We start from the raw sequence: 287,039 nt of genomic DNA, 5'->3' as shown, positions 1-287,039 counted from the left end.
TCTCCAGAGCCTAAAAGAGAGGCTGTCATAGAATAGGGGCTCAATAGCATACTTCCTGAATGAATGAATGAGTGATACAGAAATGCCACTGTCCACAAACATGGGCACAGCATCTGGAGAACTCAAGGCTGGATGGTGTGGATGAAGAATGTCACCTGCCGTATACATAAGCAAAGGATGTTGGGGCCATGTAGCCAGCAGCACCTGAAGCCACCCCGGAATGTGCACCCTGAGGGGATTCTGGACCTGAAAAGCAGGTCCTGGCCCTAGAAAATTAAGGTGTGTATGAAAGGAATGATTTCAATGAACCTAGATTCCTGCATCTTTCCATATACTGAAAAGCTCTAAGTTCTCTGACTTGTGATGTCTAGTTTTCTTCGATAAACAGTAATATTGATGTTCCAACAACCTGGTTTTTGTTGCAAAAATTCCTATATCCTGGCTTCTCCCTTACCTCTTTGGAGCAGTCCCTCAGAGCTATTTGAAAAGCTGTCTCCCTAGCTTGAGTCCTCAGCAAGTCCGTCAAATAAAGCATAATTCTCCCTTGTAAGTTGTGCATTTATTTTTCAGTCAACAATAGTTTTTTTAGTGTCCCATGTCTATAGATGCTACAAGAATTCATAAGTGTGCCATTTTGATGTATTGCTTTGGACTGTATTTTCATGAAAAGTAATACAGAAAATGTACCCAAATTTTTGTGAAGTAAAATAATCCCTGAAATACTTAAATATTGTGTTCTGAGCTGACACCTCTAAGCACCATTTACATTTCTTTTTTTAATAATTTTTAAGGCTTTAAAATTTTTTATCTATTTTTGGCTGCACTGGGTCTTCATTGCTGCACATGGGCTTTTGCTAGTTGTGGCTCACAGGCTTCTCACTGCGGTGGCTTCTCTTGGAGCACAGGCTCTAGGGTGTGTGGGCTTCAGTAGCTGTGGCACACTGGCTCAGTTGCCCAGTGGCATGTGGAATCATCCCAGACCAGGGATTGAACCTGTGTCCCCTGCATTGGCAGGCAGATTCTCAAGCACTGGACTACCAGGAAGTCCCACTTAAGTTCTTGGAAGCCTGGCCTTCCCATGAGGCTTCGGGGCACTAGGTTGGCCCCAGAGGCTGCTTGTGCTCCATCTCACTTCACACAGGTGTGACCTGACAGCTCTGCCCTGGCTGGGCTTCCTCCTGGCAGAGCCGGCGACGCTCAGGCAGGCACAGCTGCCAGTGATGGGGGTAAACACCAAACTCAGATGCAAACCTTTGACCAGTGAGAAATGGAAGTGGAGAACCAGTATAGTCTTCTTCCTTTCTCCTGCATGTAGTGGACAATCTTGAATCTCCATCTTCTGAAACACTTCTTGGAAAAGTACCCTTGAGATGGAGCAGGTGGCGGCTGGCTTCTCCCCTCCACCCCACCCTTGTCTCTATTCCTGTTCCCTGGAGATTTTAATCTTTGATAAATATTAGTCCGTACATTTTGCCTCTGGCGCTATCACCTGGGAACCCAGGATAAAACACGGTCTAAACATTTTCTCCCAGAAATTATGATAAACATCAAAAGAAAAATATGACTTGAAAGTTAAATATTTATTGTGTGCACATTTTTTTTCATGTTGATGCCAAATAGTATAAAGAAAGGTCAACTGCTTTGGGGAGCCTTTGGAAGTTCAGTGTAAATAAAGTCCACATTCCTGCCAGCAGAAGCACTCCCATGGATTTGGTAAATAAATATATGAAGAAGAAATTAATGCCTTTCATCAGTAAGTTTTATAGAATTTCAAAGCTCTTTCAGATTTTTATATATTTTAATAATTGTATAATGTAATATCTTTATATCTTTAAATAATTATCTCTTTATAGCTTTAAAAAACTTTTACACAAAGAGAAATGGAAAATGGGAGTTTTAATCAACATGTTTAAAGTGAAATAATAACGAAGAGCTGGAACAGGGTATAAATAGTCTAAGTTTTCTCATCTTCAATAAAGCTTTCTTTCCCTGTACCTCCCTGCTTGCTTCTCCAGACCTAAGTCTGTTAAAGAGCACACGGAGACGGCCCTCTCTGGTGGTCTGCTGGTTAAGACTCTGCCCGTACACTGCTTTCAAACTGGGGTGCTGGAGAAGACTCTTGAGAGCCCTTGGACAGCAAGGAGACAAAACCAGTCAATCCTAAAGGAAATCAACCCTGAATATTCATTTAAAGGACTGATGTTGAAGCTTCAGCTTCAGCTTCAATACTTTGGCCACGTGGTGCAAAGAGCCAACTCATTGGAAAAGACCCTGATGTTGGGAAAGATTGAAGGCAGGAGGAAAGGGAGGTGACAGAGGATGAGATGGTTGGATGGCATCATTGGCTCAATGAACATGAGTCTGAGCAAACTCCAGGAGATGGTGAAGGACAGGGAAGCCTGGCATGCTACAGCCCACGGAGTTGCAAAGGGTCAGACTGAACAATAACAAGCAACTGAACAATAACACGGAGCAGGCAATGGCACCCTACTCCAGTACTCTTGCCTGGAAAATCCCATGGATGGAGGAGCCTGGTGGGCTGCCGTCCGTGGGGTCACTAAGAGTCAGACACAACTGAGCGACTTCACTTTCACTTTTCACTTTCATGCATTGCAGAAGAAAATGGCAACCCACTCCAGTGTTCTTGCCTGGAGAATCCCAGGGACGGGGGAGCCTGGTGGGCTGCCGTCTATGGGGTCGCACAGAGTCAGACACGACTGAAGCGACTTAGCAGCAGCAGCAGCAGAACAATAACAAACATTTACTAATCAGGAGAGGGAGGGGATGCAGAGACAAGGGTGGGTGGGGCAGTCAAGAAACTCTAGTGCAGCCTTGGGAGCAGGGTCCTTGTTCTTCCTCAAGAGATATACATAACAATATCTTTGACCTCTTTTGAAGAACTAAAACTCCCAACAAATGGAAGATGTTAGTTAACTGCTTACTGAAGCATTCTTCATTCCAGAAAGAATGTCATAGGTTTGATAACCTCCAGAACCACAGAAGCTCACCAGGAGACCATCTGAGGCCAGGTTAAAGGAGTGCAGACCCTGCACATACCCCAATCTTTATCAGCAACCCCTCCTTGGAACCATTGCTGTAAATACTCACCAAATCCCCCCAGGACGGGGCATATAGATTTTGAGGGCAAGAGCTCCCTGTGTCCCCCTTTGCCTGGCAAAACAACAAAGCTATTCTTTTCTACTTCACCCAAAACTGTCTCTGAGATTCAACTTGGCATTTCTGCACAGAGGCCGAGTTTTAGCATCAATCTCTTATGAATAATTGTTTAGATGAGAATTCACATGTATCTCTCAAGAACAAGCCACAGTTTCCAAGTACAGGACAATTCTATTCTTGCTTTAGGGTGAAGAATTTATTTAACAATTCAGGGACATTCTTTGCTAAAACATAGAATTTATTTTACTAGTCTGTTTGCTTAATATTTCAGTCTACATATAAGCCTTGCTACATTCAAGGCTCTAGGGATCAAACCTGGATCTCTCACATTACAGGTAGATTCATTACCATTGGAGCCACCAGGAAAGCCCAACTTTTTTACTTAGTATTTCAGTCCACATACAAGCCTTGCTACATACAAGACTCTCCTAAAGAAACTATCTGGATACTCATCTGACATTTGCATGGCAGAAAAGGGTCATTTCCAGAAAGAGAGAAGATAGGCCCCAAGGATAAAGATGGATTCTGGACCAACACAGCAGAAAAACTGTGAAGAACCAAAACATAACAGGTTTTCAGCTTGTAAAAAACCTGATGCTTCCGTCCCTTTGGGTATAACTCATATTCACCCAAACAAGGGCATTGGGGAAACCTTCATTGTAGGTGGCTCAGGGCCTTTCCTTGTGGTCCAGTAGTTAAGATGCTGCCTTACAATGTAAGGGATGCAGATTCCATCCCTGGTCAGGGAACTAAACTGCCATATGTCATGGGGTGTGGTCAAAAAACTAAAAAATTTAAAAAAAAAATAGATGGCTCAAAGGAATTGCTCCCTTTCCTTCACATCAGACCCTCAGAATAGCTCTAAGTTTGATGATTATTTTGGGTATCTACCCAGGTTGATATTTAATAATTTTATGCACCCAAATATTTAGTTGCTTATAGCATGGTTGATATTCCAGATGTTTTTCTAATTCTGACACTAAGTATAGAGCATATGCCAACTCTTTTTTTCCTCACTATTTAATTTCTGTTCCTTTTAGCTGCAGTAAAGATCCATGCAATTATGAAGAAGGAAGAGTTTTATGCTTCTATAGTACCTGTTTGGCAAAATGTCCCATCCAGCTGCCTGTTACTAAATGAATTTTGACAGGAAGTGGGTAACTTCCAAATTGAGCCTCATCTGAGAAATCTTCTCCCTATCTACAGGAAAAAATCAGCTGAGTTAATCTCTGATTTGTACAATTGGACAAATTCCTCTGGCTATAGCAGTTAAGCATCAACTCTTTAACCTTTTTAAACTAATCTATGCGTCCCAGTGGTAATGAATCCACCTGCTAAGGCGAGAGTTGCAAGAGACATAGGTTGGAGGCCTGGGTGGGGAAGATCCCCTGGAGTAGGAAATGGCAACCCACTCCAGTATTCTTGCCTGGAAAATTCCATGGACAGGAGCCTGGTAGGCTACAGTCCATGGGATTGCAAAGAGTTGGACACAAATGAACACACACACACATGCCTGGGATACCATCTCCTCTGCTTCATGACATCAGTGAAAATCCTACACAACCAAGTTACCCTATACTTCTGTTTCTCACTTTGCCACCCCTAAATTTTAAACTAGCTTTTCCAAAATAAATCTAGATGCCTCACATAGGAATCTCAAATGTATGTGTCCCACATCAAGGTCACTATTGTCCCTTACAAATGGGCTTCCTCTTATGCACTTATATTACTTACAGGTGAGTTAATCCATTTACTCATCTGCCAAGTGTCCTAATGCCTCTGAGATCCATCTCCTTCGCTACTCGTATTTACTCTATAGTCAAGGCCAGGTATTTCTCCTTGTTCCCTCTCTCTCTTGAGGCCCCCCTATTAACCTAAAGAGTCCATGAAACCAAAGACCTTGTCCATCTTCCAGACCACTCCATGCTGGAGCCAGCCCAGAAGAATGTATGGTGAATAACAAGTGCTTAGTATTGTGGAACGAATAAGAATTCAATGTTATTATGTTATCTCTTCAATCTTTTCTCTTTTTTATTATAAAATAAAAATAAATTTATGAATTTTTATGAATTTTGTATGAATATTTATTTGAGGTTTTACTGGGTGCAATTATTTTTAGGACTTTTAAACAAAGTTAGCAAGACTTCAACACGCAGTTCTTTTATAAAAAAGTTAATTTTTATGGAGTATAGTTGATTTACCATGCCATGTTAATTTCTGCTGAACAACAAAGTGAATCACTTACACATATACATATATCCCCTCTTTTTTAGATTCTTTTTCCATACAGGTCATTACCTTTTTTAGATCCTTTCTCTGTCTGGTTTATTTCACATGGTATCGTGACCTGTTGTCACAGAGCGTGTAGGTTTTTCTAACTTCTTTTCCCCTTTGCTATGACTGAGCGACTTCACTTTCACTTTTCACTTTCCTGCATTGGAGAAGGAAATGGCAACCCACTCCAGTGTTCTTACCTGGAGAATCCCAGGGACGGGGGAGCCTGGTGGGCTGCCGTCTATGGGGTCGCACAGAGTCAGACATGACTGATGCGACTTAGCAGCAGCAGCAGCAGCTGGAGCCTAACTGTATCAGACAGGTGGAAAGAATGCAAGAGAAATAAGCCTTCCCTATTATAAGCCACTATGATTCTGGGGTTAGAAGGCAATGGCACCCCACTCCAGTACTCTTGCCTGGAAAATCCCATGAACGGAGGAGCCTGGTAGGCTGCAGTCCATGGGGTCACAAAGAGTTGGACATAACTGAGCGACTTCACTTTCACTTTTCACTTTCATGCATTGGAGAAGGAAATGGCAACCCACTCCAGTGTTCTTGCCTGGAGAATCCCAGGGATGGGGGAGCCTGGTGGGCTGCCGTCTATGGGGTTGCACGGAGTCGGACATGACCGTAGCAACTTAGCAGCAGCAGCAGCAGCAGCAGCTTATCCTGGCTGACCATTCAGAAACACACACATGAATCTCTTGCATTCTATCAGCTGCAAACTAAGGGCATAATGTTCTTAGTAAAACATACAAGGATCTTTAAGATTTATCCATAGCTTACTTCCTCAATCTAATTCTGCCTGTCTGTCCTGAGACACTCTGTGCTAATTCATACATAACTTTTAAACATCTCTTAAATATCAATCTGAAAATTGGTAGACCTGTTTCCACCTCTCTCTGAAGTCCTGTTTCTTCTTAGCAACTGAATTAGGAAAAGAAGAACTATCTCTTGACTCTAGTGATCTTAAAGCAGGATTCCTAGCTGATTGTTACATGGTTTACAGAATCACTGGGAGGATGCAGGGAACTCACTGTAGGCAAAGCTTCCAAAGAGACTCCCAAGGCCATAGTCCAGAATCAGGCTGACAAAGGAGTAGCTGGTCAACCACAATTATTAAACTGTCTTTCTCATCCAGAGGCTACCTCTCCAGCTGCTTGCTGCAAAACCAGGCCATTCCTGTAACAGCTGGCACCAGCAAAAACTAGGCTCTTCACTACAACCAAGCCCGCACTCAAGTCTCTCATAAATGTATGTGACTGGCAAAACCCAATCATACCAGACCACCGGTTGCAAGGTCATCTGAGGCATGTCATTTTTAACTTCTAGGCCCTACAGTAGACTAATGAATCCTAGAGAGGTTGGGATAAATGCTGATCAGATCATTCCACACTCTTTGACACATGGGTAATTTCTACAGTGCTTCGCCTTGAGTATGAGCTCAATGTATCCCTGCTGTCCTTGCCCCGCCAGTTCGTACGTTGATGCCCTAACCACCAAAGTGATAATATTTAGAGTTGGGGCTGGGAATTTTCTGGTGGTCCAGTTGGCTTAATCACTCTATATTTAACCACTTAATCACTCCATGTTAAGTGGTTAAGCTTCCACTGCAGCGGTGAGGGTTTGATCCCTGGTTGGGGAACTAAGATCCTGCATGTGGGTGGCCAAAAAGTAAATAAATAAAAATAAACAAATTGAGCCAAGATACATTAAAAAAATACTATTAGAGATGGTGCCTTTGGGAGGTCATTAAATTTAGATGAGGTCATGAGGGTGAAGGCCCTATGATGGGATTAGTGTCCTTTTGGGAAAAAGAGGAGACCAGAACACGCACATTCTCTCTCCTTTGATGTGAGGGAATAGCAAAAAGGTGGCTTTCTGTAAGTCAGGAGGAGAGCCCTTACCAATAACTGAATCTGCCAACACCTTGATCTTGGACTTTCCAGGCTTTAGAACTGAAAAATGAATGACTGTTGTTTAAGACACTGCCTTGTCTCCAGTATTTTGTTAGAGTCACAGGTGCCAAGACAACCTAGAGAAATGAAACTTCTTGCATCTCATCTCATGGTGACCCCTTGAGCTTTGTAGAGCCAGTATCATTATTCCCATCTCTGAGACTAAGGCAAGTCACACAGTCAAACCAAAGCCAGAGCTCAGTTGTCCTAGATGCTGGTCCAATACGCCTCCCAAAACACTCAGGAATCTCAATTTTCACTAAGTCCTAGCATCTGAGAATTTGAAAACGAGAGTGGCCACTGTAGCCGCTGCTATTTCTCTGTGTGAGGCAGTATTATCAGTGAGGCAGGAGCATTGCTGGAGGGAGAGCCCGCCTCTGACAGGGTTGGGGAGTCAGCTCCAGGAAAAATATCAATCATTAATCCTTGAGTCTCCTGATTTCTATTAGGATAGCGTCTCTCTCATTTGTTATCTATAAATGAAGTGAAGGGGGAACTATCAGAAAAGTGTGCTTCCTCCTCTGCTTGTTGGGAAATTGGGGGAAGCAAACAATATTTTCCACGTTTTGATTTTCACTGGAAATTTTCACTGGGAAAGTAAGATTTTGTGGGCCATTCATATGCCTAGTAAATCCCACTTGCTGTTTTACAAGTCTGACCAGAAAAGAGAATGATTGATTTTCCTGGTAAATCATGAAAAGCTATTAAGGCCTTTATGCCTACGTGCATTTAGAATGCCAGTATGCAATGGCACCCCACTCCAGTACTCTTGCCTGGAAAATCCCATGGACAGAGGAACCTGGTAGGCTGAAGTCCATGGGGTTGCTAAGAGTCAGACATGACTGAGCAACTTCACTTTCACTTTTCACTTTCATGCATTGGAGAAAGAAATGGCAACCCACTCCAGTGTTCTTGCCTGGAGAATCCCAGGAACGGGGGAGCCTGGTGGGCTGCCGTCTCTGGGGTCGCACAGAGTCGGACACGACTGAAGTGACTTAGCAGCAGCAGCAGCAGCATGAATATATTATTCTCATACATGGCACTTCTAGAAAATGATTCATTCCAAAGCCAAAGAAGAAACAGATTTGAAAATTCAGGGGTCTGAAATATTAATTTCATGTTCTCGAAGTCTAGAAATTACTGAATCTTAGAATGTTTGAGCCAGAAGAAATCTCAGAAATGATCTGTCTAGTACATTTTTACCAAATTTAGAGCAAGAAAAATTTTGTTCAAATGAGATGTTATAGGAAACTCCCAACAAGATACAAACAGAACTGTTTTGAATGAAATGAGGCAAGATCGCTAGGCCTGATGCATGTGGCCACTTTCTCACAATGCCTCCACCCACACCACATCTCCAAGGAAACCAAAGCTTCAGAGAACACATTTCAGAGGCCATGAAGATTGCCCAACTGAAGGTCAAGTAGATAGTGCCAGCACTGGAATTTGAACCTGGTCTTTCTGACTTCCGTATTCTTTCCTTGAAAATTCTTGGGACAACATTTTCTTTGTTGACATCTGCAGATTTCCCTTGATCACATTCTCAATCACCCACACTTGCTTCTCACAGCAGTTTAAGGGGCAGTCCCTTTGCTCAGTAGATGGGCTTCCCCGGTAGTGCTAGTGGTAAAGAACCAGCAGGCAGAAGTCGTAAGGGATATGGGTTTGATCCCTGAGTCAAGAAGATTCTCTAGAGAAGCACATGGCAACCCACTCCAGTATTCTTGTCTGGAGAATCCCATGGACAGAGGAGCCTGGTGGGTTACAGTCCATGGAGTTGCAAAAATTGGACACTGAAGTGACTTAGTACTCACACACGGGATGACTCTGCTCCTGAGGATCTTATATTTCAGAACAAATACTGTGCAAGACATTAGGGATGCACTGATTCTAAGACCTTGCCCCTGACCTTAGAGAGGAACAGTGTGGATTGTTAAAAGAGAAAGCCAAGAGAGAGCCAGAGGAACAAAAAGATAAAGACATGGATTTTGAGCAAATTCAAATTAATCTTGGAAACTCCTGGGACCTGACTCTTCTTCTCTTCTTCTAGGGATGGAGCCAGGACAAATCATACTTTCCTTTTCTACCTGTTTCTGTCTCCCTCACTCAAGCACTGCTCTGAATCCTTCAAGGCAATTGCTCTCAAACTAGTTCCAAGGTTGAATTATAACAGCGGTGTGCATTTGCATAAAAATTAATATAATTGATAGAATCTTCTCAAACTAAAGTTTATCTCTCAAAGTACTTTTTAACCTTTGGTGTCTACTGCTGCTGCTACTGCTGCTAAGCACCTCAGTCGTGTCCGACTCTGTGCGACCCCATAGATGGCAGCCCACCAGGCTCCCCCATCCCTGGGATTCTCCAGGCAAGAACACCGGAGTGGGTTGCCATTTCCTTCTCCAATGCATGAAAGTGAAAAGTGAAAGGAAGTCGCTCAGTCGTGTCCGACTCTTCGCGACCCTACTGCTTGTCTATCACTGAGTGCTAACAGATGGCAAAATTAGATGATTTGGGAGAATGGCATTGAAATATGTATAATATCATATATGAAACGAGTCGCCAGTCCAGGTTCAATGCACGATACTGGATGCTTGGGGCTGGTGCGCTGGGACGACCCAGAGGGATGGTATGGGGAGGGAGGAGGGAGGAGGGTTCAGGATGGGGAACACATGTATGCCTGTGGTGGCTTCATTTTGATATATGGCAGAACCAATACAATATTGTAAAGTTTAAAAATAAAATTTAAAAAAAAAAGAAGAAAAAAATAAACATATAGCAAAAGAATATTTATGCAAAACCTAGAAAGAACTGATTCTGCTCAGCTTAGCAGCTTCTTTCTTTGTAGACTCATGGGCTCACACCTTTATGCTACATCCATTCATATAGTAGAGCTTGTTGTATGTTTGGTGAAGATAATTGTTAACAATTCATGTAACAATAAGAATATCAATGTTTATGCTTACATATGCTCGGGATATCTGTGCATCATTGCCAAGAAGCTGGTCATGGTTGTGGTGTCTGAAAAGATAATAGATGTTGGACTAAGAGGTGGGAGGAGACTTACTTTTCATTCTCTATACTTTTTTATACATATAAATGTTTCTCATGTGCATCTTCTCAGTTTTCAAAGAAATTAAAACGAGAATATATGTGCTTTAAATGGTCTGATGCTGGGGTCTCACCTCACAGATCCTGATTTAATTGGTCTGGAGTGTGACCTGGGTATTGGGTTTTTAAAGAGCCCCCCAGGTAATTAGAATGTACAACCAAATTTAAGAACTACATCTCTAAGCTATTATCTGTTCTCTTACTGTCTTATGTTGATAACTGTAAATTATTTAAGGCAGGCATTCCTAGTTTTTTGAGCAGGGAAGTTTCACAGTTCCTCACACCACAGTTGACCCATTTTTTTTTATATGTTGTGAGAAAATATCAAATATGCAAAGTTACTAAGAATTAATCTCATTAAAATTGATATACATTTAAAAAGTAGTCATAAGTGTACAAATGTAGGTGAGATGCAATACCAATGCTCTTTACAGGTAATTCTATTTAGGCATTCTTATATATTCTTATAGGATTTGCATATGTAGAAATTCCCTGGAGGTCCAGTGGTTAGGACTCCATGCTTTCACTGCTGAGATCCTGGGTTCAATCCCTGGTCAGGGAACTAGGATCCCACAAGTCATGTGGTGTGGCCAAAAAAAAAAAAAAAAAATTGCATATCTACAGGTATAAGGGTCCCTTGCAGGATCACTGGCTCCTTTGCAAAGGTTCACAGGAGTCACTGAACTTAGGAACTGCTTTTCCAGAACAGGGCTGTAGAGAGATATTTTGACCTCTTGAGCCATAGACAGCAAATAGCAAGTGTTGCCACAGTGTTGGCTTGAGATGAGCTTGTTTGTTACTCATCTGTTTAAATTTCTACCTCTGTCCTGATATTCTCTAAACACAAACTCCACCATTTGTATTCATATTTACAAGCTTTGTCTACACATGCACCAACCTTTTCTCTCTTGGTAGTTTGACTGGGGCCATTTGTTTTGTTGGGAACAGTAGCAGAGCCTGACACTGCTCTCTCTGACCCTTGCCTCCTCCAATATGGTGATGCCCTTGCTCAACCTAGCTTTCAGTGAAAACCTCTCTTCCAGTCTTTTGTTATCACTGTGAGGTAACTAGCCCTTCTGCTATTTCAAGCCTCCTGATGTTCCTCTTTGAAGGTGAAGGTTAGGAGGTCTGTTCCCTTGCTGGGTGTCAGAGGAGAAGCACTGTGAAGACTTTTCAGGGCTGCTGTTTGCTTTAGGGAGCCCAGGGAAGTTTTGGACCTCTTCTGTAAAATGAGGGTATGACAAAAGACCTTCATCCTAAGTTCATTCAAAAAAAAAAAAAAAAGAAGTTCATTCAAGGAAGGAATAGTGACCATCCTGAAAGCTCCCACATTTTGTGGTCATGGATTACATTGACTCATTTAACCTTCAATCAACAATGAAGTTTTATGCAACCAAAATTAACATATGCTAATCTAAGGAGAACTATTCCATATATTGGATTTTTTTCTTAGATAGATTACCAAACTGTGGTACTTGGCATGGGTTTTGCTAAGCCTTATATTCTTGTCAGTTCTGAAAACTATGGATTTTTTTCCTCCCTTGTGGATATCTGACTCTCCTTTAAAGTTAAAAATCATTAAAGAAATAGGAAAGCATTAGATTTATTATATGTGCAATAAATATATAATTCAAATCCTACCCATTTTGCAAGCAAGCAGGACTCCAGCCATCAATCAATCGGTAGTAACTTTTATTTAATTGTATTTTAAAGGCAAATAAGATGACAGTAGGAGCTGGAAAAATCCTGTCTCATCTAAGCTGCCACATCATAGTTAACTAATAGTGCAAGTGTTAGTTCTTGCACTAATTCTGCAAGGTTCTCCAGAATCTGCTTCTAAGTCCTCAGGAAGCCTGGACTGTTCTTTCATAGGTTTTCCTCTGTCTCTTCCTCATCATCTTTGTGAACTCCTGTCTTATAATGAAGTTCTTCCCTCTTTGTTTCTTTTTTTTTTAATTTAATCATAAAAGTAATCCATGCTTAATTACAGAGCATTTTGGAAGAAAAACATGTATTAAAAAAATCTTTTAGATCACCATTATATCTTATCATTCAGAGATAACCACTCTTAACATCTGGTTACATTTCTTTTTCTCTTTTTCCTGTGTAAATTTGTGTGTGTTTATACATATATATATACACAAATTTATAAGCAAAATAGGAGCATATGGTATGCATACACATGTTCGTCTTCTGCATTATTAGTACTTGTGGCCCTATTTCTCATGTCTTCTCTTCTCTGTTCTCTTATTTGTTGCCTCAGTTCCAGATCTCAGATTCTCTCTTCCAGTTTATTTCAGTAGCCTCTCTCCTGGTCATTTTCTTAGTCCTTACCTTCTTTCCCTGCAATCTAGCCTCAGTGCTGCAGTCAGAGACATTTCTCTGCAGTCTGGTGCCAATCACATCACTCCTCTGTTTTAAAGCCTTTGATTGATCCTCTTTGCCCCATAGGGTAAATCCAGTATCAGTGTTAGTCACTAGTCACTCAGTCATGTTGACTCTTTGTGACCCAATGGACTGCAGCTTGCTAGACTCCTCTGTCCATGGGTATTCTCCAGGCAAGAATTCTGGGATGGGTTGTCAAGCCCTCCTCCAGGGCATTTTCCCAAACCAGGGATGAAACCCATGTCTCCCGCATGTAAGGCAGATTCTTTACCATCTGAGCCACCAGGGAATTTACCATCTGAGTCACATAGGGACTTTTAAACAATGCAAAATCTTGTGTTACATCCTGAATCAGAAACTCTACATATAGATCCAGGATGCTGTATTTTTAATAAGCTTTCCAAGTAATTTTTGAATACCTTATCACATGAAAACTTCTTTTCTAAAAGCTTCTAATAGAAAAAATGAAAATGGATTCTTTAAAGGCACTCTCCATCAATTATATACCTCACTTGGTACTCATTGCCTTGCTCTTACATCCATTTTACTATTATGCTACTCATGCCACAGGTGAGGAAACATACAGGTGAACCAAAGACTTGAAGAGATTCATCCAATGTACATAGCCAGTAAAGTCTGGAGATAACATTCAAGTCCACTCCTTTCAAATCCGAATCCCATGAGCTGTCCACCATACAACGCAGCTTCCTGCTTTGATCTGAGAAGACAGTGCTGTGTTTTATGTGCCTTTGGTGGATATGCTCATCCTTCAAGGTTGTAATAGATGTGGTAGGTGCCCTTACCATGCTCCTCCAGAACTTACCTTTCCAGTACAGACGGTTCATCAGCATTCTACTGCACTCACCTACGACTCTCTGCCGGCCCAAGAAAGAGGTGGAGACGTGCCAGGGAGTTAGAACTGCCAGCTGCCAATGATACAGGGCCTAGAGGTAAATAATCTGGCTTCCTTACCTGGAGTGGGGTGCTGCTAAGCTAAGTCGCTTCAGTCATGTCCGACTCTGTGCAACCCCACATACGGCAGCCCACCAGGCTCCTCCGTCCCTGGGATTCTCCAGGCAAAAGTACTGGAGTGGGTTGCCATTTCCTTTTCCAATGCGTCAAAGTGAAAAGTGAAAGTGAAGTCGCTCAGAGATCAGGGACCACCCAGTTAAAAGCAGCTCACCATGCTCTATCACTCTCTGACTCGTTACCTGCTATTTTCCCCCCACATCTCTTGTCACTATCCCAAATTATCATTTTCTTTATTAGTTTACTTATTTACTAATTCTTTTCTTCCCATTGGGGTATAAGGTTTATGGACTCAGGAAACGTCTTTGTGTTTTATTTGCTGTTTCATCATATCAGTGCCCACAATAGTGTTACTGTTTTCATTCTTTTTGTTGTTTTTTGTTGTTGTGTATGTGTGTGTGTTCTTGTATTTCAAGGATGTTTCAATTCACAACCAATGGAAAATCATAAAGATGAAACAACATATAAGACACTAACCTAGTCCTTCACCACAGAGAGTTGAAGAGACACAGGTGTGATGAGTCATATTTACCATTTCCATTTTCACACATATATAAACTGAGTCATAGGGCTGCTTAAAGGCCAACAGATGCTTAAATTATGAGACCCACTTGAAACTCACATCCCAGGATTCTGGCCTTGAGTTCTTTGTTCTTCTCCTGTTGCAGAATCCCTTGCCTCTACCAGGATAATACACTGAGCTTCCATGGTTGTACAGGTGTGTGATTTGTTAAACCTCTTTTTTAAAAAACAAACAACCAAACCAACAAACAGCTGTATAGCACAGGTGGCACAGTTGCTAAAGAATCTGCCTGCCTGGGGCTAGTGCACTGGGACGACCCAGAGGGATGGTATGGGGAGGGAGGAGGGGGAGGGTTCAGGATGGGGAACACAGGTATACCTGTGGTGGATTCATTTCAATATTTGGCAAAACTAATACAATATTGTAAAGTTTAAAGATAAAATAAAATTAAAAATAAATAAATACATACATACATAAATAAATAAATAAAAAAGAATCTGCCTGCCAATGCAGGAGACACAGAGATTCAGGTTTGGTCCCTGGGTCAGGAAGATCTCCCGGAGGAGGAAATGGCAACGCACTCCAGTATTCTTGCCTGGGAAATTCCATGGACAGAGGAGCCTGGAGGGCTGCCATCCATGGGATTGTAAAAAGTCGGACATGACTGAGCACGCGCACACGTGCGTGCATGCACACACACACACACACACACACAGCACAGAGAACTCTACTCAGTGCTCTGTGGTGACCTAAATGCGAAGGAAGTATAAAAAAAGAGGGAATATGTGTATACATATAGCTGAATAATGTTGCTGTACAGCAGAAACTAACATGACACTGTAAAGCAACTATACTTTGGTAAAAAATAAAGTCAAGCTCAAAAAAATAATAATTTTTACTATTTTTTGGCTTCCCTGCAGGATATGCAAGATCTTTGTTCCCTAACCAGGGATTGAACCCATTCCCCCAGTGGAAGTGCAGAGTCTTAACCACTGGATTGCCAGGGAAGTCCCAGTTGTTAAACTTTTGATCACAGGTATCCAGCTCTGAATGCTTCCCCAGTTCTGTGCAACAGCTGACACCCCAAGAATTGTGCTCAGACAGTAGGGTTCTTTCCCTGATGCTTGAGCAAGGCCAGAATTTTCATTAGCCCTGGATTTGCCTTGCTAAGTAAACATGCTTATTTGGTTTTAATATATTAGGCTCTGCTGTTCAGAACTAGATTAAAGTGTCAATCACCTCCCTCATATTTCATATTGTTTCCTCTGGGTAGGGGCACGTGGAGTGTTACACATGTCTCACCAATAAAACAGCCCTCTGGATTGAAATCTGTTCAGGACATATAGCAAGATGTCAAATTAATTGTACCGAAATGAGTTAGCACCAAATGCTAATTAAATATTGATGAAAGTCATACTTTCAATTATCTTCATTATGGCCCCATGTTTTATGTAGGCATTAAATGGTTGCAGGACGGGTACGTCTGGTAATTAGCTGTGTACGATTAAAAAAAAGCCCGAGTTATGGCCCTCCATTTTAAAAGCACTTAGAAACCACTTAGAAAACGGAAACACTGAACAAAGGTTTTACTTTTTTTTTCCTGAAAATGTTTGAAATTCTATAAATTATGTACTTCCTGTTTGTAGTATTGTATTTTGTTGTTGTGTTGCTGTTTAGTTGCTAAGTTGTGTCTGACTCTTTGTGACTCCATGGACTGCAGCATGCTAGGCTCCTCTGTCCATGGGATTTCCCCCAGACAAGAATACTGGAGTGGGTTGCCATTTCCTTCTCCAGGGGATCTTCTCAACCCAGGGATCCAACCTTTGTCTCAGAGCCATGGAGACCATGTGGACTTGGAGTCTGGAAGCCCTGGCCATATCTGATGAATCTTGACTCTACCATTTACTGGCTGTGTGACTTTATTTAAGATACTTAACTTCTCTGAGCCTCCGTGTCATCATCTGTAAAATAAAGGACTCTACTGCTGAGCCACCAGAGCCTCCTCTTTTTCTGACTAGGCAGATTAGAAGTAAGAAGGCTCTTTGAAATTTCTGCTAAGCTCTGCTGAGTCATGGCTTTTACCACTCAAGCTGACTTTTGACAGCCTCTTCTAAATACCTGAAATACCTTTTACACTTTTCCTGCCTGCAGTTGAAGTGGCTTCCTCTGGCAAATTTGACTATTATTACCATTTATTAAGCTGATTAAGATAGTTCTTGCAGTAGAATCACCTGGGTTACTACTTAATGTACAGATTCACCAGCACCCCCAAAGGTGCCCCAATAAAGAAGGAGGAGGTCAGAGATGTGGAGGATAAACTTTGACAATGAATACATAATTCAGTGTTTTTAATCCTGACTTCACAGCAGCATAGACTTGGAGTCTTTTAAAATTTAGTAATTTACCTGGTCTTAAGTAGGGCCATGGAACATATGTATATGTGTGGACACACGTGCACACACAGATGCACACACATCTGATTCAATTCTAAAATGAAGTGAAGGTGGGGACCCAGCATCACAGTCTTGAAACAGTACGTACCCTTGTTGTTCTTTCTGCTTGGAAGTTTCGTCTCCCTTCTGTCCTTGAAAATATTCCTTTTCATTCATTGTCAGTGATGTACTTTGTTTTGAAATGTGAACATTCTGTGTGCTGGTCATTTGCCTGTTTTCAGATCCATTCTTTTCAATATAAAACACATGGAGGGGAAGAAACAGGTGCAGCTGGGTAGGTCTGTCAGGGAACCGTGGAGGCTGTGTCGACTTGGAGTCTGGAAGCCCTATCCACATCTGGTGAGGCTTGCCTCTACCATTTATGGGCTGTGTGACTTTACTTAAGATACTTAACTTCTCTGAGCCTCAGTTTCATAGTCTGTAAAATAAAGGTAATAAAATCCATCCAGTTCCTAGTTGTCATGAATTACCAAATGGTTGATCTCCAGTAAAGGCCTAATGAAAAGAGGCTGCTCTTGAACCACTTGTCACCTGTGAAAGGGCTTGGAAGATCATCAGAGCAAATGTTCCGTAAATGTCATTTAAAATAATTAATTGAGTTCTAGAGTTGTTCATATTCATTCACTGAATTGAAGTAGAAATAGAAGAGAAAGAGAGCATTGGAGAGAGTTGGTTCTGAATGTTTGGTTGGTTCTGAATGTTTCTGCTTCCGGGCATAGGCTGAAATGTTCTGTGCCAAGAACGTAGCTCCTGTCACTCTCTGACTCACAGTACAATGTTTTCCTTCTTGCTTTGACACTCAGAGTAAAAGCCAGCTCCTCCCTCACGTGGTCTAGCATCCACTCCTACCACACTCAGCTGGGTTCCAGCCTCAGCGATCTTTGAGCTGTTCCTAGAACAAGCCAAGTGAACGCACTTCAGGGTTTTTATGACTTTTTAGTCCCTCTGCCTACAACCCCCTTTCCTCATCACCATGTTTACGGCCATCATCTTCCTGACTCCACTCCTTGGCCATTCTATTCATACATGAAACAGCAGCCTGACATCTCTCCTCCTCACCCTGCTCTTTTCATTTTCTTGCTGCTTAGCTAGAGTACTGTCTGTGTATTTTGTTATCTGCCTACTCTTTTGGAAAGTAAACTCCACAAGAGCCGTGATTTTGTGGGTTCACTGATGTATCTAGAAGAGTGCTTGGCATGTTTTGAATAATTAATGAAGGAAGGCTGGGAGTGAAAAGAGAAAGTTGAACATTTCCTCTACTGGGTCCTAAGCCAGGCTTCATAGTCACTCTTAAGGAAAGTAATGTCCTCACCACGGCACACGCGGGCTCACACCCTGTGGTTACAAAGTCACAATGTCCAAAGTCATAATCATGATCTTTCTCCTCAGCCTGCCTTGCTTCCAGAGAATCTTATCTCAGTGAAATGGCAGCAGCATCTTCCGAGTTGTTCAAATTAGAAAGTGAGGAGTCTTCCAGGGTGTACCTGCTCCTTCATTGCCTAGATCCAATCCATCACAACGTCTTACTGATTCTGCCTCCTAAATATCTCTCAAGTTCATCTGCCTCTCTCCATCTTTATTGTTAATGCTCTTGTCCAAGGAATTCTTATTTTTCACTTGGAATTTGCAATAGCTTCCTACATGGTTGACTCCCCTTTTCTATGCTTTTTCCTCTAACAATCCATTCTCTTCATGGAAACCTGAGTAATCATCATAAAATGCAGAACTGATTATACCCTGGCCTCCCTCTCTTGCTTAGGTATTGCAATGATTTCCCATTGTTCTTAGCATAACACCGATGTCCTAACCTTGGCTCACCTGGTTGGGTACCATCTTGCCTCTCTTCATCACTTTCCACTCTGTTTACTGTGTGCTGGCCATTCAGGCTTGTGCCTTGTTTATTACACTCCAGGCGCCTTCCCAGCTCCACCCATGCACTCTCATCGTCCTTCTGCCTTGTTGCCTTGTGATTAATTTCTCATCCTTTAAGTTTCAGCCCAGTTATAGTTTGAAAATGTATCCAGATCGCACAGACTACAGATTGATGTGAAGCATGGTATAACAAGTGACTTCTCTGTCAGGGACTGTGTCACAGTTAAAACCAAGGGATCGTGAAATTTTACCTATCTTTCCTACTAGATTATAAACTCCTTGAAATAGCATCCTATACATATTTTTTAAAATTTCACTGAACTTGTAGGAAATCATGTATTTATTATTTTGTTTATGCTTATGGAAAAGATAATACATTAAGTTAATTTTATTTTTTATTTTTGGTTGCACCACGTGGCATGTGGGCTCTTATTTCCCAGACCAGGGATTGAACCCATGCCCCTTGCAGTGGAAATGCAGAGTCTTAACCACTGGATTGCCAGGGAATTCCAAAATTTTTGTTTAAAATACTTGAGGCTATGAATTAATGACAATGAAGAAATAACATGTACCAACTCCTTTCACATGCTGTCATATTTAGTTCTTAAAGATGAATGAAGCTGGTTTCTTGCCCATTTTGTAGCTAGAGAAACTGAGCCTCAGAGGGGCTAAGTATCTTGCCCAAGATTCCTTATATACATTTACTTTATAGCTGTTTTTCCATCACTTAGAATCACACAGGGAGAAGGCAATGGCAACCCACTCAAGTACTATTGCCTGGAGAATCCCATGGACAGAGGAGCCTGGTAGGCTGCAGTCCATGGGGTCGCTAAGAGTCGGACACGACTGAGCGACTTCACTTTCACTTTTCACTTTCATGCATTGGAGAAGGAAATGGCGACCCACTCCAGTGTTCTTGCCTGGAGAATCCCAGGGACAGGGGAGCCTGGTGGGCTGCCATCTATGGGGTCTCACAGAGTCAGACACGACAGAAGTGACTTAGCAGCAGCAGAATCACACAGAGAAAGCACTCAGTAAAAATCATTAAATTAATGAATGTGACCTAATCTTGAATGGTGGACCTGATAAGGTTAGATCCTGGCTTTGAACCTGAGGCTGTCTGACCTATTCTCACCAACATTCTTTCCAAAAGTGTCCCAGTCCAAAGCCTACCAAGGGCCAGAGAGGAGAGGAGGACTGGGGTTCTAGCAGACTGAAAAGTTCTGCCTGAAAGTAGAGGTTGGGAGGCAGCCACCTGTGGGGCCCTCTTGCTCCAGGTCCACAGAAGTGCTGTGTTCTCAGCCCTCATCGTCAGCCTCCAAGACTGGTTTCAGTTCTCCTTGTTGGAGCTTACATTTGATTTCTCACTTCCCTCAGCTTTTGAAGCCGTGACAGAATATCACCTTTCAGGAGGTGCACTGCCTCATTTGGAGCTGTTAAGATAAGCTTAATTGATGGGAGAGAGACAAGACAGGTGCTGTGGTACAGCTGAAAATGAGGTGTGAGGCAACTGGATCTACGGTGACAGCAGCAGCTCAAACAGGGCCATGCTGCTAAAAAGCAGGGAAAACCCAATCATTCATTCATCATTCATTCATTCACTAGCAGCATTCACCATTCAGTACTGATGGAGTTCTTACTGGATGCAATGCACTGATCTAGCACAAGGCATACACAAGGTATCTCACAAAAAGTAAAGAAAATAAAAATAAAAAAAAGAACAGCTGGCATTGTTCTAATGGGTCTTATATTTCAGTGTGAGAAGACAATAAACAAATAATAAATATATACCCACCTTAGCTCACGATATACACTTTGAAGAAAAGTAGTGTGTGGTAAGGGGATGGTAGACAGGGATGGAAGAGGGATTAGATTATTTTAGATGAATAATCATAAAAAGCAGACCTTTTGGAGTGGATGGCATTTAAATAAAGATCTAATCGATAGGCAGTATTAATACAGAAAGGTTTCAAGCAAAAGAAGTAAGTGACACAGCAAGAGGTTTGGTACCTAATTTAGTTAGGCGAGGACAATGCTTTAATAAATATCATTCACTCCCACCATGGAAACTCAGTGGTTTAATACAGGCTTGTAAAGTGAAGTGAAGTAGCTCAGTCGTGTCCGACTCTTTGTGACCCCATGGACTGTAGCCTACCAGGCTTCTCCTTCCATGGAATTCTCCAGGCAAGAATACTGGAGTGGGTTGCCATTTCCTTCTCCAGGGGATCTTTCTGACCCAGGGATCGAACCCAGGTCTCCCGCATTGCAGGCAGATGCTTTAACCTCTGAGCCACCAGGAAAGCCCACTAATACAGGCTTAATGATTTAAAATAGGCTTAGTTCTTGCTCATAGCAGAGGCTAGTGCGTATTTAAGGGATGTGCTTTCATATAGGGCTTCCCAGGTGGTGCAGTGGTAAAGAACCCACCTGCCAATGCAGGAGATGCAAGAGGTATGGAGTTGATCCCTGAGTTGCAAAGATCCCCTGGAGGAGGGCATGGCAATCCTCTCCAGCATCCTTGCCTGGAGAATCCCATGGACAGGAGAGCCTGGCAGGCTGCAGTTTATGGGGTCGCCAAAGAGTTGGACATGACTGAGACGACTTAGCACGCATGCACGCACGCACTGTGCAGCACAGGGAACTGTGCTCAGTGTCATGTGGCAGCCTGGATGGAAGGGGCATTCGGGGCAGGATGGATACATGTATATGTATGGCTGAGTCCCTTTGCTGTTCACCTGAAACTATCACAACATTGTTAATTGGCTATACCCCAATACAAAACAAAAGTTAAAAAAATCTAAGTGTTAAAAAGAAGAAGTTATTAGATTAAATCCATATTTTTTCAGTGAAGGCATCAAGGTTCAAATGATTAAGTTGCTCATGTCAGATCCCGTGATTTGTGCTGACAAATTAACTGACAGAATTAACTACTATCCAGATGTGGGGGCTGCTTCCCACTGCTTCTTCATCTATCTTATAATCAAAATAATAATTTTGTAATTATCCAGTAAAGGATAAAAGGAATATATAAGTTGAAAGAAAAAAAAGAGGGAAACAAATTGTGTTGGATAATATTTTCCCCTCTATATTTGCTCTTCACCCTTCTAGTAGGTGCAGAGCACATTCTATGGAAAGGAAAAAGTATTCAATCATGTTTGTAATATTTCAACTAGGAAGGGACTGGGAGAGTCCTGAACAGTACCCAATACCATAGTATTGTGTCAAGAAACACATTTCAGATTGAATGGGGAAAGTAGGATGAGCTGTTGGAAGAAAATGAAGGAAAAACTCTATTTGTTATCCTTATATTGGGAAGCAGAAATTACTCTGGTTTTGCCTCTGCTTGAGAGCTCTAGACCTGGGCTAGACTTTGGCTGGAGGTGAGTGAAGGTGGCTTCCCTGGTGGCTCAGTGGTAAAGAATCTGCCTGCCAATGCAGGAGATGTGGATTCAGTCTCTGGGTCGGCAAGATCCCCTGGAGTAGGAAATGATAACCTACTCCATTATTCTTGCCTGGAAAATTCCTTGGACAGAGGAACCTGGTGGGCTACAGTCCATGGGGTTTAAAAAGAGTTGGACGAAACTGAATGACCAAGTGCGCATGAGGAAGGGTACAAGAGGTCAAACCCACGGTGGAGGTGATGGATGTGGTGACAAAGGGTAAAAGCTTCAAGGGGCAAGTCCCATTTAACCAAAGTGTGAAGAGGTCAAATTCAGGGGCTGAAAAATAACTGTAGATGGTGGGAAAATAGATGGGACTGACCAAAAAAATCCATAATAATAAATAAGGTACATACAGTACCTTATTACAAGAGAAAGATGAACCTCACCAAGGAAGAGAGTGAGAACAGCTCATCTATCTGTCTATTTACCCAGTGGTGGAACCAGGCCATATGAGACAGAGATCTTCTAGCTCCATCATCCCTTTTGGATTTATGAACTGGCAATCTACTGTAGGGTGGAATTTTCTCTTTTCCTCCATTTATTGATTTGTTTGTATCAGCATGTACTCAATGCTTTCTATTTCACTCAAGGAGTTACAGTATGTTACAGTTATCAAGTTTATATTGAAATGGACATGGGCTTCACCAGTGGGAATCTATTTAAACCGATTCGTGTGCCCTTCTGATGTCTCCATCACCCTTCAGCAATTCATTACTTTCTGGCACAAAAGGTGTTAGTCATCTAATGTATTTTTCTTGCCCCAGTCCTGGAGAGAGCCATTTCTTCAAGAAGCCCAGGTTCCTTTTAATGGAAAATAATATTAACAAAGCAAGATCAGTTTTCAGAGTGTTGTTGCTTCCAGGGCCTCTGAATGTTTGTATCAATCATTGTATGTATGTACACACATGCATCTATACCTGTTTAATCCATTATCTACCTGCCTACCTACCTGTCTATCTATTACGGGTCAATTCAAGCCAGTCCAGAAGTATGTGATTAACATTCCCATTTTCTTAATAGTAACTCCTTTATTCTACAATGAAAAACCAGAATCCCCTTATTCTCAATGCATTTATTTGTTCAATCTCCTGACCACACCAGCTGAAAACTTGACGCTGGGCAACATGGTCCCTCCCATCACACTTCAGCCCCACCAAGCGCTCTAGCCAACAGCTTGGAGCCAATGAAGGGAAGATAGTTCTCTGCCTCTTTCCACCTCTTGGCCCGAAGGCCACTCAGCTTGAGCTCAGGGGTACCGGGTTCCACCAGCTTCTGGTTTTTACCCCTTATGTCTCCCCAGTACTTCCATTAAATAAACAGTCACATGAACAAAAGCAATTCTGTTTCTGGTCCTTCCATTTTGCCACAGAGACGCTAGCTTAGTTTCTTGGCTGAATGCAGTGTGATGGTTTTCTGTTCCTACGTTCTTAGCACCTCCTCAGACCTTTCTCATCTACTCCCCACTCTTCTAGCATTCAAATTTCACCCTCTTTTCTGAATAACAAAACATGCACCAACCGTATTGATGGGTATGAATATATCCAGTAGGAAAGAGGGTGGAGTGACATCAGATCCAGAGCTCAGTCCACCCCAGGTGCCCATCTCCCTGATCTGATGATCTCGTGCTGCTTTTAGCACCCCAAAGACAGGCTGACAGCGACACGGAAGGGAGGGCTTGTCACCTCCCATATCCAGCCAAGCCCTGTGGTACTTTGGAGAGAAAATACATTGCTCCAAAGCTGGGCCAGCCCTAAGCAACTCACACTACTATAGTGGGCCAGGCTGAATGGAGCAACAGAGTAACATCCCCAACAATGTGGGGATTGATGGGTCATGCTTGGATTACGCCATGAGGGTGGGTGGCTTCCAGGTCTATTCAGTTTAAGACACAGTTCTGAGTATGTCCTGCATTCCAGACATTGCTAATTGGCGAGGTTACAGGGTTGAATATTAGTATTAAAAATGACAAGAAATAGTCCTTTTGACTGACATGTACACATTGCTGTATTTAAAGTAGATAACTAACAAGGACCTGTGTAGCACAGGGACCGGAGCTCAACATTCTCTAACCTAAACAAGAAAAGATTTTGCAAAGGAGTATATACAAGTATATGTATAATGGAATCACTTTGCTGTGCCCCTGAGACTAACACAACAGTGTTAATCAACTATTCAAATAATATTCAAATATTAAAAAAAATTTAAAATAAGCAAATAGTCCTTTTCCTCAAATGATTCACTACCTAGTTTAAGGGACAGGGAAATGAACAAATCATTGTAATGCATTGTATTTGGTGGGATGTCAGAGTATGATAGAAAGGTAGAACAGAGAAAAGCTGTCAGATTGGTGAGGATATGTGTTCTCCTCAAGTTCACTGTAAGGGGAGTAACAGGAGCCGGGCTGACTTTATAATAGAAACAAAGGCATGAGGTGACAGAGAACTTGACATTTGGTGGGTGGGAAGGGGACATGGGGTTTGTGTTAAACAAGAAAATTAGGAAACCAGCCCAGCCACACACTCAAGGTCTGCTGTAGAGTCCAAATTGGTATAATCTTCCCAGAGGACAATTTATATTTCAGCAGCCTTGGTCTTTGACCCATTAATCTCACCTTTATGAATTTAACCTAAGGAAATAACCAGAGAGGTAGGAAAATACTTAAGCACAAAACCGTGTTTATCTCAGTATTATTTATAATAGCTATTATAATAGATAAATAAAGTGCCCATGGTGAAGAGAAAGATGAACCTTGCAAAGGAAGAGACGGAGAATAATCAGTGAAATAATAATATTTCAAAACATTGGAAATGACTTCTTTGTCTAATAAATTATAGTGGCATATTCATGGGTTCTTAAAATGGAACATTACACTAAGGAGACTGTGAAGACATCAGATGCAATGTTTTTGCACACGATTACATGAGGTGGGGAAATGCTCACAGTTTATTACTGTAGAGATACAATACAGTAAGATGTGGTTTTCTAGGCATCCATGTCTCTGCTCCTTCTGCCAAAGTCACTTGCTCTTTCATTTATAAAGTCAATCCTTCCCTAGGCAGAGCAGCCATGGAGTTTGGGGAGAAGAGACCCCACTCCCCAACTGCCCACTCCAGAATGGGCTATCATGGATTCAAGTCCATCAGCTCACCCAATTTGTCACTGGGAGGACCACTTCCCCTCAGTGGGGCCTTGAGAATGAAACTATGGGCTTCTTCTTAATGATTCAGAGAGAAATCTTCTCTTGATTCCCTTCTGGATGGTGTGGAATATGAGTTCCAAGTTTGAAACATAAATGGTTATTTTTGCTGCTATAAACAATGAAGTGAGCCTGAGAATGAAGCCAGCCCATGTGAATGGCAGAGGTGACCAAACTGCAGAAAAAGGGAGCTGGATTTCTGAAAAAGCCCTACTTTGGGCATTTTCTATTATTGGAATAAAGAAATGTTTTTGATGGTTCCAGCCAGTCTGATTTGCAATTTTAATTACTTCAGGCTTCCCTGGTGGCTCAGAGGGTAAAGCATCTGCCTGCAATGTGGGAGACCCAGGTTCAATCCCTGGGTTGGGAAGATCCCCCGGAGAAGGAAATGGCAACCCACTCCAGTATTCTTGCCTGGAGAATCCCATGGACGGAGGAACCTGGTAAGCTACAGTCCACAGTGTCGCAGAGTCAGACATGACTGAGCAACTTCACTGTCACTTTCACATATGGAAACACCTTACCCGATACAATTACGTGAAAATAGCAATAAATGAAGCTGCAAACACACATAATTAATTTGCTATTTTTGTATCTAGTGTGTTCCCCAAGATGTTTTTAGAAGTCAAGTAATAGGAGGAGATGACATTTAAATGGATGCAGGAAGTTTTGATGTGAGTTGGTGGAGGGACGTGCAGAGGAGGGAATGTGTGGACAGATGTGGGTTAGAGACTTCTGATGGGAAAGAGAGGTGGAGCTCAGGAGAGACGTACAACCAGTGTGGATGAGAGGAGGCGGTACAAAGACCGCCTGGGAAGTCTGGGAGGGTCAGATCAAGCCAAAATTATCCTTTAAGTCAGGAGGAGTGTCAATTCTCAGAGCAAATGGCAAGTCAACAAAGGTTTTAAAGGAAGTTTGGGGAGCAAAGACTGGGTGGGTCTTGAGAGAGGATCAGGTTTAGATTTTGAAGTGGAAAGAAGATTCTCTCTGTAGAGTAGAGGATAAATTCAAGTGGGGAGGTCAAGAAGAAATGAAATGATTATTTAGTGCTCAGGTCAGTGCACACAGGAGTGGGTGATGGCTGTGTCGTGGCATGGTGGGTGGATGATTTGGGAGTAAAATCAAAGAAACTTTCTCATCAAAGGAACATGGCAAGGTAAGAAGATTCAATCTTGTGTGTACCATATTTAGTACTTATTATCGATACAGGCATACTGTTTTATTATGCTTCTTAAAAATTGAGCTTTTTACAAATCTTCAATTTGTGGCAACCCTACTTTGAACATGTCTATGAGCCTTTTTTCAAAAGCATCTGTTCACTTTCCATCTCTGTGTCACATTTTGATTATTGTCACAATATTTCAAATGTTTTCATAACTACATTTGCTTTGATGATCTCTGATCAGTGATCTTTTATGTTACTGTTACTGTTGAAATCTATCGATTTCAGCTTGCTGAAGGCTCCAATGATGGTTAACATTTTTTAACAATAAAGTTTATTTTTTATGGCTCAGGTAAACAATCTGCCTGCAATGCAGGAGATGTGGGTTTGATCCCTGGGTGGGGAACATCCCCTGGAGAAGGAAATGGCAACCCACTCCAGTATTCTTCCCTGGGAAACCCCATGGACGTAGAAGCCTGGCAGGTTACAGTCCGTGGGGTCACAAAAGAATTGGACACTACTTAGGGAAAAAGATTCAAGACATGAAACTACATGGCAGGATATGTTAGCAAAATTAATACACAGACTAGGGACAATACTGAAGCTGGAATGGGCTAGGAGCTGGAAGGGTGTTACAGGCTTTAATGACCAGAGTCTAGGGAGGAGGAGGGCCCTGAAGGAATAGAATAGTTCAGACGGGTGATGCAGCTGTGTTTAAAATGCTGAACTCTACTCAATGCTCTATGGTGATCTAAATGGGAAAGAAATCCAAGGAAGAGGGGATATATGTATACGTGTGGCTGATTCACTTTGCTGTATAGCAGAAACTAACACAACATTGTAAATCAAACATAATTACATTTAAAAATAAATTATTAAAATTATTAAAATTTAATTTAAAAAATTAGTTAAAATGCTATTATACAATAATAAAAGCTTTTTCATGCTTAAATTAAAAAAAAAAGTTGTAATGAACTTTTTGCTATCTCAAAGGGATCAGAGAGTGACTGAATATGAGACTGACTGAAAAAGCTATAGGATCAGTCTGAAATTTCATCCAGGGGCGAGAGAAGAAAACAGTTTGTAGAGCAGACTGGATGGAAGGCAGTGAGAGCAAGCATGAAGCTGGTTTCTGCTTAGATTCTACTCTGTTGAGCGTATTCAAACACTGATAGCTTTTGGCAGAGCTAGTGACTTGTGGTAATCTATATCCCAGGATTAGTAACAAATTTGTTGGGATTTTATCTACAGCAGGGGTTGACAAGCCACAGCCCAAGAACCAAATCTGGTTCACAGCTGCTTTTGTAAATAGAGTTTCAGTGGCTTCCAGTCATACACTTTTGTTTAGTATTGTTCCCAGCGCAGATTTAGCAACATGGTGGAAAGGTTGAGTACTTGTGACAGAGACCCTTTGGCCTGCAAAGCTAAACATATTTGGAACTTGACCTTAAAGGAAGACAGTGCTGATCTTCAATATAGAGAAACTGAGAAATGAGAAGGTCACTTCCTAAGGCAGCATAATTTTAGAGAGAGATAGATATACTGATTTAAATGAAAAAATTTCAAACAATTTTTATTAAACAGTGTGAGAAGTCAAATAATACATTTAGAAAAAAAGAAGTGAGGTTTTATCCACATCACTACCACAGTCTTATTCTACTATTCATTCCATCTTTTATTCATCTAATAATTGTGTATCAAGTATATACTATGCGCCAGGCACACACAGCTGGCTGGGAAAAACCCCAGTCACATCAGAGCTTTATTCTTAAGAGTGGGGAAGGACTGATGGAAAGATAAAATAAAAATGAAAGTAAAAATGTGTAGAATGTTGATGGTGATGCATACTATGAAGAATAATAGAGCAGGAAAGGAGGAAAGTGAGGGTGGATGGGTATTTAAAATAGGGTGGTTAGGGAAAGCCTCGTTAAAATTTTTTTTTTAATTGATGTATAGTTGATTTACAGTGTCGTGTTAGTTTCAGGTGTATAGCAGAGTAAATCGGTTATACACATACATATATCCACTCTTTTTAAGATTCTTTTGCCATATAGGCCATTACAGAGTACTGTATATAATTCCTTGTGCTATACAGTAGGTCCTTATTATTTATCTATTTTATAAGAGTAGTATGTATATGTCAATTCAAATCTCTTAATTTATCCCTCATCTCTCCCCTTATTTTACCCTCTAGTAACTGTTTTATTTTTTCTTTACGTCTGTGACTCTGTTTCTGTTTTGTAAATAAGTTCATTTGTACCATTTTTTTAGATTCCACATATAAACAATATCATATATTTTATATTTTTCTGTCTGACTATCGTCACTCAGTATGACAATCTCTCGGCCCATCCATGTTTCTGAAAATGACATTATTTCATTCTTTTCTATGGCTGAGTAATATTCCATTGTGTAAATGTACAATACCACATCTTCTTTATCCATTCATCTGTCAGTGGACATTTAGGTTGCTTCCATGTATTGGCTATTGCAAATAGTGCTACAATGAACACTGGGGTACATGAATGCTTTCTAATTCTTCCCAGGTGGTGCTAGTGGTAAAGAACCTGCCTGCCAATGCAGGAGACATAAGAGACATGGGTTCAATCCCTGGGTCGGGAAGATGTCCTGGAGAAGGACAAGGCAAACAACTCCAGTAATCTTGCCTAGAGAATCCCGTGGACAGAGGAGCCTGCAGGGTTACAGTCCATAGGATCACAAAGAGTTGGATACAACTGAAGTGATTTAGCATGGCACAGCATGCTTTCAAATTATATGCCCAGGAGTGGGGTTGCAGGATCATATGGTAGCTCTATTTTTAGTTTTTAAAGGTACTTCCACACTGTTCTCCTTAGTAATTGTACTAACTTACATTCCCAATAAAAGTGAAGAAGAACTGAAGAGCCTCTTGATGAAAGTGAAAGAGGAGAGTGAAAAAGTTGGCTTAAAGCTCAACATTCAGAAAACTAAGATCATGGCATCCGGTCCCATCACTTCATGGCAAATAGATGGGGAAACAGTGGAAACAGTGGCTGACTTTATTTTTGGGGGCTTCGAGATCACTGCAGATGGTGATTGCAGCCATGAAATTAAAGATGCTTACTCCTTGGAAGGAAAGTTATGACCAACCTAGACAGCATATTAAAAAGCAGAGACATTACTTTGTCAACAAAGGTCTGTCTAGTCAAGGCTATGGTTTTTCCAGTGGTCATTTATGGATGTGAGAGTTGGACTATAAAGAAAGCTGAGCACCGAAGAATTGATGCTTTTGAACTGTGGTGTTGGAGAAGACTCTTGAGAGTGCCTTGGACTGCAAGGAGATCCAACCAGTCCATCCTAAAGGAGATCAGTCCTGGGTGTTCATTGGAATGACTGGTGTTGAAGCTGAAACTCCAGTACTTTGGCCACCTGATGCAAAGAGCTGACTCATTTGAAAAGACCCTGATGCTGGGAAAGATTGAGGGCAGGAGGAGAAGGGGATGACAGAGGATGAGATGGTTGGATTGAATCACTGACTCGATGGACATGGGTTTGGGTGGACTCCGGGAGTTGGTGATGGACAGGGAGGCCTGGTGTGCTGCGGTTCATGAGGTCGCAGAGTCGGACATGACTGAGCAACGGAACTGAACTGAACATTCCCACTAACTTGTAGGAGAATTCCCTTTTCTCCGTACCCTCTCCAGCCTTTATTGTTTGTAGATTTTTTGATGATGGCCATTTTAACCTGTGTGAGGTGATACCTGATTGTAATTATGATTTGTATTTCTCTAATAATTAGTGTTGTTGAACATCTTTTCATGTGCTTTTTGGCCATCTGTATGTCTTCTTTGGAGAAATGTCTATTTAGATCTGCCCACTTTTTTGATTGGGTTGTTTATTTTTTCATACTGAGCTGGATTAGCTGTTTGTATGTTAATCTCTTGTCAGGTACTTCATTTGCAAATATTCTTTTCCCATAGGAAAAGCCTCACTTGATAAGGAGACATTTGAATTGAGACCTGATGGAGGTGGAGGAAGACGGCAGTGTGGCTCTGAGGCTGAAGCCCCCATGGAGGGAGCCAGAGGGCAAATGAACATGCCTGCTGAGTTAGCAGAACCTGAGCAAGGAAGTGTGCCTGCAGTGGGGTAAAGCTAAAGGAAATAAGGTGAGAGGAGAAATAGCAGTCAGATAATGAAAGACCATTGTAGAGACTTTGCTTTTTCTTTGAATGACAAGGTGGGACTTGCAAAGTTGTGGGCAAAAGAGTAGTATGACCTGACTTAATGTTTTAAAGCCTTTTTCTGCCTGTGACTTGAGAACAGACTGTCAGAGCCTGGATAGATGTAGGCTAGCCAGTTAGAAGGCAATAATCCAGGCCAGAGGTGATGTAATTTAGAGGTGATGTGATTTAGAATCCAGGCCAGAGGTGAGCAGTTGAATGGGCAGCTCTAACAAGATTTGCAATTGGGTTGGATATGAAGTATGAGAAAAATGCACAGCACAAGTATGACTTCAAGGTTTTGGGGATGAGTGATGGGAAAGATGATGGAAGTCTGTGGGAGAAGCCAATTTGGGTTGAAGATTAGGAGACTGAATTTGGACTTATTAAGACTGAGATGCCTATGGCATCCACATGGAGATGTCAAATAGATAGAGGAGGTGCATGTGTCTGGAGTTCAGGGGAGAGGTCCCTTTTTTTTAGTCCTGGATATAGCTGTTCCAAAAATTTAGGGAGACCACAGGTTTGAGAAGGGCAAGATGCTATTGAATATGATCAATTCAAAGACTTTCAGACTTAAGGTTAAATAAAATTTGACTTTAGACACCTAGAGGTAGAGATTTCTTTCTTTTAAAGGAACAGAATTTTGAAAATCATTTAAAACTGATTTTATCCAACTAATATGTCTCAATAAATATGATTTCAATATCCTATTGCTTGAGGATATTGAGGATATTATCCTTTTCCTAAGAGGCCTTGTAGCTAAGAAGTTAAAGAAAAAAACAATCAAACAAGCAAACAAAAACCAAACCAATTGATGGCATTCAGGGCAAGCCATTCCCAAGTACACCACTTTGGCATTTTGATTATTTTGAATTAAAGTCATTTAAGAAACAGCTGGTGCAAGGATACTCTGAAGCTCCTTTGTCCCCTTGAAAGCAGAAGATAAATCTCTCATGTGAAGTGCATGCTCCTGTACCAGGGGAGAGGAATCATCCTTATCACCAGGGACAGGGAATTCAGGTCCTGGAGACTCCATAAACAAATTTTGTTACTTTCTCCCTAATTTATTACCCTAAGCTCAGACTTCTCTGTCTTACCAATTCTTCACAAATTTATTGTTCCTTTGTCTAAAAAGTATAAAAAAAACTGCCCGTTTTGTCACTTCTTTGAGTCTCATATGTTTAATGTATATACAACATTAAATTAAATTTGTTTTCTCCTGTTAATCTTTCTTTCATTATAGGGAGGGGGCAGTCTTCAGCCAAAAACCTAGAAGACAGAGGGGAAGTCATTTTTCCTCTCCTACACACCTAAGCAAAAATAAAAACAAAGTGCAGTCTAAAGGGTTTTTGCAAAACTTAAATCATGTTATAAATTTCTCTTTAAAATGCAGAGTAACAACTTGTAGAGAACCCAAGTTTGTAGTCCTTTTTTTAAATGAAAAAGAGATGGTAATGCATGGTCTGGTGAGTAATGTTTAGAAAACCATACAAGATTGCTGTCCACCTGAAACTCATACCTTCCTCCCACCCTCTGTCTTGAATTAACTTCCTTCTTTCCTGCCCCCTGCCTGCCTCTCTCCTTCCTTCCTTTGAATTGCAGGTTCATGTTCATGGCAGATGCTGTATTCTCCCCTTCATTTTTAGTGAAACAACTTCAGTTTTATTCAGGGCTCAATTTTATTCATTTTATTCAACTTCAATTTTATTCATCTGCCAAGTTAAACTACAACAACAGCAGTATCAGCAGTGGATTTCTCAGCCCATCGTGCATGTGCGGTCCTAGCTCAGGAGATGTGGATTCACTGGGAGGGGCTTCGAGGAAAGCCCTTTAAAATGGGGAAGATAAGCCAGCTTGTTACATTTGTTTTCTGGCTTTGCCCTGTCTTTTCTCTTCGTCCTCCCTGATGTACGAGTGCATTGCTGCAAGCCTTTTCACTGTGTGGTGAGGAGAGGAAGGACGCCTGCAAAGCAAGGCCCAGCAGGAAGAGTCTGGTCCCTATTGGTGAGATTACATCCTGATGCTTCCACAGCAGCTCCAGATTTCCCTACTTACCTTCAGACTAATTTTACACAAAAACAACAATATGTTTGCTTAAGCCATTCTAAGCCAGGTTTTTTTTTAGGTGCAACTGATGATGTGTTCTCTGTCTCTAATTATGAAGACTGCTGCTGCTACTGCTAAGTCCCTTCAGTCGTGTCCGACTCTGTGCGACCCCATAGACGGCAGCCCACCAGGCTCCCCCGTCCCTGGGATTCTCCAGGCAAGAACACTGGAGTGGGTTGCCATTTCCTTCTCCAATGCGTGAAAGTGAAAAGTGAAAGTGAAGTTGCTCGGTTGTGTCCAACTCTTAGCGACCCCATGGACTGCAGACTACCAGGCTCCTCCGCCCATGGGATTTTTCAGGCAAGAGTACTGGAGTGGGGTGCCATTGCCTTCTCCAATTATGAAGACTAGATTTTGGTTATTAATGTAGAAGAATTCTTTTGAGTTAAGAGGGTATAAATACTTATTTAGTGAGTATTGCCAAATATTTTCTAGTTTCTCATTTCTTTAAATGTATTTTTGTATAGTCTGTTTTGATATTTTTAAAAATTCAATTATCAAATTTATCAGTTTATTGTTTTATAGTTTCTGCCTTAGTGTTATATTTGGGGAAACTTTCTCCAGTACATGATTTATTTATTTACTTATGTTTTCATTTAAAACTTAGATTTCATTTTTTTAATGTAAAAAAGACTATGATGATATATCTGTTTTCCCTGCCACACTCATGACAAACATTGCTAATTGATTGTGTTACTTATTCTTAGTGAGCAGCAAGGCAGGCTGCAAATCCTTTTTAACACCATTTCCCGGGCCTCCACTACCAAACAATAAAATTTCATGTAGCATAAAAGTCATCTGTCATCTCTGATTTATAGCATTTTGTATTAAAAAAAATATCTTTCCCTCTAAACCACTTTAAATAATTTTTGGACAAGATGAAACATGAGTAAATAGACTGATTTACTAGTACTTTTAATAATGTTGGTCAAGCATCACTGAGGGCAGATGACCGGCTATTAATATTTCATAGACTAGAAAAGAAGCAAAGAAGAAACATTAAGAAAAGTTATGTAGCTTCCAATCTCAAAAGAAAGTCAATGCAATTCAAATGATGATATCCTTCAAATGATAAAATCCCTGATCTATCTAAAGAAATCAACAATTATTTAGATAGTTTTTTTTTTTTGCCTCTCTTCTAATATATAGGCTAGTTTTTGGTATTCTAAGTGTTTGTGGGAGAGTCTAGGTTTCTGGGGTATTTAGAACAATGCCAGTTTAGTGGGAGGACTTAAGAGAAAGATGAACATCTTTGCACAATATCTCCAAAATAGGGAGTAGTAACTCAATAATTAGAAACAATAAATACAAATCTTTAGGGAGCAAAAAGTTCTTCAGCAAGATTGGAGGAGCTAAAAGTAAGGGGAACATTGTCAGTGGACCCTAAAAATAAATTGTTAGAGACCTTTGGGAGTCATGGTGATTTTTCTTTGACCTTCAACTAGGCCCATTCCCTTCACACTCTCTCTTGGAACCCGCCTGCCTCCTAACTAACAGAGAAGGTGCTGATACCTTTTATGACTTTCCTTCTTGCTCTCTCCGCCAAATGCAAACCAAGGGGCACTGCGGATGTAGATGCATATAACATTGAAAGGAAATAATTCTTTAAAATATGCTTTCTGTAGTTCCTTTCAGGGTTTAATTTATATTATTAGATGCTGAAAGGAAATGCCTAGACAGCCTCTAAAATCCTCCCTCTAGCTAGTGTCTGCCACAGAGCTACTAACTGAAGATGAGTGGCTGGCTGCTCTGAGGTTATCGATGGTGATACCACAGCATAAAGTAGGAAGAAATAAATGGGACCGGGCTTCATTGGTTTAACCTCTAGAAGAATCATGGAGCTAAGAAGAGAGGTTGTGGGAGGGGATCAATAGTTGACAAATGAAAAGAGTCTCAGTCAGTTGGAAAGGGCATTTATTTTCCCATGATGTAGCAGAATAAATCACTTGTAGAATCCCACAACTCAGGATTGTCTTTTGCAAAATAACACTATTTTTTGTTACCTAAAATCTTTGAGAACCACAGCACAAAGTTTCTTTTTATTCTACATTAAATAATAGGGAAAACAGAAATACAGCTCTTTAAATTCATGCTGGAAGAGAAGCAAATCTATCATCGTTGTCATTGTCCTGATCCAATACTTATGTAATGTATAAATTATGGGTAACAACCTTAGGTACTGTAGAATCAGCTTAGATAAAATATGACTCCTCTTCCTATCAAGTTATTTCCTTTCAATAAAGTAACTTATAGCTTATTAGTAACCTATGGACTTTGAAGAAAGCCGAGTGCCAAAGGATTGATGCTTTTGAACTGTGGTGTTGGAAAAGACTCTTGAGAGTCCCTTGGACTGCAAGGAGATCCACCTGGTCCATCCTAAAGGAAATCAGTCCTGAATATTCATTGGAAGAATGGATGCTGAAGCTGAAACTTCAATTCTTTGGCCACCTGATGCAAAGAACTGACTCATTTGAAAAGACCCTGATGCTGGGAAAGATTGAAGGCAGGAGGAGAAGGGGATGACAGAGGATGAGATGGCTGGATGGCATCATCAACTTGATGGACATGAGTTTGAGTAGACTCTGGGAGTTGGTGATGGACAGGGAGGCCTGGCGTGCTGTGATTCATGCGGTCGCAAAGAGTCGGACACGACTGAGCGACTGAACTGAACTGATGGTCTCTAACTTCTTTTCTATTGAGAGAATGATCTCAAATATTTATGTATCTCTCATTAATTCTTTGTGTAAGTAAAATTTATCTTTTACATTTGTAGGACTCTTGGCTCAGTTCAGTTCAGTTCGGTTCAGTCACTCAGTCGTGTCCGACTCTTTGCGACCCCATGAATTGCAGCACACCAGGCCTCCCTGTCCATCACCAACTCCTGGAGTTCGCTCAAACTCATGTCCATCGAGTCGGTAATGCCATCCAGCCATCTCATCCTCTGTCATCCCCTTCTCCTGCCCCCAATCCCTCCCAGCATCAGAGTCTTTTCCAATGAGTCAAATCTTCTCATGAGGTGGCCAAAGTATTGGAGTTTCAGCTTTAGCATCAGTCTTTCCAATGAACACTCAGGACTGATTTCCTTTAGGATGGACTGGTTGGACCTCCTTGCAGTCCAAGGGACTCTCAAGAGTCTTCTCCAACACCACAGTTCAAAAGCATCAATTCTTCAGCGCTCAGCTTTCTTCACAGTCCAACTTTCACATCCATACATGACCACTGGAAAAACATAGCCTTGACTAGATGGACCTTTGTTGACACAGTAATGTCTCTGCTTTTTAATATGCTGTCTAGTTTGGTCATAACTTTCCTTCCAAGGAGTAAGCGTCTTTTAATTTCATGGCTGCAGTCACCATCTGTAGTGATTTTGGAGCCCCTCAAAAATAAAGACTGACACTGTTTCCACTGTTTCCCCATCTATTTCCCTTGGCTATGTGACACATAAATATGTTTGAGTTATTCGGGAGTTAATCTACACTTGTCCTTTTTGGTTTCCATCCTTTCACTGCCATTATGGCTAATGGCTAGTGTCTGCCATCTTGTGTTGCTCTATGCTCTGGGATGCTGAGCCCTCTGGACTTCTTTTCATGGGCCCTCTCGCTGAGTGACTTCTGGTTGACTTTGACAGTGGGAGATGCTGTCAAATATGAACAAGGATAAGAGGAGGGAGAGACCTGGATATTCATTTCTTTCCTCTGCTCTTCTTTGAGCAGTGGCTACATGTCCTGGACCACAGCTTTTCCTGAGCTTTCCTCATTCCTGCAGCTTTCATTGGCTCTCAATATACTACTTCTTCCTTTATTTCTTAACCTAAGGTACTGAAAGCCTCCAGCTATTGTTACTCACTGTATTTATCAGTTTTTACTGTGGCAACAAACAACTGCAAAGTTTCAGTAGCTTAAAACAATTTGTTGTTGTTCCAGTCGCTCAGTTTTGTCTGACTTTGCGACCCCATGGACTGCAGCATGCCAGGCTTCTGTGTCTTTCACCATCTCCTGGAGCTTGCTCAAACTCATGTCCATTGAGTCAGTGAAGCTTAAAACCATAGACACTTGTTTTTGGCTCATGTTAATGAAAGGTATGAGTCAGCTGTGGCTCAAATTCCAGGTGTCTTCTCATTTTAAATTCCAGATTGAAAGGGTATGATGCTTTCATGACAGAGGGTAGAAACTCCAAAGACAGCCAACATAGCCCGCACAATGACATGGAAAGCTTCTGCTTGGATAGGACAGAGGTCAAGTCTATCCACATTCAAGTGGCCAAAGCATGTAACATGGCCAAGCCTAAAGTCAAATAAGTCAGGACATTTACTTCTTCCCTAGGATTCTCAGATGATCTGAGTGATCTTTATTTCTTGCTATGACTCTGGATAATAGAGTTATCTATAGGGGGAAAAAAAGAACATTTATTAAAATGATACATAGTCTCTCTGAACTCAAAGGCAAGGATTGCAGGTAGCCCCTGGGAATGAACTGCAATTAGAGACTTGTGTGCTGGCTATTTTTCATCTCTGTTTCTTTCTGTTTGCTTCCCTCTTTCTGTTTCTGTAGGATGGTTTCATTTGCTTCTTTACTTGCATGATGGAAACATCATGGCCAGCAGTCCCTAAGTGTCTCTAGGTCCTACCTTGTAGGACTTATGACAGGCTTAGAGTGCAACAGGTGCTCATTTCCAGCACTATCGAAAGACTCCAACTGGCAAGACCACATTGCACAAAATAGCTGCTGGGATCCAGCAATGTAATTACATTGATTATAGTAAAGTAAAATTGATAGGAGATGGTGGGGGTAGCAAGACCATCCACTAGGTGCTCACTATACAGATAATGTTTTGGTCATAGGCTTTCCTTTAGTCATCAATATTTTGTTAAACAGCATTTATAAATAAGTAAAATCAATTTACTTTTGCTTTATCTTTTAGTTTAGTGAAATATCTATTCCCTACTTAAGAAATCTAGACTTTAAGAATTTAGCTGTCGCTTGTTTTTAAAATCAACTTTCTCTGTGCAGGGCACCATGTCTAAATATTCAACCTCTCCCAAAGGAAGAAAGGAAACATCTTGGGTAGATATCTCTCCGAAGATGCCTGAGAAATCCAACTACTTGTTTCCTGCATATATTGCTTTAAGCCTGGTACTAAGGACATTTTCACTGACATACCAAGTACTTTAGAGGGAGAGATTTTGAATAAAAACAATGAAATATAATTAGTTACACAGGCTTTGTTATGACTGCATTTTGTAAATGTAATAGAAAATAATTAAAAGAATATTGTGCTTTAGGGTTCCTAACCGTCTGTTATGTTTCATAATTTATGTGAAATTTACTTTCACCTCAACACTGCTGTGAACCAGGTATTCTAACTCCATTTTGAAGATGAGAAAACTCAGAGAAGTTCAGCAAATGACTCAAGGTCATGCATGCATGCGTTTATGCTGTACTAAGTTACTTCAATCATGTCTGACTCTTTGCAACACTATGGACTGTAGTCCCCCAGGCTCCTCTGTCCATGGGATTCTCCAGGTGACAACACTAGAGTGGGTTGCCATGCCCTCCTCCAGGGGATCTTCCCAACCCAGGGACTGAACCCGTGTCTCTTATGTCTCCTGCATTAGTAGGCAGGTTCTTTGCCACTAGTGCCCACCAGGTCGCACAGCTATTAAATGGCAGGCTCAAGACACAAATCTAGGTTGAGCTGACTTCAAAGTTGGTACTTATTTGAAAAGTATCTGGGATGGTGTCAAAGCCATGTGTCAAGTTGTGTTAGTCATGTCTGACTCTTTGTGATCCCATGTACTGTAGCCAGCCAGGCTCCTCTGTCCGTGGGATTTCCCAGGCAAGAATACCAGACCCATAGTAAACATCAATAAACATTATCTCTCCTTTCCTATATAGACTCTTTCACTTTGTTATACTGTGATTTGAATGGTTCTTTCAAGAAACGAGAGGAGTGGGACTATGCTAATGATAGACTACATTTGCCTCATTAGTGCCAGCGGGGATCCAAGATGGAGCTGGCTTCCCAGATGCCATTGAGCTTAACTCTCTTAATGAGGGTTTGTAATTTCTCTTTGGCCAAATTCTGCAAAATTGTCTTATGTTTTTGGGACTAGAATAATTCCGTGGGACCTCTCTTTGTTATAGTGTGGATGACAAGAAAGAGAAAGTAGAGATGGTCCCATTACTCATACAATCCTGGGGTTATTCCATTTTTGAGGACATATTGAGCCATACAGCATTTCTCATATGATTTACCGAGGAAATGTATTTAGTGTCTTTATATTCCAGTAAAAAATTTTGTATATAAGATATAATGGCATATTTATCATGTTACCATACTGTACCTATTGCAATGACATAAAAACTGTGTATATATGCATGTATACACACATATCTTTATATATGGGTACAGATAAGAAAAATATATTTAATTTATTGGTGATAAGATTCTTATTATTATTTTAAGAATATTTTAAAATTATTACTTTTTGCATTAACAGTATTTAATATTTTTAAATTATATGGAATCTAGAAAGATGATTCTATTTGTAGGGCTGCAAAGGAGATGTAGACATAAAGGACAGAATTTTGGACACAGTATGGGATGATTTGAGAGAATAACATTGAAACATATACATTACCATAAGTAAAATAGATAGCCAGTGGGAATTTGCTGTATGATGCAGGGAATCCAAAGCTGGTGCTCTGTGACAACTTACAGGAGTGGGGTGTGGAGGGAGGTTCAAGAGGGAGGGGACATATATGTATGGATGACTGTTGATTCATGTTGATGTATGGCAGAAACCATCACAATATTATAAAGCAACTATCCTCCAATTAAAAATAAAAAGTAAATTAATAAATTTAAATTAAAAATACTTGATATTTGAAAGTGATTTGTTGAATTAAAGAAGGAAACAATAACAAATAAACATCATAAAGCTTCAACTAAACAAATGCACACAAAAGGGAGAATCTGGGGAAACTGAATAAAACATTTCGAATCATTTAAAACACTTCTGAACATACTCATTTATCTCTGCCAGGGTACACATGGTTTTTATACAATAGTTTTCCTTTGGAGAGGAAGCAGAGTGGTGGGAGTGAGTACTTCATTGTGTATCATATTGATATCTTTGGAATTATGAATCTATGTAAGCATGTCACTGACAAAAAAACAAAGACAGGAAAGAAAAATATACTCTTCTTTCCTGTTTTATTAGGTGAAGTAGAATTAGCATGATTCTTAAAATGCTGTTTTATTATCTTTTATGAATTCTCCATCTTTATTTTTTAATGAGTCATTAAAGCATATGTTTTAAGTACATAATTTCCTATGTTAACTTTTAAAGCAGTATAACATCATCTAGAAATCACTTAAAGGGCAATAACTTTATTTGGGCATTGTGGGACATTCCAAAAAAGTATAAAATGTAATCTACAGCTTTGGTGAACTTACTCTTTTCTTCTTTGATGATGGAACACATGAAATATAAACAGTAAGGCAAGATAAAAGTTGTGTGTATGAAATTATTACTGTAATGCCTGAGAGACTGAAATAATTCAAATAGAGATCCAAGTGGGCACACAGATAGAGATCTTATGCACCATTTGTATTCCTGTTACTGAGGAGAGTGTTATGTGTTGGTTCCTGCTGCTTTGCTGCTCAAAATCCCATAAATATTCATTGGTTAGCTCTAGTAATTTTCTCGTGGAGTCTTTAGGGTTTTTGATGTAGAGGATCATGTCATCTGCAAATAGTGAGAGTTTTATTTCTTCTTTTCCAATCTGGATTCCTTTTATTTCTTTTTCTTCTCTGATTGCTGTGGCTAAAACTTCCAAAACTATGTTGAATAGTAGTGGTGAGAGTGGGCACCCTTGTCTTCTTCCTGACTTTAGGGGAAATGCTTTCAATTTTTCACCATTGAGGATAATGTTTGCTGTGGGTTTGTCATATATAGCTTTTATTAAGTTGAGGTATGTTCCTTCTAATCCTGCTTTCTGGAGGGTTTTTATCATAAATGGATGTTGAATTTTGGCAAAGGCTTTCTCTGCATCTATTGAGTTAATCATATGGTTTTTATCTTTCAACTTGTTAATGTGGTGTATTACATTGATTGATTTGTGGATATTGAAGAATCCTTGCATCCCTGGGATAAAGCCCACTTGGTCATGATGTATGACCTTTTTAATATGTTGTTGGATTCTGTTTGCTAGGATTTTGTTAAGGATTTTTGCATCTATGTTCATCAGTGATATTGGCCTGTAGTTTTCTTTTTTTGTGTGGCATCTTTGTCTGGTTTTGGTATTAGGGTGATGGTGGCCTCATAGAATGAGTTCGGAAGTTTACCGTCCTCTGCAATTTTCTGGAAGAGTTTGAATAGGATAGGTGTTAGCTCTTCTCTAAATTTTTGGTAGAATTCAGCTGTGAAGCCGTCTGGTCCTGGGCTTTTGTTTGCTAGAAGATTTCTGATTACAGTTTTGATTTCCATGCCTGTGATGGGTCTGTTAAGATTTTCGATTTCTTACTGGTTCAGTTTTGGAAAGTTATACTTTTCTAGGAATTTTTCCATTTCTTCCAAGTTGTCCATTTTATTGGCATATAGTTGCTGATAGTAGTTTCTTATGATCCTTTGTATTTCTGTGTTTTCTGTTGTGATTCCTCCATTTTCATTTCTAATTTTATTGATTGATTCTTCTCCCTTTGTTTCTTGATGAGTCTGGCTAATGGTTTGTCTATTTTATTTATCTTCTCAAAGAACCAGCTTTTGGCTTTGTTGATTTTTGCTATGGTCTCTTTTGTTTCTTTTGCATTTATTTCTGCCCTAATTTTTATGATTTCTTTCCTACTAACCCTGGGGTTCTTCATTTTTTCCTTTTCTAGTTGTAAGATATAAAATTAATACACAGAAATCCCTTTAATTCCTATACACTAACAATGAGAAAACAGAAAGAGAAATTAAGGAAACAATTCCATTCAGCATTGAAATGAAAAGAATAAAATACTTAGGAATAAATCTACCTAAAGAAACAAAAGACCTATATATAGAAAACTATAAAACATTGATGAAAGAAATCAAAGATGACACAAATAGATGGAGAAATATACCATGTTCATGGATCAGAATAATCAATATAGTGAAAATTAGTATACAATCCAAAGCAATCTATAGATTCAGTGCAATCCCTATCAAGCTACCAACAATATTTTTCACAGAACTAGAACAAATAATTTCACAATTTGTATGGAAATACAAAAAACCTAGACTAGCCAAAGCAATCTTGAGAAAGAAGAATGGAACTGGAGGAATCAACCTGCCTGACTTCAGGCTATACTACAAAGCTACAAGTCATCAATACAGTATGGTACTGGCACAAAGACAGGAATATAGATCAATGGAACAAAATATAAAGCCCAGAGATAAATCCATGCACCTATGGACACCTTATCTTTGACAAAGGAGGAAAGAATATACAATGGAGAAAAGACAATCTCTTTAACAAGTGGTGCTGGGAAAACTGGTCAACCATTCATAAAAGAATGAAACTAGAACACTTTCGAACACCATACACAAAAATAAACTCAAAATGGATTAAAGATCTAAATGTAAGACCAGAAACTATAAAACTCCTAGTAGAAAACATAGGCAAAACACTCTCCAACATAAATCACAGCAGGATCCTCTATGACCCACCTCCAAGAGTAATGGAAAAAAAAAAAAAAACTCATGGGACCTAATTAATAAAAGCTTTTGCACAATGAAGGAAACTATAAGCAAGGTGAAAAGACAGCCTTCAGAATAGGAGAAAATAATAGCAAACGAAGCAACTGACAAAGAACTAATCTCAAAAATATACAAGCAGCTCCTGCAGCTCAATTTCAGAAAAATAAATGACCCAATCAAAAAACAGGCCAAATAACTACACAGATATTTCTCCAAAGAAGACATACAATGGCTAACAAACACATGAAAAGATGCTCAACATCACTCATTATCAGAGGAATGCAAATCAAAACCACAATGAGGTACCATCTCACGCTGGTAAGAATACTGCTATACAAAAGTCTACAAACAATAAATGCTGGAGAGGGTGTGGAGAAAAAGGAATCCTCTTACACTGTTGGTGGGAATGCAAACTAGTACAGCTACTATGGAGAACAGTGTGGAGATTGCTTAAAAAACTGGAAATAGAACTGCCTTATGACCCAGAAATCCCACTGCTGGGCATACACACTGAGGAAACCAGAATTGAAAGAGACACATGTACCCCAATGTTCATCACAGCACTGTTTATAATAGCCAGAACATGGAAGCAACCTAGATGTCCATGGGCAGATGAATGGATAAGAAAACTGTGGTACTTATACACAATGGAATATTACTCAGCCATTAAAAATAATACATTTGAATCAGTTCTAATGAGGTGGATGAAACTGGAGCCTATTATACAGAGTGAAGTAAGTCAGAAAGAAAAACACCAATACAGTATACTAATGCATATATATGGAAGTTAGAAAGATGGTAATGTGACCCTATATGTGAGACAGCAAAAGAAACACAGATGTATAGAACAGTCTTTTGGACTCTGTGGGAGAAGGCAAGGGTGGGATGATTTGAGAGAATAGCATTGAAACATGTATATTATCATATGTGAAACAGATAACCAATCCAGGTTCCATGCGTGAGACAGGGTGCTCAGGGCTGGTGCACTGGGATGACCCTGAGGGATGGGATGGGGAGGGAGGTGGGAAGGGGGTTCAGAATGGGGAACACATGTATGCCCATGGCTGATTCAAGTCGATGTATAGCAAAAACCTCTACAATATTGTAATTAGTCTCCAATTAAAAGAAATAAATTAAAATTTTAAAAAAGCCAATAAATAGGCCAGGTTGATGGAAAGGAAAGTTTGTTTTATTTCAGATACTGGGAACATGAAGGGGAGGGTGGGGGATATGTCCACCTGACTCTCCCCCCTTCCCACAAGCAAGGGGTGAAAGACATCTTGTGGGGCAGGGGCTTCATAAAGAAACAGCAGATCATCTAACAATCATCTTCAGATTGGTCATTAGTGGTCTGACCAGCATCATCTTGAATGTTTCAGGTACAGTTAATCTTCAGTTCCAGGGTCCAATTTTTCCCATTTCTTTGTGGTCAATTCTTGGAATTGTGGCAACTCAAGTCCTGGGCACAGTCTGGTCATCATGTAGTTAACTTCTCCACCTGAGGCTTTAGTATCCATAAGACAGCTCACAGAATATGGCTCAGAATATTATCTACAGCCCTTGAGAAAGAACTAAAGGTCTTTGCCAATGCTTAATGACTACATTTTTATTATTTAGTCTCCTTTGACTGTTTTCCTTTGTTTCAGCATTTCTCACTTCTCAGATTAAACTTGTTCTTTGAAGTTTTCTACAGGCAAAAGGCAGGCAGAAGACACAGTGGGGGGGGGGGAGGGGAGGGCGGGCAGGGTGCAAGGACCATACAGTCCTGCTCCATTTTATTAGTTAATTCACGCTAAGATGCAGTAACAAATCCATCCCAGTAATTCAATGGCTTAAAGAATAATATACATGTTTATTTCTTCTGTAGAAGTCCAGGGTGGGCTTTTGGTTAGCTGGGTGGCTCTCCTTCATGGTTGGAAAGACACTCAGATGGACAGTTGCTTTGCCCTCTTTACTGGGCAGCATCTCAGGTCCTTTTAGTTATCTATCTGAAACAGTTGAAGGGACAATAGCATGGACAAGTCTGATGTGCTTTTACATAAATTGACACATCCCTTGCTCTCATATTCTACCAGCTCTAGATCAGCAACCAGGCCACATACCTCACTGCTTTAGGGGTAGGGGTATGCAGTCTAGCAGGCTGGCCACACCCTTGACCCTCCCACTTCAATAGGAGAAGGCAGAAGCTCCATGCTGGTGGCCAGGTGACAGTCTGTAACACAAATACAGAACATCAGTAATTTGGAATAATAAAGAAGAGAAAGAATGGCTTTATCCAGGCAGGAAGAACAATATAAATAACCAGGCTGTTAAACCTCACCCGGTTCCCAATTCTTTCTTTTTTTTCTTTTTTTGTCCTCTGCTTCTTTCTTTTTAAAAAATGTTAATTAATTAATTAATTGTTTGGCTACACTGCATGGCATGCAAGATAGATCCCTGAACAGGGATTGAACCCATGCCCCCTGCCGTGGAAGCACAGAGTCTCAACCACTGGACTGCCAGGGAAGTCTCTCCAATTATCTGATAAACAAAACCTATTCTAGATCACTTCCAAACATGTTTCCATCTTCTATATTTCTGTGGTTCTGGGAGCTAGCATTTAGTGAGTATCACATTAGGCTGGAGCAGTGTCTTCATCTTGGAATGGTGCAAGAAAATTCATGTTAGGTGGGTAAAGTGAGTCTTGAATAGTCACTGTTTTTTGTAGGAGATTTTTTAAAAATCAAGTGACAAATAATGATCAAGTACCTACTATATACCAGATACTTTGTCCCGTGCTGTAGAGGGCACAGTCAACTCATTCCTTCTGAGAAGAGATTACAGACTATTTATGGGGGAGCTGAGAGGGATGATAAAAAGGGAAGATTACAAATGAAGCATAATGGGATATGTTTCCAGGTTTCCAGACCTTGCAGTAGGGGTTAAGACATGAGGTGAATATTAAATGACTCCTGAATATATCTTACAAGATTTTTATGAAGGAAAAAAAAAAACCTCTAGCAAGAGTTTGTTTGCCTGAAATTTGTCACTGACAATGGGAGACATGAAATTTCCATTCATTGAAAGTTCTGATTAACTTGAGGTCAACTATAGTTTTAACTGCAAATAAAAATGCATGATGCCACCCTATATTTTATAGGCAATGAATTAATTTAAAATTCTTTATTAAGTAAAGTTGGACCTTTAGGCTATGGAGACATTCCACCCCATTTACCTATTTCTATGAAAATATATTCTCAGGTGTTAAAATCTGTTGAAAATTCTGTCAACTCCCATGCTCTACTGCTGTTAATTCTTAGCCAGTCATACCTCTAATACATCCTAGGATGCTCATCTTTGGACAAAATGGCTTTATTCTGACTTTACTTTTGTGTAGTTTAAGCTTTAAAAAATTTGTTTTCATAGATGTATCACAATCTTGAGGATTTGCAGAGAGAATGTTTCCAGACTTTTTCATGTTTAGTTTTGGCTTCTGGGTTATGTCTTCTTATAAACTCACTGCAATTATTTTTTGTTTTGTTTTGAATACCTGCTTCAACTTACCTTTCTACTGTAACACAAGACCTGGGACAAGGAGGCAGGAGACTTGCATTTCAGTTGGCTTTGTCACTTACTCAGTGGTCATGTCCTTGACTCTGATGGGACCCTGGTTTTGCTTATCTGTCAAATGAGAAGTCTGAACCAGAAGATAGTGTAGGCTGCACTCTCTTTGAAATACTATTCTTCTATACATTAATATTGGTTTACTTTTCTTTATTTTGTTATCAATCTACTCATTTAATTTTCATTTTTCAAAGGGTCTATTCCTTCAGCCATTTTCAAAAGTATTGTCAGAAGCCCATTTGAACCACGGTAACCAAAGTTTCTTAAGATGCAGATTTTTAATTCCTAATTTACTAACTCCATTTACTAAATCAGAGTTTCTAAGGAAGTACCTCTCTGTCTTTAATGTAAATACAAGTCATGTGGTGATCTTGTTAAAACGAAAACTCCAATTCAGTGTTGGAGGCAGGACCCGAGACTGTATTTCTAACAGGCTTACAGGTAATACTGCTAATGTGACAACTGCACTTTGAGTATTTAAATATGGACTCCCTAAGCCATAATGGCAGCTCCCACCCAGCAGAACCATGTCTCTAATGGAGATAGGTTTAGCCAGTTGCAGAATGTTTAAGATGTAGTAGTTGTGCCTAAAATGTAGCATGTAGCATTTGGGTCATATAAAGTTCTTCAAATAAAGAAGAAAGGTGTTGCAGAATAACAGTGTTGGACAATAAAGATGACAGGATATAATATGCTATGAATCAGCTTCTCTTATGAACAGACATGTTAGAGGACCATACTCATTACTGCTGGGGTATTTTAGATCAGGAGAATGTGTTGAAATTTCAAGTACCAAGTAGAAGAATGAAGGAAAATTGTTTTCTTTTCACTGATTACTGCTGTGCTACATGGTGTCCAAAAGTTTTGTCTTTTTTATTTTTTAATTTCCCCTCCCCAGATTTTACAGCAGCTATGGGTGGTATGATCACCTTGTTCATAGTCATGGAAATACAGCCTCCTTCCTGATTCTGTGTGGTGATGAGTAATAAGATTTTTTCTGCAGAGGGGTGAAAAGGTCTTAAAACTAGTTTGCTTTCTCATATATAGAGAGATCCTGAGAAGATGCCTAACATCTCCCTGAAGATTAAATTTCTGCTAGTGTTTTAAAAAATTTTTTAAATTAATTTTTTATGGAGGCATAATTGACACACAACATTATATTGTTTTCAGGTGTTCACTCTATTAGTTTAAATCTCATTTTAAAAGGGTCTGTTTCTTTATATTTTGAACAGTTTGTGATTGGGCATAAAATTAGCTCATGTGAACATCCTTTTCCTCAACTGCAGTACTCTAAGGCAAAAGTGGCTTTGTAGGAATGTGTGCATTTGCATGTTTAAATGGGATCTGATTTATATTGTGCCAAGCACCATTACTGACAATTATGTAGGCTTTGAAATGAAATTATGTCTAAAAAATATATGTGGCATATGTTCTACGCCAATTAAAAAACATGCCTGAGGAACTTTCTTTCTTTATTTTTTAATCCCACAAATCCTGCTAAAATCTAAGAATTTTGCAAACCGATTTAGTTTTTTCTTTATATAGATATAGTGTTTATACCACTCAACTTTTGAACATTAGACAATTTAAAACCACCTTTCATTTGTAATAATAAATCTTAATGGAAGCTCACAGAATTCTTACCAGACACCAAGCTATGTGCCAAGTGGTTTGTATGGATTATTATTTTACTCTGCTTTATAATGTCCCTGGCCTAATTGCTCTGTTTAATATGAACATATGGAAGATCTGAACGCTCAGTTGATAATGCATACACACACGAGCACACGCACACTAAACCATTGTGAAGAAAAGAAACAAGAACAATCTTTACAAAATCAAAAACTTAAAGTCATGTGACAGATTTAGGAAATTCTTTTTATTTACATAGAAATGTGTACACATACTTTCTCTGTACACAGGAGATCTAAGTGTATATACACATATGGTTCCCACATATTTTACAGTAAATAGTAGTTTAATCTTGTTCCTAGGTTAAAATAAAATGATGTCTCAAAGTATTTCACACCAACCACAAAATTACAAAAGCACCCGATGAACTCAGAGCAAAAATTTCAAGCCTGTATTACCACACACTAAGCCTAGTACAATTTTTACAAAAGACAAAAAACAAACACTGTGCAGGTATCACCAGGAAAAGGAAAGGACTAGAGATGCAAAATAGACGAGAGCTGTTGGCTTTTTGAACAACGTAGTAAGAGCATTTTACAGTAAGAGCATTTTGTTCTTCCTTCGGTTGTCAATCCAGTGTTTTACTTTGATATTTTACAGATAAGAAGGGGGAAAAACGTTGACAGCTATCGTAAAAGGAGTAACCATTCCATGAATCTTCCAGGTTCTAGAAACACTTTTTTTACTGGCCAGCCAGATTCTCTCTCTATGCTAATTCAAAGATCATCCACTTCTATGACACAGATGACATTTGACCCCCTCAGAGAAGATGAAGAGGAGGTGGTTATGAGGCAACATTCATTAGGAAGTTATCCCAAAAGCCTAGGGAGTCATGTGTCTTGGTTATTAGCATGATAATAATTAGCATTGTTTAAATAAACTCCTTATTTCCACAATTTGATCCTTCATTTAAATAGCTAAATGCAAGGAGAACTTAATCTAACAGGCTAGAAATAATGAATACATCATCCTGGAATTTCCTCCCAATTCCAATCTTTCTCCCATTCTAGCTAGCCTAGGAAACAATTGCTTTCTCTCAATTTCAAAGTTGTTCTACACAGGTATACAAAAATCATACCACCAAATGAATAGAATTAGGTTACAGGGGGAAAACAGAGTTGTGATATTTTTGACAATCTCACATCATTGAACCTGGCAAAGTAATCTAAAAACATCCTGATCGTCATCATTGTTGAACTGACTTACAATACATCCAGATTTGCTTTTTTAATATACCAATATTACTACTCAGATGAGAATCCTAAGGATGGTGACCAACCCAAGGGTAAGTGTTTAAATCCCACTCCACTCAACTCTAGCTCAGATAATGTGTTTCATTCCACTGGGGCATTGTAACTTCACACATGAGTTTTGAAGCAAATTTTACCCCTTCATCTCTCATATCACTAACAGCACAGACATGGGAAAAAAGACAGCAATAAAAAAGAATTCAATGTCAGAAATGTGATTCATCTATCAAATACAATCTTTTCAGTTACTTTATTGGATCTGCTATTTTTAAGGTAACTTTCCAAAACATACTTCAAAGGCAGGCCCATTTCAAGAGCAATGTTTATCACATGCATTATTTGGTTCTTTCCTGTTCCATGTTGCTACTACCATCAACTCTTAGAGAAATAAGAATAGCTGGAGGAGTTAGCCTTAGGAGAGAGATCTTATGAGAGAGTGATGGTTTCATACAGTTTGACTGTTTAGATTAAGGTACTTATGATCATAACAAACACATTTCAACTTTTAAGATGTTTCTTTTTCTTTTTTAAATGTGAAAACCTTATAGGGAATGAAGGTTCACTGCCAGAAACAAAAGGGATCCTTTGCCATGGAAAGCTGAGCTTGGTTCTTGGTGGTTCTATTAATAATTGAGTATATATTTATCCTTCCTTTTTATTGGCCATGTGAAGATTCAGCCAGAAGATAAGTAGGGAGTCTCGCTATGGTAATTGTAGTCAGGACAGACCTTTTGCACAAGTTTATAATCAACACTGTAAAAGGCAATGTAGATGCAAATGACCTTGAAGGGCTTGGAACACAACCAGGATACGTGGCTCTGAGTCTGCTCCTGGTAGCAGATCTTGGATGGGTCAAAATTGCATAGGGCGGTCTTCTTGGCCCGATCTGTTTTTTCATACTCAATGCGACAGTTGAAAGATTTGGATTCCTTGGTCTCCAAGGTAGACTGTGGGGAAACTTCAAACTCTACCACTTTGGAGGGGGGTACCAAGCTCACTGAAACGTTGCCCAGGCCGGTGGAATTATGTCGGAAATAAACACTGAAGGTTCCATTTCCATGGTCAACGATTTTCCCCGTGATGAGGAGGTTGAGTTTCACAGTTTTAATGTTGGAATGGAAGTCACCCCATCCAAACATTTTCTTAAATTTTCCTGTTTTCACTATTGGCCTCCTTTTAGTTCTTGCCAATGGCTCCTGAACTTCCGTGATGTTGGCCAGCCAATCCCAAAAGTTCTCCATGCTGTCCGCATAGGCCAAGTGTCCAGGCTTGGGGACTGGAGACTGTTTAACAAACAGGCGCAGAGGGTTGATGATCCGCGAGTGCACCACGTTACCCACCAGGGTCCCTGTGGCATCTTTGTCTTCCCAATCCAGTCCCTCCGTGGCATGCACCACCTTCTCACTGTCACAAAACAGCTGTTCGAAAGGAAGAAAGAAAAATATACTTTAGGTTGGGCTGAGAGTCCACACATACCAAAGCCAAAGCACTGGGGCAATTCTTGTAGTAGTATTTCGCTTCCTGCTAAATACCATTTCACATACACAGTGGGGCTCTGCAGTGTAACAAGATGACCATGTCATTCAAGCAGTATAAATCTGTGAGTACAAACATGGAAATGATGTGATTAGGAAGAGAGGACAGTTGTTTTTTTGTATACGCAGGTTCTGAATCCACTGGATTCAACCAACACTGAATTGAAATTAAAACTAAACAAAAAGTCCCAACTGCCCCCAACTCAAACACAGAAATTTCCAAAAAGCAAAACTTGAATATGTCACATTCTGGCAACTATTCACATTGTATTAGGCATTATAAATAATCTAGAGATGGTTTAAAATATACAGAAGTATGTGCATAGGTTATATGCAAATACTAAACTATCTTATATAAGGAATTTAAACATCCCTGGATTTTGGTATCCAAGGGGATCTTGAAGCCAATCCCCCATGGATACCAAGAGATGACTGCATTTCATTTTAATGGGTTGATGTGGCTTTAGTCTCTGTCTCCTAATCTTTACAATTCTATCTTCCCAGACCGGGGGATATAGTATTTTTTGGTCTCTTATTTGACAAAAACATTCAATTTGTAAGGTCTTTTTTTTTAGGTAGAAAATAACTTTAGTAAGCTGAGATTTCTACCATGGAGCTAGAAGCCATCTGAATATAAGGTATTGATAAGACTCTTAAAATATATTTGTAGATAGCAAGCATATTATTATATTCAAAAGCTTATGTCATATAATTTCATAACTTGATATAATTCAATTTTAAATTCTGTAATTAAAAGTAGCATGAATAATAATATGAAGTTCTATAAAAGATTTAGTTGAAAAAATGTAATCTCAAATTATCTGCCTTTATAGAAGCAGAAATAAACTGGAGATGTATATTTTGAACTAGTTAATTGTTGATAAATACATTTTATTACAACTGAATAATACCCTGAAAGATAGAATTGCTAAGAAAGAATCATGTGCCTGTGTTTTATGGATTCCACAGTATTTTGATTCAAATCATTCCCCTTGAAACACAGCACTTTATTTGCATTTGATTTTCTTCTAATTCTCTTTGCAGTGTAAGAGTCCTCATGATTTCTAAAAATCATTTAGTTAAGTCAATATGAATTTTGAGAGACAGATTCATAATATATGAAACTGCAGCTTGGAGTGGATATTTATAGATGAATTATAAAGTCTGGAAAATAGAGGTTTCTAGTGGAAACACAGATAGCCTCTTATCTCTAATGGCACAAACCACTCTGGTAATGATTCTCTGGAAAACTGTCAGCGTGATGGAAAGGATGAGAAGGAAGTGGGGCTGTTTTTATGTACTGTTTCCCCAACCCTTTCAAACTTGGTGAAGTACCTGGTAAAACCAGTCTCAGATTATTACAAGAATTATTGCTTTCAATTCAGTTTTGAGAAAAAAAACAAAACAAAACTGGCATAGCTTGGATTGTAAATTTTACACTTGACTCTATGGTAGAGTTTAATAATATGAGGTTATATTTTATACATTCATCAAAGTTTAAGTCCTAATAGAGTTTCATGAGAAGTGTTTTCACCTATAACTTGTCCCTGAACACTTTAGAGGAGGAATGCAAGGACTTAAATGTATGTGTGGATTTTTCTTTTTTGTTTTCTGCTTTGGTGGGGAGGGGGCACATAATATATATTGATCCCATTGATTAATTCCCAAAGGCTTTTCCCACTCATGTCTAGTATTTCCCAAAATTCTCTTCTCTAAATTACTGAGGCTTGGCAGAAGGGCAAACTGATATTCTGCACATTCTTATCGTTTTGAAAACCTGAATTCATACTCTCTATTCCTAGGGTCTCGCACATCCTGAAGTCAATACTTCTTTCTCTCTCCTGGTGTTGAAGGACTGGCATAGTCACCAGAAAAAGAGGGATCATTACTCAGGATTTCTGGCTCAAAATATTCTGGGTATTTCTGATACTGTCACTAGTTTTCTGACTTTGAACACTCTTCATTACAATATGCACAGAGCCTCATTGAGATCAACTGGTCAGACAGCCCATGGAAGTCAGTACGGGCTACAGATAGGACTTGAGGTTGCTAAGAGCTAATGCAACCTGGTCCAGGTGACTTGTCTTGTCCTCTCTCCAAGGAGACAGTCAAGGACACATGGACAGATAAGAAACCCCTTGCTGATCAAGGTCCAGTTTCTCTTTTCTGTGATTATGATTCTTGCTATTATTTGTTTTCACCTTTTTCCAATATTTCATGAGATGTGCCTTGCTTGGTCAACGTTGACAGCCTCACCTACCAATCCTGAGAATGGCCGGTACTAAAGAACTTAATTTCCTGATCTCTATTCCCCAATTTGTCCAATTTCCTAACCTCTTCCTTCACTCCTGTCTTTCTTCCTATCTTTCACAAGATAAATCCCTTTTAGCTTGCTTAAAACAAAACAAAACAAACAAAAAAACCCCTCAATTCTTACTCATACATAATATGCTTGTGCTCAAGTGCTCAGTCGTGTCCAACTCTTTAGAGACCCCACAGATTAACATATAGACACTAGTGACAGTGACAGTCACTCGGTCATATCCGACTCTTTCTGATCCAAAGGACTGTATCCCAGCAGGGTCCTCTGTCCATGGGATGTCCCAGGCAAGAATACTGGAGCAGGTTGCTATTTTCTACTCCAGGGGATCTTCCTGACCCAGGAATCGAACTCCTATCTCTTGGGTCTCCTGCACTGGCAGGCAGATTCTTTACCACATTCTTTACCTCTGGGCAGTGTTCCCAATTAATACTGTGTTAGTAGAATAAAGATCCATTTTCCATTCAAAAATACTTTTTTTTACACAAGTATGACAACACTCTGTACTACCAGCACCAATATGCTCTTTTTATCTTAAAATGCTTGTTTCACATTGCACATTTTTCTGAGTTTTTTCTGCTTGGGTCATTTTTCTTGATGCTTTGCCTGATTTTCTCCTTTTTCTGTTATTGAAAACCTATCAGTGTTAAACTTATTGTACAGTGACAAGTTTTCAATCACGTAGAGTCTCAGGCTAACTGATATTGGTGCATTTTAAAATACATGATGAGTTCTATCGTGAGATGGACATTATGAGATCCTTCTCTTATCTCTAGGACTTCTGATGTGATGGTTCTGAGATGACTCAATATTTACTCAAAAATTCACTTATTAATTTTCAAAAATACTACAGATTTTCATTGTAGTAACTGATGTTGTAACAATTTGACCCAAATATAGGTAACTCACCCTAAGAAAGTGAAAAAAAGAACACAAAACTTACCAAACAGATAAATTAGAGGTAATTATTTGCTTTTAGAAACACTCTTCTATTCTTCAGGAAAGATTCTACAGATGAGGATTGAAAACGAAATTTGATTCTTAAAAAGTATATTCTAACACAATACTCTTTAGGTTCAAATCTGCTCAAGTTGCCTTTGATTTAAGGTTTGCCTATGTAAAAATAATGCAATTTAACTCTTAAGCACAGATCTATAATTGTTCTCTGTTTCAGTGAAAACTGTCATTGAGGATTCCTTAGATAAAAAGTAGATGTATGCATCTTTTACTTTTTTTGCTTTACTATTAAACAAATTGAGAAAAGCTGGGTAATGGCAACCCACTCCAATATTCTTGCCTGGAAAATCCCATGAATGGAGAAACCCGGTAGGTTACAGTCCATGGGGTCGCAAAGAGTCAGACACGACTGAGTGACTTCACTTCACTTCTTCAACTTATTTATTACTCTAAAATGTATGGACAGTTCTTACAAGTACTGATTTCCAAATCTAAACTCAAATTTCAAAAAGCTATTTGATGATGATATATATAGGTAGAAGAGTATAATTAAAAAACCAAATATATGTCTAGTTGTCTTAAAAAGCTGCTAGTTGTACCTCTTCTCCCAACTTTCTCTCCCTGTGGTATAACTTGTTCAGTCTTCTCCCTAGAATGCTGCTTAAATGCGGGCGTCACTACTGAGAAGACACCCTCTCCTAAACAGGTGTACATAGATAGTTGTGTGACCCAAGTTCCCAAGGCTGATGCTTAACCTCAAAAGACCTACTCAGGGATGACTGGGGTTTGAATGAACCACAACCCCACCCACACTCATCCAATATACTCCTAATATGGAAGCAGCATGGTGGAAAAAGCATAGGATTTGCTGCCTGATGACCTCATTGTCCCTTGACATGAGCCCCAATTTTCACACCTATGCCTCCTTTGTTGGTTGATTGTAAGGACTAAATTTAAAAAATGGATGGAAATTACTGAGCTCAACCTCTGGCAAAAGGCACTCAGAGACTGATGGGTCTTACATTATCCAATGGATAGTTCCATGCCTCCTATTCAAAAATTGTCTTCAAAAGATGATATGGATTCTCAGGTCTCCAAGGAACTGATTAGTGATCAATCAAGCAACTTGTTCAATGCCATAGGATAAGTTAATGAGTAGAAATCAACCCTAGAGCATCAATCAAATGCTTCTTCGTGTTCCAGTCTCACTGACATCTGAGTCATATCCAGATCACAGGGACAGGTGAGCATTCTTTGCTAATAAAATGTGTTTGTGGATCTTTGATTTCAGCCTACCAAATGAGTCAGCAAAGGATCTGAAAGTGCAAAGTGTCTGGCAGGACGCTCATTCCTCTGTAGACAATTTCAGTGATATGACATGCTGGGAGAGGACTGAAGTGGATCCGAACCTGTTGGCAAACCAGTCTGTTCAAGGCAAGGTTGTTAGATGTTATCTGCAAAACACAAGGCTGTATCCCCCATTGCTTTTGTACTTGCGGGGGTTCTCTATGCTACTATCAATATCACTGCTGTCTTTTGTCCCATCATATTACAATAATAATGCAAAAACATTTAACTGCTTGCACGAAATGGAGTTTAAAAAAGGGAGAAAAAGAGGAATTTCTGTGCTTTATCTGTTTGAACATTCCCTGATTTCAACACATTTATCAAAGCTTAAGTAATTTATGTCTTGGCAGGGTGTATCAATTTCACAAAGCACACACATTAGCTAGATACAATGATATCATATTAGCTTTTTCTGCATCTTACAGAGGAGCTCAAAAAGATTAATAAAAGCTCAAACCTTCATCAATTAAATGAAGCAGGTGGAAGGAAGGAAGTAAAGGAGGAAGACTGTATTTCATTTCATTTCTTTTGTTTTCAGGGAGAAAAAAAAGCTGACAGGTTCAAATCATTCATCATAACAAGCTGGAGTTGAATTTCACTGATAATTAAATGCATTTTTTTCCCCAAGAGACAGAGAAGCTGCAGTGAATTTTATAGTAGCAGATGTGAGAACTGTCACAAATTATGGAAATAATTTATAAACTAAAAAGCATCTTTCTCTGCAAATACTATATCAGAAGATCTTTTAAAAGTATATCTGTTATGTATTTTTCAGGAAAACATTTTACATTAGACTAGTTTTAGTTTGGAGAAAGCGATGGCACCCCACTCTAGTACTCTTGCCTGGAGAATCCCAGGGACGGGGGAGCCTGGTGGGCTGCCGTCTATGGGGTCGCATAGAGTCGCACATGACTGAAGCGACTTAGCAGCAGCAGCGGCAGCAGTTTTAGTTTACTGGACAGTTGTGTGGTACAGAGTTATAATATATCCTGTACCTAGTTTCCTATATTATTAACATCTTATATATCTTACACGTGTTACAACTAAAGATCTAACACATGCATTCATGTTCACTCACTTCAGTCGTGTCTGACTTTGTGACCCTATGGATGGTGGCCCGCCAGACTCTCAGTCCATGAGATTTTCCAGGCAAGGAGGCTGGAGTGGGCTGCCTTGCTCTCCTCCAGGGGATCTTCTGACCCAGGGATCAAACCTGTGTCTTATGTCTCCTGCATCGGCAGGCAGGTTCTTTACCACTAGTGTGACCTGAGAAGCCCAAAGATCCAATACTTACACCTTATTATTAACTAAAGTCCATGCTTTATTCAGATTTCCTTCATTTTTCCTTAATGTCCTTTATATGTTCCAAGATCCCATCTAGGATCCCACATTATATTTGATCATCATGAACTGTTAAGCTTGTTTTGGCCATGACCATTTCTCAGTTGTTCCTTGTTTTTGGTGACCTTGAACATTTCAAGGAGCACTGGCTAGGCCTTTCAGTTTGAGTTTGTCTGATGTCTTTCTGATGATTAGAGTAGGCTTTGAGGAGGAAGAACACAGAAGTAAGGTGTCATTTTCATCCCTTCATCGAAAGGGTACGCTCTAGCAACAAGACTTAATCACTATTGATGTTAACCTCTGATTTAGGCAGAGAAGATATTTTTAAGTTTCACTTACAGAATTCTCACAAGGCTTGTACATTTTTGTTACCATAAGCTTAGTCTAATTTACATTTAATTCAGTGGGACTTGGTTTAGGATTGATTTTTTGTTTTTAAAGTCAGGAATTCAAGCATTTCAATTTATAAGTCTTTACTGCATCACTGAATTCTCTCAAGTAACCTCAGAGTTGCTTAGGAATTCCTATACTATTTATTTATTTATTTTTTAAAATATAAATTTATTTATTTTAATTGGAGGCTAATTACTTTACAATATTGTAGTGGTTTTGCCATACATCAACATGAATCCGCCACAGGTGTACACATGTTTCCCATCCTGAACCCCCCTCCACCTCCCTCCCCATACCATCCCTCTGGGTCATCCCAGTGCACCAGCCCCAAGCATCCTGTATCCTGCATTGAACCTGGACTGGCGATTCATTTCATATATGATATTATACATGTTTCAATGCCATTCTCCCAAATCATCCCACCCTCTCCCTCCCCCGCAGAGTCCAAAAGACTGTTCTATACATCTGTGTCTCTTTTGCTGTCTCGCACGCAGGTTATCATTACTATAACAATAGTTACTTTCTAAACTATTTATACATTATTCTAGCACTATTACATGCTATAAGTATGTCTGTCATCATCAATTATTATTGTTGTTATTTCACATTCATTTAGTATTTATTTCTTAAAAATGGTGCTCATTTAGATAATTGATAATTCAATAAAGAAGAGCTTCAGTTCAGTTCAGTTCAGTTGCTCAGTCATGTCCGACTCTTTGTGACCCCATGAATCGTAGCACACCAGGCCTCCCTGTCCATCACCATCTCCTGGAGTTCACTCAAACTCTTGTCCATCGATTCGGTGATGCCATCCAGCCATCTCATCCTCTGTGGTTCCCTTTTCCTCGTGACCCCAATCCCTCCCAGGATCAGAGTCTTTTCCAATGGGTCAACTCTTCGCATGAGGTGGCCAAAATACTGGAATTTCAGCTTTAGCATCATGCCTTACAAATAGTTATGAAAAGAAGAGAAGCAAAAAGCAAAGGAGAAAAGGAAAGACATAAGCATGTGAATGCAGAGTTCCAAAGAATAGCAAGAAGAGATAAGAAAGCCTTCCTACGCAATCAGTGCAAAGAAATAGAGGAAAACAACAGAATGGGAAAGACTAGAGATCTCTTCAAGAAAATTAGAGATACCAAGGGAACATTTCATGCAAAGATGGGCTCGATAAAGGACAGAAATGGTATGGACCTAACAGAAGCAGAAGATATTAAGAAGAGATGGCAAGAATACACAGAAGAACTGTACAAAAAAGATCTTCACGACCCAGATAATCACGATGGTGTGATCACTCACCCAGAGCCAGACATCCTGGAATGTGAAGTCAAGTGGGCCTTAGAAAGCATCACTATGAACAAAGCTAGTGGAGTGATGGAATTCCAGTTGAGCTATTTCTAAAGAAGTGCTTAGTCTTTAAATATCTCACATGGAGTTGGAATTACCTGCTTAATGTATTAGATTCAGATATTCTTCTCAGTTTTGGATCAGGTCTATTGTACTTGACTCTATACATCCAATGAGTCAGTATCAACATTTACATGGGGCTTTCTTTGCAGGTCTGTTTACCAAGTGAATGAAGCTAAGGAAAGTCTCACAAAGCAGTGTTCTACCTTCACAGTAAGCTGTGTGCTGTGGGGCCATGACCATTATTAGGGTTCCCTTGGGATTGGAGACAGTCAGACTTTTGCCATAATTATGGGGTAATCATCTTCTACATGGGCTTCCCAGGTGGTGCAGTGGTAAAATCTGCCTGTGAATGCAGGACATGCAAGAGAAACAGGTTCGATTCCTGGGGTGGGAAGATCCCCTCGAGTAGGAAATGGCAATCCATTCCAGTATTCTTGCTGGGATAATCCTATGGTCAGAGATGTGGGCTACAGTCCATGGGGTCATAAAGAGTCAGACATGACTGAGCATGCATGCTATGCTATGCTACATCTATATATCCACCACTGTGATAGCTTTGCTTCTTCTCTGTTGCTGCATGTGGGGATGGGTCCTAAACTGCATGTGGTGGGGTGTGGGGGTGGGGAGAAGAGGAGGAGGAGATGATTTGTCTACACATATGAGTAATACAAAGGAAGTGAAGGGCATTTAAAATGTGAGCTTCAGTTCAGTTCAGTTGAGTCGCTCAGTCGTGGACTCTTTGCGACCCCATGAATTGCAGCATGGCAGGCCTCCCTGTCCATCACCAACCCTCGGAGTTCACTCAGTCTCACGTCCATCGAGTCAGTGATGCCATCCAGCCATCTCATCCTCTGTCGTCCCCTTCTCCTCCTGCCCCCAATCCCTCCCAGCATCAGAGTCTTTTCCAATGAGTCAACTCTTTGCATGAGGTGGCCAAAGTACTGGAGTTTCAGCTTTAGCATCATTCCCTCCAAAGAAATCCAGGGGCTGATCTCCTTTAGAATGGACTGGTTGGATCTCCTTGCAGTCCAAGGGACTCTCAAGAGTCTTCTCCAACACCACAGTTCAAAAGCTTCAATTCTTTGGCGCTCAGTTTTGTTCACAGTCCAATTCTCACATCCATACATGACCACTGGAAAAACCATAGCCTTGACTAGACGGACCTTTGTTGGCAGTAATGTCTCTGCTTTTCAATATGCTTTGGTCATAACTTTTGGTCATAACTTTTCTTCCAAGGAGTAAGTGTCTTTTAATTTCATGGCTGCAATCACCATCTGCAGTGATTTTGGAGGCCCCCAAAATAAATTCTGACACTGTTTCCACTGTTTCCCCATCTATTTCCCATGAAGTGATGGGACCAGATGCCATGATCTTTGTTTTCTGAATGTTGAGTTTTAAGCCAACTTTTTCACTCTCCTCTTTCACCTTCATCAAGAGGCTTTTTAGTTCCTCTTCACTTTCTGACATAAGGGTGGTGTCATCTGTATATCTGAGATTATTGATATTTCTCCCGGCAATCTTGATTCCAGCTTGTGCTTCTTCCAGCCCAGCGTTTCTCATGATGTACTCTGCATAGAAGTTAAATAAGCAGGGTGACAATATACAGCCTTGACCTACTCCTTTTCCAATTTGGAACCAGTCTGTTGTTCCATGTCCAGTTCTAACTGTTGCTTCCTGACCTGCACACAGGTTTCTCAAGAGGCAGGTCAGGTGGTCTGGTATTACCATCTCTTTCAGAATTTTCCACAGTTTATTGTGATCCACACAGTCAAAGGCTTTGGCATAGTCAATAAAGCAGAAGTAGATGTTTTTCTGCAACTCTCTTGCTTTTTTGATGATCCAACAGAAGTTGGCAATTTGGTCTCTGGTTCCTCTGTCTTTTCTAAAACCAGCTTGAACATCTGGAAGTTCATGCTTCACGTACTGCTGAAGCCTGGCTTGGAGAATTTTGAGCATTACTTTACTAGCATGTGAGATGAGTACAATTGTGCTGTAGTTTGAGCATTCTTTGGCATTGCCTTTCTTTGGGATTGGAATGAAAACTGACCTTTTCCAGTCCTGTGGCCACTGCTGAGTTTTCTAAATTTGCTGGCATATTGAGTGCAGCACTTTTAGAGCATCATCTTTCAGGATTTGAAATAGCTCAACTGGAATTCCCTCACCTCCACTAGCTTTGTGAGCTTACGGGGTTCAAATCCAGTTCAATGTACAGCGTGCCATTATCAGTTCAGGATACTCTATCCTACTGCAGTCCCAACAGGGGGTGTTTTTTATTATTTGAAGAAACACCTGTGGATGAAATAAGAAAACCAGTCTTGCTGTTCTAGTCCAGGGTTTATCAATTCTAACTGACACATTTTATTTAACCCCATTGACTCTTCACTTGCAAGGTTGGAGTTGCACTTTAAGGAGACAAAGGAGGCTTTGAGGTAGAAAGTGATCTAGAGTGAAGTGGTCCACGCACAGGAACACCTGTAAGAAACATTGTGCAGTTTAGGGGAGAAGTGGGGGGCGGGTCAGAAACTTTGGTCACAAATTCATGTGTTCTCTTTTTTTGTTAAATTGAATTACAGTTGATTTACAATACTGTGTGGTTTCAAGTATTATAAAGTGATTCAGTTTTACATAATATATACATAATATATGTAATATATAATTTTTCAGATTCTTTTCCATTATAGAGTTATTGCGTGCATGTGTGCATGCTCAGTTGCTTCAGTCATGTCTGACTCTTTGCAACTCTATGGTCTGTAGGCTCCAGGCTCCTCTGTCCATGGGATTCTCCAGGCAAGCATAGTGGAGTGGGTCGCCATGCACTCCCCCAGGGGATCTTCCCAATCAAGGGATTCAACCTGTGTCTGCTGCATCTCCTGCACTACAAGTGGATTCTTTTACTGTTGAGCTGCCTGGGAAGCCCCATAGGTTTATTAAAATATATCAAATACAGTTCCCTGTACTCTACAGTAAGACCTTGTTATTTATCTCTTTTATATATAGTAGTGTGTATCTGTTAACCCCTCCCAACCTTCCACTTTGGTAACCATAGCATTGTTTTCTATGTCTGTGAGTCTGTATATATTGTAAAATAGTTCATCTGTGCTGTATTTTAGATTCCACTTGTAACTGATATGCTATTTGTTTTTTTTTTACTTACTTCACTTAGTATGATAATCTCTAGATCCATCCATGTTGCTGAAAATGGTATTATTTCATTCTTTTTTTATGGCTGAGTAATATGCCATTGTGTATGTATGTGTATACACACACATACACACACACACACACACATATATATATATATATATATATGCATATTATATATATACCATATCTTCTTTATCCATTCATCTGTTGATGGAAATTTAGGTTGTTTTCATGCCTTGGACACTGTGAATAGTGTTGCTATGAACATTAGGGTGTACATACCTTTTGAATGCATTCATCTTTAATCACTGATTTAACAGGTATCTATCACATGCCTTTTATGTACAGCATCTGTGCTCTGCACACTGGGAACATACTGCTGAACAGGGCAGATAAAGTGCCTGCTTTAATGTGATTTACAGAAAATTAACGAAAAGAACAACAAGACAGACAGGTCATGGTGGAGAGGTCTGACAAAATGTGGTCCACTGGAGAAGGGAATGGCAAACCACTTCAGTATTCTTGCCTTAAGAACCCCATGAACAGTATGAAAAGGCAAAAAGATAGGACACTGAAAGATGAACTCCCCAGGTTGGTAGGTGCCCAATATGCTACTGGAGATCAGTGGAGAAATAACTCCAGAAAGAATGAAGGGATGGAGGCAAAGCAAAAACAACACCCACTTGTGGATGTGACTAGTGATAGAAGCAAGGTCCAATGCTGTAAAGAGCAATATTGCATAGGAACCTGGAATGTCAGGTCCATGAATCAAGGCAAATTGGAAGTGGTCAACAGGAGATGGCAAGAGTGAACATTCTAGGAATGCTCAAGTCAACATTCTAGGAATCAGTGAACTACAATGGACTGCAATGGGTGAATTTAACTCAGATGACCATTATATCCACCACTGTGGGCAGGAATCCCTTAGAAGAAATGGAGTAGCCATCATAGTCAACAAAAGAGTCCGAAATGCAGTACTTGGATGCAATCTGAAAAATGACAGAATGATCTCTGTTTGTTTACAAGGCAAGTCATTCAATATCACAGTAATCCAAGCCTATGCCCCAACCAGTAACACTGAAGAAGCTGAAGTTGAATGGTTCTATGAAGACCTATGAGACCTTTTAGAACTAGCACCCAAAAAAGACATCCTTTACATTATTGGGGATTGGAATGCAAAAGTAGGAAGTCAAGAAACACCTGGAGTAACAGGCAAATTTGGCCTTGGAGTACAGAATGAAGCAGGACAAAGGCTAATAGAGTTTTGCCAAGAGAATGCACTGGTCATAGCAAATACTCTCCCAACAGCACAAGAGCAGACTCTACACATGGACATCACTAGATGGTCAATACCAAAATCAGATTGATTACATTCTTTGCAGCTAAAGATGGAGAAGCTCTATACAGTCAACAAAACAAGACTGGGAGCTGACTGTGGCTCAGATCATGAACTCCTTATTGCCAAATTCAGGCTTATATTGAAGAAAGTAGGGAAAACCACTAGACCATTCAGGTATGACCTAAATCAAATCCCTTATGATTATACAGTGGAAGTGAGAAATAGATTCAAGGGATTAGATCTGATAGACAGAGTGCCTAAAGAACTATGGATGGAGTTTTGTGACATTGTACAGGAGACATTGATCAAGACCATCCGCAAGAAAAAGAAATGCAAAAAAGCAAATGACTGTCTGAGGAGGCCTTACAAATAGCTGTGAAAAGAAGAGACGCAAAAAGCAAAGGAGAAAAGGAAAGATATACCCATTTGAATGCAGACTTCCAAAGAATAGCAAGGAGAGATAAGAAAGCCTTCCTCAGTGATCAGTGCAAAGAAATAGAAGAAAACAATAGAATGGGAAAGACTAGAGGTCTCTTCAAGAAAATTAAAGATACCAAGGGAACATTTCATGCAAAGATGGGCTCAATAAAGGACAGAAATGGGATGGACCTAACAGAAGCAGAAGATATTCAGAGGAAGTGGCAAGAAAACACAGAAGACCTATACAAAAAAGATCTTCATGACCCAGATAATCACGATGGTGTGATCACTCACCTAGAGCCAGACATCCTGGAATGTGAAGTCAAGTTGGCCTTAGGAAGCATCACTATTAACAAAGCTAGTGGAGGTGATGGAATTCCAATGGAGCTATTTCAAATCCTAAAAGATGATGGTGTGACAGTGTTGCACTCATATGCCAGCAAATTTGGAAAACTCACCAGTGGACTGGAAAAGGTCAGTTTTCATTCCAATCCCAAAGAAAGGCAATGCCAAAGAATGCTCAAACTACTGCACAATTGCACTCATCTCACACGCTAGTAAAGTAATGTTCAAAATTCTCCAAGCCAGGCTTCAGCAATATGTGAACCATGAACTTCCAGATGTTCAAGCTGGTTTTAGAAAAGGCAGAAGAACCAGAGATCAAATGGCCAACATCTGTTGGATTATCGAGAAAGCAAGAGAGTTCCAGAAAAATATCTACTTCTGCTTTATTGACTATGCCAAAGCCTTTGACTGTGTGGATCACAACAAACTCTGGAAAATTCTTAAAGAGATGGGAATACCAGATCACCTGACTTGCCTCCTGAGAAATCTGTATGCAGGTCAGGAAGCAACAGCTAAAATTGGACATGGAACAACAGACTGGTTCCAAATTGGGAAAGGAGCACGTCAAGACTGTATATTGTCACCCTGCTTATTTAACTTCTATGCAGAGTACATCATGAGAAATGCTGGGCTGGAGGAAGCACAAGCTGGAATCAAGATTGCTGAGAGAAATATCAATAACCTTAGATGTGCAGATCACACCACCCTTATGGCAGAAAGCGAAGAAGAACTAAAGAGCCTCTTGATGAAAGTGAAAGAGGAGAGTGAAAAAGTTGGCTTAAAGCTCAACATTAAGAAAACTAAGATCATGGCATCTGGTCCCACCACTTCATGGCAAATAGATGGAGAAACAGTGACAGACTTATTTTTGTGGGCTCCAAAATCACTGCTAACTGTGACTGCAGCCATGAAATTAGAAGATGCTTACTCCTTGGAAGAAAATTTATGACCAACCTAGATAGCATAATGAAAAGCAGAGACATTACTTTGCCAACAAAGGTCCATCTAGTCAAAGCTATGGTTTTTCCGGTAGTCATGTATGGATGTGAGAGTTGGACTATAAAGAAAGCTGAGCACTGAAGAATTGATGCTTTTGAACTGTGGTGTTGCAGAAGACTCTTGAGATTCCCTTGGACTGCAGGGAGAGTCACCCAGTCCATCCTAAAGCAAATCAGTCCTGAATATTCATTGGAAGGATGGATGCTGAAGCTGAAACTTCAATTCTTTGGCCAACAGATGCAAGAACTAACTCATTTGAAAAGACCCTGATGCTGGGAAAGATTGAAGGCAGCAGAAGGGGACAACAGAGGATGAGATGGTTGGATGGTATCACCGACTCAATGGACATGAGTTTGAGTAAACTCTGGGAGTTGGTGATGCATAGGGAGGCCTGGTGTGCTGCAGTCCATGGGGTCGCAAAGAGTCAGACATGACTGAGCAACTGAACTGAACTGAAGGAAAACAAACATTACATAAATAGTCATAAATAATATCCCACTGACTTAAAGTTGTCATAAGCATCTGAAATATATATATATATAGATGAATATAGATACATCAAGCAGGTGGCACTAGTCCTAAACAGGGAGGCAACAGAGCAAAGAGTGAGCAGAATTGAGTATGAAACGAGTTGCCAGTCCACGTTCAATGCACGATACTGGATGCTTGGGGCTACTGCACTGGGATGACCCAGAGGGATGGTATGGGGAGGGAGGAGGGAGGAGGGTTCAGGATGGGGAACACATATATACCTGTGGCGGATTCATTTTGATATTTGGCAAAACTAATACAATTATGTAAAGTTTAAAAATAAAATAAAATAAAATAAAATACAAATTCAAAAAAAAATACAGTCAGAAAAAAAAAAGAATTGAGTAATTAATATCTTTATTTTGATGGTAAAAATAAAACCCAAGATGTATTCATTGATCGTTGAAAATGAATGAATTCATGACAAGGAAATGAATTCATGACAAGGAAATGAATCGATCTTGGTATTTATATTCCTCCTTACCTAGTTCCAAATTGTATATTGATTTGTTTATAATTACTAATGAGTATGATAACATTATAAGACAGTAGTTATATTTTTCCTAGTAAAAGACTCACTTTTTCTTTTCTTTTCCAGCTTTATTGAGGTATAATTGACAAATAAAGTTGTAATATATTTAAACTGTACAACATGTTTACATTGTGAAAGCATTCCCATCATCAAGTAATTAAATTAACACACCCATCCCCTCACACGGTTACCCCCTCCTTTTTTGGGAGTGAGAATCCGTAAGAAAGGGTTCTTAGTAAATTTCAATCAGGACTTATTCATCTTAGAATTGAAAGTACATGTACACCTCTCCTAATGATAAATAGGGTCCAAGGATCAGTCAGTGCTAAATTTCTGACTTGGAGGTCTTGTGCTCAGGGTGGCAACCCGAGCAGCCTTGTGTTTCACCCTTAAATCTCCTAAGAGCTGTTGAAGGTTATAACAGATATTTTTGGGCTCTGAGACAGTCAAACCTTTGTTATAATTGTGGTATAACTTTTTTCTATTATCTTATGTAATTATTACCATATATATTAATGTTTCCTGATAATGAACCACATATGTTCTAGGTTAAATTACATTTTGAATAATGTAGCTTGTCTGCATATTTATGGGTGTCTTATGATATGTTAATAGACAACAAATCTGGCTTTTGTCTACGATTTTCACAAGAACTGATGAATACTCTAAATGAAAGGTAAAACACAGCTGAATTTTGTTTTTCTTTCGGTAATCAGAGCACTGAAGAGGCATCTATACCTCAAGTGGATGTTTTCAGTTTTTAGTGTTTATACTGAATATAAGGTATTTATAGCCCAAACTAGTGTTCTGTGACGTGCTTGCCATAATAGAAATAACTTACCAAGGACAGACTGAAAAGATCACCTACCATTAACAAGAAGGCCACACCCTTAACTATTCTATAGTACATCAAAAATATGTAGTCCTCTTCTGTCAAAGAAAAAATGTATGGTTTTCCAGGATCAAGCAGAATAAACTGAATGCTCCAAACTTGTGAATTTATATCAAGCTGGGAGGGTTTGCTTTTCCTTGATAACATGACTGGCAGATGCTACTAGACATAAATTGATACAGATATGTACAAATATTTTTAAAGATGGCTGTCTTGCTCCACTTGGATATCCTGAAAGGATTTATTAACTTTTTTTTTTTTTTTTCACAGAGACAATCATTGCTAAGTGCCAGTTTGGAAGAATAACTGGTTTGTTTAATAGATCTGTTTATTGTGTTGTTCCTGATGAACTCTGGATAGTTAGCCATTAATTATTTCACTGAGGGTATCAGTTCAAGCTAAGAACCCCCAAAGTGGCCACTGTTACAGTGTGGAGGTGGCCAGCAGATCCCATGCTAGCTGAACAACTATAGAACCAATAATGAAAAGCGATCTAAGGCTTCATTTATGCTGTGTGTGTGTGTATATATATATATATGTGTGTGTGTGTGTGTGTGTATATATATGTATATATGTATGTGTGTATATATACATATATATCTTATATAATTGGACTACTTTAACAATTCTGTCCTATATCTTGTAGTTAAAATAAAACAACGATCTGCTCAGCAGGAAGGAAAAAAAAAACTCTGTTATGATCAAACTTAGCTTCCCATTAAATTTTCTCCTTGTAAACAAATCTTGGAAAGCATTTTCTCTGGGTAGAAATTTTGCAGACTATCATCTCTGCTAACAAAAGAACACGTATTTCTGGACAACATAGAACACTGTATTGATGATTAGTAATATGGCTTGCCCTCAAATCATATTTCTGGGGCTCCATTACAGAACTGTCACAGCAGATTAAAAGAAGGATGATATAAAGGGGATGAAGAATGACAGAATCAAACATGTATCAATGTATTAATTGTACCTATTAATATTTTGTGTCATAATGTGGCAGTGTTTCAAAATTCATTTTGCAAGTTGAAAAACAAATGATTGCTTAGGAGAACAAAGCTAAACAATGGACAACCTTTGTGCTGAGAGTAGCAAATTCATTTTACCTTCCAGATATCCTTTAATAACTACCCTTTACATTTTTCTAAATTGATCCAGGAACTAACAGGCAACATAAATGTGAAGACAGAAATCTTAGCAGTAAGAGCCAAAAAGCTAGATTGCAATGCTTGGCAGTAGTTTTATTGCTAAGGTTAAATATGGCAATTCTTATTTTATCTTGAAGACAGTAATCTGGAAAATCAATGACAAATGACATAACCTCTGCAAAAAATCTTACACACAAGCACACATCCTGACATGCAGAACTATCATGTGTAAAAATGCATGTGTGCATGCACATACCATAATTTCTATAAACATTTCAAAGAAATGGTGTGATACTAAGTGATGGAAGCCAGAGTGAGAAAGACAAATACAATATCACTTATATGTAGAATCCTAAAAAGTTGATACAAATGAACTTAAATCCAGAACAGACACTGACCTACAGACATAGAAAACAAAGTTTTCTACGGTTACCAAAGTAGAGAGGAGGGGAGGAATAAATTAGGAGTTTGGGATTAACAGATGTACACTATTATATATAAAATAGATAACCAACAAGGACCTAATATGTATATAGAACTACACTCAACACGTTGTAACAACTTATAACAAAAAAGAATCTGAAAAAGAATACATATTATATACATATTATATATAACTGAATCACTTTACTGTATACCTGAAACTAACACAAAATTGTAAATCAACTATATTTCAATAAAAAATTAAAAAAAGAAATGATGTGAAAGAAGAAGATTTCATTTTGTATTTGCAAGCTGCATAAAAGGGGCTCTTTAACAAATTAGGAACAGATTAGGAGTAAATGGTAAAATGCCCTGTGGGAGGGGGCTGCTAAATGCTAGGCTACAGCCACAGGTCCCAAGTAAAACAGAGTCAGAGTGCAATCTCGTTTAACTTGAGTTTTGCAAAGTTAAAAAAGGTATTCTTTTGATCATCTAATTGAAACAATCCTTTCTCTGTTTAGGAATAAATGGCTCAGCATGGTAAGTGGCACTGGCTTTTTTCACCCCTTTGTCTTCGGACGCCCTGTCCAAGTCTTCAGTGAGAGAGAAGAGCTTTCCATGATAGGAACACAAAAATGATCCTGAAATATAACGGCCTGGGAGAGACAACATGCACCTGTTTCTTGACCCCTAAAAGTTGGCATTTGAAAAAGAAAGTTGCAACAGAAGAGCAGTGAATGGAGAAGTGGAAATGGCAGATACTGTACGACAGCTTAAGCAGCTTCAATGCAGGATGAGAAAACGTGGACAGATGGGAGGGTGGATGGGGCAGGGTTTCGGAGTGGTGCAGTGTGTATGACTTTGTACTTTACCATCATATCCATTTGATATTTCAATCTTCAAGTACTGATAACCTAGCAACTAGCACATACTGCCTGTGATGGGTAGTTTTAATTTCCAATTTGGAACACTAGTACTCCGTGTTCAAACTCTAGGTGCAAATACCAGGTGCTGTGATGAAGATATTTTGTAGATATGGTAAACATTGCCCATCAGTTGATTTTTTTTTTCAGTTTAAAATTTCAGCACTTATTGATTACATCTTGCATCTAACATGACATTCAGGAATTTTAAATATTTTTCAAATTGTCTTAGATATAGAGTGTGATATTTTACTTAAATGTAAACAATCATAGTCTTTTGGAGATTTTTACAGGCTCCTACATAAATGTGGTGCTTTATGATGACCCAATATAACTATGTTTTGTAAGATCAATATTCAGTTTTCCACACTATAAAACACTTTCTTAATAAAAAACCCAATGCATATTGCTTGTGTATATGAAACAGGTAATTGTGTCAAAATTATTTTTTGCAATAATCATTCCTGACATTTATACTGAGAATTACAGAGTCCCTGTACCCTTATTGAAAAGCAGAGACATTACTTTGCCAACAAAGGTCCGTTTAGTCAAGGCTATGGTTTTTCCAGTGATCATGTATGGATGTGAGAGTTGGACTGTGAACAAAGCTGAGAGCCGAAGAATTGATGCTTTTGAACTGTGGTTTTGGAGAAGACTCTTGAGAGTCCCTCGGACTGCAAGGAGATCCAACCAGTCCATTCTGAAGGAGATCAGCCCTGGGATTTCTTTGGAAAGAATGATGCTAAAGCTGAAACTCCAGTACTTTGGCCACCTCATGCAAAGAGTTGACTCATTGGAAAAGACTCTGATGCTGGGAGGGATTGGGGGCAGGAGGAGAAGGGGACGACAGAGGATGAGATGGCTGGATGGCATCACTGACTCGATGGATGTGAGTTTGAGTGAACTCTGGGAATTGGTGACGGACAGGGAGGCCTGGCGTGCTGCGATTCATGGGGTCGCAGAGTCGGACACGACTGAGGGACTGAACTGAACTGAACTGAGCTGTAGCCTTAGAGCATTTAAGAGACTTGTCCAAAGTCCAAACATTGAGAGGCAGCAAAAAGTTTTGCTTTTTGTATCAAAAATGATACAAAAAGGTCTTTTGTATCAAGTCACTGCTCTTTCCACACTAATACTGTAATATATCTGACACATAAAAAAGCTTGAGCAATGTAATATAAATAATAATACAATAAAAATAAAATAATATAAATAAAATTTTTTATCATTACAAGAGGAAGATTACTTTAGAAAATGAAGCTAAGAAAACTGAAGAAAATTAAAGTCAGTAGTTGCTAATATTTTAATATTTATTAATATTTCCTCCCTATGTAATACAAATAATATAGATCATATATTATCTTTATTTCTGAGGAAAATACTATATTGTATTTTGTATTGTATTTTGTTTGATGGCAGCTTCTGTATCTTCCTCAGCTTTATGTCTCCAACACTCATCATAGTGCTTGATTCACACGAAGTGTCTAGTAAAAACTGAATACATAAACCTGACTGGCACAAATGCATAGAGTCAGAAAGTACATTGGTAGATAGCAGGGGCCGGGGGCAGGGGCAGGTGGGGAGGCGTATGAGAGTTACTGCTTCATGGGGACAGAGCTTCAGTTTAAGAAGGTGACAGACTCGGGAGACGGATGATGGTGAGAGTTGCACAATGTGAATGTACTTAGGGCCACTGAAATGTAGAGATAAATATGGTTAAAATAGAGTGTTTTATATTATGTGACTTTTACCATAATTAAAAAAAGCCTTAAAAAATCTGACTGGCAGTGTAGAGTATCCTGGACTTTTCACACCTTTTTATATCTTTAGGCTTCACTCAGGCCATTTTGGAAGATGTTTTACATCTCAAATAAAACGTGGTCAGTAAAGCAGTCAAGTAGGAAAGACAATAGAAATGGAGAATAAGGGGTTACAAGTTGGGGGGAATGGAACTAAATAATAAATAATGATAATTGGTTAAAAGAAAATGAACCTAAATCAAAACATTAAAAAATAATATTTGAAAAAGTAGAAATTATTAAAAGAATTAATGTATGCAATGTTATAAAAAAAAGACTGAATTGTCTTATTTTCAAGAGTTCTTCATTCTTATGACCTCGATCTAATACTTATAAGCTGATAAAAGTTCACAGGACCCCACCTTCAGCCCAGACTCTCTCTGAAGTTCACTACTCGTACATCTAGTTTCTTAGACAGGCTGACTTCAATTGAACCATGAAAAGTATACAGCACCAGTTCTGCATTTTGTAAAACATAAGGTGATGCCTTCGTGGGTTGGCGGTAGCAGTTAACAGTGAGGCTGGAAGAGGAGTCAGAAGACTTGAGTTCTTTGTTAGAACTCAACTGACCGCAACGCTTCCTCATCCGACCTTCGGGCTCACCTTCTGTCTGCACAACTCCTGGACCTGTACCTTGCTGACAACTGGCACAGCCAGGCATACATACTGGGGGCTCTCTTTCAGTCATCTGATACTTGGCTAGGATCAACTGTGGCTTCTTTCTTGGCATCTACCAGCATTTGCAAACAAGATCAAAATCAAAGTCTCCTCTGTTCCTCTCCCCTCAACTCCCCTGAGTACACTTGGTCCAGAAGTCCTGGGAAAGGTCGAACAGGACTGTCCTGGGATGAGGAGCTGGTTCAAACCACAGGCAGTGGGCCAGGCTCTGCCTTGCAAACCATTTCTTGTCGGACCATATCCATCAGATATCTGGCCTGGTGAATTTTTTAAGATCTGACTGTGAGTCTTTAAATAGCTTTTGATTACTCAGAGCTGTGTTTTCACACTTTCATCGATATGGAACCTTTTCCCCTTAAAGTAAGTTTTTGTAGAATCTTAATATGTAAAGAGACAATAATGCTATTTACATGCATTCTACAATTATACATGAATTCAAATGTGTTCCCACTATTATTTTAAGCTTCATGAGTGAGTGTAATATGAATCTGAAAACAAACATGAAATCAGTGGTAACAGATGATTGTTGCAGTCTTATCAGCCTCAAAATAGCTCATGCTAGCATCTCCTCTATAAAGTATCTGTGATAATCTGATGGACTTGGATGTTCTCCTTTTGGCCCCCCCACCATTATACTCCTAAAATAGCACCCAAATTGGTTGCTATTAGGCTGAATTATTTGAAGATAGGGACATTTTCTTATCCTCTGTTGTATTCCCAAGGCTCACCACAGTGTCTAAAATAAAGTACATATACTTGGTAAACATATGTTGCTAAAAAGGTGCAACCCTTCCCGTACAGCACTATCATTTCAGTGGGCTTCCCTGGTGGCTCAGTGGTAAAGAACATGCCTGCCAATGCAGAAGACGTGGTTCAATCCTTGGGTCAGGAAGATTCCCTGGAGAAGGAAATAGCAATCACTCCAGTATTTTTGCCTGGTACATCCCATGGACAGAGGAGCCTGCTGGGCTACAGTCAATGGGGTTGCAAAAGAGTCGGTCACAACTTAGCAACTAAACAACAACACAACATAAATTTCAATACTGACTAAATGTCTTGGTTAAACTTCCCTTGAGATTTTTTTGTTGTTGTTTTTTGGATGGGGACCATTTTTTTAAGTCTTTATTGAATTTGTTACAATATCGTTTGTTTTATGTTTCGTTTTTTGGCTGAGAGGCATGTGGGAATCTTAGCTCCCTGATCAGGAGTTAAACCTGCAGCTCCTGCATTGGAAGGCAGTCTTAATCACTGGATCACCAGAGAAGCCCCCCTCCTCACTGAGATTTTATACATTGGAAAGTCATTCTTGGCTTGTACCCAAATAACCATACACAATTTTTAAATTATTGGGAATCAAATATGTCAAGTTTAATTGACTGTGGTTTCCATAGACAGCCTTCATAGAAAAGCCATGTTTTAGGAAAGAAAATATGGGCTGCTACAAGCAATTCCTGAGGCGTCCAGGCCACTCTGGCCCTTGGAGACTCAAACATAATCCCAGCCTCTGGGATCCAGAAGAGAAGGGACTTGGTTGGGGGCGTGGTCAGATTCAGGAAGGGACCTGGAAAGCGGTGCTGTGGCTTACCCTATTTAAACAGGAAAAGGGAGAAGATTCCTGTGAAGGGTATCTTCCTGGGCATTGGGGGAGAATTAGTAGAAGATCCACTGAAGTATCAAGGAGCTTGTATGTGAGCTAAGTAGTGTCTGACTGTGACCCCATGGACTATAGCCGCCAGCCTCCTCTTGCCAGGAGGGGTTTCCAGGCAACAATACTGGATAGTGTTGCCATTTCCTTCTCCAGGGGATCTTCCCCACCCAGGGATCGAATTTGGGTCTCTTGCGTGTCCTGCATTGGCAGGTGATTCTTTGCCACTAATGCCACCCAGGAAGCACCCACTGAAGTAACAAGGAGAGAGCATACCATTTCTATCCTTTATTGAGCCCATCTTTGCATGAAATGTTCCCTTGGTATCTCTAATCAGCTCATTCTCTCTGTGTGAGCTTAAATGCCACCCCAGGTCAAAGTAAAGAACTAAGGAAGATATTATTCAGGTAAGTTACAGTGTTGTGGAAAGATCTGATGATTTCAGACTGAAAGTGATCTGAACCTCATTCATATATATTCCATTTCTCACTGTATTGTGCTTGGCTTTCGCAGACATATTTAACAACCCATTAAGTAAGGCAGAATACTTAATAAATCATGCAAACCTTTTCAATGTGTTACTAGGGAAGGAGGATCAATCAGGATTCACTAGATCTTTATGTGCAAAAACCTGTTGAGAACTTTTCAGTCTGTTGATTAACTTCGGTTCAGTTTGGTGCTTACTGAGCAACTAGGATGTGCAGACCACAGGGTAACAGCCCCTCCTCATGAACTTGCAGTGGAATCAATGGGGCTGCTCATGTGGGAAGGAGCTTGTGGGAGTGGCAGAGGGAGAAAGTGGTCAGAAAGTAAAGTTATCCAGAGGCTGAGAAACTCAATCCTCAACAATGTAAACTTATCCTGTAAACTTATCCTCAACAATGCCCATAACAGGACCAGTTACACTTATTTCCTTTCTGATTTTCCTCCTGCAAACATTTCCTGCCTTTGCCATTTCCTCACTTTGCCACCGAATCTCTCCATCTATTTATTCTCCATCCACTAGTCACTCATCCCAGCTCAGTTATTCTGAGCCCTTCCTTGTTCTCACCCTCCCACAGCTAATTCCACCACTCATTCCTATAGTGTATTCCTAAATCTATTTTAAGTCTGTCTACCTGTCTCCACTTCCACTGTCTCTTCCATCAACAATGAGATCTCTCTCCTGGACATCTTAGGAACCTTGTGTCCAATCTTGCCCCTTCCATGGCTCTCTGTGTGTGCCTAAAGAATGACCTTTAGGCAATCAGGCCATGCTCAAACTTGTCAGAGAATTTCACTGCGCTGAGAATAAAATTCAGACTCCTTAGATGGTGACTGAGGTCCTCTGGCTCTTCTCCTCCTGCCTTTCCAACAGCACTCCACTCACTCCCATGCAGTAAGTGACCTCTGCTACCTTCTTTAAATTCCTCTTGAAAACCATCAGACAACTTCATTTACAGTTTTCTAAGGGCACATGAACATTCTGCCTTCTTTTACCTCCTCTCCCTGGATTACAGGTGACTTGGGTCTCCTATCACTTCCATTATGCACATATTTTGGGGGTACTCCTGTGTTCCAGGCACTGGGATGCAGTGGTAGAAAAGAGAGTGACAACTCCCTCTTCACAGAGCGTAGAGTGGAGTGGAGGTGATGGACAGAACATGAGTAAACAAACACATTTACAAAATAAACACAAACTGTGGGGAGTGCAGATAGGAAAACCAGAAGATTCATCAGAGGAGAGGGTGAGTCACTTAAAAGTGGGTAGCATGAGGGGGTGGCATTTAAGCTCACACAGAGAGAATGAGCTGATTAGAGATACCAAGGGAACATTTCATGCAAAGATGGGCTCAATAAAGGATAGAAATGGTATGGACCTACCAGAAGCAGAAGATATTAAGAAGAGGTGGCAAGAAAACACAGAAGAATTGTACAAAAAAGATCTTCACAACCCAGATAATCATGATGGTGTGACCACTCACACTCACGTTGGGCCAGACATCCTGGAATGTGAAGTCAAGTGGGCCTTGGGAAGCATCACTACGAACAAAGCTAGTGGAGGTGATGCAATTCCAGTGGAGCTATTTCAAATCCTGAAAGATGATGCTGTGAAAGTGATGCACACAATATGCCAGCAAATTTGGAAAACTCAGCAGTGGCCACAGGCCTGGAAAAGGTCAATTTTCATTCCAAACGCAAAGAAAGGCAATACCAAAGAATGCTCAAACTACCGCACAATTGCACTCATCTCACATGCTAGTAATGCTCAAAATTCTCCAAGCCAGGCTTCAGCAATACGTGAAGCATGAACTTCCAGATGTTCAAGATGATTTTAGAAAAGGCAGAGGAACCAGAGATCAAATTGCCAACACTCACTGGATCATCGAAAAAGCTAGAGAGTTCCAGAAAAACATCTGTTTCTGCTTTACTGACTGTGCCAAAGCCTTTGACTGTGTGGATCACAATAAACTGTGGAAAATTCTGAAAGAGTTGCAAATACCAGACCATCTGACCTGCCTCTTGAGAAACCTGTATGCAGGTCAGGAAGCAATAGTTAGAACTGGACATGGGACAACAGACTGGTTCCAAATAGGAAAAGGAGTATGTCAAGGCTGTATATTGTCACTCTACTTATTTAATTTATATGCAGAGTACATCACGAGAAACGCTGGGCTGGAGGAAGCACAAGCTGGAATCAAGATTGCCAGGAGAAATATCAATAACCTCAGACATACAGATGATACCACCCTTATGGCAGAAAGTGAAGAAGAACTAAAGAGCCTCTTGATGAAAGTGAAAGAGGAGAGTGAAAAAGTTGGCTTAAAGGTTAACATTCAGAAAACTAGGATCAGGGCATCTCGTCCCATCATTTCATGGCAAATAGATGGGGAAACAGTGGCTGACTTTATTTTTGGGGGCTCCAAAATCATTCCAGATGGTGATTGCAGCCATTAAATTAAAAGACACTTACTCCTTGGAAGGAAAGTTATGACCAACCTAGATAGCATGTTAAAAAGCAGAGACATTACTTTGTCAACAAAGGTCCGTCTAGTCAAGGCTATGGTTTTTCCAGTGGTCATGTATGAGACTGTATGAGTTTTTCCAGTGGTCATGTATGAGACTCATCATGTAGATATGAGAGTTGGACTATAAAGAAACCTGAGCACTGAAGAATTGATGGTTTTGAACTATAGTGTTTGAGAAGACTCTTGAGAGTGCCTTGGACCGCAAGGAGATCCAACTAGTCCATCCTAAAGGAGATCAGTCCTGGGTGTTCATTGGAAGGACTGATGTTGAAGCTGAAACTCCAATATTTTGCCACCTGATGCAGAGAGCTGACTCATTTGAAAAGAGCCTGATGCTGGGAAAGATTGAGGGCAGGAGGAGAAGGGGATGACAGAGGATGAGACGGTTGGATGACATCACTGACTCAATGGACATGGGATTGGGTAGACTCCGGGAGTTGGTGATGGGCAGGGAGGCCTGGTATGCTGTGGTTCTTAGGGTCGCAAAGAGTCGGAGACACGACTGAGTGACTGAACTGAACTTATCTATAGGGACAGTACAGAAGGGTGTTGTAGCACAGGGCCAGCATGTGAAAGATCAGAGAAAGCTCAGGGAATGGCAAGAATCAAATGAAGACAATTGGTGGGAGTAGGGTTGGGGTGCTGGATACAGGGTGAGAAGTAGGCAGGGGTCAGATCACACGGGCACCAAGTTGAGCATCTCCCTTATGGGAAGTGTTGAATAAATACTTGTTGAGTTTTCATGAGATGAATATACTCCAGCTGCAAACTTATACAGGTTAGGAAATTGAAGGCCTTAAAATTAAAAAAAATCTAGTACTGATACATTTTCCAGTTGAGTGCTCTTTCTAGTATCACTTGTCGTTCAGCCAATAACTGAAACATGAAGAAGCTGTGCAACTCTGTGAGGTGTCAGAGTAGCATCCATGATGTGCAGGTGCTAAAAAGACAATCGTAACTTTGCCCAGGAGATGAGGCTGTACGTGAAGTGACTTGCAGAATCAACCTAGATGGTTCAGTCTTGAGCTGTTCTGATTTATGGATTCCACCTGAAGCCCTGGCTTCCCTGGTGGTTCAGCACGTAAAGAATCCATCTACAATGTAGGAGACACAGGAGACACAGGTTTGATCCCTGGGTTGAGAAGATCCCCTGAGGGAGGGAATGGCAACCCACTTCAGTATTCTTGCCTGGAAAATCCTGTGGATGTGAATGCAGTCATGAAATTAAAAGACACTTACTCTTTGTAAAGAAAGCTATGACAAACCTAGACAGCATATTAACAAACAGAGACATCACTTTGCCAACAAAGGTCTGTATAGTCAAAGCTATGGTTTTTCCAGTAGTCATGTATGGATGTTAGTGTTGGACCATAAAGAAGGCTGAGTATGAAAGAATTGATGCTTTCGAATTGTGGTGCTGGAGATGACTCTTGAGAGTCCCTTGGGTTGCAAGGAGATCAAGTCAGTCAATCGTAAATTAAATCAATTCAATATTATAGGAAGGATTGATGCTAAAGCTCCAATACATTGGCCATCTGATGTGGAGAGTCAACTCTCTGGAAAAGACTCTGATGCTGGGAAAGACTGAAGGCAAAAGGAGAAGGGGGTGGCAGAGGATGAGATGGTTAGATAGCATCACTGACTCAATGGACATGAATTTGAGCAAACTCAGGGAGATAGTGAAGGACAAGCCATGAGTGCTATAGTCCATGGGGTTGCAAAGAGTGGGACATGACTTGGTGACTGAACAAGAACAGAAAGCCCTGGGGTCTGCCTAAACTTTGCCTAAACTATGAAATAGTTTAGTCCTTGTTGAAGAAGGTTTTAAAAAGTCCAGACCCAATACCTGGGCTCTCCTGAACACAATGTCTGGAGTCCAGACTGCTGGTATGACTGCCACAAGATTCTAAGGTCATGGAACCAATGTTAGTTCTTCAGTGGCTACTGGTCAGTTTGTAGATTGCAACAAGATTCAAGATATGTGAAAGAGAAGCTTGTGTAACTATCCTCCAATGCTAAGTAACCATCTCTCTATTTTACTTTGCCTAATATTTCCTATGTCTTGGATCTTAACTGGGAAAATTCTTAAAGGTTAATTGACAGAAAAAGAAAAAAAAAATACCAACCAAGTACTGTTAAGCTAACAGAGAGCAGATGAAATTCATGATTGTTGGTTTCTGTTTACTTAATAGTATACTCACAACCCTGGAGAAGGAAATGGCAACCCACTCCAGTATTCCTGCCTGGAGAATCCCATGGACAGAGGAGCCTGCCAGGCTACAGTCCATGGGGTTGCAAGAGTTGGATACGACTTAGCAACTAAACCACCACCACCACCACCACCATACTCACAAGCAACACCATTTTTTACACATAGCTTATATGATCATTAGCTATATCTCACTTCTCTTCTAGATATGACCTAATTCTAAAGTGTGGGTGCCTCAGAATACTTGGAGATCTGTAATTTTTTATAAAGGAATCATTTCAAGGACAAGAGAGGAGAAAACAATTAGAAGCAGTCTGATTTCTTAAGTCAGTTGTCAGAACCACAAGGCCTTTTTTTGAATAGATTAAATTTTTTTCCTTATTATACAGTGCATATAAGTTATATTTCCATTTCATGAATATTCTTTTCATAAGAAATTTCCAACAAGGAATTAATGATTAATAATACCTAACACCTTGCTTGCCTATTTTCCATATTACCTCCTTTTTAATAACTTTGGTTGATTTGCTTTCATGCTTTGCCTCATAAATGCACTTAAGCTTCTCAGGCTCTGTCTCTCATCATGGCTGAAACACTTAGGAGAGACCATCTGTTCTGGCCACCACAGTCAATTAAAAGAAGGATAAAAAATAGAAATGCTGATCACCCATTTCCTCACCAACTATGCACCTATAGGAGAAAACTCACTGTTACAAAGGTGTGACAGTTTATTACTAGCCTTTGCTCAGGCTAAAAGTGTAAGGTAAGGTCCATCCCTTCGAGTTTCCATATACTTTATGGATCCTTATTTGTGGCCATTTCTTGATTTTTGTTTTCATCAAAATGTGACTATCTCTAAACAGTGACCTATGAGAACTGTTTGTATCTGAAGGGTTGTCCAACAGAAGCCAGGTGAGACTTGTAGGGGTTTGTCCTGGGTATAAGGATGGAGACAAAAGGTAAGCAGACTGGGGGACTTCCCTGGTGGTCCAGTGGTTAAGAGTCTGGCTTCAACTGTATGGGACATGAGTTTAACCCCTGGTCAGGGAACTAAGATCCCACATGCCACAGGGTAACTAATTTGCTCCTCACTAGAGAAGACCCAGTAATGAAGACCTGTAAATGAATGAAGACCCAGTAAAGCTGAAGAAAGGGGGAAAAAAAAGGTTCGCAAACTATGGATGGTAGAAGGAAGTGGTATGAAGACTGCTCATCATTAGAACAGCCTACTCCTATAACAGTGTTATAAGTTGAGTTGTGTCCTCCTAAAAAGATATTCTGAAGTCCTAACCCATGGTACCTGGGACTATAACTGTTTAGAAAGAGTCTTTACAGATATAATCAAATTATGGTGATCTCATTAGAGTGGGTCCTAATTCAATAAGTCTGGGGTCTTTACAGTCAGCAAAAATAAGACTGGGAGCTGACTGTGGCTCAGATCATGAACTCCTTAGTGCCAAATTCAGACTTAAATTGAAAGTGGGGAAAACCACCAGACCATTCAGGTATGACCTAAATCAAATCCCTTATTTGATTATACATGATTATACAGTGGAAGTGAGAAATAGATTTAAGGGCCTAGATCTGATAGATAGAGTGCCTGATGAACTATGGACTGAGGTTCGTGACATTGTACAGGAGACAGGGATCAAGATCATCCCCATGGAAAAGAAATGCAAAAAAGCAAAACGGCTGTCTGAGGAGGCCTTACAAATAGCTGTGAAAAGAAGAGAAGCGAAAAACAAAGAAAAGGAAAGATACGAGCATCTGAATGCAGACTTCCAAAGAATAGTAAGAAGAGATAAGAAAGCCTTCCTCAGCGATCAATGCAAAGAAATAGAGGAAAACAACAGAATGGGAAAGACTAGAGATCTCTTAAAGAAAATTAGAGATACCAAGGGAATATTTTATGCAAAGATGGGCTCAATAAAGGACAGAAATGGTATGGACCTAACAGAAGCAGAAGATATTAAGAAGAGGTGGCCAGAATACCCAGAACAGTACAGAAAAGAGATTCACAACCCAGATAATCACAATGGTGTGATCTCTCACCTAGAGCCAGACATCCTGGAATGTGAAGTCAAGTGGGCCTTAGGAAGCATCACTACGAACAAAGCTAATGGAGGTGATGGAATTCCAGTGGAGCTATTTCAAATCCTGAAAGATGATGCTGTGAAAGTGCTGCACTCAATATGCCAGCAAATTTGGAAAAGTCAGCAGTGGCCACAGGACTGGAAAAGGTCAGTTTTCATTCCAATCCCAAAGAAAGGCAGTGCCAAAGAATGCTCAAACTATTGCACAATTGCACTCATCTCATGCACTAGTAAAGTAATGCTCAAAATTCTGCAAGCCAGGCTTCAGCAGTACGTGAACTGTGAACTTACAGATGTTCAAGCTGGATTTAGAAAAGTCAGAGGAACCAGAGATCAAATTGTCAACATTCGCTGGATCATGGAAAAAGCAAGAGAGTTCCAGAAAAACATCTGTTTCTGCTTTATTGACTATGCCAAAGCCTTTGATTGTGTGGATCACAATAAACTGTGGAAAATTCTGAAAGAGATGGGAATACCAGACCACCTGATCTGCCTCTTGAAAAACCTGTATGCAGGTCAGGAAGCAACAGTTAGAACTGGACATGGAACAACAGACTGGTTCCAAATAGGAAAAGGAGTATGTCAAGGCTGTATATTGTCACCAGGGTTATTTAACTTCTATGTGGAGTACATCATGAGAAACGCTGGGCTGGAGGAAGCACAAGCTGGAATCAAGTTTGCCGGGAGAAATATCAATAACCTCAGATATGCAGATGACACCACCCTTATGGCAGAAAGCAAAGAAGTAAAAAACCTCTTGATGAAAGTGAAAGAGGAGAGTGAAAAAGCTGGCTTAAAGGTCAACATTCAGAAAACTAGGATCAGGGCATCTCGTCCCATCACTTCATGGCAAATAGATGGGGAAACAGTGACAGACTTTATTTTCTTGGGCTCCAAAATCACTGCAGATGGTGACTGCAGCCATGAAATTAGAAGATGCTTACTCCTTGGAAGAAAAGTTAGAACCAACCTAGATAGCATATTAAAAAGCAGAGACATTACTTTGCCAACAAAGGTCCGTCTAGTCAAAGCTATGGTTTTTCCAGTAGTCATGTATGGATATGAGAGTCAGACTATAAAGAAAGCTGAGCACCAAAGAATTGATGGTTTTGAACCGTGGTGTTGGAGAAAGACTCTTGAGAGTCCCTTGGAAAGCAAGGAGATCCAACTAGTTCATCCTAAAGGAAATCAGTCCTGAATATTCATTGGAAGGACTGACATTGAAGCTGAAACTCCAATACTTTGGCCACTTGATGCAAAGAACTGACTCATTTGATAAGACCCTCGTGCTGGGAAAGATTGAAGGTGGGAGGAGAAGGAGATAACAGAGGATGAGATGATTGTTTGGCATCAGAGATTCAGTGGACATGAGTTTGAGTAAACTCTGGGAGTTGTTGATGGACAAGGAGGCCTGGCGTGGTGCAGTCCGTGGGGTCACAAAGAGTCAGACACGACTGTGCGACTGAACTGAACTGAAATGAATCCTGTTGCAGAAGTTCTGACCAATCCCATAGGGCACAAAACAAAATAATCAGAAAAATTCCTGGCAATGAAATGACTAAAGTATTATTACCTGATAAGAAAAATATCTTGGATAAACAAGAAATCCAAGGAAATTAAATGAAAATGATTATAAATTGATACCAGTCCAGCACAATGATTAGATATGAGATAAATAAGCAAAAATAAGCAGGTTTCTATATTTTACTACTAATAATATTAGAATGTAATTTGAAGAAGATGCTGTTCATAGTAACAACATAAAGTTCACATATGTAGAGGTTGCCTAGGACTTCTATGAGTAAATTTACAGCACTCCACCAAAAGAAAAAAAGGAAGTCTGCATTAAATGGAGATGTACCATGTGCTTGACTGGGAAGAATGGACAGTGTGAAGGTATTGCTATACTCAAATAAATGTATATATTTCATGTAATTTGATCTAAGAATTCAAACAAGATTTTTTGGAGAACATAAAAAATTATTCTAAAGTCCATTCATAAATAAAATAATAAATGTTATACATCTCTTGATATTGGAATTCTGACTAATGAAATTAAAATGCAAACAAACTGATAAACTATTTGGAATAAATACATAGTAGAAAAAAGCTTCATAAAAGTATTATGTGGGCTTCTTAGGTGCAGCTAGTGGTTAAGAACCTGCCTGCCAGTGCAGAAGATACAAGAGACATGGGTTCTATCCCTGGGTCGGGAAGATCCCCTGGAGGAGAGCATGGCAACCCACTCCAGCATTCTTGCCTGGAGAATCCCATGGGCAGAGGAGCCTGGAGGGTTACCAGTTGATAGGGTTGCAAAGAGTTGGACACCACTGAGGCAACTTAGCATGCATACACAACATTATTACATATAGAGATTTTACATATCACTAAGAAAAAGGTAAAAATTGCAATGAAAACATACACGAAGGATAAAAACATATAATTCACAGGACAAGACATACAAATAGGCAATAAATATTGTGATAAATACACAAATATCGATACACATATAAAAATATAAATGCCCATTTAAAATAATGACATAATATTTTCCACAAGTTAGGTTGGATTTCTTTTTAAGGGAAACAACTAACATTGAAGTTTGGGAAAGTGCCTGGAAAAATAAACAGATGCAATCTTTCTAGAGAGAAATTTAGGCACATGAATCTGTAACCTTAAAAACTATGGTAACCTCAGTTTATCACAGCTCAAACCCAATATTCCATGTTTTTGAATTTACCCTAAGGTAAAAGGATGCCCCTCCCTGAAACCTGGGATGCCCTAATTTTCTGACATATGGAAAGACAAACAGAGCAATGGAACAGAAGAGAATTCCCCCCAAAAAACTCACAAATATACGGTCAATTGATTTTTGATCAAAGTGCCCAACTAATTAAATGGGAAACAGTAGTGTTTTCAACAAATAGTGCCGAAGTAGCTCAATAGCCACGTGGAACAAACAAACCTCTTATACCATACATAGAATTAGTACATTTAACTGCTGGATCCAATGGATCTTAGGCCTAAATGTAAAATTCTAAACTATAAGACTTCTTGTTACAAAACAAAATAATTTTTAAGACCTTGGCATAAATAAAAATTTCTTAGATAGGACTTAAAGTGCAGGAACCATAAAAGACAAAAGGAAAACTGCATGTCATTAAAATGACATACAATAAAAATGTAAATATGTAAATAAAATATGTAAATAAAAATGTAAATAAAAGTAAAAATCTGCTCTTTGAAAGATGTTTTTGAGAAAATGAAGGACACAGACTGGGAAAACATATTCACAATACATTTATCTTACAAGGGTTGTATCCAGATTACAGTAAAGAACTCATTCAATTCAATAATAAGAAGACATAATTTCTTAAAAGAAGAAAAATAGTTGAGAAAAAGAGGATATATTTCAACAAAGGTATACAAATGTCCAAAATACTCATTATAAAATACACATTAGTCATTGGGAAGATTAAAATGAAATCCACATGAGATAGCACTACTTACCCACTAGAATGGGGATTCTCAGATGGTGCTAGTGGTAAAGAATATGCCTGCCAATGCAGGAGACTTAAGAGACATGGGTTCAATCCCTGGGTCGGGAAGATCCCCTGGAGGAGGCCATGGCAACCCACTCCAGTATTCCTGCCTAGAGAATTCCATGGACAGAAGAACCTGGTGGGCTATAGTCCATGGGGTCGCAAATGGTCAGACACAACTGAAATGACTCAGCACACACCCATGCACCCACTAGAATGGCTAAAATGAAAAAGACTGACAGTACCAAATGGTGGCGAAGCTGTGGATTAACTAAAACTCTTAAACACTGCTGATGGAAAAGGAAACCATAAAAGAGCAGTGAGAACAGATGAATAGGATTCAAGGTCTAAATAGGTTCAGGGAGCTAACCCAAAGAGGGGTGAGAAGGAAGGGAGATCTTGCCGAGCCCAGTTTCCAAGAGGGATAGATGCTACCAAGAGGGGCGTTTTCTGCTGGGATTAGATTGAGTCAGAGCTTTAATTGAGCAAGCATCCTACCTGATCCCAACCCCTTTCCTATACTATGTTCTTATTAATAGTAACCTTTAATTCAAAATCTTTCAGGAGGTCAAAATATATTAAGATACAAATTAAGGCTCGTGTGCTAATATGTGCACCCTTGTGTAATAAATGTAATGCTGTTCCATTCCTGTACGGGGTGTGTCCTTGCATTGGCCGTGCATTTTAAGGACATCAGCGAATTCTCTTTTTGCTATTTCCCAGTAAGCCAAGTAAGGGAAATAGTAATAATCTCATTTTGCAGATGAGAGATCAGAGTACAGAGAGTTTACACAACTAATCCAATGTCCCCAAGCAAGTGAGCCCTGGAAAATAAACACAGACCAGCTCCCTTTTATTACCCCTACAGGGATGCCTTTAATTGTCCATTTTAATCCAGCAGTCAGATGATTTTTTAACATAATCTAAGCCTTTTCTTTTAATTGAGTAAGTTGTATAGTGTCCAAGTCCATAGTAAAATATATGGTTAGCATTATAAGATAATCAGGGCTTCCCTGGTGGCTCAGTCAGTAAAGAATCCACCTGCAATGCAGGAGACCTGAGTTCAATTATCCTTGCCTGGAGAATCCCATGGACGGAGGAGCCTGGTGGGCTACAATCTATGGAGTCACAAGAGTCTGACACAACTTAGTGACTAAACCAACACCATGATAAATGGTAACAACTTAACAAGCTTTCCCCCTACTCACACCTGGTTTCTAACATTTCTGTTTTGCTGAAACAGTTTATGATATTGCTAACAATTACTGTTGGGTATCAGACCACATAAATATTTAATGATGCCATTAATTACTGAAAGGAAAAAGGGAAACCTTGACATCAGGTTTAAATGAATGAGGAATTTATTTCCCTATTTTTGTGCTGATATTTAATTTGAGGTGCTGGGGTTGAAGCTTCAGATCTATGATTGATTAGAACTTGACATGGCCCTTTAGGTGTTTCTGTTCACCTTCAAACATGGACTTATCCCTGCCTGGTGCAGCACATAAGAACTGGACCATTCAGCTCTCCATCACATCAGCACCTGCTGACCATCCGTTTGCTGGATTTCTTAGTTAATGTCCTCTCTACTGCTCATTTTTTGAATGCCTGGGAGATTGCACTTTACATTTGCTAAGACTGGTTCATTAAAATACTAATTTTAAACTGTAATTATCTGTTGGTTCATATCGGCAGTTGAACCACAGTGGCGCTGATATCTTTAAACTGCAGGAGAATTTCACATCTGTTCTCATCCCCTGGAGCCTCCAGCAAGACTTACCTTGGCACTCAAAAGAAAGCAGTTTGAAAGAGAGGGAGAGAGCCATGTTTCAAGAAAAGCAGCACAGGCAGGCAGGAAGAATTGTAAATATGGTTAATAGACTTGATTGTAAAACTATTCATGATAATACCTTCTGGGGAAAAACAAAAGCAATCAAATTGGAATCGTAGCAGGTAATAGCCCGGTTCAGGCTGGGAGGGTTTTAACTGTGCAACAGCTAATCTAATTCCTAGAGGGTCTACAATCTGCTGGCCCAATAGGTGGGAGCCAGGTGGGGGTAGGATGGGTTATTCTTTCTTCTTGGATAAAGGTCATTGATATCTTTAGCCTGGAACAGCATCAGCCAGACAAGGGAATGCCCTTTGGTTGGCAGAACTGAGCACAATTCTCAGACTTAGGGTATAAACATGTGCATGCGTGCTGAATTGGGATTAGCACTCTGTCCATCAGGATTCTCCAGGCAAGAATACTGGAGTGGGTTACCATGCCCTCCTCCAGGGGATCTTCCTAACCCAGGGATTGAAACCATGTCTCCTGCTCCCGCATTGGCAGGCAGGTTCTTTACCACTAGCATCACCTGGGAAGCCCATAAACATGTAAGAAAGGTGGGGAAAAGGCAAACTAAATGAAATAGAAAGTGTTTTAAATAGAAGAATAGGAATAAAAAGATGGATGGATAAAGCAAAGAGCAAGAGGAACATCCTAGAGAGCTGGGGCAGTAATTTTTGAACAAGAACTGCACATAAGGAGACAGGTTAAAGAGGACCATTCACTGAATGTTTGTGATATGCTTGGTGCTTTGGGCTTTTGGGTCAGATGGATATTATCTACATTATACAGATGAAGAAGCCTAGCTCAGGCTAGGAGAGATCAGAATCTGGGTTTGAGACCCTGCTTATCTAAGTCTATATCTTTTCCATGATGAGACACTGTTCTTCAATATTTCAGAGAGGTACAGAAATGAATAAGACAGGAATCATTCCTTCACAGAGCTCATGGCCTATGAGGTGTGCATGTGTGTTAAGTCACTCAGTCATGTCCAACTCTCTGTGACCCTGCAGACCATAGCCCGCCAGGGTCCTCTGTCCATGGGATTCTCCAGGCAAAACTACCGGAGTGGGTTGCCATGCCCTCCTCCAGGGGATCTACCAGGCCCAGGGGTCAAACCCGTATCTCTTATGTCTCCTGCACTGGCAGGTGGGTTCTTTACCACTAGTGCCATGTGGGAAGCCCACAGCCTATGATACAACCTGTAAAGCCAGTGTCGTTAATATACTACAGAAACTTGCCTCATTTAACCGAGGGCTCTGGCCTGCTTACATAGAATCTGTCCTAGGCACTCGGGGAGATTCACCTGATAGCCTTTCATTTCTGCGTGAATGTCACCCCTACACATGGGCAGTTTTTGTAAGGAGCAGGTCTCTGGTTGCCCATGATAGGAGAAGAGAAGCGAGGCAATGTCTCTTTCTCTTGTGTAGGGCAAGGCAGGTGTGGAGGGATATTGGGAGAAATTTCCACGACATGGAAGCTCCTTTGTCATTTTCTACAGGATGTTTCTTTATCTTTTAATATACCCAGACTCAGGTCCTGATGAGTGAAACTATAAAGTTGGCCCATAGAGTCATATCACCTTCTGGTTCCCACCCACAACATCCACCACCAGAATTACAAGAGATTTAAAATTTTTCTTGAGCTACCTTCCAACTCTACCGCCTTCACCCCCACATCCTCTGAATAAATTAACCTGAGGAAAAATGAATAATGATGGAAGCATAGCAACAATGCAGCTGGAGGGGCAGACGACTTTGACAGGGAACCCCCAGTGCTTCAAATCCAGTGCAAAATGCTGCTGCCTTTGTCTACAATTGAGAAGTCTCCAGGTGCTAAGAACAAAACAAGCAAAGGATCTTTTTAAATCTCTGAGCAGACAAATAAGAGCTGCAACAATGGCCAACCAAAGAGAAGATACAGAAGTTTAGGAGGACCAAAAAAAACCTCTCCTTTGTTCTGAGTGTAGAAGAAGGTAAGGCAAGTAAGAGTTAAATCAAGGGATGCTCTATTGACAAATTAATTTGGAAATCATTTAAGAGAAATTGTGCTTCAGCTCTTATTTATATCTGCTGGAGAGAATGGGCTATGATCTCTCCCCTGTGTTAAATAACAAGCATTTAACCCAGGAACTCACAGTCCATTTTTCTTTTATATCTCCAGGACCCAGGGACTGTATTGTTAATAATTTAGCTAATTGAGTAAAACCTAATGCTTCAAATCTTGAAGCAGGGAAATAAAAATTCAAGATTTCCTGTAGATATGGGATGCATAATATTTAATGCTTCAGAGATCATTAGTAAAAGAAAATATTACAGCCATACACACCCTCTGAGAGTCTAATGAACGTCTCCCAGCTGCTGTTGAAAAATCATCAGCAGCATTGGTACCAATTTCAAGACAAAGCACAGCTGACAGATGTTTGAAGGGATAAATCAGGCTATACAAGGATTAAACTAATAAGTCCCCAGTGCCTTCTGAAGGCAGAGGTGCCTCAGCAGACTATTTTCAGCCACTTGAGTATGACTGAAAGATCCTAGGGGTCATTAGCTAGCAGTCCAGTAGGTGTCTGAGTGGTTTATTACTAAAACCCAGCACAGGTTCTAAGCACACATGATTTAAGTAAGAAAGCTTTTACTGTTACCTCTGTTTTAAAGGAGTCTCAAGGATTCTACTTCAGTTACAATGTTTGGGATTAAATATGAACCATCAGCCAATATAATAAAACACAGGGAATTCCCTGGCGGTCCAGTACTTAGGATTCTGTGCTCTTACTGCCAAGGGGCAGAGTTCAGTCCCTGGTCAGGGAACTAAGTTGCATAAGTTGCGTGGCATGGTCAAAATGTAAAGAATAAAATAGAATAAGAAATATATAATAAAACACAACTGACAGTGATTCTTTGTGTACATTGTTAATGATGCTTATCATGGTTATACAGCTATCATAAAAAAAAGGATGGTAAAGATGTAGTCTTAACTGAGAAATGTGTACTTGTTGGGAATCTATTGTATGTGTATTCCTATTTACTATTTATAAGGTGGGTTAGTCAGACTTTATAACAAATATAAACCGTTAGGGCTTCATTCCAAACTATGGAACACTTGAGAACTCCAGGCTTCTACAACAGCTCCCAGGATATGACTTTATTACACCATTTACTAAATTGCACTGTAGTGGTTTGAATGCAGGCTAGCTACATCCCCCTTGCCAGATTTGAGCCTCTTGAGGGCAAAACCTGGATCGGAATCACCTTCTGTCCCTCAGAGTCTTAGACAATGACTGTAATACAACATATCTGATAAAAGTCTTAGTAGTTTCCTGTGTGTCATTGTGTGATGGTTAATTTTATGTTCTATTGGACTAACCCATGGACTGCTTGGACAATTGGTCAAATATTAATCTGGGTGTCTCTGTGAGAGTTTTTTGGGATGAGTTTAGCATTTAAATCAGTAGACTGAGTAAAGCAGATTGCTCATCCTAAGGTGGGTGGGCCTTATCCAATCAGTTGAAGGCCTGAATAGAATAAGAAAATTGACCTTCCCTGAAAGTGAAAGTTGCTCCGTCATGTCCAACTCTTTGTGACCCCATGGATTATACAGTCCATGGAATTCTCCAAGCAAGAATACTGGAGTGGGTAGCCTTTCCCTTCTCCAGGGTCCCTGAGTAAGACAGAATTTTTCCTGCCTGACAGCCTTCAAACTGGAACAATAGATTTCCTCTTTGCCTTCAAACTTGAACTGAAATACTGGCTCTTCCTAAGTCTTGAGACTGCTGGTCTTTGGACTGAAACCACATCAGCAGCTCCTCTCCTGGATCACTAGTTTGCCAACTCACCCTGCAGACCTTGGAACTTGCCAGCCTCCATAATCATATGGCCCATTTATTGTAAGGAAACAATAAATGATCCTGGCTAAAAAATGTCTTCAGGCTATTAAAGTATAAAATATAAATAGTTACAAGGAAGGCAATGACAGACAGACAGTCCAGGCTCTCTAAGTCTGTGATTCATTACTCTGGCCTTGTATTAGAATCAGTGCTTCTCAGAGTATGATCCACAAACTGTCACCAATCCAAGATAAATACTTCTGTGCTTAGACACTTTTCTAGCAATTTGCCACTTGCAACAACATCCAATCATGTGGTTTTTCATTTTACCAAAGTATCAGATTGGAACTTGAAACAAGCAGCAGCAACAACTGCTCGTTTACACAGATGGTTTGAGAAACACTGACCTAGAAAGCTTCTGCCACCTCAGACCAATTAAGTCAGAATGCGGGGTCTGTGGAGATTGAGCATCTCCTGGGCATTAACCTCTTCAGGGGATTCTAATCTGGTGATGGCCTCTGGGTCAGGTGCTCAGTAGTATCTGACTCTTTGTGACCCCATGGACTGTAGAGTCACAGGCTCCTCTGTCCATAAGATTTCCCAGGCAAGAATACTGGAGTGTGTTGCCATTTGCTTCTCCAGGAGATCTTCCTGACCCAGGGATTGAATCCGGGTCTTCTACATTGCAGGCAGATTTTTTACCATCTGAGCTACCATAAATAGAACTAACTGGCTCAGCACAGGTGCTAACCAATCAGAATGGTGGCCAGTTAGTGTCCACCAATCAGAACAGACACAGGCTATAACCAATCAGCACTATAGTACCAGCTGAAGAGCAGCCTTTCATGTTAAAGGGTCCAAATGGAATGAATCCCTTAATGAAGAAGTCTGGGTTAATCTGGATTGATGCAGTCACATGTGAAGGGAAGATATTTTTCTTATCCATATAGATGGGCTTTAAAGGGATTAAAATTGGAAATTTATGGGTACACACTGGCTGCAAAGTAGGGTAAAACTCCATGATGGAATGGAGCTAAGGTACAGCAGGGCTCAAATTATGTCCCTCAAAATGTGACAGCTCTCTTGAGTTACAGACTAACATAATGCAGTGTCTTGTCTTCTAATAAGAAAATAAAGAGATATCTATGCTATTAGATTGCTATCCTCTGACAGCTATAACCATGTCAAGTGGATTTTATTCAACAGGATAGAATATAGCACCATATTTTCAAAGTAAGCACTATTGAGCATAATCAACCTAATGTATTTCTTTTCTGATTTACGTCATTTTAAATTCACATAACAAATTTTTGTAGAGATGCAAAATAATCCTATCCCAGAAAATATTATTATTAATAATATTAATAAGATCTGTGTTCCTTTCTCCTTGATTTGAGATATGGAATGCTCATCCTGTAAGAGCCTCTCTCTCCATATATGTACACATATGTGTGTGTATATATATGTGTGTGTGTGTTAATACATATATATGGGCTTCCCTGGTGGCTTAGCAGTGAAGAATCCACCTACGATGCAGGAGCTGCAGGATAAGTGGATTCGATTTCTGGGTCAGGAGGATCCCCTGGAGGAGGGCCTGGCAACCCACTCCAGTATTCTTTCTTGGAGAATCCCAAGAACAGAGGAGCCTGGCGGGCTACACTCCATGGGGTCACAAAGAGTTGGACGCAACTGAAGTGATTTAGCATGCATGCATGCATACATATAGATGTTGTTGTTGCTGTTCAGTCACCAACATATATGTTCCCTGTCCCTCACATATGTGTCAAACATTAGATATCAGATGTTAGATATCAGACACCTTAATAATCATTATTCTAAAAAGAAAATTTTTTTTTAAAGTTAAATGAAGGAATGACACTTTAGACTGCCCTCATTTTGGCAATTTAATAGCCCAAGGAATGTCTTATGCCTAATTTTAGTAGATTTTCCTCAGTTACTGATTCCCCTGCTTTTTCATTACAATTTGAGAAGTTACCATTATCTAATTGAATTCCCCACTTTATTCTGAATGTGTTCTATACCAACACTGCCAAGTTGGTCAGCCTGCCTGTGTTCGAACATGTCCAGTGACAGCTATCTCCCAAGAGAGCCCAGGTCATATTTAAACTCTCTAATTAAATTCATACTGATATGAGCTGAACATTGCCTGCCTATAATGTTATTCAGTGGTCTGTGTTATCTCTCTTTCTCTCACATCTCTCTCTGGAGTCCTAGAGAAGCAGCTTGGTGAATCTATATAATAAATCTATTAATAACATCAGCAGACATTCATATCACTGAAGCAACCCCTCTTAAGACTAAATGCCTCCACTGGCCTCAATCATAAGCCACCCTTCAGTCCCCATAATCATCCTGGTGATTTTGTTCTTTTTGATCCTGTTTCACAGAACACTGACTGTTCACCACTAGTGGGCTCTTCTCCTGAGTTGTATGTGAAATAGCTGTTTGTCCTCATCCTGTTGATGCCTCTCATATTGGTCATTTTAATTATATAATTTAATACAATATTACATAAGCTGATGAAATATGAGTGAGAAAAGAGTTACTATTTATATGAAAATCAACTCGAATGCTTGAGAAACTTGCTGCAGATGAGTCTCTTAAAATATTTCTCTTGAAATAAGTGATAGCAAGAAAACTGTAAAAGGAAAAAATGTAAAAATTCTAGGAAGATTTGAATTGATTGAGAGTTGTCTTTAGGTAATTGCTCCATTAAAAAGAAAGAAAGGTGGGAGGGGATATATGTATACATATAGTTGATTCATGTTGTTGAACAACAGAAACTAACACAACATTATAAAGCAATTATACTCCTTTTTTTTTTAAAGAAGCATCTAGAAATCTTAGATAATTAAGGATGGGTTTGTTTAAATGAGAAAATGAAAAACTCCAGTCAGGGGACCTAAACGCAGGAGGATGATATTCCAAATATTATTATAAACAATAGGAGCACACACCTAGCAAAAGAGAATGGAGACAAGCCACAAACCACAGCTATGGCCATATGAGGGCATTCTGATGGAAGGTCCGCTCCACTAGCACAGGAAAAGGCTTGACCCTACACCAACAGTTTTGTAAAGAATGAATATTTACAGCTCAAGTTAAAAGGTTTACTCTACTTTTGATAGTTTTAGGACTCACTTATTAAGAGTTGCTATGATAAGCTGGAAATGGGATCTGATAAATGGTTGTCTGACCCCAAAGACCATTTGTCTGACATCTGTGTATATTGCCTGCAAATGCTTTATGCTATCGCTTTTCTCTTACTAAATACCATGCTCTATTAACACAATCTAAGGTTGTATAAGCATTCTGGAAAACTTACGCACATTTGGAAAGCTGTTGCCACATTGGTGTGTCACAACTTTATTTCAACCAAAACTTTTTGTACTTGCTCACCATATATCCTTTATCCTCTGGTGGTGCTGTTCTTTTGTATCCAAGTGCCAGACCTCAAAATGATGTCTTTGAACTTTCTTCTTTGTAGCTTTGGCCCATCATTCTAGCCTGCTGAGATCCTTTTGAATCCTGTCAACCAACATAGCCCGCCCCATCTCTCTGAGCCTCGTGTCATCAGCTAATTTAATAAGTAAGACTTGTGTCTGCCCTTTTAGAATCTGACCTTGTCAGAAGGCTCCCTGGGCAGTCAAGCTGATGTCTGTAGATACTTCTTCCATTTCTTTCTCACTGGAATCATTTGTGATTGCAGTCACTACTCTGGCTGTCCCTAGATGCCAGGGCTGTCTGTCAGCAAAGCCTCATATGCATTGCTTTCCCCTTCTTGTCCACAATTGCATTTAGTCTAATACACAGAGCATTTAACTTATTTAGATCAGAGAATTTCATTCTATTTCTCTGGCACAGGATGATAAGGAAAGCCTGGCTGGAAAAATCAAAAACAAAAACAGCTGCTACTTTCTCCGTCTATCATATATACAAACTGCTCCGAAGTGATCCCCAAAACCATGAAGCTAAACTTGGGAGAAGAATAAGCATCGACAAATTAAGATGTTTTAGAAACTCTCCGAACATAGAATTGAGCCAGCACTGTTTCTTACATCAGGATCTGAATATTGCAAAAGACTGTATTGATGGCTGAAATCTAAAAATAATTTCATTAATGGAGGCAGATGTAATGTGATTTAATATGCAAATGATGCTGCATTCACTGAAAAATATTAAATAACCCCATTTAGCAATTTGATGGAAAATCACAAATAAAATTCAAGACAGCTTTGATTTCTCCCTTCACAATTTTACTAAAAACTCTTCAAAGACAATAAATGTGTCCTGAATATTCCACACAGAGTTCTAGAAATAGGCCCTAACTAATGTGAGGTAGAGCGCTTATTATTCTTTGACTGTTGTTCTAAATTAAGGAGACAAGTTGCAGAAAAGTTAACCGCTATGAACTGGAAAACCTCCAATTAAGTGGTTGGATTCCAACCTCTCCTTGACTCAAAGGCTGGAGGGCATTATCAATGCATAGGGAAATCAAGATAGAAAATAAGGGCTGGTTTAGACAACAGAAAACTCTGATTCACTCTCTCCATGTTGACAAAATTCTTTACACCCACAAACCTAGGCTGTGTCCACATATACACATACCAATGAGAAACAAAAACAAGTGGGAGCGTTTAAATTTAGACCAATTATGACAGTAAAAGCTGTGTTTGCTGGCATTCTACCAAACTCAAAGCTGCAGAAACCAGCACTGGGCCCTGTGTGTGTTCTAGTGGCAGGACTGGTGGTGGAGCTAGTTCCAATCAACAACAAAGCTACTCAGATCCCAGAGGACTGACTGCGAGAGTCACAGGGGAAGCTGGGATCTGGGCTGGTAGTTCCAGCTGTGGTCTTGCAGCATCTCAGGAAGATAGTGCAGGCCGTGGGGCCCAGCATCCCTGAAGAAGAGAGGGAGGGTCCCTTACGAATTGCATTTTACTCTCACTCTTAAATCCTACAAGCAGCCTTTGCAGCTTCTCTCTTTTTTAAAATAACTTTATTTATTTATTCATTTATTTATGGCTGCACTGGGTCTTTGTCGCTTTGCATGGGCTTTCTCTAGTTGAGGCGAGTGGGGCTACTCTTTGTTGAGGGCTTCTCATTGCGCAGGCTTCTCTTGCGGCACACAGGCTCTAGGCTTCAGTAGTTGCGACTCCTGGGCTCTACAGCACAGGCTCAGTAGCTGTGGTGCACGGGCTTAGCTGCTCCTCAGCATGTGGAATCTTCCTGGACCAGGGATCGAACCTGTGTCCCCTGAATTGGCAAGTGGATTCTTCTCCACCGTGCTACCTGGGACGTCCACAGCTTCTCTTTTTAAAAAAATATTTTAAAATTGTGGTAAAATATACATAACAAAATTTACTAGTGATTTTTAAGTGTATGATTCAGCAGCATTGAGTACATTCACATTGCTGTCCAACCAATATCATTATCTGTTTCCAAACCTTTCATCGCCTCAAACGGAAATTCTGAGGCCATCAGGCAATGAATCCCTATTCACTCCAAGGCCCTGGTAACTGACTTTCTGGCTCTATGGATTTGCTTCTTCTAAATATTGTGTATAAGCAGACTTAGAAAATATTTGTCCTTTCGTGTCTGACTCATTTTACTTAGCATAATGCTTTCAAGATTCATCCATGTTGTAGCATATATCTGAATTTCATTCTTTTTTATGGCTGGATAACATTCTATCATATGTGTGTAACATGCTTTGCTCATTCATTCATCTGGTGATGGACACTTGGTTTATTTTCACCTTTGGCTATTGTGAATAGATTCTTCAACGAACACTGGTAGATAAGTATCTGTATGAGCCTCTATTTCCAATTCTTTTCAACTTTGTTTTTCAATATCTAGAAGTGGGATTGCTGGATCATATGATAATTCTATGTTTAGCTTTCTGAGGAACTGCCAAACTGATTTCCACAGTGAATCCATCATTTTACACTCCAACCAGCAGTGCACAAAAGTTCCAATTTGCAGCTTATCTTGAGACCCAAGCGGAGTGGTTAGTTCAGCTAATGATTACCTTGAGGTTAACTGGCATCCTGATTTTTACCTCAGAGTCTGTAAGATAAATTTTACTGCAAGCTATTACAGTTTACCAGTCCCAGACCGACGCCTGGCCTCTTGAGTTTCCTTCACCAACACCTTTTTTCCCATGCTTTAGTCTAATTACTCTCCCATTAACACAGCCTTCATTCACTCCCTCTCTGTCTCCCTCTCTGCTAAAACGGTCTAATCTATCTCTGACTTGACCTCATCTAAACCACCCAAGACTTACCGAAGTTGGCACCACCACCACCCATTCCTTAGCCTCTGCCTGACCCCACTTGGGGCCTTAGTATTTCCTGCTGATATCCTCCTTCCTCAGTGAACATTCATCTTGCTGCCATCTTCCGAGGGCTGAGTCTCTACTTACCAAGAAGAGGTGAGATGCTTTTAATTTAATGGAGTCTTATGACTGGCATTAATTGAATTCTATGAAAAACTCTTAGCCAGAGAAAGAAGGCTGACTAATTAATGGACGCTCCTATAGGAATTTGCTCCACTTTTTTCTAGCATTTACACTTTCCTTTCAGTCACCCATCTGCCTCCATCCCACTTGAGGCCATAGTTATCTCATGACAACAGCTTCCACACTCGTCTAAACTTGTCTCGCTGCCTCTAAATTGCACCTCAGTCAAATCCAGCTTGTCAACTGCAATCACAGTATAGTTCTAAAAACAGATTCTTTTACTCAAACCCTTTGACTGTTCCTTTGTTACTACTCAAGATGATTCAAACACCTGGTTCCAGCAGGTCAGGCCTCGAATGATGGCCCAACCCACCTTGCCCACACTATCTCCCACTGTTTCCTAGAAGCTCTTGTTTGTGCACCTCCCTCTGCCTCTGGCTTAGGACTTGGCCTCTGGCTACTCGTTCACCAAGGCCCTTTGCCTAATAAACCTCTGTATTTGTTCAAGGATAGTTTCCATGATGACTCCAGCTAGGTGTGAAATGTATATGGGTATTGTGTAGTTTATGGCATTTGGTTTCTATTTTAGTTTGATCTGAGAAAGTATTCAGTGAGCTTGGGGTGTCATAGAAGAAGGCAGATCACTCAATCAAGTCACCTTGGGACAGGCTGTAATCCTTAAGCTGGTAGGGGGGAATCTGACTTTGAACAGAGTATGCTGGGCAGAATTTTTTCTAGGAATAGATACACATGACTTAAGCTCATGGAACTAGTGTGTGTGTGTGTGTGTGTGTGTGCATGCATTGTAGGATGCCATGACATTAACGAATTTACAATGACGATTATAACCTACATGGATAGAAGAATGCATGTCACATGAGTAGAAGCATCTCTTCATGATGGATAGACTGAAACTAGAAGCCAATTGCTAACCAGAATATTAAGTGACTGTAGAATCACAACAAGTGGCTGGTTAATGACTCAGAGTGGAGACTCCTTTGTCTCAGGGTCTGAAAGGTTCATCTCCTTAGGCCAATAAGCACTTACTACTCTCTGGGCTGATAACCTTCTTTTGATTCAGTTCTATTTCAAACAGCCTGAATACAATTCACTACAATTTCTCCTCTCCCAGCCCTAGCATATTCTATGAGACATTCAGGCAGCTGTGAGTGGAGTTTTACTTTTCCCCAAATGTGCAGCAGCGCGGCGTCTGTGGTTTAGACCAAGTTCAACTGCTGTGAATCTAAATGTACCTTTCTAGTTCAACTCTTAGAAGGCAAATCACCCCCTACTCCCAACACAACTTTTTCTAAGTTCTTAGGAGGGACTTGCTGCTCTGCCTTGCACTGGTTATTCTGTGGCAATGAGGACTAATTTAATCCATAAGCACTACAAGTACTTGGACTCATCCTTTATTTCCACATCTGGATGGAAGACTCTTTGAAGACTAGTCCGGTGTCTTGTAGGTCTGTCTATGCCTTCCATGGCTTACCACACAGCAAGTATTCAGCTAATATTACTGAGAAAAAGAGGGCTTCCCAGGTGGCAGTAGTGGTAAAGAACCCGCCTGCCAAGGCAGGAGATGTAAGAGACACAGCTTCGATCCTTGGGTCGGGAAGAGCCTCTGGAGAGAGCATGGCAACCCAGTCCAATATTCTTACCTGGAGAATCCCATGGACAGAGGAGCCTAGCAGGCTACAGTCCATAGATTTGCAGAATTGGACACGACTGAAGGTACTTAGTATGCATGCATGCATTGAGAAAAGGAACAATCTTACAAATACTCTGTGATAAATTCCCTGCAACTCTTCCTTCTCTCAGCTGTGTATACTATTTGCGATTGTCTTGAGACAGTTTTATTTTTAAGAAAATTTATTTATTTTTTAATTGGAAGATAACTGCCTTACAATATTGTGTTGGTTTCTGCTGTATGAGACGAGCTTAAATGTTGGTTCTTCTGAAAATGCTCTGAATTAAAAAAAAAAAAATTATTCAATGTTTCCAAGTCTTCAATAGTTAACTGTAGAGAAACAGTCTCTGCTAAGTTTAAAGGGCTTCTTTTGGGGAGAAAATTGGATTTGGAAGTTATTCAGGATCTGCTTCTGTAACCAAAAGTGGGGTCCAGCTGCTTGTTGCTCAAAAGTCATTAAAGAGGCCAGGTTGATGGAAAGGAAAGTTTGCTTTACTTTGGATGCTGGCGACTAGAGAGAGGGCAGATAGCTGTCTAAAGGCTGACTCCTCCCCACTCCCAACAATCAGGGGGCAAGAGCTTTTCTAGGCTGAAGGAGAGGGCAACATGCAGAAACATCATAGTCAGCTCTGACAGTCATCTTGAAATTGGTTATCAGTGGACTAACCAGCATCATTTTGGTTCTTTTAAGTACAGTTAATCTTCAGTTCCAATGGCAGTTTGTTCCAATTTTCTTGAGGCCAATTCTTGGAATTGTGAAGCTTATATCATGGCTACAGTCTGGGAATCATGTAATTCACTTCTCTACCTGGTGAGGGTTTTCATATCTATAAGACAGTTCGAAGGAAATGGAACAGCCCTTGAGGAGGAACTGCAGGTCCTTGATTATGCTTAATGACTAAACCATTATTTTGTCTGCTTTATTTTCCTTTGATTCTGCATTTTCTCACTTCTCTAATTAAACTTATTTTTGGCTAACTATTTTTCACAGGCAAAAGGCAGGATACAGACATGGGAGGCAAGGACCATGGGGTCCTGCTCCATTTCACGTCCATCCTCACAAGTGGTTCTTACTTGGAGCTGGGACCAGGCCCTTGACTGCTATTGTGAGAATCTGACCTCTGTCTGCAAGTCTCAGAGTTACAGGAGAACGTGGTGAATTTCTGTGGCTGTGTTGCTGACCCTAGCAGACTGAGAAGGAACCCCTCTTCATTGGGAGTAACAGGTATTTTTACCCCCTGCTATCTTTAGGTGCTTCAAAGGCAGGAAAGCAGAATACAAACAGAATGAACATGGCTCCCAGCTTTGCTGCCCGGTGCTGGGTCATCTGGGGTGCCAGGACTCATCTGCTGATGTCCATGAGGGAAAGGGAATGAATAGGAATGGAGAACATCAGAAACAGTTCCTTCTAAAGACTGAGTTTCCCTGCACTTAAACTGTAGAAACCTTTAAAAAAAAAAAAAACCTGCAAAATTGCTGCAAGTAAAGTCTCCACTTGCCCATCTCCCAAGAGAAATGCATGTTCCACGATGAGGCGCTGGGCCAGACAATGGGCCTGGGACTGAACAGTGGGCACAGAGATGCTTGCCAGCCTTTTGTTTCACACAGAGGCACAATGGACCCATCAGGGGAACCCAATGTGTTCCTTATCGAGCCTTTCTGTTTTCAGTGTGAATTACCGAACAATCCTCCAGATACTGATTTTTATCTCCTCACAGATAAATTTCAGCTTCTATTGACACATTCCTGTTCAGTGTGCTGTTCTCAAATTATGTTTTTTTTTTTTTTTTAAACCCTACAGTTAGTGGAACAAAATAGGCCAGAAAAGTCAGTGAGAAGAGCTTCTTTCCTTTTTATTCTTGTTACAAACTGTAGGAGCTTAAATATATGTCCTAAAGTAAAAGATCACTCCTTTGGATTATAATTACTGGTTATTTCTGGCCTTAAAATCATACTGGAATAAATTAAATTTATTTTATATTCCTGCTTCTCTCTTTTGTGTATATATATGTGATGGGGGGGGGAGCATATTAAATGAAAAAGCAAATAAAATCTCACCATTAGCTCACTTCTAGGATGATATCATTGGTTCCTTTTTTTAAAAGTATAGCCATTCATTTTTTTCATTTATTCAACAAATATTTATCAAGTGCCTGTCATGCATATACCTCATTTGATGCTGTTATACTCTCATTTGGCTGATCTTCCTATCCTTACATTTTCTGAATTCCTAGAAATGAAGTAACCCTTATCACATAAATATAAGACTTCCTTATTCTGAGCATGATAGGAAGCATGTTGGAGTCTTTTTGAAGATGATGTGCAAGGTGAATGCTAGATTCTTCTAAACACAGAAGAATCACTTGTATTCACTTCCCCACACACTGGAAATAACACACCTTGCTGTCAGTTAAAGGGAAAGTTGCTCAGTTGTGTCCGACTCTTTGTGACTCCATTTCATGGAATTCTCTAGGCCAGAATACAAGAGTGGGTAGCTTTCCCTTCTCCAGGGGATCTTCCCGACCCAGGAATCTAACTGGGGTTTCCTGCATTGCAAGCGGATTTTTGACCAGGTGAGCTACCAGGGAATGCTGCCAATGGCCAGATTAAAAAATTTGAGATGAATAGTGAAGAACTAGGTCCATCTCTGAGATACTGGTGTTAAGACATGAGAATTACTTTATTTATATCATGTTTTCTCCCACCACAGTATCTAATTTGTTTCAATGCTGCTGCTACTGCTAAGTTGCTTCAGTCCTGTCAGACTCTTGGAGACCCCACAGACAGCAGCCCACCAGGCTTCCCCATCCCTGGGATTCTCCAGGAAAGAGCACTGGAGCGGGTTGCCATTTCCTTCTCCAATGCATGAAAGTGAAAAGTGAAAGTGAAGTCTCTCAGTTGTGTCCGACTCTTAGCGACCCCATGGACTGCAGCCCACCAGGCTCCTCCGTCCATGGGATTTGCCAGGCGAGAGTATACAAAATAGCATAAGAACAAGGTCTAAAGAAATTAGATCACATGCTAAAGCAAACTGCTGCTACTGCTAAGTCACTTCAGTCGTGTCTGACTCTGTGCAACCCCATAGATGGCAGCCCACCAGGCTCCTCTGTCCCTGGGATTCTCCAGGCAAGAACACTGGAGTGGGTTGCCATTTCCTTCTCCAATGCATGAAAGTGAAAAAGTGTCCATAAGACTGATCTATATATCAGTGTCTCTTTTGCTGTCTTGTACACAGGGTTATTGTTACCATCTTTCTAAATTCCATATATATGCGTTAGTATACTGTATTGGTGTTTTTCTTTATGGCTTACTTCACTCTGTATAATAGGTTCCAGTTTCATCCATCTCATTAGAACTGATTCAAATGTATTCTTTTTAATGGCTGAGTAATACCCCCAAATTAGTGTAACTATAGGAACATTAATCAATAAATTTTAATATGTAGAGCAAAAAAAAAAAAAAAGAAAGTGAAAAAGTGAAAGTGAAGTCGCTCAGTTGTGTACGACTCTTAGCGACCCCATGGACTGCAGCTTACCAGGCTCCTCCATCCATGGGATTTTCCAGGCAAGAGTACTGGAGTGGGGTGCCATTGCCTTCTCCATAAAGCAAACTACTTCATGCCAAATATTATAACCTCTAAAAGCAAATACATATACAAGATAAATAGATGCTGATACTTTTTTAAAATTGTTGCTGTTCATTAACATTAGCTCTGTGAATCCTTTATCCAGAAAAATAAAAAAAATCAGAGAAAGCTTGCTGCTGCTGCTGCTAAGTTGCTTCAGTTGTGTCCGACTCTGTGCGACCCAATAGACGGCAGCCCACCAGGCTCCTCTGTCCCTGGGATTCTCCAGGCAAGAACACTGGAGTGGGTTGCCATTTCCTTCTCCAGTGCGTGAAAGTGAAAAGTAAAAGTGAAGTTGCTCAGTCGTGTCCGACTCCTAGCGACCCCATGGACTGCAGCCTACCAGGCTCCTCCATCCATGGGATTTTCCAGGCAAGAGTACTGGAGTGGGGTGCCATTGCCTTCTCCGAGAGAAAGCTTACATATGTGCAATAGAGCCAGCAAAGTTACTTGCAAAGTTAGTTACAGGCTTATTAACACATTTTTCTCACACTTTTTAATGAAAATCCATAAAACACTGTGGTTAAGAAAATTAATTTAGGATTTAATTAGAGATGTTAGAAAATAGATTCTGGACTAATACAAAAGATATCAGAAAGAAACTTATTTTCACTGTATTAATATGATAACCAGCTGATTACAGTTTATCTGAACTAACCAAACAGACTGTTTCATCCTCTGCTCATTTACTTTTGATATAATCACTAATGACTTCCCAAAACATTGCTAAAGCTATTTCATAATGTAACTGAACCAGTGTTGTTGTGAGGGCCTCTTCTGCTGTAGAAAACAACCTTGTGGGGGCATGCTTTCTGATTATAATAAAAACACAAACCATGAGATGCTCAGAACTAAGAGTAGAGGGAGGGTACAGGTTTGCCCTGAGGTCGGATGCTTACAGAGGTGCAGTAAGTTTGATATTGAACAGTGGGCCAACAACAGCACTGACAGGCTGAGCCTGAAAATCCTATCTTAAATTGTGACTCTCAGAAGGATCGAATTGTCCTGATTGGTGCAGACTCTTACTTTACAGAAGAAGCAGAAACAAACACTCTTCCGAAGAAAGCATCCCCTTAGGATTCCACTGATGAAGAATAAATAAGATCCTCCAATTAAAAATGGAAAACAGGGACTTTCCTGGCAGTCTAGTGGTTAAGATTCATGCTTCCAATGGAGGAGGTATGGGTTTGGTCCCTGGTTGGGGAACTCAGATCCCACATGCCACAAGTTACAGCCAAGAAAAGAAAGAAAGAAATCCAAAAACCTTATTCAAAAATAAAAAGAAAATATCAACAAGCACAAGAGAAGGCCAGTTCCATGCGTGAGAGTCACAGAAATGACAAGGAATAGATCTGGGTCTTCAAGGATGCAGACACTGATACTGTCAGGTATAAAATAGTTACCTATTTTTTAAGAATTTAAAATTAAAATTAATTTAAAGAAATAATATAGAAACTAAAAATGCAAGCAAGAAACAAATCTTTATCAGGAATGACCACATCAGTATGTAAAACATAAGCTTTCTATATAAAATCAGATATAAACTCTAAACATGGAAAATTTGGTGTAGGGGGGACATAAAAGGCAAAGTGCTGTTTGGGTAAAGCTAAAGAGGGCACCAGTGGACAGAAAAGTCTGATGAAAATACTATCAGAGGCAGATAAGAAGATGGAAACGTGAAAGTTTCAAAATATGGAGTGAGTGAAAGCGCTGCTGCTGCTGCTGCTAAGTCGCTTCAGTTGTGTCCGACTCTGTGCGACCCCATAGACGGCAGCCCACCAGGCTCCCCCGTCCCTGGGATTCTCCAGGCAAGAACAACGGAGTGGGTTGCCATTTCCTTCTCCGTGAAAGCGCTAGCATCTGTTTAATTAGAATCTCAGAAAGAGAGTAGAGAGAGGATGGAGAAGAAATTTTTGAAGAAGTAATGCCTGAGAATTTTCCAGAAATGGCATCAATCTAGAAATACTAATCCAAAGAGGACAAGTAAAACAATTCCATAAGTAGATACATTGAAATTCCTGAACACCAATGACAAAGAGGAGATGTGAAATTTGAAGCAAAATATAGATTATTCACGGATTACACTAGTGATGGAGATACTGGTGTTCTGTAGACTCTAGATACACTCATCTCAAGATGCTGAAAAGGATTCCATTGCATTGTAGGTCTGCTACAGGCACTTTGTTTTTTACTTGAGTCCCTGTACATTTATTATAATTGACTATAAGCTAATAGCTTTCTTGGGACAAAAGTTGTTATTAATCATGTTGATGTAGAATTTGATTTTTCATTCTAAACTCATTTTTTAAAAAGCAGAGATAATTTTATACTGTGCTGTGCTTAGTTGCTTGCTTGTGTCCAACTCTTTGTGACCCCTATGGACTGTAGCCTGCTAGGTTCCTCTGTCCATGGGGATTCTCCAGGCAAGAATACTGTAGTGGGTTGCCATGGCCTCCTCCAGGGGATTTTCCCAAGCCCAGAATCAAGCCCAGGTCTCCCGCATTGCAGGTGGATTCTTTATTGTCTGAGCCACCAGGGAAGCCCCACAATACTGGAATGGGTAGCCTAACCCTTCTCCAGGGGATCTTCCCTACCCAGGAATCTAACCAGGGTCTCCTGCATTGCAGGTGGATTCTTTTTACCAGCTGAACTACACAACTATTCAGTTTAGCTGTTCAGAGCAAGGTTTCTCAATCATGGCTGCAAACTAGAATTACTTAGTGAGTTTTTTTTTTTTTTTTTTTTTTTACACATTTATTTGGCTGTATCAAGTCTTGGCTGTAGTGTGAGGGCTTCTCTAGTTGCAGCACAAGGGCTCCAGAGTGCAAGGTCTCAGCAGTTTCGGTGTGTGAGCTTAGTTACCCCACTACATGTGGGATCCCAGTCCCCTGACCAGGGATCAAGCCTGTGTCCCTGCACTGAAAGGCAAGTTCTTAACCACTGGACCACAGGGAAATTCCCACTTGGTAAGCTTTTTTGACATATATAATATTGCACAAACTTTACATGCATAGATGGGTGAATTATAACAAAGTGACACACTTGGGGCGCAGGATGGTTTACCAAATGCTTTTTCTCCCAAATTACAGGGCAGAATTAATTAGTGACAGTGTTCTGGTCTGTTTACAGTTACATGCTGGTTTGGAGCAGACAGGATGCTGGGAAACCACAGCGGTCAAGGGAAGAAGCCCTTACTCTGGTGGTAGAGGGCTTTCCTGTTTTTATCCCTGGACAGAGAAGTCTCTTATATTTCCCTTCACTCTTAAGTAGAGGTCTGCATGAGTGCATGCTAAGTCGCTTCAGTCGTGTCCAACTCTGTGTGACCCTATGGACTGTAGCCCTCCAGGCTCCTCTGTCCATGGGATTCTTCAGGCAAGAATACTGGAGTGGGTTGCCATGCCCTCCTCTAGGGGATCTTCCTGACCCACAGATCAAACCCGAATCTCTTAAGTCTCCTGCAATGGCAAGTGGGCTCTTTACCACTAGCGCCACTTGGGAAGTAGAAGTCTAGGATTACCTAAATTTTCATTTCTTTTACTCTGCAGGTCCAGTACATTTTCTGGGACCCTTTCCCTATCTCATTAGCCATCTATTCATCAGAGAACTGGTCTTCGGTATTAAGGGCAAAATGTTCCCCAGCTAGTCTGTGGACTGGCTGCTCTAAATTTAGTTATCAACTTAAAAAATACTGGTGTTAATGCTACTCTCCTACTGTGACCCACCTTCCCCTTCTTCACTTGTGTCCACAAGTTAGTTCTCCACATCTGTGTCTCTACTGACACTATTCTGTGAAAAACAGCTAGTTAGTGGGAAGCTGCAGTATAGCACAGGTTGCTCAGCCCAGTGCTCTGTGATGACCTAGATGGGTAGGATGGAGAGGTGGGAGGAAGGCTCAATAGGGAGGGGATATACATATGCATGGGCTTCCCTGGTAGCTCAGCTGGTAAAGAACCCACCTGCAATGAAGGAGATCCTGGTTTGATTCCTGAGTTGGGAAGATCCCCTGGAGAAGGGTTAGGCTACTTGGGCTAACTCTAGTATTCTTGGGCTTCCCTGGTGGCTCTGATGGTAAAGAATCCTCCTGCAATGAGGGAAAGCTGGGTTCAATCCCTGGGTTGGGAAGGTCTGCTACAGGAGGGCATGGCAACCCTCTCCAGTATACTTGCCTGGAGAATCCCCATGTACTGAGGAGTCTGGTTGGCTACAATCCATAAGGTCACAAAGAGCTGGACACGACTGAGCGACTAAGCACAGCACAGCATATACTATACATACAGCTGATTCGCTTTGTTGTACAGCAGAAACAATACAACATTGTAAAGCGATTATGGTGGTGCTGGTGGTGGCTTAGTTGCTCAGTATGTCCAACTCATTGCAACCCCATGGACTGTAGCTCACCAGGCTCCTCTGTCCATGGGATTTTTCCCAGGCAAGAATAGTGGAGTAGATTGCCATTTCCTTCTCCAGGGGATCTTCCTGATCCCGGGATCAAACCCAGGTCTCCTGCATTGCAGATGGTTTCCTGCATTGCAGATGAGTTCTTTACTGACTGAGCCACCAGGGAGGTATAAAGCAATTATACTGCAATAAAAAAATCTAAAGAAAATCTTGATGTTTGCCTGATGATCTACTCTTTCCTTTGTCCTAACTGTACTTGCAGTTTCTTTGGACACAGACTGGAGAACTGCTTATTTCTGGTGTTCCTGGCGGTCTCTCTCCAAAATTTCCTTAAATATTCTGGGCCACCACCAACTTCATTTTTATTTTGTTTTGCTTTATTTTCATATCGTTGTTGCATTGTCTCCATATGTATATATCTTTTAAAATTATTTCATGAGTCCATGGAAAATAGGAGGTAGCTATTTAGTCTTTTCCAGATACCAACTCATGATATAATGAATAATCTCTGGTAATCAGTTTCACCAAATCACCAGACATAGCTGTAGTGGTTGTTAATAGGACACAGTGAAAGAAGTGTCATATAGTAGAAAAAATGCAGGAGTGAGTGACACAAAACACAAAGTTCCATTTCGCATACTGGCATAAACTTGTTAGGTGACTATGATCAAGTCATCTCACCTCTCTAGGGCTGTTTCCTCCTGTTTAAAATGGAACAACAATTTGTCAATATTTATCAAAATTGAAAATACATTTAACTTTTCAGCCAGGATTCCATCGTTAGAGAATTTATTTTGTAGGTGTATTAAATGATAGATAAGATTATTCATTGCAGCATTAAAGGAAAAATTATTCTCCCTAATATCTGAAAAATTGCAAGAGTTTCACATCAATAGGGAAGTAATTAAATAACTATGGTACAGCTACACAACAGAATACTGTGAAGCCCTAACAAAGGAAATAGGTTTTTATACCCTGATAAGGATCTGCAGGCCATGTTATTTGACTGAAGAAGACAAGGTAAAGAAGCACGTGCATAATCATTACCTCCATTGCCTGGTAGAAATACTGCTGTGCCTTTATTCCAAATGAGAATCACCTACAGATATTTTAACACCACTGATAGCATGGCACTTCAGGTCAGCCTACACAGTTCACAAATATGAACAAATAGAATATCAGCAGAAAGGTGAGGAAACAGAAAGGATCCTGAATGACCCTAAAAATTCTAAATATTATCTGTAGAAAAATTAGAGAGGCTATTACACCTTCCAAACAAATAAGAATTTAAAACATGATTACTGAGATAAAAAAATTCAATGGCTCACTACACATTATATAATAGAGTTAAAAACTAATTATTGATTTGGAAGCTCAAGCAAAGAAATTTGCAGCAGTCCAAAACAACAAACAAAAATGACATGAGAAATAAAAGACAAGATTTAAAAATACAGAGAATGAGTCCAAGAAACTCAATTGTTGACAAAAATAAGTTCCAAGAGAAAAAAAAAACAGATATGAAGTCCAGGGGAATAATAAAAGAAACAGTAGAATAAAAATATTCCAGACTGAAGAAACAAGATCCTTCATATTGAAAGTCTCATTGAGACTAAGTGAAGTAGATGGGAAAAAAGATTCATACTGAAACATCCTCTGTTGAAATTTCTGGAAAGACAATTTAAATAATGTCCAAAATGAGAAAAAAAATGAAGTCATCTATAAAGGAAGGAGAATCAGATTAACGGCAGTTTTTCCATCAGCAACACAGAACACTAAAACTCAAAGGAATGAAAATTGTCGGAAACATTTGCTGGGATAATGACTCTAGATTTAGAATTCCATATTTAAACTATTATTTTATGTAACATTTTCAGTCATACCAGTTCTAAGAAAGTTTATCAACCTCACAAGCTGTCCATAGAGCTCAATAAGGCTCTCCAGCAGATCAAACAAAACAAAAAAAAAGATAAATTTAAAAAGACCTAATTAAACTTAAAAGTTCTTGCACAGCAAAGGAAACTATAAACAAAATGGGAGAAAAATTTGCAAATGAATGGCCAATAAAGGATTAATCTCCAAAACATACAAATAGCTCATATAGCTTTACGTCAAACAAACCCAATCAACAAATGAGCAGAAGATCTAAATGGACATTTCCAAAGAATACATAAGATGGCCAAAAAGAACATGGAAAGGTGCTCAACATCACTAATTATCAGAAAAATGCAAATCACAATTATAATAAAGTATTACCTTATATAGGTCAGAATGGTCATCATCAAAAAATCTATAAACAATAAATGCTGGAGAGGGTGTGGAGAAAAGGGAACCCTCCTATCATGTTGGTGGTAATGTAAATTGGTACAAACACTATGGAAAACAATATGGAGATTCCTTCAAAAAACAGAGATACTATATACGATCCAGGATCCAGCAATTCCACTCCTGGGCATATATCCTGAGAAAAACATAATTCAGAAATGTACAAGCACCACGATGTTCACTATAGCACTATTTACAATAGCCAAGACATGGAAACAACCAAAATGTCCACTGATAGAAGAATGGATAAAGAAGATGTAGTACAATATACAATGGACTATTACTCAGCCATAAAAATGCTATTTGCTGCAACATGGATGGACGTGGAGGTTTTCAGACTAAAGGAAGTAAGTCAGAAAGAGAAAGACAAGTATCATATAGTACCACTCATCAGTTCAGTTCAGTCACTCAGTCATACCTGACTCTTTGCGACCCCATGGACTGCAGCACGCCAGGCCTCCCTGTCCATCACAAACTCCCAGAGCTTGCTCAAACTCATGTCCATTAAGTCTGTGATGCCATCCAACCATCTCATCCTCTGTCGTCCCCTTCTTCTCCCACTTTCAATCTCTCCCAGCATCAGGGTCTTTTCAAACGAGTCAGCTCTTCGAATCAGGTGGCCAAAGTATTGGAGTTTCAGCTTCAGCATCAGTCCTTCCAAAGAATATTCAGGACTGATTTTCTTTAGGATGGACTAATTGGATCTCCTTGCAATCCAAGGGACTCTCAAGAGTCTTCTCCAACACCACAGTTCAAAAGCATCAATTCTTTTGCACTCAGCTTTCTTCACAGTCCAACTCTCACGTCCATATATGATTACTGGAAAAACTATAGCTTTGACTAGATGGACCTTTGTTGGCAAAGTAATATCACTCATATGTGGAAGTAATATCACTCATATGTGGAAGTAATATCACTCATATGTGGAGTCAAAGTAGAGTACTATCACTCATATGTGGAATCTAATTTTTAAATGACATAAATGAACTTATTTACAAAACAGAATCAGACTTACAGATTTCAAAAACATGGTTACTAAAGATAAAGTGTGGAAAGGGGGAGGCATAAATTAGGAGTTTGGGATAGATAACCAACAAGGGCCTAATGTAAAAGCACAGGGAACTCTACTCAAATATTCTCTAATAACCTATATGGGAAAAGAATCTGAAAGAGAATGAAAAAAAATGAGCCATTTTGCTGTACATCCAAAATTACCACAACATTGTAAATCAACTACATGCCAATAAATTAAAAAAAAAAAAGTATACCATGAGCCTCAGGAATACCAGCTGAAATTACTTAAAGAAAAGAAGAAAACTCAAAAGAAATTGGAAGAGAAGCCACTACTGTCATGCTTGAAGCATCATCCTTTGAGTGGTTGGAGATTAGTGTCTTAACATTATATTTGTTTCTATCTAAATCCAATAACATAACTGGGTTTTGCAGTGAATATTTATAAGAGCAAAATCTTATTAAATCCTCTTAAACTGGGGTTAAAAGTTTTGCATTAACCTATGGACTAACCACGGAATACATAGTCATAGACACAGAACAGTAGATGTAGGGAACTAGAGGAGATAAGAGACACACTCTCATCAAATATACAATCTAATGAATGTATAATTTCCATACCAGGAAGTCAACAGCTACTCTATAAAACCGATCCCCCCCTTCAAAAAAAAAAAAAAAGAAAAATTTTATGTATTTATTCCTGGAGAAGAATATTTGAAATCTAGTAGAAGATATCCTTGGAGAAGGCAATGGCACCCCACTCCAGTGTTCTTGCCTGGAGAATCCCAGGGACGGGGGAGCCTGGTGGGCTGCCGTCTATGGGGTCGCTCAGAGTCGGACACAACTGAAGCAACTTAGCAGCAGCAGCATCAGAAGATATCCTGACTTCTCATTTTTGACTTTCTGTATGATTTGACTTTTAAAAATACATTAAATATCTCCTTTATCAGAAAAGATTACTTAAAGAATTTGAAGTGGAATCATCTAGAGAAATACTGGATAGCATTTGGAAAGAATGAGATTTGTCAGTATATGTTTTTATACAAAGTTGTCCACAATTGCATGTTTTATGTAAAAAAAAGAAAGGAATTTTCAAAATAACATCATGTCACCCCCACTGAAGTAAAAAAAGAAAGTCTGTGAGCATGTATATTGAGCACCGAAGAATTGATGCTTTTGAACTGTGGTGTTGGAGAAGATTCTTGAGAGTCCCTTGGACTGCAAGGAGATACAATGAGTCCATTCTAAAGGAGATCAGTCCTGGGTGTTCATTGGAAGGACTGATGCTGAAGCTGAAACTTCAATACTTTGGCCACCTCATTCGAAGAGTTGACTCATTGGAAAAGACTCTGATGTTGGGAGGGATTGGGGGCAGGAGGAGAAGGGGATGACAGAGGATGAGACGGCTGGATGGCATCACTGACTCGATGGATGGGAGTTTGAGTGAACTCTGGGAGTTGGTGATGGACAGGGAGGCCTGACAGGGAGGCCTGGCGTGCTGCGATTCATGGGGTCGCAAAGAGTCGGACACGACTGAGCGACTGAACTGAACTGAGCATGTATATATGTAAATGTCAGGGAGGAGAGTCTATAAACTACTACTACTAGGGAAAGGAGGGAATCTTTCAGTGTTCACTGTTAAAACTTCTGGACTGTTTTAATGTTAGGAATATGTAATCTATAATATGGAATATTAAATATTATTTATTACATTATATAAGGTATATACATAAGGTAATATGTATTATAACAAGCAAAATGTAAACATATAAATGTATAGTGTTCTTATTTTCTTCATCTAAAACCAAATTGTTTAAATATATCATAACATTCAAACTATTTTTTTGCTTTGATAGCCAAATACTGCCAACATTATTTATTAAATAAATTCTAATTCCCATGACATAGAAACACCCTCCTTATCATACAGTAACATTCTACATTTACTTATATATGTTTCTCAATTTGATTTTGTTCCCTGCTATGTTTGCTTTTTCTTGTGCAAAGAGCATTTTTTTTTATTACATTAGCTTTAAAGTAAATTCCAGTACCTCATACTACTGTAGCACCTCATTATTCTTTCTCCCTCTTACATTCTTGAGAATTCTTGCATTTGTTTTTCCATATGAACTTTTAAATCATTCAGTTCAGTACAAAAAATAAATCTGTTGAATTTGCGGGAGATTACATGAAACATGCATTATAAGTGTAATAAGAAAAAGTTTTTAATAAAAAAAAAGTAGTATGGTTAAGTCAACAGAGGTCATTTCCCCCACAGGGAAGACAACGCAAAGCAGGTCTCCTACTGATTGTATGAAGAGTACAAGCAGTGATGTTAGAGGACGCCATCTTCACCCATAAAATCCAGGCTAATAGAAAAGGTAAGTATGACTATAAACGTCCTTATTGGCAGAGAGCAACAACACAGACGTGCATGTGGATGGCTGTAGTTACCTGAACTGAATGAGTAGACCTCAGTGAAGTACACAGCTTTTCTTAGCCAGCTTTGAATGAGTGGTGAGGGACAAGAGCACGTGGTTAGAGTAAGGGCTAACTGGTCTAAGACTGGTGCTGCAGACATAATTCCCAGACATGGTCTTTTACACAGACAATTAATCCTATTTATGTAACTGTTAAATTGATGACCCAGGTCACAGAGGCGCTACAGCTGCAAACAACAACAACAAAAGCTGTCACTGGAAAAGAAAAAAAAAACTCTGTCACTGGGGGGCTTGCCATATCTTAGGGGAAGATACTGTCACAAGGGTGGATGTGTGGTGCCCAGGAGAGTGGGAAAATGATGGTCAAAGGAGCCATTACAAGAAAGAATGACTCAGATGCCAGCTCTCCCACTGTGTAGTCATGGGGTCTTGGACTCTTTTAGTTTCAGTTCCTTTATCTGAAAAGGTGGACAGAAATGCTTGTGAGCAGGACTGTTTTAAGCATTAAACAATATATTAGGTTGGCAAAAAGTTCGTTTTTTCCAAACCATCTTATGGATTTTTCCATAAGATGGTTTGGAAAAAAGATGTACAAACTTTTTGGCCAACCCAATATAAAGCACCTTGAACAACACCCAGTGTGTGGGCTCTCAATAGATGCTTGATATAAAGAACAAGCAGAAATGTACAAGAGGCAAAAACTGGGCAGAAATGGCAATATTTCAGAGTGTCTGGAGCAGCAAAAAGTATTTAAATGTGAAGCTGAATAATGTATGTGAGGCATTATTAAATACTTCCACATTGTGAAATTAAAAGTTGCCAGAGGGGAGCACAGGAATTCAATTAGAAAGGGCCTCGTAGGCTTGCATGCCAGGTTGAGAAATCATGATTATACAGTATAACATAGCAGTTTGTCTTTTTCAAAATGGAGTGAAATAATAAGATTCATGTTTTATAAAGACCTTCTTGATAATAGTATAGAGGATGTGCTAGAGGAATTTAGAAGTAATGCTGGCAGTAACACTAAAGCCAGGAGGATCACATTATTTCAACAGAAGCACTGAACTTATTTTTTAAGTTGCAATGGGTGAGATATAATGTGAGTAGAAAAGAGCTTAAAAAAAAAAAAAAGTACGTTGATAGCTAGAGAAGTGACACAAACTCCGGGAGTTAAGGAGCCCCTTGTTAAGTTCCATCTTGCTCTCTTACCTTTTTTCCTTCTGCTGCAAACCCAGGGATGACAGAAGCTTAAAATTCCCTATGCTGAGCAACCTTGTCAGCAAGCAGATAATGCCTGTAAGTTTGCAGGATTTAGATGCAGCAGGTAGATATCAGAGTGTAACTGCGCTCTGAGCATTCTGTCTTTACTGAATGTGCAGACCTGCAATAGCAATGGATGGAGCTTGGCTCTTTTTGCTCCAATTCCTGGTTGATTTAGCAGAGAGAGCAGGGGCAGCAGAGACAGTCTGACTGGAGGTTGTGGTCTAGTTACTCATTTACAGCATGGGTAAGTGAGTTAATTTCACCCAGAGACTCAGTCTCATCTGTTAGTGTGTCTCTCATGAAATCTGTGTACTAGTGGAAGCAGAGGTGACATCAATAAACAAATACATTCCAAAGATGGTATGGGTAGTAAAGAAGAACACAGCAGCGCCAGAGCATAAGAGAGTAACTTAAGCTTTTTTCTTAAGGTGAGTAATGAAGGTGTCCATGATAAGGTTTTGAGCACACACCTGCAGGAAGTGAGGGAGTAGCTTTGAAGATGTTTGAGAAAAAGAGAATTCTAGGCTTAGAATGCAGCACGTACAATGGCTCTGATGCATAAATAAGCTGGGCACAGGGGAAGGCATGTCAAGGAGGCGGGTGTGGTGGGAGTAGAAAAGCGGTGGGGATGAGACCAGGGAGGTGGTGCAGGTCAGACAACAGTGGGATCTGTAGGCAGCGTGGAGACTCACCCAGGAGACACAGGTAGGCATCCAGACCAGCATCTCCTCTGAGTGCTCAGAGATGGGAAGGCAACCTGAGCAGAAGAGGAGGCACCACCTGACTTGCTTGAGCCTCACGGGTTTGCGGTGTTCAGTACAGACTGTAGGGAACGTCAGGAGCAAGATCATTCCCACAATGAGGAGATACTGTAAGGACCGTAGAGAAATGAAGAGGGTCTAGATTGGACTAGGAGGTAGAGTTGTGAAGTGGTTATACTCCGGATTTTTTAAGAGGGTGGTGCTTATAGGATTTGCTGATGGATGGCCAAAGTGTGATCTTTGGCTCAAGAATTTTTGGCTGGTATTATAAGAATGTGTTGTGCGTGCTATGTCGATTCAGTCATGTATGACTCTATGTGATCCTGCCAGTCTCCTGTGTCCATGAGATTCTCCAGGCAAGAATATCCACATAAGAATAAAGCAAAGTAAATACAATGCCTAGATTCTGATACAGGCTCAAAAACGTGAGTTCCCTTCCACCTTCCTTTGAGGTTCTTTACCCTCCCAAGCTGCTTGGCCTTTGAAGAACACAGTCATTAGTGGCACAGGGGAAGATGGATAAAAGAACGGTATGAAAACCTGTATCAACCAGATCTGGGTTAAGATTTTTCATCAGAAGTTCCCTCCTTATCAGTAAATACCCAAATCATAAATGACATGGGAGAGGAGAATAAAATAGTTGTATAAGGTATTTCTCAGCTATTATCTAACTGCTTCTGTGTCCTTGATTACTTGTTTTTTTGGTGAACAAAAAAGACAAAAGTTAAGTGCCACATTATTTTATAGCTATGGCCAGGGCAAGCAGAGACAAGAACTCCTTGAAACGAGATATTTTCTTTCTCAGAACAGCACCGAGGAGATTCATTGTGGTTTTCACATTAAGGTAGAGCCAAGCAACAGAAATAAACACGCAAACTGTGTTTCTCAAGACTCAGTGCTTTACTCCAAGTTGCTTTAATGAAGCCTTGAAAAGCAACAATCAACAGTGGCAGAGAATTTAGTTGCAGCAGGAACAAAGAAAAAAAATTCATTGAGCATTATAAATATTGAAAAATGGAAAAAAAATGGATAGAAAACAACTATGGTTAAGTGTACTTACCAGAATACCTGGCATTTGAGGAGAAGCCAACCCCTTTGGCCCAAACCTGTTCTGGGAATCTAGTTTTCAATGATTAAGCTGTAAGACCTCTTTTTTTTCAAGTGAGGTTTTCATGTTAGGCCAAGTGTTAAGGGAGCAGCCTTGGTTTCTTGCTATCCTGTTTTTCTAGCTGACTCTGCACGTAAAACACTACCTTGTCCGTTCATTTCCTAGGGTCAGGCATCTAAGAGACTTAGGTTTCATATCATGAAGGGAAACCAGCTTTTATTGGGCTTTGGAACTTAGTTTAACTGTCTCAGTATTGCTCTGAGTTGATTATTGTTATTTCTAATTTTCACAGGTGGAACTTGAGACTAAGAGAGGCCAGGTCACTCACCCCAAACCCACAGGTGTGACATTATGGAGCTGCTATCTTACTGAGCTGAAACAGACGGCCAGGCCTCTCCTCCTTGGCTTCAGATGTCCTTATTTCTCACTGGCTAGTATTTACAGCTCCTGGATTATTTCATCCTACTCCTAAACCATTCATTACATGGCTTATTAACCTTAGGTAGATAGAAAATTTTTATCTTTAGGGAGTATGGCAAGTCCCCTACATACAAATGAGTTCTGATCTGAGAGCATGTTCATAAGTTCAGTTTGTTCCTAAGCCTAACAAATTTAGCCTAGGTACCCAACTAACACAATCGGCTATATAGTACTGTATTGTAATAAGTTTATAATACTTTTTACAGAAATAATACATTAAAAAATAATAAAGAAAATGTATTCAATCTTACGGTATAGTACCTTGAAAAGTACAGTAGTACAGTACAACAGCTGGCATACAGGGGCTAGCATGGAGTGAACAGACAAGAAGAGCTACTGCCTGGAGGAGGGAGATAAGGCGGGATGTGGTAGAGCTGAAGGATTGTCAGCAGCAGGAGATGGAGGGCAAGCTGCAATTTCAGTCACATCTGATGTGATTGGATATGTGAAGGTGTGAAGGTACATTCTCATCTCTGAAAGTTCACAACTTCAAGGTTCTTACGTAGGAGACTTACTGTACAGCATCACACGGCATGATGGTTTTCCTCCATGTCTTCAGAGTTGACATAAGTGATGAGGCTATAGCAAGGAATGAACTCAAGTCAGACCTAATTTTACCAAACTACTGCTTATGCAATGGGCTGACTGTGTGTGTGTGTGTGTGTGTACCTACAAACATTGTATGAAGCTTTCTATACAGCTTGGTGGGCAGAGCTCAGATCATTGCTTACTGTTGGATACTTATCCCTTTCATCCTAACCATTTCCCCTCTTATATGATTTATTGTTATTTTTGCCTTTAAGGAAAGCATAGCCTCACCAAGAAGAAACACTGAGCAGCCATAATATATGACTGCTTCAGTACTAAGATAATTTGATGAAATAGTAAAATTCTACCAGATAATTGTGTGTGTGAGAGTGCTGTGTGTTTTGTCCAGATGAGTCTGTTAATGGCTTGAGAAGAGGAATATTATAATTGACAAATTAAACAAACAGCAACAGAGTGCTTATTACGCAGCAGACACTATGCTACATGCTTCCTTCAGAACTACACTGTCTGAACACAACAGGATCACACAGAGTTGAGAGTTAGTCTATGAGCGGAAGAGACACACTGACAGCAGTCACTGGGATCCCCACTGTTGTTATAACAGAGCCCTTCTTCTGGAGTTCCATGCATGGACAGCTCACTGTGTTTTGTGTTAACAAATGGCAGTGGTGAAAAAGATGAGCTAAGGCATAGCACGATTAAAATACAATTTGCATTTGCTTTGAAAATGTAGTCTGAAATATAAACATGGATTAGGTCAAATCCATAACAAAAGAGTGAAGAGGCCAGTTAATTATTGGAATATTTTATCCTACTACTTCAAACCTTTGTAAGTTTTAAAATGTGCAGGTATTTGAGGTAATGCACTACAAATATTTACTAAGTGGTTGATTTCTAAATTTTTCATTTGATGCTCTGCTAAAGGACTCTGCATCCCCAAATAAATAGGACAGGCTTGCATATTTACCCACCCTCTGAACTCAGATTTTACCTATTTACTAGTGTCCCAATCATTGATAAATATTAGGTCCTTGGGGGAGGATGGACAAAAGAGATGGATCCACAAAGCTATGATTTCTTATGTGATAAGACTGTCTGATTCAGTAAATGCTTGTTCACCGAACACTTTTTCAAAGCATTTCCATTTTTTTATTTTTTAAATTTATTTTTATGTATTTTTAATTGAAGTATAGTTGATTTACAATATTGTGTTAGTTTCAGGTGCACAGCAGAATGATTCAGTTATATATCAATAATTTTTCAGATTATTTTTCATGGGCTTCCCAGATTCCCAGATTGAGTTAAGAATCTGCTTGCAATGCAGGAGACCCAGGTTCTATTCCTGGGTTGGGAAGATCCCCTGGAGAAGGAAATGGCAACCTACTCCGGGATTCTTGCCTGGAGAATCCCCTGGACAAAGGAGTGTGGCAGGCTACAGTCCATGGGTTCACAAGAGTCAGACTAGGCTTAGTGACTAAACCAACCATAGTTCCGTGTATGTGTGTGTGTGCATGCTCAGTTGCTGCAATTGTGTCCAACTCGTTGTGACCTTATGAGCTGTAGCCCACCAGGCTTCTCTGACCATGGGATTTTCCAGGCAAGAATCCTGGAGTGGGTTGCCATGCCCTCCTCCAGGGGATCTTATCAACCCAGGGATTGAACCCAAGTCTCCTGCAGCTTCTGCATTGCAGGTGGATTCTTTACTGATGAGCCACTGGGGAAGCCCATAATTTTCTGGGCTATATAGTAACTCCTTGTTGATTATCTATCTTATGGATAGTAGTTTGCATCTGTTAATCCTATACTTCTAATTTATCCTTCCTTCCCTCCCTTGCCCCTTTGGTAACCATAAATTTATTTTCTACACTATTTACAATAGCCAAGACAGATGAACACTTGTTTATTGAAGGCAAAAAATTAATAAACACTAAATTGTGACTCTTTGTTTTAGGTAAATTTCATGCAAACTTTCTTTCACAGATAGTTTTAATTCATGATTATGACAACAGGATGTTACAGATATAACTTATGTTCCGCAATATTTGGCATTATAGACAAACTGCTTCTGATTCTTGAGTTTAACACACATTTCTTCCACCAAACTATGTATATAGTTGTTCTTTGTATTTCAAAATAGCCTTCTGACAATGAGTTGTATTTTCTAGCTTCAGTGATCAGTGGCTTTCTCTGACTGTCTGTGCCTTTTTTATTTTCCTGCATTAAAAAATTCATTTACTCTGTGTAGAGTTTTCCAGTGCACAGGTAAGAAGTATTATCATTGTTCCAGGATGCCTGCTTCTAGTATTTACTGCCATTCACATTATCTCCATTTATATTCTTCTTTCATAGATGTATGAGTTTTGTCTCATCTGGGCTACAATTTCCTGACTATATCTTGATATTGTAACTATTTGCATATTGATTTTTCCTCCTCAGCCCCATTCATAATATCTCTCTTGGTACCGCCAACTTAGAGTTTAATTAACATAATGCTGATATATTTCCCCCTAGATTACTAACCAAGATGTAGAAATCTCATTGCTGAAATTAACTACTATTATTACTGCAATACTTTCCTTAGGATTTCTAGAGATTAAAAATATTCAATCCATACTGAAGTAAGCTGCTTAATTTGTATCAATTTGAAATAAAGAAGAAACAGACATGCATAAAATATCTCTAACACAGCACCAAGACCAAATTTTATTGGTTGTGTATATGAGGCATGGTTTTATATTACTTGACCTAGATAAATTTCTGCCAACTGTATTTACTCCTAATTGTTGTGTACCCTGCCAAGGTTTCTGAAAGACAGACACAGATGTTACTACCATAAGGCTAAGTGAGTGAAAATATACGACTAGTTGGAAGCTCAACACTCTATAGTCAGGCAGCCTGGGTTCCAAACTTAGCTTGAGTATTTCCTGGGTATGAGACTCTGGTAAGTCCCTTCATACCTCCATTATGCCCCACATTCCCCCAGAATTCTAGGTTGAAGCTCTAACTCCACAATGTGACTGTATTTGTAGAAAGTGAAAATGAAAGTCACTCAGTCGTGTTTGATTCTTTGTGACCCCGTGGACTATACAGTCCATGAAATTTTCCAGGCCAGAATACTGGAGTGGGTAGCCGTTCCCACCTCCAGGGGATCTTCCAGACCCAGAAATCGAACTGGGGTCTACCTGTATTGCAGGTGGATTCTTTACCAGCTGAGCTACCAGGGAAGTTGTTGAAGCTACCCAGTCTGTGGTATTCCTTCTACTGGGGTTGAGGTGAGAAAGTAAGGGCTTGGGGGCTGGAGGTGATCTTCCTGGTATTCGTCTTCGATCGTTCCAGGTATTTCCTTCCACTCTGCTTTTGTTACATGAGAAAACTGTGGATAATAATTAGGAATCCTTTTTCATTTCTGTATTATTGTTATAGGGGAGATTTGCCAAACCTCATTTAAGGAAATTTCAGAAGATACTTGTTGGATCCAAAATACAACTTTTGATTTATTTTCCTCTTCCTGGCCCAATCTCTATATCCTTGGTTTTTCCAATCCTCAAATTTCACCCTTTGTTTCTCAAGCCAGTACCTGGTCAGATCAGATCAGATCAGTTGCTCAGTCGTGTCCGACTCTTTGCAACCCCATGAATCGCAGTACGCCAGGCCTCCCTGTCGTGTTCCCGGACGTTCACTCAGACTCATGTCCATCAAGTCAGTGATGCCATCCAGCCATCTCAACCTGGTAGTGATCCTTTATTCCCTCAGTTCCCTCCATTAGCACATTCAGTTCTTCCTCAAATCTTGTCAGTTTCACTTAGAAACCCTACTTTGTGTCCATCCATCATCCTCTATCTTCACTGCCACCATCTTTGTCCAAGCCACCAGCTTCATTCACCAGACTGCTCAGTTAGCTTCAGAATCAGACATGCTGCTTCTTCTCGTCCCCTTCCTTACAGTTACTTTAGTGCCTTTAAAAAATATAAACCAAAACAGCATCTTCCCAATTAACCTTCTGAATCTTCCTGCTGCACTTAGGGCACACTCTGGATTCTTTGCATGGCTAAAACATCCTCAAATAGTGGATCCCCTGCCTACCTTCTGACTTGACTTCTCCTGTGGTGCCTTGTCCACTATGGCCTGGCCTCACTGGCCTTTTAGTTTCCCTAACTGCCAACTTTATTTCAACATGTCACAGTTTTAAAACATGGGTTCCATAAATTTGATAGTCCTGCCATGAAGAAGTGGGGTCCATGGCTTGCCAGTTTGACCCTGGGTGGGTTTGGGACTGCTCTGACTGATACATCAGAAGAAAATATCAGAATACATCAGAAGTGATGGTTTCTGATGTATGAGTATGCTCAGGCTGCTGTAACAAACACTATAGGCAGGGTGACTTAACCAATAGAAATATTTTCTCATTGTTCTGGAGGCTGGAAGTCTAAGATGGTTTGCTCTAAGGCATCTGTCTGTTGCTTGAAGACAGCTATATTCTTAATTGTGTCCTCACATGGTCATCCCTTTGTTTGTCCTAACTTCCTCTTACATGGACATTGGTCATATTGGAAAGGTGCACCCATAAGATCTCATTTAACCTTAATCACCACTTTAAAAGTCCTACCTCCAAATACAGTCACATTCTAAGGTACTGAAAGATAGGACTCCAACATACAAATTTTGGGGGATACATTCATTCCAGGGTACACTTTAGGGCTTCCCTCGTGGCTTGGATGGTAAAGAACGCACCTGCAATGCAGGAGACCCAGGTTTGATCCCTGAGTCAGGAAGATTCTCTGGAGAAGGGAATGGCTACCCACTCCAGGATTCTTACCTGGCGAATTCCATGGACAGAGGAGTCTGGTGGGCTACAGTCCATGGAGTTACAAAGAGTCAGACATGACTGAGTGACTAATATAGGGTATATTTTATACCCTTCTGAGGCCAGGGTATAAATGGTTAGACATCATCCACGGTTCACTCTCCAGGCCCTGATCCACCAGGTAAGAAATGTGACTACTCTGGGGCACCATGCGAGGAGGAAGACCCAGCCACAGGCCAGGCCATATGTAGATGCTTGGGTTCGTGACCTTTTCATTTTTTATTGATGAGTAACTGATTTACAACCTTGTGTTACTTTCTGGTGTACAGCAAAGTGATTCAGTTATATGTTATTCTTTTCATATTCTTTTCCATTATGGTTTATTACAGGATATTGAATATAATTTCCTGTGCTATACAGCAGGATCTTCTTATCTATTTTATATATAGTATTTTGTCTCTGCTAATCCAAACACCTAATGTATTCCTCCCTCACTTCCCCTTTGGTAGCCATAAGTTTGTCTTCTATATCTGTGAGTCTATCTTCTGAAAATATGTTTATTTGTACCATACTTTAGACTCCACAAATAAGTGATATCATATATTTGTCTGTCTTTTCCTGATTTACTTCCTTAGGATGATAATTTCTAGACCATTTATGTTGTTTCATTCTTTTTTATGACTAAGTAGTATTCCTATGTACCACATCTTCTTTACCCATTCATTTAGGGCTTCCCTTGTGGCTAAGCTGGTAAAGAATCTGCCTGCAATGCGGGAGACTGGGTTCAATCCCTGGGTTTGAAATATCTGATGGAAAAGGGAAAGGCTAATCACTCTAGTATTCTGGCTTGGAGAATTCCATGGACTGTATAGTCTATGGGGTTGCAAAGAGTCGGACATTACTGAGTGACTTTCACTTCACTTCACTTCATTTAGGTTGCATCTATATCTTGGCTATTGTGCATAGTGCTGCTGTGAAAACAGCCTAGTGTTTGAGTCATGCTAGCATAAGGGTCAGACATGGGAGTGAAGTCTTAATAACTGACTGATTTCAGCCTCTAGAGATCCAGTTGTCCAGGTAGTTTGAGTCTTCTCAAGATGCTCCATACTTTGGGAGCAGAGACAAGCCACCCCACTGGACCTTATCCATATTACTGACCCATAGGACCCATGAGCACAGTAATTGGTGATGTCACTAATTTTGGGTTAGTTTTTATGCAGCAATAAGTAACTCTAACACCATCTTGGAGGGAGGGATTCACGTGGGCTCTTTTCTCTCCCTGGAGTGCTCTTCCCTCGGCTCTTTATCATCATCCTTTGATTCTTGCATTAAGTATCACCTCCTTAGAGAGGTCTCCTCTAACTACCAATGTAAAGCATCCCTTTTCATTTGTCTTAGAGTTCCCTGTTCTCCTCCTTCAGAGTTTCCATTAACAGTATCTAATTCTTAATTTTAATTTTTCAGTCTCTGTCTCCTCCGTGATACTACTTGCTTTTTAAGAGCAGAAACCCCTTTTCATTTATTCCCTGAGCATAAGATATGCTCTGTGTGCTCCTAATAAGAGGATGGAGAATATCTGTTGAATAGATAAATGACTATGTGTTCAGTTTTGCTCTGTTCTCTTTGAAAAAAAAAAAATCACTGAAAGTAAACTGATCAGATTTAGGAAGAGGCTTGGTTAAATTTAAGCAATATGCAAGCACCTGCTCTTGCTAGCTCTAATCTAGGAGCTGATGAAGCAGTGACGACCAAGGAAACTTACACGTTAAATAAATCCTGTAGGGGAGAGAACACTGTGGCAACTCACAAATAGTCTGCTTTTTGGCATAGTCTCTCCAGGGCTTTGGCAACTTAAGATAGAAGTCAAAGTGATGAGACTACTGGGCTAAAAATGCTCATCCCTATCTGTTCTTGGTTGGTGAAGTTGTTTCTACCCTGTCCCATAAATGCCAGGCTGAGACTTTAGAAGTCTGTGGACACTAAAGATGAAATATTTAAGCAAACTTGTAGAGAGATCTGTTAGAAAACAGGGAGGTCAACCCATGGTAGGGAACTGAAGCTTAGGGATCAAGGACAGGGCTGGAGCCTGGGATCCAAGATCAGCATTCTGGTCTACTGTGAGCAGAGTCATCAAACCATCACAAGGAGGAGGTGGCAGCGTAGCCCTGACAAGCCCAGCTTCACAGTTTCTAAAAGTCACTTCCTTTCAAAATGGGACCTCTTTTTTGCCCCAAAGTTTTACAGTTGTTTCTAGTTATTCCTCTAAGTTCTCATGAGTTATACCCTGCCTCAACCTGTGATCTGCGTGTGTGCACCTTTGCCAAAGTCTGAGCGTGCTGTCTGCGTAGGCTGCTCCGAGTGGGCAGGTGTGGATGGAGACGAGGATTAAGAGGAAACAGAAATAAGACAAATGTGACTAATGTGGCAAAGTAGGTTAAGGAACTGGCTGATTGCTCTCAGAAATCTTGGTTTAAATCCGGAGTGTGTCAAATCGGAAAGAAGAAACAACAGACTGCACTGCTCTCCAAGTCTGCTGATCTCATACACGCTGTGTCAGAAAGGGGGGCTCTGAGATTAGGGGACGTAATCATCTCAGGCATCAAAAATATTTTTAGCATTCCGTAGAGAAGTCTGGTCCATTGAAGGTCATAGAGGAGAGAAGGGGGCGGGAAGCTCCTCAGGTGACCTGTCATGCAGACAGCACTGGAAGAAGAGGGGAAAAGGCACTATCATTCCAAAGTCCCCATGGGAGGAAGGGGACGTTTTTCACCAGAATTTCACGTAAAATTCTGTCAATGTTATACTGGAGTCTGAGGACCTCTTTCCTACACGAGGGGAGCTCCTCTGGCTCTCTCAGGTCTGGTGGGCCCACCTTCTGATTCCTGCCCCTCCAAGCTTCCTCATGTGGGCCTGACCTATTCGACTGCCTTGTCACCTTGGCTTTATCCTATGCTGTAATAATCTTTGACCTCCCTTTCTAAGCTTTGGGTCTTTTTAAAAATTCCATCTGCTGGTATACTGATTCTAGTTTGTGGTTTTAACCTTTCATTTGAAGTCCTAATAACCGACTCCCCATAATTCTGAATAATACGGCTCTTCCTGGTTCCATCGCTTATTCTTTTTATTTTACTTTTAGAGGTTTGCTCAATGCCATTGATTGTACATTCCATTGGACTGAAATTGCTTGTATACTAGTCAGTGTCTATAAAACAGTGACGTGATTTTCAGGCACAACTAACAAGTAGAGGACTTCTTTGAATTATTATGTGATGTGTCATCTTTGGAGAAGGAAATGGCAACCCATTCCAGTGTTCTTGCCCGGAGAATCTCAGGGACAGAGGACCCTGGTGGGCTGCCGTCTATGGGGTCGCACAGAGTCGGACACAACTGAAGTGATTTAGCAGCAGCGGCATCATATTTGAAAGACACTGTCAGTCTAATTTGTGAGGAATAAACAACCCAGGAATCAACACAAAGGAGGTATTCTATTGTCTTGTTAAATGGAACATCTTCATTCTCATATGTAGACATAGTCCGATAGAGATTGGTTAAGGTTTGGGTTCCAAGTCTGACTTAATTGCTTTCTGAAACTTTTCTTTATCTGTAAAACGTGAATGTTATGTAACTAATGGAACTGTTCTTATAATTAAATAAAATGAGGAAGAAACACACTCTTGGAATAATACAAAACATTTAGTGAAAAGTGAAAGTGTTAGTTGCTCAGTGGTGTCCCTGACTCTTGGCGACCCCATGGACTGTAGCCTGCCAGGCTTCTCTGTCCATGGAATTCTCCAGGCAAGAATACTAGAATGGGGTGCCATTCTCTTCTCCAGGGGATCTTCCTGACCCAGGATCACACCCAGGTCTTCTGCAATGGAGGTAGAATCTTTACCTTCTGAGCCACCAGAAAATATCCCTAACATTTAGTGGACTCACCCCCAATATAGTAATTACTATTTCTAATTTTATTTTGGAAAACATTGTGTTCAGAAATCTTTATCTAGCCTTTAGAGATGTAACTTTTACTTTGGTCCACAAGGATGGATAAAAGACTAAGAAAAAAAATCACATTGTGGTTATTCAAAGGACAGTCATGACACTGATAAATCGGTTCTTTGTCCAATATAGATTTCCTCCATCACCTTGGTGCTCATTGTAGAAGCACCTCTGTCCTATTCTCTCTTTTTCAGTTTTGTTCCAACAATAAAGGAAATCAAAGCTCCCAAGTTCAATGCAATGCAGTGCAACTTTGATCTAACTACGTTGAAACAAAGAGTCAGAACCGAGGGGACTGTCTGAATTTGCTCCCCTTGCTCTGCCAGGCTAGTTCTGCTTAAGGGAAAATATGTTATCGCTCAAGGCATATGTTGTACAGCATCAAAGGGGAACAGAATCAGGTGAATTGGGAATTTTATCTCTCATCAGCTTTTTGGGGGGATGGACAGGCTCATAACATCATTCTCAGAAACCTTGTCTCCTTGCAGCTCATAGGCACTCTAGACAGTACAATGAAAGTTTGCAAACCCTGAAAGACATCTTAGCTCTAACAATTAATGAACTCCCAGGAAACAGCATCTATTTTTTTATTTTTTTAAGAGGAGTCCAATGCTTAGTTGCTCAGTTGTGTCCGACTCTTTGTGACCCCATGGACTGTAGCCCACCAGGCTCCTCTGTCCATGGGGATTCTCCAGTCAGGAATACTGGAGTGGGTTGCAATGACCTCTTCCATGGGATCTTCCCAACCCAAGGATCGAACCCAGGTCTCCTGTGTTGCAGGCAGATTCTTTATCATCTGGTCCACCAAGGAGGCCCTTTATAAGAGGAGAAACTTGTTAAAACCATGGGTTTAAGTCCACATTGGATGTAGGATGGTGAATAAGACTGCAATTATCATTACCATGGGAGCGTTTTATAGCTTGAGGAGCAGAAACAACAAAGCACTGTATCAATGATAAAAATAAAATATCCACAATAATAACCATAATGACCACCACCATCATCATCGTCATGTGCTTTCATTCATACCACAAGTAACTAACTTCCATCTTAGAGTCCATACTACATTGCTTTGCTAGGAGGCTCTGGGAAGAAGGAGGACACTGCTCCTGGGTAATGAAGCAAGTGGACATATACGAACACCCACAATAATTGATGCCAAAATTTCATACACACACATATTCAGAAGATGGAAAAGTAATTACTGGTCATGATGATCAAGAAAGGCTTCAAATGGGAAACAGCAATGCCATGTGGAGAGGAATTATTTTGGAAATACTGAGATGAGCTAAGGCGCAGAGGGGGCACAAAGGAGGAGGAAGGGAACAGGTGAAGAAGGAAATGGCAAGTCCCAGGTGCCCACCACATGGGGTGCCCACAGTGGGCTCATGCCAGGCAAGGTGGGAGGAATATGGTAGGAGCAGGCTACAGAGCGACCTGGATGCCAGGCTGAGGGACTGTGATTCTCTCCTGCAGTTTAGTTGATGGGAAGCCATCTGCTCTCCAGCAGGGAAATGACATGTGATCAAAGGTGTGACACAAGATGAACCCAGCAGTCGTGAAGCTGCCTTGGGACCTGTTGTGGAATGAGACAGGCTTCCTTAGTAGCTCAGATGGTAAAGAATCTGCCTGTAATGGGAGAGACCTTGGTTCAACCCCTGGGTCGGGAAGACTCCCCTGGAGAAGGGAATGGTTACCCACTCCAGTATTCTTGCCTGAAGAATTTCATGGACAGAGGAGCCTGGCAGGCTACAGTCCATGGGGTTGCAGAGAGTGGGACAAAACTGAGGGACCAGCACTTTCACTTTAATAAAGAAAGGAAACAAATATATATGTAAAATATAATGGCACTGTACAGAATGAATTATAACAAGAAGAAAAAAACAAACAGAAGCAAGGAGTACAGATAGGATGCAGATGGAAATATGTAGTTCTTGACTCTAGAATTATCTGGATGGACAGTGTCTCTGGTGTTTTTATAATGACTATGGTATTTTTGCCCTAATCCATCTATAATCTTTGCTATAATTATCTTGTGTGAAATGCTACAATTTTGCACAATGGTAGTCCATATTCCCAGAACAGCATCATGCAGGCTCACGCTCAGGTCTTCGTTTTAGGATGCTTGTGGCACGAAGGAGCTGAGCAGTTGGAGATCAGCTGCAACGCTGCAGCAGAAGAGTGTAGGGGGCAATCCAGGAACCAGGGGAGATGTTGGTAACTGGGTTCTAGTCACCTTAAGAAGATAGGGACAACAACCATGGAAGTCTTAGATGAAATCTGTCCTTTGGGTTGCGGGGGAAAGAGTTACGAGCATGAGATAAAGTATTATTTTCAATTTTCCTGCTGTAAATGCTGTTTTTCCTGTTTCCTCCTTTACCCACTCCAGTATTCTTGCCTGGAAAATTCCACGGACAGAGGAGCCTGGTGGACTACAGTCCATGGGGTCGCAAAGAATTGGACATGATTGAGCGACTGAGCACGAGCACTCTTATTAAATATGCCACACAGGTGTCCAGTTGTTCCTGAACTTTGCTTGTTTGCTTTGAACACCTTTTCAGAAAATTATCAAAATGCGATGAGGGCTTCTAGTCATCCTGAAATAAATCAGCTAATTAAATTAATTTTATCTCGGGTATGCTGCTCAGTCCAATTAAGTTACTAAGCCAATCACATCAGAATAAATCAACCATATTGTTACATAATTCTTTTTAATAAACAGAGTTATAATTATATGGAAGCAATTCTGAGGATACCATATGCTACAAAGCAGGGAACCTAATTTATTTCCTTGATTTGGAGAGACAAACTCACTCATGTGTAATAACTTTTATCATCCAAATTTTAATTCTTATTGCATTATAAAGTTTAAAGTATCCTGCTTGCTTAATGGATCACAGTAAGGATTTTGTTCATGATGGGGCTTGAGGGGAAAAGGGAGGCTATGTTATAGAGCTGAAATGATGTGCCTAACTGCATGCTGCAAACTCTGTTAAAACAGTGTTGGAAAGAGCACTGGTTTCTCCTGCACTTTAGAACAGCCAATACAACTCGAGCTGTGAGTAGGGGGCTGGGTGGGAAAAATACCTCTTGAAATAGATCCTTAAAGTGAAGAGCCATGTTGGGACAACTCTCTTACTTCTCGCTCCCTGTGGGTCCCCCCTCCCCCGCCATTTTCCTGGCAAGTCACATGCACTATATTCACTCCTGGTGAAAATGACTGATTTTTAAAATAGAACAGAAATCCACTTTAACAGATCAGAGAAAGGGAATGAAAACACCTTTGTTTGACCACTTGGCCGGACTCTCCATGAATACTGTGGATGTTTCAGCTTTGTTGCTCATGGGGACGAGTGAAGCTGGTGGAGGAATCAGTCCACAGAAGCATGATGTTCACAGGCAGTTACTGTCTCAGGCCAAGAGAGTGTTGGCTGAGTCCTGGACACCTGTGGTCCAAGAGATGGATGGCCTGCACAACCTCGAGCACATTCATCCAGCCACTGAGACAGGGATGGACAGGTGAAGTCCAGAAATGGTAGAGGATGAAGTGATTTTCAAAAATACTAGAAAGATAGGAGGTCATCCCCAACTCCCCTTGCCCATATTTCTCATTAATGAAATTCTGAAATTGTAGGATCTAAATCCTAGTGATTTCTGGAAGAGATAAACAAATAACCTGATTTCTCAATTGGGGATAGCCCTTCTTGTCACTTAACTAATTTCCTTGTCTGCAGAAACAGTACCACTCATAAGGTTCTTGGAGTCTTAAGATGAAATAAACTAGACACAAAGTACCAACTACTATGGCAAAATGAAATAAACTAGACACCAACATCCAAATTTAACTGGATAAAAATCTAGATTAAAGTAATATACACTGACTTGAAACCAAGGTACTTGGTGTATTATGTACTTTCTGCAGTGATTGCACCTCACGATACCCTGCATTGCTGCTAGCGTGTGTATGCTAAGTCTCTTTAGTCATGTCTGAGTCTTTGCGGCCTGTGGACTGTGGCCCACCAGGCTCCTCTGTCCATAGTATTCTCCAGGCAAGAATACTGGAGTGGGTTGCCATGCTCTCCTCCAGGGGATCTTCCTGACCCAGGGATCAAACCCAGGTCTCCTGCATCTTCTGCATTGCAGGTAGATTCTTTACCGCTGAGCCACAGGGGAAGGCCATATCAACCACATTCACTTCTATTTCCTTCTGCCCTTATATAATTAACTGGATGCAGAACAGATAGAAAAAGAGGGTCTCCAAAGCAGAGAAAGCCCAGTACTGGGCTTGATTTGGGCATTAACAGGGAGAATGATGTCATGGTAAAATAAAATGTATTATTGCTAATTCATGGTTACACCTTCCACAGAATCTTAGAGTGCTTGCAAAGTCAATCCCGTGCCATCATTTGCCCATAATTCTGGCCAACAATCAGTATTCCAAGTGAAAGAGGTCAGCATAAAATTTGGCTCAAATTGAACCAGTTCATTACTGAGGTATTAATCCCAGAAATAATAAGTCTTGGGCTCCGGAATCAGATTGTTTTTATTTATCCACAACAACTTCAGAGCTGGGTGTCTGACAGTCTCACAGATGTGAGATGCTTCTATCTTCAGGTACTTTGCTCCTTTGATGAGGAGCTGGAGCCCTGAAACAAGAGTGTGTGTGTTTCTGGAACCTACAAATATTGAACTACTAAGGAATCCTGAGATAAAGCGAGGACTTTTTAATAAAGCATATTGAAAAAACAAGCAGTTGCTTTTGATAATTAAGAGACGAATTTGAGTTTTACTAATATTTTTGGTGAATATTCATTTCAAAATACCTGGTACCATCACATAGTTAGATAAGAGGAAAGGTTTTGCCTCAAGGTTTCCAACACAACGTGAGCAGCCACTGATGATGGTGGATCTCATGATGTATGCATGTGACAGGAGTGTGTGTGAGACCCCAGCAGGACACATGCAGGAGCAGTGCAAATCTCCCACATGGCTGAAACTACACTCACTCCTAGGGAGCACACATCTGTCCTTGATGTTGGGCCCAGAGCAAGTCAACTTTATTAGATGAACTCAAATTAAAAAAAAAGTGTGTGCGTGTATGTGTGTGCGCTCAATCACGTTTGACTCTGCGACACCATGGACTAAAGCCTGCCAGGCTCTTACGTCCACGGAATTTTCCAGGCAAGAATACTGGAGTGGGTTGCCATTCCCTTCTCCAGGGGATCTTCCTGACCCAGGGATTGAACCCACTTCTCCTATGTCTCCTGTATTGGCTGGCAGATCCTTTACCACTAGTGCCACCTGGGAAGTGACTTACTATAAATCTTGACTCCAGTTTTGCAATGTCAACAGTGTTTCTGAAGTACAGGTTCCAAAGATATCTAGGAGGCCTAGAAACTGGCCTTGAACAGAATGATTTATAGGACAGTAGAGATAATGGCATCCCATTCCAGTACTCTTGCCTGGAAAATCCCATGGTCGGAGGACCCTGGCGGGCCGCAGTCCATGGGGTCGCTAAGAGTTGGACACGACTGAGTGACTTCACTTTCACTTTTCACTTTTATGCATTGGAGAAGGAAATGGCAACCCACTCCAGTGTTCTTGCCTGGAGAATCCCAGGGACAGGGGAGCCTGGTGGGCTGCTGTCTATGGGGCTGCACAGAGTCGGACACGACTGAAGCGACTTAGCAGCAGTAGCAGCAGCAGCAGAGATAAGGTAGTGGTGAAAAAAACAACCAGTATTACTTGGATATGGCAAACACAAACATCAATTATATTTTAACGTATATTTTCACTTCTAAATCCATGCATATTGGTATACTTTAGTGAGGTCATTTCTTATTTGTAGGACTGTCCTCTCTTGTAAACACCTGTAACTCACATTTCAAAAAACTTGTCAAAAGAAAACATTAGCAAATGTATTTCAGGAAAGTTATGATAGTATCAAAGTAGGTGTGTTTTGATTACATGTGACAAAGGCAGTCTGCATTGATTAAACAAGGTTTCCCGATGCAGGGAGAAATGGATGTGTGTGTGTGTGTGTGTGTGTGTGTGCTTAGTTGCTCAGTTGTGTCTGACTCTTTGTGACCCCATGGACTGCAGCCTGTCTGCTCCTCTGCCCATGGGATTTTCCAGGTAAGAATACTGGAGTGGGTAGCCATTCCTTCTCCAGAGGAGTCTTCCAGCCCCAGGGATTGAACCCAGGTATCCTGCATTTCAGACTTACCATCTGAGCCACCAGGGAAGCCTCTTTGAAGTCAAGGTCATCTGGGCAGGATCCAGCTCTAGTAGAAATGGACTGAAACTAATGTCCATCAATTACTGAGTGGATAAGCAAAATGATGTATATATTTATATATTCATATGATGGACTATTATTCACTCATAAAAAGGGATGAAGTACTGATACATGCAACATTGTGGAAGGCAAACATTATGCTACTTGAAGGAAGCCAGTCACAAATGACCTCATTATCATATGACCCCATTTGTGTGAACGTCCAGAATAGGCAAACCCATATGAGAAGTAAATTCAAGTTGTCTAGGGCTGGAAAGGAGGGAAAAGATGGACATATGGCATATTCTTCAGAGTGATGAAAATGTTCTAAAATTAAAATTAGACAGTAGTGATGGTTGCATTACTGTGACTACACTAAAACCCATAAATTGTACATTTTGAAAAGGTGAATTTTATGGTCTGTGAAATATATCTCAATGAAACTTTTAAAAATGACTGAAGCCATCCTGTTATTTTAATTAATTTATTTTTTGCTATGTCTTTACCCTACTCCAAGAATATTAGTAGAGAACTGAACTGGGCTCCAAAATCACTGCAGATGGTGACTGCAGCCATGAAATTAAAAGACGTTTACTCCTTGGAAGGAAAGTTATGTCCAACCTAGATAGCATATTCAAAAGCAGAGACATCGCTTTGCCAACAAAGGTTCGTCTAGTCAAGGCTATGGTTTTTCCTGTGGTCATGTATGGATGTGAGAGTTGGACTGTGAAGAAGGCTGAGAACTGAAGAATTGATGCTTTTGAACTGTGGTGTTGGAGAAGACTCTTGAGAGTCCCTTGGACTGCAAGGAGAGCCAACCAGTCCATTCTGAAGGAGATCAGCCCTGGGATTTCTTTGGAAGGAATGATGCTAAAGCTGAAACTCCAGTACTTTGGCCACCTCATGCGAAGAGTTGACTCATTGGAAAAGACTCTGATGCTGGGAGGGACTGGGGGCAAGAGGAGAAGGGGACGACAGAGAATGAGATGGCTGGATGGCATCACCGACCGGATGGACGTGAGTCTGAGTGAAGTCCGGGAGTTGGTGATGGACAGGGAGGCTTGGCGTGCTGCGATTCATGGGGTCGCAAAGAGTCAGACACGACTGAGCGACTGATCTGATCTGATCTGATGCTTTCAGCAGGCAGAATATTATGAATTTGTTGTGACCATTAGAATGTGGGGTTTTATTTTTTAAGAATTTTCTTTCCATAAATAAAATAGGCAACAAGTTTTCCCTCTGATTAGTACAGACTAATTTGTGAATTGATGAGTGGCTTAATAATTTAGGATCTCTTTTTTGTCGATATGAAGGAAAGTTAAAAAGAGTGGGGCAAAAGAGAGGCTTTTGCAGAGGGAGAGAGAGGCAGGGGGGTAATTTATTGTCATCTTTGGTACTGATCCTACTATTTCACATTAGTCCTTAGAGACTTGTAATATAAACTGGCTATTCTATGAGTGTCCAAAACCACCTCTTAGACTAATCTTTCCCTTGCTTAACTCAATGTTTGGGCAGTAGTAGGTGTCCATTTGATCTTCCTGACAGTATTACTGATGCCCTCAATGTGCTACCCTTTGTTGCTATCTTCCCTATGTCTCCTTCCTTCAGGTTCCAGCCCTCCTTCCTCTTCTTGAATCTTCCTTACTTAATTTAATTAATTAATTTTGATTGGAGTAAAGTTGCTTTACAACATTGTGTTAGTTTCTACTGCATAGCAAAATGAATCAGGCATACATATACATATATCACCTCTTTTTTAGACTTCCTTCCCATATAGCTCACCACAATGCATAAGGTAGAGCTCCCTGTATTATACAGTATGTTCCCATCAGTTGTCTATTTTATTCATAGTGTCAGTACTGTATATGTGTAAATCCCAATCTTTCAATTATGCCTACCCCACCCCTTTCCTGTTTGGTATCTACACATTCGTTTTCTATGTCTGTCTCTACTTTCTGTTTTGTAAATAAGGTCATCTATACATTTTTCTAGATTCCACGTATGTGTAATATACAACATTTGTTTCTTTTTCTGGCACACTTTACTTTGTATGACACTCTCTAGGTCCATCCATGTCTCTACAAATGACCCAGTTTCATTTCTTTTTATGGCTAAGTAATATACCATTGTATATACGCACCACATCTTCTTCATCCATTCCTCTGTTGATGGACATTTTGGTTGTTTCCATGTCCTGACTATTGTAAATACTGCAGCTATGAGACCTCCGTTACTTTAATAGACCAACCTGAACATGCTTCCCAGTTACTTTCTCTTGGGTGCAGTTGTGCTCCTTAAGCTCTGGCTTCTTCCACTGTGTGAGGGGAGGAGTTCGTCCTGGCTCCAGGCTCACCACATGAGAAATGAAAGTCTAGCTCATGTCTTCTCTGGTTGGGTGAGGGATCTCTGAGTGCAGACTGCTGCTTCCAGAGGCTTCTTCCCATCCCCATCCCTTATGCAGTGGACAATTAAGTGGTGCGTGTTCCTGGAAAGTTCAGGACTCAACCACACAGCTTTCAGAGTGCACATGGAGAAACTGTGTGCCCAGCTGCTACCTTTCCACACGTGACTAGAGGAGCTGGGGGGATGGCTGAAGCTGCTGCAGTGTTGAAAAGCAAGCCTCAGTCCCACAAGCAAGTCAGTCCCACACCCTGACTCTTGTAGCTCCAAAGACTGACAGAGGAAATCTTCACATTGCCCTGTTCTTCGCTCTGCCTGCAACTGGAGCTGGGCATGCTAGACACCTAGTATGCTGACCAACTGGAATGGACAATGATTCTTCTTATGGTAGAAAGGAGAGGCAGAGAGAAGAGTCATCTCCTAAAAGTGGACCAAGGAGATCGTAGGGTCTGCGCTGGACAATAACCAATTATTTTCTTAAGTGTTTTCTCCAATTTACACTCTTGATAGTGCTTAAGAGTGTCAGTTTATCTGAATTCTCCCAACATACAGATGGATATGGAATAGAATCTTCTTGCCAGTGAATATTAGTCTGGTTGAAAATGCTTTCACATATGTACTGACCACTGAAGTTTTCAGTTTTATTGATTGTTCAAGTTTTTACATTCTTCATTATATAAATTCTTTATTTCTTAAACTGAATTCTTTGGATCTGTTAGGGATTTGAAATCTTATGTAAGGAAATTAATTGTATAATACTTTTGAACTGAGAAAAAAATAAGAGAAACCTGAAGGTGAAAGGAAAATTCTTGGAAACATAATATTGGGTTAAACAGTTGCAAATGAACATTCATTGTATGACATGATTTATGCACATTTTTAAAACAACAGAGAATAGTCCTAAATATTATAATAAACTTATTTATATGTATTAAAGCATTTAACATGTCAGGAAAAGCCACTGTACAATTTCAGGAGCAATTTCAGTGCTATTACATTTGGAGTGGGAGAGGAATTAAATTACAAGGTGGTATAGATAGGAGGGGAGTTTGGGGGAGAATGGATACACATATATGTATGGCTGAGTCCCTTTGCTGTTCATCTGAAACTATCACACTATTCTCAGTTAATTGACTATATCCAAATTTAAAGTAAAAAGGTGTAAAAAAGAAAAAAATTACAAGGTGGAAGCATGGACAGTAGAAAAGGGCTTTAATTTTATCTATAATGTTTTGGGTTGATATACTACATAATTATAAGATGATTAAAGGGTCATAACTCCATTTAGTGTTAGCACAGGCATCTAGCATGCATGGGACAACATAGCTGGCAGCCGACTCCACCAGGAGATGGTCAAATCGTTACTGGCCATGTGAAATTCTGGTGGAAGTCATGGGGATTGGAGTGAGGAAGGTGCAGCCCACATCAGCTGCATTTCCTTCTTGTGTGGCTGTCTGATTGGATGAAGGTGGTACTTAGGGCCCATTCTATAAAGGCATGAAGGTGATGACGTATGCTGAGCCTGCTGTAACAGCCAAGCCCACCAAATTCTCCAGTCTCATTAATTTCAACACAATAATAGGAGACACCCCTGGGAACCAATGGAAGCCTCTTCATGGGCCCCATCAACCCCTCTGACATCTGCCTGTTTATCCCTCACTGGGATCTCAAGAAAGGACCAGCTGTTAGAAGAACCACCTGTGTACTATGAAGGGGCAGTTCAGTTTGTCAGCAAATACCTGGTAATACAACTTGCACAACTAAGAGCACCCCTTGGGGAGAAATTGGCCAAGACTTTCCAACTCCCTCACTGTAACGGACTCCAGTCTTACAGAGAATAAAAGGTGACCTGTGTCTGACTGTAGGGTGGTAGCTGTTGCTCTGTAATAGCCCTTGGGGCAACAGGGAGCTTTGCTAGTCAAACACTGCCCTATATGCCCAACTGCCCAGGACTGCCCCAGTGGGTAAGGATGTCGTTGTTCAGTCACTAAGTCATGTCCAACTCCTTGAGGCCCCATGGACTGCAGCACACCTGGCTTCCCTGTCTTTCACTGACTCTCGGAGTTTGCTCAAATGCATATCCATTGAGTCAGTGATGCTATCTAACCGTCTTATCCTTTGCCACCCCCTTCTCCTTTTGCTTTCCATCTTTCCCAGCATCTGGGTCTTTTCCAATAAGCTGGCTCTTCACATCAGGTGGCCAAAGTATTGGGGCTTTCGCTTCAGCATCAGTCCTTCCAGTGAATATTCAGGGTTGATTTCCTTTAGGATTGACTGGTTTGATCTCCTTGCTGTCCAAGGGACTCTTCCAACCCAAGGATCAAACACTGCATTGCAAGAGGATTCTTTACCATATTAGCCACCAGGGAAGCCCCATGAGTAAGGATATTGTATTACCACTCTTCCTTGTAAACAAAAATATTGAACTAAACAGATAGGAAAGCAACAAAAGACTACTGCTCTCTTACTCACCCCTACTCACCCTGCCCTCTCTTACTTAAAACCCCATGACTGGATTGTCTCTGAATAATTCCCCATCAATCACATCAGAATTCTGTTGCTAGCATTGTCTTTACCTCAAAGAAGGGCCCGATGCCACTCTATTACTTCCTTTAGCACCTCCCCTGACCCAAGATTTCCTACAAATAAAGATGTTTTTAGACCAGGAGACACTAAAGATGAATAGCTATGATAGACACAGTGCTTGGCCCTTCCTTGTAAGAAGTTTCTCTTTAAATTTTATAGATGCCAACCTATTTCAGGGGTTCATTAAGCACACTATATTCTCTGCCTACGTAGGGTTAAATACTCCACTATGAAGATAAATCTCAAGTTATCTGAGCAGTCTCTTGTTGAAAATTGTTCCTAATTATTTGCTGTCATAAACAGTGCTGTGATGAACATTCGTGCACATTTATCAAACGTCCTCAAGCTCGACAAGGTTATGACAATTCAGTTTCTATTAAGTCTGATGGAGATCTGGCAGGGAGAGAAAAATGGTGCCCTTGCCTAACAAGCCTGGCTGAAATAGTGAGTGTCTTGGGGCTGGTTGTGCTGGGTGCAGAGTTTTATGGAGGGCCTGGTTTATCAGGGCTGTGCTCTGACAACATCTGGATGGATCACTCTTAAGGAACACTGAAGGTCCAACTGAAACTCTTTAATATAATCACAAAGGCTGCTGCGGACCCCACATGGTATACTGGGCCCCAGATTATGATCTTTCCTCTGCCATGGCCGTGAGACCATCGTAGTATTGATGGATTCTCTCTGGAATATGGCACCATTGCAATATTGGAGGCCCTGCTATGCCCTGGCTCTCTCAGGAAAGAGTGGGTCAGAAAGATGGCTATACAGCTCATCACATACACAGATCAGCATACTTCAAGAGATTTTACTTGAAATCAGGCAAACTCTGGCTGGGTTCATCCTTCCTGGGACAGAGGCCTGACAAGGAAGGATGGGACAGTAACTCTCCTGCCTGAAGTTGACCCAGCTTCATCACACAAAACATATGCCAACCACTCATAAAACCACAACCATGTCTCCAGAATTTGTCAAGACTCTTTTTTTCTAGTTTCAACCGATTGCCTTCATCTATCCTGACTTTACCTATATATCTCCCCTTGTTCTTTGTCTTCTGCCCTTCCTGCTCCCATCTTTGTTTCTGGGCTTGTAATCAGATACCATGGATTCCCTTATGGCTTTGCCATTTACTGGGGCAGGCATCTTCTTAACGTTTTACAGATGCTCTTATGTGCCAGGCACCTTACTAGGTGCTATCAACATTGCAGTGTGTCAAGAAGGAAGAAGGATGATGAACAACTGCATGCTCAGTCACTAACTGTCTGACTCTTTGCGACCCCATGGACTGTAGTCCGCCAGGCTCTTCTGTCCATGGGATTCTCCAGGCAATAAAAATGGAGTGGGTTGCCATTACCTTCTCCAGGGGATATTCCCAACCAAGGGATTGAATCTGGGTCTCCTGTATTTCAGGTAGATTCTTTACTGTTTGAGCCACCTGGGAAACCTGATGAACAATTAACTTTTGCTTAATCTCTCTGGCCTCAGTTTTCTCATTCATTATACAGGAATGAAATGGCTATACTGATCTCAGAGGACTGTTGTAAGGACTGCTGTGAAGCACAGTGTTGAGAGTGAGTGCTCATTAAAACTTAGCTCAGTATCATCATTTACATCCTCCACAGGTCAGCACTGCAACAAGGCATCCTGTTACCCAATAAGACCACTTCTGGGCTGCCTCCCCATCATAGTCCAATCATCGTACAGCAGAAACAGCAAAAAGGTGGGCCAAAATTAAAATACAAGATCCCAACCCAGGCATCCAACCCAGGTCTCCCACACTGCAGGCAGACGCTTTAACGTCTGAGCCACCAGGGAAGCCCATAATACAAGACAGAAAGATGTATTACTGAAATGGATAGAAATGGCCCAGAAAAGCAAAATGCATGCATTTGAGATTCACAAAATTACACATGCATGTGCACACGTGCACGCACACAATAGTATACTGTGGGCAATGTATTTATTGTGGGAAGAAGAAGAAATTGCCATAAACAGCGGAGATGGGAATTTCTGTTTACTACTGGATTTGTTTTTAGAAATCAAAGATGGCATGTTATTGTACACTAAGAATAAGAGGAATCAATATACAAAACAGCACTTAAAGTTAGACTAAAAGTAGCACTTTTTCAAAAAAATAAAATTGTGCATTGCAGTAAGCAAGCTTAAGGACTACTCTGGGATTATATAATAAAATAGAACAAAAGAAAAATAGGTTTCCATTATCACTTCTACAGTTACTTGTCTTATCAAAAGACCACAATTTCTTTTTTTTTTTTAAGACCACAATTTCTTATGACTTAGTTCATTTTGTCCTAAATTTTCAGGTTTGATTAAGTTAATAATAATGATAATACCGTATATATTTCTTTATTTCCATCAAATCCCTTTCAGACACTTCACCCTATTCTATCAATATGTTCTTAAATTTTCTAATGATGGATTTTAAGCATGTAAGACATTCACAGAATAAACTATTAAAGGACAAAAAACAGAAAATTTAGTACAAGTTCAAGAATTAGAGGTTTCCCTACATGTTATCTTTTAACTGCCTCTTCATCCTCAGCAGAATTCTTAGTTTAAAAAAAATAAAACAGCCAGAAACATTCAAAGGTTTGAGGATTGTTGCCTGAACTACAGGAAAAAAAGAGTGATGATTTTAAATCACAAATAGTTAAGAGTACAGTTTATAATGTCAGGATAAAATAATAAATTCACTGACATGCAATATTTCTTCTATGAACACACCACAGTCTAAGTTTTGTTTCTCATAAGGGATGAATTTAAATGAGCAAACATTCCTCTACCAACTTAATTTAAGACCAGTGCAAGCATTTCCTGGTATCTAAATCAAACCAATAGCACAGAATGTTTGGCTTACGTAAAAGCCTTATTTTGTTTTTTGTTTCAAAAAATGCTTAGAAATCAGGCTGCAGCCAGGAACCCAGGGCACTGGTGCTTGTATTGCCTGTGGGTCTCAGGGAAGACGAGAAAACAGCATACTAGGTGTATTTCACTGATTAGAGGACATTTCAGTTAAATAGCGTTTCCTCTTGGCCCTAGACAGAAAACACACAAGTGATACACACAAGATGATATTCAGAGTGACACGAGGCTTCTATAGAAGGAAAATAATAATGCAGTCCTTCGTTGCCTCCAAAATACAGGTCTTCTCATTTTTTTCTTTTCCATGGTGAAGACTGAAACGATGTTTCTTTTTATAGCTCACCATTTACTATGTTCAAAAGAAGCATTTTGTGAATGCGAAAGTCCTGGTGGGCTCTCCTTTTAGTGTCTTTCATGGATTAAAAAAAAAACAACTTAGAATATATGCAAATAGTTTAATTCTAAACATTAATATACAATCCAAATATAGCTGGTGATACAAACAGTTGAAGTATTAAATAATTCATCATTTTGGGGATATAAAATAAAAGCAGCTCATGAAATAAGAAACAGTTCTATCTACAGTATCTAGATATTACAAATATCGTGGATCTAGCCCAGCAAGCAAGGCTGTCAATGTGTAGCAGCAGCATGAAGCCTCATTCATCTGTCTAGTCATTCCTTCACTCATTCATTCAGTAAACATTTACTGAGTGCTACTGCAGGGTCATGACTTCTGCTTATATATTAGAGAAATAAAGGTGAATAAGACATAGTCCTTGAGTATGAAGGCCTTATAGACAAGTGGATGACGACAAATCTACTGGACAACAACATGACTTCAAAAATTAAATAGGAAAAGGTGATGTATGCACAGTCCCAGAAACTATAAGACAATTTTAAAAAGTCTAAATATTACAGGCTGTTCCACACTGGCATAGGATAGCTCTTTTGGTTAAAGGAGCTGGCAAGTCTGTTGAGTGAGAACATTTTGTGGTGTGGCCAAATGCACCGTGCCCTTGAACATGATGAAAATAATTGAAAAGACAAACGTGTAGGTTGTTAAGAAACTAACCTAAAGTTAGTTGATACTGAGTTAAATTAAACCAAGTTTATTAAATATTTTCTAACAAATGCTCTGTTACTTGCAAAAAAGTATAAAATAAAGTAACCACTACTAACACCCTCCTCCCTCCAAGAGGGCTTCCCATGTGGCTGAGCTGGTAAAGAATACGGCTGCAATGTGGGAGACCTGGGTTCGATCCCTGGGTTGGGAAGATCCCCTGGAGAAGGGAAAGGCTCCAGTATTTTGGCCTGGACAAGTCCATGGACTGCATAGACCATGGGGTCGTAAAGACTCGGACACAACTGAGCGACTTTCACCTCCCCACAGGAAGCACTAGGCTTCTTTGTTAGAACTGCAGTCAGTTTGGGAATATATTTATTTGGTGAATGACATAATCTTAGAGTAATAACACAAAGCTCTCTAATTCTAGGAAATCTGTTTCAAAATCTAGCCTCTTGTCAAATTAGGCAAGAAGACCTCCTTAAATACTCCTTTCTGGGGACTTCCTTGTGGTCCAGTGGTTAAAAATCTGCCTTCCAATGCAGGGGACACAAGTTTGATCCCTGGTCAGGGAACTAAGATGCTACATGCCCATGGAGAAACTAAGGCCACGTGCTGCAATTACTGAGCCCATGCACACTACAGCCTGTGCATCATAATTAGAGAAGCCCCATGTCCCAAAACTAGAGAAAGCCTGCAAGTCACAGCAAAGACCAGTGCAGCCAACAATTAAAAAAAAAAAAGCTTCTCTATGCCAACATCTAAACCCTGCCATTGGCTATTCACAGGTTATTTTCCTCATTTTATCTTTTAGTTCAGAGGTGATTTCCTGTAAATAAATTAAAAGTATAGTTAAAATTACCATACCTTTTCCTTTTTCTTATAATGATAGGACAATTACTTTACTGTGTTCTTTGAATACTGCATTTCAATATTATTTTTAGCTTTAAACATTTTATTTTTAATAAATTGCTTATTTATATCTTTCAATCATTTTTTTGGAAGAAGAGTGTATGTCCCCATAAAAGTCTTTCTCATCTTATGGAAAAATATTTCAAGAAAAACATAAGTCTATTTAGCTCTTTCAGAGACACAGTCTCCAGTTTTATTAACCTATGCTTTCAAAAAGCTGCCTTGTAACAACCTCACCATCATTAAGGGGAAGCAAAAAGGCACTTGCTGAAGCAGACAATGTTAAATGGTATCACACTAGACAAGCCTTAGCATCTTTCCTTTGAAATTTACATCTTACTATTTCAATGCTGCTATTCAATCTCTTAATACCTAAAATAGGAAGTAATGGGCATCAGGACATTTCTGTACCTTCTTCCTGGATACAGATTCTCTCTCCCCAGCTATTCCCATTTCTGGCTGCTTCATTTCACTCTGGTCTCAGCCTAAATGTCACATCAGACAGGCCTATCTATATATCCATATATACATACGTTGCCTCTTAGCTGTCTAAGATACTCTAAAAGTGAAATAGAATCTGGAATATATTACAATACACATGGACCACATTAGAATATCATCTCAAATAACTATGCGTATAGAATTGCCATTTATTGGTACTATTATGGCTTTCTTCTTTCAGTCAGCTTTTATTAGAAATATATAAATTTTATTTCTGTATTAGCAGTGAAGCTATTGTGAACACTTATTTTACCCCTTGAAATACTCTAAATAATAAATTCTTTCAGAATCTGGAACATGGTAAAGTTTTGTTTTGCCTCTCTAAGAAATTGGTATTTTCCCTCTTCAAAGGAAGCATATAATTTAATCACATTCCTTGTCTTCTTGGCCACTGGGTAAGACAGTGGCAGCTTTCACGATGAATTTGAACAACTGTATTAACTTTTATGGTTAGAGTGTTTGTTTATCCTCTTGTGATTCTGTTTAGATGTTTTCAAATTAATTTTATTCTATTTTTCTTTCTAGGGTATCTTCAATTCTTATTTGAAAGGTTGTGAGGAATATTAAATTTAAATTGTAATACAAAATATTACATTTAATACTCAACATTAAATAAAACTAAATTGAGTAACACACATCATTGAAATTGTGAGGCGATAACTTGGAATATTTGAGATGCCTAAATTACTTTGAGCTTGGTCTCAAAGATATATTAAACTATGAAATGGAGTCCTGAAGGGATTAAAAAATAAATTTTGAGAATAGAGTAATAAAGAATGATTTAATTCTAGCTAACAATATGGTTTAAAAGCCCTCCTGGATCTAATGATGTGAAAAGGAAATGTAAAGAGAAAAAGTCCATGCATGCTTTCTTTTCCATTCCAACCTCAGTCTTGAGCTAGAGATTCAGAAAAAACCCTTAGTTTCTTTCTACATTAGTCTCTTTATTCACAGATCTGAAGCAAAACATTATCTCCTTAGGGTTACGGTGTGGACTGGAAGATCCATCAAGTGGAATCCCCAGTCCTGAATCAACAGCAAAGGTTTCCAGAGACGGCTTCTTATCTGAAGGATTAGGCCTGGCACTCTGCCAGTTCAAGAAGCATCTCTATTTGAGACGTGTACACTATATATCATGCACACCTCAAATATTTTTTTTAAATAAACTTTTCCCCCTAAACTTTTTATTTAATATTGGAGTATAGCAGATTAACAATGTTGTGATAATTTCGAGTGGACAGCAAAGGGACCCAGCATTCGTATGCATGTATCCATTCTCTCTCAAACTCCCTTCCCATCCAGGCTGCCACATAACATTGCACAGAGTTCCCTGTGCTATATAGGGACCTTGTTGATTATCCAAAAAAATGAACTTTTTAAACAACATAAATGAACTTCAAGATTATCATATTAAATATGTCAGACAGAGAACAATAAATATCATACGATATCACTCATATGTAGAATCTAATTTAAAAAATGATATAAAGACTCACAGATTTTGAATATAAATTTGTGGTTACTAAAGGGGAAATGTGGGAGGGAGGGAAAAATTGGGAGCTTGAATCCAGTTCCAACACACACACTACTATATATAAAATAATCAACAAGGACCTTCTGTATAGCACAGGGAGCTATGCTCAATATTCTGTAACAACCTAAATGGGAAAAGAATTTTTAAAAGAATGGATACATGTATATGTATAGCTGAATCACTTAGCTGTACACCTGAAACTAACACAACTGTGTAAATCAATTATACTTCAATACAATTTTTAAAAAATTAAAATAAACATTATTGTAGAACATTTTTAAGTTTACAGAAAGTTGTGGCAGTACCTGATTTCCCCTATTATTATTACCTTACATCAGTATGGCATATTTGTTGTAATTAATAAGCCAATATTGCTATGTTGTTATTGACTAAAGCCCGCGTTTTGTTCAAATTCCCTTAGTTTTCCCCCAGAGTCCTTTATCTGTTTCAGGATTTCATCCAAGATACACAGTGCATTTAGTCCTCATGTCTCCTTAGATTCCTCTCGGCTGTGACAGTTTCTCACACTTGCTTTGCTTCTGAGGCCCTTAGCAGTTTTGTGAGGTCCTGGTCAAGTATGTTGAGTAATGTCCCTCTACTGGAATTTGCCTGATGTTTTTCTCATGATTAGACTGTTTTTAGAAGGAATATCACAGAGCTAAAGTGCCCTTTGTGATCCCATTATATCAAAGAAGTAGACTGTCAACATGACATTACTGTTGATTTTGACTTTGGTCACCTGGCCAAGATGGTCTTTGCCTGGTTTCCCCACTACACACACATTCCCCACCCCACCTCAATTCCATACAGTTTGGAAGGAAGTCACTTTGGACAGCCTGAGCTTGCATGCATGCATGCTCAGTCCCTTTAGCTGTGTCCAACACTCTGCGACCCTATGGACTGTAGCCCACCAGGCTCCTTTGTCCATGGGATTCTCCAGGCAAGAATACTGGAGTGGGTTGCCATGCCCTCTTCCAGGGAATCTTCCCAACTCAGGGACTGAACCCAGGTCTCTCATGTCTCCTGCATTGGCAAGAAGGTTCTTTACCACTAGTAAAGAACTGGGAAGCCCCAAGCCTGAGCTTAATAAGTGGAATTAGTCTCCCTCTCCTTGAAGGTGGAGCACCTCTACAAATCATTTGGAACTCTCCTACCTGGGAAATTTGTTTATTCTCACCCATTTGTTTATTCAGTAATTTATATCAGTAAGGACTCACAAACATTTATTTTAAATCTTGGGTTATAACTAATACTAATGTACTTTATTGCTCACATCATCCAGCTTTGACCACTGGAAGCTCTTTCAGTTTAGTCAAATTCTAAATATTTTTTTTAATTAATTAATTTATTTTTTTACTTTACAATATTGTATTGGTTTTGCCATACATCAACATGAATCCACCACGGGTGTACACGTGTTCCCAATCCTGTACCCCCCTCCCACCTCCCTCCCCATACCATCCTTCTGGGTCATCCCAGTGCACCAGCCCCAAGCTTCTTGTATCCTGCATTGAACCTGGACTGGTGATTCGTTTCTTATATGATATTATACATGTTTCAATGCCATTCTCCCAAATCATCCACCCGCTCCCTCTCCCACAGAGTCCAAAAGCCTGTTCTATACGTCTGTGTCTCTTTTGCTGTCTCGCATACAGGGTTATTGTTACCATCTTTCTAAATTCCATATATATGCATTAATATACTGTATTGGTGTTTTTCTTTCTGACTTACTTCACTCTGTATAATCAGCTCCAGTTTCATCCACCTCATTAGAACTTGTTCAAATGTATTCTTTTTAATGGCTGAGTAATATTCCATTGTGTATATGTAGCACAAATTTCTTATCCATTCATCTGCTGATAGACATCTAGGTTGTTTCCATGTCCTGGCTACTATAAACAGTGCTGTGATGAACATTAGGGTACATGTGTCTCTTTCAATTCTGGTTTCCTCAGTGTGTACGCCCAGCAGTGGGATTGTTGGATCATAAGGCAGTTCTATTTCCAGTTTTTTAAGGAATCTCCACACTGTTCTCCATAGTGGCTGTACTAGTTTGCATTCCCACCAACAGTGTAAGAGGGTCATGAAGATTCACTCTGTGTGCTGCAAAATGGTATGTGCTTTAACAAATGCATTATGTCATGTATCCACCATTATAGTATCTTGTAGAACAGTCTCACTGACCCAAAACTTCTCTCATGCTTTATCATTCAAACCCTCCCTTGTTCCTTCATCTTCTGCCTGTCTCTATAATTTTGCCTTTCCCAAACTGTCATATAATTGGAATGATAAAGCATTGTAGCCATTCAGTCTGTTTTCTCTCACCAGTAAACATTTAAGAATAATCCATATGTTTTCATAGCTTGATAAATTTACTTTTTATCACTGAATAATATTTTATTATAGGGGAGTGCCAGAGTTGGTTTATTTGTTCACTTAACTAAAAGATGTCTTGAGTGGATGCAGTTTTTGGTGATTATGAACAAAGATGCTCTAAACATTTCCATGCAAGTTTTTGTGTGCAGATAGGTTTTGAAATCTGTTGAGTAAATACCTAGGAGCTCAGTTGCTGAATCATATGATAAAACTATATTTAACTTTGGAATAAACTGCCAAACTGTCTTCCAAAGTGTCTGTACCATTTTACATTCTCATAGCAACAAATGAGGGTTCCTTTTCTACAATGTCCCTGCCAGCAATTGGTACTCAGAGTTACTTGGATTGTAGGCATTCTATAAGATGTGTAGTGATATTTCATAGCTGTTTTAATTTGCAGTTTCCTAATGACAAAGGACGTGAGCATCTTTTCATATGCTTATTTGCCATTTGGATGTCTTCGAGGATGAAGTTCATATCTTTTGCCCATTTGAAAATTACTTTTTATTTCTGGGTTTTAAGAGTTTCTTGTATATTTTGGATAAAAATTCCAAAACATTCAGATACATATGTATCTGATATGTTTGTATCAGATGTGCACTTAGCTAAATATTTTCTTTCAGTTTATGGCTTATCTTTTCATTCTCTCATTATTCCATCAAAAAGTTTCTATTTAATAAAGACAAAACTATCCATTTTTTCTTTCATAGGTTGTACTTTTGGTTTTATATCACCAACACTAAAGGTCACTTAGGTTTTCTCTTATACTTTTGTTTACAAATTTTATAGTTTTGCATTCTACATTAGGTTTATGATTCATTTTGAGTTAGCTTTTTTTTTGAAAGATGTCTGTGTCTAGGTATATTTTTTGCAAATGAATGTCCAATTGTTTCAGCACCAGTTGTTGAAAAGACTGTCCTTTCTCTGTTAAACTGGTTTTGTTCTTTTATCAAAGATCAGCTGACTATATTTGTGTAAATCAATTTCTGAGCTCTCTATCTTCTTCCATTAATCTTTGTGACCATGTTACCAATTCTACATTGTCTTCATTACTACAGCCTAGTAGTAAGTCTTAAAATTGAGTAGTGTGAGTCCTCAAGCTTTGTTCTTCTTTTTCAATATATGTTGGTTATTCTAGATCTTTTTCTTCCCATGCAAATTTTGGAATCCTTTTCTCAATAACCACAAAATAGCTTGCTAGGGTTTTTACTGGTGATGCACTGAATCTGTAGATCAAGTTAGAAATGACATCTTAACAATACTGAGACTTCGAATCCATGAACACAGCATATTTGTCCATTTATTTAATCATCTTTGTTTTCTTTATCAGTGTTTTATAGTTCTTTCACATACAGATCCTGACATTTTGTTAGATTGATACTTGAGTACTTCATTGTTTTTGGTGCTGTTGTAAATGATATTTTTCAAAAAATTTCCAAGTGCAATTGTTCTTTGTTGGTATAGAGTAAAGAAATTGACTTTTGTTAGTTCCAGGAGTTTTTGCCATCACTGTTGTTGACTTTTTAGTATTTCCTAGTTATACAATAATTTCATTTCCCTGGTGGCTCAGAGGGTAAAAGTGTCTGCCTACAATGGGGGAGACTGGGTTCGATCCTGGGTTGGGAAGATCCTCTGGAGAAGGAAATGGCAACCCACTCCAGTATTCTTGCCTGGAAAATCCCATGGACAGAGGAGCCTGGTGGGCTTACAGTCCATGGGATCACAAAGAGTCAGAAATGGCTGAGCGACTTCACTCACTCACTCACCTGTGAATAAAAAGAATTTTATTCGTTCCTTTCTAATGTGAACACCATTTACTTATTTTCCTTGTCTTAATGCATTACCTAGGATTTCTAATATAAACATTTTAAATTTTGATCAAAACATATAAGTATGTCAATCTTTCATTTTAAGACCAAGAAGACCTTTCTCTGAGAACGGGCCCAATGATGGGAGTTAGCATCATATTTCTTTTAAAAACCAGTTTTTCTAAGACTTCCAGTGCCAATTTTACAAGTACCCTCAATTAACATATTTGCTAAGTAATCTGGGTACAGAATCTGCCTAGAATTTCAGAAAACTTTTTGCTTTTTTTCTCCATCTTCTATTTTTTTTTTTTTTTTGGCCATGAAGCACAGCTAGTGGAATCTTAGTTCCATGATCAGGGATTGAAACTGTGGCCTCGTGCAATGAAAGGATGGCATTCTAACCACTGAATCTCCAAGGAATTCCTTTTGCTTTTTTTCCCCCAGTTGCCTTGCCCAACTTTATTTTTTAGTGATTTTTAAAACTTAGCTTTTATTTAACTTTATCAAGGCATTTAACTATTCAGAAATAAAATTTTCATTTGATTTGTATCAGTTTATAACAATTAATTAATTATAGAATCACACTAAAATTAGAGGTGGCATGAATAAGTTGGGTACAAAGGAAAACTGACTTGATAATAGCAACTCTAGCATACTGAGAAAGTTCTCAGAAAGGTATCTATTGGCCTCAAACTCTCAGTGCTGCCTAGGACTAGTAAGTAAGTTTGACAAAGAGAGAGGAAGCCACTAGTGAGACTGTCAAACCAGCTAAATGGGTTAAAAGGCAATTTCCTGTATTCAATTATTGTTGTTGCTCAGTTGCTAGTTCAGTTCAGTTCAGTCGCTCAGTTGTGTCCGACTCTCTGCAACCCCATGAACCGCAGCACGCCAGGACTCCCGGAGTCCACCGAAACCCATGTCCATTGAGTCAGTGATGCCATCCAGCCATCTCATCCTCTATCGTCCCCTTCTCCTCCTGTCCTCAATCTTTCCCAGCATCAGGGTCTTTTCAAACGAGTCAGTTCTTCGCATCAGGAGGCCAAAGTATTGGAGTTTCAACTTCAACATCAGTCCTTTCCAATGAACACACAGGACTGATCTCCTTTAGGATGGACTGGTTGGATCTCCTTGCAGTCCAAGGGACTCTCAAGAGTCTTCTCCAACACCACAGTTCAAAAGCTTCAATTCTTCATCACTTAGCTTTCTTCACAGTCCAACTCTCACATCCATACATGACCACTGGAAAAACCATAGCCTTGACTAGATGGACCTTTGTTGGCAAAGTAATGTCCCTGCTTTTAATATGCTGTCTAGGTTGGTCATAACTTTCCTTCCAAGGAGTAAGCATCTTTTAATTTCATGGCTGCAATCACCATCTGCAGTGATTTTGGAGCCCAGAAAAATAAAGTTAGACACTGTTTCCACTGTTTCCCCATCTATTTCCCATGAAGTGATGGGACCAGATCTTAGATGGGCCATGATCTTAGTTTTCTGAATGTTGAGCTTTAAACCAAGTTTTTCACTCTCCTCTTTCACTTTCATCAAGAGGTTCTTTAGTTCTTCACTTTCTGCCATAAGGGTGGTATCATCTGCATATCTGAGGTTATTGATATTTCTCCCGGCAATCTTGAGTCCAGTCTGTGCTTTCTCCAGCCCAGCGTTTCTCATGATGTACTCTGCACAGAAGTTAAATAAGCAGGGTGACAATATACAGCCTTGACATACTCCTTTTCCTATTTGGAACCAGTCTTTTGTTCCATGTCCAGTTCTAACTGTTGCTTCCTGACCTGCATACAGGTTTTTCAAGAGGCAGATCAGGTGGTCTGGTATTCCCATGTCTTTCAGAATTTTCCACAGTTTATTGTGATCCACACAGTCAAAGGCTTTGGCATAGTCAATAAAGCAGAAATAGATGTTTTTCTGGAACTCTCTAGCTTTTTTGATGATCCAGCAGATGTTGGCAATTTGATCTCTGGTTCCTCTGCCTTTTCTAAAATCAGCTTGAACATCTGGAAGTTCACGGTTCACGTATTGCTGAGGCTTGGCTTGGAGAATTTTAAGCATCACTTTAATAGCCTGTGAGATGAGTGCAATTGTGCGGTAGTTTGAGCATTCTTTGGCATTGCCTTTCTTTGGGATTGGAATGAAAACTGACCTTTTCCAGTCCTGTGGCCACTGCTGAATTTTCCAAATTTGCTGGCATATTGAGTGCATCACTTTCAGAGCATCATCTTTCAGGATTTGAAATAGCTCAACTGGAATTCCATCACCTCCACTAGCTTTGTTGTTAGTGATGCTTCCTAAGGCCCACTTGAATTCACATTCCAGGATGTCTGGCTCTAGGTGAGTGATCACACCATCATGATTATCTGGTAATGAAGATCTTTTTTGTATAGTTCTTCTGTGTATTCTTGCTACCTCTTCTTAATATCTTCTGCTTCTGTTAGGTCCCTATCATTTCTGTCCTTTATTGAGCCCTTATCAGTTGCTAAGTTGTGTCCAATTCTTTGCAACCCCATAGACTACAGGCTGCCAGGCTTCCCTGTCCTTCACTCTCAGACTGCTTAAATTCATGTCCATTGAGTCGATGATGCTATCCAACCATTAATGTATTAGACTAAAGCCTTAATTTTGGACCAATGAACAAAAGAAGCAGCATTCAGTGGGCCTGTGACCCAGTTGTTTTAATAACTAAACTCGTACACTAAACAAAGTGATATAACATATAGTCTTTTTTATTTCATGGAAGTGTGACTGCCTATAGGGAGTATGACTGTAATAGGAAAGACTGAACAGGGTTAAAATACCCCACAAAACAAGGCTCCCTGGAAAAGGGAACTAGCAGTTTACAAGAATTACACTGAGCACTTTCACACAGAGATCCCCATTCATTTGAGCAAGTCATAAAGTTCCTGGGGACAAGAAACAAGCTTTATACGTCCTCATATTCCACAGTGTTGGCTGCATAATGGGTCATTTGGACTAGGCTGGACTGCATTGCTCAGAATTTTCTTGAAGCTGGTTAAGTGGGCTGCAAGAGATTTTCATGAGATTTGGAAGGCAGAGGGAAGGAAAGGGCCATTTTATGGCTCTCATTTGTTGATCTGCTGTACTCACACAAAGTAGCAGGAGGGTCTGCAATCCATCCACCTTTCCTTGGATTCTCCCCCACCTCCTCTCACTCCTGAGTCAGGTGTGTGTGTTTAGGTTGTGATGAAGGGCCATGGCTTCTGTGGGATAGCCTTGTAATCATGTCAAGATTAATGAGGGCTGACATAGGCTGTGGTCCACCCTTGTGGGGTTGCAGTATATCCTTGATGGTTCTACCTGGCTTGTCATTTCTCCTTCCTGACTTCCTGTGTGGCTCTCCTTCAAGCTCCAGCATCAAGTGCAGAGACAATAGCCTTACGGAGATGGCTCACCCAGCCCCCAAACTAGTGAAGGCCAAGTCCCTGTAATAAACTCATTTATGTGTATACACACACAGATAGATCTCTCATGCATGCGTGTGGGTTAAGTTGCTTCAGTTGTGTCTGACTCTGTGTGACCCTATGGACTGCAGCCTGCCAGGCTCCTCTGTCCATGGGATTCATCAGACAAGAACACTGGAGTGGGTTGCCATGCTCTCCTCCAGGGGATCATTCCTGACCCAGGGATCGAACACATGTCTTCTACATCTTCTGCACTGGCAGGTGGGTTCTTTATCACTAGTGCCTGGGAAGCCTTCTGCCTGCTTAGTTGAACCCTAATACACACAGCAAAGAACTTTCTCCCAGAGTCATTTCTGAATGACAAAAGTGATGGCCCAAGCAGAACTACTGTTATGATTTCACCTTCAGCAAGCTTGTGATCAGAGAAGGGAGAGGCACAAGATAAATCAGGGATGAATCTGACTGTCAGACTGATTCAGACTTTTAGGAAAATTTCTATTTCCTAAATCCATAGACAACATTTTATGAAAGAGACCAAAACCCTTTTTAGACAGAGAAGTTCAGAAAAGTGAAAAATCAAAATTGTATAAGATTGTACCTCTTTGGAAAAATCTGTACCTCTTTTGAAATTGAAAATATTATCACCTGAGTTATACCTATAATAATATTAAATAGTATTACTAAACAGCTATCCAGGGACTTAGGAGGCTCTGCTTCAAATCTGGTCTAATCCAAAGGACCACATTCCTCTATCCTTGTGTAATTACTGTAGTATCATAGAATTTCATGTCTGAGCACAACTTTAAAGTTCATATAATATTTACAGGGGAGAACACTGAGGTTTTAGTGATATTGTGACTTGCTCAGAGTCAACAGCTGGTCAAAAAGAATAGTTTAACTTTCAATTTCCTGTCCCAAGCCAGAGTACCCTATACAATACTATTTCTGTGCCTGAATCATGTCTCCACCTGATCAGCCCTGCAGACTCTCATACAAGTCTGGCTGAAATGTGCCTGCCTCCCTTATCAAATGTGTTACGTTTGTTAAGTCATATGAGTACATGTACACATTTCAGTTGTCAAAATGGAAGGACCCACAATTAGAGACCATGGCTGAGAGATCTATTTCCCTGATGGTTTACCACGTCTGGAGAATCCTCAAGTCATCAGACTTTGTTTTGTAACCTCACCAAGAACAACAGCCAGAAGTTCACTCAAAAATGATTCCAAAACATTTTGTTCTTGGTCTGCCATTCTTGGGGGGATGACAGCTGGTTTGATCACAGTACATTTAAGTCATGAAGTGTTTCCTCTGGCTACCTTAGAAGATATAGGAGTCATCATCTCAGGTCCTGAGACATTCTGTGTCCCGCTCCCCTCCCACCTTGAGTTATAAAGCAATTTATGACCATGTATGCTAGGGGAGGAAAATCATCATTTAGAACTTCTTGTATCTCCTGAACCCCATAAAAGTCTGGTGTGTGGGTTTTAAGGATTTTCTTTCTTCCTTTTCAAAATAAACATGTCCCATTAATAATGGTTTACAACTATCTTTGATAATGGGCATTTTTATTAAGGTAATATATTTCACAAAATGTATTAGTATCTTGTATCCACTAGGAAAGCATGTGCTGCTGCTGCTGCTGCTGCTAAGTCACTTCAGTCATGTCCGACTCTGTGCGACCCCATAGGCGGCAGCCCACCAGGCTCCCCCGTCTCTGGGATTCTCCAGGCAAGAACACTGGAGTGGGTTGCCATTTCCTTCTCCAAGGAAAGCATGTGGTTTTAGATAAAAACTTAATTACCACAGTGGCTTAAATAGGCAGAAATTCAAGAAAAAGATGTCCTGAGACAGGCAGGCTAGGGCTAGCACAGATGCTTGGCAAAGCTGTAAGAAACCCAGGCTTTTTCATTATTCCTCTTTGCTATTCTCAAGATGTAGCCCTCTGCCCATGCTTGCTGCCTCATGTTAGGATGGCTACGCATCCCCTGGCTACAGGTTTATAATCTAGGTAGAAGGTGGAAAAGGGGCAGAGTGCCAAACGGCATTCCAGCCAAATTTATCCTTAATCAAAAAGGCACACGTTTCCTGGAAGTAGCTCTCAGCAAATTTCTACTCGTATGCCATTGGCCATACCTAGGTCTCATAATTCACCGTCTGCTGGAATTTTACAAGGAACAAAGGTTGTAGATGGTGACTATGACAGCCAGCCAACAGTGTCTGCCACAGACTTCTATGCCACTGTTCTTCTATAACATGTTTAAATTAACGATTATTCTGAAAAAGTCTTCACGTTCATAACCTAAAACTTTCTTGTTCTAAATCAAGAAGTGAAAACTCATCTATAATTTGTTCATTCTCAAGGACAACTGGGAAAATTAACAAACCCAACCCTACACTGAACAAATATCTATACATCTTAGTGACGCAGCAGTAAGCTAAGTGGGCTACCTGCCCCCCAACCAATACAGGGTAATAATAAACTCATCTGTAAACCATTCTCCTTTTACCCTGTTGCATGTTCTGAGTCTGCCTCCATACTCAATATTTGTTTAAGCTTTAAGATCACTCAGTCTGATCTCTTAAAGCAGAAAGAGTGGTCTGTTAGAAACATGCTTACCAACAGTGACACCCTGAGAAGGTACATGTAGAGTACGGGGAACCACATCTTATCCACTGCATGAAGCCTCCCTGATTTGGAAGAGAACAGCTGTCAGGATCCTTAGGTAACAGTCCATCATTAAAAGTCACAATACCCTTAGAGGAATATTTTCTAAAGCAAAGTAGAACCAGTTCCTGTTAGGTTAGTGTTTTTCAAATTGCCTCTAAAATCTGTCTTGGATGCCATGTAAGATGCTGCTTAAAATTCAGGTCCCCAGGTCCCACGTTCAACACCTAAGCATCTATCTACCAGGTATCTATCTCCTGAGCATCAGCTCAAGTCAGTGCATTTTTAGCAGTCTTCCCAGGAGGCTGCATACTCAACGTTGAGAACCGCTTTTTCAGGTTAACATAGCAGAGTCAAGGGCCGAGTGGACAGGTTGGCAGAGCTCTCAGGCTAAACATGGACCTTCTGAAATAAAATGCTGGTAGGAGGACAATAATTTCAATTCTTTACAGAAACCATCCTCTGGACAAAGGCCTGAACTCCCTTTGCCAAGCAAATATCCACAGTGAGAGTGGCCACCTGACTAAACCAGGCTCTGCACATACAAGCATCCAACTGATTAATATCAGGACCAGGGAAATGTCTGTCCTGAAGGGATTTTCAGGATGCTGGAGCCAGCTCTACCTGAAGCTCTGAGATCCATAAAGGTCCAAAGCTTTTGACCTTGTGCCAGACCTACTCCTGCCATCTGCTTCAACCTCCCCTCCACTTGAGATTATCTGGGCCATTACAGTCTTCCCTGCCTGGGCTCTGCTGAACCTCAATGTATAACTCCACCAGAGTTGTCTCTAAATGTTCTCTGGCTGCCCATAGCTAATCCCTCTGCCAAACATCCTCTCTGATCTGTATTCCCTGACCTCACCAATCCCCTGTGGCTGATAACTGCTGCAGCAATGGGGGCAACCTTGACACCCAGCTTCTTGGCTGATAGTTGGGAAACAGCCCACACCCAGTCACACTTATGCATCAGAGATCTTCAATGCTAGGTGGCTGTATTTCTTTATAGTTTGGAAATTTCTCTGATTTACTAACACATCTGCTGTGCCTCCTGTTGGTTTTAGCAAGAAGCCGAAGCATGTTCTGTGGCAACAGAAATGAGTGCTATTCTGAGAGTATGTTGGAAATCTGAAGGGGGTTTCCTGTGCCATTTGAAGCTGAGAAAGGAGGATCCTGGCTGGGGCGTCAGTACCCAAGTACATCTTCCTCCACCCCCAAAGTTCACTAAAATAAAGTTGGGAAAGTGGTTTTCCGGCCGCTTGCAGATATGAGAATATTTAACTTTCAAAGATTCTGATTGAAGTACCTATCTGAAGCAAAGTACGTTTTATCGTGCACATTCAAATATATGTATTATCTGAAGATAAAAAAAAAAGGCTGGCAGATTCAGCTAAAGAGAAACCTAGCAGTTCTGAAATTTAGAAAATTAAAAGCCAGGCATCTGAAGCTAACCACGTAAAAGTGCTTGTAGGTGTTCAAAGAGGATGTCATGGGAGTAGTGCTAAATGTACAAAAAGTCATCACATTTCAGAGTATAGGGTGGCAAAGGTGGAAATCCTAGATTAAGTTTGTTAATCCAGAGTAGCATAAGGGTCAGACACAACTGAAACTGAAGAGAGTTTTGGTGACTCAGATGGTAAAGTATCTGCCCGCAATGCAGTAAACTTGGGTTCAATCCCTGGGCTGGGAAGATTCTCTGGAGAAGGGAATGGCTACCTACTCTGGTATTCTTGCCTGGAGAATTCCATGGACAGAGAAGCCTGGCAGGCTACAGTCCATAGGGCCACAGAGAGTCAGACACGACTGAGCAACTAACACACTCTGTTTCCCAGATCAGAGAAGGATGGTATGTACAAAACTGGGAAATAGCCAGCTCAACATGCGTTCCCAGAGAAAGAGCTTAGAAGGCATTTCTGTTGGAAAGCATATTAAGCAGATTCAAAGCTGAGAATATGATATGTGAGATGGGAGAAGGGAGCATATGTGAGGACAAAGTCACAACTCCTGCTTCTTTTATAATAGCATACCCTTTAGCCTCCCTCTGACACCTGGAGATGAGAGCCTTGAACTACACTCTGTTATGTCATCAACAAGGTCAAGTTGAGATCACAGGAGTCCATGAGCTATTACAGTCATCACGGCACCAAAGGAACCAGACTTCACGCCAATACTGGCATGACTTTCCCCATGATTAATGCTTCACCCAGAAGCCTTGACCATCCAAGAATTCCTAATAAAAACTTCACATCTCTCATTAATAACAGTTGAAGCTGACAGGTTTTGCTCACTGCAGGCACACAGGAAAAACTGTTCTTCCATCGTAGGCATTTCAGCTAGGAACAACTGGGATACAGAGGCTTTGGTCCTACATCGCCCCAATGTAAATCCAAAGACAGAGCAAAACCAAATATAGAAGGAACGCACCTAATTACTTGGTCACGTGCCTTCACTGTACCTACTTTTGGTCTACTAACTCAAATGTTTATAGCATATAAGAAGGGCTCATTATACTCTGATATTTTTATTGTCCAGAACTCAGAAGAAAAAGCTTTTCCTGGATGAAAAGTCCCTTCTCTGACAGCCTCTATGGGGTTGCTGTGGACAAACAGAGGATGCCTTTGTCACATGGGGGCTTGTGGGCAGTGTCCTGCTTAGAACAGGAAATACCCTTCAACTGAAAGTAGATCTGCTCCCTTATCTGCTGGTGTGCAAGCGTGCTTAGTTACTTAGTCATGTCTGACTCTTTCTAACCCTTTGGACTGTAGCCCACAAGTCTCCGCTGTCCATGGGATTTTCCAAGTAAGTATACTGGAGTGGCTTGCCATGCCCTCTTTCAGTGGATCTTACTGACCCAGGGATCAGACTTGCGTCTCCTATGTCTCATGCATTGTAGGTGGATTCTTTACCCACTGAGCCACTACTTATCTGTTGGAAACATGCTCATTTAATATGATGAGAAGAAGGGCCATTCCCTACTGAGCCACGCTTGGCACCTCAGGTCAGGCCAGGCCTACGTACATGTACCATCACGTTACGATTCACCTACTTTTATAGAAGATGGGAGGGTTGGGACATATCTCATTGTTCTAAGAAGTTACAGTGCTTATTGATAGTAAAGTGATGACTGTTAAAACCATAGCTGGTCTTTGAAAATTGTAAAATAATCTCAATCATGAAATAATCACCTTAATTAACACTAAATAAAAATCTGATTTGCAGTGATTACACTTTGAAAAGAATAAATTAAGCTATACTAAGAAAAAACCCTTAGTATATAAATGTAGGCAAATTAAACCTATGACCTCACACACACACACACACAAAAAAAAAACAGAAAGAAAGAAGGTGCTTCGTGTAGAAAAGCACTAAAATATCAGAATTAAAAACCAGACCAGAAATCTTGATCATAAATTTAAAATTGTTGAATGATTAAATTCTTATTTTCGAGGTAGTTTTCTACCTAATGATTGACCGTAAACTTTAGAAACAGTTTTTCCTATATTACTTATTTTTCTAATTATATAAATATTGATATATTAAAAAGGACAAGAACATGGCATATTGTACTAGAAACACATGAGTCAATAATGATAGGAAGAGATTGTAAAGTGTTACAAAGTGGATATTCGTGGATAAACATCAAATTTTGTGGTTATCTGTATTTCTTTTTAAAAGGGTAAACAATGGAACAAACCAGTTACTTGGCTACTGAGAATATCCTCTCTTTTCCTAAGAAAACAGACTTAGTCTTGACAGAATCAGAACAAATAACAATCTATTTTAGTTTGGCACTTTAACCTAGGTGTAGAAGTTTTGTCCCAAAGGAATCTTTTGATACTGCTAAGAATGAGACAAGTTAAGGGCCTTTCCCCATATAAATCCAGAGGCCCCAAAACAAAGGGACCTCAAGTACACTTTGAAGGAGGTCAGTGACACTGAACTAGCAGACTAAGGGCTTAGATTTAATTTGCCACTCAAACTTCTCTGTAGTCGATCACAAGTAGTATTCCATTGATTTGGAAGCACAGCCTATCAGGGACACTTAATGAGTGATTTCTCTCAATGGTTCACTCATTCATTCATGTGAGCACTTCCTGGATGCCTACTATGTAGCTGGCTGTGGTATTACACAGATTGACATCCACATATCTCTATGTTCATAGATTTCACTTGGGTTAAGTGAAACCTATGTGTGTGCTTTACACACTACGTGTGTAAAACAGATAGCTAGTGGGAAGCTACCATATAGCACAGAGAGCTTAGTTCAGTGTTCTGGAATGAGCAGTGGGATCAGCGGGTGTGGGAGGGAGGCTCTAGAGGGAAGGACTATATGTATATTTGTAGCAGACATTTTGTGGTACAGCAGAAGCTAACACAACATTGTAAAGCAATTATAGTCCAATAAAAACAACTAAGTAAAAATACAAGTGAAAAAACCCCCCAAACCCCCAAAGATATGTACCTGCAGGTATAACGCCATGAGATAAATGCTACAGTGGAAGTGTACATGGTGCACAGGAGCCCAGAGGGATGCACTTAACACAGATGTATCTTTGGAGGGGAGATCTGAAAAGCTAGGTGACCCCTGGTGACCTGAGGCATTCTCCCTCCTGTGTTACTGGTAGTTTAGTCGGTAATAACCACAGCTCTTTCCCTCAGGACTGGCTTACATTCCACTCGCCAGGGGCCAAGGCTCCAACAGCATTATACATTCATAAAGCCAAAGAACATCTAAGAGACCATATACTCTAGGGGTTCCCAAGTCTGGCTGGGCCCCAGGACCACCTGGTGCCTTGGCCCCAGCTCAGAGACACTGCTGTAACATGGTTGGAGGCCCTGAAAATGCTCTCTTGCTGTGGTTGTTGCAGCCGGCCCATGAACCAGCATTTGGGAATCCCAGACTCCACCTACTTTAATTTTCATAAGGAGAATTTTAGAAGAAATTCATACCCACAGAATTGAAATAACTCCATCAAATTTCAGGCACATGAGGACAGCAATGATGGAACATCTGGGCAAATAAATTTTGGGCCCAAACACTTCCAAAAAGCTTTTCCAAGGTGCATGATACAAGCCATATATTAATAAAATAGAACCATTTGTACAAAGTTATGGACTGTAAAGCAGGAGAGAAAAATATCAAGAAAACTGGATTTAATAAAGGTATTTGTTGCAATGAGCTATAAATTACCCCGGTTCTTCCTGATAGAAAAAATGCAAAAGGAAACATATTGAGTTGAAACTCCCATTCTCTAAATAAGGATACTTTATCAGAAAAACAGGTTTCTGTCCTTAGGAATATGTTCTAAGGAAAAGCTTATTAGCATAGTGCCATGCCTACAGTAGACACTTTAACTATTGATTAAACAGATGAATGAAAATATGAATGTATGAATGTGTGTGTGTGTGCGTGCTCAATCGTGTCTGACACTTTGTAACCACATGGACTGCAGGCCCCAGACTCCTCTGTCTACAGAATTTTCCAGGCAAGAATATTGGAGCAGGCTGCCATTTCCTACTCCAGGGGATCATCTTGGCCCAGGGACTGAACCTGTGTCTTTTGCGGTTCCTGCATTGTCAGGAAGATGCTTTATCACTGCACCACCTGGAAAGCCTGAACATGTGTCATGAAGAAAACGTTTTTCTATGGCCACAGCCTGCATTAATCCTTGATGGAAGCTGAGCGCATATCAGGAAATAATGGCTTATTTAGGCATTCGTACAGAGTGACAGAAGCATAATAAAGGTCTGTAACTTTCAAGGTAGAGACGAGACAGCCTCTTGCAAATGAAAAGGTACTGCTTTTAATGCAGTGGGAAAATTTCAGTGGGAGAGAGTCATCTGTGTGTATGTATATGTATAAAGGCAGGGGCTAGAATGCAGGATTCTGGCCCTGGGGATACATAACACATTCACTCTGAGATCTACAGGAGCCAAGGCAGAGACCCATCTCCCATAGACATAAAGGGATAAATCCCTTCACATACCCATGCAGCCCCAGATGCAGTCCACTGGGGTTCTCAGATTTTATTCCAGTAAGTAAGGTCATTATTTACATATAGCTTTAATTTCATGAAAATATACTCTATTTCAAATTTTAACAGCAGCTGGGGTTCTGTTTTCTTTTTTATTACCATGTTTATCTCTGGGGTAGAAGATGCAAGTTTTATAGTACCTTTATAGATAGAATTTTTTACAAAATGTGAATTGCCTAAAAGGAGAAACTTAATTAAAAATGCATGCAATGGAGAAGACAGTGATTCATATACCATTTATAAAAAATAGAGAAACTCCTAGTTTACATTGGTAGACTTGAAAATCCCCAATTTTCAATAAAAAGGAAATGCATTCTAGTCTTCTAAGAGTTGAACTGCATAGTTTTAGGCTACTTATTAAAATCTCAAAAACTGTATCAAATTTCCCATTCAAAAGTGCTGATATCCCATTTTGATATCCATAGTGCAGCATGGATTTGTGATAAATTCTTTGAAGATTGTAATCCCACTATATTTTAATTGTAACAAATATGAACATCAAGGGTGATTTAGTTCCCATTATTACTAACAAACTATTATTCATGATTATTATTTTCAGTTTTTTTTTGCTTTCTTCTACAAAGTAATGTTTTCTCATTATTGCATTTTAAAATAAGGAAATTTGAAAGCTTTACTAAAACTCTCAGAGCCAGCCCTAACAACTGGTAAAGATGTGTACCTGAGATAAAATGAAATGTGTGAACTATTGGAGGGAAATCTTATCCAGGAGAGGAATATCAGTGGCATCACTCATCAATCATGTCCCTCAAAAAGGAAAATTTATCAAATAGAGATATATGCACCAGGCATATTGCCTGATGGAATTGGCATTCAAAAACATTGACTGAATTAAACTGAACTGAAGGAAACTCGTCTGAGATGGAAAGAAGTATTAAGAAATGAACTAGGTCTTTGCAAAATGCTGATCCCTTCCCAACAGTTCAAAGTATTTAATTTGTTGTTCAGTCGCTCAGTGGTGTCTGACTCTTTGCAACCCCAGGGACTGTAGCCCGCCAGGCTCCTCTGTCCTCCACTACCTTCCGGTTTGATCAAATTCATGTTCATTGAGTCGGTGATGCCATCCAACCATCTCATCCTCTGCCACCCTCTTCTCCTTTTGCCTTCTTTCCTAGCATCAGAGTCTTTTCCAATGAGTTGGCTCTACACCTCAAGTGGCCAAAGTATTGGAACTTCAGGATTCATCCTTCCAATGAATATTCAGGATTGATTTCCTTTAGGATTGACTAGCGTGATCTCTGTGCAGTCCAAGGGACTCTCAAGAGTCTTCTCCAGCACCACAGTTCAAAAGCGTCTTTGGTGCTCAGCCTTCTTTATGGTCCGACTCTCACATGTGCACATGAATAATGGAAAAACCATAGCTTTGACTATGCGAACCTTTGTCAGCAAGGTGATGTCTCTGCTTTTTAATATGCTGTCTAGGTTTGTCATAGCTTTTCTTCTAAGGAGCAAGTGTCCTTAGAAGTGTCTTTTACATATTTAATTGGAAGAGGCCAAAGAGCTCACCTGTGCAGCTTCTCAAGCCAGGAATCCCCTTCACTGGTGGTTCTCAGTTGAGATATGTTTTCTTCTCAGGGAACATTTGTCAACATCTAGAGACATTTTGGGTTGTCACAATTGGGAAAGTGTGCTACAGGCATCTAAGAGGGTAGAGGACAAGGATGTTGCTGAACATTCTACAGTACACAGGGCGGCCACTTTTCTCTCACCCCTACCCTCCCACACAAGTAATTGTTTGGCCCAAACATCACTAGTGCTGTGGCTGAGAAACCCTTCCCTAAGGGATGACCCAACAGATCACCTCTGCTTATCTCTTTTTTTAAAAAACCACTTTTTTTGAGGAATGATCAACATGGAAAAAGCTATTTAATGTATACAACTTGATGAGTTTGGAGATAAGTACATATCTGTGAAAAAAATCATCGCCACAATCTGCAACATAAACATAACCATCATCTCCAATGGAAGGCACACTCAGGGCCACGCCCTGAGCACATCTTTAAAACGTTGGCAGTAACCTCCAGTGAACAGACCTCCTTGATTCTGAAATTCACAGATGAATAATATTTGCCAAAAGCACTACAGAAGAAGTACACAAATACAAAAATCACATATTAAAGTCAAAAATGCCTTTTCCATATTTTAAAAAAGTATTTATTTATTTGACTGTGCTGGGTCTTAGTTGCAGCATGTAGGGTCTTGTTCCCTGGCCAGGAATCAAATGCAGGCCCCCTGCACTAGGAGTGACTGGACCACTAGGGGAGTTTCTCCACGTTAATCTTACGTTTTCTCATCTATTTCAATGATAGAAATTAGAGCACACGGTAAATAAATTTACTTGCTGAATTTTTGTTGGTTGTGTCATTTTTAATTCCATTATTTGGTAGCTTTTAAGGCTTCAAATCTGTATTTTTTTTTCTCTATGAAGATTTTTTAATTTTGATTTTTTTACTACTATGTTTCAGGTTAAACAATATTCCTGACTTCTTTTTATGAGGGTGATGACTATGCTCATCTCTTTCCAATTCTTGGTTTTGTCTGGTTGTGTTATTATTCTTAAGTCTATTTCTTAATATATTAACATTAGACAGCTTAAATTCTTATTATGAAAAATAAGGAAACTGGCATGCTCATATAGCTTCACCTCTTGTACTTCCTTTACCTCCAATATTTTATTATTTTAGTTCATTAATATTTATTATAGTTACATTCCATTCTTAACTGTACTTAAATCACTCATGCTTTGTGTACAAATCCATTTCAAAGACAGCAGATGAATAAACAGGGTTTATAAAAGTCAAATGGTTTAAATGAAATCCCTAGTGGAGACACAGTGTGTTGGGACCACAGAGAAGGAAACAGAACCCACATCGTTCCCGGGTCAGAGGCTAACACACCCTTCTCCAGCTTCCTTCACATCTTCTGAGTCACTCTCAGACACCATACTACCCATCATCCCCTTGTGTTATATGCTTTCTTCCTTTGCTGATGTACCTCTTCAAGGATTATTCCATACGGCGTGAATGAGAACTCCCCTGAGACACTTGCATGCTCCAAGTGTCCACGTTTATTTTCTCTGATTTTCTTTTTCTCCTTCCTTTTCCTTCCATGTTTGATTGATAATTTGACTTGGTTCAATATTCTTTAAAATATTTAGAAATTTGAAGGCATTATTACATTGTTTCTAACATCCAGTGTGGTTGATGAGATGTGTTTGTTTTGTGAGTCATCTCTGAAAGCTCTTAGGGTTTTCTATTTTCTCCTTTTGAGTCCAGGAATTTCCATTCAACACCATTCCTTTGACTGTGTCCCCTTCCTCACGGCCTCCATTACATGTTTCTGGGGCTCCTCAATGGATTATCTGGGTTTGTTCTCTATGTCTTGTCATTGTTCTTCCATATTTGCTATGTTGGTCTTTTGGTTCTGTCATGGCAAGTTCCCTTGACTTCACCTTATAGTTTGCCAGCATGATCTCTGGCCCTGTTCTTCCTGACCATTTATCAGTTATATACTTCATTCTAAGAATTCCTTCTTATTATCCACTTGATCTTTCTGCATAGCAGAAAGTTATGGAAATATGAAATATGAAAAGCTCTTATTTTCAGGATTCTATATCCCCTTGACTCTCTGAGAATCCTAACTAGGAATATTTAAAATTGAAATCTGTCCCCTGTGTTATTTGTTTCTTCTTGAATAGGTTCTGCTAGTTTCTCCTTGTCCTTCTATTTTGCTAAAGACTGTGCTTACATGTCTGGTGATCTTACTGTCCCTATCTATTTATGAGTGAAGAACACGATTAATATTAAGAATTGGAATGGGTCTTCTCTGTGGGTGCTTGGGTCTCTTTCTCTAACTGAGCCATTCCTATGGTGGGAGTTCTGATCACAAGTACTTTAACAGGAGCGTACAGTGTTGATTCCCTAGACTGTGTGGAACTGTTCATCAAAGGGTCCCAAACTTCTCAAGTTAAGGTATGTGACCCAAGCCATTGAGACTCTCTCAACCAGAACATGACATCTTAAGTGAAGCAAACAAAAACTGAAGGAAAAAACCCCTGACATTTATTCATCATCTTGGCTAACTGATACTTTGCTGAAACTTAGACCCTTGACTTTGCTCTGGACATGCCTGATTCTCCAACTTTTCCTGTGAGCTACTCTGTTTGTCTTGAATTTTTTCTCTGCCTAAGTTTGCCAAAGTCAGTTTCTGTAGCTTGCACACAAAGAAGCTAAGCTGTTGAAGGTAGAAAGGAAAACTGATCTTTGTTAAGCTAATGTTAGGTAATAGGCATTTCACATTTTGTATATAATCATCACGGTGATGGTTTAGTTGCTAAGTTGTGTCTGGCTCTTGCGACCCCGTGGACTGTAGCCAGCCAGGCTCCTTTGTCCATGGGATTTTCCAGGCAAGAATACTGGAGTGGGTTGCCATTTCCTTCTCCAGGGTATCTTCCAAACACAGGAGTCGAACCTGGGTCTCCTGCATTGCAGGCAGATTCTTTACCGACTGAGCTATGAGGGAAGTGTGATCATCATAATGCTAAGAAATAGCTATAATTACCATTATTTCTGAAAAAAACCCCAAAAAACAAAAAACTGAAACTCAGCATATGCATTCTTTTGTTCAAGGCACCAGAAAAAGCACTGGAATCCAAGTCAGTCTGACATCAAAATCTTAGCTTTCTCTTTACTCTGAAGTATTCATGGAGTATGATACAGACCTGGCTGCAGTTAAGAGGATGGGATGAATACAGGATGAGAGATTTAAGGCTGGGAAACCAGAAAGAGAAATTTAGACTCAGTGTGTTAAGGAAAAGGGAATCACAGTCTCATCCTTAATAGTGGAGTGGCATAATAAATCAAAGAAGAATTTAAGAAAGATGATCTGTGACATGTGGAAAGCATTTAGAGGGTTCATGGTGGAATAAAATAGACCAGCTAGGAGGCTGCAGCAGTGATGAAATGGCAGCAGGTGGAGAGAAAGAGACAGTTTACAGATGGATTTGGAAGGAAATTTCACAGGATTTTGTAACTGAATGGATATTGTAGGGGATGAAGAAAGATGAGCCAAAAATGACTAAAAGATTTCAAGTTGCAAAGAGGAAAGCTGAGTGAATGTATTCGCCTTGTCTCCCTCCCAGATTTCCAATGAAATAAACTAGGAATTCAAAAACAAGAATGCTTAATGGTGCAACAAAGAGGAAAGAATGCCAAGGGTCCACAAAATGTTGGACTCTCTGAAAGATGTAAAGAAGAGTGAATCAGAATGATGGAAAAGCCAAGAGTGCTGAGCAGCCAGGAACCAAACAAAGGCCAAAGAGAACAGCCCCTGAGCTGAGGGTTACCCCTGCATCCCCAACAAGGTCCCCTCTTCCCATCACCAAAAGTAGTACAGGTGGAGCTGGGAGTGCAAGCAGGTGCTGGGCGGCTACCGGAGGATGCAAGTCCTCCACTAAAGCAGAAAGAGAGCTGAGGTCCTGAACCTCACCTCTTAACTCCAGGCTTCATTCAGCTTAGACCACTAAATCTGCCACTGCTGCTAAGTCGCTTCAGTCGTGTCCGACTCTGTGCGACTCCAGAGATCGGCAGCCCACCAGGCTCCACCATCCCTGGGATTCTCCAGGCAAGAACACTGGAGTGGGTTGCCATTTCCTTCTCCAATGCATGAAAGTGAAGTCGCTCAGTCGTGTCCGACTCTTAGCGATCCCATGGACTGCAGCCTCCCAGGCCCCTCCGTCCTTGGGATTTTCCAGGCAGGAGTGCTGGAGTGGGGTGCCAGCAGCAGACTTAGAAAGAAAATAAGGCAGTCCTTTAGCTACTACTGTTCCAAAACAACTAACACAAACTTGGGAAAAAATATAGCATAAAGCACAGGTATGGAGCAAATTCTTAAAAATTAAGGTGACAGTATTATAATTTTATGCTAAGTAGATGTGAAGATACACAAAATGCATGATTTTCTTTAAAATTTAATAAAAGAGATTCATATAAAGGTTGAAGAAAAAACCTGAATGGATAAGTGCCATAAAGGAAATGAGGTATTTTTAAAAGATCTCCTCTTCTAAAACAAAAAGGTTCAAATGGATTAAAACCCAACAGCCTTCTAAGCCTTCCAATTCATAACTATTTTAACTTCTCCCACAACTGAGGGGAAAAAATAGAAGTCTTTCTAATTATGATCCTAGAATAAGCCTGATGCAGAACCTGACATGTTTCACTTCTGCTATATTTTACTTATGAATATGACATCACAGTCCTAAATAAAATACTAACAACATAAAACACAGTGTATAAAAATACATATAATTTAACTTTGTTTCAAAAGTGTAGTATTAGGAAACCAATTCATAAATAAGAAACATAAACGGGTTAACACTTTAAAAATCTATCATCATTTTGAAGGATGTTAAAAATGAATATGAAATCAATCTCTATGATCAACATAAATTTATTTTAATATATAGGAAATATAAAAGTATATTCTTAATTTGAATAGGTTATTTATTAGAAACTAAAGCAAACATTATATTTAGTAAAATCTACACTAAAGTTGGAAATATGAAAAAATATTCACTTTCACAGTATTAATAATATTCTGAAGGTTCTACCCAGCACACTACAGGAATAAATTTTAATTTAAGAGGCATAAATGTTTAATTAGACAGAGCCAAATATAAAACTGTTTACAGGTAATTTAATTACCTATATATAAAATTCAAGAGAATAGAATTAAAAATGATTAAAACTAATAGTCCAGTTCAGAAATAGAACTGATACACTAAAATAAATAGCTTTCTTTAAATTTCAGCAAAAAACAATTTAAAAATGTCAGGCCTAGAAATGGTAGTCACAACAACTCCATAATGTATAAAATATCCAGGAATGATAAACAATAATTGTGCAAGAGCAATATAAAAAAGAACTATAAAATTTAAAAGCTGTTAAAAAAGAATCACGAAATGGGAAATTATTTAAAAAGGAAAAAAAACCCACAAAATAAATTCAAAGGGTTATTAAATATAAGAACATGCCTCACCTTCCTAATATATAATACATTTTAAAAATAATGAGGTGTTTTCCTCTAATAGATTGAGAAAGTTAAAAAAAGTATACCACCAACTAGATAGGGATATAGGTATGCATATCCATTGTGAATGGTACCATATTTTGGTATAGTCAGTATACTAAATTTATATTTTCTAGTGAGGTGGATGAACCTAGAACCTGTTATACACAGTGAAGTAAGTCAGAAAGAGAAAAACAAATATAGTACATTAACACGTACATATGGAATCTAGAAAAATGGTATCGATGAATCTATCTGTAGGGAAGGAATGGAGATACAGAGGCAGAGAACAGACTTGTGGACACAATCGGGGAGGGAGAGAGTGAGCCGAATGGAGAAAGTAGCATCAACATATACACACTATCAGGTGTAAGATGGATAGCTGGTGAGAAGTCGCTGTGTAGCAAGGGAGCCCAGTCTGGCGCTCTGTGATGACCTGAGGATTGGAGGGAGGGTATGCATGTGTAACTATGGCTGATTTGCATTGGTGCATGGCAGAAACCAACACTACATTATAAAAATTAAAAAATAAAAAAAAATTTTTTTAAAGCAAGGTTCAGAAAAAAATTCAATGTACATTCCTAGCCTTGAACCAGTATTTTTGATTCTAGGAATTAATTTTATAAACATACTTACAAATGTACTGAAGAAATTCAAGGCAATCAACATATTAGACTATCAACATAATCAAACCCCAAATTATTAATAACAAGGGGCTGATTCAATACATTATGGGACATCAATTCCGTGAAATACTAAAAATCTTCAAAATATTAAGCTGCTGTACATTGTATAAAAATGGTCATAATATATTATTGTAGTAAAAACACATGTTTCAGGACATTACATTATGTTGATATAGTTATGATGAAAGCATACATAGCCATAATTTCTGGAAAGAGACACATTAAACTAGTAATAGTGATCATCTCTTGGTGTAAGATGGCGCAGAGCAGGCAGAGGTGAGAATACCTGCTTTAAATATTTCTGAATATTGAAAAAAAGTTAAACAGACACCTGTGGTTGTGTTCCACAGAAACAGACACCAAGAAAAGAATGAATGCAAGTGATTTATAGTGAAGCGCATGCAAGGGAGTCTTGTCGGGGAGTGGGCAGCAGGTCAGTGAACAAGAGGAAGCTGTGGACATGTGCTGTGTTATCTCAGGCGAGGTTTCTGTTGCCTGAGGGAGCTTTGACACAGGGACACTCCAGAGTGTATTCCTTAAACCTATGAGCAACAGAACTGAGCCTTTTATGCTCTGGCACCCGTCAGTCATCTGTCAAGAATAGCCCCAGAGGAAGGGAACTACAGTCTGACTCAGTACTTTCTGGCAAGGGGGAATCCTCTGAAGGAGAGTTACAAGTGCCCAGTGTTAGAAGGAAAACCGAAAAAGGTCAGGGCATATAGAAGTACGTAAAAAGGGATGGTACAAAGGGATCCAAAGGGATCTGGGTGGAGAGCCAACAACATCCACTACGGTATACTGTTTCTATAATACTTCTAAAAGTATTTCTATAATGCACACACATGCATGTGTGCATGCTCAGCTGTGTCCGACCCTTTGCAACCCATGGACTGTAGCCCACCTCGCCCTTCTGTCCATGGAATTTTTCAGTCAAGAATTGACTGGAAAAAGTTGCCATTTCCTACTCCAGGGGATCTTCTCAATCCAGGGATCAAACCTGTGGCTCCTATGTCTCCTATGTCTCCTGCATTGGTAGGCAGATTCTTTACCTCTAGTGCCACCTGGGAAGCCCATAATAAAGCTTGCATTTTCATAAAAAGTAAGAAAGGGAGAGAGGGCAAGAGCAAGAATGCAACTTGTAAAGCAAAATTTTCCATGAATGCTCACAAGTTCCACATGAGTGTCAGAACCAACTAGATGCCCTCCCACCCCACTGGTTCCTTCTCATAATTCTACCCGTCTATTAAAAAACCAAGATTAAGTAGCCCTTCATAGAAGTTAAGCCCTTTTTCTCTCTTCTTGTTCACCTTTTCCACCTGAAGTGAGATAAGTTGAGATCTTGAAGAATTAGAGGAACTCGCAAACCCTCTGCTGACGCTAACTGGAACCACACAACTGAGCCATTCATTTAGCTTTAATGCTACAAAAGCTGGAACGCCTGGCAAATCAATTCTGAAGCTAAAGTCTAAACAGAACTCCCAGTTAAGGGACAGGCTCTAAGAATCTGTTTGTTCTGTTCAACTTGTTTGACTTCATGACAAATTTGTTTAAAACATTCCTAAAATGAATGAGTTGAGGTTTCTGCCTCAGCGTGGTCACTGAGCAGAAAAGAATGTCTCAGAAATGTCCCTCAAGCCTTATCACGCTAGGTGTCTCTGAAGGATACCACAACCTTCTGCTACAGACAGCTGCTGCCTTGGCCTCAGGGCTGGACTGGGCGTACAATTCAAGTTGTGCCTTTTGTGAGTCTGTATAAAGTCCATCTTGGAAACCTTCCATGCCTTTGTTTCTTCATCTTTAAAATGGATGCAGTAACTATTGCTCTGTTTACCCTCCCGAGCTGATGTGAAGATGAACCATGAGACCACACACATGAAAGAATCTAGTAAACCATATAATGCTTTATATCAAGTCACTTGTCCCAACACAAAGATACCAGACATGAAAATGGGGAAAGAAATAGGATCTTCAAGATCTGATTCCATGAATGTTGGAAGGTACTTGTTCAGGAAAGGTGTGTATGGCTGTGGATGTATGGAGTGTGAGTTGCAGTAAAACATCCAAATCAAAGAACACTAAGCTATGGAGAGAAGGCCTGAGAGCCTGAACAGTAGGGTAAGAATTGAGGTACAGATTTTGGAGTCATCAACATGGGAGCAGCAGGTGAATCCATGACTTTGGAAAACACACCTTTGAAAATTTCACCTCCCTTTTCATTTTTGTAGCCATATAATTCTCATACCAATCCCAGCTGTCTTTCGTTGGGGTTATCAAAATGCACAACTTTATTAAGAAAAAAAGATTGCTTTCATTGCTGCAAAATGTTAAATGGTTCTTTTGAGTCCCTATTCTCTTACTGTATACATTATCCATTCAAAATATCATGAAGATCAGGGGCTTTTCATGGCCATATAAACTACACATGTGGTCTCTTCTTTCATGTAACCTAAACTATTTCCTAAGTTACTGTTTTGAGTGCATAAATATACCTACCGTATAATTTAAACAGTGAGATTTTAAAATTGTCAATATATACGGCAATATTTGAAAATCACAATCTTTCATATTCTTGAATAAAGAGATTTACTGAAGTGTTTTTTATGACCTGAGAATCCCTTTATTTGGCCCAAAACAGCACTATTGCAAAGCCAAGTTTTTTTTTTTTAAGACATTTATGTTGTTTGAAATGTAGCTGGGACTGAACTCCAGGACTTGTCAGTCTGTGTCAGTTGCCTTTCCCCTGATGCTAAAACCATTAACAATTTCTTCCACCTTTGACAGTTCTCACATACCAATTCATTGCTGGTTTTCTTTTTTAAAATTTCGTACCATTTACATTAGAACTCTTGAGACCTTTGGAGTTAGTTAAAAGTATCCCTGCTTGAAATAGGTTAGATTCTACTGAGACTATGAAAGTCACACATTAGTTTTCTGAAGTACATTATTAAACTGCAATGTTGCTTATCTTAATAATTAGAATTTAACTGAGAGTCAATTTACTTTTTATTTAAATTAAAGGAATGAGTAGATGCTAATAGTTTACAATTTAAAAATGGTATAAACGGGGAAAAGCCCTTATTGTACCATTTTAATTTAAATTTTATTGATTTTGCTGATTATATGTGTTAAATAAGTATTCATCAATCCCTTTGCCTAGTTTCACTAAATTTTCCTTCTCCATAAGAAGATACAACATTAATTAGTCATAGAGCATTTTAAATCTCTTTCTAAATATGTGTATCATTTGTGATAAGGTTAACAGCACAAACTTCATGTAAAACATACTTAGAGCAATTATGTTTGTAGGTAAGACATACTTTAAACTGTACAGTAACTAAAGATGTACATAATACATGAAAAGAAAAACCAGAAACACTGTACATTAAAAAAGGAGAGAGATACTAGAAATCATTTTTCATTCTCTTTATCATTAATGACGTCATGGTACAGATGAGGGATTTGGGGTTTTTAAATGACCAGCCCAAGACACACAGAGACACGTGTGTATGTATGTACACACACACATACGTGTCCTTAGAGCAGTTCCATTTTGTTTACTGCTATGTCCTCAATGTCTGCTACAGTCTCAGCGTAAAGTCAGGGACAAAATAGTAAATATTTGTTGAAAATGCAATTTACTTATAAATAAAACTCAAATCTTTCCATTGTTTTTTCCAATACACAAATGGAAACATTTAACATGTCATTCTTGCAAATTTATTGGGAGAATAGAATTGATAAACTGTGTGAAAGAAACTTGAAAACACGTAAGTATATACAAATCTAAAGCAGCATTATTATTGCAGTTTAAATTTATAAAATCTCCCACTTTTCTTACTGTAGGTCCATAAATTGAAGAAAAGCAAAATTTACAGGAATGATAATTTTAAAGACAACTATTTTAATTTCTTGAATGATCTGGCTAGGAAAAAGCTTTTGGGTCTAAATGGTGAAGTATTCATTTTTAATGGTAGTTCTATAAAGGAAAAGAATTCCTTATTACATACAAATCTTACAGCATAACAAACCAAACAGTTATTTTTCATAAATTAAAAATAACATCAATTGGAAGTTTTCAGTCAATCATATCTTAGAATTCTTTCTATAATATGAAAATCTATACTGTAAATTGCTTTATATCCTTTTCTATTGAACATAATTTTGAAATAAAGAAAGGAATTGTCATCAACACCATTGGTCATATGACAAGTAATAAAATATTGAAATAGATTGTTAGCAAATAAAGATGTACAATTGTTAGTAAACAAAGACTAAGGCATCTGAATTGGGCACAATTAAAATTATTTAAGATGAAACACTGTTTCAAAATCTTACAGTGGTTCAATAAATAGGTTAGCTGGGAAGAGACTATTGAAAATAATTTAAACATAGTACAATTTAAATTATAACCAAGAAGAATACAGAAACTAGTTTGTTAAATCATCATTACACATACTATAAGAATACCTAGAGAATGAACTCAAAATCATTTGGACCAATTTTTTAAAGCAGCTTTAATATAATTGACTCCAAAATCAAGATATTAAATGCCAACTTCTAACCGGCAATAATGCTTATGGCTAAGATAGAAATGAGATTCTTTACAGAAACGCTGACACAGCCCTAACTCTAGGCACTTGAGTGTGTGGCTATAATTCTTTTTTCAAATCTTACCCAGCAAAGCTTCAGGTAAAAGAGTCCACAGAATATGTAAACAGTAAGAGACAGCCCTGGAGCCTTAACAAAGCCACAGACCTGTGACACATTTATATTTATCTCTGATTGCTTACTACTAAATAATGAAATCTTTCACAATGTATTGATTAGCTTTTTAATAGATAAAAGGTGGGCCGCGTATTGTGAAAATCAACATTTTTTAATTCGTTAGACTTGCAAGAGCTACACATTTTAAGCTGACAGTGTAAAACCTCTAAAAGGTTTTTCAAAAAAGCTTTGTGCCTTACTTAGCATTTTGACCACTAATCAGAAACAATAAAAAGAAAATTAAGGAAAAAACTACAGAATGAAAAGTAACAATGCCTTTCTTTTCCATTCGGAAACCTATTGAGCTATAAACTAAGTTCCCAAGAGCAGTCAGCTTCCCATGTGGAAGGCATTTAAAACTGAAGGACACAACATAATCTTAGAACAGGCCAACGGAACACCATTTATACCGGGAGGTGACTGGCTGGAACACAGGATCTAACTGTCTAATACCAATTCTCATTTTAAATAATGTCTAAGATAATGACGCTTTTAATGAGGAGTCCATTTTAAAGCCTAGCCAACTCTAAGTTGTAACCATGATATGGTGGTATTTTTTTTCTCCTCAGCACTGTCATCTAGGCAACAGACAATTATTGATCCTACACTAGGAAACACTGTTTTGATGTTTATTGATCCAAACTATATGAGGGGAATTGTGATTTCTGAATGGAAGACAGTCATGAATTATCACTTCTTGTAAATACAGAGCTGTGGATAAATATATGTTATGACTATCACACTCAATAACTATCATAATTAACAGTTTATTAAAATAAAAATAACCTCAATAAGCTCATGCGGGATAATACTGTATAATGATGAGCTTAAAATTGTAACACTTTGCATCAGAAATATTCTGATTTTATAGGTTTCTAAAAATTTGCTAACTTGCATCACTTTTTTAATTTATATTTTACTTGATAAACTCATCATTGTATTACAGAAAAACAAGTTGAAATGTATAACAAACTAATTTTTTAAATCACCACTAAATTTTATCTTAAACTCAAGCTAATCATCCATTTATTTCAAATTTAATCTGTTTTACAATCTGCATTTTACTTAGAGGCAAAAATCACACTTATTATGAGTTACAAATAATAATGCAAATCTGAAAGAAGTTGTCAACTGGCGAAGTTTTTACCTTGTATCATGTCACAAAATAGCACTCATTTTATTATAATGTTAACTCCAAATGCTAATTCTCTTTTCATTCGATGGCAGATGAGAAATTGTGTGCTATTAATGTTTTTATAAAGAATATGTTGCTGTACAAGAATTTCAAAGAAAATAATACATTCGGGTTTGCTACTTAAATTCTGCAAATGCCTAGTAATCTTACTTTGGGTATAACAAAACACTGAACACAGGCCAGGAGAACTGGGCAAGGACAGGTCACAGACACACATACTTCATAGTTTACCTGCAATATTTATCGATTCAGCTTAGTGTTTTCTTAAAAATGGTAAATATCTCCCAAGTAAGTAAAAACCTGTATCAGTGTTATATGATAGCGACTTATTTGGGCTCAACTCCCTCTGACTATTTTCATATGAATCAGACAAATTTCTTATAATTAAAATTTCAATATCCCCAAATGAATCCACTACTCATTTAAACATATTTAGCATTTTATGATGGCAGTGGGAATGGAAAAGTAAAATCCATTGCCAACAATAATCCAGCCTTGTTCCCTCTGCCTCCCACCAAGGGCAGATGAACTAAGTCCATCTGGTTCCTAGAAAGTGAAAAAATTAGTTTTCAAACATTTGATCCACTTGTTCCTGGGATTTAGCAAAGAAGTTCAATATTAGCTGAAAAGGTAGAATAAAATTAGAAGCCATTTGAAGAGCCAATTTATTACTTTTTTTTTTTTTTTTTTTTTGCTGGGGTGGGGCGAATGTTGGGATTGGGGGGTGTTTCATTTAGATTTACCCAGCTCAGCTATTCTGTTTTCCTTTCACATTCTAACCCCCTTGTGTTATAAGGTTGGAAACAGCTATAAGATTGTGGAGAATGTAAACAGCTTTTTATTGTCCAAAAGGATGGCAGTGTAAGGAATGTGTGCTTATCACACAGCTGCAGCTCCCCACCTCACTTACCATGATAAAGTGCTCCAGGAAAAAAACATTACAATCCAAGCACAATCCAAAAATGGATTAGAATTTGACATACACTTCCTTAAAAACTAATCAATCAATCCATGCTGTAATATTAGAATCTAGCTCTTAAGGAAGGTATACAATCCTGTCAAGATGTATTTTTTATTCCCTATTGACTCTGGTTGTGTGGAGGAAAAAAAAAAAAATCTAACATTCCCCATACAGTAGCTGATAGGAGAACTTTTCCCAACACATCCCCCAATATGGTCCCTCATCTTTAACAGTCTAATACAGTGGAACAGATACACAGTTGATGACCACTGAATGCAAAGTTAAATGAATGAAAAAAAAAAAAAAAGAATGAACTAAGAGATCCTTGAAGATCCTACCTAAGTAACCTAAGTACCTGATTTCCCTAGACTTCTATAGTTTAACTTAATATACACCATACAAATGTGCTTTGTTAGATCATCTTGTATTGGCATCCAGATCAAGCATTTTAAAAAGCAAATGATACTGAAGACTAATGTGAAAAATATGTGGCACGCTTAACGCCTGGCATGCAAAATGTATTTTAACATGCAATATTGTATATAGCCAGTATGTGCTGGCTCATTCAAGGACAACGTCGGAGCATCACTGCATTTTCTTCTTGATGCCATTGAAGAATTTCTTGGTTAATGCTGCGCAGGTGAAGCTCATCTCCGTTGTATAAAGAATGGACAGGCCTTTCGGTGTCCTCACCCCTTCACTAAGAGCGTTTCGAGTTCCTTCCATCCCCAAACTTGCAAATATCTCTGCGTCTACAATATGATATGTATCATACAGAAACTTTAATAAGTTACTTGGCTTTTTCCTCGGAGAAGTGGGAGAGAGAGAGAGAAGACAGATGGAAAGGGAGGAACACATCATCATGCTTGTGTTCCTTACCCCTGTTTTAACAGCCCAGATTCAACTGGGTAAAGTCTTAAGTATGAGGACCAAAGAAACCCTGGCTTCTGGCGAAAGCCCTCTTAATAGCACGGTATTAAGTGCCTAGAGAGCAGGAGAAACCCATCACAGACGTGGACTGAGCCACAGCAATCCCCTTACGGAATTTTACTTTAAAAGTTGTTTTCTTGAAGATTTTACTTAGGCTCTCCCTTAAACAGAATTATCTAGCAACCCATACATCATACAGGTAATTCGGAAGGAGGATAGCGTGGCGCCAAGCCTCCAAGCAAGGAGGGATGAGTGTCACCCCTGGAGCTGTCGCCGAGAGCCTCTCTAGTGGACCCTGCGTCACCTTCTAATTCCCTTCCTATTCCTCAGCTCCCCCTGAGCCTCCCAGAACCGACGGGAGAGGTCTTTGGGAACAGAATGCTTAGAGATGACGGGGTGGAGTTGGACTTGAAAGTTACATCCTGCCTCCCCCGTCGGCACAAAACCCCATCCTAGTCCCCAGCGCCAGATTGGAAAACGAAGAGAAATACAATCTGTCTCCCAAATCGGTCTTTCGCCTAAGTTTTTCCCCACCAAGGAGCCACTAATCGGTCCCGAGAACGAGGATGCACGATGCAGAGGTTTAGAAGTGTTTGCGGGCATCCGTGCAAAATAGCACGTGAAAAATAAAAGCCACAAAGCCTCTCAAACTCTGGGTCTTTCAGCCCATCTTCATCACGTCCGTCTAGACTTCTCCCCTACTTCCCTCCTCGATCGCTTTTCAATAAACCTCTTCCTTCTCTCGCACCTTCTTTCCTGCCACTTTCTGCCCTTTTCACTCCAGTCCTCCAGTCTCAACCCAACAAAAGCCCCTCACCAGCCTCAGGATCCTCTCTGAATCCCACTCCCTGATTCTTCCGCTTCAACCTCTAAAGCAAACCCCCAAACTCCCTCGGCTGCGCGCGCCCCCAGCACCAGGTCCCAGCAGCCCCAGGCTCCGCTTCTGAGTCGGCCACCGGCGCGGTTTTCCCGCCGAAACGCGGCCCTGGCGCGCGGGGCGTGGGGCGCGGGGCGCGCGGCGGGCCGGGCACTTACCAGCTGCAGCAAGCCGGGGACCACCACGAGGGGCAGCGGCCGCAGGCGCATGGTGCCGGCTGGCGCGGCGTCTCACGAGCTGCGCGCCCTCGCCTGCCACTCGCGCATCTCCACTTCGGGGGGCAGGACTGAGGACGCCGGGGACACAGCGCGGCGCTTCCTTCCCGGAATCCGAGCGCAACGCCGCGCCGCGCGGGTCGGGTGGGCGGGCTGGGAAAGGGGTGGGGGAGGGCGAGCGGGAGATGCTTCTGGGGCCCCCGCGCGCCCCTCCTTGGAGGGGGCCGGGAAAGGAGCGTGCGGGGCTGCTGGCGCTCCGGCTTGCTGCGAGGGGCTCCAGCGGTGCTGGGGGCTCTGGCGTCCCCGGGTCGGGGTGAGCGCGGGGGTCTCCGCGGGCGGGGAGCTGCGGCTCCGGCGCTTTGGTGCAGGGTTCCCTCGCTGGGCTGCTCTAGGCGGGCAAAGCGGAGCGCGCCCGGGAGCCCAGCGAGGCCCGGCTCCTTCTTCGACCCCACCCAGCAGAGGGCCAGTCCGGGTGGCTCAGTTGGGTCAGGCGCTCTGCCCACTGACCAGCTCTTCTTTTGCACGGAAAGAGGCAGCGGGGATGGGGTGTGGGTGAGGTTTCCCTGCTTGGATGCCGAAGAAGTGCGCCCGGAAAGCACCCAGGGAGTTCGAGGGGAAGGAGACGGCCAGGTCCTGAGACGGGGCGTGGGGGAGCTGCTAACAGGAAAGCCTGCGGTGGGTGGTGGTTGAGTGGGGCGGGGGTTAGGGTAGGGGGGCTGGATCCCAGGACGTCTCGGAAGGGCGCCCCACTCCGCGGCAGCACTGGCTATCTCGGAGTCCAAGGCAGGGGGTCCAAAGTGCAGCTGGCGGCTGAAAGAATTTTCGGACGTGGAAAGTAGTGGAGACCTAGAGGGACCTTGAGGAGGGGTAGCGACAGGGCTGTGAGAAGCCGAGCTAGCAGTAGGGGTCCAGGCTTACTCGGTTTTGAGGATGCTTTGAGCTGCTTGGTGTCCAGGTTCCAGATAGGCTGCGCCCGGGCGCCCGGGGGGAAGACTTAGAAGAGGAGACCCCGCTGCAGCCTCCCCATCGGCAAATCTTCGAGAGGGATATTTTTGAGGCCAAGGCTGGACAAGACTACAAATATGCTGCCTGGCATCCTCACCCCCATGTTAGCAAGTCTCCATTTGAGAGATCCTTAACCTTTAACTATTTCTGTGCTAGACACTCAAGTCAAGGGCCAGTGGGGCTCAGGGACTCCCCCATTTACGGTGGATGAAAATTTAGACATCATCCATCAACCCCTTAATGAACAGATGGGCAATCTAAGGTCTAAAGAGGTAAAACTGCTTCTCCAGAGATAAGTCCCTAGGCAGCTACTTCAAAAGAACACGCAAGGATAGTTCCTACCTCTCTTGGAAAAGAAAAACACGTTGAGGCGAGGGAGTGGAGTTGCGATTGATTTTCAACCTTTAGAAAATAAAACACAACAAAGTGAAATTTGAGTTGGAATTGTAGGGGGAAAATGTTTCCATCTCCTCCTCGCACCAGGACTGAGGTGGGTAGGCAGGGTCCCACCCTTCCTTTCTTTGGGTGTGTCAAGATTTTGCCGACAGTGTGCTTGTCCTGTGCTCAGTCCTGTCTCACTCTTTGAAACCCCATGGACTATAACCCACCAGCCTGCCTCCCTCCGTGGAATTTTCCACACAAGAATACTGGAGTGGGTTGCCATTTCCTCCTCCAGGGGATATTTCCAACCCAGGGATCAAACCCTCCTCTCCTGGAGGTATTTCCAGACTGTTCTGGGCCCCTGTGTGACTTTGAGAGGTGTTGTCTCTGAGGCTGTGGGTGGGATATACAACTCCATTCCCTGTGGAGGAAGAGTCAAAAAAGGATTATATATCCTTCCTAACTCTTGGCCAAGGGTGACTGGTGAATTATAGGACCCATGCAAAGGCTGCAGTAGCAACAACCCACTTCTGCTTGTCCTAAGACTTAAAATCATTATTTGCATATCTAAATATATAACTCACCTCCCTATAGTTACCCTTCCCCTTCACAAATATTCTTTACCAAGACTGGGAGCTCGCTTCTAGAAAGTTATTCTATCCTGGATGCAGAAATAAGATCATTGCAAAAAATGGGACAGATGTAAGTTGATCGGCTTGTCCAACTTTGTCTTTGCATTTCATTTACAGACAATCTTTGGAAAGCGATGAATAGGGAACGGATTGGCAGACATTAGAGGAACACCTTTATGGAGAGGGGCTGCTAAAAGAAGAAGAAAGGCAAACAGTATTGCAAGAGGCAGTACCTCATTTAGACTTGGTGTTTCTGCAGGAGCCCCAGCTGACTCATCTCTAAAACTAGAAGGTGAGGTCCCGTTTTGATTTAGTGGTTTCCAATTCTGTTATCACTAGCTCTTTCAATGAGGAGTGCTGGACTTAACACACTATTGAAATGAATAAATGACTTAATGACTCTTTTCTTTAAATTTGGTCCTATTTCTTAGACCGTTTCTGCACTTTTGGGAAATTTATGCATAAAATTTTGAAGTGAAACCTCAACTTGGACATGTGTCCTAATACTAAGTATTTTCACAATGGAACTTGTTGAAGGGTGTTGGATTCCAAGCTAAGAGCTAAGGGACACAGGAGAATGTGTGTGTCCTGTTGCTTAGGCTGTGGAAGAGAAGCACCCAGGATCCCCCAGTCTGCTATTACTGTGTTTATTTATAAGGTGATTGCTGCTAATTTAGTGTATTCCTGAAATTTTACTGTACGTATTATGGTAAAGTGAAAGGAAGGAAGAAGGGAAGGAAAGGAGGGAGAGGAGTGGGGAGGGAAGGGGAAAAGATAGGCAAGAATGATAGACTTTGCTGGCAGTCCAGTGGTTAAGACTCTGCATGTACGGAGCAGGGGTCATGGGTTCAGTCCCTGTTTGAGGAACTAAGATCCCAAATGCCTACACAGTGTGGCCCAAAAAAATTTTTTTTAATTAAAAAAAGAAGCATGCTAGAAGCATTAAGTGCATTGACTCTGTCATTCAGAACACTCAGTGTAAACAGGAGCATACCACAAACGAGACAGTCTGGGAGAGTTGAAGTGTTGCCCAGGACAGTTGGAGGAAGGGCAGATCCTTGGAAACCAGCATGACTGCTTCATAGCAGAGATGAAATGTGAGCTTCTGAGAATGGCCGGATTTAGTTTATGTAGGAGAAAATAGGTAAAGCCATTCCATGTGGGAAGAACGACATGAGCAAAGGCCGAATGGAGGGACTTCATGTGACTTCACTGATGGATGGAAAAGAAAAGGAGAGGAAAAGTATGTTATAGGTGAGATGGTAGGGATCTGGGAATGCCAAGCTAAATAGGTTACCTTGGTCTGCAGGAAATAAGGAGTCTTCCAACTTTTTGGAGTAGGAAAGTCAGACATCAAGTGGAATAGAGATATATGCAGTGGTAACAGACAGGATTGTCTAAAGCAGGAGACTGCATGAGGAGATGGTCATGGTTGTTTGAAAGCAAAGAATGAAGAAATGTGATGCAAGAGCTGCTACAGAGGAACAGGGAACTGAACTGGCGATTGGAATATTGTAAAAGTGTCTCGGCATATTAGAGGAATTTTTTTTAACATCGTCCCTTTCTCAGAGGCAATTTAACATCTAGAGAATCAGATCATTGCCTTTTTCATTTTGCAAGTGTGGTTTTCCCAGTGTGAGGGGAGTGAAAAGGGTCTTTTCATGTAAACAAAGTAGCAAAAAATAGAACCTATCAAATTTTCCTGCCATATGATTCCACTGTAGTCTTTTTAAAAGGCAACTTATGGGTATATTCGGAGAAGGCAATGGCACCCCACTCCAGTACTCTTGCCTGGAAAATCGCATGGACGGAGGAGCCTGGAAGGCTGCAGTCCATGGGGTCACTGAGGGTCGGACACGACTGAGCGACTTCACTTTCACTTTTCACTTTCATGCATTGGAGGAGGAAATGGCGACCCACTCCAGTGTTCTTGCCTGGAAAATCCCATGGACGGAGGAGCCTGGAAGACTGCAGTCCATGGGGTCACTGAGGGTCGGACACGACTGAGCGACTTCACTTTCACTTTTCACTTTCATGCATTGGAGAAGGAAATGGCGACCCACTCCAGTGTTCTTGCCTGGAGAATCCCAGGGACGGGGGAGCCTGGTGGGCTGCCGTCTGTGGGGTCGCACAGAGTCGGACACGACTGAAGTGACTTAGCAGCAGCAGCATGGGGATATTGTCAATGCTTTGAAAGCCAATCTGTCAACTTGTGGCTCCCTTGGACCATTTGCCTTTTCCTTGTGCTTCTCCTCTGCACTTACTTTCTCACCACTTACTGTTCATTAGCATCATAACCAGAATGTGTATAAGAACATCATATGCCGTATAACATTTGAGAGCTGTGGTGGATATCAGACGCTAACCAACTTTCTCACTTTATATTTAAGGAAATGGAAGCTCAAAAGGTTATGTGACTTGCTTCAGGTCATCTGGAGAGAGGCATGGGCACATCTGAAACTTGATTCAAAGCCTTCAGTTTCTTTGTGCAGAGTCTTTCCAATTCATCACTCTGCCTCAGGTATTTTTCAACTGACCAGCAGTTATAAAAGTTGTGATGTAGTGAATGAATGAACCTTTGGTGAGTAAGAGTTGTGGGAGTGATCTATGGATGCTAAAAGCCCCAGAGTCTATCTTATTATCAGGAAAAGAGGTCTGACAGTACCAAGCCTGAAGCATTGATGAGGTAATAATTTTAGAAGGGTGAGAGGATATAGAGAATTGCATGGCACATGGCTCTGCAACCCTCTGCGGAGGAGTAATCAGGACTCGGGAACATGGCAGTATTACGCCAAGGATACAGGGAATTCTCAGGGAGCCTTTGGACCTCTTTGAAAGCTGGTGGGCTTTTTGGTAGGAATTCGGAACAACAAATCCTTTTGAGTTTCCACTCTTGTTGAGTAATTTAATATTCTTTAGTCACCATTTTATTAATATGATGCTGTGTTACACTGACTCAACCCTGATGGCACTGGGGACTTTAACCTCTTTAAAAGTGTACTTGAACAGTGACATTTTTCACCCAAGAGATTTCACTGTACAGCCATGGTTGAGAACTGCTGCTCTACAGAAACTTACTTTCCCCCCCTCCCTTTCCTTCCCCCTCTCTCCCTTCTTTTTTTTTTTTTAATTGGAGGGTAATTGTTTTACAATGTTGTGTTAATTTATGCCTTACAACAATGCAAATCAAATCCTTCCTCCCTTCCCTTCCCTATAGAACTGTAGCCTCCACATTTGGAATGTACTAAGAACTTATTTATATTCTTAGTTCTATGGGACTTTTCAGGAGAGAACTGGACATTTTCTTGGTAGATGGGTCAGCATGTTTGGGGGATTTATGAAGTTTTATCACATAAATGTTATCAGTTGCCCTAAGTTCAAACACAAATCAAAGAGTTCTTCTACAGTGAAGTTTTTTTGCCACAACTATATTTCTTCACTTGGATGTTAGAAGGTGCTACCAGCAAAGTACTGGTGGCTGAAGCCACCATCAGCAGCCAAGAGGAGAGGTTGGAGGGAGGGGAGGAGAAGCAGCCTGTGGGTCCTAGCCAGTCCTGTGATGATGTGGGTGAATATCAATCAAGACTGACAAGGTGGGAGAGAGCATCTCTACCAGTCAGAATGCGTTTTGTAAAGTTGTCGCTGTGTTTCAAAGTGTGTTGCCATGCAGTGTTCATATATGCATGATTATTTGACTGAATGGTCACCTTTTTTTTTTTACTGGTATATCAAGTATAATGGATGTCATTGCTAGGAAATCAATTAACTTCCTTCAAATGTAGCTTCCTATATGGAAAGAAGGCAGGAGAACAGAGCTATAGAAGATTAGAATTGGAGCATTTTGCTTAACCCTTCAGTTTATAGATGAAAAACCTGAAGCCCAGAGATGGAAAGTGATATTCTCAAGGTCACACAGCCAGATGATGGCATAGGAAGGTTAGACTCCAGAGTTAGTGCCGGGGGAGCTCACGCCAACCTCTTTTCATCCCAGATGTCTGTCTGTCTTCTTCCAGGAACTCTAAATATTCTCAGATAGGAATCTTTTCCTTTGATTAGTTAAGGTAGTGTTCTGTAAATGCGTTTTTCCCTTGTTGTCTTTCTGTTAATTATTGTGGACCAGATATTAGACACTCCACAGCTCCATCCTACCCCCAGAGTCACATCTGACTCTTCGCAATCCCATGGACTGTAGCCCGCCAGGCTCCTCTGTCCATGAAATTCTCCAGGCAAGAATACTGGAGTGGGTTGCCATTCCCTTCTCCAGGAGATCTTCCTGACTCAGGGATCAAACCTGGGTCTCCTGCATTGCAGGCAGACTCTTTACCATTTGAGCCACCAAGGAAACCCAGAGTAAGCCTAGCACAGTCAAAAAAGCCTTTTGGTTTCAAATACACAAACATAACTGAAACAAGTAGAACAATTACAACAGAAAGCTATTTAATGACTCATAGGAAGGTCAAAGGCTGAAGGTAGTTTCAGGCAATTTGAAATGAAATTCAGAAATTTTTGAGTGGGATATTGGGTTAGCCATCCTGAGGGTGTGAGTCCATTTATGATGGGCTGGGAGCACAGCTGCAGAAAGCTTAAGGTTGGACCTTAGAGAGCAGGGGTTGAAAATCTATCCTCCAAGAAACTGGCTTTTTAAAGAGACTGACCACCTCCCAACCACCAACAATTTTCTGCAGATGGAATTTGAAGTTGTTTTCTGTAGTTTTTCACTGATTTTCCCCCAGATATCTTTTTCCCTTGACATGTTCTTTCCTTGCTCAGATACCTCCAGTTTTTCTTTCATGGATATTTGAATGACTCTCATCTCCTAACTTCTCATACTCCAGCTTTTTGTGTCTACTTGAACAGCACCTTGATGACCCTCACCTCATTTAACACAGACCCTGTATCAGATGAACTGAGCTTGAAACATGTGAAAAATGGTTCAGAATCACAGGACCAGGGATTTCACTGGTGGTCCAGTGGCTAAGACTCTGCACTCCCAATGCACGGGGCTTGGGTTCAATCCCAGGTCAGGGAACTAGATCCCACATGTGGCAACTAAGGATCCTACGTGCCTCAAAATGATTGAAGATGCTGCTTGCCATAGCCAAATAGACAAAAATAAAAAACCCCAGGAGCATCCCCATTTACCACTTTCTGCTTCTAAAGTAATATGAGTTGATTCTTTTGTATGATGGAAGCCATCGCTTATAAAAGCATAATGCCAGTTATCCTTCCTAGTAGGTCTAACTATGCCAAGGCACTGTCCATTGGCTTCAAGCAATTGCAATTCATTTTTTTGTTTATAGCCAGGTTATTTTTGTAAACATTGCATTCTGAAATACAGGTGGCTTTTGAACTAGCAGGATGATTGAGGCACAAGAAAGTTTTGCTTTTTGAGTTCTGTGCAGTGCAACCAACATGTTCTACCTGTGGTCTCTCTGGACATCAACATTACCATCCAAGTGCTGCTTTCATGTTTTATTTCAGTGTGTCAAATGAGTGGTGCTTTCCTTGTCTTCCAGCAGAAATTGTGTTAGGAAATGAGTGGGCTAGCTTTCCTACCCTAATCGGTATAGATTTGTGTTACGTGGCTGCTGAGGTTTGGTACAAAACTCTCCATTTCTAGGCATTTGGGCCATCTCTTTTTCCCCTCTGCTGATCTGAAATGAACTTGTCTGACTTTCCCTGGCAGAGTAATAATTGCACGGAGAAGCCTTCTCTCCGTTTATTGAAACATCTTGAGTGCTATCTACTGGTCAAATGTGGCATTGCCTCAGAAAGTGAGCGTCAGGCAAATTGTCATGGGTCTTCTAAGGATAACTTTTGTCTATTGGCTGAATATATGCTGAACAAATGCCGTATGTTTTAGCACATCCTGAAACATACTAAGGACCTGCATTCTTAAATTATATCATTGCCAGGGAATCACTCATTGCCTTCTGGATCAAAAGACCCCTTGATTAAGAGGCATACAAATTAGAGTATAAGTGCAGTGTAACCACTGGGTAGGTGCCCACTTGTCCTTCCTTGAAATGAATAACTGAATAGTTTAAGTCTGATTCTCAATTTGCTGAGTAATGTCAATGGATAAAACTAAACCTTTACAATGAGCTTTATAGAGTCAGTCAATAATGCTATGTCTTCATTGTATAAAAAGGAAGACAATTTACACTCAATACTAGGTAATAAGCATATGCCAATACTAATAATATTGATCAGAATGCTTAAAAGATAACAGTCAATATTTAGTATGAGTTAAAATTCATCCAGCTTATTCTAACCAAACTATATTTTCTGCCCAAGGTCTTTTGTTTCAAGCACCTGGTAACTTATCCAGAGAGGCATATTATGCTTTAGTCAAGATCCCAAAAAAGAACATATGAGGAGGGAGCACAAAGCATTGAACAACTGAGAATCAATGAAAAGTGATCTGAAAGTCAAGCAGTCTTCTTCTTCTAGCAAAATGAATAATTTTTGCATTGAGGACAAATAATTGTAAAGGAAAGACCAAGTACAGGGATCACTATTGATTATCAGGAAATAATGATGAGAAAGGGCTAATGTGTTGACATCATTTAGGCAAAGATCCAGATGATGAAGCTGTAGTTAACAGGAACTTTATAGAGACACATTGATTTAACAGTATACATGGAAATAAGACAATCCTATCATCATTTTTAAGTTATTAAGATACAACTTATGCTGCCTTTTACTTATTTTAAATTGTTTATTCAGTAATTTGGCATTATTTATGTCACTTCATATTAATACCTATATATTCTTCTGAAAATTATAATTTAAAAAATTGAATACCCTAGATTTTGAGACTGTGTGATTTTTGTAACATATTCAGTTATCTGTATGCTATTAAATAATGACAGATAGAAACATTTTGATTTATAATGAAAAAGAGAACGAGTTAAAATATGTAGATAAAATTTAAAACCATTCTGTTTCAGCAATAGAATATTAAAATATATATATGTATATTTATAGGCATAGGCAGGAATCTCACTAATACTTATTTTTCAATCATTCCTAAATTTAGCTTTCTTTTTTTTTTTAACACCAGGTGCTGTACATATATTATCACATATAATCATTACAATGATCCTGTAAGGTGGGTATTATCTGAAATTTGTAATGGCAAAGCTGAGGAATACAGAAATCAAGTATTTTGCCCAAGATGACTTAGCCCTCATGTAACAGAACCCAGGATTTGGACCCGGAAACTCCAGAGCTTTCTCTCCTAACTGTGACATAACACTGTCTCCAACTGTGTTGCTGTTTACATCTTGTCAATAAAGTTCCAGGTCTGTGCAAACTCTTCATGATTTTCCTCTCACGGTGACCAACAGAAATGAGAAAAAGTAGCATATGGTGTGTTGCTACTAGAGAAGTTGTGTTTATGTGGGGGTGTGTATGTGTGTGTGTGTGTATGTGTGTGAAAATATTTGGCACCTTGCCTGACACTGAATGGGCTTGTTAAATCTGAATCATGTGAATACTGGTTTCAAACTGAAAGGAAGTAAGCTTTTTTTCATTTTACTAGTAACCCCTGTAGACGTTTGCTCTGTGATGCCGTCGAGCTGAGAATGACATTTCCCAGTGTCCTTTTCCCTGTTTAGTTGTGTTGGAGTTGGCCAAAGAGATCTGATCTGCATGAGATCTAGGAGGCTGCCCCTAGGTATGGGCCAGTCATTCCTCTCTAAAGCTCCTCAATTTTCAATGAACAGATGCAGATTGGACCCAGCAGTTCCAGCCTGCCCATGCTGTCTTCCGTCTTCCTAAGGGCTGTGCCTGCCAGCCAGCTACTCCAGGGCCACCACTAGATGCTTCGGGTGGATCCACCAGACAGGTAGTCACACAGACACTGCATCACCCCATCTAGCATAAAACAGCATAAATATCATCGCTGAGTTTTCCCTGGCTTTTCCTTCCTCTGCCTAAAGAGGATTCTGCCTGGGTCTCTTGATTGTTTTCTTCTCTTTTTCTCTCTTAATGTATGGTGAATTTAAGGTTCTTGTTTCGTTGCAAAAGCAGAGATGGAGTGATAGGTAAGAAGTGGATTTAGTTAAAGAGAAACACACTCCAAATTCAAAATCTGGGTCATCTCAGGAGGCAAGTGAAGTGAAAGTTGCTCAGTTGTGTCTGACACTTTGTGACCCAGTGGACTATACAGTCCATGGAATTCTCCAGGACAGAATATTGGAGTGGGTAGTCTTTCCCTTCTCCAGGGGACCTTCCCAGCCCATGGATTGAACCCAGGTCTCCCGCATTGCAGGTGGATTCTTTACCAGCGGAGCCACCTGGGAAGCCCAAGAATACTGGAGTGGGTAGCCTATCCCTTCTCCAGTAGATCTTCCTGACCCAGGAATTGAACTGGGATCTTCTGCACTGCAGGTGAATCTTTACCAACTGAGGTACCAGGGTAGGCCTCAGAAGGCAAGAGAGCTCTGAAATATGATGTAGTTAGTTTTTATCTGCTGGGTAATTTCTTAGGGTGATGAGTGGGAGGATTATTCCAATTATTTTGGGGAAGGGGCAGAGATTTCCAGAAATTGAGCCACCATCCTCTTTCTGGTCTTTTATGGTTAGCCTTAGAACTGTCATGGCCCTGGTGGGTGTATCATTTAGCTAATATATTATAATGAGTGTATAATGAAGCTCAAGGACTAGTGGAAGTGAAATCTTCCGCCATCTTGGACCCAGTTGGTTTTAACCAGTCTTTGTCATGTCCTATGGCTATATCATTCTTTTAAAGGCTGTGCCTGGACTACTTCCTTTCTGTTTCATGAGGAAAGTCCTACTTCTTCTTGAACCTCAGCAGTGGCAGTTCTAGAATAAATGAGGAGTGAAGAAGAACCAGAGGACATTTGAGGTAGCAAGGGTTGGAGAATCCTTTCAGATTAGAAGAGAGAAGGTTAGAAGAGAGAAATGGATGTAGTTTTAGTATACAAACGCAATGGAAAGGGAAAAAAGGGGATTCTAAAAAATAATGCTGGGACTGTACAGTCCTTTCATAGTAATTAAAATTAAGAACTTGAGTTATTTTTAAATTAGTTTTAGTTGCATGGATTTGGTTCTTTAAATTGTGACCCTTCTTTGGAACTGGACCATGTGGACTCTGGCTTCGTAAGGGTTATATGTATGAAGAAATATTCATGAATATCGCACAGTCTCCAAATTGGCAGTAAAAAAAATTCACCCAAATCTGTCAAATTTCTCAAGATTTATCCACTTTTTCTGAATCTAAAATTAATCTTTTAAGTATTATCCAAAGTGTTAAAGTGTATTCCAACATCTCTAAGTGTTTCTCAAAGTGTATTTTTATTAAACCATCTCTGAAGAATGTTAATATTGGATATTTACATGAAGAAAAAAGTCTCAGTTCAACCATGTTTGGGAAACACTGTGTGAACTAAAGTTAAATAGATTGATTTACTCAAAGCCCTTAATTTTTTTCTTAGAACTTTTTGAGTACCTCTCTTGGGACTAGCATAATCAAAAATACACTTAGAGAGACCCAAAGGGAACCATATAGTAGTCATGTCTTCCTGCACACAGGAACTCAATGGGATCATTGGCACAATGCCCAAAGCTCAACTTCTCTGTACAATGGTGCTGGATCCAATCTCAGAGACAGTTTTGCGTGAAGTAGAAAAGGATAGCTTTACTACTCTGCCCAGAAAAGGGGGCCACCTTGGGCTCCTGCCTTGAAAAACTATGTGTTCCCACTTGGAAAGGATAGTGAGAAGCTTTATGTAATGGTTCAAAGAGGGCATGATCAACTTGCGGACATTATTCTGATGGGTTGGTAGTGAGGTAAGTAGAGTCAGCATCATCAACTTTTAGGTTCCAGCTGATCTGGTGTCTACTTGTCTGTAGGCAGCATACTCTCATTAATTGTTAACTTCTCCCACCTGAAGGTGGTTTGTTTCAGTATTCTGCAAAATAACTCAAAAGTATTGTTGTGTGCATCTGTTGGTGGGGAACCAGGACCTTGCCTAAAGGGTGTACTACTGTTTCTCTTGACTATTTGTTTCTTCCTAGTCTCTCATCCCCTCCCTTCCCTAATTAGCAATTGCTTAAATCTGCTTAAATCCCTGAGTTGGAACTTAAATCCTGAGTTGGAAGGTCATAGAAGCTGAATGAAGTCTATTTCTATAATCAAAGAGATGGGGGACACAGAAAGGCTTTGTGCCCAGGTGTTCCACAGGACCCTGCTCTATCAGGCAAAGACTTTGTTCTTTTCTTTCTTGGAATTTCAGACTTGTCTATTCTACTTCCCTTGCATTCATACATTTTAGAATCAGCATGTCAGTATCTACCGGTAAAAGCTTTCTGGGATTTATATTGGGATTGCATTTTGAATTTCTGGATCAAACCTGGGGGAAGAGATGAGGAATGGAGTTTTAATCATTTCTTGACTAAGACAGCAAACAAAATCCACACCTTTCCTTCCTATTAGAAAGTAAAGCCTGAACACCATAGCTTAGCACTGAACGTTCTCTATCATTTAGCCACTGATTTTCCTTAGCCTTATATTTTATAACTTTCAGCCTAGATTCTCACCACCAGCCAAAACAAATCATTGCCCCTCCAACATACAGTGGTATCCTCCTGCCCATTAACTCACTCCTTTACCTCCTCCAAAATCCTGCCTCCCTATTTATTTCAAATTCATTTTCAGCATTTGATGCAAGTGAAACTTTCACTGCTTCATCCAACTGAAAGTTCTCTCTCAGTTTCTGAGTTCCTTCCACAAATTTCTGTGAGCACCATTCGTTAGGTATTTCTCAAACCTTGTGATGTATTGTTAGTGTTGTTTTTGCCTGAGAATGTTTTCATCACTGGAGTGAAATCCAATCATGTTTGAAAGTGAAAGTGAAGTCACTCAGTCATGTCCAACTCTTTGCTATCCCATGGACTGTAGCCTACCAGGCTCCTCGGTCCATGGGATTTTCCAGGCAAGAGTACTGGAGTGGGTTGCTATTTTCTTCTCCAGGGGATCTTCCTGACCCAGGGATCGAACCTGAGTTCCATGTATTCAAGGGGAAGATTGTACGATGGTCCTGTCTTAGAGATCTGTCTTCCAGAGATATGGAATATGGTATATGGACGAGAACAATGTAAGGGTTATGCATGAGAACATCACTAGAGCATTGAGAACAAACTAACTTTCAATGTTTGCTACACCAAAAATAAAATAGTAAGGCTTCTAATAGGACTGCAAATTTAAATATTTAGGCTAGAAAGTGTTTGGCCTTGGCTTTTGTTTATGTACTTCATCTTCACAGTTATAAACTGTTATTTTCTCCTCATATTCTTTCATCTCCCCCACTCCCTTGTCATTTGGGTGAGTTCACCTGGTACTTGAGAAGTCCCATGGGCTAGGTTCTCTGTGTAGAGCCAAGTTTTCTGGGGCTTTGCTTATTTCATTTCTTTTTTTTTTTTGGTATTTTTTAAAAACTATTTTAATATTGTAATTTTTATTTTTTGTCCATGCCATGTGACACATGAGATCTTGGTTCTCAGACCAGGGATTGAACCTTTGCCCCCTACGTTGGAAGCTTGGAGTATTAACCACTGGACCACCAGAAAAGTCCTTTATTTCACTCTTTTGATCAAACATTTTCCCTCAGCTGTGCTGTGTACTCAAAATTCTGTTCCTTCCTAAGTAATACATGGAGATCTGAAAGAGAGAGGAGATTTTGATCGGAGGGGTTAATCTTTGATGGTGCACCAACAGCATTCAGATTAGAAATTGTAGTGAAAAGTACCAGGTCTTTGACATCAGATAGTCCTGTATTCAAATCCAAACTCTAACCAGTTTTATCTTGTGACCTTGGGTGAATTGTGAAGTTTAAATAAAAGCACATACAACATTTTTAGAACATGAGGAGAACATACATTAGTTTCTTTGCCCCTGTTTTTCTATAATCCTTCCCTCAGAATACAGTAATATCTGTTATTAATGATTTAACATTTTTTGTATGCCAGGCACAGTGCTAAGAGATTTACACACATTTTCTCATAATCCTTAAAGCAACCTATTTTCTTCTTTTCTTTTTCTTTTTTTTAAGTATTACCATATACCATTTTTCACAAGAACAAACAAAGACTTAAAGAACATTTTGTAAGGTCATTAAATAAGAAATTAGTGACATTGGTCTTTGAACTTGAATCTAATTGCTTCTGAGACCTAGATTTTTAGTTACTATCCCATATTTTGCTAGTTATATGCTCTGTGTCTTCTTAGGAATTTCATGGGTGAGGTCAAGATGGAGAATGTTTACCACCTAGCAAATTTGTGGGAAATATATTTTAAGTTGCATAGACTTTTCATCTGTCCTTTGGACCATACCACAAGAAGCAGTTACTGTAACATTAATTTTTAATTTGAAAAATATATTTTAGTTGGGCTAAATATATTTACATATTCATAGCACTCTCTTGGGCTTCCCTGGTGGCTCAGACAGTAAAGAATCTGCCTACAATGCAGGAGACCAGGGTTCAATTTCTGGGTTGGGAAGATCCCCTGGAGAAGGGAATGGCTACCCACTCCAGTATACTTGCCTGGAGAATCCCCATGGACAGAGGAGTCTGGTGGGCTACAGTCCATGGAGTTGCAAAGAGTCAGACATGGCTGAACAACTTTAACTCACTCACTAGCACTGAACTGGACTCTTTCTACCCTGACTCCTTATAGCTAGTTAGTCAAGAAGCACTGTGAAGTCGCTCATAACACTGTTGCTGATGGTATTCCACTGACACTTCAAATATGGTCCAGCTTGATTAGAGCAAGTCCACCTCTCTTTGAGTTAAGGTGGAGTTGGTGGTTTGGGGAAGGGAGTTGGCTATTCATGGTCAGAGCGATGCCCTCACTTCTGCAGCAGTTCTTTTCTGGGTTCTTTCCCTTCCAATGACCCTTGTGGCTGTACTTCCTATATCCCTGGAAGCTGCTGAGATACCAGGCATCTCTGAATCATCAGCCTCTAGAATCTGGTTCCTTCTCTGCCCAGCAGAGTAGTGACTTTTGCTTCTTGTGACTGCCTCTTACCTCAGATTTTCAGATAAGTGCAATGGATGGTTCCTTATGCTATAGTTCTCTCTTTCTTCTCCTCCTCCTTCTACTACCTTTTAAATTTTTTTTACTTTTCTCAGAGATACAGATACTTTCAAAAGCTTACTTACTATATAAGGCATGTTATGGAAAACAGTGGTCTCATGCTTTCCTATTGCCCTGTTATATCCCCACATCCCCACACTTAACCACTTCTGAGTTTATCTGAGAATTTGGTATTTATTTCTGTTTCTTTTTTTCTATTTTTACTATTTTCTCTATTTCTATTTTTGCCATCTCATTTTTCTTAAATAAAATGATTACATTCCCATTCCTTAATTTTCCTATGGTTCAGTTCAGTTCAGTTCAGTCACTCAGTTGTGTCCGACTCTTTGTGACCCCATGAACCACAGTACGCCACGCCTCCCTGTCCATCACCAACTACTAGAGTCCACCCAAACCCATGTCCATTGAGTCGGTGATGCCATCCAGCCATCTCATCCCCTGTCGTGCCCTTCTACTCCTGCCTTCAATCTTTCCCAGCATCAGGGTCTTTTCAAATGAGTCAGCTCTCTGTATCAGGTGGCCAAAGTATGGAGTTTCAGCTTCAACATCAGTCCTTCCAATGAACACCCAGAACTGGTCTCCTTTAGGATGGACTGGTTGGATCTCCTTGCAGTCCAAGGGACTCTCAAGAGTCTTCTCCAACACCACAGTTCAAAAGCATCAATTCTTCGGCGCTCAGCTTTCTTTATAGTCCAACTCTCATATCCATACATGACTACTGGAAAAACCATAGCCTTGACTAGACAGACTTTTGTTGACAAAATAATGTCTCTGCTTTTGAATATGCTGTCTAGGTTGGTCATAACTTTCCTTCCAAGGAGTAAGCATCTTTTAATTTCATGGCTGCAATCACCATCCGCAGTGATTTTGGAGCCCAGAAAAATAAAGTCAGTCACTGTTTCCACTGTTTCTCCATCTATTTGTCATAAAGTGATGGGACCAAATGCCATGATCTTTGTTTTCTGAATGTTGAGCTTTAAGCCAACTTTTTGACTCTCCTCTTTCACTTTCATCAAAAAGCTTTTTAGTTCCTCTTCACTTTCTGCCATAAGGGTGGTGTCATCTGCATATCTGAAGTTATTGATATTTCTCCCAGCAATCTTGATTCCAGCTTGTGCTTCTTCCAGCCCAGCGTTTCTCATGATGTATTCTGCATATAAATTAAATAAGCAGGGTGACAATATACAGCCTTGATGTACTCCTTTTCCTGTTTGAAACCAGTCTGTTGTTCCATGTCCAGTTCTAATTGTTGCTTCCTGACCTGCATACAGATTTCTCAAGAGGCAGGTCAGGTGGTCTGGTATTCCCACCTCTTTCAGAATTTTCCACAGTTTGTTGTGATCCACACAGTCAAAGGCTTTGGCATAGTCAGTAAAGCAGAAATAGATGTTTTTCTAGAACTCTCTAGCTTTTTCGATGATCCATCGGATGTTGGCAATTTGATTTCTGATTCCTCTGCCTTTTCTAAAACCAGATTGAACATCTGGAAGTTCACAGTTCACATATTGCTGAAGCCTGGCTTGGAGAATTTTGAGCAGTACTTTGCTAATGTGTGAGATGAGTGCAACTGTGCTGTAGTTTGAGCATTCTTTGGCATTGCCTTTCTTTGGGATTGATATGAAAACTGACCTTTTCCAGTCCTGTGGCCTTTCCTATGGTAACCATTTTCTATTGACTTCCAACAGTGGAAGATAAAGCTATATAAGTTTGTTTTGCTATTTTGCATCCTTTTCCCCCTTTATTATAGTTATATAAAAGCATTGTGTATGTACTCCATTTTTACACTATTATGACTATTACAGTTGATTTTTGTAGGTAAGCTATGTGGAAGACCATGATTACCTTTTCTTTCTTTAGGAAAAGCATGTTGTTTTTCCTAAAAATAATAATAGTGTCAGATTTTTGTTTAAATTTCTATGTATTTAATGGCAGTCCAACCACAAATTTTTCCCCAATAGTTTAATATTTTCTCTGTACAAAGATAATTATAGGAATTCACTTGCATTTTCTTGGGAACACCTCTCTGGGTGTCTTGTGACCTCTTTCATATGCTCTTTCCTCTTTTCCTATGGCACAGAGGGCACCCTGGGGTCTCCCTTCCTACTGAGCTGGGAACCCTTCAATTCTTTCTTATGATACTACTTCTGTTTCCTTCCTGTTTCCTGTATGCCATGCCTTTCTCTTTCTTGGTTTACTCTCCTTCACTGGTAGAACATGTCTTCCAGTAACTTCCTGAGAAAATGTATATGGAAGGCAAAATATTAGTGTGTTAAATATCTGAAATCTAGACAGCATATTAAAAAGCAGAGACATTACTTTGTCAAAAAAGGTCCATCTAGTCAAAGCTATGATTTTTCCAGTAGTCATGTATGGATGTGAGAGTTGGACTATAAAGAAAGCTGAGCACCGAAGAATTGATGCTTTTGAACTGTGGTGTTGAAGACTCTTGAGAGTCCCTTGCACTGCCTTGATTAAACCAGTCAATCCTAAAGGAAATTAGTCCTGAATATTCATTGGAGGAACTGCTCCTGAAGCTGAAGCTCCAATACTTTGGCCACCTCATGCAAAGAACTGACTCATTGGAAAAGACTCTGATGCTACGAAAGTTTGAAGGCAGGAGGAGAAGGGGATGACAGAGGATGAGATGGTTGGATGGCATTACTGACTTGATGGAAATGAGTTTGAGCAAGCTCTGGGATTTGGTGATGGACAGGGAAGCCTGGAGTGCTGCAGTCCATGGGGTCGCAGAGTTGGACATGAGTGAGCGACTGAGCTGAACTGAACTGAAATATTTGAAACTCATTTTAATCATCATGATGCACTAATCATTTTTCAGAATGTAGAAATCTAAGATGAAGTGAGTTCCCCTCAGCATTTTTAAGGCATTGGCCTGTCGTCTTCTAGCTCTCTATGTTGTGCTTGAGAATCCTCAAGTCATTTTGAGCTTTAGTTTTTTATTTGTGACTTCTTTTTGCATTCCCTGGAGGCTTAAAACTTCTCTCTTTGTCTTCAGCATGTCATGATGACCTGCCCTGAATGTGGATTTACATTTGCTCACTATGCTGAGCACACAATAGGTTCTCCCTACTGTGGGAAGTACATCCTTTAGGGCTAGAAATTTTTCTTGAATTACCTATTTTATTATTTTTTCCTTTTTTTCTGTTTTATTTATTTATTTATTTTTCTCTCTGAAAGGCTTATTATTCAGATGTTGGTACTCTTAAGCTCTTATTTTCTCATCTTATTAATTCTATATTCAATCTCCTTGTCTTTTTCCCTTTAGTCTTTGAAAAATTTTCTTAATTTTGTCTTCTAAACCTTCCACTGAATTTTTAGTTTATGTTGTACTGCCATATTAGCTCTCATCCTGTTCTGGATGAAATAACTTCCCATATTTTTCTGAGAATATGGTTTTATTTTAAAATTTCTTCTGCCTGTAGTATCTCTGGTTTTCCCAAAATTGTTTCCATCTCAGTCTTTCATGGAAGGGCTTCCCCAGTGGCAGAGTGGTCCTTGCGTGCCTGCTTATACTGAGGAATGAGTCCCTGGAAAGCTGATTGAAGCCATTGCTTATACAAGGTGTGTTAACTCTCAGCTTTACTGAAAATGAATTTGCCATGACCATTTCCTTGGAGAACCCAAAAGTAAAAATCTTTAGCATTTTACTGTTGGCCCAGTCAAGATACTTAGAGAATAATCTTCCAGTGTTCTTCATGGAAGCCACAGTCCTTGCTTCCACTGTTCTAGTAGCTGACTGGTGATCAGAGCATGCAGGGAGTGGTATCAACGTTTAATATGAGAATTTTCACTTAATTTCTTTGTGCTGGTCGTATGACTCCCAACTTCCAGGGTGTCTGATATTCTCTGGTCCAGAGAATCTCTCTTTTATAGTTTTCAGGGGTGTTCAGTTCAGTTCAGTTCAGTTCAGTCGCTCAGTAGTGTCTGACTCCTTGCAACCCCATGAACCGCAGTATGCCAGGCCTCCCTGTCAGTCACAAACTCCTGGAGTCCACCCAAACCCATGTCCATTGAGTCGGTGATGCCATCCAACCATCTCTGTCGTCCCCTTCTCCTCCTACCTTCAATCTTTCCCAGCATCAGGGTCTTTTCAAATGAGTCAGCTCTTCGCATCAGGTGGCCAAAGTATTGGAGTTTCAGCTTCAGCATCAGTCCCTCCAATGAACACCCAGGACTGAGCTCCCTTAGGATGGACTGGTTGAATCTCCTTGCAGTCCAAGGGACTCTCAAGAGTCTTCTCCAACACCACAGTTCAAAAGTATCAATTCTTCGGTGCTCAGCTTTCTTTATAGTCTAACTCTCACATCCATACATGACCACTGGAAAAATCATAGCCTTGACTATGATTAGAACTGGACATGTTCTATGATTAGAACAAAGCCTTTGACTGTGTGGATCACAATAAACTGTGGAAAATTCTGAAAGAGATGGGAATACCAGACCACCTGACCTGCCTCTTGATAAACCTGTATGCAGGGCAGGAAGCAACAGTTAGAACTGGACGTGGAACAACAGACTGGTTCCAAATAGGAAAAGGAGTACGTCAGGGCTGTATAGTTGGCAAAGTAATGTCTCTGCTTTTGAATATGCTGTCTAGGTTGGTCATAACTTTCCTTCCAAGGAGTAACTGTCTTTTAATTTTATCCACAGTGATTTTGGAGCCCCCAACAATAAAGTCAGCTACTGTTTCCACTGTTTCCCCATCTATTTGCCATGAAGTGATGGGACCAGATGCCATGATCTTAGTTTTCTGAATGTTGAGCTTTAAGCCAACTTTTTCACTCTCCTCTTTCACTTTCATCAAGAGGCGTTTTAGTTACTCTTCACTTTCTGCCATAAGGGTGGTGTCATCTGCATATCTGAGGTGATTGATATTTCTCCTGGCAATCTTGATTCCAGCTTGTGTTTCTTCCAGTCCAGCATTTCTCATGATGTACTCTGCATATAAGTTAAATAGGCAGGGTGACAATATACAGCCTTGACGTACTCCTTTTCCTATTTGGAACCAGTCTGTTGTTCCATGTCCAGTTCTAACTGTTGCTTCCTGACCTGCATACAGGTTTTTCAAGAGGCAGGTCAGGTGGTCTGGTATGCCCATCTCTTTCAGAATTTTCCACAGTTTATTGTGATCCACACAGTCAAAGGCTTTGGCATAGTCAATAAAGCAGAAATGGATGTTTTTCTGGAACTCTCTTCCTTTTTTGATGATCCAGCTGATGTTGGCAATTTGATCTCTGGTTCCTCTGCCTTTTCTAAAACCAGCTTGAACATCTGGAAGTTTACGGTTCACATATTGCTAAAGCCTGGCTTGGAGAATTTTGAGCATTACTTTACTAGCGTGTGAGGTGTAGAAGGGGAATTTATCCGTCAATATGGAGTTGAGGAGACGATTTGAGGAGTATTTATTTTTTAAACACATTTTCAACTGATCTTCCTTTTTTTTATTGCATTTCCCAGTCAGTTCAGTTCAGTCACTCCGTCGTGTCTGACTCTTTGTGAGTCCATGAACTGCAGCACACCAGGCTTCCCTGTCCATCACCAGCTCCCAGAGCTTGCTCAAACTCATGTCCATTGTGTTGGTGATATTTCCCAGAGCAATCAACTCCTGAGCCTTTTTGGAGAACAGCGAATCATTTTTTTCCTTCTGCTTTAACATGATCGGCTTGGGGTTCAACTTTCTCAAGTCTATGGCAATGGTTATTACAAGTTCTTCTGCTTTCCCCCAGTTTGTGTTTTTAAGCCTCCCTTTCCCCTTTTCTTTATGACCCTTGAAATTAGCTTTTGAAATTTAAAAAAAAAATTATCAAAGATTCTACTTACGGTTATTTTAACAGGGATTTGGAATGGAGGTGAACTAAATGTATGTGTTCTGTTTGCCTTTTTGAAAAAAACAAAACAAAACAAAACTAGAATTCCACTTTTATTCTTTCTTGTCTCATATTGTCTTCTCAGCTGAACCTTGCTATTCTGTTCCTTTCAAATCCCAGACCAGCTGCTTAGTCTGGCTTGCTTTGCCAGCCCCCTTCACCGATCTGGCGTCTCAGGAGCCCTATTGCTGCTCCTTCAGGTGCAGTTTCTTCTGTTTGTGTCTGAACCCCAAAGAAGTGCTGGGTTCTTTTCCTCTCCTTCAGAGTTTCTTGTTCACATGATCCAGAGATGGCCTTTCAATGGGTGGCCTGTTTCCATATCTCTAAGCATTCTATCAGTTTGATCTGCAGAGTGTTTTCAGTTCCGTGTTTGGGTCTTCCAGAACAGCAGATGAAATCTGCCAGGGCACACGGAAGATAGACCAGCTCCAAAGAATCTCATTTCATTCCAGGCACATTTTATTAGTTAGATAATTTTCATATATGGTGTCTTTATATTTACTGGGGTTACCATTTACAGTTCTAGAAATGTTTTTCCCACTTGGTCACATTTCTTTCTTTACATTTTTTCTTTTCTATCTTTTAGGGAAAATTTTTGTCTGATGTTACCGTTTTATTTCTGGTCCATATTTCTTTTTTCAAATAACTCTACTTTTTGTAATTCTAGCACCTTACCATAAATATATGCTCTTTTAGGGTATATATAAGGTAACACAGCTTTTTACATAAAGCACAGCTTTTACTTTTAAAATGTGTTACTATTTTTCTAATTGGGCTTCCCTGATAGCTCTATTGGTAAAGAATCTGCCTGCCATGCAGAAGACCCCAGTTTGATTCCCGGGTCAGGAAGATCTACTGCAAAAGGGATAGACTATGAAATTAATGTATATTCATTTTGAAACATGAAGTTCAGTGAAATTAAGTAATTTGCCTAAAAGTTATCCATTTAATTAGTGTCAAATACAAATGATTAACACTCTGTTATACTATCTTTGATTAACCTAAGCTGTCGTTTGCAACAAAAGAGACATCTAAATCATCATAGTATATAAATGATTATAAAATTCCATCAAAGTGATTTTGTTTTGGTCTTATTGATAGTCAACTACAAAGCTTATTATACAATCAGCCAGTATTTTCTCACAATAGTTAATTTATTAATAAAGTATTTCAACATTTGATAGATATTACATAAGCACCTCCTATGTTCCAGACTGTGCTAGGGGTTGGCCAGTCATTGGGAAACAAGAATTTTAGGGTGAAAAATTCTTTATTTTCTCATTTTGGATTTTGGACATGGGGCCCTCTTTATCTTCTCTACTCAGAAGAGAGATTCTTATTAATAGATGCCAAGAGTTTCTTTAGCTGTAACATTGGGAGGCAATTCCTTTTTCAGTCTCCCCAGTCCTGCAAACTCATGATAGGCTGTCTACCAGCAGGCACTGCTAGAAATGACCTATGAATTATGATAAGTCTGGCTTAGCAAATCAAACAGATATCTTAAATCAACAAGTCTTTGGCTGATTCCCAGCTGTAACAGGACTCGTTCCAAATCATCATCTGTAGTCACTAGTGAAAAATCAATGAGCAGCTCACTGGGATATGTAATGAGGGAAAAGACATGAATTGAAAGGAAAACAAACAATAAAAACATTCAATATTTAGTGTGAAAGAAAATCAACTGCCTACAGTGTTATCAGCAATTTATAGTCTTAAATTTATGTACCATCTTGTTATTTAAATTAGTGCCTTCCCCTAAAAAACTACCATAACAAGATGCACTTGAGTCTAGTAAATTTTGGCTTGCAGACATAAGGAAGCAGGCTTAGTTTGTGCTGCAGCTTTTATGGTTTTGCCAGCATGGGGCATGTGCTTTTCCAGGGGTAAACATGTTCTTTCTTTCATTATTTGTGAAAGAGTAACATAGAACTAGCTAACAGATTATTATTTTTTTTTTCTACTGAACAACTGTGAAACAGTTATATTTTGCTCAAACATCAACCTTTGGGGAACTTGGACTTGAAGCAGTAATTTGTAACTGGCTGCAATTCAGTATCATCTGTAGAGGGTTTAAAAACTTCAGGTGCCTGGGCTGTGTCCCTGGATATTCTGAAAAGTTCACAAGTGAGTGATTCTGTTGGTTCATTGGGATTGGGGAGCCCCAGGCAGCAGCATGAACCCAGTTGGAGGGAGCTATGTCAGGGGTCCCTGTGGACCCTGAGAGTTGGGTAAAGGCTGAACTAGACATATCTAGATAAAGAGAACAAAAATGGAGAACTCAGTTCATGCTGGAAATGAAGAGAAAGGATACAAATGCCTTTAATAAATGATGCAAACAAAATGTTAATTTAATATGTTTTAAAAAAAGATCTAGACTAATGCTGTCCAATAGAAACATATGTGAAGGATGTATGCCATTCAAAATTTAAAGAAAAAAAGAGGACAGAGGCAGAATTAATTTTCATAATATATTTTATTTAACCCAATATATCACAAATATTATCACTTGAAAAGTTAATGATATGAAACATTATTAATGAGAATTTTATTTATTTATTTATTTTAAAGTTCAAAGTTTCAAGGTTCAAACAACTTTATTTATTTGTTATTTTTGCCATACCGTGAGACATGCAGGATCCTAGTTCCCTGACCAGGGATCAAACCCATGTCCCACTGCAGTGGAAACAGTCTTAACCAATGGACTGCCAGAGAAGTCCTTAATAAGATATTTTAATTCTTCTTTCCTGCAGGGTCTTTGAAATCCAGTGTGTATTTTACACCAACAGCACATCTCAATTTGGACTCCTCCCATTTCAAGGGCTAACTTTGAAGGTCACCCATGGTTTTCATATTGGACAGTGCAGGTCTAGGTAGATGAGTGCTCTAAATATATTGACAAGCCATGTCAGAGCTCCAGCAGAGAAGATAATCTGACCCAGAACTTAGACTTTTCTTTGGGAAGTTCTCAGGGATCTAGGCCTTAAGGAAGAAGTTTTGGAGGATTGTAGCTGAATGGAATTGTTGAGAAAATTAGTGAATAAAAGGGGAAATTGGTCACTCTGCAACCATGCAGTAGAGAAGAAACAACTTGTTGTAGCCTGCCAGACTCTTCTGTCCATGGAATTTTTCAGGCAGGAATACTGTAGTAGGTTGCCATTTTCTCCTCGAGGGGATCTTTTGGACTCAGGGATCGAACCCATGTCTCCTGCATTGGCAGGTGGATTCTTTACCACTGAGACACTGGGAAGTGGTATACCTTCTCTCTTCTTCTTATGATCTCTGTCTTACAGTGAGTTGCCTTTGTCATTTTTAACTTTTTTTTTTTTTTTACTGTAGTATTATTGTTTTACATTCATTTCTGATTTAAATTGTTGTTTTTCCACTTAGAGAAAAAGGGAAAGAGTAGGATACTCTATTCTCTATCCTCAAACTCTGCTTTTTGCCTCTCAGAGTATTGACACTTCCTACTTTAATTTTAAATCTTATGAAGTTCCATCTTACTGCACTGCCTAGGTAGGATTTATTACTGAATCCAGCTGGTTATTGATAACTTCTCAGGCCTGAAAACCATAAACAAGCAAACAACCCAAACAAAAACGAATAGTATATCTCAACTTTATATTGTAAGGACAGTTGATTTTTTTTTTCCTTCTGAATTTGTTGTGCTTAAAACCCAACAGTCCTCAAGATTCTTCTTTTTTGTACTGTGGGTAGTTTATACTAGATAAAACTCCAGCATAAAGAGAAGGACAGATACTAGGCTTTAAGCTAGGATGTCTGCTAATTCTTAAGTAGTTCTTAAACTCTAAAGTTAAAAGAATGGATCTTTTTATATTACCTCACACTATCAGATGACATGCTTGCCTATTTTGAAGGGCATGTCTCAACATCTCCACTACACATGTTCTCTTGGACGCAAGGACTCTCTCAAAATACACTGTGTATTCCTGAGTTACTGCATGCAAGCAGTGGACTTCTTCAAATCATTCTGGAAAAGTGCATGGAGAAGGAGTTAAACTGTGTATTTGTGTGTTATGGAACAGAGAACTTAGTAAAATGAAGAAGACAAAGTTAAGCTTCTAAAAACACTGGAGGGAAAAAAATCAAGAATGTGTTTTGATTGTTTATTGTTTGTTCTTATAGTTACTTTTAAATATTTAAAACCAATATGTATTTTAAAATTTCCATTGGTGTGATGATATACTTATGAGTTGCCATAATATTACTACATCTGGTTTTACAACCACTCTCAATCAGTAAATTCCTAAGGAATGCATGTTCCTGAGCTGATACCATCGGCCACTTTCTGGTTCTTTTGGACGTTGGATTCCTTATGTGCAAAGCAGGTGAATAATGCCAGAACATAGGGTTTTTGTGAAGGTTAGAAATAACATGTATAAGTGGTTTGTCTTGGTACCTGGAAGGCAACAATGGTCAATGGGAGTTCCTTTTTCTTTTTAAATAAAATGTTTGATCTAGTTGGGCAAATAAACATATGTACAAAAATAAAAATATGAAGTAATGCTCAAAATTCTCCAAGCCAGGCTTTAGCAATACGTGCACCATGAACTTTCAGATGTTCAAGCTGGTTTTAGAAAAGGCAGAGGAACCAGAGACCAAATTGCCAACATCCACTGGATCATGGAAAAAGCAAGAGAGTTCCAGAAAAACATCTATTTATGCTTTATTGACTATGCCAAAGCCTTTGACTGTTTGGATCACAACAAACTAGAAAATTCTGAAAGAGATGGGAATACCAGACCACCTGACCTGCCTCCTGAGAAACCTGTATGCAGGTCAGGAAGCAACAGTTAGAACTGGACATGAAACAACAGACTGGTTCCAAATAGGAAAAGGAGTACGTCAAGGCTGTATATTGTCACCCTGCTTATTTAACTTATATGCAGAGTACATCATGAGAAACACTGGTCTGGAGAAAGCACAAGCTGGAATCAAGATTGCCGGGAGGAATATCAATAACCTCAGATATGCAGATGACACCACCCTTATGGCAGAAAGTGAAGAGGAACTAAAGAGCCTCTTGATGAAAGTGAAAGTGGAGAGTGAAAAAGTTGGCTTAAAGCTCAACGTTCAGAAAACTAAGATCATGGCATCTGGTCCCATCACTTCATGGCAAATAGATGCAGAAACAGTAGCTGACTTTATTTTTATGGGCTCCAAAATCACTGCAGGTGGTGATTGCAGCCATGAAATTAAAAGACGCTTGCTCCTTGGAAGGCAAGTTATGACCAACCTGCTGCTGCTGCTGCTGCTAAGTCACTTCAGTCGTGTCTGACTCTGCACGACCCCATAGATGGCAGCCTACTAGGCTCCTCTGTCCCTGGGATTCTCCAGGCAAGAACACTGGAGTGGGTTGCCATTTCCTTCTCCAATGCATGAAAGTGAAAAGTGAAAGTGAAGTCGCTCAGTCGTACCCAACCTAGACAGCATATAAAAAGTAGAGACATTACTTTGTCAACAAAGGTCCATCTAGTCAAGGCTATGGTTTTTCCAGTAGTCATGTATGGATGTGAAAGTAGGACTATAAAGAAAGCTGAGCTCCAAAGAACTGATGCTTTTAAACTGTGGTGTTGAAGACTCTTGAGAGTCCCTTGGACTGCAAGGAGATCCAACCAGTCCATCCTAAAGGAGACCAGTCCTGGGTGTTCATTGGAAGGACTGATGTTGAAGCTGAAATTCCAATACTTGGCCACCTGATGCGGAGAGCAGCTGACTCACTGGAAAAGACCCTGATGCTGGGAAAGATTGAGGGCAGGAGAAGGGGATGACAGAGGATGAGATGGTTGGATGGCATCACTGACTCACTGGGCATGAGTTTGGGTGGACTCCAAGAGTGGGTGGCTGAAGGGCAATTCATGCAGAAACAAGGGTACAAAAGTTAGAATAGTACCATTTATTGCATGATATTACATAAACCAATTGACTGGAAGAGATTTATGTTGATATTTATGAAGAGGTAAGATTGGTGGATATTTCAGGTAAATTTCAGAGAGCCTTGAGTGCCAGGCTCAAGTGCAATTGGTAACAGAAATTACCCTTTGAAACTGCTCTAATCCACAACCACCTCATACTGGAAAAGCCCCTAAACAGAGGAGAAACCTCCCTATCTGTTACCCTGCCCTCATTTACATTATAAAACAATTGCTGAAGGTCTGTAAGCAAAGATGTAGAGATGCTGCCTGTTTTGCACGGCCTGATGCCAGGAAATCTTCCAGCCCAGCTGGGAGCCCTAGTCAGAACAGATCGCCTGCCTTTAAATGCACAATCAAAGCCAGGTCAAATGTGTTCCAGAACAGACTGAAAAACGTGAAGCCAAATATGATAAATTGTGGTGAGTAAGTTGGCTGTGAAAGAATTTGGCTCTGTGTGTTTTTTTTCTACACATGGTTCAAGGGGGTGGTTTGTTGTTGATTTTTGGGTGCATTTTAGAAGCAGAATCCTGTCTCTTCCTACAAAGGTGGCTGATAACTCTTCTCTGTATGCTGCATTATTCCTTAGCAGCAAAAAGGGGCCAGTTAACGTAAGCATTTGGTGTTGTCTAAATTGGTCACAATTAGGTGCAATCCAATTTCTGTTATATTAGCTGGAAATAACTCAGTTAACCCCTCACCTCCTCTAAGTCACTTTTTCAATTTCCTTTTTATTTCTCTGCTGTGACTTGATGTCCTAAGCTTTCTTCTGGATACCACATACTTCCAAATTCTCTTCATTCTATTCTTTCCTTTTTGTTTTTATTTATTTATTTTTAGCTAATTTTATTTATTTGTTTATTTTTGGATGTGCCGGGTCTTCATTGCTATTGAGGGCTAGTCTCTAGTTGCGCAAAGCGGGGGCTACCTCTTTAGTTGAGGTACGTGAGGTACCTCTCTAGGTGAGGTACGTGGGTTTCTCATTGTGGTGGCTTCTCTTGTCATGGAGCACGGGCTCTAGGGCATGTGGGCTCAGTACTTGTGACTCCCTGGCCCTAGAGCACAGGCTCAATAGCTGTGGTGCATGGGCTTAGCTGTTCTGCAACATGTGGGACCCGGATCAGGGGTTGAACCCGTGTCTCCTGCATTGGCAGGGGAATTCTTTACCACTAAGCCACCAGGGAAGTTCTATTTTTACTTTTAGATCATAACTTTATTTGTGTTATGAGCCTAGAGTGGCTCTTTATGTGAGAGTTGCAGCAAGCGATTATGTAGAACATTCTAACTTTCTGTTTATCTAGATCTTGGTTGGGTTGTCATGTAAAACTAAATATGAGGGACATAATAATTTTAACCTATCTGATGCTCATCCTCAGTGACACATTTCAGAGTGTGTCCTGAAAGATATTTTATTGAAAAATTATTTGATTCCAAGATTAAATTGATCTGGGATAGATGAATTTAAAAACCTGGCATCTACCTTTCTTAACAGCTGGAAGACTCTGGCAGACCTACTTTTGGATCATTAGAAGTATTTAAATATACAACAATGCCAGAACCTGGCTGTGCTTCTCTGCCCCCATGCTAATAAACTGATATTCTGGACAGCTGCTACTGTTTTGATCGTAGAATTAAAAACTACACATCATTTTAAATGCAGATAGAAAAAACCATTTATAATAAAAAAAGAAAAAAGGTTGAAGAACACAGAAACAAATGTCACAGAAAAAGAAGGGACTAAACCTCAAAACATTATTTAGAATATTTAGTTATTTTTAACATAGGTATCATATATTCATAGTTTATTTCCCCCATTATTTGTGGTCATTCTCAGCAGTGATTTTTATTTTCTTCAACACATATTTCTAGATTTTTTTTCACATTCTGTACAATAATGTTGTGTTTTATAATCATAAAAGTGCAGTATTAAGTAAATCATTAGCTTTGTGAAAGTTCTGTTAGGTTTGGTGCTTTGCATTGGCACTATTCGTTACCTGTGATGTTGGGGCTAGGGAGTGAAGAATCTTACTAAGCTAAGACTAATCATGGTTAGATGACCTGGAGCAAGTCATTTAAACTTTCTAAAGCAGAGATCATCATCTCAAATTAACTGAAGCTTCTCTGTCCAGTATAGTACACACTACTCACATTAGTGAATGAACACTTGAAATGTCTGTGGGTAGGCTGAACTGAGATATTATGAATGTGAAATACACATTGGGTTTCCAGGATTTATTATAAAAATGTAAAATATTTTTTTATAATTGTTTTTATATTGTTACAAGTTGAATGATATTTTAGACATTCTGGAGTAAATGATATATTAAAATTTAATTTCACATGCTTCTTTTTCACCTTCAAATATGACAGCTAGAGAATTTAAATTTACATATATAAATTTTATTTCCATTGAACAATATTAATCTAGAGGATGTGTTTAATTATCTTTAAAATCCTTCTAGCTGGACCATTCTGTGAATTGAGAAGAGCATGTAAACAATGTGTCAAGATATAAGGTAGGATAAAGATGGAGCATATCATCTTGGGGTTAGTGCAAAAGTAATCCTTGGGTTAAGTTGTAGGAATAGGAACAGTGTAACTTTGCATAGTTGCATGAAACTACCTGAGGAAAAATATAAGTGTGAAAAATTGTTGTTTCTGTGAAAAATCAGTTCAATGCTTTAAAGCCAAGTGTTAAAGCATGATATCAAGATATGGCTAGAAGTTTTGGAGGGAACCATGAAAATCTACAAGGATTCTGTGCTTAGTTTGCTTTACAGTCTTATCAAGAGCTGTGAAAAACCTAGAATCTGTAAATAATACTTTATGAGGTAGTTTATGCAGGAAAGAATGGAGAATTCTAACTGTTTTTATATCAAAAGATAATTTATCTAAGTAGATCTATATGTCTGTTTTTGTGCAATACCATGCTATTTTGATTATTGAAACCTTGTAGTTTAGTCTGAAGTCTGGATGAGTAATGCCTCCAGCTTTATTCTTTTTCCTCAGGATTTCTTTGACAATTTTGGGTCTTTTATGATTCCATATAAATTTTAGAATTATTTGTTCTAATTTTGTGAAAAAATGTCATGGATAATTTGATAGGGATTACATTAAATCTGTAGATTTCTTAGGGTGGTATGGCCATTTTAACAATGTAAAACTTCCAATCCAATGGCGTAGGATAGCTTTCCATTTTTTGAATCATCTTCAGTTTTCTTTATCAATGTTTTATAGTTTTTAGCATACAGGTCTTCATCTCCTTGGTTAAGTTTATTCCTAGGATCTTTTTTTTTTTTTTAGCATTTTCTTTGTGATATTTCATGGTTAGTGTAAGGAAATGCAACAGATTTCTGTATGCTAATTTTTTATTCTGCTACCTTGCTGAGGAGACTTTAGGGTTCTCTAGACAGAGATTGGGCTTCCCAGGTGGCAGTACAGAAGATGCAGGAGACACGGGTTTGATCCTTGGGTCAGAAAGATTGCCTGGAGTAGGGAATGACAACCCATTCCAGTATCCTTGCCTGGAAAGTTGCTGACAGGCTATAGTGCATGGGGTTGCAAAGAATCACACATGACTGAGCATGCACAGATAGAGTATCTGGTGTGCATGCGTGCTGAGTTGCATCTGACTCTTTGTGACGCTGTGAAACAAAGCCCGCCTGGCTCCTTTGGCCATGGGATTATCCCAGCAAGAATACTGGAGTGGGTTGCCATTTCCTCCTCCAGGGGACCTTTCTAACCCAGGTATCAGACCTGCATCTCCTGAGGCTCTAGCATTAGCAGGTGGATTCTTCATCACTGGGAAGCCACCTGGGAAGCCCAAGAGTATCATGTCATTTACAAACACTGATGGCTCTACCTCTTTCCTTCCAATTTGGATAACTTTTATTTCTTTTTCTTGTCTAATTGTTGTGGCTAGGACTTCCAATACTATGTTAAATAGAAGTGCTGAGAGTGGGTGTCCTTGTCTTGTTCCTGAATATAATGGGAAGGCTTGTTCAGTTTTTCACTGTTAACTATTATGTTGCCTATGGATTTGTCATAAATGGCTTTTATTATGTTGAGATATGTTCCCTTTGTACCCTCTTTTATTAATGTTTTTATCATAAATGGATGTTGAATTTTGTCAAATGCTTTTTCTGTGTCTGTTGAGATGATCATGTTGTTTCTGTCTTTCCTTTTGTTAACATGGTGTATCACATTGATTCATGTATGCTAAACCATCCTTGTGACTCTGGGATGAATCCAGTTTGATCATGGCATATAATCCCCTTTTACGTATGGTTGGGTTCAGTTTGCTAATGTTTCATGGAACAATTTTTGCATCTACATTCATCAAAGATATTGGTCTGTAATTTTTTTGGGGGGGGCACTGTCTTCTCTGGTTTTGCTAGCAGAGTGACAGTGGCATCATAGCATGAATTTGGGAATGTTTCCTCCTCTTCAGTTTTTTGAACTATTTTGAGCAGGTTAGTAATTCATTCATTTATTTCTATACATACTTAATGTACACATGTCATGTTATATAATTTCCTGCTCCAACCACTTTTAAAATGTGACTCAGTATTGCTTTGGGCCATGTTGACTAAGACATTTTCTAACAGTCTTGAATTGTTCTCATTCCCCTTGATGCTCTATAAATGATTATTCCCCACACCCAATTCTATTACTGTCAGGCCTAAATCTGTGGTGTTTCTCGACAGCCCTATCTTGTGACATATTCAGTGTCTGACTCTTTGAAGCCCCATGGACTATAACCCACCAGACTCCTCTGTCCATGGAATTATCCCATCAAGAATACTGGAGCAGGCTGCCATTTCTTCCTTCAAAGAATCTTCCTGACCCAGAGACTGAACCCAGGTTTCCTGCAACTCCTACAGTGGCAGGTGGATTCTTTCACACTGAGCCACCTGGGAAGCCCCATCTTGTGAAAGACTTAACTTTTAATTCTAGAGCCTGAATCCATTCTAGGCATGATCCAGTCTCAACTCTGCAGCTTTATTCCCTCTTCAGCTTCTCTGTTTTCCTGAGAGACAAACTAGTTGCCATTGGTGTGCAAGTCCTGTAATTTCCTATCTTTGCTCCTCTTACCACACTCACATGGCTAGACTATTCTTATCCCTTCTGTATTATTTAGGATTATACTAGTTGTCAACAGTGTAACTTTGAAAACATCACCCATCCTAGCTGGTAGGATTGTTACGGGGGAGAATGAGGTCATGTGTATAATCCACCCAGCACCGTCCCTGATAGATAGTGTTGGTCCCAAGTGTCACTTCCTTTCCTTCTAGGATGAGGGTTTCCCACTGGAAGGAATTGTCTCTTTAACTCTCTTACATTTTATCTGTATTAATGTACAATGTATATCTCACTTAAAGTGGCAGAAATTACTAGTTTCTTATTCTAACATCTGTCCCCCCTCTTTCTTAGTAATAGAAGCAGCCGTGCATGATTAAAAGCCCCCTTCTGCATAACTGGTCATATGACTAAATTCTGTCCAAAGCATGTATGCAAAAATGTTGTATGGGACACCTAAGATCTATATAAAAGCCAGGAGGCAAGTAATTCTCTGTCACTTTTTCACTTGTGCTGCCCATGAGGTATTTTGGACTAGGAAGTGACTTTGAGACCTCTTGATTAAAGCACAATTATTTTGATTTTGTTCATAAGCAGATAAACTTTAACTGATGACTGCAGAAAAATTCTTGGTCTAACTCAACTTTATATATTTGATAGCAGGATTTCTCTAATTTTCTATAATGAGGCACAGTCCTCTTATATCCCTGTCCCCTGCTACCTAAGTCCAAACCATTAGGGGTGGGTGCTAAACTAAAAATTAATTGCTAGAAAATGAAATAAACAAAACATATAAAACACAAGTCCCAGTTTCTTATTAGATTTAACAGGCACGATTATAGTTTAATAGCTGTAATTAGAAAAAGCAACATAAGAAAAAAGAAAGAAAATTGAAAAACTGTACACTGTTCTTTTAAATGTTCTTCTTATAGTGTGACACTGTTCTTATAGTGTGACTATAAGATGATTTATATAGAAAATCGCTGTATGCTCCTATCTTTTGGTCATTTTCCAATATAATTTAACATAAAGTTATGAATAAAATGCTGACTTCATATATAAAACTGTAGTTTATTCCTTTTGAATGGACACCACATATATCATGGTGTCCATTCAATTTTGTCCAAACAAATAAAGTTTTTCATATGACAAAGAATCTTACTTACCAATTTATTAAATCTAGATTGAATGGATAACATTGCAATTTTTAGGAAATAACATACTAAAGAATACTGATGGGAATGGAAAAAGGAATTTTAAAGCAAATTTTATTCAATTTTTCACTCCGTTTTTTTAGTTGAGGTGTAATTGCTTTACAGTGTTGTGTTAGTTCCTGCTGTACAATAAAGTGAATCAGCTATATGTGTACATGTGTCCCCTCCCTCGGGAGCCACCCTCCCACCGGCCTCCCCATTCAACCTATTTAGGTCATTACAGAGCACCAAGCTGAGCTCCCTGTGCTCTGCAGCAGTTTCCCATTAGCTATCTGTTTTACATATGGTAGTGTATATATGTCAATCTCAATCTCCCAATTCATCCCACCCGTCCCATTGTGTGCACATGTCCATTCTCTGTTTGTCTCTATTCCTTCCTTGCAAATGGTTTTATCTGTACCATTTTTATAGATCCCATACATATGCATCAATATCTGGTATTTGTTTTTCTTTTTCTGACTTACTTCACTCTATATGACAGACTTTAGGTCCAATTTCTTACTATAAGATTTAACAGGCAAGATTATAGTTTAATAACTGTAATTAGAAAAAGCAACATAAGAAAAAAGAAAGAAAATTGAAAAACTATACACTGTTCTTTTAAATGTTCTTCTAATAGTGTGACTATAAGATGATTTATATAGAATATTACTGTATGCTCAATTTCTTTCATTTTCATGGCTGCTCATTCTATTTGTAAGTGGAACTATGCTGTTGCCTACTTCTTGGTATAGTTAAAACTTGGGTTCTGGAATCAATTTCTTTGGCTCATACCTCCATACACTGTTTACTAAATATCATTCATTGGGTTTGTTGAGGAAAAAGAAATTTTCCTTTACCCTTCTAGATTATTCTGCCTGATGTAAGAATTAAAATGACAAGAGACAGATTAACAGGAGAAAATCAAACAAAAGTTTAATAATATGTGTACATGAAAAGGACACAGGAAGACTGAGTAACTCACCAAAAATGACCCTGAAACACTCACCTTAAATATCATCTTTGGCTAAAGGCTAAAGACAGATGAGAATGTGAGGAGGAGAGGTAGGGGTTTGGCAGTTCAAATGGGAGGAAGGCAGTTCACGTGGAGATGGAAAGCAAATCTCTGGTAAACAAATATTTGGGCCATTCAGAATGAGACAAGAGGACACAGAGTGGACTCTGATTCCTCTGCCTTGCCTGAGTTTCCACCACTCCACCAGCCCATATTCTTTGCTGGTCATTGTATTGATAGCTGTAACAGGCCCTCTAGCAGCTCTAACAGTCCTTTTAAAGTATAGGAATGGGCAGCTGGGGAGGAGGTCAAAGTCTCTTCAGAAGTCTTTTGAGGCTTGATTGTTTTCAGTTTGAAATAGTCTGCATGACAAAGAGACAATGTAAGATGGTCTGTTCTGCTTCCCAAGTTCAAAAGAATAGCAAGGAAAGATAAGAAAGCCTTCCTAAGTGATCAATGCAAAGGAATAAGTTTAGTTCGGTTCAGTTGCTCAGTCCTGTCTGACTCTTTGTGACCCCATGGACTACAGGACGCCAGGTCTCCCTGTCCATCACCAACTCCCGGAGTTTACTCAAACTCATGTCCATTGAGTCGGTGATGCCATCCAACCATCCTCTGTCATCCCCTTCTCCTCCCACCTTCAATCTTTCCCAGCATCAGGGTCTTTTCAAATGGATCAGTTCTTCGCATGAGGTGGCCAAAGTATTGGAGTTTCAGCTTCAGCATCAGTGCTTCCAATGAATATTCAGGACTGATTTCCTTAGGATGGACTGGTTGGATCTCCTTGGAGTCCAAGGGACTCTCAAGAGTCTTCTCCAACACCACAGTTCAAAAGCATCAATTCTTCGGTGCTCAGCTTTCTTTATGGTCCAACTCTCACATCCATACATGACTACTGGAAAAACCATAGCCTTGACTAGACGAACCTTTGTTGGCAAAGTAATGTCTCTGCTTTTTAATATGCTGTCTAGGTTGGTCATAACTTTTCTTCCAAGGAGCAAGCCTCTTTTAATTTCATGGCTGCAGTCACCATCTGCAATGATTTTGGAACCCCCCAAATAAAGTCTCTCACTATTTCCACTGTTTCCCCATCTATTTGCCATGAAGTGATGGGACCAGGAATACTGAAGTGGAAAAGGTCAGGTTTTATTCCAATCCCTAAGAAAGGCAATACCAAGAATGCTCAAACTATTGCACAATTGTACTCATCTCACACGCTAGCAAAGTAATGCTGAAAATTCTCCAAGCTAGGCTTCAGCAATATGTGAACCATGAATTTTCAGATGTTCAAACTGGTTTTAGAAAAGTCAGAGGAATTAGAGATCAAATTGCCAACATCCACTGGATCATTGAAAAAGCTAGAGAGTTCCAGAAAAACATCTATTTATGCCTTATTGACTATGCCACAGTCTTTGACGGTGTGGATCACAATAAACTGTGGAAAATTCTGAAAGAGATGGGAATACCAGACCACCTGACCTGCCTCTTGAGAAATCTGTATGCAGGTCAGGAAGCAACAGTTAGAACTGGACATGAAACAACAGACTGGTTCCAAATAGGGAAAGGAGTACGTCAAGGCTGTATATTGTCACCCTGCTTATTTAACTTCTATGCAGAGTACATCATGAGAAATGCTGGGCTGGATGAAGCACAAGCTGGAATCAAGATTGTCGGGAGAAATATCAATAATCTCAGATATGCAGATGACACCACCCTTATGGCAGAAAGTGAAGAAGAACTAAAGAGCCTCTTGATGAAAGTGAAAGAGGAGAGTGAAAAAGTTGGCTTAATGGCATCTGGTCCCATCACTTCATGGGAAATAGATGGGGAAACAGTGGCTGACTTTATTTTTCAGGGCTCCAAACTCATTGCAGATAGTGACTGCAGCCATGAAATTAAAAGATCCTTACTCCTTGGAAGGAAATTTATGACCACCCTAGACAGCATATTAAAAACATGAGACGTTACTTTGCCAACAAAGGTCCGTCTAATCAAAGTTATGGTTTTCCAGTGGTCACGTATGGATGTGAGAGTTGGACTGTTAAAGAAAGCTGAGGGCCAAAGAATTGATGCTTTTGAACTGCAGTGTTGGAGAAGACTCTTGAGAGTCCCTTGGACTGCAAGGAGATCCAACTATTCCATCCTAAAGGAGATCAGTCCTGGGTGTTCATTGGAAGGACTGATGTTGAAGCTGAAACTCCAATACTTTGGGCACCTGATGCGAAGAGCTGACTCATTTGAAAAGACCCTGTTGCTGGGAAAGATTGAGGGCAGGAGGAGAAGGGGACTACAGAAGATGAGATGGTTGGATGGCATCACCGACTCGATGGACATGAGTTTGTGTAAACTCCGGGAGTTGGTGATGGACAGGGTGGCCTGGCATGCTGCAGTCTATGAGGTCGCAAAGAGTCGGTCACAACTGAGCTACTGAACTGAACTGATGGGACCAGAAACCATGATTTTAGTTTTCTGAATGCTGAGCTTTAAGCCACCTTTTTTACTCTCCTTTTTCGCTTTCATCAAGAGGATCCTTAGTTCTTCTTTGCTTTCTGCCATAAGAGTGGTGTTATCTGTGTATCTGAGGTTATTCATATTTCTCTCAGCAGTCTTGATTCCAGCTTGTGCTTCATCAGCCCAGGGTATGTAACATATCTTCATTACCTGCACCATAGTTTGACCCCAGGTAAATAACAGGGAAGGAACACAGCCCCACCCACCTTTAGAAAATTGGAATAAAGATTTACTGAACATGGCCCCACCCATTAGAACAAGACCCAATTTTCCCCTCAGTCAGTCTCTACCATCAGGAAGCTTCCATAAGCCTCTTGCCCCTCTCCATCAGACGGCAGACAGAATGAAAACCAGAATCACAGGAAACTAACCAATCTGATCACATGGACCACAGCCTTGTCTAACTCAATGAAACTATGAGCCATGCCGTGTAGGGCCACCCAAGACGGACAAGTCATGGTGGAGAATTCTAACAAAATGTGGTCCACTGGAGAAGGGAATGGCAAACCACTTCAGTATTCTTGCCCTGAGAACCCCATGAACAGTATGAAAAGTCAAAAAGGACGCTGAAAGATGAACTCCCCAGGTCGGTAGGTGCCCAATATGCTACTGTAGATCAGTGGAGAAATAACTCCAGAAAGAATGAAGAGACGGAGCCAAAGCAAAAACAACACCTAGTTGTGGATGTGACTGGTGATGGAAGTAAAGTTCAATGCAAAGGAATAGAGGAATATAATGAGAAACTACAGTTCTCTTCAAGAAAATTAGAGATACCAAGGGAACATTTCATGCAAAGATGGACACCATAAAGGACAGAAATGGTATGGACCTAACAGAAGCAGAACATATTAAGAAAAGGTGGCAAGAATACATGGAAGAGTTATACAAAAATCATATTAATAACCCAGATAACCACAATGGTGTGATCACTCACTCAGAGCCAGACATCTTGGAGGGGTGTAAAGTCAAGTGGGCCTTAAGAAACATCAATACAAACAAAATTAGTGGAGTTAATGAAATTCCAGTTGAGCTATTTCAAATCCAAAAAGATGATACTGTTAAAAGTGCTGTGCTTAACATGCCAGCAAATATGGAAAACTCAGCAGTGGCCACAGAACTGGAAAAGATCAGTTTTCATTCCAATCCCAAAGAAGGGCAGTGCCAAAGAATGTTCAAACTAGTGCACAATTGCACTCATTTCACATGCTAGCAAAGTAATGCTCAAAATTCTCCAAGCGAGGTTTCAGCAGTATGTGAAACTGAGAACTTCCAGATGTTCAAGCTGTATTTAGAAAAGGCAGAGGAACCAGAGATCAAATTGCCAACATCCTTTGGTTCATAGAAAAAGTAAGAGAATTCCAGAAAAACACCTACTTTGCCTCATTTACTACACTAAAGCCTTTGACTCTGTGGATTACAACAAACTGTGGAAAATTCTTAAAGAGATGGGAATACCAGACCACCTGACCTGCCTCCTGAGAAACCTGTATGCAGATCAAGAAGCAACATTAGAACCAGATATGGAACAATGGACTGGTTCAAAAATGGGAAAGGAGTACCTCAAGGCTGTATATTGTAACTGTACTTATTTAACTTCTATGTAGAGTACATTATGCTAAATGCTGCGCTGGAAGAAGCACAAGCTGGAATTAAGATTGCAGGAGAAATATCAATAACTTCAGATATGCAGATGATATTGTCCGTATGGCGGAAAGAGAAGAGAAGCTAAAGAGTCTCTTAATGAAGGTGAAAGAGGAGAGTGAAAAGGCTGGCTTAACACTCAACAGTCAAAAAAAATGAAGATGATGGCATCTGGTGCCATCACGTCATGGCAAATTGGTGGGGAAACAATGGAAACAGTGAAAAATTTTATTTTTGGGGGCTCCAAAATTACTGGGGATGGTGATTGCAGCCACTAAATTAAAAGATGCTTGCTCCTTGGAAGAACAGCTATGACAAACCTATACAGCATATTAAAAAGTAGAGCCATTACTTTTCCAACAAAAGTCCATATAGTCAAAGCTATGGTGTTCCCAGTAGTCATGTATAGATGTGAGTTGGACCATAAGGAAGGCTGTATGATGAAGAATTGATGCTTTTGAACTGTGGTGTTGGAGAAGACTCTTGAGAGTCTTTTGGACCCAAGAAGATCAAACCAGTCAATCCTAAAGGAAATCAATCTTGAATACTCATTAGAAGGACTGATGCTGAAGCTGAAGCTCTAACGCTTTGGCCACCTGATGCGAGGAGCAGACTCATTAGAAAATATCCTGATGCTGGGAAAGATTGAAGGCAGGAGGAGTAGGGGATGGCAGAGGATGAGATGGTTGGATGGCATCCCTGACTCAAGGGACACGAGTTTGAGCAAGCTTTGGGAGATGGTGAAGGACGGGGAAGCCTGAGGTACTGCAGTCCACGGGGTCACAAAGTGTCAGACATGACTGACCAACTGAACCACAACAAAATGATCTGTTTCTTATTTTCCTTGTGAATAAAATGAGAGTTTATAACCTCTATGGAGTTGTCCTCAGGACAACTAAGTTAATTTATACGAAGAATTTTGAAAATGTTCTCCAATTTTTGCTCTTTTATCAGAGTGTAAATGCAGAAAACTGCACCTGATCATATAAAAAAAAAAATGGGAGCAGGAACGAGAAGTTGTTTTATTATTTTTTTAAATGTTTTATTTATTCAGCTGCACAGGATCTTAGTTGCAGCAAGCAGGATCTTTAGTTGAGGCATGTGGGATCTAGTTCTCTGGCAAAGGACTGAAACTAGGCCCCCTGCGTTGGGAGTTTGGAGTCTTGGCCTCTGGACCACCAGGGAAGTCCCAAGAACCTGTTTTTTAATGAAACTCTTCTAGTGTATTGCTGGCACTGCAATGAAACGAAGGAGGATGACTTCCTTCCTCCATCCTTCCCTTGTACTTGTTGACCGCGGGAGGACCCTGCTGAGATCAAATGCCCTTCAGTAAAGGACAGTGGGAGGCCTGTTTGTAGACCTCACTAACGTGCTGTTCTTCGCAGTCCTTCCTTGGCCTGGACCACCTCCCGATGCAGTTCCTCCTCCAGTTCTCTCACTCACCAAGAAGCCTTCTGCATTTCCTTTGGTTTGCCTGGGACATCTTAAAATATGATTTGCTCTTTGTGGAGTCCTATACCAAGGTCACAGGTGTGGAGCCCTGTACCAAGGTCTCAGGACAAAAATCTCTGAAACTGACCAAGCCCCATAGCAACTGTTGCCACGAGCCTCCTGATCTAAACCAGCCTGTTCCCTGACCCCATGTTAGGTAAAATACCCCTATTATCCACCCTATAGCATCCTAACCCATCCCCTAATGCCACCATTCCAGTAGGAATTTTCTCTGTCTTGAGGCTATAAAAATTGGCTACTCACCTGCAAAGGAGCTGACTTTCCCTTGAGCTGGCCTGCTGTTCTAGCAGCTTTTCCCACTCTAATAAATTTTATTCTCCTTTCATTCTGCCTCATGTCTGGAAATTCTTTTCCAACCCACACACAGACCATGACAATCTTAGCTGAGGCTTAACTGCTATGATTGGTTTTATTAGGACTTTACATCTTTTGTTGAGTTTGTCACTGAGTTTACAGCCGGTGGGTGCTGAAAGACTGAACTCTGGAGCTCTGACAAGTGTTGCTGAATTTCTCATTTTCTTTTCCAACCTGGATGGTCTCAGCCCATGTCTGCCAGGTGTCTGCTTCCTCGTCTCCTGTGCTCCTCACTAGGGTGTTCTGCCAGCCTCATCTGAGCCCAAACTCCCCACCTCGGTCTCTTCTCCACAGTCCATTAAAAGTGTTGTTGAATTAAAATGTACAGTGTGAAAGTTGTGAGTCAAGTTTTATTTCAGGCAAAATGAGGACTGCAGCCTGGGAGAGAATGTTTCAGACAGCTCTGAGAATCTGCTCTGAGGAGGCAAGGGGGAAGCTAGAATATATAGGAATTTTGCAACAAAAGGCAAGTATTTCGGAACATCAAAAATGACTGTTAATTAAAGAAATAGTTTATGTCAAGTTAAGGAATTTAATGCTTTTCTGTGTCTGGGAAGATGCAAGAGTCTGGACTCACTGAAATCATTCCTTTGATATGCACTTCAGCTATCTGGGGCCAGAATCCCATATTTTCATATCCTCAGTTTTGTCAGGGCTCACCCTAGAGAATGGCTATAGTCTGATTGCTGCTATTAATAGAGGGTAGGTATTCTTTCCTTCCTGAGTTCCTCCAGGGCTCACCAGCCTATCATCCATGGTGGCTGCAATCGTTGATAGTGACATTCTTTGTTTACTGATATGGCAGGAAATACTCCATGTGTCAGTGCGCGTATTTCTTTGGGATGTGACTTCCTGATATGGAATAATAAAGACCATCCAAGTAAATATCAATACAAAGTCCTTGCAGATTTGCCATATCTGACTGATGGGAAGTCCATATTTTTCTGGGGCTACTTGAATTTTGGAAGCCTCTGGCAGACTGATGGGGAACGGTGAGTGCTACAAATCCATATCCTTAGACTACCCTGATAGATGGTCTTCCCTCGTGGCTCAGTGGTAAAGAACCCTCCTGTAATGCAGGGGATGTGAGTTTGATTTCTGGGTTGGAAAGATCCCCTGGAGGAGGGCATGGCAACCCACTCCAGTATTCTTGCCTGGAGAATTCCTTGGACAGAGGAGCCTGGTGGGCTACAGTCAATGGGGTCACAAAGAGTTGGACTCCACTGAAGCCACTTAGCACACATGCACCCTCATAGCTCATGGATTACCCAGGATTTGACACTCATGAAATTGTGGTAACGTTTCTTTTAGAGTCTTCTCTTGAGTGTGAGTGGTCAGACGGTGACTTCATTGGAGATTTCTTCCGCTCAGAAAGCCCCCATATCTTCTTGAGGCCTGAGTGGCCCGACCTTGGCTGGTGTTACAGGCCCTGTTGTTTTTGATGTTGCCTCAGTCCTCTGTCACCTGTTTAACATGATTAATGTGATTTTGTTCTGATTACCTGGAGCTGTATTTATAGACACTGGAAACAACCCTCTGATTAATTCAGTCCCCAAACCTGACCGCTTCCATGAAAACATCTGTCAGCTGAATTCATCTAGTTCTTCCAGGTTTCCACTCAGTAAAAATACTTCTCATTTATATGGGACTTTCAATTTAGAAATACATAATAAATATTTGAGTCAAATGTCATTCAAATCCCCCTATTTATTTTAGAGGTGAGGAAGCTTGAGACTTTGAGACATTGTGTGATTTACCCAAGTTCATATATACGGTTTGGAGAAGGAAGTGGCAATTCGTTCCAGTATTCTTGCCTGGCAAGTCTCATGGACAGAGGAGCCTGGCAGGCCACAAGGAGGTCGCAAGAGTCAGACATGACTTAGCAACTAAACCACCACCACCATATAGATGGTCAACAAAAAGGCCAGAACAAAATTCATATTTCCTATCAAATAATAGCCAAAATATATTGAGCAGGGAAAACAGACTAAATATATTCTAGGCCTATAAGTTAGTTCTTACATTGTGTATGTGTGTGCATGTGTGAGCACATTTAGCCGTTCAATTATGTCTGACTCTTTGCAACCCATGGACTGTAGCCTACCAGGCTCCTCTACCCATGGGATTCTTCGTGCAGGAATACTGGAGTGGGTTGCCATTTCCTTCTCAGGGGATCTTCCTGACCCAGGGATCAAATGTGGGTGTTCTGCATTGCAGGTGGATTCTTTACTGTCTGAGCCACCAGGGAAACCCAGTTCTTACCATTAGATCTGTATTTTGGTGGAGATAACTAAGCCTTAGAGAGCTTGAGTAGTTTATACAGAGTTGAACAGTTAATGGCCTGGAACTGGGTTCAAGCCTTCAGTGATGGTTGCAGAACCCATCATTGTATTACCAGATTCTGTTGCCTCAGTTTATCTCCTGACACCTGGTACTTGCTCTTAGTTTTCCTCCAGTCCTCACCACACCTCTATAAAGGAAGCATAGAAGGACATCTTATTGCTATTTTACAAGTGAGAAAATTCAGGGCCGGAAAACATGACCATCAGGGAGGAATCTGCAAGTCACCCCAAGTCTCCTGGCAACCAGCTTTTAGGATTCTTGTTGTTTCAAGCAAGAGGGATAAGATTGAATTCTCAAAAATAATAAAGAAATGAGTTTCTACCAACAGGGGCTCTGTATCAACCTAGAGTGGTGGGATGGGGAGGGAGATGGGAGGAAGGTTCAAAAGGGAGGGGATATTTGTATACATATGCCTGATCCATGTTGAAGTTTGACAGAAAACAAAATTCTGTAAAGCTATTATCCTTTAATAAAACTAAAAAATAAACTTTTTATAATGTTATTGAAAAAAAAATGAGTTTCTATATTCAGTGCTAACTGGTCAGGCAACTTTCTGATAACTGGGGGCTCTGTGTCCTACCAGCAGTTAAAAGTTCTGGTAACCAAGTAATCAGCAGGAAGCACTTAAGCTTTTAGTTTCTTTCCCGTAACTGATCAATAAAGAATGTTCAAATTCACAAATGTCCTTTTTACTGCTTTCCAAGTGATGTTGGTGAGCTAGCCAGTGGGTAAAAAGTATAATTTGCTATTTGCAATATTAGTTTTCCCTCTGGACAACCATTGGCTGATGTACAAGATATTTGGAAATGTTATATTTGTCAGTTGGGTTGAACTTCACTTACACAGCTAGCTCAGATTCTGTATCAGAGACGCCCTACTGCAGTAACAGCATTAACTCTGCTCAGCTGAAGTGAAGGTACATCCTTGAGAATGGTGGCTGTATGCTGCCATCTGCTGGAATTCCAGAGAAATGCCTTCCTTGAGAATTCATTAGAAAATGCTGTAAAACAATTATTTAATAGAGAGCTAGAAAAATACAAAGAAATGCTGGATGCTTGGGGCTGGTGCACTGGGACGGCCCAGAGGGATGGTATGGGGAGGGAGGAGGAGGAGGGTTCGGGATGGGGAACACGTGTATACCTGTGAGAATTCATTTAACTAATACAATTATGTAAAGTTTAAAAATAAAATAAAATTGGAAGAAAAAAAAAAAAAAAGAAACAAATAACAGATGTTTATGGACTGGAGAAATAAGCTTGAGATAATTTCAAAATCAAAATGACTGTAAGTAAACGTAATGAAGTTATGCTATACTTTCATTTTCAACATTTGTTGTGGTTGCTGTTAGAAGCTTTGGATTAAAATCAAACACTGGCTGTAGTACTGAATCAGACTGAAGTTGAGCATTATCTCCTGAAGATGTGAAATTTTCTTCTTGGATAAAATCAATTTAAAAATAAGAAAGGCAATAGGGAAAATTCTTCCAAGATTCAGCAGAGAAAGATCACAGTAAAAGGGAATTCCTGAGATAAATGAAATTTGCAGTCATTAAGAATGGCCCAAAAAACACTGTACTTGCTATGAGTCACGGTGTTACCAGAGGTTTCATCTCCTGATTCTATAGGTACTGGAGAATGAGAGACTTAAATCTTTTTCAAGTTCGGGACACCAAGAATATCAAACACTTTGGGAGCCCTTTTGTTTTGAGGCTCAAACCTCAGAAAACTGAAAACCAAGCTAACTGGAATTAAAATTTTTTAAGATTTCTGTTTAAGGTGGAGTCAAATCATAAAAGTTAAGTGCAACCGAAATGTTTAAAAATCATTGTAAGTGCTCTTTCTTCCATTTGGTTTTTGGTTAAACATCAGTTCCCCAAGTAAGTGTTCCCCAACTGCCAGCAGAGGGGACGCTTTGTTGTCCTTTGTCCGTTGTTCACTGCTTTTGTGGCTTTGAACATAGTTGTCTGTAATGACAAATATTTTTTTGTGTAACACTTTGTTAATCCCTCCCCAAAGTCATATTTGTCTTCCATGCCTAGCAGAGGATAGATATTCAATAATTATTTTTTTTAATGAATTAATGGTCTTTTGGTCTATGTACTGGGGTCATTATTACTCTGCTCCAATCCCTCTCAGGTTCCTCATGCATATCCACAGTTGGAGTATCTGTGACAAATTCCCATCCACTAGTTCTGTTGCGTTTCATGAACACCTGAAGTAAGTACTAAGATGGGAAGTTGATTCATCCAATTTCAAAGAATTCCAACCATACGAGTGGAAATATCAAAGGTTTTTGGAGAATCAAATGTCCAGTAAACCAAAGCGTCCTATCCCCTGGGATCTGGTTTGTAGGGTTGTTAAGCAGATCCTCTCCCCAGTGCTCAATAAAACAGTATCTCACCCTCAGTTGGCATCAGTGTCAGGTTACCGTCAGCTTCCAGTAAGAACAAATTGTGTCTGCACTTGTCTATTGTGCTGTCCTCCCCTAGGTCCATCATCCATCATGGAGATTCTTTACCTTTTAAGGAAGATATGTCATCTGAAGCAGCATGCAGAGACCCTCTGAAAGTCCACAGTACCCTCCAAAACCACAATTTCGTGTTAAAATCAGTACAGTTAACGGTCTTGATCAGGGTAGGTGGATAAGTTGCCAAAAGCTTTCTCTTTTCTCTGGAAGACTTGTGTCCTGCTAGTCAGGGCAGCAGGTCCTCCCTGGGGACAAAGCCAGGTCTCTGTTTTAAGCTTGTTGATCAGACTTAGTCTATGTGTCGCTTCTCATTCAGCTTGCAAGTGCACGGCCCTCACAGACCTGAAAGTACGTTGATTCTTGCAGGGTGTTGTTTATTTTTGCTTCTGAATAGCATGATGGACATTTGAAACTCTGTGTACAAAGAGGTCCAGAAAAGCCCATAGCTTTGTTTGAAAGCGTGTTCTGATATTTGTCTGACTTTCCGTTTGATTTCAGGTCCTTACTGAAGTGAGCTTGGTTGGGTGGTTTTCTGATTCTCTGGCAGGAAAAATAAAATAGAGTTACTCACTAAATAAACTTGGGCATTTGAATAGCCATCACATTTTGACCATTGACGTCCCCTACAGGTAGGCTTCTTGACCCCATTGCAGAGGTGTTGTTCTCTGAGTTTCCGGAGCTTAAAGGACACCAAAGAGGTTGGTTGCTTCAGAGGCTAAAGTCAAGAGGAGGTTAGGCTATGGTTTTATGAATTTTTACCTCAGAGAATAAGAAAAATAAAAATGCTCCAGGCAGAAGAGTGTTTCATAGTGTTTTTGTTTGCTCACTCTTTTTGATTTTTTTTTTTTAAAGGAAGGAAATAATCCCATTTATCCTGTTACAAGATGGTTGTCTATTAAGGCTTAGTCCACTAGACAGTTGCTTCTCCAGTGTGGTTTATTTAATTTATTTTTTAAAAAATAATTTAATTAATTTATTTCTCTTGGCTGTGCTGGGCCTTGGTTGCTGGGTGGGCTTTTCTCTATCCGCAGTGAGCAGTGGCCACTCTCTAGCTGTGGTGTGTAGCGTCTCATTGCTATGGCTTCTCTTGTTGCAGACCACTGACTCTAATGGGCATGGGCTTCAGTAGATGCAGTGTGTGGGCTGAGTAGCTGTGGTTCCTGGGCTCTAGAGCACGCTCTCAATAGCTGAGGTTGTTCAGTTGCTAAGTCATGTCTGACTCTTTGCAACCCCATGGACTACAGTACCCCAGGCCTCCCTGCCCTTCACTATCTCCTAGAGTTTGCTCAAACTCATGTCCATTGAGTTGGTGATGCCATCCAACCATCTCATCCTCTGTCGTCCCCTTCTCCTGCCCTCAATTTTTTCCCAGTATCAGAGTATTTTTCAGTAAGTTGGCTCTTTGCATCAGATGGCCAAAGTATTGGAGCTTCAGCTTCAGCATCAGTCCTTCAATGAATATTCAAGGTTGATTTCCTTTAGGATTGACTGGTTTGATCTCCTTGCAGTCCAAGGGACTCTCAAGAGTCTTCTCCATCCCCGCAATTCAAAAGCAATAATTCTTCAGCACTCAGGCTTCTTTATGGTTCAACTCTCACATCCATACATGACTACTAGAAGAACCATATCTTTGACTATGCATACCTTTGTTGGCAAAGTGATATCTCTGCTTTTTAATACACTGTTTAGGTTTGTCATAGCTTTTTTTCCAAGGAGCAAGAGTCTTAATTTCATGGCAGCAGTCACTGTCTGCAGTGATTTTGGAGCCCAAGAAAATAAAGTCTGTCACTGTTTCCATTTTTTCCTCATCTATTTGCCATAAAGTGATGGGACTGGAGGCCATGATCTTAGTTTTCTGAATGTTGAGTTTTAAGCCACTTTTTTTCACTCTCTTTATTCACCTTCATCAAGAGGCTTTTTTAGTTCCTCTTCTCTTTATGCCATTAGAGTGGTATCATGTGCATATGTGAGGTTGTTTATATTTCTCCAAGAAATCTTGATTCCAGCTTGTGATTCATCCTTGGGTTTAGTTGTTCCACAGAATATGGGATCTTTCTGGGCTGTGGATTGAACCTGTGTCTCCTGCATTGGCACGCATATTCTTTATCCCAAGTCACCAAGGAAGCTCTCCAGTGCAGTTTAGATGATGGGGGTTTGCTCTCATATTGATGCCTTGTATTCCTCCAGCTTAGCAAAAGCTGGCAGCTCCTTTATCAGGACCTTTGCTTTTAGCTTTTGTCTCTGAGCTGTTTCCAGTCCTGTGATGATTTTTTTTTTTTTTTTTTTTTAATCAACTTGACTGGAACGTGGGACAGCCATTATTCTGGGTATATCTGGGAGAGTGTTTCTGGATGAGATTAGCCTTTGAATCTGTAGATTGAATAAAGCAGGTGGTCTTCCCCAGGGTAGGTGAGCCTCATTCAGTCCTTTGGAGGCCTGAATAGAACAAAAAGCAAAAGTAAGGAAGAATTCAGTCTCTGACAGTTTCTGAGTCAGAATGTTGGTTTCCTGTACTCAGACTGGAATTTATACCATCAGTTCTCATGGTTCTCAGGCCTTTGAGCTTGGACTAAATATGCTCATCAGCTCTTTTGGATCTTCAACTTATAGATAGCAAATCATGGGACTTGTCAGGCTTCTCAGTTTGTGAGCCAATTCCTTATAATAAATTCCAGTCTCTCTCTTTCTCACTATACACACATACGCATATATATATATATACACAGAATATGCAGAAATGCAGGCATGAGGATTAGAGCTGGAGCTATCTTGTAATATTATGTGAAAGGAACATGTAGAAAAAGGTGTATATACTTTTACACAGAAGGTGTACACATAGCAACAAAGGAGAAAGACCTGCATCCCTGATGCTCACGGGGCTGCCACGTCAGCCCTGGACCACCCACATGGACAGGTACATGGTTGAGAAATAAAATAACTTTGAAGACACACCATAATTTTGAGGCTTTCTGCTCTATGTTATGGTTTCTGATCTTACTAGGTATGTGATCTTACTGGAAATAGATACTAGGCTGAGGAAGGTAGAGTTATACGAAGGTTAATGGTGCAAATAAGACTTTGATTCAATTCTGGCTGTGTTGCTTGCTGGATCTGTACACTTCAGCAAGGTACACTTCATTCAACACTAAATCTTTGTGAGTCAATTTATCTCATCTGTGAAATGGAGATATGGTAGTACCTAGTTTTCAGGGTTTATATTGGGTCATATGAGACTATATGAGAAAATTGCTCCACACATAGTAACCATTCAACTGATTCTGCTATAATTACTATTTTTCAATTCCTTTTTCTACTGGCTATCAAGCATGCCTTCATATGTAATTTGCTGTCTTATGTATAGTGGTACCTTCTCTGTGTAGCCAATTTCCATTTTAAATTAAAAGATTGGCATTCTAATATTTAAATAAATCATTTGTTGGTTTGGACAGTATGAAACAAATAAGCTTTAGTATCTTTTGCAAAGATGAAGATCAGGCCATGAGCTAGGTGATTTTCTAGTAAACCAATAATTTTTTGGTTAACAATGATACCAAAAAGATGATAATAATAAAAGTAATAATAATAAGTAAAATTGATTGAGGACTTTTGCATGCCACACTGAGTACTAACTTTTTAAATGTGTCATCTCCTACAGTTGTATAACATTGATATTATTATACTCATTTGAATGATGAGAGAAACTGAGGATAAGTTAGTTATGTTCTTAGCGCCTTAGCACTTAACCATTGGGGATTAGGTGAGTAATCTCAACTCGGTTATTATCATTAATATTTTAAATTCCAAAGCCTAATTATTTTCCACTAGGTCACTGTGAACTCCTTGAACTCCTGTGCTAGGAAGCATTCAGTCTGTCTGCAGGGTTTCCATTTACCAGTTTCCCACTTTTATGTTTATTAGAGATTTTGAGATTGATTCTAGGCCTATTATTTTATCCTATATATTAAATACACTCCTTTTAAAAAGATAAGAATGAAATTGCTTTAAGTTGGGATTTGAGTAACACGAAGAAAATCTTCTTCTTTTTAAATCTAGTAGATGGCAGGTTGATTGTTTTTTAAGGTATTGTAACACATATTTCGGGCTTCCCTGGTGTCTCAAATGGTAGACTCTGCCTGCAATGCAGGAGACCTGAGTTCGACCCCTGGGTCAGGAAGATACCCTGCAGACGGAAATGGCAATTCACTCTAGTATTCTTGACTGGAGAATTCCATGGACAGAGAAGCCAGGTCTCAAAGAATCAGACATGACTGACTAAACTTTCCTTTCAACATATATTTAATAAGACAGCTGATGTCCTAATAGGAAATAGAAACATAAGGAAGGTGGCAAGCTACTTCTAAACTCTGGGCCTCAGTTTTCCCATCTGAAAAAAATAAATTTGGTTGAACCAGATTGTTACCAGCTATTCTAATTATATTATTTAGGTAGAAGCTCTCTCTCTCTCTCCTTCCTCTCAAATTTCGACCTTCCTTCCTTAAATTCATCATATTAAAATACTTTACTTAACTTTAATCACCCTGAATGGCCCATCTGCTTCTGTATTTCATCAAAAAGCAGAATATGATCATGGCTGCTAGAGAATATTTGCATTATTTATTTCATAAGCAAATGAATCTGACATTTATACCACCATGGCCTAAATTCTCCTAAATCTTGTCTTATATGTGAAATGTGTATGATATGTAGAGTCTTAGAAAGCTCTTAAGAAGGTTTCCACAGATGGACAAATCTCTTTGATCTTCTCGGGACTTGAAAGCTTCAAGAACAGAATACATGAATATTTTTGAGGTTCTCAAAATTACAGGTAATTCAAATTGAGTCTCAGGATTTTAATATGATGAATGAGTGATGTGCATATCAGGTGGTTGTCATTTAATTGTTACTGTAATGCACTGAATCTACCAAATTAATCCTGTGAATATTTAGTTATTATACAGGATTAGAAAAAGACTCTCCTTGTAGAGTCAACTGTAGAAAATATGATACAAGTAAATTTATGTTTAGACAATTCAGTGTCATTTGAAAAATGATTGTTTTTTTAATGCAGTCACTTAAATAATTCACAAAACTTCACATGATGAGTTTAATTCTATTTAGTTTATTTAATACCCTTCCTTTAGAGAATAAGAATTTACTGAGAACTAATCCTGAACAGAATCTTTTGCAAGATTCTGTATATATTTGTTAAATGTGAAGCTGGTAGAAAAGGGAAGAGATTAACAAAAAGGATTTGTTGACTCTGTCCTTCAAGTACTTAAAAGAGGTGGAGGGAACAGCCATGTGGCAAACAAATGGCAGAGAAATATTATAAAGGAATATATAAATGTGGGCAAAATAAATGTTTTTTACAGATGTAAATAAATTCACACTTAGCTGTGATTTAAATTTTCAAAAAAAAAAAAAAAAAAGGACAGGAGAAAGAAAGGAGGGAAGAGAGGAGAATGAGAAAGGAAAGAAAGGAGGCAGGCAGATAGGAAGGAAGGAAGGATCATTTAAAGTCATTCACACCCAAGTCACCTCTGTTAAGGGGTTGATGAGGCTCCCCAGGGAAACATTTCAGAAAGAGCTCCTTGCCTATGTGTTGCTGGAAGATGAACTTGGGAAGTGAACAGCTCTTACCTTTTGATGTATTTTCTTTATTCCTTCTTCAGCTCCCTTCCATCTTCATCCTTAGAGTAGATTTTAAATCCATGCTGAACTTCATAAATCTCTTTCTTTGAAATACCCTTGGATCTTGTATAACTACGGGCTAAAAGTGTTCTTGATGTACTGAAAAATATTTGGATACAAGGCCAGTGAAGAATCTGACAGATCCTTAAAAATATGGTAAATAAATGAATGTATTGGTAATTCATTTTGGAAGTTAATTTCCTATAGGAAACTATGCAGTGGCAGACTCAGAATTCTGAATGTACTTCTGTAAGTTGATGCTTTTGGTCTTTAGGCTAGTGAGAGAATAAGGGCACAGATACCACTTGGTGTGCATGTGTGTATATGTGCATGCATAGAAGATCGTTAATATGAAGAGGTCCATGGTTTTGGTCATAGACGAGAGGACTGGGCAATCTTGAATTGATAGCTAAATAGGAGCGAAAGGGCTCATTTTGAAAACCTGGTCGTATAACCACCATTATGTATTTTCTCCTTATCTGTGGCCACTGTTGTAAATCTTTCTTGACTTCCAAGTTTTCTGTTTGTGTGACCCTTAACCAGTCCAGTAACAGGGTTGTTCACATGCTAGCAGCTTAGGACTAGAGAGTGAAAGCTGGTTGAAAAAGAATGAACCATAATTTTCTATATTAAACAGACTTCTGCAAAGAGTAAGGGGAGAGAACTAGCACTTTCAAGTTATTTTTCCTTACTTGTTATTTCTTCCATTTTGGGGGACATACAGTTGTATCTCCCAGACAGTGGGGACCACAATGGTGGTCCTTAGATCCTATATTAGGGAACATTTCCTCTGACCTTTTTAGTATTAGAGTCTTGATGTACAATCTGAGTGCCAGGATGAGAGTCAGAAGAAATAGCAGCAGACTTTGCTCAGTTTTTTGTTTTTTTGTTTTTGTTTTTAAATCTCAAGTAAGTTTCAAGTGCATCACTCTAAGCACTTGCTGGGTTGAAAGTATAAAAATGCTAAGACTCACAATAGTTATGTAATTCATGGATGGGGAGGGCAAGGCAATAGGGAGATTTGATTTCCTCTTTGTATCTCCTGAATTCTTGAGAGACACAAGAATCGTATGACAGAGCTTATGTTAGTCCAACAGGCTGGCCAGTCTTTCCATATATTTATTCCCAGCATTTATGAATTAAGACCATCTCTGAAAGCACCCAAGAAGTTGATTTTTAATATAAAAAGTAAATATTTATTTACTGCTTATTTCTTGTCCTTTAAATTTTTGATTGGTTTGAATATTTTTATGTATGGAGAAGCTCTGAAAATGAATTTCTACAACCAAATAAAAATAAAGAAAATGCAGTTAAATAAATGTTTAAATAATGCTTATGGTGATCAACTCTAATACAAACACTTAAATTGTTTTGATGATAGACTGATTTTCTTCACTGTTTATAAAGATATTCAGTTTTCTGTATGCAGCCCTCATTGACTTTAACAGCAAGATGCTACTTAAGTCTTATTTGTAGGTTTGTGGACAGGCTGCCTGGGAGAAGGGAAAATGGCAATGGGAAAAGAAGGTTGAAAATTTTTGAAGCTAAATTTTGAAGTGTATGTTTCAGTGGAGTTTATTATTATTGACTATGGAGGTATCACTACGAAGAAAGCTAGTGGAGGTGATGGAATTCCAGTGGAGCTATTTCAAATCCTGAAAGATGATGCTGTGAAAGTGCTGCACTCAATATTCCAGCAAATTTGGAAAACTCAGCAGCGGCCACAGGACTGGAAAAGGTCAGTTTTCATTCCAATCCCAAAGAAAGGCAATGCCAAAGAATGCTCAAACTACCGCACAAATGCACTCATCTCACACGCTAGTAAAGTAATGCTCAAAATTCTCCAAGCCAGGCTTCAGCAATATGTGAACAGTGAAATTCCTGATGTTCAAGCTGGTTTTAGAAAAGGCAGAGGAACCAGAGACCAAATTGCCAACATCTGCTGGATCATCGAAAAAGCAAGAGAGTTCCAGAAAAGCATCTATTTCTGCTTTATTGACTATGCCAAAGCCTTTGACTGTGTGGATCACAATAAACTGTGGAAAATTCTGAAAGAGGTGGGAATACCAGACCACCTGATCTGCCTCTTGAGAAATTTGTATGCAGGTCAGGAAGCAACAGTTAGAACTGGACATGGAACAACAGACTGGTTCCAAATAGGAAAAGGAGTACGTCAAGGCTGTATATTGTCACCCTGTTTATTTAACTTCTATGCAGAGTACATTATGAGAAACGCTGGACTGGAAGAAGCACAAGCTGGAATCAAGATTTCTGGGAGAAATATCAATAACCTCAGATATGCAGATGATACCACCCTTATGGCAGAAAGTGAAGAGGAACTCAAAAGCCTCTTGATGAAAGTGAAAGTGGAGAGTGAAAAAGTTGGCTTAAAGCTCAACATTCAGAAAACAAAGATCATGGCATCCGGTCCCATCACTTCATGGGAAATAGATGGGGAAACAGTGTCAGACTTTATTTTTCTGGGCTCCAAAATCACTGCAGATGGTGACTGCAGCCATGAAATTAAAAGACACTTACTCCTTGGAAGGAAAGTTATGACCAACCTAGATAGCATATTCAAAAGCAGAGACATTACTTTGCCAACAAAGGTCCGTCTAGTCAAGGCTATGGTTTTTCCAGTGGTCATGTATGGATGTGAGAGTTGGACTGTGAAGAAGGCTGAGCGCCAAAGAATTGATGCTTTTGAACTGTGGTGTTGGAGAAGACTCTTGAGAGTCCCTTGGACTGCAAGGAGATCCAACCAGTCCATTCTGAAGGAGATCAGCCCTGGGATTTCTTTGGAAGAAATGATGCTAAAGCTGAAACTCCAGTACTTTGGCCACCTCATGCGAAGAGTTGACTCATTGGAAAAGACTCTGATGCTGGGAGGGATTGAGGGCAAGAGGAGAAGGGGACGACAGAGGATGAGATGGCTGGATGGCATCACTGACTCAATGGACGTGAGTCTGAGTGAACTCTGGGAGTTGGTGATGGACAGGGAGGCCTGGCGTGCTGTGATTCATGGGGTCGCAAAGAGTTGGACACGACTTGAGCGACTGATCTGATCTGATCTGATGGAGGTATACTTCATATACCTCCAATGTACTCACACACATTGATAAAGGTATAAAACACCCACAAAAACACTGGTGGTGGTGGTTTAGTCGCTAAGTCGTGTCCAATTCTTGCGATCCCATGGACAGAGGAGCCTGGCAGGCTACAGTCCATGGGATTGTCAAGGCAAGAATACTGGAGTGGGTTGCCCTTTCCTTATCCAGGGGATCTTCTTAACCCAGGAATTGAACCCAGGTCTCCTGCATTGTAGGAGGATTCTTTACCAACTGAGCTACAAGGGAAGCCCAAATATTTCTTTGAGCTGCTTTTTGGAGGGGGGTGGCAAGAATACTGGTGTGGGTTGCCATTGCCTTCTCCAGGAGATCTTCCCGACCCAGGGAATGAACCCAGGTCTCCTGCATTGTAGGCAGACGCTTACATTGTAGGCAGACCATCTGAGCCATGAGGGAAGTCTCTGCGGTCAAAATATGTCCTGTTTTGACAACCACAAAAGATTGCTTTGCCCCTTCCTAGTCAAGTTCCTTCACACTGCTATTCCTAAGCAACCACTGACGTTCCTTCTGTCATTATGGATTAGATTGTCTTTTCTAGAGTTTCAAGTAAACCTAACAGCATATGCTCTTTTTCGGAGAAGGCAATGGCACCCCACTCCAGTACTCTTGCTTGGAAAATCCCATGGACGGAAGAGCCTGGTAGGTTGCAGTCTGTGGGGTCGCTAGGAGTCGGACATGACTGAACGACTTCACTTTCACTTTTCACTTTCATGCATTAGAGAAGGAAATGGCAATCCACTCCAGTGTTCTTGCCTGGAGAATCCTAGGGACGATGGAACCTGGTGGGCTGCCGTCTGTGGGGTCACACAGAGTTGGACACTACTGAAGTGACTTAGCAGCAGCAGCAGCAGCGTATGCTCTTTTGAATCTGGTTTCTTTCACTCCACAGAGTGATTTTGAGATTTAGTCATATTGTATGTATTTGTTGTTTCATCTTTCTTGTTGCTAAGTACTATATCATTATATATACATATATTACCACTTATTTGTCTGTTTACCTGCTGATAGACATTTGGGTTATATCCAGTTTGGAGTAAGGCTGCTATGAACAGCTAGTCTCTGTATGGACATATAGTTTGATGTCTCTTAGATAAATACCCAGAAATGGAAAGATTGGATCATATAGGAGGTATATGTGCAACTGTTAAAGAAACTGCCTAGCTGTTTTTCATAGTAATTCAACCATTTCACATTCATGCTAGCAAAGCTTAAGCATTCCATTTGCTTCACATCCTTGTCAACATTTGGTATGATCAATCTTTAATTTTCGCTATTCTTATAGGTGTAAGAACTTATTACAGTTAAATCTTGCATTTTCCTGATGAATGGCAAGCCTCCTTTCATGTCCTTATTGGCTACTCAAATTTATTCCTTTGTGAAGTATCAGTTGGAATTTTTTTGTGCTCTTAAATAAGTCGTTTGCTAATAGAGAAGGAAGGTTTCTTCATATATGTTAGACATGAATTCTTTCTCATATATGTGCTATAAATATTTTCTCACAGTCAATGATTTCTTTTTATGGTGTCTTCTGAAGAGCAAATGTTTCTAATTTTGACCAAATCCAAGGATTTTTCTAATATGCTCTGAGTTTTTTTATGCCTACCTCAAGATAATAGTATTTCCATCCAAAAATTTTATAATGTTGTTATCTGTAGAGCTATGGTTAATTATTGTGTAAAATTAATATTGTGTAGAATGAAGTGAAAATTGAGGTTGTTTTTTTCTAGTTGTTCCAAATCATTTGTGGAGAAGATATTCCTTTTTCATTGGTAATTTGTTAAAAATGAATGTTTAGATATATTTTTGGATCCTAGATTCTGTTCCATTTGTCTATTTTTATATCAATGCAACATTGTCTTGGTTAGCATAGCCTTAAGTAGGACTTGAAATTAGAAACATAAGCATTTGAACTTGGTAGTTTAAAGTACAAAGGGCACTAAAGTGCAGGGAACATGTGTTTGATTGCTGCTCCTGGAAGAGTTCACACGCTGCGCGGCAATAAGCCCATGTGCCACAACTACTGAAGGCCCGTGTGCCTAGAGCATTTGCTTTTCTGAGCTTGTGCAACAAGAGAAGCCACCGTAATGAGAAGCCCAAGCACCGCCACTGGAGATTAGCCCCTACTCGCTGTAACTCGAGAAAACCCATGCACAGCAACAAAGACCCACTACTGCCAAAAATAAATAAATAAAAATTTAAAAAGCAAGCAAATTCAGGGTGTTACCTCTCATCTGAACTTTATTCTAGTAGGGGGAGGCCTTTTGAAAACTGTGATAACTCAATTCTTTCAGATGGTAAAAATCAGGCCCACTTTACACCAATTTTTTTGTGTGTCATTTGCATTAGCGCAGAAGTATTAAGGTTTCAATTGCAAATAGGCACCACCAGTGTAAGTTTGAGAAAAATAAGAAATATTTGGTAGCAACTGAAATATTAATGTGTATATAAGTTATCCCAGTAAGGAAAGACTTCTTTGGTTATAAAAAGCTCGATTAAAAAGCTATGAAGCAGTGACTCAGACCAACTTTGGTAAATCAATTTATAGAACATCCCCAGCCAGAACTGGCTCCTGTTTGGGCAGGAGTGTTTTTATCTGACTTATTTGAAGTCGAAGCCAGCAGTACTCAGGATTTCAAAGGCCCCTAATGTTTCTCCACATTGGAGCAAAGCCTGGAGCTGTCCACAGATGGACCAGGTTCTGCAGTAACAAAATAGTCTGCTAAGATAAGTTTGCTTTTTTTTCATGGACTGCTAGGCAAGTCTTTACTTTCCTCACACTGTCACTTCATACAGGGTTCCTACCTTTTAAGCTTATTGTCTCTCCAAAGCTATTCCTCAGAGACTATTGATTTACATGAACTCCTTACGAATAATAGTAATTTTAATAAGGAATAGCATTTTTTGAGCATTTAAAGAGTCATAAGGTCTTTACATGAGTTGCTTTGTTTCATCCGTACAGCAATCCTTTGAATTATGTATTTTACTATTTCTTCTTCTAGGAAACTGGGACTTAGAATAAATAACTTTCCTATAGACCTCCAGCAAGTGACAGATTCAGAATTCAAATCCAGGGTTCTGGAGCACCAGAGCCTGTGCTCCTAAGTACTACACACACTGTGTGTGTGGAACCAATGGGTCCTGGAGTTTCCACTTCATCTAGAATCAGGGTGGTCATATTTCCAAAATAGTATAGTAATTTATTGGAATTATGATACATAGATATATAGATACACACATCAATATGCATATATTTACAAACATACACATATATACACTATATATATATATGTATATATACACACACACACAGATGTCCGTAGAACTACCCATGAAGTGATACTTCCGTGGCAGCCCCCTGCCTCTGTCACTTCCTGTAGCCTTCCGATGTCTTTGCATGAATCGATGTTTATATCAGGACTTTCTTTTGTTCTTTCCATGTTCAGGTAGTTCACCTCTCTACAGATTTTGGGTTCAGGTAAAGCCCTTCATAAACTTTGGTATAGGTAAGGTAAACAAAGAAAGGTTGCTTTCCTCTCTCTAAGATATAGCATGTTTAAAATAAGGGTTTTGGGCCCCTATGTCCTGTCATAACAGGGCTCAGCCAAGTTGACATTCAGAGTCAACCATTGCAACTTCTAAGACAGACGAGTACACTTGTCATCTGACAGTTCTCTGAATGTTGGCCAAGCATACAACAGCCACAAAACAATGTGTTCATACGTTTTCCAAAAGGAAATTCTTTAGCCAGCTCTACTTACTCTCTTTTTCTTGGGCTTGTATGATGTCCACCCTGCACTGTGAAGGGTGATCAATCAGATTATGATTGGTTGCTCTACTCTGGGCATTGCCTTTAATGCCTTTTAATGACGTCAATCCTTCCTTTCACTTTGTTATTCTATATCCCTGACCCCCAGAGCAGGAGCTGCCATTCCAATTCCTATATCAGGGAAGGGATACAGATTGGGGAGATAGATAGCTGTAAGTGGAGATGGATTTACAATCCACTTGTCAAATAGCTCCTCAGACTGCAGATGTCCTCTCATGAGGCGATAAGCTGAAGGAGGTTTGGATCTAGCTTCCTGGGACCCCTCCCCTTCTCACCACTTCCTCTCCTGCTCTTACTCAGCCAGTGTTATACAGTTGACTGGAGAATGCTTACACAATCGAGGTGAAGTTGAAAGTAGAAACAGTTGTTGTTGTTTCCAAATTCTGTACATTCATGGGTGTCATTCCACCTTGGTTCCTAACTCATCTCTCTGTGCAGTCCATGGCTTTCTAGGGTCCCAATACTGTGGTACCCCCATAGGCCATGAAGTTCACAGGCTCCAAACATACTCCTTACTCTGTCCCAGTTAGCCTGTATCTGTGTTGTGTGTCTGTCATTCCTCGAGGGTGATATCCCCACCTGGGACATGGATAAATGTATTCAAAAGGAGGTGTTAATAGCCTATAACAGCTCTGATGGTCTTCCTAGATAGTACATGTAAGGGCTGTCTTCGACCTGGCTTCGCCTATTTGCATCTCTCTCTCTCTTTTTTTTTAAATATTAGAACATATATTACTTCTGATTTTGGATGAAATCTCTACCAGTTTCCTTTTCATTCAGTATATTTTAGCACAAATCTTCTGAGTGCTGAAAGCATATCAATCATCACCATACTTAGAGCTATCTGAGCTCTGAAGATGACAACACAAAACCACGCCATCAAGAAGCTTTCACTCCAAAGGGAAGTGTAGATGTGGATACACAAATCTGTGTAATCCGAGGGAAGGTTTAATGCCATATTAGAATTACAAATGGCTCTGAGATCCCTGAGGAAGGAGTCATTAATTCCAGCTGGGATGAAAGCTCCAGTTTTACAGGTTCAGTTGAGTAGAATCTGAAGTATGAGAAAATATCTGCCAGATAAAGATATGCCTATTTCAGAGCTGCTTCTGTACCATACACTTAATATGCAACTTTTGTGCTGCATGTTGGTGAGAAGACACATCCTTCAGTCCTCAATGAATGGAAATGGTCCACACTACTTTCTGGGTAATTCAGACTAGGTTATTCAGGGCAAACTTTCTGTTTAAACAATAAAAACAAAATGTGGGATTAAAGCCACTACCACCATCAACAAAAACAAAATCCATTTCTTTAAACAACATTGACAAGTTAAAAATACAGTGGCTAGCTGCCAAGCTAGTTTTGGAAAGATAAGTTGAATCAGATATGTAAGTAGGATATCCAAGTACCAAAGTCATTTGTTTGGGAACATCTGTCCCTGCTGCGCATGTACGTTTTATCAGCAGCCTTGAGGTAGAAGGGATCATCAGGACAAGTATGGATAAGAACTAAACCTATTATTAGAATTGTAAGATAGGATACAATGCATTCAGTTAAACTAATTTCAGCTAAATAATTAAATTATTTCATTATTAATTATGCTCTTTGTAATATTTGGGATATATTTGTATTTTAAAAATGGTTCATTGTTAATGTGGAATTCAAATGTAACTGTGTGCTTTACTTATGAATGCTAAATCTGTAAAATGTCATTAGTACCCGACCTTGAACCTTGAACTTCAAATAAAGCTACCCTGCTTTGAGTAGGGCAGAAGAAGAACAAAAGAAAAATCATCTTTAGGATTTTGTGGCCACAGGTACATGGCTGGAGTTGGTCAAGGAACTTCTACCCATGCATTTAGTTGAGAAGGCAACTTCTGTTAGGGGTCCAGGGTACCTTGGCAGAAGCAGGCACACTGTCTCACTGGTAGAAGACAAAGTAAATTCTGGTCCCAGAAGACCCTCACAGATAATTGTCCAGGAGAAATAATTAGCAAGCTATGAAAGATAACCAAGAATACAAGAAAACAGGCGACCTGAACAAGAACCGGCAGAAACAAGAGTGATGTCACCAGGATGGCAAAGTAGGAGACCCCAGCCTCCATCCCTCCACAAAGATCAACAATTAGAGAGCTCTGTGAGAAACTTCAGCAACATAATGAATGGCACAAAAATGAGAACAACTGTATAAAAAGGGAAGGAAGAACAGCTTCATTTTGTTTGCATCATCTCATACCCCAGACTGGCAAAGGAACTCTCCAACTATAAGGAGTTCTCTTTGCCCAGAAAAGGAGAGGAGGATGTGACCAGCTTCCCCAGATTTGGGGGCACTACATGAAAGACCCGCCTTATTCCTACCCAGAAACCTGCAAAGCTGAGAGGTGTAGAGACAGCTGGGAGTGAGTAAGAAGAGCAGGGTCACCAATATTAGCCACATTGCAGAAGCAACCACTATACTGAAGAAAACAATGCCTAACATGACCACTGTGGACTCCCTGCAGATTTCACCAGTTTTACCCTACAGGTGTTTGTATTCACAGACAATAGCCACCTGAGTCCCTCCCACCTCTACCTCTTCACCTTCACCCCTGCTGGGATCTATACTGGCCACCAGCCCAGGCCTCTGCCACTGCATGAGTGCAAGAAACCAGCTTAGACTCCTGTGGCTGACCATCTCCACTGTGTGTGGATCTGGGGCTGTGTACCTGCATGCTGCTGGCCTGACTCCTGTCACTGGCCTCTACTGCTGTGTACCTGCCAGTGTTGAGATCATGATGCCATGGGAATTTATGATGATGGCCAATGCCCCCACAAATGCCTGTGGGTCTAGATTTGGCCCCATCTCTAGTCATTGACCTGTACCATTGGGCTGATCTACAGCTAGCCCCTTCAGCTGCACATCCCTGGCCTGATTCCCAGCACTGCCTCCACTGCCATGCATGCACCAGTGAGGAGACCCTGCAGATACAGGAGTGCACACCTATAGCAGGACATCCAAGCTTCCAGTGTGCCAGAATTAGACCCTGGTCCTACCTCCTTGATCACCTGCTGGCTCACACCACTATGTAGGTGTCTGAAACTGGCCTCTGCCACTACACAGCCACCTGCAACTAGCCATAACAGCAGGTGTGTGTAAACCATCAGCTCTAGACAACACTGCTGCCTGCCCAGATCCCTCACCACTGGACCTGAAGTTGCTGTTGAGGACTCCAACAGCCCCTGCAGCCACTGTGGATCCCCTCCAGTGCTACCAAGAACAGCCCAGTTGTTGGTGCTACAGATCCCAGCAGCCTGCACCAATGAGACATCACAACCCCCAAGACCTGGAGCCATCACACCCCTCTGCCCTGGTGTCCTCCACCACTAGACCCTGGGTTACAGCATATTCCAATGTGCCCTACCTTCAGGTGAAGGTTTTTTCTTACTAAAGTCAGTCCATGAAGTTGGGGCAAGGTGACAGCTTCTTCAAATGTGCAATCACCTGTGCACATATAGGGATCACAAAACAATCAGGGAAAGGTGATACCACTAAAGGAGCATGGTAAATCTGTAGTAACTGAACCCAAAGAAATGGAGACCTGAGAATTCCCAACAAAGAATTCAAAATAATTATTTTGAAGATGTTCAGAGAGCTACAAGAGACACAGATAAACAATTTAATGAAATCAAGGAAACTAAGTAAGAACAAAATGAAAAGTTCAGCAAAGTAATATAAAACATAAAAAAGACCAAACCAAAATTTGGAGCTGAATACAATGGACTGAACTGAAGAATTTAATAAAGAGTTTCAACAGCAGACTCGACCAAACATAAGAAAGAATCAGTGAGCTTGAAAACAGGTTATTTAAAATTATCCAGTCAGAAGGGCAAAAAGTAAAAAGAATGAAAGGAAAACAGTGTTTAGGATTTATGAGACACCATCAGTAAAGCAATCTAGGCATCACTGGAGTCCAAGTAGAAGAGAGAGAACTTTTCTAAAGATAAAATTTCCAAGAACTTCCTAAATCTGGGGAGATTCCAGTTTCCTAAATCCAAATTCATGAAGCTAATAGGTCATCCCATAATTTCAATCCAGAATGAACTACTCCAATATGTATTATAATAAAACTGTTTAAAACTGAAGATAAGGAGAGAATTTTAAAAGCAGCAAGAAGAATTCTCTCATAAAAGGGAAAACCACCATAAGGCCTTCAGTGGATTTCTAGCATAAACCTTGCAGGCCAACGTATGAGTAAGATTATACATTCAGAGAAAAAATGAAAAACCCACCAAGAATACTTTAGCCAGCAAAGTCGTTCTTCAGAAATATAGGTGGGATAAAGGCTTTTCCACATGCATATCCAAAAGAAATGAAATCGCCATGTTGAAGAGATGTTTGTACTCCCGTGTTGTACATTACAACATTATTCACAATAGTCAGGACATGAAGACAGTCTAAGTGTCCACTGATGGATGAATAGGTAAAGAAAATTTTCTTTATATATATATTGTATATATACACAATAGAATATTATTACATCATAAAAAGAAAGAAATCCTGCTATTTGTGACAACATTGATGGACAATGAGGGCATTATGCTAGGTGAAATACGTCAGAGAGAGAAAGACAGACTCTATATAATCTCACTTATAGGTGGAATCTAAAAGCATCCAACTTGGGGTTGGTGCACTGGGACGACCCAGAGGGATGGTATGGGGAGGGAGGAGGGAGGAGGGTTCAGGATGGGGAACACATGTATAAAAAAAAATAAAAAAATAAATAAAAGCATCCAACTTAGAAATTGAGAATAAAAATGGTGTTTGCTAAGGACTAAAAAGTGGGAGAAATGGAGGGACGTTGGTCAAAGGGTACAAAGTTTCAGTTAAAAGATCGATTAGTTGCAGGGATCTAATATATTCCATGGTGACAACGGAGAAGGCGATGGCACCCCACTCCAGTAGTCTTGCCTGGAAAATCCCATGGACGGAGGAGCCTGGTAGGCTGCAGTCCATGGGGTCATGAAGAGTTGGACACGACTGAGCAACTTCACTTTCACTTTTCACTTTCATGCATTGGAGAAGGAAATGGCAGCCCACTCCAGTGTTCTTGCCTGGAGAATCTCAGGGACGGGGGAGCCTGGTGGGCTGCCGTCTATGGGGTCGCACAGAGTCGGACACCACTGAAGTGACTTAGCAGCAGCAGCAGCATAGTTAACAATATTGTATTGTATACTTGAGAGTTGTTATGAAAGTAGAGCTCAAATGTTCTCACCATAACAACAAAAACAGATGGTAATTATGTGAATGGAAGGATGTGTTAACTAACCTTATTCTGGTAAACATTTCTCAACATATGCATGTATCAAATCATCACATTGTACATCTTAAAACTGCACAATGTTACATGTCAATCATATTTCAGTAAAGCTGGAAAATAGAGAACCTGCAGAAACAAAAGGCATTAGAAAATGCCTGATGTATAATTCAAATGCTGGAATTGTCATACACAAATTCTGAATTACTCAATTTATTGTATTTATAGAAAAATTGATGAGCTTTAACATATTTTCAAGGTGACTTAGCAAATTTGGAAAAAAGAACCAAATAGAACTTCTATAAATGAAAAGTATAACATCCAAAATTAAAAGCTGTCGGACTGCAGATTGGTCTTAGTAATAAAGATAATTAGAAAAACTGAAATCAGGTTAGAAATGATCAAATTTAGCACAAATCCCACATGTACCTGCATTTATTCATCACTGTGACTCTCAAAAAAATGTGACAAATTTGAAACATAGAGGCATTCCTCCCCCAAAGAGTAACTTATACCCAATCTTAAAAAAACTGGTTCACAGTTGATTAATTTCAGTGATAGAAAAAAATTCATGAAGCAAAATTTTTACAAAGTTAGAGGCTAATTATCCTTATTTTCAAGAGTCTGATCCTTGACCTAAAAAAAGAAAAAAGGGAATATACTGAAACCCACTATTAATAAATGAGACTTTAGTAAAGTATTGATGCAAGTGAACTATCAAGAGCATTCTGATATATTTAAATAACCAGTTAGAAAACCTATAATGTGTGTACTAATGTAATTAATATGGTATTTATGGGAACTATGTGTGAAAACTACTGAGCATCATGCATTTTATGTTTTGAGGTAGAAAGTATAAATAGTGTGAATATTAATTTTCTACAAATGAATCTATATCATTATTTAATCCAAATCAAAATTTCAATTTTAAGTCAGAAAAAGATTATTTATAAATGTATACCTATATATTTGTGTATATGTGTGTATAAATGTGTATGTATACATAAACATACATATATATGTATGTATATATGTTTGTAAATATGTATGTATATGTGTATAGATACATATATATAGAAAGAAGACTGCTGTAGGAGTATATGAAAGTTAGTATGTGACAACGGAGAAGGTAATGGCACCCCACTCCAGTACTTTTGCCTAGAAAATCCCATGGATGGAGGGGCCTGGAAGGCTGCAGTCCATGAGGTCGCTAGAGTCGGACACGACTGAGAGACTTCCCTTTCACTTTTCACTTTCATGCATTGGAGAAGGAAATGGCAACCCACTCCAGTGTTCTTGCCTGGAGAATCCCAGGGACGGGGAGCCTGGTGGGCTGCCGTCTGTGGGTCGCACAGAGTCGGACACGACTGAAGTGACTTAGCAGCAGCAGCAGCAGCAGTATGTGACAAAACAGTCCATTCATATCAGTGAAGAAAGATTGAATTTGTCATTAGATGAAGTTGGTTATGCTGACAAACAATTTTTTTTTAGAGAGAAAAATAATTTCTCTCTCTTGCACTTTTTAAACAAAAATATTTATTTGGCTGCACTGGGTCTTAGTTCTGCATGCGGGATCTAGTTTCCTAACCAGGGATCAAACCCCTGCTTTGGGAGCATGGAGTCTTAGCCACTGGACCACCAGGGAAGTTCCCCTCTTTCTTGTACTCTTACATAAATGAACAAAATATTAAAAATTTTTTAAAAAGCATTGATTTTTATTGTTATTGTTTGCTAATACATGTTTTTATACAATTTTTTTTATAACCTTGGGGTTTAGGAGAACTTTCTAAGCCTGACACAAATATTAGAACAGGGAGAAACTTTTATAGATGTTACTAAATAATAAATTTAAAAATCAGAAATAAAAGATGAAAAATGGAAATTTCCATATATATAACCAAGAAAGGGTTATATCAGTTACATCATGCAAAATGCCAAGCTGGATAAATCACAAGCTGGAATCAAGATTGCCAGGAGAAATATCAACAACCTCAGATATGCAGATGATACCACTCTAATGGCAGAAAGTGAACAGGAACTAAAGAGCCTCTTGATGAGGGTGAAAGAGGAGAGTGAAAAAGCTGGCTTAAAACTCAACTTTCCAAAAACTAAGATCATGCTATTTGGTCCCATCACTTCATTGCAAATAGAAGGGGAAAAAGTGGAAGCAGTGACAGATTTTATTTTCTTGTGCTTCAAAATCACTGTGGACTGTGACTGCAGCCATGAAATTAAAAGATGCTTGGAAGGAAAGCTATGACAATCCTAGACAGCATATTAAAAAGCAGAGACGTTACTTTGCCAACAAAGGTCCATCTAGTCAAAGCTATGGTTTTTCCAGTTGTCATGTATAGATGTGAGAGTTGGTCCATAGAGAAGACTGAGCCCCGAAGAATTGATGCTTTCAAATTGTGGTGCTGGAAAAGACTCTTGAGATCCCTTTGATGGCAAGGAGATCAAAGCAGTCAATCCTAAAGGAAATCAACCTTGGATATTCATTGGAAGGACTGATGTTGAAACTTAATCTCCACTGCTTTGGCCACCTAATGTGAAGAGCTGAGTCATTGGAAATGATCCTGATGTTGGGAAAGATTGAAGGCAAAAGGAGAAGAGGGTGGCAGAGTATGAGATGATTAGATAGTATCCATCACAGACTCAATGGACATGAATTTGAGCAACCTCCAGGGGATAATGATGAAGAACAGGGAAGCCTGGTGTGGGGCAGTCCATGGGGTCACAGAGTCAGACATGACTCAGTGACTGAACAACAACAACAAAATAAAATCTTCTTCTAATTATTGAGAAAAAGATATACATATCAATAGGAATATTTTAAAGATGAAACAGAAGTACTTGTAAACATAAAACTAATATTCAAGTTCACTTGTAATCAAATAAAAACATTTTACAGTTTGGCAAAATAGAAAACTATTTTAATAGTTTTAAATATAAACTATTTTTATAGTTTGGCAGTGTTGGGATATGGTCATTCTCATTCTCATTAGTGTGGTGACAGAAACCATCTAGGAGTTGCTTTGATGATATGTATCAAGTTGTTAAATATACATACATTTTGCTCAAGATACCCTACTTCTAAGAATCTGCATCCTGTGGGAATACCTGTGTGCAGAAGGCATGTGCAAAAAACCTCTGTGGACACACTTGATAGCCAGATCATTTACAATAGGAAAAACTAAAAACTAACCTAGAATCAATATTCTTGTTTAAATAGATTAGGAAAACATTCGAAATCTCTCTTTTTCAATGTCTATTATGTAATGTTACACATATAAAGCAGGTCAACAAACATCATCAATATTAAACAGTACTTTTAAAATTGTATTATTCTGTGTATTAATATCCATGCATGTAAAAATGCCTGGATGATATATCTAAAGTGTTAGTAATGTACTTAGGTAATAATATTTTACCTATTTCTTCTTTTATCATGTTATATGATTTATTTTTTCCCCCACAGTGAGCATGTCTTGCTTTTGTATAGAAGAAAATGTAGAATAAAATTATGTAGGAGAAAATTTTAAGTTAAATAATAAAGCAGAAAATGAGAATTAGGGCTTTAGGAGGCAGACCACAGTTCTCTGGAAAATTCATATCCCAGAACTCTTGTTTGCTGACAATGGTTAAATTAACAAAGCTTTATTGAGTTTTGTGTGGATAGAACCAGCTACTGAAATAAAAAAATAATATGCCTGCAAGAAATATTTTCAAGTAAATATCAGGTTAACAGCTTTCCAAATATTTCTTGACTTTTTTTTTTTTTTTTTTAGGAGAATCACTTTAACTAAAGGCCTCCCAGAAACTTTTGCATATTTGTCTTCTCTAGTATAGGTAACTGTCTGCTTTGAATCAAGGTTTGTTGCGTTTGTATCTTTCTATCCTATTGAAATGTCACCTCTTCACCTAGTAAATGAATAAATAATACCAGTATAATATGTTTCCCCACTGTAGTCTATGTTAGGGGCTTCCCCTGTGGCACTAGTGGAAAGAACCTGCCTGCCATTGCAGGAGATATAAGAGACACAGGTTCTATCCCTGGGTCGGGAAGATACCGTGGAGGTATCCGGCAACTCACTCCAGCTTGCCTGGAGAATCCCGTGGACAGAGAAGCCTGGCAGGCTACAGTCCATAGGGTTGCAAAGAATCAGACATGACTGAAGCGACTTAGCACTCACATTTTATGTTAAGACATTTGCCTTGAAGCTGAAATATATTGTCCAGGGAAGTGGAAGGTAGATTTTACCCAGAACAGAACAGTCTCGTTAGTCTTTGAGTTCAAGTAGAGTTTTTAAAGTTTTAAACCATAGCTAGATAATAGTCTCAAATTCATGCTTTTGATTTTCAGTAGCCAAGTTTCATTGGGAGCTGTGGCTTCTATTATAAAAGCCAAGCCAGAGGGAACAGAACTTAGATATTTCTAGACATAGTGTAGGCAGAGAAATATTAGGTATAATTTTTTTCTTACTGCTTAATAAGGACTAAAGCAATTTCTGGGTATGAAAGAAAAAGGAAAACTAATTATACCCCAATGTCTTGGCTTCCGGAGAAGGCAATGGCACCCCACTCCAGTACTTTTGCCTAGAAAATCCCATGGATGGAGGAGCCTGGTAGGCTGCAGTCCATGGGGCGCTAGAGTCGGACACGACTGAAGCGACTTAGCAGCATCAGCAGCAGCAGTCTTGGCTTCTTTTTCTTCTTCTTCTTCTTTCAGAGTTACAAATACCTGTCATGGTATTTCCTCCTCTTCCTTGAATGGGTTCTAGTTAAGCCAAGGTCCTGATTTCCTCAGCCTTTGGGAGGCTGGTTGGAGATTACAGTGTCAGGAACCCTCAGATCTTTTTTCATGGGTTGTGAATATCTCATCCATATTCTTCACAAATAAGACTTTTTATATTTGTGTTTTATAAATACAACTATTTTCAATGAGTGTGAAATGAGCATGACCCAAGAAAGATGGGGAAACACTGCCCTAAAAATAAATGTGAACCAGTTTAATTATGTGGTTTGGTGTTTTGAAAGGTTATTCTCTAGGTCTAGTGTGCACTGACTAACATCTAAGGATATAGGGAGTTTATTAAAAATTTCAAATTTTTGGTTCCATTTAGTGATGAAAGGAGCAAGGTGAGCTGAGAATTCTTTTGCTTCAAAGAATTCTCATGCAATTGGATTCCCTGTCAAGTATGCTTGACTTCATCTACCTGGAAATGAATTTCCACCTGATCCCACCCAAGAATGATATCATTCCCGTGTTTAATCTGAAAGGAACCATGTTGATGTTCAGTTGCTCAGCAGCATCTGACTCTTTGCAACCCCGTGATCTGTAGCACACCAGGCATCCCTGTTCCCCTCTATCTCCCGGAGTTTTCTAATATTTATGTCCATTGAGTCAGTGATGCCATCCAACCATCCATCCTCTGTCGTCCCCTTCTCCTCTTGCCCTCAACCTTTCCCAGCATCAGGGTCTTTCCCAATGAGTTAACTCTTTGTATCAGATGGCCAAAGTATTGGAGATTCAGTTTCAGCATTATTTCTTCAATGAATATTCAAAGTTGATTTCCTTTAGGACTGATTGGTTAGATCTCCTTGCTGTCAAAGGGACTCTCAAGAGTTTTCTCCAGTACCACACTTCAAAAGCATCAATTGTTCAGCACTCAGCCTTCTTTATGGTCCAACTCTCACATCCATACATGACTACTGGAAAAACCACGGTTTTGACTAGATGGACCTTTGTTAGCAAAGTGATGTCTCTGCTTTTAAATATTCAGAAGTATATTTTCCAGAGCCCTCGAATGAGCATTCTACTTGAAAAATGTCATTAAATCAAGTTCTTCTGCTATGTTATAGTCTTGATCAGGAGGTGGATAAAAGGTATATTCTTTTTTTTCCCCCCAAATAAAACCCCTGGCTTGGAGGTCTCAGCCAGAAGTGTTGCAGGTTCACTGTGGCACTACTGATATTCACAGCTGCACATGGAGTATCACAGGTGGGTAATTATTACTCTACTTCCCCTGCATATGTTCATTTCCCTGCAGATGTGTGCTTCTCAAGACCATGAAAGCTCTTCTGAAATTTGGTTTACTGTTACTCTGTGAGTGAGTTCTTTTGTGTCATGGGAGATTAGGCATCTGTGGATTTCTAACAGCAAGATTAAAACGCTCTTTATCTTTGCAGACTTTGTAAGATGCAGGAATCCGGGTTAGAGGTATCCTTTATGGTTTTCTGTGGGTAGATACTCTTTCTTGAAATGATGAAAATGTAATCTAAAATCTGTAAAACACAAAGTTTGACTTATCCTCTATTTTGCCTAATGAACATATTGAGGGCTTAGTTCAGAACCGTTCCCATTTGTGACATCTCTGACTTCTTTAGTCTGTGACGATTTTTTAATTATTCCAGGTTGGATGGATCCCTGTACAGGTTACGTGGATACCTCTAGGGGTTCTTATTACATTACATGTTTTGTACTTGTGTGTGTGTTGATTGCTTAGTCATGTCCGACTCTTTGCGGCCTTGTGGACTGTAGCCTGCCGGGCTCCTCTGTCCATGGAATTCTCCAGGTAAGAATACTGGAGTGAGTTGCCATTCTCTTCTCCAGGAGATCTTCCTGACCCAGGGATTGAACCCAGGTCTCCTGCATTGCAGGCAGATTCTTTACCATTTGAGCCAGCAGGGAAACCTGTACTTTGTATATGATTCTTGTATACTTGGGCTTCCCTGGTGGCTCAGTTGGTGAATCTGCCTGCAGTACAGGAGACCACCTGTAATGTAGAAGCCCCAGGATCGATCCTTGGGTCAGAAAGATCTCCTTAGAGAAAGAATTGGCTGCCCACTCCAGTATGCATTCCTGGGAAATCCCATGGACAGAGGAGCCTGGCAGGCTACAGTCCATGGGGTTGCAAAAGAGTCGGACACGACTTAGGGACTAAACCACCACCGTCACACTCTTCTACTTGTATTTTTATGTGATATATATCAGACAGCAGTAAGATGGTCCCTGTAAGAGGCACAATTTTCAAATTTACACAAAAGCAAAATACGGACTGTTTTATTCTGACTTTTTATAGTACTTGGAATGTGGATAACAGGATGCTACAATGCACTTTTTCATTTTAAATCAGGAAATTTGTAAGTTTCTTTTTCCATTGAAAGTAGAAGTTTCTTATATTAGAAGGTTACATTACACATATATTCTCTTTTCAGGCACAAATAAAAAGTAGGAATGTAATATGTTTTCAATAAACATTATTTGTTAGGCATCGTTTTTAGCTCTACATAGAAGAAACCTATGGCAGTAGCTTAAAATAGGGATCCATTTTTCTTGTATCATAAAGACTGTGGGTAGGCACTTCATGGCTGCTCAGCTGTTTAATGAAAAGTCTTCTTTCCTGTTCCTGCTCTGTAATCTTTAGCATGTGGGTTTTGTTCCCATAATTGCAATATGGTAGTTGCAACAAAAAGTATCATTGTCATGCTGCGATCCATACAGGAAAACTAGGAAGAAAAGAAAGAAATGAGTTGGTCGGTTTTAAAAGGATATTGCCAGAATCCCCTTTCAAAATTTTTCACTTAAATTTTGTTGACCAGGACTAGGTCATATGACTAACCCTCTTGTGAGAGTCTGGAATGGTGAGGATTTTAAATTATGCATATTAGAATTCTGTTGGAAAGGAAGAGAGAAAAAAAAGGATATGCTGGAAGCAGTTCTGCCCTGCCTGATATTACAGCTTTTATTTTTATAAATATTTATTTATTTATTTATTTTGGTGGCTTAGTCAGTAAAGAATCTGCCTGCAATGCAGGAGACTGAGGTTCAGTCCCTGGGTTGGGAAGATCCCCTGGAGAAGGGAATGGCAATCCACTCCAGTATTCTTCCCTGGAGAAGTCCATGGACAGAAGAGCCTGGTGGGCTACAATCCATGAGGTTGCAGAGTCAGACACGACTAAGCAAATAGCACACACACACACTTAATTTTTTTTAAGTGATCTTTTTGTCTATGTAATTATTTATGGCTGTGCTGGATCTTCCTTGCTTTGCACTGGCTTTCTCTAGTTGTGGAGAACAGACATACTCTGTTATGGTTCATGAGCTTTCCATTGTGGTGTTTTCTCTCACTGTGGCTCCCCGGGCTCTAGAGCTAGGCTCAATAGTTGTGGTGCACGGGATTAGCTGCATCTGCTGCATGTGGACTCTTCCTGGACCAGGAACTGAACCCAAGTTCCCTGCATTGGCAAGTGAACTCTTATCCACCAGCTAAGTCCCTGGCTGGGTCTTAATTGCAGCGTGTGGAATCTCTAGTTGCAGCTTGGGAACTCAGTTGTGGCATCTGAGATCTAGTTCCCTGACCAGGGATGGAGCCTGGGCCCCTGCATTGGGAGTGATGAGTTTTTGCCCCTGGACCACCAGAGAAGTCTTTGACATTACAGCTTTTAAACATATTTTTATGGTGTAGTTTGAGTGTATCTTCCCAGCCACATTTAGATATTTGTTGCATTAGACAGCTGTCTAGAGGGAATTTGAATGACTGGGGAGTAAAGCTTGAACAAGAGAAAAAAGTGAGCCAAGTCATAGAATGAGTTTGGTGATACTACTGTATTGGGTTGGCGAGAAAAACCCAAACAAACTTTTTGGCCAACCCAATAGGTAGTGGGGCCCTTTGACAGGCCCACTCAGAGAACTCTCAGGAAACATTGTGTGTCTATCAGTAACATGCCTTCAACTACTTATTTGATGGCAATTTCCCATATCCCAACTATATTTCCATGTCAAAGATTTGAAGCTGATGCACAGCTGGCTAATGGAAATCAAGACAGTAAGACTGGTTGCACTGTTTACAAGACAGGCAAAACCTTCTACTACATACGAATTTCAATCATTTTATTTTTGCATTTTATTTTATTAATACTTCATTTTCTTTATAACTTTCTGTTATGGGAAATTTCAAATAAACAGAAAAGTAAAAGGATATAGTAGCACAGTAAATGTTGGAGAAGACTCTTGAGGGTCCCTTGGACTGCAAGGCGATCCAACGAGTCCATTCTAAAGGAGATCAGTCCTGGGTGTTCTTTGGAAGGAATGATGCTAAAGCTGAAACTCCAGTACTTTGGCCACCTCATGCGAAGAGCTGACTCATTGGAAAAGACTCTGGGAGGGATTGGGGGCAGGAGGAGAAGGGGACGACTGAGGAGAGATGGCTGGATGGCATTGCCGACTCGATGGACATGAGTCTGAGTGAACTCTGGGAGCTGGTGATGGACAGAGAGGCCTGGCATGCTGCAGTTCATGGGGTCGAAAAGAGTCGGACACGACTGAGTGACTGAACTGAACTGAACTGAAACCCCCATGTGCTCATTACTCAGTATCAACAATTGTTAATTTATGGCCAATCTTGTTTCATGTATAGCAATACCCATTCTTTTCCCCAAATTATTTTGAAACAAGTTTAGAAATCTTATTATTTTCACAAATATTTTAGTATGTATCTCTAAAATTTAAGGATCTTTATACAATCTGTGGGCTTCCAAGGTGGTGCTAGTGGTAAAGAACCTCCCTGCCAGTGCAGGAGTCATAAGAGATGCAGGTTCGATCCCTGGGTCAGGAAGATCCCCTGGAGAATGCCATGAACAGAGAAGCCTGGTGGGCTACAGTCCATAGTGTCTCGTAGAGTCAGACACGACTGAGGTGACTTAGCACGCATGCACACATGCTTACAATCTGTATTCAGATTTCTCCACTGTCTAAATTTTGTCCAGGTGTTTGGAATGAGGATCCAAAAGGAAATGTACATTTTAATTCATTGCCATGTTTCTTAAATTTCTTTATAGAGTGTCTCCACTCTTTTCCCTTGCAGTTTATTTGCTGAAAGATTCAAACTCAACAGCTTTCCCCATAGTTTGCATTTTGCTCCCAGCATCTCCATGCACATGTTTCTTTTCTGGCATGTTTATCTTGAAGCTGGTTGTTAGAACTGAAGGCATGATGAAATTTAGGTTCACATTTAATAATTTTTGTTTTTAAGGAATTAAAATCATTCTATAAGAATAAGTTTAACTATTAGTTTTTCTACATAAAATGTTCTTTGCCGCTTATACCAGCTTATACATTAAAGACAAATACTTTGAGGGAAAGGGTAACCATCTCAATGCTCAAGCAGTTTGAAATTTTAAGTCCATATACTGTAACTTTGTTGTTGGGTTTAATTTTATTCTTGGTCATACCCAACAGATATTTTCCAAAGAAAACAAACATTATGATGAGAAAATATTCTTTTTTCTTTTATTTTTTTAATAGAAAAAAATTAGAACAGTTTTTCTTCTTAACTTCTTATTTGTTTGTTTATGGCTGCACTGAGTCTTTATTGTGGTTCATGGGCTTCTCATTGTGGTGGCTTCTCTCGTGGCCTAGCATGGGCTCTAGAGCATTGGCTCAGTTGTTGTAGCGCATGGGCTTAGTTGCTCTGAGGCATGTGGGATCTTCCCGGACAGGGGATCAAACCTGTGTCCCCTGCATTGGCAGGAGGATTCTTAATTACTGGACCACTAGAGAAGTCCTAAAATATTGTTTTTTCCGTCTCTCCATTTAGGGCTTCTTAACATACTGTGGCCACTCATATCTGATGAAAGTGAAAGTGAAAGTCGAAAGATGGTAACGATAACCCTGTATGCAAGACAGCAAAAGAGACACAGATGTATAGAACAGTCTTTTGGACTCTGTGGGAGAGGGAGGGGGGGATGATTTGGGAGAATGGCACTGAAAGATGTATAATATCATATAAGAAACTAATCGCCAGTCCAGGTTTGATGCAGGATACAGGAAGCTTGGGGCTGGTGCACTAGAATGACCCAGAGGGATGGTATGGGGAGGGAGGTGGGAGGGGGTTCAGGATTGGGAACACGTGTACACCCGTGGCGGACTCATGTTAATGTATGGCAAAACCAATACAATATAGTAAAGTAAAAAAAAAAAAAAAAAAAAAACTATCCTATTTTAGACATATTGAAATGTCTTTTAATTTTATAAAAACTAACTATACATATACAACTGTCTATTAACAATAAAAAAGGACTCATCTCAATTTCTTTAATAAAAATTACTTGTATGCAAAAGTAACCTGAATCTGAATCACTCTTAAATCTTCCCTCTTGACTACTCAGTTTTTTTCCTTGCTGAACTATTTTATTTTCCCCACACATAGTGAAAAGGTCAATGTGGTCATGATTTAAGTCTCAATTACCATAAATTATCAGTGTATGTGTGCTCTGTTTATCCAACTAATATTTAGGTGTCTTTAAGTGACATTTGTACTTTTTTTCTAGTTATAATTTGGGTCATTTTATGTAGTAGTCTGCAAACTTTTTTGAACCATGGAATCTGTTTTAGGTAAATATTTTATAAATATAAAAAATATAATGTAATGCAAAAATATACTGTAAAATATAATATGACATAAATATAAAAGTGTAATATAAATATAAAATGTATTTGTATATAAATATAAAAATAAAATACAATATAAAAATAAATATAGGGAGAGTGAGTATACTTGAAGTAGGGGCTAGGGGCTTGGTGCCCAGTCCCTTTGGTAGCTACTGCTCCTCTGTAACTACCCAGAACATTTCATATACTTCCTGATGCTTGTTGGAGCATCTTTTGAAAATAATGCCTTGAGGTATCCTGGGCACCATGTTTCTCTGTTATTTTGGATGTGAGAATGAATGGAGAGTGTGGTTGGAGGAGACAGAGTAAGCCAGTGAGACAGCAAAGGGTCTAAGCTTTTTGAGTAAGCCAATGAGACAGCAAAGGGTCTAAGCTTTTTGTGCTGGGCTCATCTCAGGTCTGAACTTTCTACATATTTATTTCATAGGAATAAGGCCTCCTAGTGATATCTGCTTTCTAACCTCTGCTCTAGAGTTAATTATGAAATGTAAATTTGCGCTTGCCAATCTTTTGAGAAATTTATGTAAATTCTAAAATTAGTTGTGATTTAGAAATTCTTGTTTAATACTTGTTTTGAATGCTTTTGAATGAATTCATCCTGTAATACCCTAGAGAAAATCTCCATAACCTGGTTGTCACTGTGCATTGTGAGTTTAAATACCCGTTAGGACTCTTTTGGTCAGCAGGCCCAAATTAAATTAAGCAGCCATTCTAATTAAGACAGAAAGGCAGGGCACTTCATGTAATTGGTGACTTGTAACTGAAAAAAGATAATTAAATTTGAAGTCCATCTCTAAAATTGAACTGGCAAACTTCAATTCCCCACTTTTGAACTTAACACATTTTGGATTTAGGCCTTATTTATTTCCAGAGCTACTCAGCTCCCTCCTATTTTATATTTCTTATTTGTGTTTAAGATTTTCTTCTCTAATTTATTCAGAATACCAATTTCAAAGAAACTTTACTTTTAGTTAACAGTATTTTTACATTGGATTCCTTGTAGCTCCCTATAGGTAATCAGACCAAATTTAAGCTTTCTTAAGACTGTGTCAGCTGGCTTTATACTCAGATCTTAGCTTCCCTTATCATGGGCCTACCCTTCCACTTGCCTGATATTCTTTTTTTGTGTGTGTGTGTGCTACACAGCTTGTGGGATTTTAGTTCCCCAGCCAGGGATCAAATCCCAGCCCTGGCATTGAAAGTACTAAGTCCTAACCACTGGACCACCAGGGAATGCCCTTGGCTGATAATCATATTGGTCCAGAAGTGATATTTAAAATGTTTAATAATAAGCATAGCGTGGGCACTGAGCAATCAGAACAGAAACTACTCATAAAATTAGATCATTTTTGGAGGGCCAAAGAGGCTAGAGTTGTCCAGGCAGCAGAACTGTGGCTGATTATATCAGACACAGTAAGAATCCTTCAGTATTTTAACAACTGGTGTTGTGGATGCCTCTGTGAACCTTTGCAGGGATTATCTCAGTTGAAAAGAGCCATGCCTTTCTGGGATTGTTGTTATTGTTGTCACTGAACTGTCCGACTCTTTGTGATCCCAAGGACTGCAACATGCCAGGCTTCACTGTCCTTCACTATCTCCTGGAGTTAGCTCAGATGGTAAAGAATCTGCCTGGAATGTGGAAGACCCAGGTTGGATTCCTGGGTTGGGAAGATCCCCTGGAGAAGGAAATGGCAACCCACTCCTGTATTCTTGCCTGGAGAATCCCATGGACAGAAAAGCCTGGTGGACTACAGTCTTGGGGGTTGCAAAGACTTGGACACAATTGAGCAACTAACACTTTCACTTTCCGTGTCCATTGAGTTGGTGATGCCATCTAACCATCTAACCCTCTGTTGCCCCCTTCTCCTCTTGCCCTCAAACTTTACCAGCTTTAGAATCTTTTCCAGTGAGTTGGCTCTTCGAATCAGGTGGCCAAAGTATTGGAGCTTCAGCTTCAGCATCAGTCCTTCCAATGAATATTCAGAGTTGATTTCCTTTAGGATTGACTGGTTGGATCTCCTTGCTATTTGAGGGACTCTCAAGAGTCTTCTCCAGCACCACAATTCAAAGCCATCAGTTCTTCGGTGCTCAGCCTTCTTTATGGTCCAACTCTCACAGCTGTACATGACTACTGAAAAAACCATAGCTTTGACTAGATGGATTTTTGTTGGCAAAGTGATGTCTCTACTTTTTAATATACTGTCTAGGTTTGTCATAGCTTTTCTTCCAAGGAGCAAGCCTCTTTTAATTTCATGGCTGTAGTCACCATCCGCAGTGATTTGGGAGCCCAAGAAAATAAAATCTGCCACTGTTTCTGGGATTGCCCATACTCAATGACTGAAGGGTGCTGTAATTCACATGTCCAGCCTTTTTCTGTTCCTACTAGGGATAACTCTGAGTGTGGGTTCTGATTCAAGAGACTTCAGTGGTACAATTGTCAAAGTATCATTTGATCTGTATTGTTAGTTTTATTTTTTCTTCTACCCAATCCTGCTTCTTTTCCCTTAATTCCACAAGTATGATCTCAAGGGCCTTCCCTAGGGAGTGACTTGACTGTCGAACCCCATCTCTGAGTCTGCTTCTCAAGGAACCTGACCTGAGATAACTGGTATGGCAAACCATGTCGACATAATATTTGGACTGAATATAATCTTGTAATGAGTAGTGAAAAACGGGGGCCCTCAATAAATATTTGTCAATCATTTACACAATTGAGTTCCTTGGAATAAATCATCTTTCCAACAAAGTGGTTCACTATTTTGTGACTTGGTGACAATTAAATTGTGTCTCTGCTGAGTACCCTGTTTGTGCTTATAGTGGAAGATCGTTTAAGATAAAAGACTGCAGTGGCATGATTAGATATGGTTATTCATGTGGCAGTATAGACACGAGAAACACTCAGACTCTTTATTCCTAAGAATCCTCCCCATTGACCTTTGGGAGAACTGGCAGTTCTGTCATCTTGGTCTACTCACATTAAGTTTTGTATTTTCTATGATCTTGGGTAAGTGCATATATTTTGGGAGATATCTTCATTGGCATTGTCAATCTTTTTCCTCATGTGAAAAAATGGAGTTCAATCTAGCCAAGTTCTAAAGAAAAAAGTTTATACTGTTGAAATAGGGATCTTGTTTGGAGAGTCTGACCTGTGTGAGATGTCATGAAGGAAGATTCTATCATGTAATAGCAAAGAATAGCCAGCTTCTGGAGTCAAAGAAATGAGGGCCAGAAGGAGAAGAGAGATGGAAACAGAGGGCAGTAGTTATAAATGGGCTGAGAACCAGCCAAGAGTGTGGTCATAGACTGAGAGTCTTATTGGAAGATTAAGAGGAGAAGGGTTATGGGATACAAGGCTGGAAGGATAGGTATCACCAAAGCCAACTTCATGGACATGTGATCTGTGCAGTCACATGGGAACCCTGTTTCAAAGGAGCCTCAGCTTGAGAAGGGTTACATGATCAGAAGGGCCCCAGGCTTGGTTTAATGCTCTTCTCACCATCTTGCAGTTCTTAATATTTTTTAAAACAAGGAGTCCCACATTTGTATTTTGTTCTGGACCCACAAATTATATAGCGTCTTGAGTGTAATAGGTATGGCATCACTTCTGCTCCATGAGAATGAATGAGACTGTCCCTATGGACAAAGGCCACCAGAGCCATACTCACCCCCAAAACACACGCCAGCATTGAGAGTCATAGCAATTAAATGCCTAATTTACAATCTGGAATATCTCCTGCCAAGAGGCTCTGTATTACAATTTGTCTGTAATTTTTCATCAGAAAAATGAGATGGCAAATTGCAAAGAGCCTAACTTCATTTTAAGGTGCCTAAGAAAGCAAACAAAGCTTTAATTCTTGTTGTCAAAACATGGGACTTCTTTAAGCAGAAAATATCACCTTTTGGGATATGGCCAAATGCATTGCTTTTTATAGCTAAAGGCACAGTGTGTTAAGCTTACATTATTTTCAACTCCTCTTTCTCAGAGAGGGGAAAAACCCCACTCCACCTCTCAGTTGCACTGAGGTATGGGGGCAGGTTGCTTTTAGAACAGTTTTCTCTCTCTAGATGATCCCTGTCTGCCTGCGTTGTTGCACCCACCAATGGGTTTATCACATATTCGTCACCTCTCTCTAACATGTCAGGTTTACAAAATATTTTCATGCTATCTAATAAATGCTCCTTGAATTCAATTGGAACATGTTCATAAACATTTTAGAGTCTGAACTTTCAGGAGAAACTCATCTAAGTTCTGCTCAAATTACAGCCAAGGTCTATAAAGCAGCAAAGATTTCAGACTCCAGAATCACTTATGATTTGCTATCAGCCTATGAAATAGTGTTTTGATGATTTAAAGCCCATCTGTCTCCTACTCTTCAGGGCCTTTGAAGTTTTTACAAATGCCTGGAGTTTCTGAAGTATGAAGAATGACTTCAGACTTCAGTATTAAAAGGCCACTTTTCAGTTTAGACCAAATAGAGAGGGAGAGACTCTACTTCCCATTGGGTTAGGTGCCCCAACATCTTCATTTGGGTTTCTTCCCCGCTCTGGTGAAGTGATGGGAGAAAATGATCTCTTTCCATTTGCCAAAAGGATGTCTTCTTGGAGGCTGCTTGATTCTGTAATAATCAAGCAGGTAAGGTGAGAAATGTCATGCTCATTCTTTAAAGAACATGTGTCCTTTGTCAGTATAGAAATTTTCAAGTAAAGAAAAGTCAGAAAAAGAAAATGACTTACACCTAGCTCGATCATCTAATGATCTAAACATTGTTGATCTTTCGGTGATTTTTTCCTGACCCTTTTTTCCCTAGCATAACTTTTCATATGTATTGTATACTTGTGATTATGTTCTTTCTCTGTGATTTTATATTTGTTTTATTTGTCATTGAACCAAATATATTTCCATATTATGAATTATTTATAAATATATTTTATATGATTATATAAAATCCTTTAGACTGGTTTTAACAAGGTTATTATGCATATTCCACTGTTTGACAATTCAGTTATTTCAAAATTTTGCATTATAAACAGCTATGCAATAATATACTTTTTTAGAAAGATTTTTTTCTTTCCCATGCATGTCAAGCAACTAAGGATAGATATCTCAAAATGGGAGCTGTTATACAAAGAATATTGTCACTTACACTTGTATTCTTTATAGTCGTTACACTGCTGTTTTGCTGATATTATATCTTCAACTATAGAATATGGAAATATAGCCTTCATATCACACTTTTAATTCTGAATATACGTTTTAATTTTTGCTAATTTGGTAGGTGAAAAATCAATAAGCAAAGAAAAACCAAAAGTCTCATCAAAGTTGCATTATTTAAACACTTATGGTTGATGCATCTTTTTTCAGCACTGGCAACTCAGGCTTTTGGTTTTGAAAACTTACATTTATCTCTGAACTAGAGAGAAAGGGAAAACAAGCATCAAAGAAGCAAAAAGTGAACCCTTGGAGGTCATTTGTATGTTTAGTGTGGGTACAAAGTAAGTTTCTTCTTGCTGTTTCCAGAAAATCTCCCAGCGCATGGGACTGCCAATCATAATAGATCACAGGAATGGATACATGATCTAAGCTTGATGAATCACTGAATCTTTTCTCCCAGGAAAGAGTGGTTGACTTAAATGGTAGGTGTATAACCTATGCATATGAATCAGTCCTTTCCTGAAATTCATACATGAGCACAGGAACAAAAAAGCTCTTTTCTCCTCCTCTTACTAGAGTTGCCAAAATAAAATCAGAAAAGCCTAAATTATCTAACTGTCATCAATCTTAGCTGCATGGAAGAAGCATATCTATTTTAGAAAAGAAAATATCCAACACACCAGTATTGGCATTGATAGATAAAAGAGTCATGATGATGTACTTTGTACACCTAGATCCATCTATACCTGAAGGTATCACCCTTTGACTTCCATTCTTCATAAGTTACTACATCTTTTTTCCCCCTTTTAGTTTCAATGCTGCTGCTGCTGCTAAGTCGCTTCAGTCGTGTCTGACTCTGTGCGACCCCATAGACAGCAGCCCACCAGGCTCCGCCATCCCTGGGATTCTCCAGGCAAGAACACTGGAGTGGGTTGCCATTTCCTTCTCCAATGCATGAAAGTAAAAAGTGAAAGTGAAAGTGAAGTCGCTCAGTCGTGTCTGACCTTCGCGACCCCATGGACTGCAGCCTACCAGGCTCCTCCGTCCATGGGATTTTCCAAGCAAGAGTACTGGAGTGGGTTGCCATTGAACTATTGAAACAGTTTCAGTAGTTTCTGTCATTTGCAATAAAGTTTATACTTATACACTGATGCATCTAATTATATCTAGGGGACTTACATTAAAAAAACTGATAGAGCACACACACAATGGATGATTTTTTTACATTAGTCATGTCATAGTTAACAATATTAATTAGATAAGGCTTGAACTAATTTTCTGCTATTACTACTGTAATTGCACACATTTTTCTGCCACCCGAGAAAATAAAATAGAAAAAAAAAAGACTTTGAGAAAACTTGTGTTGTAGGAATAAACTTCCTTCTGTTCTAATTTAGAAAAAGATCATTCACAAACTAATGTATTTTATTAACAAATTCTCTAGGACACACAGATTAATTGAGCTGTCCAGACTTGTGTTGTGACCTAGAGGCTGGGATACTCTGGCTGTGTTAGACGGTAGCCCAGGGGCTGGAGCTCACAGCAATTTTTTTTGAGGGTCTGGGCAGACAGGCATGTGGGCATTTTTCAACTTCAGACTGATGTGGCCTTGATGTAATATGGTAGGGACAAGCTGCTCTAATGTGGGAAGTTTAATCCAGTTTGCTCTAAAATTCAGAGCTCTGCATTCTTCTCTGTGTGTGTGTTCATGTGTATATGGTAATTGATTTTTTTAAACTTAGTTTTGATTTTTATCCAAGTTATACATGAACATGATTTATTCTACAGAACATTTTTGATGGCAAACTCCCAAAACATCTTTTATATTTCCCACTCTTTAAACATTTATAGAATTTTAATCTATATCACTAATAATCTATATCTCAAATAATCAGCCTCTTAATTTTTCTGTTGTATTACCTGTTGACTTCCATTGCTAAAGGGGGTTTAACACATTTTCTCACACCCGTGACATATTATGTTTTCAGTTATGTCCAATAAATTCCCATTATAATTATAATTACACTAATATGTAGGATTGACATTATTCTGTGTAAATATGATTACTAACTGAGCTCTGTGGTAGACTATGATGACTATCGTAGTCTTCATCAACTTTTATGTCTCTAGAGTAGTAGTTTTCTTGTTTTATTTATTTTTTATTTATGAAGAGTAATTTATTCCCCTATCCTCTCTCAGATGTATAAGAGCAACCCAGTACATTGAATCATCATAAATACTCTGTCATTTTCACTTTTCCTGAACCTTCTTATCTGCTGCAATCTGCTCTGACCTTTTCTAGTGCTCTGCATGCTAAGTCGCTTCAGTCATATCCAACTTTTTGAGACCCTATGGACTGTAGCCCACCAGGCTCCTCTATCCATGGGGATTCTCCAGGCAAGAATACTGGAGAGTGTTGTAGCCCTCCTCAAGGGGATCTTCCCCACCCAGCGATGGGACTCAGGTGTCTTATGTGTCCTGCATTGGCAGGCGGGTTCTTGACCACTAGCGCCACCTCCCGGCTTTCCCCTCAGGTCATCCTGAAGTCTCCTCTCTCCTTATTGGATGTCCTGTTGCTTGAATCCGATGTGTTCCCCTTTCTTGGGTTTTTCCTGAGGTAGTGTCCTGAAAAAGAATGCTTGGCAGGTAAATTGTGAGTGTTCTTTTAAAAATCAGTCCCACATTTAATTGTTTTGCTGACAGTTAAATTCTAAGTTAGAAATTATTTCCTCTCAAAATTTTGCAGACATTGCTCCTCCATTGTATTCTGGTTTCTAGTGTGGCTCAGTTCTTTGTATAAAATACATATATTTTTCTCTAGAAACTTGGAACATCTTTTCTTTGCTTCCAAGTTCTGAAATTCTTTAATGATGGACTGGTGTGTGTGTGTCTATTTTCACTTATTGTGCCGAGTGCATCGTATGGTGGGTTCTTCCCTTCTGTAAGTACATGTCCTTCAGTTCCTGGAAACTGACTTCATTATTTTTTGGATAAAATTTATTCAGTTTTTTATTCTTTGTTGTTTCTGAAATTCCTATGACTCAGATATTAGGCCTTGAGGACTGATAATCTATTTTCCTTTTGTCTCCTACTCTCCCTTCCTCCTTACTTCTTTCCTTTCTTTCTCTCACCCTCCCTACCTCTCTTCCTTTCTCCCTCTAGTCCTCTGTCCCCACTCTCACTGCTCTTTTCTTTCTTTTGAACTTTTTGGAACAGTTACTCAAATATATCTCCTAAACATTCTCCTGAGTTTTTAATTACTTCACTTAATTTATTTATTTTAATTCTTAAATCTCAGTTCTGTTCTCTGAATATGGGTTATTCTGGTATTCTCTTCTCTTGTGACTGCAATGTTTTCTTATCTCTGAGGACAATAATAAGAATTGTTTTATGTGAGTCTTCTGTTTTCATTCTAAGTATCTTCTTCAGGTTTTCCCCTCTTTCTTTGTTTAGGCTCTGTCTCTAATATTTGCCTCCTCCTGAAATTCTCAGCCAATGTGTAGTCATACTTAAGAGAGAATCATAAAAAAATGTGAAGTTTTGTGTCTATGCATTGGGTGGGCTTCTCAGGTGGCTCTAGTGGTAAAGACTTACCTGCCAGTGCAGGAGATGTAAGAGACACAGGTTTGGTCCCTGGGTCAGGAAGATTCCCTGGAAGAGGGCATGGCAACCCACTCCAGTATTCTTGCCTGAAGAATCCCCTGGACACAGGAGCCTGGCGGGCTTCTGTGTCCAGGGGAGTGGAGTGTCCAGGGGAGTGGAGTGACATAGAGTGTCAAAGAGTAGGACACGGTTGAAGGGACTTAGCATGAACACATACACACATGGGATATTTTGACTGTGGTCTTTGCTGTCAATTGGTGTAACCAACATCTTTCATTGTTGAATCTTCAAATCAGAATCTTTATACTTTTTATTTTTCTCGTGAGCTGACCCCTGGTGTTTCCCATCATAATGTTTCAGATTTCAGTAAAATTAATTAAATATCTGGCTTCAATATAGGATCCTTGACCTTTGTTGTCTATTTGACCCACTCTAGATAATAAACTTCTAGTATTCTGCTAGGGTTACAAAGAATAATCTCTTAAAATATATGTATTTTTTAAAGTAGATAGATAGTAGATAGTAGAAGAAACACCTTATTGTGATCTGAACACTCACACAATGGATTTACACAGTTAACATCGAAATGAATTTACTTTTGGCCAAGGCTAGGATTAGGAAGGCTTTAATGTACAATTTTAACTATTTTGAAGGATAGGTTGGAAGAAAGTCAAGAAAAGGACATCAGAGGAAGGTATGAGACCAGAAAAAGACCATAGAAACAGTCAAAATCCTTGTGGTTTGGGTAGACTGTGAGGACAACACTTAGATTAGAGTAGAAGAGTTAAAATATGACTCATTTGAGAATAAGTTCAAATAGGTGAAAAAAAAGTGAAAGTGTTATTCATTCAGTGGTGTCTGACTCTTTGCGGCCCCATGGACTGTAGCCTGCCAGGCTCCTCCATCTTTGGAAATCTCCAGGCAAGAATATTGTAGTGGGTAGCCATTCCCTTCTCCAGGGGATCTTCCAGACCAAGGGGTTGAAACTTGAACCCAGATTTCCTGCATTTCGGGTGGATTCTTTACCGTCTGAGCCTTTACCGAGAGAAGTTGTTAAGTCTAGATAGGTAGTTGTTTTCTAATGCCAGGTTAAAGATGCCACTGAATGGTTTTCAGTAGGAAATCTCATGATACAATATGTACTTTAGGCAGATTCATTTGGTAATAATAAGCAGTACAGATGGAACTGAGGAGGAGGGTGATTAAACCAATATGCGTGGTATTTCCTCACCCAGACTTAAGGTGATAAGGTTCTCCAGCCAGTTGATAACAGTGGGAAACGGAAGTTGTGAATGGAAGGATTAAAGCAAAGGCAGAATTGACAGGATTTGTTGAGTGATTTCTTAGGGGGAGACTTAACCCCTCCTGCCTCCTTGCAGAGGGAGGCAGTCATTCCGGGGAGCTGCCACACTTGAGTTATTGTGTGCTGGAAGCTGGGCAAATTCCAGCTAGAGGTTAGTTTGTCCTCCACTGGTCTGAGGCAGATTACCGCAAATTAAATTTCATGCTAACCTGCTCTAAGCCAGGGACACATCATTAACTTTCAGGGTTATCTAGTTGATCACACTAAAGAAAATCTATTTCCACTGTTCCCTTGATGACAGTTGTGAAAATATTTCAATCGCAGTATGAAATAATTTGCAATATTTCACCAAGGCAATTATGCAGCCTCTGAAATGCAATGCTGAAAGAGGCATGTGGGATGAAGCCGTTACTTCTTGGTTAGCAGAATGCTCCAATTTCTAGGAATGGCCTTGACAGGGCTGCTCAAATCCAAGTTCACCCTTTAAGTCAGGTCTGTACCAGTTAAGTGAGGTGGAGAATTGAATTACCTTGGTAGAAAATTAATACTCTCCTCCCTTTCCGTCCTCCTATGTCTATCTTGATCTTTCTACTTCCAATAAAATTTGTACTGCTCTGCAGGGTCAGTAATATTGGAGCCAGTATGAGTTCAAATGGTGACATGAGGGAGACAGAAAAGAATTGAAGCAAACGTGTGTATATGTTTACCTGGAGATAACTGAAGAATGCAATTGGCAAGCAATACTCTTGACATTTAGTCAGGGATTTAAAAGTTTACCAAGTGTGTGTCTTGATGTCCAGAATTCATTGTTAAGACTTTGCCCAAAACCTATCTGAAAGAATGCAATGAGGAAAAATTGTATGATGCTCTTGTAAAACTGTGAAGAAAAAGGCAAATGATGACTAACTTGAGGATCAAGAAATCAAAGCCAGATATTTTTTTAAAAACAGTATTTATTTATCTATTTATTTATTTGGCTGTAGCAGGTCTTCCTTACAGCATGCAGAATCTTTAGTTATGGCATGTGGAATGTAGGTCCCTGACTAGGGATTGAACCCAGGATCCCTGCATTTGAAATGTGGAGTCTTAGCCACTGGGCTACCAGGTAAGTCCCAAAGCCAGGTATTAAAAAAAAAAAGAAAGGAAATCAAAGCCAGGTGGCCAGGTGCATCAAAAGGAAAGAAGAAAATACAAATTATCTGATGAGGAAGACACCTTGAGAGGATGAAGCTTCTGTGTTTGTGTGCCCTCCTTTAGTAGGTCATAGATGGGGTGGCCCTCCTGGATAGATAGGCAAGCACGTATGACCAAGTAGTGGGCAAGTGAAGAGCTATGGAAACATCAAAAGTCATTTAGCCTCTAAATGACTGTGAATAGCGATGAGAGTCAATATACCCAGATTGTATTAGACTGCTAGGAATGCCAAAATGAAATTCCACAGCCTAGGTGGCTTAAGAAATAAGAATTTATTTTCTCACAGTTCTAAAGACTGGAAGTTCAAGATCAAGGTGTTGGCAGATTGGTTGTCTCAGGACTCTCTTCTCGGCCAGGTAGCCACCTCCTTCTCCTGGCCTCTTCTCTGTGCATGCTTGTCTCTGGCGTCTCTAACTCTTATTTTGAGGACACTGGTCTGTTTGGATTAAGGCCTGACCATTATGATCTAATTAACCTTAATTGCCTTTTAAAGTCCCAATTTCCAAATACAGTTAATTCTAAGGTACTGGGGGTTAGGGCTTCAAGATATGAATTGAGAGGGGGCACAATTCAGTCCATAACACCAGAATTCTTATTTATTTGTTCATTTACCTATCTACTTACTTACTGAAGTATAATTGACTCAAAACACTATGTTAGTTTCAGCAATAAAATGTAGTGATTTGGTATTTCTTTCCATTACAAAATGATCATCAGGAGAAATCTAGTTACCATCTGCCACCAAATTTCTTATAATACTATTGACTGTATGCCCCATACTGTGAATTTCATTCCCGTGACTCATTTATTTTGTAACTGGAAGTTTGTACCTCTGAATTTCTCTCTCCTATATCACTTTTTCTCCACACCCATCTCCTTTGGCAGTCACATATATATGTATTCTCTGAATCTATGTTTCTGTCTTGTTATATTTATTCACTTGTTTAGTTTTTTAGATTCTACATGTGAGTGAAATCATATGGTATTTGTCTTTCCCTGTCTGACTTCTTTCACTTGGCATAGTAACTTCTGGGTTTATCCATGTCATCAGAAACAGCAAGATTTCTTTCTTTCTTTTTTTTGGCTGAGTAATATTCAACTGTATATATTAATACATATATACATAAAATCTTTATGCATTTGTCTATCAATGGACACTTAAGCTGCTTTCATATCTTGGCTATTATAAATAATGTTTCAAAGAACACAGTGCTGCCTTTTTTTTTGATAAATAGTTTTGTTTTTTTCGTGGTAGTTCTATTTTTAAATTTTTGAGTAACCTCTACTGTTTTCCATAGTGACTGTACCAGTTTCCATTTCTACCAACAGTGTATGAGATTTTCACTTCTCCTCATTCTTATAAAACTTGTTATTTGTTTTATTTTTGATAATAGCCATTCTAATAGGTGTGAGGTGGTATTTCATTGTGATTTTCATTTGTGTTTCCCTGATGGTTAGTGATGTTGAGCAACTTTTCAGGTATTTTTATCTGTATGTCTTCTTTGGAAAAATGTCTATTTAGGTCCTCTGCACATTTTAGAATCAAGATTTAAAAAAAAAATTGGTTCTGAGTTATATGAGTTCTTTGTATATTTTGGATGTATCACTTGCAAGTATATTTTCCCATTGAATAGGCTGTCTTTTTACTTTGTTCATAGTTTCCTTTGCTGGGCAAAAGCTTTTTAGTTTGATGTAGTTCATCTTGTTTGGGACTCTCTGTGCTTCCTGGATATCTGTTTTCTTTCCCAGGTTAGTGAAGTGTTCAGCTGTATTCTTCAATTGAGTTCTTTTGCCCCTTTCTCTGTCTTCTTCTGGGACCCCTGTAGGGAGGATGGCAGTATGCTTGATATGGTCCTAGAGGTCTCTTAAACTGCCCTCATTTAAAAACAAAATTTTTTTTTTGTTGTTCTGCGCACATGATTTCTGCTGTTCTGTCTTCCAGTTCACTAATCTACTTCTCTGTATCATCTAACCTCCTGTTCATTCCTTCTGGGTATTTTTAAATTTCAGCTACTGTATTCTTCAGCTCTATTGAGTCTTCTATTTTCTAACTTTATGTTCAAATTCTTGCTGTGTTCATCCACTCTTCTTCCAAGATTATTGAGCATCTTTATGATTGTTACCTTGAGCTCTTTATCAGATAGATTGCCTGTTTCCATTTTGCTTAGTTCTACTTTTGCAGTTTTATCTTGTTCCTTCATCTGTAATATATTCCTCTGTTGCCTTATTGTGCCTAATTCTCTGCTTTTGTTTTATGTGTTAGGTAGGATGGTTATATTTCCCAGTCCTGGAGAAGGGGCCTTATGTAGTTGTCCTGTGGGACTCAGCAGCACACTTCTCTCTGGTCCCCAGAGCTATATGCTCTGGGGTACCCCCATGTGGGCTTCATGAGCCTTTCTGTTGTGGTGAGGCCAACTCCTCTGGGCATGCTGCTTGGCAGAGCTGACTTCATCCTAGCTGTCTGCCAGGCCGTGTGTTGTCCAGAGGCTTCTGGACTGCTGGTGGATGGGACCCTTGGTATTGCTGTTTTTGGAGTCCAGAGGGCCCAGGGTAGGTACCAGCCTGCTGTAGGTGGGTAAGCTCTTGGTCCAAACAGGCTACAGAGAGAATTCCATAAAGGTACTTAGCTCCAGTGACCTTGTGAGCCCTCCAAAATTGCTGCCACCAATGTTTGTGTTTACATCAGGAGTCCTTTACTTCTTGCCCCTTTGAGGGCTTCAGGATCAGCATGTGGATGTGACCCTGGCTCCTTTCGATAACTGCCTCAGTGCTGGGGCATGGACTATGTGATTTTGCATGCATGCTTTAAGAGGTGAGTCTTTGTTTCCTGCAGCCCTCCAGCTGTCCTGTACACAAGCTTTGCTGTCATCAAACCAGTCATTCTGGGGGCTCATTTTCCCATGCATGACTCCTGGATGGGGAACCCAGTGTGGAGCTTGGGCCTCTCACTCTTTTGGGAGAGCCTCTGCGATTGTGATTATCCTTTTGTTTGTGGGCTGCCCACCCAGAGGTGTGGGTCTTGACTCTACTGTGTTTCTGCTCTCCTACTCATCTTCTGTGGTTCCTTCTTTATATCTTTAGTTGTGGGAAATCTTTTATGCTCGTCTTCAGGTCATTCTTATTGGTAGTTGCTCTGTAAATAGTTGTAATTTTGCTGTGATCATAGGAGGAGGTGAATTCAGTCTCCCTTCTCCACCATCTTAGCCACACCTTAACACCAGAATTTTTTATTTTTCTTCCCCTCAAAGAGTTCCTTTCCTAAGCTGCACTATCTGAATAAATGGAATTTCATCCTTCTAGTTGCTTAGGCCAAAAACCCTAACTTCAACCCTGACTTCTTTTTTATTCTCAGTTCCCACATCCAATAAGCAAATCCTGTTGAATTTATCTTCAGGAAACATGCAGAATATGATCCCTTTTTACCACCTTCAATGTTCTAGAGTGATCCATCTCACTGGATGATGGCCTCTTGAAGCAGTAACCTTTTTTTTTTTTTAAATAAGTTTTCAATCCATTTGTAATTTGTGGTTTTAAAAAGATGTTTCTATATTTGGCTGTGCTGGGTCTTAGTTGCGGCATGCAGGATCTTTAGTTGTGGTATATGGGATCTAGTTCCCTGGCCAGGGATCCAACCCGGGCCTCCTGCACTAAGAGCACAGAGTCTTAGCCACTGGACCACCAGGGAAGCCTGGTAGTCTCTTAAATAATCTTTTGTCTCCTTCTCTTGCCCCTTTCAGTCTCATCTCCATGTGCCCTATATAAAAACCAGACACTGACAGTGTTTTATTTCACTATAGATCACTTCCTAGTACTTATTAGCACTTGAAACCTATGTGTATCTGTGCTTGTGTGTGTACATAAATATGTATGTAATTTTTATAGTCTCTCTCTCTCCACCAAAATGTGAACTCACAAGAACAAGATTTTGTTGTTTTGTTCCTTGACATGTTTCTACTGCCTTGAACAATGGCACACTAAAAAAATCATGGTCAATAAACATCACTTGGATGAGTAAAATGAACCTGTGCCTGTATCTACATACTGTGTTAGCTACATTTTGCTTCACCTCTCCCACTTCTATCTAAGTTGGTGCTTCCTGGAATAAAAGGACCATTAAGAAACACATCAAGTACCTACTATGTGCCAGAGGCTACAAGAAACAAATAAAGATGCTGGTATAGTAAGGGAAAGGAAGAAATGAAAGTAGAGGTACAAAAATACATAAATGTCAAAGAAATAGAAGAAAGATTAAATATGTGGTCTTTGAGTGAAGGCTATTATTATGGGTCAAAGAACACTTCTCAAAATAGAACCTGGACTGAAGAAAGAAGTCAGATGGGTGAAGGAAATTAAAAGTAATAAAAAAAAAAGTCATGTTTTTGTGTCCTTTCCTAGGCTTCTAGACTTGAGTATTTAGAGAGAATTCCCAGGTTCAAGACTGATTTCCTGTTGCAAGAGACAAACACCACCAAGTCTATATTTTTTGTAAAAATGTCTTTGGAAACATACAATTTAGCAGGAGTAGTCACATTGTTGTGTAGAGCATTACATTTCATACTGAAATATTGATTGATTTCAAAGTAAATGCAAGGAAAGGAATATTCCTTCCCACAATCCGTTTTAAGGAAAACAAAACTAATTGGAAGTAATTGGAAGTAAACTTACACTGTAGTTAACTCAAACTTAAAAACAAAATTAAGTTTATGGAATACATCATTCACACATACCTAAAGAGGGAGAAATTGAAGGACCTTGAATGTTGTCCGAAGAAAAAAGTGTGCACAACCAGTTTTGATATGCAGATATCCTTTATTTTAAAGCTACAGATATAAAAATACCTGAATTGGTACAACTGCACAGAATTAAAAGTTTTAAATCAATGACAACAGCTTTCCATATAGCTCAGTCGGTAAAGAATCTGCCTGCAGTATAGGAGACCAGGGTTCAATCCCTGCGTGGGGAAGATCCCCCTGGAGAAGGAAATGGCAACCCACTCCAGTATTCTTGCCTGGTGGGCCGCAGTCCATGGGGTCACAAAGAGTTGGGCATGACTGAGCGACTAACACTTACTTACTATAGTTTATAAGTGCATATTTGCATATATCTATAAATCAGCATATTGAGTTTCTCTACAAAATTTGAAGACATTGAAAGCATTAATAGAGTGAAAGAACTAGTAAAATTTTTTACTCAGAGATTAAATTATGTTGAAGGTGGTATTTTGTCTTCTTCAACTTTGTATTTCTATCAGTTAACTGTGTTGGCCTGAAGTGGGTCCTCAATTAAATATTACTGCTGCTGTTGCTGCTAAGTCGAGTCAGTCCTGTCCGACTCTGTGCGACCCCATAGACGGCAGCCCACCAGGCTCCATTGTCCCTGGGATTCTTCAGGCAAGAACACTGGAGTGGGTTGCCATTGCCTTCTCCAATGCATGAAAGTGAAAGTGAAGTTGCTCAGTCGTGTCCGACTCCTAGCGACCCCATGGACTGCAGCCTACCAGGTTCCTCTGTCCGTGGGATTTTCCAGGCAAGAGTACTGGAGTGGGGTGCCATTGCCTTCTCTCAATTAAATGTTAGTTGAAATTGAGTGACAGTAGATGTGCTTCTTCAGGTCACATTTGAAAGGGGCATTTTAGTACTTATCTAACAGGCAGCACACTGGACATATTATGAAGAGGGTACAAATACTATGAAGAGAGTGATACTATTGCTTCTGATTTATAAATAAGAAAAATGAAGCTAATGAAACAGAAAAATTCGTATAGCTCAGCAGCAAATCAACAACAATAATAACAAAATTTGGAGGGACCTTTTTCAGAATGTCAGTAATGCCTCCTCTTGATCCTATGTGATAATAAATTAACCCCATTTTACAGGTCAGAAGGATGAGATCAAAGACAATATTCATTGCCTGAGGATAAATTGATAATTAGTAGAATGAAGCGGGGCTGTGTGGAAGTAACATAGTTTTTCTGATATGAATTTTACTCCTCTTTCTATTAGAGCACATCATGTCTTTTGCAAATGACATTTCTCCCAGTATTCTATTTTTCATACATCCTAGGAATTAATATTCTGTATTTGTGAGGATGTGGGTTGCAGCCAGAGATGTATGTACTTTCTTCTTGTTAGACATAAAGTTAGCAAAAGTATTATTGTTGTTGTTGTTGTGAGATTCCATGGACAGAGGAGCCTAGTGGGCTACAGTCCATGGGGTTGCAAAGAGTTGGACACTACTTAGCAACTCAACAACACGACAAAGCAAAAGTATTATTGTAGCTCTTCTAGTACTTTCTTAAGATTAGGAGTCTTTAAAGGTATATGCCATCATAGATTTTCAACAAGAGTTCCAAGGCCATTCAATGAGAAAAGAGTCTTTTCAACTAGTGGCATTAGGCAAACTGAGTATCCACATACAAAATAATAAAATTATAGTGCCCAATCATTAACTCAAAATGTATCAAAGACCTAAGTGTAAGAGTTAAAACTATGAAATTCATAGAAAAAAACCTGGGGGTTAGCTTTATGATTTTAGGTTTGGCAGTGATTTCTTTGTGACATTAAAGCATAAGCAACAAAGAAAAATTAGTGAAATTGGACTTCATCAAAATCACAAACTTCTTTTGTCAAAGGAGGCTATCAACTGAATGAAAAGTCATGGGTGAAAATATTTACAGCTGATGAGGGATCTATATTCAGAATATTTAAAAAACTCCTAAACTTAACAACAACCAAAAAACCCAAATAATTGGATTTAAAAATGGACAGAGTACCTGAATAGACATTTCTCCAAAGAAGATTCACAGATGGCCAAAAAACACACAAAATGATAGAGAACATCACTAATCTTTAGGGAAATGCAAATCAAAACCACAATGAGATAACACTTCACCCCCATCAGGAAGGCTACTTAAAAAAACACAGGAAATGACAACTGTTGATGAAGTTGTGGGGAAATTAGAACCTTTGTGTATTGCTGGTGGGAATATAAAGTGGTGCAACTATTGTGGAAAAGAGTTAGGTGATTCCTCAAAACAAACATGAACATAGAATTGCCATATAATTGAGAAATTCCGTCTCAGTGAATTAGAAAGCGTTGAAGAACAGAAATCAGAAACTTGAATAGTTATTCATACCAATATTCATAGCATCGTTACAATAGCCAAAAGATATAAACAACCTAATTATCTAGTGAATTAGTAACCAATGTGGCCACAATGGGGCCATGCGTTGATGTATGGCAAAACCAATACAATATTGTAAAATAAAAAAAGTAAAAAAAAAACAAAAAAAAATTAAAAAGGAATAAAATTCGAATATGGACTATAACACAGATGCATCCTGAAGTCATGCTAAATGAAATAAGCTAGACACAAAAGGACAAGTATTGTATGATTCAACTTATATGAGATACCTAGAGAAGCCAAATTCATAGAGGCAGAAAATAGAAGGGTGGTTGCAGGGCTGGGAGAAAGGGAGAATGGGAAGTTGGTGCTTAATCAGTACAGAGTTTCAGTTTGGGAAGATGAGAACTTTGGGGAGATTCAGAGTGGTAATGATTGACAACGTGAATGTACTTAATGCCAATGAATTATATTCCTAAAAATGGTTAAAGTGGTAACTTTTACATTATGTATATTTTGCTACAACAAAAAGTTTATGCCATTATAAGGAAAACATAATTTTATATTCTAAACTCTGTTATAGAGACCAAAGGATACATTTCAATGCAGACAAAGTTTACTTTATAGTCAACCAGAAGACTATATCTGCCATATGCTATGCTATGCTAAGTCACTTCAGTCGTGTCTGACTCTGTGTGACCCCATAGACGGTAGCCACCAGGCTCCCCCATCCCTGGGATTCTCCAGGCAAGAACACTGGAGTGGGTTGCCATTTCCTCCTCCAGTGCATGAAAGTGAAAAGTGGAATCGAAGTCACTCAGTTGTGTCTGACTCTTAGCGACCCTATGGACTGCAGCCTACCAGGCCCCTCCATCCATGGGATTTTCCAGGCAAGAGTACTAGAGTGGGGTGCCATTGCCTTCTCTGATATCTGCCATAATGGAGACTTAAAATATTATATAGATAATGGCCAATGTCTTTTAGCTATTAGTTTAAAGGCCTAGTTCCACTGTTCAGTGATCAGTGGGAGGAATTAAAATAGCCTTTCTTCTTCTGTGCATGCTCTGGAGGAAGAATGAGCTTTAGCTGCTGTTGAGCTACTGTTCACGAAGGAGAGGGGTGTTTACAGGTTACTCCTTTCTTAACTGGTTGCTTCTTGTTCTCTTTATTTCTGAATCTCAGTTCTAAGAGTTAACATGCATCATGTCCCCTTGCCTCCCTCTTCTCAAATCAGGTCTTTGACCAACGCAGCAGTCATGAAACCGCCAGGCCATCCTTCATAGTGGAGAGACCAGAAAGGATCTGGGCTCCTTTTAGGGGTAAAATCAATAGTAACCAGTATACTTTATCCACTCCTATAATTTTTTATTGAGGTATAGCCAAGTGGTATAGAATGTTCCTTCCATAGTCATTCTATGACCAGAAAAACAGTTTCTTTCAGTTTTATAACACAGCATGACTTAAAGTCACACCTTGAGCCTTCAATCTTGCAATCTGTTTTCCATATCTTCCCTCCACATTCTTTCTAAACTGCATCTTGGATTATGTAATCTTTTCCTTCTGGTAGATAGAGTCTAAATTCTTGGGCACATGCTCTAAACCTTTCTTGATTAGGTCTCTTCCAGCCTAGCCTAATTTCTCATTGTTACCATGATGGTGTCCCTGTTCTCCAATGATGCTCAATGCAGCACAGCTCTCTAAATGTGCCTTAATTACTGTAGCTCCCACTTTGCCTCTGGAAATGCCATTCTCTCTATGCAGACTACTCAACCTCCTCCAACACCATGTCACCTCCTCTCTGAAGCCTACCTGCTCATACCAAAAAGAATCAGCTGCACTTAACCTTAGTGCTTTCTCAGCATCTTGTATATCTTTATCATAGTACTGATGACATTACTTCATTTGATGATATGCCTGTGTTCCCTAGTGGAAAATAGAGACTTTTCTACCTGTCTCATCAGATACATAAACTGGCACACTTTAAGAATTTTTATTTTTAGGAATATTTTTGAGTGGATGAATGAATAAATGAATCTATTTCCCATTGTCTGATTCTTTAACCATAGCAAAATTGGAGTTTATGGGCATCTCATAGCCAAACAATAAGAGAAATAATTTTAATAATGGTAGTAAAATTCTATAGGGGTGGCATTAGTTAAGCCATCAGCAGCTATTAACAGAGTGTCTATTATTTGTTTATTGGTTTGACAGGTCACCACTCCTGTACCAGCTATGTTTTGTATATCTACACCAAGTGGACAACTGAGAGAATACAGGATTCCACTTAAGAATGCGCCAAGATTCTTAAGATTATAATAGAAAGTCAGGTGGTTGTTACTAAAATAATTTTCTGATTTCTGAAATAGAAGCTTTGAGCAAAAGTGCTTTCCTTCTCAGTTATATGGTTTCAGTATCAAATTGGCTACTTGTGCTCCCCAGACCATTGCTCAATTATACTGACCTATTCAGTAGGCTGAAATTGACTTGCACTGGACTGGGACAAATTTCATTACCTTCTCAAACTCTCTGGTATCATTTCAGCAATTCTAGGAATATTAGCAATAGGTACTGCCCTGGTTTTGTCTTGATCCCATTGAATTTCATTCAGGCAAAAGACATTTGGATAATTTGCAGATTCATATAACATTAGCACTAGAAAGAGTCCTTTGTGATTATCTTTGCTCAGTGCTCTCATTTGAAAGATGGGGACCCTGAGTCCAAGGTGAGTCAAGTGATTGCTGAGAGTCCCAAAGCCAGTTGGCGGCAGGCATGCTTTAGAATTCTGCTTGCCTGTCTGTGAGGCCAGTGTTCTGTTCACCACCCTGTTCTGCCTCTCACAAATGATTCAAGGCTTTATGTATTCAATTCAGAGCAGTGCAAGTATATGCAGCCATGTGTACACTGAAGGCTTTCAAATTATATCTTCAAAATTGAAGTTAGTTTAAGCCCAGACTTTGAATTTATTCACAATTTAGGAGAATAGATGAATGTGATATTCTCAACTCGCTGAACTGTACTCCTTCTACAAAATACTAATGAAATACACAGTGTGATCCAGCTTCTCATTTCTCTCCTTACCCTGTGCACCCTCCTTCCATCTGCAGCCCTTTATCTGAAGGCAGTGGCATGCATGTATTCCCTTCCAGATAATCTTCATTAGAAAATGGGCAAGACAAAGACCTGCTGGCCCTGGGAGCACCAATCAAAGGACTGTAGAATAAGATCTATCACATAGAAGAGCTGAAACAAGATGAAAACAGAAATGCATGGCAGTTTAGAAATACCCATCTAGAAAGAGAGCTGAAAGAAAACAAACCCAAGAATGTGTATAATTTTAGTTGACACAGAAAATGTAAAGCCCACAACGTCTCAGTACAAAGGAGAAGATGGTAACTGAGTGTCTGAAAGATCCTTAAAGACCAGGGCTCATTGGATTTTGGAGGAGTTTGAGTTAAGGAGGTGGGAAGGGCAAACAACGGTGGATGGAGAGAGTAGATGGCTAGGAATCCCATGCTGGAACTCAGAGCTGCTATGGCTCCTTGTGTGCTGAGCAATCTAAGCCATTCGGAAGGTCGTGAGCCTTGAGTCAGGAGACCTGCGGTTGAGACAGCACTTTTACTTTGGCTGTGAATACTCACCTGGAAAATACTGGGGCAGGATCAAAGAACTGTATAGTGGTTGCATTCTGGGCTTGTGGAGATTGTACTTCCTCTGAGTTCACATAAGGAACGTGATAAATGGAAATATGCTGCAAGCGTTGCTTTGATTAATTCCTGGTCTTGTATTGTTTACTCTATTTAGCCCTTAGGTTGACGGGTGGGAAGTGGGAATCACAGAGGAGGAGCTTAGAGTAGTTCTTCCTCTATCTACAGGATGACCTAATATAGACCTTCTTCAAATATGCCATTAAGCTTACTTCATACTTGCCTTGTCTGAAATATTGATACTCAGCAACTATGGACCTTGGACAAGAACTTTTTGGATCTTTAGAAGCAACTAATTCATAATTCTAAAGACTTCTGCTTTCACAGGTGACATAGTAACCAACCCAGCTAGTTAGTAAGAGCTACCAACCTTTCCTCTTAATTTAGAACTACTTTATTGCTAGTATTTACCGAGATCCAGAATTCAGGACCCTGCTCATAGCCTTGTTGCAAAGTTTCTGGGCACAGATTGCCATGCAGAAAGTGGAATGGCCTTTTAGATATTAGTGGGGCAGCATCAGTATCATCTTGCCTCAGTGATGGGTTTAAATGCTGTTTTTGCTTTGTAATTATAAATTACCATTATAGCATCACCATTTAGTTCATGCGTAGTTAATCCTTCAGCATAGCATGTGTGTCTGTACTTTTTCTAAATGAAATTCTAAACTGTATTTGCACTTCTGTTCTGCCCACATCCAAGTTTCTAAAGCAGACATACTCATGATGTTCCTATACTTGGCTTCTGTTTTGACAGTTCATTGGCAATTGGCTGACTGTGAATACTTTGCCACATACTATCAAGACAAACCTTCTGAAATTAACAGCTAACCTTAAGTTCATAGTCATTATTCATTAATATCAATGTATATACTACTATACCTGTTTTAAATCAAGGATAGGCACACTTTTTTTTTTTCCCTGTAAAGGACTGGATGTGAATATTTTAAACTTTGCAGGCCATATGTATTAGATCACCACTACTCAGCTTTGATGTTGTTGCACAAAAACCACCCCAGACAATATATAAACAAATGGATATGGCTGTGTTAAAATAAAAATCTTATTTACACAAGCAGTTGGTGAGATAATTGGGCCTACAGATCATAGTTTTCTGACTCTTGTTTTAAAAAGTAAAAGACAATCTCTTTAACAAGTGGTGCTGGGAAAACTGGTCAACCACTTGTAAAAGAATGAAACTAGAACACTTTCTAACACCATACACAAAAATAAACTCAAAACAGATTAAAGATCTAAATGTAAGACCAGAAACTATAAAACTGTTAGAGGAGAACATAGGCAAAACACTCTCCAACATAAATCACAGTAGGATCCTCTATGACCCACCTCCCAGAATATTGGAAATAAAAGCAAAAATAAACAAATGAGACCTAATTAAAATTAAAAGCTTCTGCACAACAAAGGAAACTATAAGCAAGGTGAAAAGACAGCCTTCAGAATGAAGCATCTGACAAAGAATTAATCTCAAAAATATACAAGCAACTCCTGCAGCTCAATTCCAGAAAAATAAACGACCCAATCAAAAAATGGGCCAAAGAACTAAACAAACATTTCTCCAAAGAAGACATACAGATGGCTAACAAACACATGTTGAAAAGATGCTCAACATCACTCATTATCAGAGAAATGCAAATCAAAACCACTATGAGGTACCATTTCACACCAGTCAGAATGGCTGTTATCCAAAAGTCTACAAGCAATAAATGCTGGAGAGGGTGTGGAGAGAGGGGAACACTCTTACACTGTTGGTGGGAATGCAAACTAGTGCAGCCACTATGGAGAACAGTGTGGAGATTCCTTAAAAAACTGGAAATAGAACTGCTTTATGACCCAGCAATCCCACTGCTGGGCATACACACCGAGGAAACCAGAATTGAAAGAGACACATGTACCCCAATGTTCATCGCAGCACTGTTTATAATAGCCAGGACATGGAAGCAACCTAGATGTCCATCAGCAGATGAATGGATAAGAAAGCAGTGGTACATATACACAATGGAGTATTACTCAGCCATTAAAAAGAATACATTTGAATCAGTTCTAATAAGGTGGATGAAACTGGAGCCTATTATACAGAGTGAAGTAAGCCAGAAAGAAAAACACCAATACTGTATACTAACGCATATATATGGAATTTAGAAAGATGGTAACAATAACCCTGTATATGAGACAGCAAAAGAGACACAGACGTATAGAACAGTCTTTTGGATTCTGTGGGAGAGGGAGAAGGTGGGATGATTTGGGCGAAGGGCATTGAAACATGTATAATATCATAGGTGAAAGCCAGTCCAGGTTCAATGCAGGATACAGGATGCTCGGGGCTGGTGCACTGGGATGACCCAGAGGGATGCTACGGGGAAGGAGGTGGAAGGGGAGTTCAGGATGGGGAACACATGTTCACCCGTGGTGGATTCATGTTGATGTATGGCAAAACGAATACAATATTGTAAAGTAATTAGCCTCCAATTAAAATAAATAAATTTATATTAAAAAAGTAAATGATAAGCATGTGTGTATTGTTATTGTTCAGTGGCTAAGTAGTGTTCGACTCTTTGTGACCTCATAGACTACAGTATGCCAGGCACCTCTGTCCTCCACCATCACCTGGAGTTTGCTCAAATTCATGTCTATTAAGTTGGTGATGCTATCTAATTTGGGTATTGAGTGTCCTCTCAAATTCTTTCTCATGCTGTTCTTTTGCCACTAGAATGTAAAGATGAATTCAGTATTGGATGAGTTGATCTTTGCCCAATGTAAATCTGCTATGTTACAAGTACTCAGAACCACTAACATACACAAGGCAGGGTCCAGCTGTTAGTATTCTACAAAAAGCTACTTTCCTTTTTAACCTGAGTATTGGAGGCTGGCATTTGTAAACCACCCCCAAACACATTTCTTTCTTTTTTTTAAACTTTTTATTTTATATTCATGTACAACCAATTCCTTGGAAGGAAAGTTATGACCAACCTAGATAGTGTATTAAAAAGCAGAGACGTTACTTTGCCAACAAAGGTCCGTCTACTCAAGGCTATGGTTTTTCATGTGGTCATGTATGGATGTGAGAGTTGGACTGTGAAGAAAGCTGAGTGCTGAAGAATTGATGCTTTTGAACTGTGGTGTTGGAGAAGACTCTTGAGAGTCCCTTGGACTGCAAGGAGATCCAACCAGTCCATTCTAAAGGAGATCAGTCCTGGGTGTTCATCGGAAGGACTGATGCTGAAGCTGAAACTCCAATACTTTGGCCACCTCATGCGAAGAGTTGACTCATTGGAAAAGACTGATGCTGGGAGGGATTGGGGGCAGGAGGAGAAGGGGATGACAGAGGATGAGATGGCTGGATGGCATCACCGACTCAATGGACATGAGTTTTTGTAAACTCCGGGAGTTGGTGATGGACAGGGAGGCCTGGCGTGGTGCGATTCATGGGGTCGCAAAGAGTCAGACTTGACTGAGAGACTGAACTGAACTGAACAGCCAATTAACATTGTTGTGATAGTTTCAGGTTTATAGCAAAGGGACTCAGCCATACATATATTAACGCATGTATCTATTCTCCCCAAACTCCCCTCCCACCCAGGCTGCCACATAACATTGAGCAGAGTTCCCTGTACTATAGAGGAGGTCCTTGTTGGTTATCCATTTAAAACATAGTAGTGTGTACATGTCCATCCCAAACTCCCTAGCTAACTATCCCTTCTCCTCATCCTTTACCCCTGGAAACCATGAGTTTGTTCTCTAAGTTTGTGAGTATGTTTTTGTTTTAAAAGACACATTTCTTTAAAAAAAAAATTATTTATTTATTTATTTATTTTTAAGCATAAATAAGAGGATTTTATTGATGGCATTTTTATTGTCTTCATAATAAAACAAAATATGAAGCTCAAAACTGGATCACTTGGCCCTTTCTCTTCTTATCACCTCCCAGCTCAAAATGCTTGCATCTCTTAATAGCCAGCATTCTCTTTGATCTACAGTTGGGCTCAACACATATTTTAATTGGAGGATAATTACTTTACAATATTGTGATTTTTTTGCTATGCATCGATATGAATCAGCCATAGGCATACATGTGTCCCCTCTATCCCTAACCCCCCTTCCACCCCACCCCTCCAGGTTGTCACAAAGCACTGGTTTTGGGTGCCCTGCGTTATACATCAAACTCCCACCGGCTATATATTTTACATATGGTAATGTATATGTTTCAGTGCTATTCTCTCAAATCATCCCACCCTCTCCTTCTCCCACTGAGTCCAAAAGTCCGTTCTTTATGTCTGGGTCTCCTTTGCTGCCCTGGATGTAGGATTGTCAGTGCCATCTTTCTAAATTCCATATATATGCATTAATATATGATATTTGTTTTTCTCTTTCTGACCTACTTTACTCTGTATAATAGGCTCTAGGTTCATTCGCCTCCTTATAACTGACTCAAACATATTCCTTTTTGAAGAGCAATATTGCATAGGAACCCATCAAGGCAAATTGGAAGTGGTGAAACAAGAGATGGCAAGAGTGAACGTCGACATTCTAGGAATCAGCGAACTGAAATGGACTGGAATGGGTGAATTTAACTCAGATGACCATTATATCTACTACTGCAGGCAGGAATCCCTCAGAAGAAATGGAATAGCCATCATGGTCAACAAAAGAGTTCGAAATGCAGTACTTTGATGCAATCTCAAAAACGACAGAATAATCTGTTCGTTTCCAAGGCAAACCATTCAATATCACAGTAATCCAAGTCTATGCCCCAACCAGTAACACTGAAGAAGCTGAAGTTGAATGGTTCTATGAAGACCTACAAGATCTTTTAGAACTAACACCCAAAAAAGATTTTCTTTTCATGATAGGGGACTGGAATGCAAAAGTAGGAAGTCAAGAAACACCTGGAGTAACAGGCAAATTTGGCCTTGGAATATGGAATGAAGCAGGGAAAAGACTAATAGAGTTTTGCCAAGAAAATGCACTGGTCATAGCAAATACCCTTTTCCAACAACACAAGAGAAGACTCTACACATGGACATCACCAGATGGTCAAAACCAAAATCAGACTGATTGTATTCTTTAGAGCCAAAGATGGAGAAGCTCTATACAGTCAGCAGGAACAAGACCAGGAGCTGACTCTGGCTCAGATCATGAACTTCTTATTGCAAATTTCAGACTGAGATTGAAGAAAGTAGGGAAAACCACCAGAACACTCAGGTATGACCTAAATCAAATCCCTTATGATTATACAGTGGAAGTGAGAAATAGACTTAAGGGACTCGATCTGATAGATAGAGTGCCTGATGAACTATGGACTGAGCTTCGTGACATTGTACAGGAGACAGGGATCAAGACCATCCCCAGGGAAAAGAAATGCAAAAAAGCAAAATGGCTGTCTGGGGAGGCCTTGCAAATAGCTGTGAAAAAAGAGAAGTGAAAAGAAAAGGAGAAAAGGAAAGATATAAGCATCTGAATGCAGATTTCCAAAGAATAGCAAGAAGAGATAAGAAAGCCTTCTTCAGCAATCAATGCAAAGAAATAGAGGAAAACAACAGAATGAGAAAGACTAGAGATCTCTTCAAGAAAATTAGAGATACCAAAGGAACATTTCGTGCAAAGATGGGCTCGATAAAGGACAGAAATGGTATGGACCTAACAGAAGCAGAAGATATTAAGAAGAGGTGGCAATATAAGAAGAATACACAAAACTGTACAAAAAGATCTTCATGACCCAGATAATCACAATGGTGTGATCACTCACTTAGAGCCAGATATCAAGGAATGTGAAGTCAAGTGGGCCTTAGAAAGAATCACTACGAACAAAGCTAGTGGAGGTGATGGAATTCCAGTTGAGCTATTTCAAATCCTGAAAGATGACACTGTGAAAGTGCTGCACTCAATATGCCAGCAAATTTGGAAAACTCAGCAGTGGCAACAGGACTGGAAAAAGTCATTTTCATTCCAATCCGAAAGAAAGGCAATGCCAAAGAATGCTCAAACTATTGAACAATTGCACTCATCTCACACACTAGTAAAGTAATGCTCAAAATTCTCCAAGCCAGGCTTCAGCAATACGTGAACCATGAACTTCCTGATGTTCAAGCTGGTTTTAGAAAAGGCAGAGGAACCAGAGATCAAATTGCCAACATCTGCTGGATCATGGAAAAAGCAAGAGAGTTCCAGAAAAACATCTATTTCTGCTTTATTGACTATGCCAAAGCCTTTGAATTTGTGGATCACAATAAACTGTGGAAAATTCTGAAAGAGATGGGAATACCAGACCACCTGACCTGCCTCTTGAGAAATTTGTATGCAGGTCAGGAAGCAACAGTTAGAACTGGACATGGAACAACAAACTGGTTCCAAAAAGGAAAAGGAGTATGTCAAGGCTGTATGTTGTCACCCTGCTTATTTAACTTCTATGCAGAGTACATCATGAGAAACGCTGGGCTGGAAGAAACACAAGCTGGAATCAAGATTGCTGGGGGAATTATCAATAACCTCAGATATGCAGATGACACCACCCTTATGGCAGAAAGTGAAGAGGAACTAAAAAGCCTCTTGATGAAGGTGAAAGAGGAGAGTGAAAAAGTTGGCTTAAAACTCAACATTCAGAAAACAAAAATCATGGCATCCGGTCCCATTACTTCGTGGGAAATAGATAGGGAAACAGTGGAAACAGTGTCAGACTTTATTTTTCTGGGCTCCAAAATCACTGCAGATGGTGACTGCAGCCATGAAATTAAAAGATGCTTACATCCTTGGAAGAAAAGTTATGACCAACCTAGATAGCATATTCAAAAGCAGAGACATTACTTTGCCAACAAAGGTCTGTCTAGTCAAGGCTATGGTTTTTTCAGTGGTCATGTGTGGATGTGAGAGTTGGACTGTGAAGAAAGCTGAGTGCTGAAGAATTAATGCTTTTGAACTGTGGTGTTGGAGAAGACTCTTGAGAGTCCGTTGGACTGCAAGGAGATCCAACCAGTCCATTCTGAAGGAGATCAGCCCTGGGATTTCTTTGGAGGGGTTGATGCTAAAGCTGAAACTCCAGTACTTTGGCCACCTGATGCGAAGAGTTGACTCATTGGAAAAGACTCTGATGCTGGGAGGGATTGGGGGCAGGAGGAGAAGGGGACGACAGAGGATGAGATGGCTGGATGGCATCACTGACTCGATGGACGTGAGTCTGAGTGAACTCCGGGAGTTGGTGATGGACAGGGAGACCTGGAGTGTTGCGATTCATGGGGTCGCAAAGAGTCAGACATGACTGAGTGACTGAACTGAATATTCCATTGTGTATACGTACCACAGCTTCTTATCCATTCATCTGTTGATGGACATCTAGGTTGCCTCCATGTCCTAATTATTGTACATAGTGCTGCAGTGAACTTTGGGGTACATGTGTCTTTTTAAATTATGGTTTTCTAGGGGTATATGCCCAGTAGAGGGATTGCTGGGTTGTTTGGAAATTTTATTCCTAGTTTTTAAAGGAATCTCCATACTGTTCTCCATAGTGGTTGTATCAGTATGCATTCCCACCAGTAGTGTAAGCGGGTTCACTTTTCTCCACACCCTCTCCAGTATTCATTTTTTGTATACTTTGTTTATGGCCATTCTGACCAGTGTGAGATGATACGTCATTGTGGTTTTGATTTGCATTTCTCTAATAATGAGTGATTTTGAGCATAAAAGGCACATTTCTTGAGATATGCTTGGAAAGGAGCTATGAACAGAAGTATTGGGAAGGCGGCTGACTGGCCTAAATAATACTCAAAATTTAAATATCTGTTTATCAGACTATAACAGAGCACTCAAAAATAATGATAGAATTTCTTTAAGAAACTACTTATTAAATAAAAAGAAAACTACATCAATTCTGTGGGCAAGAGATTGAATTATAAATGAATGTGCATCTTTAATCTAAGAATAAGACAGAACTATTTATTTTATTAATATAATATGATTTTCAACAGAGAACATTTGTAGTTTATAGCCCACACTTAAGCCTTAAGTATATAAAATTGTAGGGTTTCTACTACACATATGAAAACATAAATCATATGATATTACTAGTCACTTAGTTTTGCCTTAAATAGAAATAAATGCAAGCTGTTATAATGTATAATGTTAGGATCTATATTAAACAATGCATAGTATCTGATTTCTGTTAGCATAAAATTGTTTTAACCTTGAGCAACATTTATTTATAATTGATACAATAAATTAGAAAAAGACTTTGTAAAAGTTCCAACCAAGGTTAAAATGAAAAGAACACTAAGAATCATATTTCTGACTAAAATGTGAGCAAGAAGGTTAGAATAAATGAATCTGAAAATGTCTCATAAAAATTGTTTTACAGATGAATTTATTAAAAGTCTGATATAGTAATAAGCACCTTTTAAGAGTTCTTATTATCTTTGGCAATCAGGTAGAAATCTAGTTCAGGGGAAAATGTAGCCCTTATGGTGATTTTGCACAGTTGCTGTTTTTAAAGCAGTGTTGCAGTTTTGCTTAGTTAGCAAACTACTTTACAAGCCTTGTACATTATCTATATACCATTGAGATTTCCAGGCTACCAATCAGTGGAAAGAACACTAGCCTAGCAAACAGATCAGTAACAGTTTAGACCCTCTACAGCTCTGGAGACCAGAGAAAAATATCCTGGTCTGGGAGCAGCCCTAACAAACCCATGCTCCAGCCAATTAATGAGCTGATGTAACAAAACACCCACCAAATTCTAACCGGTGTGATGAATTCTTACAGAAAGACATTGCCTTATTTTCTGTGCTCTAGTATATGCCAATTGTCCAATCTTTGCTTAGGTCAGGTATTGTAAAGAACTGGACTTTTTTTGTCTTCAAATGAAAATTAGTGATTTAACTGTGAGGTTAAAATTTTTTGATGTCTACAAAATTTCTACAATTTGCTTGTGGTTTTTTCAGTCCTTGAATCTTTGTTTTTTATTTAGTTTATTATTTTTTTTAGTGTACTGTAAATCCGTATAGTTGATTTACAATGTTGTGTTTCTGCTGTAGAGTGAAAGAAGTCAGTTATACATACACATATCTTCATTCTTTTTTAGATTCTATTCCCATATAGGCCATTTTAGAGTATTGAAAAAGTTCCCTGTGCAGTACAATAGGTTCCTATTAGTGATCTATTTTATGTATAGTTGTGTGTATATGTCAGTCCCAGTCTCCCAGTTTATCCCCACTCCCCTTACCTCTTGGTATCTACAAGTTTGTTTTCTATATGTGTGACTCAATTTCTGTTTTGTAAATAGATTCATTTTTTAAGATTCCACATATAAGCATATCATAAGGGATTTGATTTATGTCATACCTGAATGGTCTAGTGGTTTTCCCTACTTTCTTCAATTTAAGTCTGAATTTGGCAATAAAGAGTTCATGACTTGAGCCACAGTCAGCTACCCAGTCCTGTTTTTGCTGACTGTATAGAGCTTCTCCATCTTTGGCTGCAAAGAATATAATCAATCTGATTTCGGTATTGACCATCTGGTGATCTCCATGTGTAGAGTCTTCTCTTGTGTTGTTGGAAGAGGGTGTTTGCTATGACCAGTGCGTTCTCTTGACAAAACCCTTGCTAGCCCTTGCCCTGCTTCATTTTGTACTCCGCAGCAAAATTTGCCTGTTACTCCACGTATCTCTTGACTTCCTACTTTTGCATTCCAGTCCCCTATAATGAAAAGGACATCTTTTTTTGGGTATTAGCTCTAGAAGGTCTTGTAGGTCTTCATAGAACCCTTCAACTTCAGCTTCTTCAACATTACTGGTTGGAGCATAGTCTTGGATTACTGTAATATTGAATGGTTTGCCTTGGAAACAAAGAGAGATCATTCTGTCATTTTGAGATTGCACCCAAGAACTGCATTTTGGACTCCTTTATTGACTATGATGGCTACTCCATTTCTTCTAAAGGATTCTTGCCCACAGTAGTAGATATAATGGTCATCTGAGTTAAATTCACCCATTCCAGTCCATTTTAGTTCACTGATTCCTAAAATGTCAATGTTCACTCTTGCCATCTCCTGTTTGTCCACTTCCAATTTACCTTGATTCATGGGTCTCACATTCCAGGTTCCTATGCAATTTTGTTCTTCACTGCATTGGACTTTACTTCTATTACCAGTCACCTCAACAACTGGGCATTGTTTTTTCTTTGCCTCGGTCTTGTCATTCTTTCTGGAGTTATTTCTCCACTCTTCTCCAGTAGCTTTTTGGGCACTTACCGACCTGGGGAGTTCATCTTTCATTGTCCTATCTTTTTGCCTTTTCATACTGTTCATGGGGTTCTCAAGGCAAGAATACTGAAGTGGTTTGACATTTCCTTCTCCAGTGGGCCAAGTTTTGTCAGAACCCTCCACCATGACCTGTCCATCTTGGGTGGCCCTACATGGCATGGCTCATAGTTTCATCGAGTTGGACAAGGCTGTGGTCCATGTGATCAGTTTGGTTAGTTTTCTCTGATTGTGCTTTTCATTCTTTCTGCCCTTTGATGGATAAGGATAAGAGGCTTATGGTGGCTTCCTAATGGGAGAGACTGACTGTGGGGGAAACTGGGTCTTGTTCTGATGGACAATAAATCTTTTACTTTACTGATGCTCAGTAAATCTTTAATCCAATTTTCTGTTTATGGGTGGGGCTGTGTTCCCTCCCTGTTGTTTGTCCTGAGACCAAACTGTGGTGGAAGTAATGAAGATAATGGTGACCTCCTTCAAAAGGTCCCATGCATGCATGCCTCACTCAGTGCCCCCGACCCTGCAGCAGGCCACTGCTGACCCACGCCTCTGCCGGAGACTTTTGGACACTCACAGGCAAGTCTGGGTCAGTCTCTTGTGGGGTCACTGCTCTTTTCTCCTGGGTCCTGGTGTGCACAAGTTTTTGTCTGTGCCCTCCAGGAGTCTGTTTCTGCAGTCCTGTATAAGTTCTGGCAGCTCTATGTTGGGGTTAATGGCGACCTCCTCCAAGACGGCTTCTGCCACACCCACATCTGGTGCACCCAGAGCCCCTGCCCGTGCAGCAGGCCACTGCTGACCTGTACCTCTGCAGGAGACACTCAAACACAGGTCTGGCTCAGTCTCTTTGGGGTCTCCTGGTAAGCACAAGGTTTTGTTTGAGCCCTCCGAACATCCCTGGTGGGTATGGGGTTTGATTCTTAATGCGATTTCACCCCTCCTACCTTCTTGCTGGGGCTTCTCCTTTGCTCTTGGATGTGGGGTATCTTTTTTTGGTGGGAGCCAACATTCTCCTGTCATTGGTTGTTAAGCAGCAAGTTGTAATTTTGGAGTTCTCACAGGAGAAGATGAGTGCATGTCCTTCTACCCACCATCTTGTAGCTTAAGAAAGAAAGTAGGGAAAGTTATTGAAGAAAGTAGGGAAAACCACTAGACCATTCAGGTATGACCTAAATCAAATCCCTTATGACTGTCACAAATAGATTCAAGGGATTAGATCTGATAGACATAGCACCTGAGGAACTATGGATGCAGGTTTGTGACACAGTATAGAAGGCATTGATCAAGACCTTCCCCAAGAAAATGAAATGCAAAAAGGCAAAATGGTTGTCTGAGGAGGCTTTACACATAGCTGAAAAAAGAAAAGAAGCTAAAGGCAAAGGAGAAAAGGAAAGACATACTAATTTGAATACAGAGTTCTGAAGAATAGCAAGGAGAGATAAGAAAACCTTCCTCAGTGATCAGGGCAAAGAAATAGAGGAAAATAATAGAATGGGAAAGACTAGAGATTTCTTCAAGAAAATTAGAGATATCAAGGGAACATTTCATGCAAAGATGGGCAAAATAAAGGACAGAAATGGTGTGGGCTTAACAAAAGCAGAAGATATAAAGAAGAGGTGGCAAGAATACACAGAAGAACTATACAAAAAAGATCTTCATGACTCAGATAACAATGATGGTGGGATCACTCACCTAGAGCCAGACATCCTGGAATGTGAAGTCAAGTGGGCCTTAGGAAGCATGACTATGAACAAAGCTAAAGGAGGTGATGGAATTCCAGTTGAGCTATTTCAAATCCTAGAAGATGATGCTGTGAAAGTGCTGCACTCAATATGCCAGCAAATTTGGAAAGCTCAGTGGTGGCCACAGGACTGGAAAATGTCAGGTTTTCATTCCAATCCCAAAGAAAGGAAATGCTAAAGAATACTTAAACTGCCACACAATTGCACTGCACTCATCTCACACACTAGCAAAGTAATGCTCAAAATTCTCCAAGTGAGGCTTCAACAGTACATGAACCATGACCTTCCAGATTCAAGCTGGATTTAGACAAGGTAGAGGAACCAGAGATCAAATTGCCAACATCCACTGGATCATCGAAAAAGCAAGAGAATTCCAGAAAAACATCTACTTCTGCTTTATTGACTATGCCAAAGCCTTTGACTGTGTGGATCACAACAAATTGTGGAAAATTCTTCAAGAAATGGGAATACCAGACCACCTTATCTGCCTCTTGAGAAATCTATATTTAGGTCAGGAATCAACAGTTAGAACTGGACATGGAACAACAGACTGGTTCCAAATCGGGGAAGGAGTACATCAAGGCTGTATATTATCATCCTGCTTATTTAACTTATATGCAGAGTACATCATGCGAAATGCCAGGCTGAATGAAGCACAAGCTGGAATCAAGATTGAGAGGAGAAATATCAATAACCTCAGATATGTAGACGACACCTCCCTTATGGCAGAAAGCGAAGAAGGACTAAAGAGCCTCTTGATGAAAGTGAAAAAGGAGAGTGAAAAAGCTGGCTTAAAACTCAACATTCAGAAAACTAAGATCATGGCATCTGGTCCCATCACTTCATGGCAAATAGATGGGGGAAATAATGCAAACAGTGACAGACTTTATTTTTCTGGGCTCCCAAATCACTGCAGATGGTGACTGCAGCCATGTAATTAAAAGACACTTGCTCCTTGGAAGAAAGGCTCTGACAAACCTAGACAGCATATTAAAAAGCAGAGACATTACTTTTCCAACAAAGGTCGATATAGTCTAAGCTGTGATTTTTCCAGTAGTCATGCATGGATGTGATAGTTGGACTATAAAGAAAGCTGAGCACCAAAGAATTGATGTTTTTGAAATGTGGTGTTGGAGAAGACTCTTGAGAATCCCTTGGACTGCACGGAGATCAAACCAAGCAATCCTAAAGGAAATCAACCCTGAATATTCATTGGAAGGACGGACGCTGAAGCTAAAACTCCAATACTTTGGCCATCTGATATGAAGAACTGACTCATTGGAAAATACCCTGATGCTGAGGAAGATTGAAGGCAGGGGAAGAAGGGGACAAGAGAGGATGAGCTGGTTGGATGGCATCACTGACTCAATGAACATGAGTTTGCACAAGCTGTGGGAGTTGGTGATAGACAGGAAAGCCTGGCATGCTGCAGTCCATGGGATCACAACGTGTCAGACACAACTGAGAAACTGAACTGAACTGAACATATGTAATATCATGTGATATTTATCTTTCTCTAACTTACTTAACTCCATTGGACAGTCTCTAGGGCCATCCATGTTGCAAGTAGCATTATTTCATGATTCTTTGTTTCTTTGAACATCACTTTATCTTCATTAATAGTTATTTAGAAAGGTTCAAGCCTCTGGGGAGAAATAGTGTAAACAAGGAAAGTGCTTCAGAAGTGTTTGGTTGTGCGTGTCTAAGAAACAATTATAAAGTACTAAATTAAAAGTGAGAATCTAGTAATTTAACCTTTCTTGTTTATTTAGTCTGAACATCCAGTATGTGCAGGAAGTAGTGGCTCTATATTTCTCACATTATAAATACCCTGCTTTTTTCTGTCCGGTGTTTCCATAGACTTGAGTCTGCAGCAGACACAGTTACCCATTTGGTTTGCCAATGCTTAGTATTGTCCAGTTTTGTTTCATGAGTTTTATTTTTGTGATTTAATGATGAGCTCCTTAAAGTGAACAGTCACATCTGAGACATTTTTAGCATCTCTGAGAGCATCTAGCATAGTGCCAGCCCCACAGCCAACATTAAGGACCTGTTTGTTGATTGACAGTAATGTAAGCCTTGTCAGCATCCCTAATCTGTGACTGCTGATGTTTTACTGGACAAAGATAGATCATCAGTTCAGCAAATATCCACCATAGATCAGATTGAGTGACACAACTAGGTTGAATCTCATATTTTGCACTTGACAAGTTAAAATATCTTTACTTCTACTCATCATGATTCTTCAGGATACATTTAGATTGAAAAACATGCCTCTCCCCACCCCTCTTTTCCTCATTCCTCATTCAGCATTAAATTTAATGGTTGAGGCAAAAACATCCTTCCTCAAACTTTCACTCATAAAACTTTTTAAGGAGTTGAAGACTTGGTATATCATAAGCAATTTGGGTTAGGGCTTTCCTGGTGGCTCAGATGGTGAAGAATCTGCCTGAAGTGTGAGAGCCCTGAGTTCAGTCCCTAGGTTGGGAAGATCTCCTGGAGAAGGGAATGGCTGCCCACTCCAGTATTCTTGCCTAGAGAAGTCCATGGACAGAGGAGCCTGGTGGGTTATAGGCCATGGGGTGGCAAAGAATCAGATAC

The 287,039-nt window shown here is 39.8% G+C and overlaps 1 protein-coding gene and 1 long non-coding RNA gene across 2 annotated transcripts; one reads left to right on the top strand and one right to left on the bottom strand.

Annotated features, from left to right (window-relative positions):
* Nucleotides 1–48,072: 48,072 nt before the first annotated feature.
* NXPH2 (neurexophilin 2) lies at nucleotides 48,073–176,028 on the bottom strand. Its single transcript, XM_061438886.1, has 2 exons — nucleotides 175,839–176,028; nucleotides 48,073–50,575 (listed from the first exon to the last, which is right to left on the bottom strand). Exons 1-2 carry the CDS (start codon nucleotides 175,887–175,889, stop codon nucleotides 49,832–49,834), a joined length of 795 nt encoding a protein of 264 aa, XP_061294870.1. The 5' UTR covers nucleotides 175,890–176,028; the 3' UTR covers nucleotides 48,073–49,831.
* Nucleotides 176,029–177,357: 1,329 nt separating this feature from the next.
* Nucleotides 177,358–185,520, top strand: LOC133235608 (uncharacterized). The gene is made up of 3 exons (XR_009732603.1): nucleotides 177,358–178,205; nucleotides 180,304–180,434; nucleotides 184,980–185,520. It is a non-coding gene; the product is annotated as an uncharacterized LOC133235608 (long non-coding RNA).
* Nucleotides 185,521–287,039: the final 101,519 nt, after the last annotated feature.

Source organism: Bos javanicus, chromosome 2, assembly GCF_032452875.1.
Source record: "Bos javanicus breed banteng chromosome 2, ARS-OSU_banteng_1.0, whole genome shotgun sequence".
Lineage (NCBI taxonomy): Eukaryota > Metazoa > Chordata > Mammalia > Artiodactyla > Bovidae > Bos > Bos javanicus.
The sequence above is the reverse complement of the archived record's forward strand: the minus strand, read 5'-3'. Positions and strand labels throughout refer to the sequence as shown.

Bases quoted from the DNA above. Each gene is read 5' to 3' on its own strand.
- NXPH2 (XM_061438886.1), bottom strand. From the start codon at position 175,889: ATGCGCCTGCGGCCGCTGCCCCTCGTGGTGGTCCCCGGCTTGCTGCAG. The intron at 50,576-175,838 runs GTAAGTGCCCGG...CCTTTCGAACAG, and splicing joins TCCCCGGCTTGCTGCAGCTG to CTGTTTTGTGACAGTGAGAA.